Raw genomic sequence first — 280,614 nt, forward strand, 5'->3', positions numbered from 1 at the left:
GCCGGAAGGCATTCCCGGCACATTTAGGGAAATTTGAACTTGGGCTGGGTGCTAAGGGACATTAAAGCACTGACGTTACCGCGTTACTTTGTTAATGACAGTATCGGCCTTGTGATTGTTGTAGAAAACGTGTTTGGTGCAGACGAGCAGATGCGGGCGGAAATATGTAGGGGGAACGCGATGTCTGGGATCCACCTTCAGATACACGAGCCAACATTAACCAATCCGAATAGACTGGGGAACGAGGGTAGAGCCGAACGGGGGCGGCGGTGATTTGCTGTTGGATGCAGGGGCGGGGGGGGGCGGTCATTACAGGAGTCTCTCTGCCGGTATGCGTGTTGGAACTCCTCCCCGTGAATCCTGTTTCAAAAACGCTCAAGCAGGGGCGCCTGGGTGGCTCAGTGGGTTAAGCCACTGCCTTCGGCTCGGGTCATGATCTCAGAGTCCTGGGATCAAGTCCCGCATCGGGCTCTCTGCTCAGCAGGGAGCCTGCTTCCCTCTCTCTCTCTGCCTGCCTCTCTGCCTGCTTGTGATCTCTGTCAAATAAATAAATAAAATCTTTTAAAAAAAACAAAAACGCTCAAGCAGAAGTACAGTGCCGGTTTGAGGAGCTGCCACTGTGCAACCCCAGGTAATGGAGGGAACACTCTGTAAACTTCTAGTTGATTCCGTGGGGCAATGGTGACCTCATTACCACACCACAAAAAGCTGTTGCTAAAAGGGCTAGCTAGCATCAACATTTACATTTGTTTCCCTCCGGGTCTGGGATAACAAATGCCAAAATCCAAAAGGAAAGAAAGAAATGCCATGAGGCGCCTGGGTGGCTCAGTCGGTTAAGAGTCTACCTTCTGCTCGGGTCATGATCCCAGGGTCCTGGGATTGGTCTGCTCTGCGGGGAACCTGCTTGTCCTTCTGCCTCTGCCCCGCCTCCTGCTCGTGCTCTCTCTCTCCCTCCCAAATAAATAAATAATACCTTTTAAAAAAAGAAATGTCAGGGGCACCTGGGTGGCTCAGTGGGTTAAGCCGCTGCCTTCGGCTCCGGTCATGATCTCAGGGTCCAGGGATCGAGTCCCGCATCGGGCTCTCTGCTCAGCAGGGAGCCTGCTTCCCTTCCTCTCTCTCTGCCTGCCTCTCTGCCTACTTGTGATCTCTCTCTGTCAAATAAATAAATAAATAAATCTTTTAAAAATAAAATTAAATTAAAAATAAAAAAAGAAATGTCAGAAAACTCCTGTTTTAATCATGATCAAAAACATTTTCATTTTAAAATTACAACTCGGAACTGAAATGTTCATGATTATAACCGTTCCTACGCTGGTCAGCCTGGTACGCTTTCATCCTTTCAAATAACACATATTTGGCCTTTTCCTACCATCTTTATGTTAAAAAAAAAAAAAAACACATTCTCCATAATGGAAAGGTGGAGCATTGCAATTTGTAAAACTTTTGATGCACAATGTCAGATGAGTGCTATTGGGCTGAAAATATAAATGAATGGACGGGTCATTTTACAAAGAGTTAAACACACTAGGGGCACCTGGGTGGCTCAGTGGGTTAAAGCCTCTGCCTTCGGCTCAGGTCATGATCTCAGGGTCCTGGGATCGAGCCCCACATCGGGCTCTCTGCTCAGCGAGGAGTCTGCTTCCTCCTCTCTCTGCCTGCCTCTCTGCCTGCTTGTGATCTCTCTGTCAAATAAATAAATAAAATCTTTGAAAAAAAAAAGAGTTAAACACACTTGGACAAATGGTAGCCGCAGCAGGTGGAAAACACCACCATGGAATTTTTTTTAAGATTTTATTTATGTATTAGAGAGAGGGAGCAGAAGCAGAGGCGTGGCAGGCGGAGGGAAAAGCAGCCTCCCCCCCGAGCAAGGAACCCGATGCGGGGCTCGATCTCAAGACCCCTGAGATCATGACCTGGGCCAAAGGCAGACGCTTAACTGACAGCCACATGGGCGTCCCAGCGCCCTGGCAGGAGGTCACTCCCCTGGCCGAGACTCACAGCACTGGTAGCTCCAAGGACTCTGGGGACAGATCAGGGAATCTGGGGAGCAGCCCCCACAACCAACAGGGCCGATCTCACTCCGGCCCGCAGAGAAGTGGGTTTTTGCTTGGCAGGAAGAGCCCCCGGAGGAGGGTGCGGGTCTTCAGGGCCTGCTGTTTCCATAAGCAACACCAGGACCCCAAGAAGGCTCTCCCCAGCCCAACCGCACGGCCTGACACAGGCACACGTTCGTGTGGAGAACGCGGAAAAGAGGTGGCACTGCCCCCCCACCACTGGGCACCGAGGGTGAGGGGCACTTGGCCTGCCCGACACCGAGCCGGCTGCAGGCTGCGCCAGGGCGGCGGGCACTGAGAGGGGCTAGAAGACCTCAGAAGTAACTGTAAGTTAGGGCCCCATGTCGGGGTTGGAGTGGAGAACCGGGGGGAAATCAGTAAAGATAAAAGTGGAATGCTGACTTTAAAAAATTCCAGTACGTGCCAAATACGGCATGAAGTATTTTTGGTGGTTTTGTGCCTTGTGAAAAGTTTTTTCTGTTCGTTGCAGTCTTTGGGGAGCGTGTTGCTAAGAGCTGGGTCTTGGGGCAATCTCTCCCAACGGGAGAGCCTGTGACGAGACGCGCTCACGTTACGGCGACAGCTAAGGTAGCAGCCTCAGAAGCTGGCTTCGTGCGCCCAGCTCACGTGTTATGGTCTCTTCCTTCCTGCCGGGCACCGCCACGCTTCCCATCAGGAATCCTGACCCCGCCCACTGAGAGCAAACCTGCGTTTGCAGCTGTTTGTATGAAAAGCAGATTTCCGGAAATGCTAACATCTTTCAGCTCAGGTCATGATTCCAGGGTCCTGAGATGGAGCCCTACGTCTGGCTACCTGCTGGGTGTGGGGTCTGCTTAGGGTTCTCTCTCCCTCTGCCCCTCCCCTCCGAGTGCTCTCCCTCTCTCTCCCTCTCTCTCGAATAAATGACTAAATCTTTTTTAAAAAGAAAAAGTTTCCTAGCTCTTGGTAAAACGGAATCAGGGATCTGTCCGGTGACCGTATGAACAGTTACTCGGGAAGAATGACGAGGCAGTGGGGAGTGGGCCTCTTCATCAGGATCCCCAGGGCGTGCTCTGGGGACTGTATTCCCACGCTTGGGCATGGGCCCTGTGCCCTCTGTGTGACATGGAGCATCCCAAGACCAGAGAAAGGCTCCGAGTCCCGCAAGAGGGAAAAACAAGTTGAACGCAGAATGACCCAAATGCATGTGACCTTGAGGCACGTTGTTCCTGGAACCACACTTTGGGGATGCTGGCTTACATATCACCAGGTGTGGTTTCTAAATTTCCTCTCCCTGTCCCGCTGGTCCCTTGCTGAAGGCCACTCCCCACTGCACCCTCTCTCTGGAGCCCAGAGTCAGCGCAGGAGACCCCCCACCCCACCCCCCGCCAAGGTCCGTGCCAACCCCTCCACCCCGCCCCCTCCACCCAGCACCCTCCACCCGGCACCCTGCCTGAATCGCGAAGCTCCCTCAATCCTCCCTCATCCTCCTCAGTCAGGACACAAGAATTTCAAGGATGGTTTCCCTCCCAGCCTGGAGGGTTTGGGGAGGACCCGGTCGGGGTGTACGCGTCGTAGTCTGAGCCTGCTTCGGAGGACTAGCTGGGGGGAGACAGGACTTCGTGTCCCCAGCATGACGGGGACCCCTGACTGCCCCAGACTTGTGCTCAGCTCAGGCCACCGCCCGCACAACAGACTCCTGGGAAACCCCTCCTTGGAGTGGCTTCTTGTGCCTCCGCGGCCCTGAGGAGCCTGCCCCCACCCCCACCTCCCAGTCTCTCCTGGGGCCCTGGCAGCTCCTATCAGCCCTGCCTGAGACCCCAGACCCCTTTCAAACGATTGAGCTGGGAACATAGGGGCTGCACTGAGGTCCAGCGGGGAAGGCTGGGGAGCAGGGCCGCCACCCCACATGTGCCCTTCCCCTACCCTGGCATCCTCAGCGGACTCGATATCCCAAATCTGAGACCCGGGAGCATCGGGCCGGACCTGCAGCGTCCAAGAGGCTGGCGGGCGGCCCACTGCCTCTCCCGACCCACAAAGAGACCACTGTGGGGACAGCGAGGTGCCCAGAGGCGCTGCCTGTCCCCCAGGCTCAGGTTCTCGCTGCTGGGGACAATGGCAGGACTCAGTGCGGACAGCTCAACTGAAGGGCAGCCTTTCTCTCTTTTGAAAAGGGGTAGAGAGGAGCCTTGTGTCTGCCTCTCCTGTCTGGCCTGGAAATTGAGTGGCTTTTCCAGTGAAACTGCAGCAGCGGCCTTGTGTGCCCCCGCTGAGGGAGGCTGAGGTCTCCAAAGTCCACGCTGTGTGCCGAGCCACCGCCGGTCAGGGAGCCGCTGCCGTGGCCTCGACAGGCAGGAGAGCCCCCTTCCCGGAATCCCCCATTCCTGCCTCGACCCCTTTCCACAGGACGGCCCTCCCTGACCCACGGCCACTGCCCTCACCCCACAGATCCTGTCCCTGGAGCCGGAGCACCGGGAGGCCGGTCTGGCTCACCAGGCCGCATAAGGCCGCAGTTCCCTTCTGCAAGGAGCTGCAGGTGCGTGTGTGTGAATTACGTCCTGGGACCCCTTCAGCCCCAGCAGCGGTTCTCAGCGTGGGGTCCCGGGGCCTCAGCAGCATCTGGGAACTGGTCGGAAATGCAAATTCTCAGGACCATCCCGGGCTTGCTGTCTAAGATACTCTGGGGGGGCCTAGAATCTAGGCTTTAAGGAGCCCTCCAGGAGATCTTTATCTCATTCAAGTTCAAGACCCCCTGACCCGGAAGATCCAGCCTTTGAGGAAGCCTGGCACAGAGCCTTCTGCAAAGTGGTTAGTCACTTGCCCTTCTGCCCAGTGAATCGGACATGGACTAACGTCCCTAATACAGGGCAGAATCCTTCGGAGAGAAGCCCCCTCTGACCCAGTGTCTGGATGTCAGAGGAAGCCGGGCCACAGAGCAGGGCTGGATACCAGAATGCTGGCCCCCTTCCCTTCCCTGCCCACCTGTCCCCCACCCCCTGAACATGGCAGGGAGCATTCAAGGAGCCCCACCGGACCAGTGCCTGGGAGTCTCAGCTGATCTGGCCTAGGGCTCCATTTCTGGTGTGACCGGAGGGAGGAGACCGCGGGCCCAGGGTCGTCTCCCTTTCTGCCCCTTGTGTCCCGCCGGCAGGCGGGGCTTGCCCCCAGACTTCCGGCCCCGAAGCCAACACTGAGATGGGCTTCTGAGGTCCTGCCTTCCTGCCTGGCGCTCTCCCCAGCAGAGGGACTGTCCTCCAATCCCCAGTTCATGGTCAAATACACATGCCACCAGAGGTGGTATTAGTATCACTACCGACCAGAACACCCTCACTGCGCCTCCCTCCTGAGCGGCCCCTGCTCTTACCAGGCCCCTCCCACAGAGGGCCACCTTCTTTTGGAGCCCAGCCTAGCCTGCGAGCCAATGTGTTGACCCATGTTTACTGGAAGATGGACGTTTGACCAATCCTAGACTCATGGCACAGACTGACCCTTGTCTCGTGCAAATGCCCACGGCTGGCCCGCTCTGCCCCTCGCTTCCCCGCTCTGCCTGTAAACTGAGGCAGGCAGAAGGCGGGTCCGGTATCCTCAGACGTCCATCCTGGGATGTTGTCACTCGGTTTGCCCATTCATGTCGGCCCAGGCAGGACAGAGGACCCCCAGGGAGCCCAGAGGAGACAGTGGGAGCCCTGGGCCTCCTGGAACCCAGAGCTGTAGCTCAGAGGTCAAGGCTCTCTGCACCCCTCCAGCCTCAGACCTGTCCCTGCCCCAGGGCTCTCCCTCCTCCTGGTCTCAGCCCTGACGACAATGACGGGATGCTGGGGAGCCCCATGGGCTGCCCCCCTCCTCCCTTTGTGGTCCAAACACCTGACGGGCACAGCTGAGGGGCCCACTCACCCTTTTGCCCCAGACTAGATGTCACAGCCAGCGGGGACCATGGGGCCAGCTTTCCCTCAAGACGGCTCTGACCCTCATCCTTCGCTCCATCACGGAAGCCCTGTGTGCATTTTTAAATTTTAATCTGTAAAGCCCCCAAGCTTGTGAAGTTGTATTCACGCTTTAGAGCTCGGCACCTCCTGGAGCGTCAGCCCGGAGACACGGACCCAGAAGCGCAGATCTGGGGGCAGCCGTGGTGGCTGCGTGCTGGGCCCGGCTGCCAGGGGCCGCCTGGCCGTCTGGGTGCCCCTTTCCTCCCAGGACAGAGCTCTCAAAGTGCAGCTGAAGGGACAGGCCTCTCGGCTCCGGCCCAGACGGTCAAGGACACGCCGCTCAGCCTCTCTGCGGCTTCCTCCCCCAGCGCGCCGCCGCCGGGCTCTCAGGGTGGGCTCCGGGGGCAGAGGCAGCCGCACCCAGCTTCTCCTCGGCCGCGCAGGGGGTGGTTAATAAAACACCGGGACTGGTGGTGGGGACACCTTTCTTCCGGGAAATTAGTTTAGGAGCGCTTGGAGGCCAGGATCAAGTGGCCTGTTAAAGAGTAACTCACACCCCATATTACATCCGAGTCCGGGGAGCCAATATCCAAGGGAAGTGTTTGTTGGAACAGCTGAACAAAGCGTCCTTTGTCGGCCGGCTCGGCCAGCGCCGGGCTCTCCTGTGGTAGGAACTGGCTGGTGCACGTCCCCCGGGAATGTGCGGCCTTGTGGTTGACCAGTTAGCCACTGTGCTGGGTGGGTTTCCAGTACATGGGGCTGGGCTAATCTGCTAGAGCACCTCCTCCAGGCAGCCCTGCGGGAACCACCCCCCAGACCTCCCCAGGTCAGCGTGGGGTGGGATCCATCTCCACACATGGTTTTCCACCCCTGCAGGGGGAGGTGGCTCGGAGCCCGCCAAGGCAGCAGCCTGTCTGTCCCACCATCTGTAGGTGTCACATGTCCTCCCGATCCTCCTGGAGGCGACGGCCCAGGTCTGCTGGCTCTGAGCGCTGCCCCATCACCTCGCCACCACCCCCCGCCAGAACGCTACATCTCAAGGGATCCTTGCTAAAGCACACCTTTCTGGGCCTCAGCCTAGATGACTGTTAAATTCCTGCGGGTGAGTCTGGCTCTTATGCTTCAGGGGAACAAAAAAGAAAAAGGCCCTCCTTGGGTTGATTCCAAACCATATGGGGAGAAGGGTCTGGAGGGAGTATAAACGGAGCAGACTGGGCACAGGCTGGTCACTGGTCCGGGCACGGGAGGCCCCTTAGAAATCCTGTCTACTTCTGTGAAAAGTCTGACACGTAAAATATTCGTGACCTTTGACAAAATGAGAGTTTCTGGGATGTCCCTCGAGGGCTGCTGCAGACGTGAGCCCACGGGGTTCACCGGGGCTGGAGCTGCTGGCTCAGAGTGCGGTGGCCGCTAGTGTGGCTCAGGCAACGGCCCACAGCCTCCAGCACCCCAGCCTTTCCCACCCAGCGTTCGGTCTGATCCTGGGAGCCGCCGCAGGGGCAGGTTAGGACGGACGCCTGGAGGACCAGAGGCAGCTCTCCAGGCCAAACAGCTGGCTGAGCGGGAGGGCCTGGGGGGCCACAGGACCAGCAGCCTGAAGGCTAGGATGCCTCCCCCCATGTCACGGGTGACCCTGCCCGCTGCAGGGCCCCTCAGGGCGTGGTCAGGAGGGCTGCAGCCCTGCAGAACGAGGCCAAGGGCACTGTGCGGGTGCTAGCTCGATGAACACACCCAGCCACACCCTGAGTGTCTCCTGCGCCCACCCCACCCCTCGGGACTGCCCTGTCCTCTTTCTGACAAATGCCTGGGGGGCGGGTCAGCGGAGGCTGGGGACCTGCCCGGGGCCCCTAAGCTCGCGGAGGCTGGGTGACTCCGAGGCAGCCCACGGGCAGGCCAGCAGTGAATCAGGAGGAAAGAGTGCCTGACAGCCTGGAGGCTGCTTCCTCCTGAGTTTCCTCCTCCTCCGGAAGTCTGCCCTAATTAGCACCTCGGCTGGCAGGGCCTGCCTAGGGAATGCTGTGGGTTACACCCTCGGCCCACCCAGGGGGCCTGGCCTTTCCTGGCATGTGCCTCACCCTGACTCAAGTCCTGGGGGAGGGGTGCCCAGTAGAGGCCACCCAGAGCTGGGGTCCAGCTGGGAACAGACGCTCTCCCATGGGGGACGCGGGCAGCGGGACCCTGCTCTGAACTTGGGACCACCAGGCACCGAACAGAGCAGGGCCCTGAGCATGCCAGTCTTGGAGGCTGCGGAGAATCAGGAGGCTGGACAAGGGAGAGCATGCGGTGGGCAGCGCCTGCGTAACCCCCCAGCATCACGCCTCAATGACGGCCAGTGTCGCCGAGCTCTCTGGAGGCCTCGGTTTCCTCCCTCTGGCATCTGGGCTCTGGCGTGCACCCCCCTACCCTGCCACCTGCTACTGCTTTCCTTATGCCTCACTTACTGGTCATGCTGGCCCCTCCCAGCCCCCACCAGCATGATTGCCGTTGGGAGGTAACCCTGGGCAAGTCAGGCAAGCTCTCCGAGCCTTGACTTCCTCATCCATAAAATGGGTGTGAGGATCCCCATTGCGGCCAGCCGCTGCAGCTCTGGGTCCTGGAAGACAGTGGCAGGTGGCAGGGCCGGTCTCCACCCACGGACGGGGCAGATCTCCAAGATGCAGCTTGCCAGAGGGACAAGGCGGTTTACGGGCTGATACTTGCGGAATGACACCATTTGATTTAAACGCGCACCCGGGGGCACGTAACCCAAATGATGTATTTATATAGGCCCACGCTTGTGTGCGAGTAAAACAAGGGAAGTCTGACAAAATGTGCACTAAAACCAAACCATGAGCACACCAGGGACGGGATCAAAGGGAATTCATCAAGATGGACTTGGATTTCCCGGATTTTAATTTTCATGAGACTCAAGAATTACCGTCTGATTTCAAATAAATAAGATGCACTTATACACTGAGCCAAGCACTCAGCTCCGAACTTCCTCAGTACCCCAGCCGGGAGGGGGTGGCCTCTTCCAGCTAAGGTGGGCCCCGCTCTTCGGGAGGGATCTCTTACCCCTGTTCCACCCACCTCCGTGATCACGGCCGGCAGCCACAGACCCAGACAGCAGGTCCCCTCAGTCGGGAGGTAGGGTACACATCATCGTTTCTTCCAGATGAGGAACGGAGGCTCAGAGAGGGTGAGTCACCCGTCCAAGGGCGCACAGCTAGCACTCAGCAGAACCGGGATTCAGACCTGGGCCGTCTGAAGGCAGAATTCCTGCTCCTACCACCAGGCTGTGCCACGTACCCCAAAGCAGTACGGGGATGGTGGATCTCAGCCCTGAGTCTCAGCCCTCGTCTCCTCTGACCTTGAGCCACTGACCCCGGCCTGCCTGACCCGGTTTCCTGTAAGGCAGTATGAGGAGCTGGAGAGAGGAGGGGCTTCTGCTGCCAGACAATACCAGGTTCAAATCAAATCAACTACGGAGTAACGTGTGACTTTCGCTCCCGGGCCTCAGCCCCTCACCTGTAAAATGGGGTTCAATATCTGCAGCAGCGGCCCGCATGGAGACCACATGAAAATGAATGCAGTGACCTGCGGGTTCCAGGGAGGACCTCCGCCCTAAAAGCAGGGCCCCAGAAAAACAGGGTACACCTCCCCTGCGGGACCCCTGGTCTATGCACGCCAGCCCAGAATGCACCCGCCAGCTCCGAGCGGCAGGGGAGCACCAGGCGCCCAGAAGAGCCCAGCCCCTGTCTGTCCCACCCAGAGAAGCAAGGGCTGCACCAGCGCGGGTGCCACACCGCCTGCTGTCCCTGCTCCTGCCCCCGCCCCACCAGGGGTGTGCAGATAACACCAGCATTTGGGGTCAACTCTAGGTTGGGAGGGGCCGGGGTGCAGACCCTGACTGTCTGCCTGCATCCCTGTCCTCCTGTGTCCCAGGGGAAGTTGACTAAATCCTTTTTGTCGTCCTGCTGCTGATACTGATGATTCTGGACGGAGTGCGTCCCCTCCCCATCCCTGAACCCAGCTCATAACCGCCCACACAGTGCTTAAAGGTCTTTATCACCAGCGGGGTATCGCTTTGGTAATCAGAAAATGACAACAGGGCACTTTAAAAACAATAAGTAATAATCCCCCAGGCCAACCGGGGGCGGGCATCCCTGAGAGCCTGTCGGGTGGCTGTCTGGACCTCCAGCCCCGAGGCAGCTGCAGCCGGGCCACCCCATGCGGGGCACTGATGTCACCGCCACAGCAGAGAGGGCCCCTGCCTGCCGGCAGCTCCTGTGGGCCGGGGCGCTCCTCCCCAGGCAGCTGTGCAGAGGCAGGAAGACAGACCTGCTTCCAGCGCTGCCCTGGGGGCGGGGGACGGCCCTCGGAGGCTCTCCCCGTGTGGCATGCGTCCCACTCCTGACCCTGTCCCAGACAGAAGGCCTGTTTCCCTCGTGGGCAGAGAGAAACTTGTGGGCAGGGGCAGAGCGGGAAGGCGGGTGAGGCACCCACAGCACCTTAGAGGAGCATGCACCCTATCCCCGACCCCTCATCCCTTCACTCCTGCAACTGCTGCCCCCAGCCCCTCCTCCAGGGCTGCTCTGCCTGCCCCCTGCCCCCTCGGAGCCTTGCTTTCCGAGGAACTCGGACTTCAAAGCAGCTTTCCCCAAAGGCCCAGAGCCACTTCCATGGTATGAGGTTTTGGGTAGATTTAAAATGCCACCAGAGTGGCAAACACTGTGACACCCCTGCAGGCTTACCCTTCTGTCTCATTGCCCTCAAACTCACATGTCAGTCACCTCTCTGAGCAGATGCTACGGGCTTCCTTCCACTCGAGGCCCATATGCGATGGCTCCAGGGAAGCCCCCACCCCCCTGCCCCGCCAGCCCCCACCCCCTGCCTACTGTCCCCATCTCCTGGCTGTGGCTCTCGGCCCTGGTACCCTGGGCTCAGGGCCCCTGGCAGGCTGTGGGCCCAGAGCTGGGGAGCACAAAGGGCCAGGGGCTGCCGTGATGCCTGCTCTCGCCCTCCCGCTTCCTCCTCCCCCAACCCGTGACTCACCTTCCTGTCAGCTAACGCTGGGGAGGGGAGCTGAGGGCAGGAGGGGGGGCAGCCAGCCGTCACTGCACCGCACAGTTTACACAGCCCCTCTCTTGGCACTCTCCAGGGGGCAGGGCAGGACCTGGGATTCCCACGTGGCTGATGGGGAAACAGAAGCTCCCAGAGACTTCCTTGGCCCAGTGAGGGGATGGGGGGAACGGAAGGCAGGTCTCCAGACGACTTCTGGCCGCTCTGGACAGAACCCTGGGGTCGCCCTGTCCTGTCCCAGCACCCAGCTTCAGTCCCAAGCCCAGGGGTGACGGAGGTCAGGTCCCACCTCCTACGGTAGAAGAGGTGGTGAGGGGGTACTGGGGGCAGGCACAGCAGCTGCCAGTGCCTGGGGGTATTCACGACCCTCCCTCCAGGCCTGTCCGGAAATGGTAGACAGCAGAGGCAGGGGGTCCGGCTGTTGCTGGAGGTGGGGGGGGGGCAGAGGTGAGGAGCAGGTGGGGGCAGGGAGACTCACATGCCCACCATGCCTACCAGGTACCTGCATGTGACTCATCCCAGCCCCTCCGCGGCCACAGGTGGAGACCAGGTACACAGGGGCACGGCCAGGCTCTCCGGCTTGGGACCCGGCTTCCTCTCCGCTCCAACCCCCCAAGGGCTCCAGGGCCAGCCCCCCATGCTCCTGCACGGCCCTGGCCAGCCACCCCCATGAGCCGCATTGCCCCTCAACAAGACTTGGACAGTTCTGTGTCAGTCTGGAGGTACCTGGGACAAGTGAGGGGAGGGAGCCCCGCGGGGGCCCAGCCAGGTGTGGGGCGTCCCCAAGCCCAGCCTTCAGAATGCAGCCTGCTCCAGGCCCACCCGACCAGGCCCTGACCTGGCCAGAGCCTCTGGCTTCTCACCCACACCTCCCGCATCCTTTCCTCTTCCGGGGGGAGGCTGGTGGAGCCCCACGGGGCCTGAGGGCTGGAAGTGGCCAGGCAGCACCTCTGTCCTGGGTGAGCGAGGGCCTGACGGTGCTGTGCAGTTCTTGGCTTCCACACACGCCGCATGGGGGACCGTCCTCTTACAGGGTAGCCTTGGGATGCCTCTGCTGGCCGGGATCCGCAGGGCTCGAGGGATGCAGGGGTGCGGGAGGGGGTGGCACCAAGGCGTCTGCAGCAGCCACTGCCCAACTGGCCTCCCCTCACCCCCAGACTCCTTTTCCCACCCCACTGTGCTGGGACCCGGTCGGAGAGGAAACCTGGGAAGCACAGGGAAGCGGGGGAGCGTAGGCGGAGAGATCTAGCTGAGAGCTTCTTCCCGCTCTTTCGAAAGACAACCCGCACGGGAATTCTCCCAGCCTGGCTCTGGACCCCAGCAGGGCCCAGGCAAGACTGCTCACTCCCTGGGCCTCAGTGTCCTCACCTGTGAAATGGGGGTTTGGGGGCTGCAGCAGCGACGAAGGACAGTGTCCCTCGGGGCCACAGTCATGGTGAGAGGCTCATTCTCAGTTCCTTCTGCCACGAGCACCGAGAAACCAGGTCTGGGCAACCCACGGGAAAGGAGGCGGGTGGGGAGGAGGGCGTGTCCCGGGCCAGCTCGCCGGTGGTGCTGAGGTGGGCACCTGCTATCCCCATGAGACGCAGCAGGCTCAGGCCTCGGCTTGGGGTACCTTCAAGCCTCCGAAACGTTCTCGTTTCTTCCACAGTCAGAAGGAGAGGAACGAACTTTGGGGATGGAAGAACATGTGTCCACGGGCAATATGAACGTGCGCATTCGCCAGTGCGTTCCGAAAATGTAAGTTCTTCTAAAGATTTTATTCATTTATTTGAAAGAGAGAGGGAGAGAGGTCACAGAGGGAGGGGGAGAAGGGGACCCCCCCGCTGAGTAGGGAGCCCAACACGGGGCTCCATCCCAGGGCTGAGATCATGACCTGAGCCGAAGGCCACGCTTCGCCGATGGAGCCCCCGGCACCCCATAAAATGCGGGTTTAATACTCTTGCAGAGAGAAGGAACGCGCTCTGCCTCTGGGTGTGGCCAATTCAGAGTCCGATTTCCAGGAGGGAGATTCCGACCCGCCAGCCCGTGTCGGGCACCACACTGGAGCCCAAACAGGAGACCCGCAGGCAGGGCGACCAGGCCCGGACTTGGCCACAGGACTCCCGTGTAGAGGGAGAATGGGGAGTGGCTGGGGGCCCCAAGGTACGGTCTGTGCTGATGGCCGTGGTCCCCTGCCGGGCTGGGCCCTCCTCAGCATGGGGGCTGGACGCTGGCCGGTGGGGGCTGATGGCGGCCTCCCGGGGCCGAGGGCTGGGCGGAGCCCGCACCCGCCAGCCTCGGATAGGCGGGCCGTGGGCGGTCTTGTCAGGGTCCCTCCAGGTCCTGGCAACAAAAGGGATTCCGGATCTGCCTTGGGTTTAAGGCCAGGAGCCCATCATGGAACTCCAAGTGAGTCCCTTGCGCTCCGAGCCTTGTTTTCTTCTCCTGTAAAGAACCGGAAAGCGACTCAGCCCGGCTGGGGCAGCTGAGGACCAAGCAAGGGTCTGAAGACCCTCAAGAGACGAGGACAGATTCACAGACTGACGTTTTCTGAACTCCACGATCGGAGGTCGGGGGCGGTATTCCGGGCAGCCTTGAATGAAGAGGCGATCTGGGCCCGGCCGCTGGCAGGTCTGTGCTGTCCAGGGGAGGCGGACATCCAGGGGAGGCGGACAGGCTGCTGAGGCCAAGGAGCCACCCTCTTGCCCCAAGGACCGGCTCTCAGGCCCTCCCGCTGGACCCCCCCTCTGCTGCCCTCTGCGTTTGATCTCACACCCCAGCCTGGGAGCACGAGGTTTTTCTTGGGCCTTGAAGTTTCCAGGCATCCTGTCCCCTCCCCCGGGCACACGCCCAGCATCACCCTGAGTTCTGACCACGCCCAGGGCGCCCAGAGTGCATGGCCTCATCCTCATGACTGCCCCGAAGCAGTGCCCAGATTCTCGTCCCCATCTCTCAGATAAGGAGACAGAGGCTCAAGGAGCTGAATGGGGTATCAGCTCGACCAACAGCTCATCCTTATCCCCGCAGCCTGGAAACAGCAGTGTCCGGGTTGCTCTCCGGAGGCCAGAGCTCCAAGCCTCGGGCCGGTCTGGCTCGTCTCGGCCGCGTTCAGATGTCAGGTATGCAGGGAAGGGCTGATCGAGCCCCTGTGCAGGCCTCCCGTTCCCAGGCCGCCTCCTTGCCCAGCCCTTCCCACTTGGCACTGAGCGGGAGCCGGCTGCTGCCAGGGCCATCCCCCAGGCCAGTAGGAAGTTCCCGGGGCCGCCCCCCCACCCCCCAGCACTGGCCCTCTCAGACTTGCCTGTGAGTTCAAGCAGGGCAGCAGGGACCCCACCCAGGCCTGTGGCTCCCTGGCCAGTCCCTCCTGCCCCGGGGCCCAAACGTTGCCGTTTGGAGCCCACACAAAGCATTGAGCCTGAGCTCGGCCTGGGCAGGGCCCAGAAGGGGAAGCAGCTCCAGAACATCTGGAAAATATCTTCTCCCGCTAGGGTGTGACGCTGGAGATAACACGGCCTGTTTGTTTGGGGAGATGCACCTTCGGGGAGGGGGGGGCCTGTGTGGAGCCTGGAGGGAGGGCGTGGGCCCCACTCGCTGTGACAGGTGGCTGTGCTCGCCCAGGGCAAGAGCAAGAAGGCCCCTCCTCGGGGTGGGTGGGGGCGCCCTGCTGTGTTTTCTTTGAAATGTTTCAGAGGTGTTGTTTACGCCTCCTGATCTGGTCTCCCTGGATCGTAACCATGAAATAACCAACCCACTTTCTGCAAACTCTTTTCTTTCTCACCAGTCTGTGCAGCCACCTCTTTGGGGTCAAGTTCTTTAACATCCGATCCCGCGAGCCGTGGAGACTAGTGAACGGCTGGAATCCAGGTCGCCGGACCCAGGAGTGGCTGGGGGCCACGGCCAGCCCAAAGAAGGAGGGCGAGAGGCAGCCGGGGTGTGAAGGGCAGGAAGGTCCCTTCCTCCTGAGCCCCACTGGCCTTGCCCTTGAGCTTCCCTGCCTTTAGGCAGGGCCTGGATCAGGGCGGGGAGTCCCACAGCAAGAGGGAGCAGGGCTATTGGATCCCTGGGGGGCTCCTGCCCAAGTCCTCCTTCATTTCCTGGATTCCAGGAAGGCTCCGGGGTGGGGGGTGGGGGCAGTAGGCAAGCCCCGAACAGGGGTGTGCCCATCCTGCGGCCCGGCCAGCCCTTCCGGTGCCGTGGCCAGCCCTACGCACGGCCAGCCAGAGCCTCTGGGAGCCTCTGGGAGCTGCAGCCCTGGGCCAGAGGCCAGGAAGGCCCGAAGCCTAGAAGAACAGAGAGGAGATAAGGCCCAGGTCTGGCTGGGGAAGAACCTTGACTCTGATGTGGGAAACAAAGGCAGAAAAAAAATCAGGACATTTCCTTACCACCTACAGCTCATTGACAAGTCCTTGAAACAGGCAGAGTGACATTCCTCCAGGAACTCAGCTGCCTCGAAGCAGATACTTTCTAAAGACAAAAGGGAACATTAGCCCAACCCCCAGGACCCTGTTAAGTCTGCTTGAACGTGTAACAATTCCTTTAGAAACTTCCTTTATCTCTACCCACCCCCGGACAAGATACAAGTTGGCCATCACCCCCAAGCATATGACCCACTGATACACATCTGAAGGGCCTCAGGACTGAGTTATTATTAAACAGTAATACATGACCTTTTCTTGGGGCGCCTGGGTGGCTCAGTGGGTTAAGCCGCTGCCTTCGGCTCAGGTCAAGATCTCAGGGTCCTGGGATCGAGTCCCATATCGGGCTCTCTGCTCAGCGGGGAGCCTGCTTCCCTCTCTCTCTCTCTCTCTGCCTGCCTCTCTACTTACTTGTGATCTCTCTCTCTGTGTCAAATAAATAAATAATCTTTAAAAAAAAAAAAATACATGACCTTTTCTGACAACAGTAGCCCCCTCGGGATCCTGGAAAACTGGCTTCCAAAATTGCTGGGAGGCCTGCCCTGTCCCTAACCCCCCTTCCAACTTGCAGCATGTAATGGGTCACTCCTCACGACCCCGTGCAGCTCCTGCCCTGGGGCCCTGTCCCTGTGCTCTCATAAATCCACCTTCTGCACCAAAAACGTCTCAGTAGGGGCACCTGGGTGGCTCAGTGGGTTAAGCCGCTGCCTTCGGCTCAGGTCATGATCTCAGGATCCTGGGATCGAGTCCCACATCGGGCTCTCTGCTCAGTGGGGAGCCTGCTTCCTCCTCTCTCTCTGCCTGCCTCTCTGCCTGCTTGTGATCTCCGTCTGTCAAATAAATAAAAAATCTTAAAAAAAAAAAAAAACAACAACAACAAAAAAACGTCTCAGTAATTCTTTCTTGGCCGTCGGCTTTGAACCCTAACGTTCTATCCTACAGCCACTCTGGCCCTGACCCCGTGCCTACCTTTCAGCCCTTCCTGGTGGGCGAGCTGTCAACTCACCAGACTCCAGAGGTCCCCCCAGCTGACAAGTCTGGGGTGCAGGGGAGCGGTGAGCTAAGAGGGTACAGAGAGGGAGGGGGCCCTGCGAGTAAAGCCCTGGGGAGAGCTGGCACCCTGCCTCCCAAGTGGGCCTCTCTGGGTCCGCCGCCCCTTCCAGCCAGCAGTGCCCGAATGCGGAGCCACTACCAGGGCAGGAGGTCATGCTGCTGCTGGGGCTCCCGGCCTCAGCGAGGGTGAGGCAGAGACGGCCTCTCACGTAGGGCCCCAGCTTCTGGGGCCAGAAGCCGGCACACTTCTGGGCACCTTGCGAACCCCCAACCCCATGCGGGGGCAATGCAGGGAGGGGTGTGAGGACACAGCGCGGACCACCAGGCCACTTCCAAGCAAGTCTTCTACAAGGTACTTCACAGCCCTCAAAAGGCAGGTCCCTCAGTGACCTCCTGGGGAGCCCCACAGGCCAAGAGTCCAGTCCTGGTTCACGGACCCCCCCCCCTTTAGTGCAGCTCTATCAGCTAATGGCAGCTAAAATGATCTGACATAAAATAATGTGTCAGAGATAATTGCTCCTGGGCTCAGTTCCCAAATTCCAACCTGCAACCAAAGGCCAGACGTGCCGTTAATGATTAAACCTCCGGAATCCGTAGGGCTGGGGCAGAGCAGCAGGGAGGCTCCTGGCCAGCAAGATTGGCCCTGCCCAACAGGAACCGGTTCCTGCCCCACAGTGGGAGGGGAAACACTTCCCCACCGATGATAAACACCGTGTGATCCCAGCATCCATGACAGCAGACAGCCATCCTGCTGTCTGTCACAGAGCAGGTCATGGTCAAGGCCCTGCTGGGGCCCACCTGAGGTCAGGATGAAGCCCCAGGAGTACCTGGGTGGCTCAGTGGGTTCAGCCTCCAGCTTTGGCTCAGGTCATAATCCCGGGGTCCTGGGATTGAGATCACATTGGGCTCCCTCCTCAGTGGGGAGCCTGCTTCTCCCTCACTCATTCCCTCTGTTTGTATTCACTCTCTTGCCGTGTCTCTCTCTCTGTCAAATAAATGCATGAAAAATCTTCTAATTTTCCTATGAGTATCTATTATGGGAAAAAAGAAACATTTTATTTTATTTTTTTATTTTTTATTTTTTTAAGATTTTATTTATTTATTTGACAGAGAGAAATCACAAGTAGATGGAGAGGCAGGCAGAGAGAGAGAGAGGGAAGCAGGCTCCCTGCTGAGCAGAGAGCCCGATGTGGGACTCGATCCCAGGACCCTGAGATCATGACCTGAGCCGAAGGCAGCGGCTCAACCCACTGAGCCACCCAGGCGCCCAAAAGAAACATTTTAAAAGTCAGATAAGGTTTGGTTATACAGACATTAAAAACAATTTACATCCATCAGGCCATGTAAGAATGTAGATGTAAGAAACATACAATTTTATCTGATAAACATAATCAATATTCTTTTAAACTTAGAATCAAGAATGGAGAGGTGGCAGGGCACCTGGGTGGCTCAGTGGGTTCAGCCTCCAGCTTTGGCTCAGGTCATGATCTCAGGGTCCTGGGATCGAGCCCCACGTCGGGCTCTCTGCTCAGTAGGGAGCCCACTTCTCTCTCTCTCTCTGCCTCCTTGTGATCTCTGTCTGTCAAATAAATAAAATCTTAAGATAAGATTTTTGTTATGGGTCCATCCCTCAGCTGGTGGACATCTGGGGTTTTGCAGCTGTCGGCTGTCCTGAGCAGCGCCGCCACAAACAATCATGGCAGGTGTCTGAGTGGACATATGGTTTCAGTTCTCTTAGGGGTATACCTAGCAGTGGAATTGCTGGGTTACATGGCAAAGAAGACGTGATTTGAAGTCACCAAAAAAGTGGTAGAACAGGGGCGCCTGGTGGCTCAGTTGGTTGAGCGCCTGACTCCAGGGTTCAGGTCATGATCTCAGGGTGGTGGGATCTAGTCCCGCATAGAGATCTGCACTCAACGGGAATCTCCTTTTTTTTTTTTTTTTAAAGATTATTTATTTATTTATTTGTCAGAGAGAGGGAGAACACAAGCAGGCAGAGCAGCAGCGACAGGCAGAGCGGCGGCAGGCAGAGGGGCAGGCAGAGAGGCAGAGAGAAGCAGGCTCCCCACTGAGCAAGGAGCCCAATGCGGAACTCGATCCTAGGACCCTGGGATCATGACCTGAGCCGAAGGCAGACGCTTAACCAACTGAGCCACCCAGGCGTCCCTCAACGGGAGTCTTTTAAGAGTCTTTCCCTCTGTCCCTCCGCACCCCCCCACCCCCGCCAGGAGTGCTCTCTCTCCCTCTCAAATAAATAAGTCTTTTTTTTTTTTTAAGTGGCAGAAGAATAAAAGTAATATAATAGGAAAAGTAGAAGGCTAATGTAACACGGGTGAAGTCCCATCTCCCGCCGGAGGAGTGCGTGCACGGTGCCTAAAATCGGGCGAGTGGGAGACTAGAGACAGACACTGTGTGTGGAGCCCCGGGTCAGCAGTGAGCAGCGCCAAGTTCAGGGAGCCTGAAGACCAGCCCCAGGAGACCCTGGGGAGGGCACGGATGGGGGAGGGGTGGATGGGCACCGCGGGCTGCAGCATCACAGGCACCTGGGTGTTATTGGATTTCTCGCTGTGAGCCGGCTGCTTGCAACAAAAAGACACTTTGTTTTAAAAAAAAGACACTTTGTTAATTAGAAAATGTTTGGAACTGAAAATGTAAGTGAACAGGAAAATCAGGCTCCCTTTGCCATTTGCCAGGAACACAGGGAGAGAGCGGGCGCGCACCAGCAGTTGGCTTTGCCTGGAGACACCATCTGCCTCCCGCCCACCTCCACCGCCCGCGCCTGGTCTCCTGGAGCCACAGAGTCAGGAGGGGTGTCCTTGCCTTCTCCCAGGGAAGAGCCCTCCAAACCTGGCAAAGGCAGCTCTCTCCTCTCCCAGCCCTGGCTGCTGCAGGCTAAGCCCCGCCCCCACCTCCTCCACCGTTTTAGAGACAGCCTCTGGGATCCCTCCTGGCCAGGAGCCCTGGGGCACTCAGGTGGCCAGAGAGGTGGGGAGGTCAGCTGACGTCTGCTGGGAATTCACCATCCACCCACGCACATGTTGTCCATCCGTCCATCCATCCACGCATCTCTCCACCTCCCCACCGACTCAACCATCCGTTCACCCATTCCCCCATGCACCTCCACACCCGTCCATCCGTCCTTCCATCCACCATTTGCTGATGCTTCCCTGGAGCTGGGCCCTTGAGCTCGGCCCTCGGGGAGTCCCAGTGTGAGAAACAGACCGACCTGCAAGCCGGCAGCGATCACAGCCGTGAGAAGTGTCGGAGCAGAGGTCCACCCCGGGAACATCAAGGAGGACTTTCTTCTTGGGGGGGAGACAACAGGAATACACTTGAATAAATGGCCCAGAAGGCAGGGCAGCGGAGAGCTGGAGACATGGTTTGGTTTGTGGGGTGCCTCTGACCAACTCAGGGGTCAGGTCGGAATGGGTACAATGGTGCCACTCACTGTAATGATTCCACAGCCCTCTGAAACTTCCTTCAGCAGACGCTGTTTTCAGGAATTCTGGAAGGTACTCCCCAGCTCCAACCCAGCACCTGCTGTGACAGGCTGGGGCGTCTCAGCCCCTCTCCCCAGGCCTGCTTCTCCAGGGGAGTGTTCCAGCAGCTGGTATGCATCAGGCACAGTCCTGGGCTCTGGGGATACAGCTGGGCGCCCAAATCCCGCTGGCAGGGCTCTCTGAACTAGAGGGTCCCCAAACAGCTCATAGCTCACAACAGCGGCTCAAACAAACCAAGCACAAGAGGGAACACCACTCGCGGCTTTCCTAAAAGAATACAGATGCAAACGGGACAGACACTATGCCCAGGACCCTTGGCTTGGCTCAGAGGGACATGCTGAGCCCACAGTGGCTCCATTTCTCTACTGTGGACAGACCCCAATCCGCAAGGACCGTGCGCGCACAGAGTCTGCCTGATGAAGACACCCTGCCCACCCGCTGTGGTTCTGGAAACCTCCTTTCCTTGTCAAAACAAATAAAGGACCTCCTAGGTGTTGCTGGGTGTGAGTGAGATGTGGCCCTTCCTCCTACTCTGGGAGAACCCCCTGGTTCTCAGCTTTGCAGCCTCTGGGGACCACAGCTCACTCCACTTTGGGAAGAGTCCATCCTAGGTCTTGTAGGGCAGGATTTTCGGGACCAAGTGGCACCACAATGCTGGTGGCCGTTGTGGAAGTGACCTGCCGATGTCCCTCAGCGGGGGGCACGTTTGCCCGGCTGGGCACTTGCGGGAGGTGTAGGGCTGCCCGCGTCTGGGAGGCAGTGGTGTAGTACGACCTTCTGGAAGGAAGAGGTTACACGGAGTCCCCCTCGGAGACGGCCCGTTTTGAGGACGGATCAGGGGACGCACAGGTGCAGAGGCCTGAGCCAGGGTGGTCCGAAGCCTGGGGTGAGTTTGGACAGAGGCGCAGGCAGGACATCTGCGGAGGACCTGCCCAGCGCAGGGGGAACCCCCAGGAAAGACCAAGGGTGCCCCCAGGCAGAGCCAAAGCACTCCTCATTGTCCAGGTCATCATCATCTCTACATCGAAGACCCTGGATCTGAGGAGGGGGTGGCTGCGGGTGGGGAGAGTCCTGTCCTGGGGGGGGGGGGAAGAGCGGAAGGTCCCTGCCTGGGACCCCGAAGTCCCCCAAGGGAAGGAAGCCTGCGGGCAGGAGGTGGTTCTCAGGCTGGGAAGCAGGCCCCGCCCCTGCCAACTGAGGCCACACCCACACAAGGCCAGGCCCCCAGGCCGTTGCCCAGCTGATCCGTCTGGGTGAACCCAGAGCATCCCCCTGGGGATACCGGGTATTGAGCCTGTGTCCGCACCGACCTCAGCCCACTCAGCCCAGCAGGAGTGCCTGCTTCCCCACTAGGCCGTTCTCCCTGACTAGGGCAGTTGCAGACCCTGGGCGGGGGGGACGGGCCTGCAGGCTGGACCTTGATCCAGCCTGGGACCTGGGTGTGTCCATCAGGACAACAGCAGAGGGTGCAGGAGTCTGCTGGCCCCAGTGAGCCACTTTCTCCCCAGGATATGATGCTCTCCCCGGTCATAGGGCAGCACCTGGGGTAGGGGGCTGCTCAGGGCCCTTCCCCCTGATGCCCTCTGTGGAACAGGAAGCACCAGCCCCAGAGGCCAGATGGGCTGCAGACATAGGACAAGAACACGGCCAGACCTCACAGTGGCTACCGCGGCTGACCAGCACGCGCCAGGGGGTCACTGCTCCAGTGATGGGTGCCTGCGCCTGACCAGCCAGTGTCCAGGGGTCACACCCAGGGAACATGGTGCCAGGGCCCATCTAGCAGGTGTCCGAGCCAGTGACAGGCATGTGATAGTGTGCTTGGTCTAGCTGGGGAGCACCAAGCGACAAGGAAGGCAGAGAAGGGGACCCAGAATGCAGCCTCAGCCCTAAGGGGCCCACATTCTTGTCTGGTGGACAAAGGCCAAAGCGCAAGGACAGTATCAGTGGTGGGGGTCCCTTCTGGGCTGGAGAGGCTAAAAGAGGGTTCTGTCTCTGAGCTACAGAGCATGGCCTGAGCTGGCGAAGCCCCTCTAGCCTCAGATCTGGCCGGGCCCCGGCCGTGGAAGGAGAGCGGCCAGTTGAGCGGCTCCTGTCTTTTCGGAGCCGGGAATTACGCCGGACCCTGAGACTCCATCTGTGGGGGCCAGAGGCCCTGTTCGGTGCCCCACAAGTTGTTCTGACCAAGGCCACATGGATCCTGCCAGTCCTCTGAGGCCTCGGACTGAGGGGAGAGGGAAGGTGAGCCTCAGGAGCCGATCACGATTGCTGAGAGCCGCAGGAACAGCCCGGCTCAGGATGTGGGTCCCCCCACCGCCAGGAAAAGCTCTTAGGAATATCCTGCCCAACGCTCTCCCTGGATACACCCACATGTGCTCGCCCATGACCTCACATACCCAGGCCCAGGACCAGGACTGCTGGGCCCAGCTCAGCAGTTCAGAGCACCGGCTGCCCCCATCTGGTCAAGGCTCAGCACCTCCATGCCCCCCTGGGGAACACCCCCTTTCTGCTCTCTCCAGGCAGCCCAGGCAAGGGCAGAGAGGGAGGGCCTTGAATGCCACGGAAAGGGGGACCTGATCCCCCCAGGCAGCTGGGAAACAGAAGCCTGATCAGATCCGGGTTTCAGCAAGTTGCTGTGTGAGCACATCGAAGAGTGTGGTGGGGACAGGAAGGCCAGTGAGTGGCGCTGCTGTCTGTGAATGGACTGGGGGGCAGTGGGGGTCTGGGCTGGGTAGACTGAGAGTCTACAGCACGGCTGGGTGGGGAAGGGGTGGGCTGGGGACTGGGGGAAGCCAAGCCTCTGGACTCACTCAGGACACCTGGGATGGCTCGTCCTGCCTTGGGTCTTTGGGGCCCGGCGCTTTCCTTGGAGACCCGGCGGAACTGGTGCTGCTCGGCTTCCCAGAAGTCCTTTGTGCACGGTGGCCTCACCCCCCAACTCTGGCCACTCAGGCTGCCAACGGGACACCTGAGCTCGTTGGGGCAGGCACAAGACGGCACGCAGCTGTGTCCCCAGGATGCCCCACTTGCTTGCTGGCCTGAAACTAACCCGTAACTGCAGCTCTTGGAGCCTTCCGGAACCCAGATCCCCACCTGAGATCAAACCAAAGACCTGGTTTAAGGTCCCTCATTTGGCTTGCGGCCTCCCAACGTTGCCCCACTTTCCTGTGTAGCCTTGGAAGACTTCTGGACCCTTCTTCACCTCCCTCCCCACCCCACACACTTCTGGAGGCCCAGTCCTGGTTGACCGATGGGGTCCCAGAGGGATGCAGACACGGGAGAGGGACAGGAGTGTAGATTCAGAAAGTGGCACTCATGACAGTGGGAACAGAGAAGACAGACAGAAGAGGGAGTTTGGTGGGGAGAGTTGCCCTTGAAGGCTGAAATGAGGGAGAGTCGGGGGTTGCTGCACATGTGCGCGGACACACACACACACACAGCCCATCTCCACGCCCTGCCCAGCACCGGCTTTTGCTTACTGGGGAGCTGATGAATGGGTAAGTTGCCACTGGCAGCAGCTACCGTATTCGCCACCAGGTCGGAAGCCCGTGCAGCTACAAAGGCCAGACTCGGGGCAGCTCGGGTTTGCACAAGCACCTTAAGGTCAATCTCATTACCTCCAATTCACAAACGAGACTGGGGAGTCGGAGTGGTGGGGGTCACTCACTGCTGATGAGTAGCTCTGTAGAGTGGCCCTGAGCCAAGGAGGGGTAGGGGTTCAGCCCGGGGGGGCCAGTGAGGGCAGAGGGCTCTGGGCCCCTCCCTGCAGCCCTGGGCAGCCAGCCATGCCCAGCCAGAGCCTCGGGGCAGCTGGTCCAGGACAGCCCTTGCCGTGAAGCCCAAGGGAAGGTCCCGGAATACAGGATCCTACGGCCCTGCCCACACTCTTCCCTCTGCCCTGTCCAGAGCGTTGGAACAGGAAATGGGGGGCAAGGCTGATCCCTGAGGCTGTGCCTGGTTGCTGCAAGGGTTTAGTAAGATAAAGGCCTAGGGTAGAGCAGGTGAGAAGGTGGGTGGGTCAGAGAAGCATCCTGGAGGAGGGAGCATCTGGGCTCCCGGAGACAGAGTTGGACTCTAACTAACCAGAAGAGGAAGCAGGGGCACCTGGGGTCAGGTGCCAACAGGAGCAAAGGAGACACGGAGTGACAAGGGGGCGGGACCAGAGCCTGGAGGCCCTGGAATGGAGGGTCCAGGGGATCGGGAGCCAGAGGCAATAGGGAGCAGGGACAGAGGCCTCATTCAGCACGTCGGACCCCCAGGTCACGGGCAGGTCATTCCCACGTTGGACTCTGAAAGGGGCAGCAGGGAGGCCCAGGAGTGCCATCACCTCCCAGCCCAGACACCGCTTTGGTTTGCCTGCAAAGCCAGACTTCCCAGGCCGCACTGTTGCCCAGTGAGGACTGAGCTGGCCCTGGTCCAGTGGGGCATGGGCAGGCGAGGCAGGGGTTAGGGCCCAGGGGCCCCGCCCTAAGGGGGGCCTCAGAGGAGTTGGCCCACCCCTCTTCCCACAGCTAGGCGTTGGAGGGGATGCACGGCCTTCCGAGATGAGAGATCGGGGGCTGCCGGGTGCCCAGATGGATTGTTTTCAAGGCCAACAGGCCCTGAGCCAGCGCCTGCAGGCCCGGGCGCGACTGCTATCCCCCAGCCCCACCTCCCACCTGGCACCACCTGGCGCTCTGTTCAGCTCAGCCCTGGGCCAGTCACGGCGGCCTGCAGGTGTGGGAGCACCAGGAACGCAGCCTGGGGGAGCAGGGACTCCAGGCCCACTGCTGCCACGGGACCTGGGACGGCAGGTTGCCTAACTTCTCTGGGCCTTGGTTTCCCCATCTGTCAAATGGGGATGATAGCCGTGTTCCCTTCCGAGGGCACTGTGGCGAGGAGAAAGGATAATGTGTGTAAAAGCGCCCTTGGGGGGCTCACGGCCAGGCAGACACAGGAGGAAGAATCACCCAGCACAGCACAGAGCCACGTCAGTCACCTGGCCAGCCCCCTCGGCCTTTGCGGAGGTCAGGGGGTAGCAGGAGGTGCAGGGAAGTCTCCAACAGGCAGGGTTCTGGAATGCAGGCCCGTGCTGGAGCCCCTCTGGGTCAGTGTCCCTCCACCCCTTCAGGGCGTGGTGTGAGTCCGGGCCCCTCTGCCAAGCCCCGCAGCACAAACCGGAGCCTCCGGGATCTGAACAGCCGAGCTCGTCCCTGCTGGGTGCGGCTATGGAGCAGCTGGGCGGCCGCAGGCGGTTTGCTCTGATTCTGGGCATTTACCTAAACAGCAGGCAGAGGACACTTTCCTCTGAGAGGCCCGTTCTGCCTGGCTGGTGCCTGCAAAGTAGCTTGGCCCTTAGGGCTAAAAATCTGAAGTTCAGAGGAGGGCAGGGCTGAGAAAGGGAGAGGTTGGCCCGGTGGGGGGGGGCACGGGTGGCAGCTTTCAGAACTCCCCAGCAGTGAGGGGCTAGAGCGGCAGCGGGCAGGGGCGGCAACAGGGCAGAGGCGCAGAGCCCAGGAGGGTCCAGCGCTGGCCCCGAGGGTGCGCCGGCCGGTCCGAGGAAGCTGCAGGGAGATGTCGACGGGGACAGGGCCCGTGCACGCAGGCCTTCCCTCCAACTCGTGAAACTCTTAATGGTTTTAGTTTGGAATTTGTGTTTTGTAAGTGAGTCCAACAGAATGATGGGTCACGCATCGGGGGGTTGGAACCCGTGTAGGTCATCTCCCTTTGGGCTGTCGCCCTGCCTCCTGGCCACGCACCGCCCATCACCCCCCCAACTGTTGTTCCAGGCCCATCACACCTCGTGCACACACCAACCCGGAAATCCCTGCCGCCCTCTGCCCCCAGTGGGGCCCTGAGCACGAGCACAGGGAGGGTCAGGGGCAGCACGCACACTGCACAGCATCCCAGGGCGGGCCCTGGAGGGGGCTGTCCCCGCACTGGGCTGGCCGCCACAGAGCACTTTCTGTGGATGATTTGGCAGGGGCGAGCCTCTCACCCACTTCCAGTCCAGGTGCTGCGTGCTTCCTGCACGGAGGTTCCGATCTTGGGGTTCCCTTGGGTTTCCTAACACCACACTCAGCCGCCCGTGGTTTGTACACACACCGGGGGTGTGGCCCTGGGCGTCTGTCAGGGTCTCCATTCATGGCAAGCAGCCCTGTGCCCCAGAGAGGACGATATTAAATACCAACAACAACAAACCACCACCACCACAGCATGGCAGGTCAAGAGAGAGACCGTGGAAGGAAAAATATTTTCTATTTTAGTACACTTAGGAACAGGCTTTCTTTAAGCTCTTTGAATGATGAGTCCTATGTTTTCATTCCGCAATGGGCCCCACAATTGTGCAGCTAGCCCTGGTCAGGTGGAATCTGAGAGAAGGACTTCTGTGGAGGCAAAGGGGAGACAAGTGCAAAGGCCCTGAGGTAGGAACATGGCCAGTACAGTTGAACGAGGCAGCCAGTGTGGCTGGAGTAGAGTAAGCAAGGGACAGGGTTGCTGGGGAAGAGGGGAGTAAGGAGGGGAGGTGGCAACCTGTGCCAACCCTGTAGGCTGTGGAGGGACTTTGGCCTTGGCGGAGTGAGACGGAGAGCCCGTGAGAGTTCGGAGAGGAGTGAAACGGTCCCGCTTATTTTAAGATGTTCATGCCGAGTGCCAGACTGAGGATGGGCTGGAGGGCAGGTGGTGGGTGGTCAACGCGCAGCGAAGGCAGAAGCAGGTGGTCGGTGTGGAAGCTCCCGTAGTGGTCCAAGCGGGGCACACAGCCCCCCTGGCCTGCGGTGTCAGCGGGGGGGGGGAGAGCGAAACAGGTAAGACTCTGGAGAGGTGCTGAAGGCAGAGCCGAAAAAATGTCCTAGTGAACCAGACCTGGGACCCGGGACGAGGAGTGATGACTCAAAGGTGACCCTGAGGTTCTGACCTGAGCAGCCAGAAAGACGGGGCTGGGGGGAGGGCACCCTCCCCTGAGTCGAGGAAGGCCACAGCCATGTTGGGGTGCGGGGTGTCCGTTTACAACACTGCTCCGGCAAATTACCACACACTTGCTTGTTTCAAACAACCCACATTTAGGGGCGCCTGGGTGGCTCAGTGGGTTGAACCTCTGCCTTTGGCTCAGGTCATGATCTCAGGGTCCGGGGATCGAGCCCCACATCAGAGAGGATGCTCAGCGGGGAGCCTGCTTTTTCCCCCATCCCTCCGCCTCTCTGGCTACTTGTGATCTCTCTCTCTCCGTCAAATAAATAAAATTAAAAAAAAAAACACCCCACATTTATTCTCTGACCTTTCTGGAGGCCAGAAGTTTGAAATCAGTCTCACTGGCCTCAAGCCAGGGTGTCTGTGGGGCTGGTTCCTTCTGGGAAATCTGTGTCCTCGTCTTTTCTAGCTTCTGGAAGCCACCTGTGTTCTTTGGCTCATGACCCCTCTTTGCATCACTTCCAGTGACATGATTCTGTCACCCCCACGCCTGCCTCTGAACCCAGGCCTCAGTCTTATAAGGACCTTTGTGATGGTCCAGGAAGCACCTGGAGGGTCCAAGACAGCCTCCTCATCTCAAGAGCCTTAAGTCAATCACGCCCGTGAGTCTGTTTTGCCACATAAGGTAACATACGTGGGTAAGGATGTGGTTCTCTTTCGAGAGGCTGCTAGACCTCTCAGAGCAGAGCAACCTACCAGAGGGATTTAAAAAACAGGGATCCCCTTCTGGCCTTAGTAAGCCAAGATGCCCATTAGATACGGAGGCAGAGATTCCAGGAGCGCGTCCAGAGAAAGAAAGGCGGAGTTGAGGGAGGCGGTCCAGGCTGAGGACGGAGTGTGGGAGTCGTGCATCAGCAAACAGCATTTAAAGCTGCGAAACTGGGTGAGATGGTCTGTGATCACCATTTCAGGATGCTGAAGCGTTCTCCCAAGAGACAGAGATAGGAACAAGGAGAGAACAGCAGATAAGGAAAGTAAAAGACTAAACCAGGATATCTGAGATCTGAAATGTCAGGAATTACCCAAAGGGGAGAAAAATGAAAAAACAAAAACCAGAAAACAGAAGAAATGAAATAATTGAAGTTTAAGAGAAACCCCCAGAACCAAAGAATACAGACACACTGATGAAAGACCCCCACCATCACCAGCACAGGTAACAGATAAAATCCCACGTCGGGGCACTTGATCTAGAAATAGGGATAAAGGTAAGAAACCAGAAGCTTCCAAAGAGGAAAAGAAGCAAGTCATCTTAAAGCATGAAATAGGGAAGCAGAATTGCTTCCAAGCAACTACCAGAAACAAGACGACGATGGGGTCAACGCTTTCAAAAATTCTGAGAGTCGATGATTTCCAACCTGGAGTCTGACACCCAGCCAAACTGTCCGTCAGTTGTGAGAGTTGAATTAAGACTCGGGATGCAACATCTCCCAACATTTTTCCCCCATGCACCTTGTCTCAGGAAGCTACTGAAAGGTGTGCTTCCCCGTACGGAAGATGCAAGTTCACGAAAGAGGAAGATAAAGAGTTTAGGAAACAGACACCTGGGCAGGAGAGGGGCGAGAAGTCGTCCCAGGAGAACAGCCATCCAGCGGACTCGAGAGGAACCCAAATACTAGGGCTCACAGAGAAAAGAGGGTTAGGTACAGACGACTCAAAAATCTGTGGAACCGGGACGCCGGGGTGGCTCAGTTGGTTGGGCAGCTGCCTTCGGCTCAGGTCGTGATCCCAGGGTCCTGGGATCAAGTCCCACATCGGGCTCCTTGCTCGGCTTCTCCCTCTGCCTCTGCCTGCCTCTCTGTCTGCCTGTGCTCGCTCGCTTTCTCTCCCTCTGTCTCTGACAAATAAATAAATAAAATCTTTAAAAAAAAAAAATCTGTGGAACCTGGGTGGTTCAGTCAGTTAAGGTCAAGATCAGGTTACGATCCTAGGGTCCTGGGATCGAGTCCCACATCCGTTTTCTTGCTCAGCGAGGGGGTCTGCTTCTCCCTTGCTGCTTCCCCTGCTTTTGCTCTCTTGCTTGGTCTCTCAAATAAATAAACAAAATCTTTTTTAAAAATCTATGGAACATTTTTAAGAAGTTAGGGCATGACTGATATACAGTCAAAATCTTCCTTTTAAGGTGGATAATTTGATGAATTTGGAAAGTGTGACTCGTCATGTAACCAACCACGGTAGGGAACATTTCTGTCACCCTGAGAAGTTCCCTTGTTCCCCACTGCAGTCCGCGCCCCCTCATCTTCCAGCAACTACTGATCTGCTCTCGGTCCCTGCGATATTTCCATCCCTGTAACATTCCAGAACGTCATTTGAGTGGAAGGACCCGGGCACAGTCCTTTGTGTCTGCCGCCTTCACTTAGCGTGATGCTGATTTTAGATGTATCCATTTCGCTCTGTCAATCAGTTCCTTTGCTCCTATGGCTGAAGTCCTACTGCTTCGTAGCAAACTACTGCACTCACCGGGGGAAGGGAGGCTGGGTTATTTCAAGGTCGGGCTTATTATGACTCAAGTTACATGAATATTCACATACCGGTTTTTGGATGCATGCGTCTTTTCATTTCTCAAGGTAAGTCACTGAGACCGCTTCTCATAGTGCGTGAGTGTGTGTGTGCACACCGATACATGAAATTCCGCAAGAAGATACCAAACTGTTTTCCAACGGGGCAAAACCCTTTTGCGTCCCTGCCAGCAGCATATGAGGGTTCCAGATGCTCTGCCTAGGCACCAGCACCTGACATGGTCAGCCTCACCGGGCTTAGCCTTGACAGCAGGGCTGTGATGCTACCTCCTTGGTGCTGACGAAGGACAACCTTCCGTGTGCTTATGCGGCATCTGTTGATACCTGTTGACGTATCTCTTCACATTTCTTACTCATTTTTTATTGGGTTGTTTGTCTTATTACTGAGTTATAAGAGTTACTTATATATTCTGCCTATAAATCCTGTGATGTTCTGCATCTGGGAACTTTGGTTTTTTTTTTTTTTAATTTAAGATTTTATTTATTTATTTGACGGAGAGAGAGAGAGAGAGAGAGATCACAAGGAGGCAGAGAGGCAGGTAGAGAGAGAGGGGAGAAGCAGGCTCCCTGCTGAGTGGAGAGCCCGATGCGGGGCCCGATCCCAGGACCCTGAGATCATGACCTGAGCCGAAGGCAGAGGCTTAACCCACTGAGCCACCCAGGCACCCGGTGCATCTGGGAACTTTGTAGCCAGGTCCCTTACAAAAACAAAAATGAGGGCGCCTGGGTGGCTCAGTGGGTTAAGCCGCTGCCTTCGGCTCAGGTCATGATCTCAGAGTCCTGGGATCGAGTCCCGCATCGGGCTCTCTGCTCAGCGGGGAACCTGCTTCCCCCTCTCTCTCTCTGCCTGCCTCTCTGCCTACTTGTGATCTCTCTCTGTCAAATAAATAAATAAAATCTTAAAAAAAAATGATGCTAATAACAATACTACTGGGGTCATTTCCCCTCTATTAGCAACTAAAATCCCAGCTGGGCCTTCCTTGGCCTTCAGGCTCCTGCTTCCTCCTTGGAGATACTGACCCTTGAAGATGTTCACTTTATTTATTTATTTATTTATTTATTTATTTATTTATGTGTCAGAGAGAGACAGAGAGAACAGAAGCAGGGGGGAAGTGGCAGGCAGAGGAAGAAACAGGCTCCCCGCCAAGTAAGGAGCCTGATGTGGGGCTCGATCCCAGGACCCTGAGATCAAGACCTCAGCTGAAGGCAGACGCTGCGCTGAATGAACCACCCAGGCGTCCCTGGGTGTCAACTTTATATCTGGGAAGGGCCTTTTTCCTGTTCCTTCACTTCTAAAAGAGACCAGTTTGGGGGCGCCTGGCTGGCTCAGTCAGAAGAGTGTGTGACTCTTAATCTCAGGGTTTTGAGTTCAAGCACCACACTGGGTGCAGAGATGACTTAAAAAGTTTAAATAAAACTTAAAAATATATATAAATAAGAGACCAGTTTCATCAACCATAAGAATATAATCTGGAGAAGGGGGGTGAGGTTATGGACATTGGGGAGGGTATGTACTATGGTGACTGCTGTGACGTGTGTCAACCTGGCGATTCACAGACCTGTACCCCTGGGGATAAAAATATATTATATGTTTAGGGACGCCTGGGTGGCTCAGTTGGTTAAGCAGCTGCCTTCGGCTCAGGTCATGATCCCAGGGTCCTGGGATCGAGTCCCACATCGGTCTCCTTGCTCAGCAGGGAGCCTGCTTCTCCCTCTGCCTCTGCCTGCCTGTCTGCCTGTGCTCGCTTGCTCTCTCTCCCTCTGTCTCTGACAAATAAATAAAATCTTAAAAAAAAATATATATATATATAACATGTTTATAAAAATAATTTAAAAATGAAAAAAAATATAATCTGGGGGCAGTTTTCTTTATAGATTGAAAAATATGGTGTTTCTGGGGCGCCTGGGTGGCTCAGTGGGTTAAAGCCTCTGCCTTCAGCTCGGGTCATGATCTCGGGGTCCTGGGATCAAGCCCCGCATCGGGCTCTCTGCTCGGCAGGAGGCCTGCTTCCCCCCCCACCTCTCTCTCTCTGCCTGCCTTTCTGCCTACTTGTGATCTCTGTCTGTCAAATGAATAAAATCTTTAAAAAGAAAAATATGGTGTTTCTTTGGTTGGTTGGCTGGTTGGGGTTTTATCTGGAGAGAGAGAACGCGAGCTCACGAGGTGGGTGAGGCAGGTAGGGGCAGAGGGAGAGGGAGAGAGAGAATCCCAAGCAGGCTCCATGCTCAGCACAGAGCCTGACGCAGGACTTGATCCCACAACCCTGAGATCATGACCTGAGCCCCAATCAAGGGTCAGACGCTCAACCAACTGAGCCTCCCAGGCGCTCCATTATTTCTTTATTTTTTTCCCATTATTTATTTCTTAACAGCAGCTGCAAGTTATTTATTTTTCTAATTTTATTTTTTAGGTTATATATTACTCAGATTTCTTTATTTTGCAGCTGGGTCGGACAATGTGTGGAATGAGCAGCTGTTCAGCAGTTTCTGAATATTATACTGTCGGCTCTAACCACGTTCAAAGCTGAGACTCTTGGCTTCACTATTTTCTCTTCATGAAAGTATTAAAAGGACGGATTATGCATGATCAGAACTGGTGTAGATTCAGCACTTGGGCTTTTAGAAAAAAGTTGTAACATAAAGGAGCATGTTTGCAACTTCCTCTTGCTTGCCCTCGGCTGCCGCAGAAGGTCTGCTCGCGGAGGAGAGCAGTGGCCCCACACCGCGCTGCCCGAGCCCTAAGGGAGGGCTTTACTGCGGCATGTGCCAACTTACCTGTTTCCAAAGACCTTCATATTCCCAAGGCCCTCTTTTGTGTTTTGTCTCTTAGATTCCACATAAGTGACATCATATGGTATTTTTCTTTCTCTGACTGACTTATTCCACTTGGCAAAATCTCCCCAGGTCCATCCATGTTGTCATTAATGGCACGAGTCCATTTTTTTCATGGCTGAGTAATATTCCATTGTATGTAAATATACCACAGCTGCTGCTGCTGCTTCTTTTTTTTAAATATTTTATTTATTTGACAGAGCGAGATCACAAGTAGGCAGAGAGGCAGGCAGAGAGAGAGGGGGAAGCAGGCTCCCTGCCAAGCAGAGAGCCCAATGTGGGGCTCGATCCCAGGATCCTGGGATCATGACCTGGGCTGACGGCAGAGGCTTTAACCTACTGAGCCACCCAGGCGCCCCCATACCACAGCTTCTTTATCTGTTCGTCTACCGATGGACATTTGGGCTGCTTCCGTATCTTGGCTGTTGTAAATAATGCTGCAGTGAACACAGGGGTGCATTTGTCTTTTCAAATGCTGTTTCACTTTCTTTGGGTAAATACCAAATAGGAGAATTACTGGGCCGTATGGTAAGTGTATTTTTATTTTTCTTGAGGAATCTCCATATGTTTTCTACAGTGGCTGCTCCAATTTACATTCCCACCAATAGTTCACAAGGTTCTTCTTCTTCTTCTTTTTTTTTTTAAGATTTTATTTATTTATTTGAGGGAGAGAGAGAGCACGCCAGAGAGAAAAGCACAAGTCGGGGGTGGGGCAGACACAGAAGCAGACTTCCCACTCTTTTAGGGAGCCTGAGGCAGGACTCGATCCCAGGACCCTGAGATCATGACCTGAGCCGAAGGCAGACGCTTAAGCAACTGAGCCACCCAAGCTCCCTGCACAAGGGTTCTTTTTTCTCCACATCCTTGCCAACATTTGTTCTCTCTTGCCTTTTTGATACCAGCCACTCTGACAGGTGTGAGGTGAGATCTCGTTGCGGTTTTGATCTGCCTTCCCTGATGCTGAGTGATGCCAAGCATCTCTCCATGGCTCTGTTGGCCGTCTGTGTGTCTTCGCTGGAAAATGTCTGTTCAGGTCTTCCGCCCTGTTTTAACTGAACTGCTTGTTTGTTTGCTGCTGAGTTGCATAAGTACTTCATGTATTTTGGGTATTAACCCCTTATCAGATATATGATTTGCAAATATCCTCTCCCATTCTGTACGCGGCCTTTTTGTTTTGCAGATGGTTTCTTTTTCTGTGCAAAAGCTTTTTAGTTGGTGTAGTACTAAGTTCCTATTTTTGCTTTTATTTTCCTTGTCTGGGGAGATATACCTGGAAAAAAAAATGTCACTAAGGTTGACGTCGAAGAAATTACTGGGGCGCCTGGATGGCTCAGTTGGTTAAGCGTCTGCCTTCAGCTCAGGTCATGATCCCAGCGTCCTGGGATAGGGAGTGGGGGGGTGTCCCTGCTCAGCGGGGAGCCTGCCTCTCCTTCTCCCTCTGCCCCTCTCCCCCTGCTCATGTTCTCTCTTTCTCTCTCAAATAAATAAATTCTTGAAAAAAATAAAAGAAATTACTACTAAGGCCCTCTTTTCAATTGTCGGCATACTTGCCCCTCCCTGATGACTTCAAAACTTTACCATACTGGGAAAATTTGCCCATGAGTAGGTGAGTAAGATGACTAAATTCTCATCCATCAGAGTAGAGAGCCCACCAAGAGTATCTAGAACTGAAAGTCAAGCAACAACTGTCTGAGCATTATATTTACAAACATGATGGTACCACACATGCACACAGATGGTGGGAGAGTAGAAGGCATTGCCCCCAGGACTCATGACGCAGAGACGGGCCTGGACCTGCTGTTTTAGCTCAGAAGTATTCGCAAACTATTTGTCTGGTTAAGAATCGAGACCATGGAGGGGCATTTGGGTGGCTCAGTAGGTTAAGCATCCAACTCTTTATTTCAGCTCAGGTCAGGTCCTGGTCTCAGGGTCGTGGTCTCAATCTCCTGAGACAGAGTCTCAGATCGGGGTCCAGGGTGGGCATGGAGCCTGCTTGAGATTCTCTCCCTCCCCCTCTGCTCCTCCCCACACCATTCGTCCTCACTCTTTCTCTCTCTGAAATAAATAACCGAACCTTAAAAAAATAATCAAGTCCATGGATTATTTCTATGAGCATACGGACTACAGGGGCGCCTGAGTGGCTCAGTTGGTTAAGCATCTGACTCTTGATTTCAGTTTAGGTCTTGATGTTGGGGTGGTGAGGTCAAGCCCCGAGTTGGCCTCCGGGCTCAGCATGGTGTCTGCTTGAACATTCTCTCTCCTTCTGCCTCTGCTCCTCCCTGCTGCTTGCCCATGCTTCCTCTACCTCAACATAAATAAAATCTTAAAAAAAAAGAGTAAGAATTATAGTTGACCTTTGAACAATACAGTTTTGAAATATGCAGTTTCCTCCATATATGGATTTTTTTGGATAGATACAGAATAGTACCATTAACGTATCCTCTCTTAGGATTTTCTCCAGTTTTCTTAACTGTAAGAATACAGTATATAATACATACAACAGACAAAATATGTGTTAATTGACATTTTATGTTATTGGTAAGGCTTCCGGGCAACAGTAACTGTTAGCTAGTAGTTATGTTTTGGGGGAGTCAAAAGTTACATGCAGATTATCAACCACATGAGGGTGTCAGTGCCCCTTCCCTCTGCGTCCTTCAAGGATCAACTGTCATTTTTTTTTAAGATTTTATTTATTTTATTTATTTATTTGACAGAGAGATCACAAGTAGCAGAGAGGCAGGCAGAGAGAGAGGGAAGCAGGCTCCCCGCTGAGCAGAGAGCCCGATTTGGGGCTTGATCCAGGATCCTGAGATCATGACCTGAGCCGAAGGCAGAGGCTTAACCCACTGAGCCACCCAGGCACCCCCAACTATCATTTTAAACATAAAGAGAGTTGGGTATTTTGTCCCGTTTTGTCCCCACTTTTGCATGTTTGGGTTTTGACTTGGAATTTGAATCAGGCCTTTCTGACTCTGATCACTAAGTTACACGTAAAGAGCATTAGAAGCCCATTTGGGAGGAGCCGGGAAGGGAGTGCGGGGCTGTATCCTGTACGTGCGCCCACGGCCACGTACTGATTTCCCTTGTGGCCCAGACACGCCCATCTTTCAAGAGCATCATTCTCCAGCAAGGCTCCTGCATGACCTCCACATATCAGTCACACTTCAATCGGCTGACCCTCCCTCCTTGCTCAGCCAGGCAGGCTAACAGGTGGGCATTTCCCAGAGGGGGCAGTGGAAGGTCTGTCTGGTGCCGTCCCTGTTCACTTGGAGGGGTTTCCTGAACTTGTCCATAACTGTCTCGGGCACCCCAGTACAAAGCACTGTAACCGGCCACATTGTCTCCACATGCCGGGAGGGCCAGCCCCACTGCCGGCTGGCTTCTCCAGTGCTGGCAAAAAGGACAGACCGCCCTGTTCTAGCTTGTGTTCACGTCTGCGTGGAGGAGGCTGAGGTGGGCGAGTGAGAGAGGGAAGACACTGCCATGCAGCCGGTCTTTCAGCTGTGGGCATTTCAAGGTCATGCTGGCATGCCTGAGCCCCTGAGGCCACACGTCAGTAGATGCTGAGTGTGGCGCCTCATGCAGGGGTCAGGGATCCTCCCAGCCTGACAGCAATGTCTAACCCGGGACAGGGGGACAGTAAATGCCCGCCTGCCCTTCCTGTGTGCCACAGCGATCATTTCCTGTAATCCAGGCAGAAACCCTTGCAGTAAACCCTGTTATCCCCATTTTACAGAGGAGCAAAGTGAGGCACAGAAAGGTTGTGTAACTTGGCCAAAATCACACAGTTGAACTAAGTAGCAGGTGGTCTAGCTTCACAGTCTAAGCTCACAGGTACTCTGTGAAAGTATATTTTGTTAACTTCTAGCTACAAAATATCCAATGAGTTATAGCAAAATGGATTCTAAGTTCATAGAACAGTGGGAAGTGTGACAGAGTGCAAGATTTAAACTGATAACTGGGTTTCAAATTTGGATTCCTGACTGGGGAGCCCATTACCATGAACTGCTTGCATCCACAGACCCACAGACCCTCTAGGTAGGAGGGCAGGGAATAGACCCCAGCTCTTCCCAGTGGGGGGCCTTGGACAGGTCACTTGCTCTCAAGGTCAGGCCTCCTCTTGGGGATTCCTTTGCTGGAGATCTCCCCTTCCACTTCCCTCTAGCCCCGGGGGAGGTAACTGTCCCCCTGTGCTGGCCCTGGAGTCCTGCCCTCTCTCTATGGTTCCGTTACTCCCTCTTCTGTAAGCAGTGCCCCTTTGTAAATAACCCTCCTGGAATTTCCCTAATTTGCGGAAGCCATCTGTTTTCCCACGGGACTCTGACTGATGTGACAGCATCATGAATAATGGTGGAAACTGGAAGCACCTGAAATATAGGAGAGCACAGTGAGGGGGTGGGGGGCGTTTAGGGCACCCTGGAGCGGCTTGCCAGGAGGTGATGCAGCCCGCAGAAAGACGTTCGGAAAAAACCATTATGGCGGAGTGGGGGAAGGGCACGCCTAGGGTGGGATGCTCGGGGAAGAACAAAAGACCCGGGACTAAACTGCTTTTATGGCAAGACCTCTAACAAGCTCGGTGCGGGGAGGGAATGCAACTTGGTAGCCTCAAGATCAGAAATCAATGAATCTACAGCAAAGGCCTCTCCTTCCCATCAGAGCCCCAGGAGGATCCCAGGAGGAGGGGGAGATGTGGTTTAGACCTCAGACCAGGACAAGGATGTATGTGTGTGTGTGTGTGTGTGTGTGTACCTGGCCTCAGACCAGGACCAGGGTGAAAGTGTGTGTGCACACATACATGTGTGTGCGTGTGTACGTACCTGGCCTCAGACCAGGACCAGGGTGTGTTTGTATGTCTGTATCTGCATGTGTGCATGCGTGCGGGCGTGTCTGCATACGTGTGTATGCGTGCGTGTGTAACCGGCCTCAGACCAGGACCAGGGTGTGTGCCCGTAAGCACGCGTGTGTATGCACGCCTGTGCGCGCGCGCGTACACGCACCTGGCTTAGCCACGGGGAAGCCCCGCCCCTCCGAGGACGCCCCGCCCTCCCGGGGCGGAGCCGGCAGCGCCGAGGGGAGGAGCGCGCCCCGCGCTGGGTGCGGCCGCCGGGACTGCGGCCCCCGCGGGGCTCCAGTTCCCGCCCCCGCTACCTTAGGCTCCCCCAGGGTGGCCGCGGACGAGTGGCGATCCCTCCCGGGGCTTCAGGGAGACCTGCCTCGCGCAGTCCCCGCAGGGAGGAGTGGAGGCTCCCGGGTGCCGAGCCATTGCCGTGTCCCCCACAGGCCGCACCCCGCACCCCGAGGCGGTGACCCGGCAGCTCGGCCCCGGAGGCGGCCACTCGCCTGGGGGGGCGCGGGCGCCGCTCCCCAGCTCCCGAGACCCCGCCCGCGGCCCCCACCTCCCGGCGGGGGCGGGGGCGGCGGCCGGGGCGCGGGGCCGGGCGTGCAGGCGCAGTTCCCCGGTGGCGCACCGCGGCCCCCCGCAGGCCAGGCGCCCCCTCTGCCCGCCGCTGGGACCCGGTGGCCGCCACACCCCGCGCGGCCCCGCGAACCCCGAGAAGCACAGACCGCTGGCCGTGCTCTCCTCTTCCAGCCTTGACGACGGAAGTGTCACTTCTTGCGCCGCCAGAGAAACGGAACCGCGGCTGGGTCGCGGCCAACCCTCGTGGAAACAGGTTTCCCCGGGAACGGGGAGGGTGGAGCCCGAGCCTCCCCGCGCGGCCCCCGCCTCCACCCTGGGCGGGAGCCGGACGGGAGCCCTCGGGCTGCCCGCGGGCAGAGCGCGAGCGGGAGGGGTTGGCCCGGGGTGGGGGGAGGTGGGCGAGGGTCTGGCAGGGAAGCGGGACAGGCTGCCGCAGGAGCTCCTGAGCCCCCGGGGCTTTAACGACTCTAGCAGGGTGTGGGGAGCCCTGAGGGTTGCGGGGAGCCACTGGGGAGGCGGCCGCTGTGATTTCCACTTTGGAAACCCCCTTCTGGCCCTAGAGCTGCTAAATCAGCGAGAGCGGCTCAGGTTGGGGTGCAGAGGGAAACGGGGTTGGCTGGCCCAGAGGGAGAGAGGCCTAGGCCGTGCCCAATGTCTGGTTGGAGGAGGGCTGAGTAGATGGCAAGGTGGAGTGGCCCAAGCTGGACAGAGGAAGGGGTCCTGAAGTGTGGCCCTTCCCAGGGCCAGCGTGGCAAAGTAGGACCCCAGCACTGGACTTTCCAGTGCCAGTTCCCTAGGCCTGCATGGAGCTCTGCTCTCCTCATGGAGTCATGGTCCCCACCTCCCCCCCACCAATGGCAATGGGCCGAAGCTTCGGGGGTCATCCCACGTCCTTTCTTTCCTATCTAAGAACCCCCCTTCAAAGCACATCTGAGAGGAGTTCCCTTCCCCAGTCTGCCAACTTCACCTTGGTTCTCCTAAGGGGTCTCCCTCCTCCAATCTTGCCACCCTCCCCATGGTAGCCACCGGGCATTGGAAGGCCTAAATCAGGTCCCTCTACTCCCCTGGAAAACCACTAATATAAAATCCAGACTCTCCTGGCCCACAAACCCCAACTGGACCTCACCTCCCTTCACTCTCCTGGGCTCCACCCTTAAGCCCCCCAGTGCTCGCCCCAAGAGTTGCCCAAGTTCATGCCCTTCTCACCTGCTCTTTTGCTTCCTTGACATGGTCCTCCTGAGGAGCCCTGCAGGGCTACCTCCTGAGTGTTTGGGTCTCAACTCAAATGTCACCTTCTTCTGGAAAAGCCGTCACATTTTCTGACTTTACTGGTTTTGTAATACACTTAACCGGTGTTTGAAGTTATTTTCTTTCTGTTCTTGCTTAGCACCTTCTCCCCTGACAAGAATATAAGCTCCATGGATTTAGGAACCGTGTTTGTCTTGCTCAAGTTTCTGTCCCCACAGCCTGGACCAGGGCTCAGCACCCAGGAGAAAGCCAATCAACCTCTGTTAGCTGAGGGCACTGACCCCTAGGCCAAATAGGTGTGTTGCCAGCTCTAAGGTGGCAGGTTGTGACAGGTGATGTGGGACTGAGCAGTCTGGAAGAAGGTGGTTGAGATGAGCTCTCCTGGAGGGATCTGGGAAAACCTTGAAGAGGAGGATGGATTTGAATTGTGACAAGAACAGGTAGCACTTGGGAGGAAATGGACAGAGAGCTTTTGCAGGCACGGGAAGGCGGATGCACGAGGACTTGGGGGAGGGAGTGGCTAGGGTTTGGGGTGGCAGGGGTATACAGTCCCTGCTGGGAGGTGCTGGGGCATGGGAGGTTAACTTGAAAAAGTGGGTTGTGGCCCTACTGAGGGGTCCTGTTACAGACCGGATTGTGCCCCTACACCCCCCACCCCCAAGATTCATATGTCGAAGTCCTAACCCTTCTATAACCTCCCAATGCGACTATTTGGAGATAGGGCCTTTACAGAGGAACTCAAGTTTAAAGAGAGGATATATGGGTGAACTCTGCTCCGATATGACCGGTGTCCTTATAGGAAGAGGGAAAGACAACAGGGATGTAAGCACAATGAGAAAAGAGCCAGCAAGGGAATGGCCATCTGCAAGGAGAGAGACCTTCGAAGAACCCAACCCTGCCCGCACCTTGATCTGGGACTTCCAGCCCCCAGGATGGTGAGAAAATAAATTTCTGTTGTTTAAGCCCTCCATTCTGTAATCTTTCATTTTGGCTGCCCCTGCAAACTCATGTAGGTCTTAAGATCTTTATATTTTAATTTTAAATCGTGGTATATTCATCCGGTTCCACAATCCAGCATAAAAAGTAATAATGATCAGAAGATCAAGATCGTGAACGGTGATGCATCATGTTGATAGCGTGTGCCCTTGGTAGGATGTGGTGAAAATGGCACTTTACCCATGTGGCCTTCCCCCAAGAATCCCCTAAGCTCAGTCTAATGATAAGAAAAACATTAGGTAGGGCGACCGGGTGGCTCAGTGGGTTAAGCCTCTGCCTTTGACTCAGGTCATGATCTCAGGGTCCTGGAATAAAGTCCCACATCGGGCTCTCTACTTGTCAGGGAGCCTGCTCCCCCCCTCCCCCACACTTGCCTGCCTTTCTGCCTCCTTGTGATCTTTGCATGTCAGATAAATAAATAAAATATTAAAAAAAAAAAGAAAAACATTAGGTAAATCTCAAGTGAGGAATATTCTACAAAACACCCAACTTATACTCCTCAAAACTGTCAAGGTCATTAAAAAAACAAGGAAACTCTGGGAAACTGTCACAGCCCAGAGGAGCCTAGGGATACACGATGACTAAGGGTAATGTGGTATCTTGGATGGGGTCCTGCAACAAAGGACATTGGGTAAGACTAAGGAAATCTGAATGAAGTATGGACTTCCATTATCCTGCTGCATTGACCTAGGTCCGCTGGTTGTAACCAGCGTACCATCCTCATGCAAGATATTGATAAGACAGAAAACAGGGAGGCAAGGGAGACTATGAGAACTGTTTATATTATCTTTGAAATTTTTTTGTAAATTTAAAATGGTTCTAAAAATAAAGTCTTTTTTTTAAAAACAGTGAAAAGTCTCGCTCAGATTTCTGTCCCTTGTTTGTTCAGTGCCTGTTCCTACCCACAGCCTCTACTTCAAGAATCCTTCATGCAGGGGCGCCTGGGTGGCTCAGTTGTTAAGCATCTGACTTCAGCTCAGGTCATGTTCCCAGGGTCCTGGGATTGAGCCCTGCATTGGGCTCCCTGCTGGGCTGGAAGCCTGCTTCTCCCTCTCCCACTCCCCCTGCTTGTGTTCCCTCTCTCACTGTGTCTCTCTCCATCAAATAAATAAATAAATATCTTTAAAAAAAAAAGAATCCTTCATGCAGATACGAATCTATACTGCTTTTCTCCCAGAATGGCCTTTGTGTTTGCTTTAAAGAGCACTGAATCATTTTTACTATGAAGTATTTCAAACATACCAGGTAGAGGGACAAATACACCCCCCCCCATATGCCCACCACCCATATTCAGCACTTACCAGGAATTTGCCTGTATGGTTCAGCCATCCCTTCCTGCCTCGCCCTCCCCTTTTTGCTCAATTGTTGCCAAGCCAATTTCAGCCCTCATACATATGCTATGTGCATCTCTGTAACCTGCCCATCTTCTTACATTACACTAAAGCCTATACCCACCCCTCCCGATCAGGAGTGGTTCCTGAAGGGCCTCTTGTGAACTTGAGTCTGGGTGACAGAAGAGCTTTATAGGGCAGGCGTGTGTACATACGACCTAATTATGTCCGTGTGGGGGGTGATTTGGGCGTGGAGGTCAGAGCAGGGAGGCCTGTCATCGACACGCTTGGTCTGGATGCGTGGCGGGTGCAGCAGGGTGGAGAGAAGGAGAACCAGCCTTCTGGGGGACTGGGAGGGGAGCCTCTGAGGGATGGGGTAACTAAACAGCCTGCCTAGAGGACAGATGGGGCCGTGGCATGGGGGCAGGGCAGGTGCCACTCTCTGTACCTAGGGGTCCTACAGGCAAGAGTGGGACCCCAATGGCTAGGCTTTCCTTCTCAGAAGACTGGGCTCACTTTGACTACCTCCAGGCAGGGGCCACATCTTCGCAGTGCTCTGGCAAAGCCCGTGCCCTTCCCTGGCTTAGTGGGCAAGCACCCACCCCACGATTCATGAACATTAGCATGGCAGAGCTCGAAAGCCATTGGATACCACAGAAGCTAATCCCTCTCTGGTTACACAGAGAGAAACGGAGCCTCAGAGGACAGGGTGCCCGTTGCCCAGGACCACACACAGAGTGAGAAGCAGAGCTGGGGTTAGCATCCAGGTCCTGACTCCCTCCCACTACCCAGAGCTTTCTCTTCTCGCTCCAAACCCTGGTCCCGGAAGAGATGTGTCACTAGCCATTACTGCCCACGTGTGTAAGTTTAAAACTTCCTGGGCGGTCCCTCTCCCGGGGACATAGGTACAATAAGCCGGCTTGCTAATGATAGTGTAACTACAGGAAACTATTTATGGAGCACGTACCACGTACCACAAACTGTGCTACGAGCTTTTCATACCTCATGTCTGACCCTCTCCAAATCCCAGGAGGCAGCCACCATTATCTCTGTAATGGCCCATTATAGGGATGGGTAAACTGAGATTCAGAGAGAAGATGTAGCTTGTCTAGGATCATGCAGTGAGGGCGTGGCAGAGGCTGTTTGTCTAACTGGAAATTCTACACTCTTAAATACCAACGACTGTGGCCGCTGAAGACCAGGGGTGGCTTCCCATGAAGAGGACAGCTCTTACTGCCTGGCCTCCTCCCTCCTTGCCCCCCGCAGCCTCACCCACCGGCCTTGAGGCTCTCAGAGGATGCAGAGGAAGGGACAGGCTACAGATGGATGGCCCCTGGGACCTGCTGCCGTCTCCAAGCAGCCGGGCCCATCGCAGGGTGGCTGATGGCCTTTGGTGTTTGGGCCGTTAGCAGACCTCCGTGTTCAGGGTGCTCGTGGAAGTTTCAGCGCTGGCCGTGGAGTGCATCAGGCACAATCTCGTCTCAGCCAGGGTTCAAATGATTGGCACAGCCTGGAGGGCACAGAAAGGGTGCCTGCCCTTTCTGTGACCTTTGCTACACGGTGCGTGCCATGCCCTGCGCCGGGTTCTGGACACGGGGCCCTGGTCTCCGTCCCTCAGGCGCTCAGGCCAGAAGGAGGTTGTCAGGGGAGACAAGGCTGTAGGAAGAGACCTGGGCCCTACAGATGGGGCCGAGGCTTGAACCCGGGTCGTTCGAGCAGCACCGACGCTGGCACAGGTGGGCACAGGCGTTCGAGCCCGAGGGTATCGCGGGCGTGAAGGCCGCATATGGAGTGCGGGCACGAGCCCCGGAAAGCCGGCGGGAGCGGGGCCCCGGGGACCGGAGCGCAGGGCGGGCTCCCGGGTCCATCCCGAGCGCCGCGGGGCCGGGTCACGTGGATGTCTGGGGGCGCGCCACGCCCCTCCGACCCGGACCCCGGCTACAGCCGCGCCCGGCGCGGGGAGCCCGGGGTCAGGCCGCGGTCAGACGCGGACGCGCGCCGTCGCCGCGGGATGCGCCCCGCCCCCGGCGGCCGTCCGGAGCCCAAGGTTCGAGTCCGGGGCCTGGCGTGGCTCCCTCCGGAGCCGCGCCCGGGCCCTGCCCTCTTCCCGCCTCCGTTTTCCCTTTCCCGAGGTCTCGGAGAACCCGTGCTCTCGGTCGCGCGCGGCCCGGAGCCCGCAGGCCTCCACGCGGGGCGGGGCAGCAGCGAGGCGTCCGCAGCGCGCCCGCCCTCGGGAGCGCGGACGCGCACGGGCGCGCTCTCACCTGGCCGCCGCGAGAGCGGCTTTGGGCAGGCGGGGCTGGAAAGCCCCGCCCCTCGCCCCCGCCCCCTCCCCCGCCCAGCCAATCGGAGGGGGTCGCTGGCCCCGTGTGGGGCGACGCTCTGGGGGCGGGGCCTGCGGGGGCTGAGGAGAGAGCCCGAGGGCCGGCGGCGCGAGGCGGTCGGGCGGAGGCGGCGGCGGCGGCCGCTCCCGGGACAGCGACGCAGCGCGCCGGCGGCCGCGACAGGGCCGGTCAGGCTCCGCAGCCCGCCGCAGCCGCAGCCGCCGCCTCGCCGCTGAGGGCCCGAGAGCGCGGCGGCGGGCGCGCGGCCTGCGAGAACGGCCGGAGCGGCGGGCGCGGCGCGGCGCCGAGCGTCCTGTCAGGCGGCCGGAGGCGCCGCGGACCCGCGCCGAGATGATGCCGGTGGGTGCGGGCGGCGGCGGCTTCCTCCGCGGGCGGCCGGCCAAGCCTCCTTCCTCCCGCGGCTCCCCGCCCCCGGGGCCCGCGCGAGGCCGGGCGGGCGGGCGGGGAAGGAAGTGGCCTGGCGGGCGCGCCCGGCCCCGGCGCCCCCCGGGCGGGCAGGTGGGGGCGGCGCCGGGGCTGTCAGCGCGGGCCGGGCGGGGAACCGGGGCCCAGGGCCGGGGTCGGCGGCCGGGGCCGCGGCGAGGATCGCGACGGGCCCCCCACCCCCGGCGCCCCCTCGGCCGCGGCTCGGCCCTTCCTGCCGACCCTCCGAAGCTGGGGGCTGCCCGGGAGGGGAAGCCCGTCGTGGCGGGTGGCCCGACGGGGGGTGTCGTTTGGCGCCCGCTCGGTTTCGGGGTCTCGCGGCGCCCCCGTGGCCCCCCGCCTGCCGTTCGCTGGGCTCGCGTTCGGAGCGCGCGGCGTGGACTCCCCGTGCGGCGTTCCCACGCCGGGCGCCCCACGGATCTCCGCAGCCCTTCCTTCCCTGGGTGGGAAATTCTGTTGCATTTAGGAATTTACCCAGGGGATGGACGCGGGGGGCCATCTTGGGAACCCCTCGCGCGCGGCTCGGGGGCGGCTGCGGTTCGCGTTCCCCGGCCTGCGGTCGCCGTGCTGCGGAGGTGCAGCGAGGTCGGTCCGCGGCGGTGCCGCCTTTGTCCTGTCCTCCAGGACGCGCTCTGCCGGGGGGTGGGCCCTTCCCTTCACCTGCGGCCCGGGTCGCGGGGCGCGCCGCTGGGGAGGTGGACGGCAGGACTTAGGAAGGGAGGCGGGACTGCCGGCGCCCGGCGCGATGCCCTGCCTTCCTGAGCGCCTTCATTTTACGTGAAATCCTCTATCGCGCTTACAGCAAAGTGACAACAGAATCCCTGCTTGAAGCGACCAATTCTGCGCTGGAAGTCACGTTTCTGACGGAAAGCGCCGTTTCTCCGCATTTTCTGCTTCGGCACTGCTCTCGCGCGGTGCTGCCCTCAAGGACGTTTAGATTAGACGACCCCCCCCCCATCTTTCAAGTCATTTCCTGTCTCTTGATAATCTCTTCTCCCCCTTTTGAACTCGTTCCAGCACATCGTGTTTACAGAGCCTTAAGCTTTGACCTCCTTGATCCTCAGATCCTTCTTTGGCATCGGGGCCTGTTGGGTTTCTGAACACTTGGTTTTAAGTGCGTGGTCGTCTCGTCGCGGAAGGAGGGCAGGAGGGGCCTCCGAAGATGCCGAGCGCTGCTTCTGCTACTTGTTAGCGTGTGACCTTGAGCAAGGCAAGGTCTCAAGCCTGGAGTTCCCTCTGAAGTAGGAATAAAAACGCACCAGCGTCTGAGGGCTGTCCTGAGGACCCACAGGGGTGATGGGTCCCAGAGTGCTGTCAGACCGAATGCCGTGCCGATATTTATTATTGCTAATATGGCTCTGAATTGTCCGTTTCTAATATTAACCTCTGCGAGATAAGGCACTTGAAGCTGTTCCCGCTCGAATTCTCGCCGGCTAGACGTGGAAAACCGAGACTTGGAATTCGGAAAGCAGTGTTAGTTAAATCGCCTAACAGTGGATTGCACTGTGTACTGCAGTAATATTGAAGGGTAGCGACAAAATTTTGATTGGTTTCATCATTTGCAGCGTTTACTTGTGAATACCCTGTTAGGAACTGGCTTACATTTTCCATATGGTACGCTCAGACGTTTTCCCTCTGTTGCGCACGGTTAGAGTTTCTAGTCTGTCTTTATCAGGTTTTTTTTTTAAGACGTTTGCTTACAGTTGGGAAATTTCTTCATGATACTCAAAGTAATCAAATACTACTTTAGAAAAAAGAGATAAGTCTATTACCTATTTAAAACACACTGCTTTTGTTTTAAAATGCCTTCTAGAAACAGATGGTATTTCTCTTGGTCTCTCTTTTGTGGACTTTGGGGCTGTATTTCTTCTAGATCCCTAAAAAATTCTACCTGGAGGATTGAGTCCTTCCTCCATTAACACAGTTGAGGCTAGTGGTTGTAGATTTAATACAGTTCTAAGGACATGCCATTCTTTCTTGGTCCTGCCTTAAACTGTGTATCCAAGATATAAATAAGATTTTTCTTTATTGTATAGTTGGTGTTCATCATCATGATGAATCATCAAAGGAAGATTAGATCATATTTTGCATACTTTGTATAGAGCAGTACTTCCAATACGAATGTAATGGGAGCCACACAAATGTGATTTTTTTTTTTTAAAAAAGATTTTATTTATTTATTTATTTATTTGTGACAGAGATCACAAGCAGGCAGAGAGGCAGGCAGAGACAGAGAGAGGAGGAAGCAGGCTCCCTGATGAGCAGAAAGCCCGATGCGGGGCTCGATCTCAGGACCCTGAGATCATGACCTGAGCCGAAGGCAGTGGCTTAACCCACTGAGCCACTCAGGTGCCCCCACAAATGTGATTTTAAATTTTCTAGGAACTACATAAGAAGATGATATTTTAGTAGTGTCTTTTATTAACTCATTATATCAGAAGTGTTGTTTTAACAAGTAATCAACAGGAAGAAATTTACTAATGTGGTGTTTTACTTTTTTGTTATTTTACACTAAATCATTGAAATCCAGTGTGAAACTGATGAAGTTTTACATTTATAGTACACCTCAGTTTACAGTAGCATGTTTCAAGTACTCAGTAGCCACATGCGGTCAGTGGCTACCATCTTGGGCAACATAGGTTTATAATATTTTTTTTAGTTATTTGCAAATTGGCAGTTAGTGTGTATTGTCTGTGGTAACTTTTAATTGATCAGATGGTTTACTGTAGCAGCCAGTCTCTCAGCTGTTGGGAATAAATGGGAGTATCCTGCCACGTTTTCATCTGACACAATAAAGTCTTTGTAGAGGAGTTCAATTTGCCTGTTATGGGAAGTTCCGTGACTATTTACTTTTTTTTTTTCTTTTAAGTGGGCTCCATGCCCAGCATGGAGCCCAGTGTGGGGCTTGAACTTGTGACCCTGATATCAGGAGTCGGTCACTTAACAGACTGAGCCACCCAGGTGCCCCTGGGACTATCTACTTTTAAACAAAGTTATATTTTGGAATTTTCCCTTATTAAAATAGTTTTGCGTTCTGATGTCCATAGTCATTCACCTTTTAGTCAGTGGATGACATTTTAACAATGTTTTCCCAAGAAGAAAGTGGGCTGTACTTTAAAGGTTACTCGTTGGGTCCTCCCTAAGATCCGGATCTGAAAGCGTTTAGGCCGCACCTTAATAACTTCGATAGAAATAAGAATATTAATAAAAATAGCCTGATTCAGGCCATGAAAGTATGAAAACTGCCTTGCTCATTGGTCAGCAGTTGGTCACGCTCTTTTCAAAAGAGAGAGAGCACTTCGCAGCTGGTAAAACTTCCTGTGCAGAGGCGAAACATGTATCCGGGGAATGGCGCTCAGGGTACTTTATTCTCTTCCAAAGGAATGTTAACGTGAGTAAAGGAAGTTCAGTGGTTCTACAGTGTGTGTTTTTTTTTGTTTGTTTGTTTTTTGTTTTTTAGATTTCATTTATTTATTTGTCAGAGAGAGCGAGCACAGGCAGACAGAGAGGCAGGCAGAGGCAGAGGGAGAAGCAGGCTCCCTGCCGAGCAAGGAGCCCGATGTGGGACTCGATCCCAGGGCGCTGGGATCATGACCTGAGCTGAAGGCAGCCGCTTAACCAACTGAGCCACCCAGGCGCCCTACAGTGTGTTTTGTTCATACGACAGGCACTCTGTTGGTAGTGTTTCTGTCATGTTGGTAGTGACTTCTTAGCTGCAGTGGACGCCACGTAGTGTGACCAGCTGATTCCATTCCTTTCTGTCCTGGGAGCCGTTTCAGCTAGGGGTTAAATGAGTTTGTACTTAACATTTAGTTCTCATTAAACTTATTTTGGGTATTCGCTTTCTTCCCAACTATGAACAGAGATACCTGAGGTACTAGAATAGGTCTTTCTTTTCTTAACCCATCAGCTGTCCTGTAATTGATACAATTAGAAGTAGGGAGATTGAGGTTCTAGTCCCCACTTGTTAGCAACCTTGTGACCTTTGCACTTAATTTGTTTGGGCTTCAGTTTCTCACCTGTGAGTGAGTTGGTCTTGGTGATTTCCAGCTGTTTATGGTTGGCCCGGCGGTTGATACGTAGCAGATACTTTCATGAAGGGCAATAATCAGGCTGCATCAGAGGCTGAGGCAACCGGACACTTGTTTTGACAGCCCTGACAGTAAGCTTGTTCACTGCCCAAGTGTCTTTGTACCATAGAAGAAGATAAGGGCTCCGTAGGTGTTTACTATTATTGTGAATTAATAATTTAGTCACTTGATAGGCTTGAATGTGTAGCCTAATGCAGTAGCCAAAACCCTGAAGACTGGAGAAGATTTTCTTTTTAACTCTAGTTTCTTTCTTTATTTTTTTTAAGTTTTTATTTTGCCAAGGGAGAGAAAACCAGCTGGGGGGAGGGGCAGAGAGAGAAGCCTACTCCTGGCTGAGCAGGGAGCCCCGTGCTGGACTGGATCCCAGCACCCTGGGATCATGACCAGAGCTGAAGGCAGCTTTCAAACCGCTGAGCCACCCAGGTGCCCTTTTTTTTTTTTTAAGATTTTATTTTTGCAAGAGAGAGAAAACTAGTTTCTCTAAAACAAAAATTACAGGCATAATATTGTCATTTAAAATAATTCTAGCCTTTAGATTGCCCAGAAATTCATAAAAGGAAAAGCAAAGCCTTGGTCATACAAAGATGTATATTTAAAAGCTTGTATTATTGGGGTGCCTGCCTGGCTCGGTGGGTTAAGCGGCTGCCTTCGGCTCAGGTCATGATCCCAGCGTCCTGGGATCGAGTCCTGCATCAGGCTCTCTGCTTGGCAGGGAGCCTGCTGCCCTCTCTCTCTCTCTTTCTCTGCCTGCCTCTCTGCCTACTTGTGATCTCTCTCTGTCAAATAAATAAGTGAAACCTAAAAAAAAAAAAATAAAATAAAAGCTTGTATTATTACGGCTTTATTGAACTTAAAAATCGTCTTTGTGGATGACTCTTCTGAAGGCTGCAGCGCGAAGTGGAGCCGTAAAGTGGCAGCTCTGGCTTCTTCCTGCGGCTCAGGCTGGCGATCGTGAGTAGCTGTGGTATTTGTCATTAGGTGCTGAGGCCCTGTGTCACAGGTTTTGTGGCGGTATCACTGTTTTTATGGAGAACTGAGGCTCAAGAGGTAGAGAAACTTGGCTAAGGTCCTCCAGCTGGTAAGCAGTAGAGCAAGGTTTGAAAACAAACAAGCTGACTCGAAGCCTTTGCTCCTAATCTTTGTGCCAGTCACTTAGGGAAGTTTGTTGTAGTCCAAGCACTTTGCGGGGGGTGCTAGTGAATTGAATTTGGCAGAATTTTCCCTGTTATGCTCAGCTCAAACAGAGCTTATTATTTAAAAGAATCCTGAGGTGAATTTTTTAAAAATTCTGGTATAGTTAACATACGGTGTTATATTAGTTTCGGGTGTACAGTGAGTGAGTCAACAATTCTCACATTACTCAGTGTTCGCATAAGTATACTCTTCTTCCCCCGTTTTATTCACCCCTGCCTCTGGTGACCATCCGCGTGTTCTCTCTAGAGTTAAGAGTCTGTTTCTTGATTTGTCTCTTTTTTTCTTTGTTCTTTTGTTTTGTGTCTTAAATTCTACATATGAGTAAAATCATTTAGTATTTGTCTTTCTTTGACTTATTTCACTTAGCATTCTATCCTCTAGCTCCATCCATTTGTTGCAAAGGGCAAGATTCCTTTTTTTTTTTTTTTTTTTTGCTAAGTAATATTCCATTTTGTGTGTGTGTGTATATATATACACACACACAGCATCTTCTTTATTCACTCATCTATTGATGGTCACTTGGGCTGCTTCCATAATTTGGCTATGGGCAGAAAATGCTGCAGTAAACATAAGAGTGCATGCATCTTTTCAAATTTGTGTTTTCGAATTCGTTGGTTAAATACCCAGGAGTAGAATTTTTTTTTTAAGATTTTATTTATTTATTTGACAGACAGAGATCACAAGCAGGCAGAGAGAGAGAGAGAGGAGGAAGCAGGCTCCCTGCTGAGCAGAGAGCCCGATGTGGGACTCGATCCCAGGACCCCGAGATCATGACCTGAGCCGAAGGCAGCGGCTTAACCCACTGAGCCATCCAGGCGTCCCCAGGAGTAGAATTTTTAATTATATGTTCTATTTTTAATTTTTTGAGAAAACTCTGTAGTGTTTTTCAGAGTGGCTGCCCAGTTTACATTCGCACCAACAGTGTTTAAGGTTTCTGTTCTTAACATCCTCACCAAGACTTGTTGTTTCTTGTGTTTTTGATTTTAGCCAACTGACTGGTGTGAGGTGATATCTCATTGTGGTTCGGATTGGCATTTTCCTGATGCCAAGTGATGCTGAGCATCTTTCCTTGTGTCTCTTGGCTGTCTGTGTGTCTTTGGAGAAATGTCTGTTCATGTCTTTTGCCCATTTTAAATTAGATTATTTGGGATTTTTTTTCTTTGGTGTTACCAAGGTAAATCTTATTGATAAAAAGTGATAGTTACCATCATCTTGAGTTTGGGGACAATTCTTATTTGAATGTAAATGTAAATTTTCCGTTCTTAGCATCCACTTGGAATAGTCTGTGCCGATATATATGCTTAAAAGTTACTTTGGATTTTTGGCATGACAGGAACATAAATTGTCATCATGTTATTGTGTTGAAGTTATATAACTGGTTGTGGACATGTATTTTTGCGTGTGTTTGCACAGATGGGCAATGCAGCAAAATTCGGTGGTATTTTGGTGCCCTGAAGTATTGTTGCCATAGTTATTTTACAAACTGTGGTTCTGGAAATGAACTTAGGAATGGTGGTAATCAAATTCTATTGTGACACTTTCTTGGCTTAATTGCTTTGTTTTATTTTGCTGCAAATGTAGCTGTATGATTGTTCATACTAACTGGTAAGCAAAATCTACTGTTACTGGATTTTGTAAAATAAAAATCTTTGCATGGTGACATGTAGAACAATAAAAGACTGGGAAAATGAGGTTGTTTTAAAATTAATGACATTCAAAATCTTAGTGTATAGTTCAGTACAGGATCTTGCTAGTACTGTTTTTAGTATAGCTACAGAAAATGTTAACTGAAGTTTTGGCAGAATCATGATTTTAAATATATGTCATGATTGTAAGCATCCTAGCTCAGGCAGATGTAAAGGCCCTGTGGTAGGACCATACCCAGCATACTGGAGAAAGGAAAGGTGGCTGGAGCAGAGTGTGTGAGGGAGAGAGAGAGAGATAATCAGAAAGGTGATGGTGATGGGGGAGTTGAGGATCTTGTAGGACTTTACAGTTCATTCATTTAGGCTTCTTTTTTAAAAAAAATTCTTGACATTTATTTGAGAGAGAGTGAGTGTGAGCGGGGAAAGGGGGAGAGAATCCCAAGCAGACTCCTTGCTGAGCTAGGGACCTGACACGGGGCTTGATCTCAAGACCCTGAGATCATGACCTGAAATCAAGAGTCAGACACTTGGGTGCCTGGGTGGCTCAGTGGGTTAAGCCGCTGCCTTTGGCTCAGGTCATGATCTCAGGGTCCTGGGATTGAGTCCCGCATCGGGCTCTCTGCTCAGCAGGGAGCCTGCTTCCTCCTCTCTCTCTGCCTGCCTCTCTGCCTACTTGTGATCTCTCTCTGTCAAATAAATAAATAAAATCTTAAAAAAAAAAAAAAAAAAAGAGAGACGCTTAACCGACTGAGCCACCCAGGCAGCCCTCATATAGGCTATTTTAAAGACAGGAGTTATGATAAATTTCTACCGAAGGAAATGAAACAAGTGATTTATTTTTTATATCGTAAATAGTTCTGAGTAGTAGGCATTGCCTAGATGTAGCAGGTAGGAGTGTGGGTCTTGGTGTCAGTTGGCCTAAGTGTGGATTCTGTCATCACCATTCGGCTGGCTCTCTGGCTTGGGTAAAGTTACCTGGACCTTCCGTTCTTAAACCGAGGGTAATAGCAACTTTGTAGGGTCGTCAGGAGGATCAGGTTGATTATTGCAGTGGAAGGGGCCTGTTGTGTAGTAGATGTTCTGTAAATGGTAGTTATTCATGGTAAGTTTTGTTTTTTCTGGGAAGCTTTCACCGTCTCTGCGTTGGCCAGATATACCAATAGAGGTGTGCTACCCAGTGCGTCGTCTTCTTTTAAGCTATGATTTATATGCCATAAGTTCACCTTGTAACCTATACAGTTCCGGGGGTTTGAGCGTCATCATAAGGTTGTCCAACCATCACCACTGCCTCCTTCAGAACACTTTGCCTGATGTGTCTTTGTGGTACTTGCTGTAGTTGCAGTGTTAAACGCTCGTTCGTGTGACCGGTTAAGGTCTCTTCTTGTCTTAGACTGTAAGGTTCATGAGGGCAGAAGCTGTCTTCTATCTGTGCCACTTACCACCAGCTCCTGTGCCAGGGACTGATCACACAGTTGGCGCTCAGTGACAGTTTGTTGCATGAAAGAAGATGTAATGGGGAGAGTAGCATGGGACCCCTTGTGAAGAGGGTTGTGTGTGATGTAGTGGGGTTCACATGGGATCCTGTGGGTCATCAGAAACCATCAAACATTTATAAAAAGTGGAATAGTGTGATCAGATTTGTTTGAAAGAGGGATAATTCTGAAGCCACAGAGAGTGGACTGTGGAGTAAGGGAGATTAAAAAGAAGCAGGAAGAGCGGTTAGGAGACCAGTTGGTGCAAACCAGCTTTGACCTGCAGAAGAGAATGATCCAATCAGTAGGTAAAAGAGATCTGATGGACGGTGTGTGCTTGTGCTTGTGTGCGCGCGTGTGTGTGAGTGTGTGCGGTTGAGAGAGGCAGGAAGGAAGCCCAGCGGCTGGTGTTGAGGATAACCGGTTTATTGCTTCAGCAGCCAGGCTTGTCTTTCCTTTAAGATAAAGGCCACTTGAGAAGGAATAGGTTTTCAGGGCTTAAGGGGACCATTGAGTTTTATTTTGGTTGTATGGAGCTTGAGACGCCTGCTGTACCGAGAAGGAGGTTACTCTTAGATCTTAGGGTAAAATAAACACACCCAGTAAAAAAAAAAAAATCACTTGCCCAATATTAAGTGGTTTTTAATGCTGTGGTTTAGGCATTCTAGGTCGCTGCCTGGCATCTGTGGCAGACCACACATATCGTGCCTTGTACTTGTCAGTCAGCCCCACCCCGAGCCCCCACTGGGCCCGCCGGAGCTTCCCGGGCCGGGGCCGGCCTGACCTCTTCCATCTTGGTGCTCTCAGCACCTGGAAGGCTTCCCATGCGCATGCACACTGTGTGTAGCGGTCCGAGCTGTCTTTGCACTGACGCTTCGGATTCTGCTTTCTACTCTAGGCTACGTTTACATTTCTAATGGCAGTCTTGAAAATAAAATTAGTAAGTAATAATCAACCTCACAAATGGTCAACATATAGACAGAGATTTTTGTGGTGGACCTGGAAATGAGAAATGAGGTTTGGGCAAAATGTGAAGAAAGATGAAGAAAAATTTGACAATTTTAGGATTAACAAGAAAACAAACCGGACAGTAGGAACAAAGAGTGTTTTGTGATAGGAAATACATGTGAAACAGATAGCCTAGTGGTTATCGTCTCAGATTCTCGAGCCCAGGTTTCACATTCTGGCTTTGCCACTTGCTAGTCCATGACTTCCGACAGATTATTTAACCTCTTCATGCTTATTTTCCTCTTTAAAATGAGTGTAATAACAGGATGTTTCAAAAAGCCATTGTGAGGATTGTCGTATGCTTAGAGCATTCTGTTAACAGACAGAATAAGTACTCAATAAATGTTCTCTTAAGTTTTCTCTAGCAACAAGAAAGTTTCATGGTGGGCAGGATTCAGTCAGAAAAGGACCCTAAGTGCATTTTATTCCACTAAGGTGGAATGCTTATGTTCTTCATGCTGAGAGAACATGGTAGTAATGGCAAAGTCTATCAAGTTGCTAGGACAGAGAGAAGGATTGGCTTGCTTTTCTTGGAAATTAAAGTTTACCTTCTCTTTCCAGTACCTTCTGTTTTCTATTTTTTTTTTTTAATTTTTATTTATTTACTTGACAGACAGAAATCACAAGTGGTCAGAGAGAGAGATTAGAAGAAGCAGGCTCCCCGCCGAGAGAGGACGCTGGGATCATGACCTGAGCGGAAGGCAGAGGCTTTAACCCACTGAGCCACCCAGGGGCCCCACCTTCTGTTTTCTAGACCACAGTTTAGAACCAGGATACGATTCAGTTCACTCGTGTTCTACCAGTGAGCTGAAAGTTACCCCCTTCTTTCTGGTCTGTACTTAGAGGGTACCTTCCAGGCCACCCCATATAAAATGCCCCTCCGTTTACTTTATTTCTCTTTATAGTACTTATGTCCCCCTGGCATTTATTTATGGCATTTGTGGGATGTCTTCATGCAGGCAGGGTTTTGTTTTCTTTTGCCACTGCAGTAGCCCCAGTGCTTGGGATGGGGCCTCCCCCAAGCATTCAGTAAGTACTTGTTTACTGAATGGCCTCAACAGGCATTTAGGGCAGTGCTTATATTGCTGGTTCTGTGCCAGGGCCAGGCATGGGCCTGCTCTCCTTGAGCTCCCAGTGGGGAACAGTCATGTAAACAAGTGTCATTCCAACAAGGTAAAAATCGTTACGAGCGGTGGAGCACAGGGTACAGCAGAGCACAGCAGCAAAAGGAGTCCTCCCAACCTTGGGATGTCGGGGGAATTCCCAGAGAGGAGGTGATGTTTGCATGGAATTTCAAGGATGAGGGAGAGGGGTAGAGATGATGGGGAAAGGCTTTAGGTAGAGAGTTGAACACGTGCAAGTCACTGAGATCTGAGTCTGCGTGATGTGTTGGGGGAGATGGCCTGGAGAGTGAGGCCAGTTGAAATGAGGGAGGCTAGGAAGGTGGGTACAGGTCAGATGCAGAGGGCCATGTGTGACCTGCATAAGAGTTTGAACTTGATCCTAAGAAAGATATGAAACTGTTGTGGGTTTTTTTAAATTGTGGTAAAATATAATAACACAAAATTTACCAATTTAGCCGTGTTTAAGCATGCAGCTCTGTGGCATTAAGTGCATTGACAGTGTTGAGCAACCGTCACCACCATCTGTCTCCAGGACGTACTCCTCTTCTCAAGATGAAACTACTGTTGCAGGACTTTGAGCCGAGTTGTGAAGTCCTTCACTCAAGTTCAAGTTGGTACTACGTGTGTAGAGCCTATGGGAGGACTCAGGTAGTTGAGGCAGAAAAGGGCCTCTGCTCAGTCAAAGAGTCATGGAAGAATCTAGCACTGAAGCCAGTGTGTGGGAGACCCTCTTGAGGCCTTTCTGCACACGTGTTGCACAACCCAGACTCACCTGGCTTCTCAGTCTCCAGACGCTGTATCTGAGGTTGCTGGGGGGAGTGCAGCTGCGGGCAGTCTGCTGGGAACCACAGAAAGACACACTTTAAGCACAGCCCACGGTTGTGGTCTGAGGGTGGGCAGCCTGACCTCCGTCAACACCGAAGATAATCACAATTACAGATTGCAGATTACACACACGGTGGTGGTTAACGTCCTCCTGATGACTGAGTCATCAAGAAAAGAGTAAATAATACCAGTGATGTAGGCGGCGGCTGGGTACATTTCACGTGAGCTCTGTCCAGTAGAAACATAATGGGAGCCACAAGGTGTTTTTTAAATTTCTAATAGCGGGTTAAAAAAGTGTAAAGAAACAAATATAACTCGCTATATCCAAAATTATGTAAGCGTGTAGTTAATATTAAAACCTTATTAGTGAGATACTTTACATTCCTTTTTCATACAGAGCCTCTCAAATTCAGAACATATTTTATACAACCAGCACATTTCATCTCAGACTAGTCACCTTTTTTTTTTTTTTTTTAAAGATTCTTTATTTATTCATTTGACAGAGAGAGATCACAAGTAAGCAGAGAGGCAGGCAGAGAGAGAGGAAGGGAAGCAGGCTCCCTGCTGAGCAGTCCCGATGTGGGACTCGATCCCAAGACCCTGAGATCATGACCTGAGCCGAAGGCAGTGGCTTAACCCACTGAGCCACTCAGGCGCCCCCAGACTAGTCACCTTTTAAAGTTCTCAGTAGCTCTGTGTCTGGCTGGCTGGTGTGGCCATTTCATGGACAGGCTTGGTTTCAGATTTGGCCTCAAAGGAACTGAACTCTCAGTTACTCAGAGTGCCATCATTCAAAACATACCTCAAGGATTATAGGTGGCTGGCGTTTCATTGTAATTTTTATTTACTAGTTTTTGGTTTTGTATTTGAAGAACTGTTGAGAGGCAATATAGTGCAGGAGTTAGCATGGATTTGGGGGCAGACCGTCTGGCTCTGCATTTCCTACCTGTGTGATCTTGGATGAGTTCCTTAACGTGTCTGTGTCTCAGTGTCCTCATCTGTAAAGTTGGGGTTGTTGCAGTACCCACCTCATCGGGCTTTGTGAGCACTACGTGAGCTGTTCTGTGAAAGAACGTCCGACAGTGCCTGGCATATGTGAAGGCGTATGGGTATGTGCTGTTATCCCCAAAATGTTCAATGATTTCGATGCAGTACATTTTAAAGACGTTCTTGCTTTGGAGGCAGCTTAACTTCAGATAGGCATTTAACATCTTTCACAGTGAAGAAAAAAATGTGAATTGCAGTTTGGTGGGGATACTTTCTAATTGATTTCTTTGAGTAACTTTCCTGTTTGCTGCAACATCGAGGATGCTTAACAACCACAGAAATGGTGTCATTAATAATTAAAGAATTTTAGGATTGCAATTAAAATTAGGAAAATGTGAAGGGATGAATTTAGTACTGTTATAATTAAATTCTCTTGAAAATACTTCATGAACCGTACTATGGCTGGGGAGACTACCTAGTTCTAATTTTTTTCCCCTTGGTCTTTTGCAACACTGGATTATTTTGAGAGTTTTACCTTATTGCTATTATTTATAAGTAGAGTGGAAGGGTAACAAAAGTAAAATCAAAATATGAGAAGATAGTTATGTAGAAAGTCAAAGGCATTTAAGAGGAGGTCCTTTTTTTTTTTTTTTTTAAAGATTTTATTTATTTATTTGACAGAGAGAGATTACAAGTAGGCAGAGAGGCAGGCAGAGAGAGAGAGGGGGAAGCAGGCTCCCTGCTGAGCAGAGAGCCCGATGTGGGACTCGATCCCAGGACCCTGAGATCATGACCTGAGCCGAAGGCAGTGGCTTAACCCACTGAGCCACCCAGGCGCCCCTAAGAGGAGGTCCTTTATCGCCTTCTAGAGTAAAGCACAACTGGAAACATAACCAAATTATGGTTTGGGTATTTAAATGTCAAGTTCCTGGCATAGAAGAAAACAGTGCCTGATGAGGGGGTTCCTTAATCACCGCTGTTTTCATCTTCCTGCCCAGTTAGTGGGACAGTTAAGCAGATTCTCTCCATTTAGAGCACAGTCAGTCTACGCATATCCTGGCTCCCGTATCCATTCGCCACTCCTCTCCACGGCAGACTCCTTTGTCTCAGCCTACATGTTGCTTCCTTTGGGAAGTATGTCCTGGTGCTGGCATCTGGATCAGGCGGTCCTTCCGTGGGATGTCATGGCGCTCCACAGTTTCCCACTGCAGTTTCCTGCTGTCTGTCTCTGTCAGCTCCAAGTTCAGTGACAGTGGAGACGTTGACTACGTGTGCCCTGAGCTTGGCCCAGGGCCAGATTGGGCTATGTAAAATGCGCTAAATGAATGAGTGATTCTGTAAATGTGTCCAATTTGTGTTCTTTACAAAGTAGCACTTTGCTTCACAAGATGGGATTTGGCTTCTTGTGCCTCTTCTGCTGCAGTGTTTTATGGTAAAACAAGCCAACCTGAGAGCCCAATTCTAATGTCTTTCTGTGGTTGTTGGCCTCACGAATTAAATCCTCAGATATCATTGTTAATAGAAAATACCATATGGTCCAGCCGGTGTCTCATATTCCTTTTGGGGAGTTGCTAGTAATTAGATTCTAAAGCTTATATGGGGTAACTGGGAGGAGAAAATAGGATATTTTAATTTTTTTTAAGATTTTATTTATTTGACAGAGATCACAAGAAGGCAGAGAGGCAGGCAGAGGGGGAGGGAGAAGCAGGCTCCCTGTGGACATGGGGCTCAATCCCAGGACCCTGAGATCATGACCTGAGCCGAAGGCAGAGGCTCAACCCACTGAGCCACCCAGGTGCCCTGAAAATGGAGTATTTTTATAGTAGCAGTAATAGTAGGTGCTCATGCTTTTGGTAGTAAAGTCAAAGTAGCTACGTTCTATGACTAAATTTAATGGAAAAATGAACTTTTGTTTTTACTTTGCCTGCTTTTTTATTATGCAAAAACTGTTATTAAAGTCTTCTAATCTGAAGTTATATGGCTAATGATACATAGAAGAACCTGTTTCTAGCAGTTTATGAGATATTGGCTAATAGAGGAGAAATCTGGTGCTGGAGTATACAAAGATCAAAATTCTGCACTGCTGTGGAGTCAGACAGGACAAGACTATAAACTCAGGATTCTCAGTTTTTCCAGACTCAAACTGACATGTAGATCTTTGCAAAATTTCACTGCTTTCATATCTTTTCCCCCTCCCCCAGTAATACCTAGCATAATCTACACTGAAGTGCTTTAGGCTTCTGTTTCGAGAATTTCAGTTTCTTGTGGGTTGAAGCCTTACTTGTTTATGGTCTCTGTTACTATAAAGTAGGAAGGGGTCAAACAAGTAACTTTCCTAGTGCTGACTCCTCACGATGTGAGCTTAGAGCTGAGTTAGAGGGCGCACGAAAGGGAAGCTCCTAGAGGAGCAGGTGGGCCCCGAGCCTGAGTCGCACATGAGTTCTGAGAATGAGAGAGGCCAAGGGACCACGGCGAGCGTGGGGGGCGGTTCTTTGCTGGTTTGGGGCCTGTACTTTCAACAGGTACGGTTGTGTCCCATTGTAAGCCAGGGCTCTGTGAAGGATCTGAGTGATACAGTAGGGAAGCTAACATTGTACAAAACAAGTGACACTCAGCAGATACTTATACACCAAATATTAACCTTTATTATTTGCTGACACAGTGCTAGGCACTACACACTTAGAAAAATTGATTTGCTGTCTACAGGTTCATAGTCCAGCTAACGGAAACTCGCTGAACAGTTAGGCTGTGGAGCAGGACTGTGACTACGCAGGCTGTGCCATCAGGCCGGGTTTCGACCCTGAGCCTACCACTCACTGGTTGTACGACCTTAGGCAGGTTATATAACCTGTGGGAGCTTATCTACTCATTTGTAAAATGAAAGGAACAATGCCTGTCTCTAAATAAATTATGCTATAGCCACGTAGAGAAAATAATATATAACCTTAAAAAAGAGTGAAGTAGAACTGTGTATATTCTTCTGGGAAAATGCCCAGAATATAGTGCTGGCTGAAAACCCAACGTTCTGCTTACTGTGGTCTTACTGTAAGAACAGAAGAAAAGAGTTTTATGGTGCAGGAAATATCTGAAGGGATAAATACCAGTTGTTTCAAGTGCAGGTGATTAGGACTGTTTTTTATTTCCTCTATTGTTAGACTCAGAAAAAATTATATGTTAATTTGCCACCCCCAAAATAATAAAAATAATTTAAAAAAGAACAAAAACCTCTTGCCAGGATTCTGGCAGGCTTGAATGATATGCATGGAGAACGCATGAGCTCCACCACATACTGTCGGGAAGTAGGTGCCATTACTGTTATTGGTAGACATGGCAGCTAAGGAGGAGGAAGACAGCAGAATCCTTGAAGGTTAAATTTGCGTTCTACAGTTTGAATTGCCAAGGTCAGTTGATTCCTCAGGGTAGGATCTTGGTTATCCTGTGGAGCCCACATCTGGGGACCAGAGTCGTTGTGATCCATAACCTCTTGCTGTCCTTGGGTGAAAGAGCCAAGACCTGCAGCTGGACGAGTGTACTAAGTGCCTGTGAATACCTCTCTGTCCATCCCTTCCCTCCTCCTCCCTTGAGAATAAGACCGTTGTCCTCCATTTCTCGAAGGCAGGGAGAGGTGGCCTGCCAAGTTGTGATGCCTGTTCCAGAAGAAACCTGGGATTTTCATGCATGGGCAGTGTGCTGTGGGAGGCTTTTGGAGTCATCCCTGGGTTTGGAATCAGATGTGGAGCAAGCTATCAAGCCTCTCTTGGACCCTGTTTCATTTGTAAAATGGGGTTAATGCACCCGCCTCTTTGACTTGCATGTCATAAATGGTTCTTTTCCTTGACCCTCTTGGGTGAAGGATAGGACAATCCTTTTTTTTTTTTTTTTTTTTTTTTTTGGGGGGGGGAGGTAGAATTGGTAGGTCATCTTACAAAGTTTACTTTGCATCTTGCCAGTAAAATAGATAGTTGGAATGAATCTTACTGGGAAAAAGAATCTATTCTGTGGGGTTTTATTTTCTCTTTAGATCTGATTTTTTTACAAATTTTTTTTTAAAGATTTTATTTATTTGACAGAGAGAGATACAGAGAGAGAGAACACAGACGGGGGCGGGGAGAGGGAGAAGCAGGCCTCCCGCCGGGCAGGGAGCTCCATGTGGGCCTATATCCCAGGATCCTGGGATCATGACCTGAGCCACCGAGGCGCCCTCTTTAGACCTGATTTTCAAAAGATTTGTTGCTTTGTGGTACTTGTCTCTTGGGATTTTGTTGTGTATTAAACAATGTACTTTTTCTTAGGAATGACTTATGTTGGGCGCCTATACATCCAGATATGCAAGGGAAGGTCTTGGTTTTTGTCTGTTGTCCTTGTCTGTCTTATTAGCTCCTTTTTTCACTCAGAGTGGCCATGTTTGGTTCTTAATTATATGGTTACCTCAGTTACATCCTAGTTGAGTCCTTGGACTTATTTATTTATTTATAAAGTTTGTGGGTTTTTTTTTTTTAAGATTTTATTTATGTGACAGAGAGAGTTCACAAGGAGGCAGAGAGGCAGACAGAGAGAAGGGGAAGCAGGCTCCCTGCTGAGCAGAGAGTCCGATGCGGGGCTCCATCCCAGGACCCTGGGATTATGACCTGAGCTGAAGGCAGAGACTTAACCCACTGAGCCACCCAGGCGCCCCTGTTTATAAAGATTTTTATTTATTTATTTGACAGAGAGATACAGCAAGAGAGGGAACACAAGCAGGGAAAGCGGGAGAGGGGGAGTGCCGAGCAGGGAGCTGATGCCCGATGTGGGGCTTGCATGACCTGAGCCGAAGGCAGATGCTTAACAACTGAGCCACCCAGGTGGCCCAGATTATTTTTAACAAAATCATGTCACTTAGCTTACATTTTCCAGGATCTCATTGATATTTAGGGAGCCCTCTTGTAATATTTTCAAGGTGTATTATAGGTCTGTTTTGTGATCAGCTACCCTTTATAGTTTGCATTTGATTATGTATTCCTATGTGTTGATTTTATTTCATGGTTCTCTTTTGTGACTTAATTTTAGTTGATTTCTATAATTTTAAAAGTTCTGGGCGTTTTCCTAACCTTTTTAGTGCCCAGAATTGGTATCAGGTATTTAAATAAGAGAGGGAGGAAATTAGATTTGAGAGAATGTTGTATGTCAGACTTCTTACTGGACATTTTTCAGACCTTGTCATTTAATATTATGTAAACGGTGTAATGACGACAACAACAAACAGTGGAATGAGTTCAAGCGCCGAGAGGGAGGCAGCCTGCTGAGCTGAGAGTCAGGAGAGCTGATTTCGGTCTTGGTTTTGTTACTTATAAGATTTATTAACCTAACAAATTAGTTCCTTCCCTGGGCTTCTGCTTCCTCATCGGTAAAATGAAAGAGTGGTGCTTAGATGATGTTCCTTCTGGCTCTCAGATTTGATGACTGATCTTTATGATGCCGTAAATGTGAATCTCTCAACGTGCCCCTTTTAGTCGAATGCTTACGAAAGGATTAAGAAACAAGTGGTCACTTAATCTAAAATAACTCAAATTACCACAAAAATTTTCTATCTTTTCTTTTTTCTGCAAACAGCTTTAGTGACTATGGAAGAAGAAAATATGAGGCCCTTATGTACTGTCATCTCAGATTTGCAGCTTAAAATCTCTGCTTTTAGTAGGACTAATATGAATGTTACCTTAGAGAAACACTGTCTTATTTTTGTGTTAAAATATGGATCCTTGTGAGAACATCCCAGTGCTCAGCCAACAGGAATACATGAGCTGTTTTTGAGATCAGAGGGGAAAGAAAACTGTTCTGTGGTGGTGTGGGCAGAGGGTAAGACTACAGGAAAGGTGGTCTGTCAACCCGAACTCCTTTTTCCCTCCTCTTTGATAGAAACAGCCAGAGCTTTCAGCTTGGTCCGGAGCTGAGACTTCCCCATGTTTGCCAAACGGAGCTGTTGTGGTTCTCGACCCTACGGGATGGGGCGAGCGGGGAGGCGTTCTCCTAACCGAAGAGCCCCGCTCCTCCTGCCTGGGGGTGTGTTGGCCCTGAAGTCGCGATCTTGCTGACTTTCCTCCCTCCGCACCTGCCCTGTTGCTTCTGTTCTAGGGTTAAGCCCTCGTGCCTGCTTGCCCCCAGAGGGGACCTGGTGGTGGCCGGGAGCCGCACGGTGTGGCGGAGCGAGCAGGGCTTCGGAGCCCGACAGACCCGCGTTCACAGGCGGCCTCCGCTACCGGCCGCTCGGGTGCCTTGGAGGAGAGCCGAGCGCTTGCTCTTCTCCTCTTTCTGAGTAGTTGATTTTCAGGGTTACCAAATAGCAAACTCACACTTCGACCTTTTTTCTTTTTTTGACGAGTTGATGAGTACGGAACCTTTCTCTACCTCAGGCTTCTCGTTTGTAAAATGATGATCATTTTAGTAATTAAGGTCATTTGGGTTGCAAGTGGCAAAAACTCAACTCTTGCTTTCAGCATCTTAGAAAAGAGGGGCTTTCTCGGACGCACCTGGTGGGAGCGCTGCGCCGCTGACCTGGCACAGGCCTCCCTGCCGTGGCGCAGCCTCTGTCTCCTGCCGGCCACATGCATTCTGTCAGCAGATCTTGTCAGGGCACCTTGCCAGTCCGCCAGCTCCTGTTCTGTGCCGCCTCCACGACGCTCACCGTCTGCTGGATTCTGACGTTTGCCTCCCGAGCGGCCGTCTGGGTTCTGCGCTCTTTCCCCTCCGCGTGTTGTCAGCAGAGCGGCCAGGCTGAGCCTGCCAGTCGTTATGGTAAAACCCGCCCCGTGGTAGCTTCCAGCTCTGAGCTCTTGTGATCTTCCTCTGAGCAAAAGCCTAATTAGTAGTTTACCTGTGCTCCTCCACTCTCCTCCCTTTGATTTCTCTGCTCCAGCCAAGCTGACCCCTCGAGAGCCCGAACCTTACCCAGCGTTCCTTCCGCCCTGGGGCTTGTGCGCTCTTTCCTCTGCCTGATGGCTCTTCCTTCAGCTTTCTGCGGGCTTAGGACTCCCTCACCCTCAGGGAGGCCTTCTCCAACACCTTATTAAAATTGTCCTTTTCCCTGTCTCCTTTGGCTATTTTGTTTTTCTTCATAGGGTATATCACAGCCATACTCTATGTTAGATCTACTCATTTTGTCTCCGTCCCCAGACTATAATCAGATCCTCCCAAGTGCAGGAACCCTGTCTGCTTTGCAGCACTGAATCTCCAGCACGAAGTGGGTGCTCAGTGATACTTGTGGAATAAAAAACATTTTCTGTCGTGTTTTCCTTCATTGAGCCCACAGTGGCAAGAGAGATGGGCATGTAAAATAACTGTGCTCCCTGGAAACTTGCCCAGGTGTGGGCCCCAGAGAGGAGGGGAGGGAATTGCCATCTGAAAACTGTCGCAGTTGTGAGATTGAGTCCCACATCCATGACCAGCATGGAGCCCGCTTAAGACTCTCTCTTCTTCTCCAGTGCCTCACCCCCGCCCCCCATCTAGGGAAAAAAAAAATGGTGTATGATTGTCTAGTAGGTGCTGAGAGAGTGCTCATTCTTTTCCCTTTTTGAAAATGCGTGACTTCCTGACAGTATTAACACACACATTCTCTCTGTGTGTGTGTGTGTGTGTGTGTTTGAAAAAATAAATCTTTTTTTTTTAAGATTTTATTTATTTGACAGACCGAGATCACAAGTAGGCAGAGAGGCAGGCAGAGAGAGAGGTGGAGGTAGGTTCCCTGCTGAGCAGAGAGCCCAATGTGGGGCTCGATCCCAGAACCCTGGGATCATGACCTGAGCTGAAGGCAGAGGCTTAACCCACTGAGCCACCCAGGAGCCCCCAAAAGTAAAGCTTTTAAACAATATTTTAAAATACTAGTAGAATTTGAAAAAAGAAAATGTGTAGCTCTGTGTGTGTACCCTACTTCCAACAAGCAATTTTTCTAAACATAAAATATGAGCAAGGCATTTATTGTGAAAACTTAAAATGTTGAGATTTCACTTTTTTAAAGTTGTTAACAAAGCTTCAGCAGTCTTTTTTATGACAAGCTTTATATGGAGATTAGTAAATTAAGTTTAGTTTTCCTTTTCATAGTGATTTCTAGGTCCTGGTTACAGTTGTTATTGAACAGTGCTAACACTGAACTTTTCTTCCTTGGAACTCACCAAATTAGGTGAAACTTTATCTACCGTCTCACTGTGCTGTGACAACGGTGGTCTGTCTTGTCTCATTAGGACGTCTTATCATGGCTCATGTCATTACTGCCTGGATTTAGATTCCACAGAGCCCAAGGGACATCTATTTAAGTATTTTTCCTTTGTAAATGGCATAATCTCTAGGCAGTGGGACTTTTGTTTTCCACACTTCATTTTTGCTTAGTTTTCTTAAGATGAGAAGAAACATTTCGAGAATGGTAACTCAGAGCATTATAAGCAAATTCAAAGTAGGATCGTGGTATTCAAGAACTGGCTCAAACCTGAGAGAGAAAATGGATAGTCATTTGTAAAAGGATAGGAGTATTCATAGACTTGTGTTTCCTTCGTAATCTGTATTCTGATTTTATATTATGAGATGAATAGAATTGACTGTTACATCTATACACATGATTATATTAAAGTGTTCTTCAGAGACCTTATTTTGCTAAATATCTTTGTTTTAAGCTTTTTTCCCTATTAACAAAAGAATTAGTACTTTGATATTGATTTGAAAAAAATTATACAAATATAAATGTTTATTAGTCAAGAAAAGAAAAATCATACAGGGAGATAATGTGTTTATTTAAAGTTATTTCCGGGGCGCCTGGGTGGCTCAGTGGGTTAAGCCGCTGCCTTCGGCTCAGGTCATGATCTCAGGGTCCTGGGATCGAGTCCCGCATCGGGCTCTCTGCTCAGCAGGGAGCCTGCTTCCCTCTCTCTCTCTCTGCCTGCCTCTCCATCTACTTGTAATTTCTGTCTGTCAAATAAATAAATAAAATCTTTAAAAAAAAAATAAAGTTATTTCCATTGGTAAAAATATTTTACTGATTGTATAGGTTATATAGGTTGGATAAATGGCATAGCTAGATATGTTTTCCCCCCTTAAATAGCAACTAGAGTGATATATAATTCACATACAATAAAATTCACCCTTTTAAAGTATACAATTCATTGGTTTTAATACATTCACAGAATTAGGTAGCCATCATCATGCCTAATTTGAGCACATTTTCATTGCCTCAGAAAGAAGAAAGTCTGTACCCCTTAGCAGTCCCTCCCCATTTCTCACTGCCCCCCCCCAGCCCCAGGCAAGCACACTGTTGTCCTTTATGCCTCTGTAGAGTTGCCTAGTCTGGACACCTCATGTAAATAAAATCATCTGTGTGATTTTTGTATATGGTTGCATCCACTTGGCATTATATTTCTAAAGCTGATGCATGTTGTAGCATTCTTTGCATACCTTTTTATGCCCGAGCAATGTTCCATTCTATAACTACATCACATTGGCTTAATCATTCTTCACTCTGCGCTGTTTACACTGTGTGGCTGTTGTGAATAAAGCTACTGTAAACATTCCTGTTCAAGTTTTTGTGTTAGACATGTTGGATATGTACCTAGGAGTAGATAGATATATCTTAAGAAATACATATAAGAATGTATTTTCGGGGCGCCTGGGTGGCTCAGCGGGTTAAGCTGCTGCCTTCGGCTCAGGTCATGATCTCAGGGTCCTGGGATCGAGTCCCGCATCGGGCTCTCTGCTCAGCAGGGAGCCTGTTTCCTCCTCTGCCTCTCTGCCTACTTGTGATCTCTCTCTGTCAAATAAATAAATAAAATCTTAAAAAAAAAAAAAAAAAGAATGTATTTTCTTGGGGCGCCTGGATGGCTCAGTGGCAACCACTGATCTTTTTACTGTTTCCATAGTTTCTGCTCTTCCAGAACTGTCATATAGTTGGAACCGTACATTGTGTAGCCTTTTCACACTGGTGGTTTTCACTTAGCAGTATGATTTAAGAGTCCTCTGTTTCTTTTTGTGATTTGATACCTCATTTCTTTTTATTGTTCAATGATATTCCATCATCTGGGTGAACCACTGTTCCTTTACCCATTGACCTACTGAAGGACATCCTGGTGGCTTCCAAGTTTGGACTGTTATGAATAAAGCTGCTGTACACATTCCTGTGTAGGTTTTTGTATGTAAGTTTCAAACTCATTTGGGTAAACACCAGGGAGCTAGGGAGCTCCACTGCTGAATCATATGGTAAGAGTATGTTTAGTTCCGTAAGAAACGGCCAGGCCGCCTTCCAGAGTGGCTGCATCATTTCACATTCCCACCAGTGAGCTCTTGTTCTGTCTCCTCACGGCATTTAGTGCTGGCAGCGTGCTGGGGGGTGGCCTTTCTCGTAGGTGCGTGGTGCCATTATTGTTTGAATGTGGAGTTCCCTAGTGATCCATGACGTTGAGCATCTTTTCTGCTTGTTTGCCATCTGTATGTCTTAATTGATCTTTTAGGATCTTTTGTCCATATTTTTTTTAAGACTTTTAAATTTATTTATTTGACAGAGAGATCACAAGTAGACAGAGAGGCAGGCAGAGAGGGGGTGGGGGGGAAGCAGGCTCCCTGCTGAGCAGAAAGCCTGACGTGGGAATCCATCTCAGGACCCTGAGATCATGACCTGAGCCGAAGGCAGTGGCTTAACCCACTGAGCCACCCAGGCGCCCCTCTTTTGTCCATATTTTGATTGATTTGTTTTCTTATTATCAAGTTATAAGGATTCTTTGTATATTTAGGATGTAAGCCCGTTATCAGATATGTATTTTGTACATATTTTCTCCCAGTCCATGACTTGTCATTTTGTTCTCTTAACACTGTTTTGTACTGTTCTGTTCTATTTCATTAAAAACCAAAACTGGCCCTTGAGGCGCTAATTGATTTTATAGCCTACTAGTGGGTCACAGCCTGTGGTTTGAAGATCTGTGTCTTTCTGCTTCCCTAATGTCCACATGGACAGTGTCAGTAAAGCAGCCGCCATTCTGGGCAACGAATCCTACACTGATCAGCAGGAGCTTAGAACTGACACTGTCCTTGCCCTATTGGGCCCTTAACCGCTTAACCAACTGAGCCACCCAGGTGCCCCTGGACATTTAACTTTAAATAGATGCTACTCAGATATTCAAATGTATCTGTCCTCTCAAGAGAGTTAAATATGTATCCTTGCAGTTTTATACTTCTCATTTATTAGGAAAAAAATTTCATTGCTCTCCAAAGGCCAATCCTGGTTTTTTTCCAGACTAATGCAAATCCCAGTTTTGGAAATTGAACTTAACATGATCTTACTGAACTATTCCTCTGTTTTCTTTGGAGGTAATCTTACTCCTCCCAAATCTGAGAGGGGCAGGGGTGTCACTCCCTGATACTCTGCAGTGCCACCTTGTGGTTAAGAGGGAAGCTTGAACGAGGGCCGCGGGTGCATCTCCAGGTTTGAGTGAAATCTGCCAAGGCGGTATCACGTGTGTGTATAGGCTCTTGACTTTCACATTAGCATTTTTCAAAGTTTTTTTCCTTCTCTCTGATGTCGACTAACTCACTGATTAGAGCGGTAAACTGTTGTCAGTCTCTTTCTGTAGAGACCTTGATGAGAAGGCAGGTGCCTACCCTTCATAACTCGACCTATTGAAAAACACTTCATATATAATTGGAGAAGTTTATTGAGTGCCTACTGTGATCTGAGCAGTGCTGCAGGCACTAGTGATACCGCAGTAAACTAAAATTTCTGTTCTCAGGCAGCTTGTGTTCCAGTGGAAAGAGACATAAATATATAACATAGTTTAGGTGGTGGTGAGTGCTAGGAAGGAGAGTAAAAGCAGGATAGGAAAGGGACTGAGTGATAGAATAGTGTTGTGTTAGATTGATTAGGGAAAGCTTCTCTGATAAGGTGCCATTGGAGCCGAGGCCCGAAAGAAGAGCCATGCTAGTAGCTGAGGGGAAGCATGGTCTAAGTAGAGAACAGCTGGTACAAAGGCCCTGAGGCAGGAATTGGCTTCCTCTGTTGAAGAACAGTGAAAATGTGTTCTTCCCCTGTGGCTGGGATAGGGCAGTGAAGGGGGAGGTGTGGTGAGAGGTAAGATCCGAGTGGTGTGTATATGATGCAGATCATGTAGGACCTTGGAGGCAGGATTTAGGACTTTAGATTTTATTCTGAGAAAAGTAGGAAAACACTTGAGGACATTGAAGGAGTTGATATAGCTATCGCAACAAAAAGGAGCAGTCAGAGTCTGGGTATACTTTAAAATTAGGTTCCACAGTGTTACTGATGGGTTGTTTGTGGAGGGTGAGAGAGAAGGGGGTCAAGGGCACCTCCCTGGTCTGTTTCATTTTATGTTCCTTCCTCTTTGTGAGTGGGCAAGGGACCCCTCGCATGTGTTTTTCAGTCTTTGAGAGGCTGATTTAGGGAAGTGGGATGAGACATTCAAGGGGAGGTCTTAGACTTAGTTTTGTCTATAGCCCTAATGTTTCTGAGATTCTTAACAGGTGAATTGGTGAACAGTATTACAATATGTTAGGGTCAGAAGGGAGCAAAGGTTGATTCTCATACTGGGGCACATAGCCCACTGTAAAACTTGAAAGGGTCTTCTGATGTTCCTTTACCCCGACTCCAGCTGGTGCTTGCTGTGACTTTTATGAGCTACTTACTTGTAAGCTCTTGGGTGAGGTATTTATAACCTACAGTAGCCGCAGTGTTGTATAGCTCTTGTCATTTTATTCCTCCTGTTATCTTTGTTGTCTCTGCATTCCTTTTCCACTAGATATGAAAGTAGGTGGGGTTGGTGGGCTAAGGGATCTAAGGTTTTACCTGAGTGGGTGAGGGCCAGCAAATTCGGAGAAATGTCCTAAAGGGTATATTCTATCCGTATTGTCTCCTGAGCTGCTGGTGAGAAGCCATGGCCCAGAGAGGCAGGAGGGGGTGATTCCACAGGCAGTCACAGCAAAAGCAGTGGTAGAACCAGTGACAGAATTTCATTTATTTCAGGCTTCTTTGTATCACATAAGTAGAATTTCCCATTTCCTTTTCTGGATGTTTGTAGTTTTGACATTTTCCTTTATTTGGGGGCATAATTTATATACCATAAAAATGAACAATTCAGTGATCTGTAGTAAATGTACAGAGTTGTGCCACCATTACCACAGTCTAATTTTAGAACATTTCTGTCGCCCTAAAAAGAAATTTTGTGCCTGTTTAAAATCTCTCCTTTTCACCTAGCTTCTAACTCTGTGGGTTTACCTGTTACGGAGATTTCACATAAATGGAATCATATAATATGTGATTTTTTTGTGTAAGCATTGTTTTTTTCATAAGGCATAATGCAATTAAGGTCCCTCCATTTTGCAGCCTGGTTAGGTCAGTACTTAGTTTCTTTTTATGGCTGAATAATATTCCATTGTACGATAATACCACGTTTATTGGCTGATGGACATTTGGATTGTGTACTCTTTTTTTTTTTTAAGATTGTATTTATTTATTTGACAGACAGAGATCACAAGTAGACAGGCAGGCAGAGAGAGAGGGGGAAGCAGGTCCCTGCTGAGCAGAGAGCTTGATGTGGGGCTTGATCCCAGGATCCCGAGATCATGACCTGAGCCGAATGCAGAGGCTTTAACTCACTGAGCCACCCAGGTGCCCCTGGATTGTTTACCTTTTTTTTTTGGTGATTATGAATAATACTGCTTACGAACATTTCCACACAGGCCTTTGTATGGACATATATTTTTATTCACTTAAGACAGGTATCTAGGAGAGGAATTGCTGGGTCATATGATAGATCTGTGTTTAACATTTTAAACTGAACAGACAGTTTCTCAAAATGGCTATACCAGTTTATATTCCCATACTAGTGCATGAGAGTTTCAGTTTCTCCACATCCTCAATACTGGTTATTACCTGACTTTTCCATTATAGGTTAGTTCCTTTTTTGTTGTTAAAGATCATTTCTCCCCCAGCTTTACTGAGATACAATTGACATAGAATATTGCATCATTGTATAATGGACATGTAACGTTGCATAACATTGTATACAGTGTGATAATTTGATACATATGTATATTGCAGATAGTTCCTGTTTTATAATGTCTTATACATCCCTACTTTGTGCTTTGTTCGATTTCCTTAGACCAGGATCATCCTTTAAATACCAAGTTTGTAAACATTTTAAAGGATATATGTAGATGTATGTAGATATGTAAGTTTGTGGATATTAGTGATTAGTTGATTTTCTTTATGTAGCTCCAGTGTTCTTGAAAAGGGTGCAGTGGCCTCAAAGAATACTCACCACGGTTGTACAGTTACCTGCCTGCCAGCCTGGCCTCATTCACTGAGCACGTTCATGAGGCCCCGTTGTATTCGGGCTCTGAGTTCCAGCACACGAGTCCTGCCGTCACTGGTCTTATGCATATTTCTGGGGGTTTTGATTAAAAAGAATAATAAGGGGCACCTGGGTGGCTCAGTGGATTAAGCCTCTGCCTTTGGCTCAGGTCATGATTCCAGGGACCTGGGATCGAGCCCGGCATCGGGCTCTCTGCTCAGCGGGAAGCCTGCTTCCCCTTCTCTCTCTGCCTGCCTCTCTGCCTACTTGTGATCTCTGTCCGTCAAATAAATAAATAAATAAATCTTTAAAAAAAAAGAGAGAGAGAGAAAATAAATATACATGCAGCTTGATTTCAAAACCTGGCAATGGGTTACAAGTCACTCCCATGAGTCCCAGTGTTCCAGTAGAGGATGTAATCAAGAAAACACCCATTACGTAGTGTAAGAATGCAGCACTGGAAATAGCCGCAGTCTGTCATCAGCAGAATGGGAGGCTCTTCCTCAGGTTGGTTCAGGAAGGGCAAACATTGGTGTCGGGAAAACTTCCAAGAGGAGGCGGACGTGTGTGGGTGATTGAGAAGGGGAAGCAGGGCGCGCAGGGTCTGTGGGCCGTGGTCTGGGCTGAAGGGTGGTTGGGGCCAGTAGGTGTCCGGTCCTCACCTGCCGTGTGTGTTACGGCGCACAGTATGAAAACCTTTGCAGGTTTCTCTAAGTGTGGCTAACCAGATCTCTCTTTTTTAACTTAAATATTTTATTTATTTATTTGACAGAGAGAGGGATCACAAGGAGATGGAGCGGCGGGTGGGGTGGGGGGTGGGGTGGGAAGCAGTCTCCCTGCTGAGCAGAGAGCCTGATGCGGGGCTCGATCCCAGAACCCTGAGACCATGACCTGACTCGAACCTAGAGACTTAACCCACTGAGCCACCGAGGCACCCCCAAAATCTCTTCTTTTCAGCATATTCATCTTTCAGGAAGGATAAGCTTTAACTTCTTTTTTTCTGTACTTGTTTTCTTTAGTTTCCCAATCCTATTGCGTTTCTTCTTTCCTATATTTATTATTAAGAGAAAAAAAATAACACTACCTGTCAGATTGTGACGGGTATCAGTTCTAAGATATGTTATGGTTTCCGAGATGTTAAAATGTAAACAAAACAAAATGTGCTTCTAGGATCCATAAAATATACTTTTGTTGGAGATACTTAGTTGTTGTTATTGTTGTTTGAGAGAGAGCGAGAGCAGATGAGGGAGAGATCATGAGCAGGGGGAAGGGCAGAGGGAGAAGCAGACTCCCTGCTGAGCAGGGAGTCTGCTGGGGCTGAATCCCAGGACCCCGGGATCATGACCTGAGCGGAAGGCAGACGCTTAACCAACTGAGCCACCCAGCACCCAAGTGCCTCAAGACGTTTAGTTTCTTTTTTTTTTTAAAGATTTTTATTTATTTATTTGACAGAGAGAAATTACAAGTAGATGGAGAGGCAGGCAGAGAGAGAGAGAGGGAAGCAGGCTCCCTGCTGAGCAGAGAGCCCGATGCGGGACTCGATCCCAGGACCCTGAGATCATGACCTGAGCCGAAGGCAGCGGCTTAACCCACTGAGCCACCCAGGCGCCCCCAAGACGTTTAGTTTCTTAAGTGAAGGAAATCTTGCTAGAATAATGGCAGTCACATGCCTTTTCAGTTTAATTTTAGATGATGGTTTAGGGAAGTCTATACCATCCAGATCAATGCCAGCTTCTTTTATCTGGAAAGCTTCTAAATCTGTCATGATTATAATGAAATGAGCTTTGATTGAATAATTGGAGATTAGAGGAAATGAATTTTGCTAAGATTAGAAAAGATAGGGTTTACTAAAGACTATAACAGAAAGCTTAAAAGCTGAGGTAATGCTTAGTGAATTTTGGATGAATTAGCTTTTACAGTTGAATGTCCAGACTCCTAACTGTGCCATTCTGCCTCTCCTCCCCACCCCACCATGTTGATCTTACTTGTGAGCTGAAAAGTCTGCGTAATTCAAAAGTGTCCCAAAATAGCGTTGTCCGATCCTTCACTCCGACAGCGTGATCGTCGGGGACGGTGCTGCTCAGAGCAAGTGAGCCCGGCCCTGCGCGTGCTGGTGGAACCGCGTGGCGCCCGTGGTCTGTGCCCATCCCAGGTCTTGCTGTCTTCCAGAAGCAAATGATGGTGTCAACATTCCCTGCCTCTCGGTGTTGCGAACACAGCACCGGGCACTGCAGCAGGCACAGGGGTGAGGAATCCGTGCTCTGAGCAGCTGAGGGAAGCAGGGCACGAACTTGGCCGCTTGCTGGTGAGCGGCGGTGTTAGCATTTAAAGAGGAGGTAGTAGAAAAAAGAAAAAAATCGTTTCACTAATTCGAAATTTTTATTTATAAAGCATGATTTAGGAAAATATATTATTAGATCTTGAAAACCATTTTATCTGAAATGACGGAATGTATCATTAGAAGTATAAAATATGTGTAGACAAGAGCAAAAATGCATTCCATTTTTGTTGAAACTGTGAAAGCATTAAGGCCCTTCAGTTCTGGACTTGTTTGTACTGGATCCAGGAATTACTATTTTATTCCAAATTCTATAGATTCCAGTCCGCTTATTTCAGTATTCAGAAGCCCCCAATTCGATCATTTCCTCTTATGGGTTAGTGAGCAGAAGTAACTGTTTAACTGCTTGTAAAATTCACATGTACGTGTAATATGCAAGAGGAGCTGGAGGGGCAGTGCTTGCTTCCTGACAGGCGGCAGGTGGGTTACCTGCCGCGGTGCCCCCATCATCCGGTGCGGCGGGGGCTTTGTATCCCGTGTGGTTTGCGCAGTCAGCTGGATATTCGTGTGCCGACCACCGGGATCGGGTACTGCTTAGGCCCCGAGGAAATGATGGGTCCTGGTGAGCGGGGGGAGACCTGTAATGTGTGATGTGATAAAGATAGGTGTGAGAGTAACTGGGACACAGAGGACGGAGGTCGTCTCCTCGGTGAGAGGAGGTGGTGAAGGGAGGTTTTGCAAAGGCGGTGGCCTGTGAACTGAATTTTGGGGGGTGAATTGGAGTTTGCAGGCGAGCAGGTGAGGCCCTCGGGCAGGGACAGCAGCTGGCGAGAACTTGGACTGGAGTTCAGGGAGCAAGGCTCAGCGTGTGTAGGGGCAGGCCAGGAAGTTTTGTATAACTGGGTCTGCTCTGCTGGGAGCCGGAGCTCAGCCGGTAGTCTGGAGGCCTTCTCAGAGGGCTTTCCAAGGAAATCCAGGCCCCAGAACAGTCTCTGGGGGAAAAAGTCCAGGTTCACATGAACATTCGGCTCCTAAGTGCTCAGTAAAGAAACCTGTTTCCTGTTTATATACTAGAAAAAAAACTTCTCTGGGAAGGGCTGCTGTTCAGCCTTATGGAGCTCCTGAGTATTTTAAGCCAGGGGATGAATTCATTAGAAAGTGAACTGGCAGAGCCAGAGGCTCGGCTGCACTGAGGGGACGTTGGTGGCAAGGAAACCAGTTGAAAGCTGTTACCAGTTTCGGTTACGTACCATCTGACCATCAATCTAAAGACGTTTAATTTCAAGATTTAGGAATTTAGGACATTGCTAAGAAAAAAACTACTTGAACAATGAACTAAAATACTTAACTGACGGCTGAGATTTTAAGTGAGAGGAGATTTTGGGGACAAATGGAGCTTTTGTTTCTGACTTTGAGCAAAGAATAAACATTTCATAATGCTGATTAAAGAAAATCTTTGGTTTAAATTGTATTTTAGGAGTAGTGTTTTAAAGAAATCCCTTCCATTATGATTGCTTTAGATCTTAGGTCAAAATGGTCGGAATTTTTTTTTAAAGATTAAAAATTTTTTTTAAAGATTAAAAAAAAATACTTGGTCGCCTGGGTGGCTCAGTCATTAAGCGTCTGCCTTTGGCTCAGGTGATGCTCCCAGGGTCCTGGGATCAAGCCTTCCATCAGGCTCCCTGCTCAGCGGGGCGTCTGCTTCTCTCTCTCCCCCTGCCCTTCTACCCTGCGTGCTCTCTTGCTCATTCTGTCTCTCAAATAAATAAATGAAATCTTTTTTTAAAATGTTGGACAGTTTCTTTTAATGCATGATACTGTATTTTCATGTTTAAGGACCATTTGCATTCTATTTTGATATATTGTTGTATATCCCCAGACAGTTTTTTAAACTTTTTTTTTTTTTTTAAGTAGACTCTATCCCCAACGTGGGGCTTGAACTCATGACCCCAGGATCCAGAGTTACAGGCTCCAGTGGTGGAATCAGCCAGGCGTCTCTTCCTCAGCCAATTTTTAAAAATAAATGGGATATTTGGTCTTTTTGTTACCAATTTTTCGGAGCCTTTATTTATTTTTAAGATTTTATTTATTTATTTGACAGAGCACAAGTAGGCAGAGACAGAGGGAGAGGGAGAGTCAGGCTTTCCACTGAGCAGGGCTCAGGGCTGTGCTGGATCCCAGGACCCTGAGATCATGACCCAAGCCAAACACAACCAACTGAGCCACCCAGGCCCCCCTTAGGGGCCTTTTGTATGTTGAGGAGGTTAGCCTGTTATTTGTAATATGTGCTGCAGATGTTTTTCCCTCAGTTTGTCTTTTTTGTTTGAATATATCCATCTTTTTTATAGTGCCTGGTTTTTGAGCTATAGCTAGAATGAGCTTCAGTACTCCAAGGTTATAAAAAGGAATTTACTTGATTTTATTCTAGAACTTTTATAAATTTATGATTTATATTTAAATATTTGATCTTGTATGAGTCTTTGCTGGTAAATGATATGCAGTATGAATCCGGTTTCTTCCCCAGATGGGAATATCAGTTTTTCAAACATCACTCACTGCAGTCTTTTCCTTCCTCAGTTCTGAGGAATCTCCTTCATCATTTACCATTTCCTGTTTCTGGACTTCATATTTGTTCCATTGATATATTTATTTACTACTGCAGTACTGTTTTGAGGCTTTATTGTATCTGGTAATGCTAGTTTCCGTCTAATGTTATTTTCTTTTGGAATATTCCTGACTTGTTTTACATTTTAATTTTTCTACATGATTTTTAAAATTTTAACTTTATTTCTTATTTGTGTAGGTAGTCTGTACACCCAGTGTGGGGCTTGAACTCACAACCCCAAGATCAAGAGTCGCTGCTGTTTCAGCTGAACCAGCCATGAATTGTAGATTTAGCCTGTTTCCAAACACTGATCCTGTAGGCATTTTGGTGTACGTGGGAGGAGTGGGAGATAGAGGGGACGGCTTTAAATTTACAGACTGATCCCTTATGATAATGACTCAAAGTTGTAGCTGTTAATCTTTTCTCTTACAGATGATATTAACCGTGTTCTTGAGCAACAACGAACAGATTCTAACAGAAGTTCCTATAACACCAGAAACAACATGTCGAGATGTTGTAGAATTTTGCAAGGAACCTGGAGAAGGCAGTTGCCATTTAGCTGAAGTGTGGAGGGGAAATGGTATGTATTAAGCTCTGTAGGGATGACTACGTACGTAAAATGTAATATTTATCCAATGCAAGATTTTGCTTCTGGTTCTTAGTTATCTGTGGTAATGAGGAACTGACTAATTAAAATCACATTACATGGGGATAAGATTTTAGATGCGTTTTGTGAAAGATTCATAATTGGACCCTTACTAGTGCCGTCTGAGATAAGTAGGGAAAATAGATGGAGTTCTTCTGTGAGATCTTTCTTGACCTCACCACCATCACATGAGTTCTGTGTCCTCTGAGATTGTACAGTCATGTTTGATATGTAGTGAGTTGTTCATCAGCTTTTCCCCTCTGACACTTCAAGGCAGAAACACTATTTTCTTTCTTTCTTTTTTTTAAAGATTTTATTTATTTATTTATTTGTTAGAGAGAGCGAGCACAGGCAGACAGAGTGGCAGGCAGAGGCAGAGGGAGAAGCAGGCTCCCTGCCGAGCTAGGAGCCCCATGCAGGACTCGATCCCAGGATGCCGGGATCATGACCCGAGTCGAAGGCAGCCGCCCAACGACTGAGCCACTCAGGCATCCCGAAACACTATTTTCTTTCCCCTCCGTATAAAACCTGTTAAAACAGTAGGCCCTTGATGAATATTTATTAAATTGTGAAGAGCAAATACAGTTGATCCTTGAATAACACGGATTTGAACTGCTCAGGTCCCCTTATATGTGGATTTTTTTTTTCAGTAAATATATTGGAAAATTTGGGGGCATTTGCAACAATTTGAAAAAACTCGCAGATGAGCCACATAGCAAATACCAAAAAAATGAAGAAGTTAGCTAGCTATTATTATAAGAACACAGTATGTAATACCTGTAACATAAAAAATGCGTGTGAATCATGTAATCACGAATTACTTTATGTTATCAGTAAGACTAACAGTCCAACAGTAGGCTGTTAGCAGTTAAGTTCTCAGGGAGTCAAAAGTTACATGTGAATTTTTTTTTTAAGATTTTTATTTATTTATTTGACAGAGAGAGATCACAAGTAGGCTGAGAGGCAGGCAGAGAGAGAGAGAAGAGGAAGCAGGCTCCCTACCAAGCAGAGAGCCCGATGTGGGGCTTGATCCCAGGACCCTGGGATCATGACCTGAGCTGAAGGCAGAGGCTTTAACCCACTGAGCCATCCAGGTGCCCCTACATGTGAATTTTTGACTGCACACAGGGTCAGCGTTCCTAACCTCTGTGTTGTTCGTTCGAGGGCTGACTCTGCTGGCTCTTATTTGAAAGCTGGGCAGAGAAGATCAGCATAAATAATACGATACTGAATACAAAAATTTCTGCAGAATAACTTGGATTCTAAAGGAGAGGTTGAATGTAGATAGGCCCTACTCAGCAAGGGAGGCGATGAGAAGGAAGGACGAGAAAAGAACACAGGCACGGTGTGCTTCTAAGGCAGTGGAGGGACTGGTAGTGAGAGCAGGAAGGAGGGAGGAAACCAGAGCCGCTTGCACAGAGACCTTCAGTACTGGAGGATTTCTGTGGCAGGAAGACAGAGGTGGTGGGTGTCGACGGGTCTGAGTTGGGGAGGACAAGAATGATCACCTGGAACTCGCTGAGTCTGGGGTGATCCTGAGAGCATCCAAATGTGAGAGTTTAAAGGGGACTTAGGAACAATCACTGAAGGCTTACACTTCTTTTAAGTAGCTTTATTAAGATAAAATTCACATACCGTACTATTCACCCACGGAAAGTGTGCGATTCAGTCATGTCAGTGTGCTCAGAGTTATGCAGTGGGTGTGAGCTGTATCTCATTGTGGTTCTGATTTGCATTTCCCTAGTGCCTAATGATATGTAGTGTCTTTTCACGTGCTTATTGGCCATTTGCATATCTTCTTTAGAGAAGTATTTATTTAGATCCTTTGCCCGTTTTTTAATTGAGTTGTCTTTTTTTTTTTTTAAAGATTTTATTTAGTTACTTGACACGGAGAGGGAGAGGGCAAACACAAGCAGGCAGAGCAGCAGTTAGGGGAGAAGCAGGCTCCCCACTGAGCAAGGAGCCTGATACGGGGCTCGATCCCAGAACCCTGGAATCGTGACCTGAGCTAAAGGCAGACACTTACCTGACTGAGCCACCCAGGTGCCCCAATTGAGTTGTCTTATTATTGAGTTATAAGAGTTTTTGTTTTTAATTGAGGTATAATTAAAATATAACATATTCGTTTTACATACCTAATGATATTTGTATATATTGTGAAATGATCACTTTAGTAAGTCTCATTAACACCTATCACTACACAGTTACAAGAAAATTTTTTCTTGTGATGAGAACTTTCAAGATCTATTCTTTTAGCAACTTTCAAATATGCATCACAGTATTATTAACTAAAGTCACCATGCTGTACAGTACATCCTCAGTAAGAGTTCTTTATATATTCTAGACATAAATCCATTGTTGGGTATATGATTTTTAAATATTTTATTCCAAAGTCTTGTGCTTTTAATGTTATGCTTAGAATTCAGAGCAAAGATTTTTAAAAAAAATTTTTTTTTTTTTTAAAGATTTTATTTATTTGAGAGAGAGACAGTGAGAGAGAGCATGAGCGAGGAGAAGGTCAGAGAGAGAAACAGACTCCCCATGGAGCTGGGAGCCCGATGTGGGACTCGATCCCGGGACTCCAGGATCATGACCTGAGCTGAAGGCAGTCGTCCAACCAACTGAGCCACCCAGGCGCCCTTTTTTAAAAATTTTATTTATTTATTTGTTTATTTGACAGAGAGAGAGAGACAGACAGACAGACACAGTGAGAGAGGGAACAGAAGTAGGGGGAGTGGGAGGGGGAGCAGCAGGCTTCCCACCAACCAGGGAACACGATTCGGGGTTCGATCCCGGAACCCTGGGTTCATGACCCAAGCTGAAGGTAGACGCTTAATGACTGAGTCACCCAGGTACCCCCAGAGCAAAGATTTAAGGGCACAGTGAGAGGAATTTGACTTTGATAAATGTTGGAGTATTACTAAACCAGAGGTAGGAGGGTGGGTCCTCAGTTATCAGTGATAACACTGATAACAGTGATGGGAAGCTGGCCATGGGGAGGGGCCACAGTTAAGTAATGACAGTTTGTTGGGGGATTGCTGTGAGAGCCTGATCATTGTCTCACTGTTGCTTCTTCCCCAGCCTCTTAGCAGTCTTGTTCATTGTGACTTGTTACCACTTCTAAGTCTTCACCTCCCTCTCCCCCTCTTTTGCCTTCTCTGGGAGGGAATAATCTCCTTCAGCAAGTGTCCTTGCCCCAGAAGGTCCCTGGCCATTGAGAATGCTGGTCCCTCTCACAGGAGTCTTTTGGTTGGTGCTGTCCTTGTCTCCAGGCCCACCTGAAATCATACCGTGTTGTTTTACCTCATCAGGAATGAGCTAATGAGGTAATGACCCTCACAGCAGAGGGTCACGGCATGCTGGCTACTGTATTTGCCTTGGCTTTTGTGTAAGCTCTTGTCATTGTCTAGAACAATCCCTAGCACCTGCCTCCCTTTGCTTGCTAACTTCTGTTCATTCTTTGCCTCTCCTCCCTTCCTTGAGTCTCAGCGGGTGTTAAGTGTACCTCCCCTGTGCTGCAGTGCTGTCATAGTATTTAACAGAACAGAACACAGTAGTTTTTGTATCTCTCATTGGACTACAGTTCCTGAAGGCAGGAACTTGTCTGTTGGCTTCGTATTTCCCTCAGTAAATTCTTTAATCACTGAATAAAACAGACGGCAAAGCTGGGTCTCAAAGAGATACTTTCTGGTGGGTAAGATTCAGAGGAAGAGGGAAAGCACTTAGAATAGCCATTCTCTTATCTTTTTACCCTAGAGAAACCCTTACAGAAATTTTCAGGTTTCAGAGAATCCTTGCATGAAAATTCTCACATCTGCAGCCCGTGGTGTGTGAGTATGATCAGTGCGCCAGAAGTGGATGCTCCGCTGGCGTTGTCCGTGCTTTGGAGAAGGGAGTGTCTCTGCAGATCCGTAGAGTTGTTCGCTAGCGCTGCCGTAGCGGTACTACAGCCTCAGGGACTTGAACACCAGGCGTTCATTCTCCGGTCTGAGGTCAGAGTGTTGACAGGCTAACGTTTTTCCTGAGGCCTCTCTCTTTGGCTTACAGATGCTACCTTCCCTCTGTCTTCCCTCTGTGCATGTCTGTGTCTTAATCTCTTCTAGTCTCTTCTTCATATGAGGACACATTGGAATCAAGCCCACCGGGGTGACCTCATTTTTACTTATTACGTCCTTAAAGATCCAGTCTCCAAAGGATTGCAATCTGAAGTTCTGGGGTTAACAGTTCTGCATATGGGGCGCCTGGGTGGCTCAGTGGGTTAAGCCTCTGCCTTTGGCTCAGGTCATGATCGCAGGGTCCTGGTATTAAGCCCCACATGGGACTCTCTGCTCAGCAGGGAGCCTGCTTCCCCCGACCCCCACCTCTGTCTGTCTCTCTGCCTACTTGTGATCTATCTGTCAAATAAATAAACAAAATCTAAAAAATTTTTTAAAAAGGGTTCTGTGTATGAATTAGTGGGGGGACACAGGTCAGCCTATTACAACCCGTCAGGTTGGCTGTGGCTTATCACATTAGCCTGCCGTACTTGTCCTTCTCTCCCCACACAGGGCCGGCTCTAGTGTGAACTAGGTGTGGAGGTGGAAACTTCAGCTTTTCCTTTTGTTAAGTTTCCTACTCATTTTATTTTTGCCTTATCCAAGAATGCCTGAAAGTCTTACCATAGATTCCCATTATGTGAGACACTGTTATGTAATATGCATAGGGCAGTTTGGCTTCCCCTTTCACTCAAGCATGATGTTGTAGGGAGCCTTTATTATTTAAAACAAGGGCAGTGAAGCTTAGCTTACTTTTCTTGAAAATAATCTTTTCTTTGAAATTTTTAATTCATAAATGGAAGCAACAAATTTGTTAAATAACTAACTTAGGACAAAATTGGATTTAATTGTTATAAAGTGATCCTCAGGGGTGTCTGGGTGGCTCAGTCAGCTGAGTGTCAGACTCTTGGTTTTGCTCCGGTCATGATCTCAGGGTCCTGGGATCAAGCCCCATGTCAGGCTCTGTGCTCAGTGAGGAGTCTGCTGGAAATTCTATTTCTCTGCCTCTCCCTCTGCTCCTTCCCCCTTCTCATGAGCTCTCTCTCTAAAAGAAAGAAAGGAAATCTTTAAAAATTTTTATATAGGTCTGTATACATTAAAAGTGTTACTTTTTTTTTAAGATTTTATTTATTTATTTGACAGAGATGACACATAGGCAGAGAGTCAGGAAGAAAGAGAGCGGGGGAAGCAGGCTCCCCCCAACCCCCGAGCAGAGAGCCTGATGGGAGGCTCGATCCCAGGACCCCGATATCATGACCTGAGCCGAAGGCAGAGGCTTAACCCGCTGAGCCACCCAGGTGTCCCTAGAAATGTTACTTTGAAAACTAATTTACTTCTTTAAAGTTTACTTTCTGCTTGGGTTTTTTGTGCAAATAATTGTGTGCAGAGCTTGAGCTAAGCAAACACAGATATCATCTTCAACTGAGATGAGACCATTTCTGTCTTTGCCCTGATGTTTGAGGAACAAGACACGGCTGGCCCGCACGTGCAGGACGGGGGAGTTAGCAGCACAGACGTGTTCCGTTGCCGGGAGTGGCAGGGTCCTTCAGAGAAATGTTGAAGTTGTCTGGGGCAGAGCAGTACATCACACCGTGCATGTTTGATTAGGCTCCGGCCCGTCAAGTTCTCTCTCCGTCTCAAAGTCCACTTCTCGGGTGGATGTAGAGAAAGTCCACTTCTCAGAGCGCATTTAGAGCAAGTTTCTCGTGCAGCCATACGCTCATGTTGACAGTGAGCAGTGCTGTTGTCGCCCCGCCACGCTGCCGGGTCACTGTCGGGGACCCCTGGTCTTTCTGATTTCCTTCCTCCCGTCCAGCACAAGCAGCAGTGGGAATATTTCAGTATTTCCTTTTTCCCCTTCAACTTGAGATAAAATTCGCACATCATAAAAATCACTATTTGAAAGTTGTGTAGCCATCGCCAAACTCTGTTCCTTTCCCTTCCTTCCTCCGCTAGGCACTGGCAACCACTGTATGGCTGTCTGGTCCTCGGTGTTTGACTATTCTTAGTATCTCCTATATGGAATCATGTAATATGTGGCTTTTGGGGCTGGCTTTTCCTTAGCATAATAGTTTCGAGGTTCATCCATGTTGTAGCATGTCTCAGTACTTAATTTCTTTATTTGGTTTGGTAATACCGATTGTATGATAGACCATGTTTCATTTATCCATCAGCAGGTGATGGACGTTGGGGTTGTTTCCACTTTTTGGTTGAGAGAATGCTGCTGTGAACATTCACATGCAAGTGTTTATGTGGGCACATGTTTTCACTTCTCTTCAGTGTAGGCCTACATTTAGAATTTCTCTTGTTTGGGCGCCTGGGTGGCTCAGTGGGTTAAACCTCTGCCTTCAGCTCAGGTCATGATCTCAGGGTCCTTGGCTTCAAAAATTGCCGCTTTGGCCTTCCAGGAATGTTTGTAAAACACAAACTCTAATAAAATATAAAACAGAAAGGTATAATTAATAATTAAGCAAGAAATTACGCCCAAAGGGCACCTGGGTAGCTCAATCCTTGTACGTCTGCCTTTGGCTCAGGTCATGATCCCAGGTCACAATCCCATGATCGACCTGGGATTGAGCCCCACATTGGGCTCCCTGCTCAGCAGGAGGCCTTCTTTTCCCTCTCCCACTCCCCCTGCTTGTGTTCCCTCTCTTGCTGTATCTCTCTGTCAGGTAAATAAAATCTTAAAAAGAAAAAAGAAATTACCCCCAAAATATGGATATTTCACACTACAATTTACTTTTCACCTACCCAAACCACATTTGTTAATGTTGGTAACAGCAAACAGTGGGGGTGGAGATAGCTCCTGAGGTATTAAACTCTTCAGAATGAGAAATTCCCTCCCATTTGCTATTACAGAGCTAGAGGACATAATAGGTCTTACGAATCAGTTGTCGGCATGTAAGGAAGTGTCGGGGGAATGTTTCTGGAGAGAGCGGCTGTTGTCCTCAGCCGCAGCCGTCCCCTCCACACTTCGCAGCACTCAGCATTTGCCAACTGCCTGCTTGAGGACCAGGTAGTCGTTGGGGTGGGGGGTACCTGGCAGGCACCACCTTAGCTCAGTGGGCGAGCCCAGCATCCCAGTCCTCGGTCATGGGGATGGCGCGCACACCCTGGTGTGGTGAAAGGAGAAGGTACCTCAACTCAGTGGGGTTCTCCCCAACCCGTCACCTCCGTCTAACCTCGGGAGGAGAAACATTAGACAAGTCAGCAGGAGGGACATCCTATAAATTACCTGACCACAACTCCTCAGAACTGTCCAGGCCATTAAAAAAAGGGTGGAGGGGGATGAATGAACTGTCATTGACCAGCAGAGACCCAGGGTTTCAGACAAATAAATGCAGTGTCATTTTCTGGTTCTGTTCCTGGAACAGAAAGAGGGCATTAGGGGAGAAACTGCTGGAATACAGATAAAGCCTGGAATTTAACAGTAATGTAACAGCGGCAGTTTCTTAGTTTTGACAAAGATACCGTGTAGTTGAGATATTAGCATTAAAAGGAATGGGTGAGGTGAGCTCTGTACAGTCTTGGCTACTTTTCTAGAGGATGGCAATCATTCTAAAATGAAAGTTATTTTTATATATTATGTAGACAAAAAAAAGTCTGTAAGGTACAAAGGAATAGATTAAGATTTACAGACCTTTAGGGGCACCTGGGTGGCTCAGTGGGTTAAGCCTCTGCCTTCAGTCTCAGGACCCCGAGACCATGACCCGAGCCGAAGGCAGAGGCCCAACCCCCTGAGCCACCCAGGTGCCCCTGTTTTTTGTTTTTTGACAGAGCAGTCATAAGTAGGCAGAGAGGCAGGCAGAGAGAGAGGGAGAAGCAGACTCTCCACTAAGCAGGGAGCACGATATGGGGCTCCATCCCAGGACCCCGGGATCATGACCTGAGTTGAAGGCAGAGGCTTAACCCACTGAGCCACCCAGGCGCCCCTAGAAGACTCAGTTTATAGAGATTTTGGATCTCCCCAAGTTTTATTTATAAATAAATGAATATGATTACAGTCAAAAGCCTACATTTAAAAAAAGAACTTGATATGCAGCTCCTTTAAAAGACAGATGAGGGGGCGCCTGGGTGGCTCAGTGGTTAAGCCTCTGCCTTCGGCTCAGGTCATGATCACAGGATCCTGGGATCGAGCCCCACATCGGGCTCCCTGCTCAGTGGCGAGTCTCTTTCTCCCTCTCTCTCTGTCTGCCTCTCTGCCTACTTGTGATCTCTGTCTCTGTCAAATAAATAAATAAAATCTTTTAAAAAAATAAAAATAGCACCTAGGTGGTTCAGTCTGCCTTCCGATCAGGTCATGATCCCAGGGCCCTGGGACAGAGCCCTGCATCGGACTCCCTCCCAGCTCACAGGGAGCTTCTCCCTCTCCTCCCTACTCATGCTCTCTCTCACTATCTCTCTTTCTCTCCCTCTAATAAATAAAATCTTTTAAAAAAATAAAAAAAATAAAAATAAAAGATATATGAGAGCAAAGGGCCAAGCAGAGCCAAGACAGTTTTATTTTAAAGATAAGCCACGTGAGGGGGCCTCAGCTGGCAGACGCAGTGATAGAGCAGTAGCAGTGAAGACGGGCATTGCGTGGAGGAGGAGTGACAGCCCGCAGAGCAGAGCAGAGCAGAAGAGACCGGGGCCGCGGGTGCCTGAGCCGGCCGGAGGTGGCGATCACCAGTCTCCAGGGGAAGCAGACTCGAGGGAGCGCGTAATTCTGCGACAATTGACGATTCAAGGATGAAACACAAAATCAGATCAGTTCCATAAAGACAATGAAAAGCAATACTTTATAATTTGTAGGAAAAAAATATGGACTATACTTTTGACCTTGGAGTAGAGAGGATTTATTGTACAAAAAAAAATTGAAAATCAGAAGAGATTGATAATTACTTACATTTAAAATTTTTAAACTTCTGGGCGCCTGGGTGGCTCAGTGGGTTAAGCCGCTGCCTTCGGCTCAGGTCATGATCTCAGGGTCCTGGGATCGAGTCCCGCATCGGGCTCTCTGCTCAGCAGGGAGCCTGCTTCCTCCTCTCTCTCTGCCTGCCTCTCTGCTTACTTGTGATCTCTCTCTCTCTCTGTCAAATAAATAAATAAAATCTTTAAAAAAAAAAAAAAATTTTTTTAAACTTCTAATGGAAGACACCAACGAAACTAAAAGACAAGCCTGTTTTCAATATAACTAACCCAGGATTAGTATCCAAAATATAAATAGTTCTTCAAATAACTAAGAAAAAGGTAAACAACCCAGGTTTTTGGCTTCTGTTTGTACACGTGATGCAGTTCTAAGCAGCCTGGCAGGAAACCTATGAAGTGGTGCCTCAGACATTTAACAGCTGTTAGTGCCCTTCTTGAGTGACGGGTGTCGCTGCTCTGTGAGCAAGGGGGGTTTTAGCTTTATTTTACTATTTGAAGTACATTAGTGCATTTGATTCTGTAGAATTTCATTTTTATTATCATCTGGGTAAGTTTTGGTCTCTGCGAGTGCTGGCCACACTCACAGCACTGGTACCTGAGCTGCCAGCTGGTGCCCAGTCCGTCCTGCATGGGTCTGACCGCCGCACACAACCCTTTAATGAATGGTGAGGCTGAACCCCTGTGTTAATGTGTTTCTTTGAAGAGTGGGAGGCACAGTGGCTCCTGATAAATAAATATTATAGAGGCCATTTTTTTGTTAATGTTGAAAAATCGCTTTTATATACACTTCCTGTGCTTACGTGTTACCTAAATTATTTCCCAGGAAGTCATACTCCTGCTTTCACTTCATTAAAGTTAAAATTTAATGCTTACAATATCTTTGAGTTCTAATGTGTGTGTATACACTTATTTAAATCTGTATTTTTTACTTGTGGTTGGAGACATTTTGTTTCTGGAATAAGTAAAACGTGTTTTTTTTTCTAGAGCGTCCCATACCCTTTGATCACATGATGTATGAACATCTTCAGAAGTGGGGGCCGCGCAGGGAAGAAGTGAAGTTTTTCCTTCGACACGAGGATTCCCCCACCGAGAGCATTGAACAAGGTAGAGAAGTGCTTTCCCCATTTGTTAACTCCTGCCGTAGTTTGTTTAAATAAAATAGGAATAAATGTTAAAATAAGTGACATCTTTGTTTTCCCTTCACTCACAAGTGGCGGGAGGGAGAGTTGGCTCCCGCGTCCGCAGCTGCTCCACACTGGCCACCCCGGCCTCGCTTCATTCCCTGGGCTGCAGGCCGGTCAGGCAATAGACTCAGATATGGGAAGAGGCCTCCTGTTTAAAGACATTGTTTTATTGCTTTTAACAAATATTGGATAGATCAAATATCGAGATTTTAAGAATAAATAAAACCATGAAAGGATTAGAAAAATTCCGAGAAATGTTTTTTTAAGAAAATTCTTGGAGTGAACAAGACCTTTCTAAGTATAACACTAAGCTATAGAAGACTAGAAAACCAAATTATTGAGAAAAGAAGAACCCCCCCAAAAGAAAACCTGTGTGGCAATAACTACCCTAAGCAAAGTCAAAAGACAAAGTATAACCTGGGAAACAGCATTTATAGCTCGTAGTGCAAGGGCTAACTACGTTTATATATGAGTTCCTAAAAATGGATAAAGAAATTCAGTTTTTTTTTAAAAAGTTCGCAGAAAAGCAAATACACTCGGCCCTGGGTTATGTGAAAGGATGTTCAGCCTTACTCCTAGTGAAAGAAATGTAGGGGACAGTGACTGTTCTCCGGTTGCGCTGGTCAGCACGAGCGCACTGACTGAGGCGGTGCTGGCGGGGGGGGGGGGGGTGTCCCGTGGCGCCGGGCGGCAGCTGCTGCGGAGAGGCGAGTCCGCAATCTCTGTGAACCTCCCCGGAGAGCCACAGCTCTCGCCTAGCGGTCCCACTTCCGAGAACGTACCCTAAAGCTAGGCCTGCACACGTACAAAACGAGGCCGACGTAAGGTTGCTTGAGGAGCGCGGCCCGATGCCCGCCGTGGGCGTCGTGGGCCGCTCAGCCCGAAGTGAGGACGCGGCTCTGGGCCCGACCCGCGCCGTCCCCTGAGCAGCGGAGTTAGTCAGTCGGCCAGTGCGAAACCTCGTGCCCGCTGTGCCGCCTTCCGTGTGACGGACCCAGAAGCCCGATTCTCTGCACCTGTGTTGGTCGAACGCGGGTCGAACGCCTTGGGAAGCGTTGTCAGAAACCGGTCGCATGGCTAGCTGCAGGGGACGGAGGGCAAATAGTTAATTGTACACTTGTTTGTTCCTTTGGAATTTTAAACCATGGGAATAGGCTACCTATTTTTGAATTAGAATTTAAACAAAATAAGAGAATCTTTTTGTAAAAGCCTATATATACACTGTGCATTAAGAGACCTTTAACTTGTTATTTAACTGTGATTGTAGCTTACTTCTGGTATTTAAAAAAATAAACAGGGACATCCTTTTGTAAAAGGGTTCCTTTATTGCAAATTATCCCCTTTTATTTATATTTTATCATAAAGGACATTTTGCCCCTAGGATGAGCTACTAGCTACTTGAAAACCATTTTTCCAGGGGCGCCTGGGTGAATCAGTGGGTTAGGGCCTCTGCCTTCGGCTCGGGTCCTGATCCCAGGGTCCTGGGATCGAGCCCCGCATCGGGGTCTCTGCTCAGCGGGGAGCCTGCATCCTCCTCTCTCTCTGCCTGCTTGGGATCTCTGTCTGTCAAATAAATAAATAAAATCTTTTAAAAAAAACCAAACCAAAACAACAACCATCTTTCCATAGTGGTAAGTGTTGTTCTGGTGCTGTTTTTGACAGCGTCTCACTACTTCTGGCTCTGCCCCCATCCGTCCACGGTCTTCTGGAGTCAGGAGGCCAGGCTCCAGGTCCAGCTCTTCATCTCCCTGTACCTGAGGCAGGAGCCCAGCTCCTCAGGACAAAAGCCCCCCGGGGAGGAGGGCGAGATGAGCTGACAGCTGCGTGCTATTCTAGCACCAAGAATGTATTTTAGCTCTCTGCCTGAGCTCTCCAAATACTTTACCCCCTGTACCTAGCTGTTTTGTTTTTTTTTAAGATTTATGTATTTATTTGACAGAGAGAGACAGCACAAGCATGGGGAGTGGCAGGCAAAGGGAGAAGCAGGCTTCCCACCGAGCAGGGAGCCCCATGTGGGGCTCGATCCCAGGACCCTGGGATCATGACCAAAGCTGAAGGCGGACGGTTAACCAACTGAGCCAGCCAGGTGCCCCATACTTAGCTATACTTGAATTAAATGTTTTATATTTTACCTTTACTGATATAATATGTGTGCATAACTGTTAATGTCCTGGGTGGTGGGCTGAGAGGAAGGTCTTATTCTCACTTTATAATGTTTGAAAACGTTAGGGATACTTAAAGAGAACTGTTCAGAGCCCTAAGGAAGGTGACAGTGCTGACCTTCCAGTTCGGCCGGGCCTCCCCGCGCAGTGCGGCTCTGCCTTGCGGAGCTGACACAGCAGGCCCGGCAGATCCTGCGAGGAGGGGCTGCTGGGCTGCACGGTGCCGAGGGGACCACTGTCAGCACAGAGCTGCGGGTTTGCAAAAGGCAGACTGGGGACCTTGAGGGGTCGAGCAGGATGTGGAGGGAGCGTGCAGGATACCAGGCTGAAGGAAGCTCCCAGGAAGGAGACTGTTAGGACAGTCCGTGAGGACTAAAGAACCAAATTCATCACAGCTTGCACTGATTTGTAGAACCTTCCAGTAAAGTCCCTGCCTCCCTGCTTGACCCTCCTCAGCCTGGCTTAGATGGCATTTGTAATAGGACCCTACCCTCTCGTCAACCTCCTCGTCCCTTCTTTTCCCTTCAGTCACGTCCCTTCTCGCACCTTCATGTTCTGTGGGCCCCGACTCACAGGAGACCCCACAGTGCTCTCCCCTCTGCCGGGTTTCCTCTGCCTGTGCTTACGCACACTGCGCCTGTCTCTCAGAGCCCACGGAGTAAGATGGTGGGTCCTTCGGGGGGCGCCTGGGTGGCTCAGTCAGTTGGGTGTCTGGCTCTTGTATTCCAGTCAGGTCATGATCCCCTGGGCCATGGGATCGAGCCCCATGTCAGGCTCCACTGTCCGTGGAGAGTCTGCTTTAAAGATTCTCTCCCTCTGCCTCTCCCCATTGCCCCAACCACCCCACCATCTCAAGTAAGTAGATCTTTTTTTTTTTTAAGGGTGCTTTGTTCCCTCTTTTTTTCACTGAGCTTCTCCGGTTTACAGCCAGAGTTGAGGATCCAAGAACATGATTCCTCTGTGCTTCCCACAGAGCCCAGTGGAAGGCAGTTGTCACCGACTGATAGCATTTGAAGGGGATGACATTGGAGGTTTATTGTGTAGAACTGTAGGACCCATCCCGAGAAGGGAAGGAGCCCCTCACCAGAGTGATGAGAACTCTGTATTTGGAAGCTAGAGGAGAGCATAGAGGACGCTCGCTTCAGTCACTTCTACACTTCGGGGAGCAAGCTTGGAGTGTAAAGTGCCTCGGTGAGGGCCACGGCCAGAGCATAAAGCGGGACCCAGGAGCCGGCGTGCTGGAGGCAGGGGCGAGGCTGACTTCTTGGTGTGCGTCACGGGCAAGTGACTTCCTAGTCCTCCGCCCCGTGTCCTCCTCTGCGCGCTGCATGGGGTCGTGACTGCAGCTGGTGAGGTGTTCTTGTGCAGGGTTCGGTGGGGCTGATGCCCCAGAAGCACTCGCCTTACCTGTCACCCCTTACTGTTCGCTGTCTGCTGACTCCAAACCGCAAGGCCATCCTTACTGTGGAGGTGGAGCGGCACTTGGTAAAACTCTGATGTTGGATGTTGCGTAGTACTCTAACTTCTTGGTAGCTTGTTGTTGGGAAGGGGAAGACATTCTAGAATATTAAATTAACCTGAATACCTTATTCCTTAAAAATACCAAGAATAACTAAGAATTTAATTTACCTTGTGAACTGACAGATGCCATACTCCAAGGGAAGCCTGTGGCTGGGTGTGTGTGTGTGTGTGTGTGTGTGTGTGAGAGAGAGAGAGAGAGAGAGAGAGAGAGAGAATATGAATCCTGCTACCAGGAAACTGGACTCTGTGAAGAGGCTGTTGTGGCTGTAGGACTGTGCTCGGCCACATGACATGCCCCTCATGTCTGTTTAACTCCTTTTGAATTTTCTCTCCCTTTTTTCCGATGTACCATGTATTTGTTTATGCACTGCACATCTTTGCTGTGTACATAAAAAGAGTAAGATATTTTCTGTTCCCTAAGGACCAGTCTTTGCCCCTTGGGGACAATATCACTGGCTTTGAGAATGTGTGCTTTAAGGTGAAGCAAGCCATACTTCCATTATAGCATTTTTCTTCAGATGTTTCAGAGTAATAGGAAAGAGGAAAAAAGTGTTTTCCTGTGTTTTATTTTGTCTTTTTAACATGAAATTCATGTGCCTTTGAAGTCAGGGATTTCAGGTAGTAAGGCGGGCTGTGAGGTGCGATAATTCTCAAATGACATTAGGTAATGGCTGTAGAGATGAGTGGGCTGGGGCAGACGCTGCACACATCAGAGGCTTCGGCTGCTGTGACTTCAGAGTCACCAGGTGCACATGAAGTGTGCAGCACACTTCATTTTGTTTAAAAATACGACAGGGCATATAGCTTCTACAGTTTAAGTCTGAAGCCTTTTTGGGCAGTATTTTAATTTTTATGGAGCAGGGGAGAATTCTTAAGACTGCCTGATTTGGGTTGATGCCCCGTGTCAGTTGTGAGCTTGCCAGTGAAGACCAGCTCTGCGCACCATGTTTTTACTGCTGGATTTTAAGTTCTGTTTTAGTCCCTACTATAATAAAGTCTTAAATGTTTAATAAAAATTAGTTGTGGTAAAATACATGTGATATAAAACTTGCCATCTTGACCATTTTTAAGTGTTAGAAATCTTTTGATATAGGTCAATTTCAAGATTCTGAAATAGAAGAAGAAATTTCATTTAAACAACTTTATAAAAATTAAAGCATTTTTTCAACTGTATCAAGGGTTGAGTTGTTAACCTGGTATATTGTACTTGTGTCGCATAAATAATGAAGTAAGTGAAGAGATCGGAGGGTGTCCTCTTTCTGGCCTTTTAGTAAGTCTGGCCCTTTCATTTCTCCAGGCGGCCGTCAGACCCAAGAGCAGAGAACTCAGAGGAATGTAATAAATGTACCTGCAGAGAAACGCACAGAAAATGGCGTAAGTACTAGCGAATCAAGGTGAAATTTTGGAATTGCTTTTTATAGGTACTAATAAGTCTGGGTTATAATTTATTTTTGAAATCTTATTTTGGGGGTAGATTGGCATTTCTGTTGAGTATTTCACAAGTTTCTGTGAAGTTCCGCAGGCCACTGAGTGGTTCTGGTGGTCTGCGGTCTGGCCCACACCCTGGCCGGTCTCTGGTCCCCAGCCTGACCCCGGCCTCGGCACCCTCCGCAGCCTGTGGCCTCAGCCTGTCCCCGCGCAGCAGCTGCTCACCTTGTGCTTGGTGCTCTCGCCCATGGTCTCTAGACTCAGAGGTGAGCAGGCAGGCTCATCCCGTGTCTTGTGTGGATCTCCTCATCCTTCTGTCGGGTCTTGAAAGACAAAATGGCTGGGGGTGGAAGTCTTCATAGTTGCCTCCGGCAGAGAGGACTCGCTCTGTCAGCTGGTGTCGCTCTGGAGAACAGGCCTCATGTGGAGGGGAAGGGAGGAAGTGGGCTCAGCAGAGGAGCTCTTTTTAAGAAGTGGCGTGTGTGTGTGTGTGTGTGTGTGTGTGTCCGAGAAAAGGATGAGCAGGAATGAAGGAATGAACGAGGAGCGAATGAGAGAAATTTTCAACATGGTCTTTTCTGGAAATTTTAGGAATAACTTTTCCAAATAATTTTTAGGCTAGAGAATTAGTTTCTTTTTTTATCTTATTTTTCTTTTAAAGATTTCATTTATTTGAGGGAGAGAGAGTGTGAGAGAGCACGAGAAGGGGAAGGGTCAGAAGGAGAAGCAGGCTCCCGGCCGAGCAGGGAGCCCGATGCAGGATTTGATCCCGTGTCTCCAGGATCATGACCTGGACCAAAGGCGGTCGCTTAACCAACTGAGCCACAGAGGCGCCCCGAGAACTAGTTTCTTTTTCCAGCTCTGCTGCTAAGCAGGTGTGTGACGTTGGGCAGGTTACTTCCTGGCACAGGACTTGGCACAGTCCAAGGCTGGAGCGTGCAGGACCCGTACTCAATCTCCTTGCCAGCTAAACTTGAGCAAGTGACTTTACCTCTCTGCTTCCCAACTTAGTATTATTGAACTGTGAGTTTAGTTCTTTTCTTGGCTACTGTTAAGACTTTAAATGTTAACCTTATATCTCTGTTTCTTTATACTATCAACTTTAAACAGGATCTCCGGGCCTCTCTCCTTGTAAGAGGAGGGTGTTAGCATCCGTCCCCATTTTCCACTTCCTCTTTCCCTCCTACCTTCCAGGTCTTTCAGTTGTACTTTTATGTTGTCAAGTTTAATAATATCTGTACTGTTATCTGACTAATTAAGCCTCCTGAAAACCATTTAGTAGGGTTTATAATTTTAGACTTTGCAGATATTATTCACTGCATAGGCAAGTGACGCACTAAGTTATACTTTCTTCTCTTTGGCTCCAATGTCATAGTCCTTGTGCCACTCAGAACGATTTGTGATGTCCAGACTGTGAATTCTCCTGGGACAGCTTGGTGGCTCAGTCAGTTGAGTGTCTGCCTTCAGGTCAGAGAGCCTCAAATCGGGCTCCCTGCTCAGCGGGGAGTCTGCTGCTCCCGCTGCTTGTGCACTCTCTCTCTTTCTCTCTCTCTAATAAATAAATAAATAAAATGTTAAAAAAAGAAAAAAGATTATGAATTCTCGTTCCTTAGCCTCCAATTTCTAAAGACTGTTCCACAAATCCCGTTCACCTGCCTGCCTTCTGACATGCTTGTTCACACCAAATGTAGAGCCTCTGTGGGGTTCTGCCAGTCATATCTGCTTCAGAAAGTCTTAAGAAAAAAAAAGGCCCACACCCCGCTGGCAGGACTTTTGATTCAGTGAGTCTGGGCAGGCCTGCAGAACTCCCCACATGCCCTTCCGTGTTGCCCTGCCAGGTTTGGGGACCTCCAGGTCACATGCACACACTGTCCTAAGCATTCAGAACTTACTTGTCCAACTGAATTTTGGAGATTCTTTTGAGTTCTAAGATTGCCCATGACCCGAGGGGCTCTCGGGAAGGTGAAACAAGTATATTGTTACAGGACAGCGCCGTGTGCTGGGGGGTACAGGGAAGGGGCTCAGGAGGAAAGGATGCCGGTCATAAAGTGAGTTCTTTTTTTTAAAAAAAGATCTTATTTATTTATTGGATAGAAAGTATGCAAGAGAGAGCATGAACGGGGAGGGGCAGAAAGAGAGGGAGAAGCAGACCAAGGGAGCCCGACGCAGGTCTCAGTCCTGAGATCATGACTGAGCCAAAGGCAGATGCCGCCTCAGCTGAGCCGCCCAGGCGCCCCTGTAAATCGAGTTCTGATGTTTAAATGTGAGGCGTCTGTGATCTTTCCCTGATGAAGTTATTTCTTAACACGGAGATAATGCTTATATCTCAAGATCAACAAAGCTGAAATCTGAAACCAAAGTTAAAGTGTACCTATAGCATTTATGTGAGTTTTTAATTAGAGGAGGGCAGAGAGCTGTCAGGAGGTAGAACTTTGCCCTGGAAGCATCACATCAAAGACGCTGCTATATTTTACGGTGCACACATCTGCCTGTTAAGCCCAGTAATATAGTATGTTTGTAAAGTTCTTAATGTCTACAAGGCACTTTTATGTGCATTTTTAAAGTTCATAAGATACTAAAAACATCTTCCAAGGGGCGCCTCGGTGGCTCAGTGGGTTGGGCCTCTGCCTTCGGCTCAGGTCATGGTCTCAGGGTCCTGGGATCGAGCCCTGCATCGGGCTCTCTGCTCAGCGGGGAGCCTGCTTCCCCCTGTCTCTCTGCCTCCCTCTCTGCCTACTTGTGATCTCTGTCAAATAAATAAATAAAATCTTTAAAAAAAAAAAATCTTTCTCCAACACTGTTTCTTTATATACCCTAGATAAATGGCATCGAACCTGGCTTGTGGGCCCCAGCAGCAAGGACTGGATCAAGCTGCAGCTGAGGGAGGAGGGCGTGTGTGGGCTGGAAGAGGAAAGGAAGCTGAGCTGGTGTGATTCATGCCCATTAGCAGCTGCTGGGCAAGAAGTTCAGGAAGTCCTGCTCTACGAAAGTTGCAGGTCAACAAGTCAGGTTTTCTAAGAAGTAAATGCCCGGCTGCTGGCTGGACTTTTGCTTCAATGAGCCTGGGCAGGCCTGCAGAATTCCCAAATGCCCGTGTTGCCCTGCCAGATTTGGGGGCCTCCGGGTCACATGCACACACTGTCCTAAGCATTCAGAACGTACTTGTCCAGTAGAATTCTGGGAATCTGGCTTGACCGTACGCTACCGAAAAGCAAATGGATTTCTCTTAGAATATAGTTGCGGCACGGGTCCTCAGGAGCACCCCTAGTTTCAGCAGTTTTATTTATTTGTTTGTTTATTTATTTTTAAGATTTTGTGTATTTATTTGACAGAGATCACAAGTAGGCAGACAGGCAGGCAGAGAGAGAGAAGGAAGCAGGCTTTCCGCTGAGCAGAGAGCCCAATGCAGGACTCAATCCCAGGACCCTGGGATCATGACCTGAACTGAAGGCAGACGTTTAACACCTGAGCCCTCCAGGCGCCCCTAGTTTCAGTGATTTGCCAGGAGGACTCACAGGACTCAGGAGCTGGTTGTACTCACAGCTCTGCTGGACTGCAGTGACGTGCTATAGGGTGAGCTCAGTGAAGCACAAAGGCGTGTGGGGTGAAGTCTGAGGACCCCAGGCACCAGCTTCCAAGAGGCCTTCCCCAGCGGAGTCATACAGGGCGTGCTGTCTGCCACAGCCGGCTATGACGACAGGTGTGACATGCATGCCAGTGCAGCTCAGTGGAGCCCCAAGTGTACAAGTTCAGGTTCAGCAAGCTTCTCTCATCACTTCTGGGAATGGAGGGAACCCTCCCCAAATCCGAGTTCCCAGAGGACAGCCCAGGGCTTCCATTCAAACCAGTCTGTAAGGAGAGTGGTGTCAGGTCTGCCGTGTAAACGCTTCTGCAGGGCACCATTTTCCTTAGGTGTCCTGGAAGTGCTCTTCCTGTTTTCTCGGCCAGCCACACTAAACTATGAGTCAGTTCCTGCTTTATTCCTGCCTGCGCAGTGAACTGCCAAGGCCAGTTAATCTGGCCCCTCTGCTTTCTTCTAAGAGCTTTATAGTTGTAGCTCTCAATGTTTGGGGCTGTGATCCATTGTGAGTTGATTTTTGGTTTTCGAATGAAGCAGGGATCCAGATTTATTCTCTTGCCTCTTAATATCTATTTATCCCTGCAGCATTTGGTGAAAAGACTATTCCCTGGGCGCCTGGGTGGCTCAGTGGGTTAAAGCCTCTGCGTTTGGCTCAGGTCATGATTCCAGGGTCCTGGGATCGAGCCCCACATCGGGCTCTCTGCTCAGCGGGGAGCCTGCTTCCTCCTCTCTCTCTCTGCCTGCTTCTCTGCCTACTTGTGATCTCTGTCTGTCAAATAAATACATAAAATCTTCAAAAAAAGATTATTAAAAGAAAAGACTATTCCTTCTCCATTGAATTGTCTTGGTACCTTTGTCAAAGCAATTGGCCATAACTGTGAGAGTTTATTTATTTATTTATTTATTTAAAGATTTTATTTATTTATTTGACAGAGAAAGATGACAAGCAGGCAGAGAGGCAGGCAGAGAGAGAGGAGGAAGCAAGCTTCCTGCTGAGCAGAGAGCCCGATGCGGGGCTCGATCCCAGGACCCTGAGATCACGACCTGAGCCGAAGGCAGCGGCTTAACCCACTGAGCCACTCAGGCGCCCCTGAGAGTTTATTTCTTGAAGCATTTGTTACTAATATGGGGACTTGGTCATGCTGTTTAACATACGGTGCCTGCCCTCAGCTGTGCCTCCTGTCTCCAGATCAGGTCAAGTTTCCAAGTGTCTGGAGAATAAATATGTAGAATTCAGCTGCTTCTAGAATCAGAAGGTGTTGCCAGTTCTCAAGACAAACACTCTGTGATGTGCCGGGGCTCGCCCAGTCGCAGCTCTTCTAGCTCGCGCTGGTCACGGGCCCACTCGAGTGCCTTTCCCGTTCGTTTTCTTTTCAGCTCTCAACATTTTGGTGGTCTCCTCTCCTGCTAGTTCATTTCTGTGATTTCCTATTATTCATTGTCAAAATGCCTTTACTGTAGTTTAGTGGTTTGGGGTTTAATGAAATTAGGATTTTTTAAAAAGATTTTATTTATTTATTTGACAGAGAGAAATCACAAGTAGGCAGAGAGGCAGGCAGAGAGAGAGAGAGGGAGGAGCAGGCTCCCGACTAAGCAGAGAGGATCCCAGGGACTCTGAGATCATGACCTGAGCCTAAGGCAGAGGCTTTAACCAACTGAGCCATCCAGGTGCCCCTGAAATTAGGATTAAATAATCCTCCACTATAAGAAAAAAGGAGATGTGGATTTCTTTAACTTTCCCCTGTGGGATTTGTTGAATTTACCAGTTCTGAGAATCAGCATTTATCAGCACATCTGAAAAAAATCTCTGCAATTATCTGTACAGGTATTTCTTTTTCTACTTTCTTTTTATTTTTGCCTTCTGGAGTGCTTATTAGACATATGCTATATCTTTCATTTTATTCTCCTTGTCTCTTAATTTCTCTTTTATGCTTTTACTTTATCTCTTTGTACTCTGTTTTGCATGGTTTCTTATATATCTTTCAGTTAATAAATTCTGTCATTAGCTCTTTGTTAGTTTATTTGCTATTTAGTAAATATAATGTGCTTTTTAAAAATTATTTGTTATGAAAAGACAAGACACAGTCTGGGAGGAAATACTTGGAAATCCTGTATCTGACAAAGGACTTATACACAGAATATACAAAGAAGTCTTAAAACTCAAGAAAATAAGCAGGCTGATTTTTTAAAGAAACAGGCAAAAGATTTGAATAGATGCTTCATTGGAGAGAAAGTGTGTATGCTAAGTAAGCACGTGGAAAGGTGTTCAGCATCATTAATCTTTAGGGAAATACAAGTTAAAACCACCGTGAGATAACACTGTATACCTATTAGAATGTCTACCTTTTTTTTAAAGATTTTGTTTATTTATTTGACAGAGACACAGCAAGAGAGGGAACACAAGCAGAGGGAGCGGGTGAGGGAGAAGCAGGCTTCCTGCCAAGCAGAGAGCCTGATTAGGGGCTCGATCCCGGAACCCCGGGATCATGACCTGAGCCGAAGGCAGACGCTTAACAACTGAGCCACCCATCCTAACAAGTGTTGGTGAGGATGTGGAGAGCCCAGAATTCTCAAATACTGCTGTTGAGAATATAACATGGTATAATCTAATAAAAAAAAACAACTGGTAAACAGTGTAACAAATTTCTTTAAAACTTGAATATGAATCAGGTCATGATCTGAGGGTCCTGGGATGGAGCCCCGCGTCATTCTCCATGCTAGGCATGGAGCTGCTTAGGATTAGTGCTCTCCTCTCCCTCTGCCCCTCCCCCCGCTCTGCTCACTCTTTGACTAAAATGAATGAGTGAATAAATTTTTTTTTAAACTTGAACATGAATCTATTATGCAATCCAGCAATTCTATTCCAAAGTAATTACACAAGCAAAAAGAAAGCAGACAGCCATACAGACATGTACATGGGTGTTCAGAGCAGTTTGGTTTGTGGTAACCAAAATCTGGAAACAGGGCGCCTGGGTGGCTCAGTGGGTTAAGCCGCTGCCTTCGGCTCAGGTCATGATCTCAGGGTCCTTGGGATCGAGTCCCACATCGGGCTCTCTGCTCAGCAGGGAGCCTGCTTCCCTCTATCTCCCTCTCTGCCTGCCTCTCCGTCTGCTTGTGCTCTCTCTCTGTCAAATAAATAAATAAAATCTTTAAAAAAAAAATCTGGAAACAACCTTAATGTCTAGTAACAGGTAAATGGATGAAAAGCATTATGTATCTGTATAATGAAATATTACCGAGCAGTGACAAGGCGCGGGCCACTGATACACACGGCAACATGGATGGCTTTCAGAATCATTATGCTGGAAGGTAGAAGCCAGACCACGGAGTACATACTGCTTGATTCCCTCTATATAAAACTCTAGGGCACATAGGGTGCCTGGGTGGCTCAGTCGGTTAAGTGTCCGACTTGATTTTGGCTCAGGTCATGATCTCAGGGTCGTGACATCAAGCCCCTTACCAGGCTGGAGCCTGCTTAAGATTGTCTCTCCCTCTCCCTCTGCCCTTATCACCCTCTTCCCTTAAAAAAGAAAAAAAATCCTCTAGGAAATGTAAACTGACTAGTAGTAGCAGAAGGTAGACCGGCAGTTGCCTGTGTACCTGGGAACCAGGCACAAGGAGGTGATAGGGCCGGAGAGGCACAGACCTACAGGACACAAGCCAGCCACAGCATTCCCTTGTGACCCAGAACTTCGGGTACCCTCCCTGGAACTTCTTACCATTGTGGCAGCCCAGTGGCGCTTTCAAAATAGGTGTTTGTGTTTTATCTTGCCTCATAGGTGTTACGATCAGGAGCATAGTTCCGTGTGTCTTGGGGGCTGTACTGTGGGAAACAGCAGTTCCCATGGTGTTTTGCTTTGTAGCTCTTATGGGGAATGTGGTGGTTTTTCCCTTAGTGTTATCTGTGTCATCTGTTTCCTCCTGGTCTTTCCAGCCCTCATCGTTCTTGGCCACTTGCTTTGGGTATAAACATGGGTCAGACCTAACTTTGACTTTATATGGGTGAATTTTATTTATTTATTTATTCAAACAGAAGAGAGGAAGTTCTTTTTTTTTTTAAAGATTTTATTTGTCAGAGAGAGAGAGATCACAAGTAGGCAGAGAGGCAGTCAGAGAGAGTGAGAAGCAGGCTCCTTGCTGAGCAAGGAGCCCAATGTGGGACTCAATCCCAGGACCCTGGGATCATGACCTGAGCTAAAGGCAGCCGTTTAACCCACTGAGCACCCAGGCATCCCTGTGGGTGAAACTTAATCATAAGAGTAATTCACTTTATCAGAGAAAATAGCGTATCATAGTATTATTACAGGGGTTGGGGAGTATTTTGGATACTAATTAACTCCTGTTTGTGAGGCTTAATAATTGTTGGAATATGAAATGTTGCAGCTCCAGAATATAATGGAATGTTAGACTCAATTTTACTAAGTATTTTTTTGTGATACAAATAAGTCTCCATGTTTATAATCTATCTTGATATCATTATCAGGTGTTTTCTTTTGTTTGCTAAGTAAGCAAGTAAAAATGCTCTCCAAACCTGAACATTTCCAACTGTGGTGAGATATGCAAAAAGAGAAATGACTAAAGGATCTAGACTATTATGTGGGGATAAATAGATCTTATCCTAATTATTTTGTCAGAGTTTCACTTTTGACATGTTTGTCATTTTTGGAGTGACGTCATACTGAGAATCCAGTTGTACTTTAAAAAATCGGTTATACCAACAAATAAAAATTAAAAAATAAAACATTAGTTAAAGTTTTAAACAAATATCTAGTTAAATTACCAGAAAGGATCCTGGCTGATTGATGTAATTATTTTTTTACCATTTTAGTGTGAAATATACAGAGAATGTGTGAAATATGCACAGGTTAAAGAATTACTAAAAAAAACCCACTCAGATAACTACTACCGAGGCTTAAAATTTCTTTCTTTATTCTTTTTAAAATAATTCTATCCAATTTATTTTGGTTTTAGACCAAAGACATACAGGCACATTGTTCGGTCGTGGCTACTTGAAGACTGATTCACATTCCACAGTGAATGAAAGGGTGTTTTTAGAGATAGGTGGGTAAACAAATCACAGCACAGCATGAGAAGTGCAGGAAAGGTAGAACAAGTCACTGAAATAATTGGATTTGATCTGATTCACTTCCTGAGGTGGCTCTCAGGAGAGATTTCCGGGAGCTGGAGATCAGAGGCATCTGCTAGGACATGGGGAAGAGCGTGAAGTGCTGTGGGCAGCAGAGAGTGCAAAACACGTTGGTAACAGTGGAGGGCACATGTGGGGACGAGGAGGGCGCCTGGGCAGCTCAGTGGGTTGGGCCTCTGCCTCCCGCTGGGGTCATGATCTCAGGGTCCTGGGATCGAGCCCCGCATCGGGCTCTCTACTCAGCGGGGAGCCTGCTTCCTCCTCTCTCTCTCTGTCTGACTCTCTGCCTGCTTGTGATCTCTCTCTGTCAAATAGATAAATAAAATCTTAAAAAAAAAAAGACGTGGGGATGAGGAAGGTGGGGGTGACACTGAGCAGGGGCTAGAGCTGACCTGTACTGGTCAGGGGAGGGGCCGGATCCTCACTGCGCTGAGCCTGGTCTTACTCTTGCAGGGTCGTAAGCAAGGGAAAGGATGAGCTGCGTTTTAGAGAGAGCCTCTGGTGCTGGTGTGAGAGTTCCGGGTCCGGCCTGGGGCTGGGAGTGAGGCGGGATCGGGAGACCTGTGCGGTCACTGTGGAATGTATACTGGACAGTAGACTCACAACTGGAGTCCCAGAGAGAGACTGACTTCCAAAGGAAATAGCGGAAAAGAAGAATTTCAAGGTCATGGAGACACAAGCTCAAAAGGCTACGTCTGTAATACAATTTAGAAGAAAGGAGGTTTTAACCCACTGAGCCACCCAGGCACCCCACTAGAAGAAAGGAGGTTTTAATTCATTCTTTCTTGAAAAAAACATTATTAATTTGAGACACAGCATGAGCAGGGAGAAGGATCAGAAGGAGAGGGAGAGGGTGCCTGGGTGGCTCAGTGGGTTAAGCCTCTGCCTTTGGCTCAGGTCATGATCTGAGGGTCCTGGGATCGAGCCCCGCATCGGGCTCTCTGCTCAACGGGGAGCTTGCTTCACCCTCTCTCTCTGCCTGCCTCTCTGCCTACTTGTGATCTCGCTCTGTGTGTCAAATAAATAAATAAAATCTTTAAAAAAAAAAAAAAGGGTGAGGGGGAAGCAGACTCCCCACTGAGCAGGGAGCCTGACACAGGGCTCAGTCCCAGGACCCCGGGATCATGACCTGAGCCGAAGGCAGATGCCTAACAACTGAGCCACCCAGGTGCCCCTAAAAACAGCATTTTCATCCGATTCAGACTAATCAGCAGATGGCATCTGGTAGAACATTTGCCCTTTGAAACACTAGACAGCTGGTAGTGGGGGCAGCCCTCCGTGTGTGCTGCGGCTCGTTCTGAGAGCAGTGGGGGCCGGCGCACCTCATGGGAGGGGCCAGCACCTCCCGTGTGAGGGGACAGCGTCCACTACCAGCTGCACACCCGGGCTGAGTGCTGGCGCTGCTGCTCCTGCACCGCTGGGCTCGGGAGAGCCGCTCAACCGGCTGCCGGAGCTCAGCCCTCTCCTCTGGGGGCTGCGGAGCTTCCCCCGGAGGCGCCGTGTAAGCGGTCCGTAAAGTAGCCGCCAGCTCGGGGCAACGGGACGACGTGCGAGTGCGCGTTGCGTGCGGTTGTATCTCTAGAATTCGGAACTCATTAGGAAAGCGTTCTCTCACGTCTCTGGAAGTGATGTCAGAGCCTGAGGGTCAGAACAATTGTAGGGGAGATTATCTGTAGAGGATCAGGAAAAGCTTCGGGAAGCAGATGGCATTGCCACAGAGCCTGGAAGGACGGGTAGAGTTTAGGAAGGGGGGGAAAGGGCTTTGCAGCCAGAAGGAATAACGTGGGCAAAAAGAGGAAGGTGGGGACGCCTGGGTGGCTCAGTTGGTTAAGCAGCTGCCTTCGGCTCAGGTCATGATCCCAGTGTGCTGGGATCGAGTCCCACATCAGGCTCCTTGCTTGGCGGGGAGTCTGCTTCTCCCTCTGCCTGCCGCTCTGTCTGCCTGTGCTCGCTCGCTCTCTCCCTCTCTAACAAATAAATAAATAAAATTAAAAAAAAAATAGGAGGGTGGGAAGTGTCAGCTCTGGAGTGGAGAGGAAAGCTGGCTATGAGAGCTGTCAGGAGCACTGAGCAACGGCTTCTGTTTTCAGCCACGTAGGCTGAAGTCACCGGAGTCACTAGGCTCCTGGGGGAAATGTAGCCATTGATAACAGTAAGACGTTGAGGGAGGAAGCTGGGGTCGAAGGGAAGGGGGAGTTTGGTTTTATTTTATTTTTTATTTTTTTTAAGATTTTATTTATTTATTTGAGAGAGAGACAGTGAGAGAGAGCATGAGCAAGGAGAAGGTCAGAGGGAGAAGCAGACCCCGCATGGAGCTGGGAGCCCGATGTGGGACCCGATCCCAGGACTCCGGGATCATGACCCGAGCCGAAGGCAGTCGTCCAACCAACTGAGCCACCCAGGCGTCCCAAGGGAGTCTGGTTTTAGACATGCTGGGGAGAAGTGCTGGCTTGGCCTACAAATCAAAATGTGAATCTGACCCGGGGAATGGCGGCTCTGGGGCTCCTTTGAGAGAGAGCAGGGCTGGAGGGCTGGAGCCCTCCAAGGGTGCCTCTGTGGTCTCCGCGTCAGCTAGTGCAGAAAGGGGCAAAGAGGACAGACGGTTGAGCGCCAGCACGGCGTCTCATCCCGACTTGAAAGCTTGGGGAATTTTCTTTGCCCAAGTAATAGTACAGTGACATTCTTGTCGTTATAGCCAGGGTGAAGTTACTTAGTTGAGTATTAAAGTCAGCACATCAGGATTAGGGCTGACATCTGAGGTGACCCAGTAGCCGGTCGGTGTTTAATTGCTGACAAAATCCACTAGTCTTTCCTGTTGACTGACTGCCAAGGACTTTAGTTAGTCCTTGAGGATGAAAGCAGCATTTATGGTTAAAACCTCTACTGATTGCATTGTTAGCTTGCTCTCTGAAACAGAGTCCCATAAACGTAAACGTTCCCTGTCTCTGTAGGTGACAGTGCTGTTGGGAATAACAACTGAACTCCTGCAAGTAGCCAGTAACAGAATGAGAGACGGATCGAGTCTTCGTCAGACTTTACAGTAAATGGATGTGGCGGTTTTAAAAACATGTCTGCAGATTCTTTAAAATGCCTCTCTTCGGGGTGCCTGGGTGGCTCAGTCGATAAGTGTCTGTCTTCGGCTCAGGTCTTGATCCCAGGGTCCTGGGATCGAGCCCCACTTTGGGCTCCCTGCTCAAGCCCCAGGAGGCTGCTTCTCCCTCTCCCGTTCCCCCTGCTTGTGTTCACCTCTCTTGCTGTCTCTTTCTCTGTCAAATAAATAAACAAAATCTTTTTAAAAATAAAATAAAATGCCTCTCTTCCAAAGATGGAGTCTGATTCCACTCTTCTCACAGACATAGTGACTTGCTCCTAACAGAATTTGGAGGAAGTGATACTATGTAACTTCGGAGGCTAATTCATTAAAGATAGCTTCCCCCGGCACTCCCTCTTGGACTGTTTGCTTTGGGGGACATCAGCCCCATGTTGTGGGTGCACTCAAGCAAGCAGCTCTGTGAAGAGGTCTGCTTGGTAGCCATGTGAGTGTGCCGTCTTAGAGTCAGATTCTCCAACTCGTCAAGCCTTAAGCCCTAACATTCGGCTCAACCTCATGAGAAATCTTTTTTTTTTCTTTTTTTTTCAAGATTTCATTTATTTATTTGACAGAGAGATACACAGTGAGAGAGGGAGCACAAGCAAGGGGAGAGGGAGAAGGAGAAGCAGGCTTCCTATTGAGCAGGCAGCCTGATGTGGGGCTTGATCCCCAGACCCTGGGATCATGACCCGAGCCAAAGGCAGACGCTTAATGACTGAGCCACCCAGGCGCCCCGAGGGAGAGAATCTTAAGCAGGCTCTATGCCCAGCACAGAGCCTGATGCAGGGCTTGATCTCACAACCCAGAGATCATGACCCGAGCAGACAGCAAGAGTCGGATACTTAACCAAATGAGCCATCCAGGTGCCCCAGGATCATGAGAAATCTTAAGCCAGAACTGCCCAGCCAAGCTGCTCCTTGATCCTTTATCCACAGAAACTGTGAGCCATAATGAATATTTGTTGTGTTTTAAGCCCCTGAATTTAGACGTGATCTATTATCAGCAACAGAGAACTAATACATAGCCTTGGAATGAATAACGTGGGCTCTTGATTCCCAAATCGTTTTCACAGGTGTACAGTGTATGAGTTGAATAATGAAGACTTTCTTACATAAATAGTAAGCAACACATAGATACATTTGAAAACTAAAATGTCATGTAGTGGAGTGTGTTGTACTTGCCAAAGGAGGTGAAGAAGGCTTCAAGGCATGGGTGGCGGCGGTGAGGAATGTGAAGGCGTCCCTCTGTGGAATGGCTTCGAGATGTAAATTCTTCCTTTCACATAATTTTCTTCACCAGTTTTTCAACTTTGGGGGAGATTGCACTCAAACTGAGCTTAAAAATAAAGTTACAGGGGGCGCCTGGGTGGCTCAGTGGGTTAAGCCGCTGCCTTCGGCTCAGGTCATGATCCCAGGGTCCTGGGATAGAGCCCTGCATCCGGCTATCTGCTCAGCAGGGAACCTGCTTCCTCTCTCTCTCTGCCTGCCTCTCTGCCTGCTTGTCATCTCTCTCTGTCAAATAAATAAATAAAATAAAGTTACGGGAAGGAGGGAGGGAGGGAGCCAGGAGTTCCCTGCTACGTGGGAAGACCAAAGACTAGGTTGTAGGAAAAGCAAACAGAAGCCGTGTTTCGAAGACCTGTCTTACAGGCGTTTCGTCAGTGTGTAAGACGTGCGACTGGAATAGCTAGCAGCTTGGTTCTTTTTTTTTTTTTTTTTTTAAAGATTTTATTTATTTATTTGACAGAGATCACAAGTAGGCAGAGACGCAGGCAGAGAGAGAGGAAGGGAAGCAGGCTCCCCGCTGAGCAGAGAGCCCGATGTGGGACTCGATCCCAGGACCCTGAGATCATGACCTGAGCCGAAGGCAGCAGCTTAACCCACTGAGCCACCCAGGCGCCCCTGGCAGCTTGGTTCTTGAAAGATCTCTGAACCGTGTGCAGCTGCTGGGGCGAGTGGGTCAGGACCCCGTCATGAGACAGGTGGAAGGGAAAACCCAGTCACAGTATTTTCTCTAGCGACAAATGAGACGAGGCGGTCCGGGGCGAGTGAAGCACACCAGGCGGGTGATGTCAGTCAGAAGACGGCGCGGCGCACATCAGCCTCCGCCCAGCCTCGGGGATGCGGCGCGCCAGAATGTGAGGAAGGGCTCCCGGGCCTGTGTGCGAGGGAGAGGAGACCACGCTGCACACACAGGTAGAAATGACGTGAGGCGGCAAGCAACAGCATCACAGCTGGTAACGTCGTGTTTCTGAGTGACCAGACCAGAGAAGGCATAGAGTGGACGAGTCTCCTTTGGCCATTGCTTGGTACAGTCTCGTTTCCAAATCCTGTATGGTCTTTCTAGTTCCTAAGGACAAGAATTAAAATATTATTTTATATTAAATTGAGTGTTACAGTACAGGAAAGCATCATTAGGGTAGCACAAGCCAAATGAGAGAGCACTTCAGACCGACAGAGTTAACCCAGGAGCGCAGCGGACCCGAGGGCAGAGGAGACGGCCACCTTTGTCCCCTGGTACGTGCTCACAGCACAGCACTGGGGCTCGTCTGGGCAAGGCACGTCCTCTGCTCTGACGAGCGGCTGGGTTGAGTAAATTGGCTGTTTGCCTGAAACTGTAATGTCAAAATATCTCTTTAGAGGGCATTTAGTGTGGTTTTTTGTTTGCTTTGTTTTTGCGTTTAGTGTGTTTTTGAATGAAAATCATTTATACCAGAAAAATAAAAGTCTGGCAAAAGCATAATTTTTCAGGAACTGCTGTGTGAAGAGTCATTAACAGAAGGGACACTGTGCCAGGTGATTGAGTCCTTTTGTTTCCGTTAATAAAATCGCCGCCTCTGATAAGTTCTTTGCGTGTGTTAGAAAAAGACACCGGGCACCTGTTGGCAGACTGCATTGCTGGTGCGCGGGAAGACACGGCGACGTCTTCACGGTGTGACTGGCGTGGGGCGGGAGATGTGCATGTATCCTGTAATTGTCCGCAGTGGTTTGTTTGTTTTTAATGCCCGAGTTATTGTATCACCAGTTTCAAAATTCTATTTATAACATTACCTGAAGAGACAAAAGAATACCTTTGATTAAAGGCGTGTTACCTGTTGACTTGTGATCCAGAGATTTCAACCGTAATTATCAAGTGAGGCATAGTCTTTCTGAATATCTTAGTTGTGACAGCCTGTTTTTCAGGCATACGGTAGCTTCGGGAGCCATGGCTTAGTACAAATGAGATATTAGCCTGGGAAATAAGCCCCTTTTCCTTATCTACCTTTTTTTTTTTAAGGTTTTGTTTATTCATGAGAGACAGAGAAGGGGACGGCAGAGGGAGAAACTGACGCCCTCCAGAGCAGAGAGCATGACCTGAGCGGAAGGCAGACAGTTAACCGACTGAGCCACCCAGGCGCTTTCCTTATCTAGCTTCTGACTAGTCTTTTTTTTTTAAAAAGATTTTATTTATTTATTTGACAGACAGAGATCACAAGTAGGCAGAGAGGCAGGCAGAGAGAGAGGGGGAAGCAGGCTCCCCGCTGAGCAGAGAGCCCGATGCAGGGCTCGATCCCAGGACCCAGGAATCATGACCTGAGCTGAAGGCAGAGGCTTTAACCCACTGAGCCACCCAGGCGCCCCTAACTTCTGACTGGTCTTATTTATTGTTAGCTTATTTATTGAAAATCTGGTCACAGTATGTTTGGTGTTGATCACTTTTTTGGACATTAAATTATGGACATTTTTATGCTTTTTAAAATCACTTATCTAGGGGCGTCTGGGTGGCTCAGTGGGTTGGGCCTCCGCCTTTGGCTCAGGTCATGGTCTCAGGGTCCTGGGATCGAACCCCGTATCGGGCTCTCTGCTCAGCGGGGAGCCTGTTTCCCCCTCTCTCTCTGCCTGCCTCCCTGCCTACTTGCGATCTCTCTCTGTCAAATAAATGAATAAAATCTTTTAAAAAATAAATAAATAAAATAAAATAAAATCACTTATCTAGGGGTGCATGGGTGGCTCAGTCAGTTAAGCATCAGGCTCCCTGCTCACTGGGGAGTCTGTTTTTTTCTCTGCCTCTCCCCCTGCTTGTGCCCTTTCTCTCTCTCAAATAAATGAGTAAGATCTTTCTAAAAAATTAAAAAATAAAATTACTTATCTAAATGCCATTTATGGAACACTTTCTTTGCCAAGGGGTTTTTTTGTTTAAAAAGAGGATAATTAAAATGTAAACATTGATACCACCAAGTGTTGGGTAAAGATGTAGAGAACCTAGAACTTCCCATATGCCTGTAGGGTTAAAAATGGCAGGCTTCAGTTTGGAAAACAATGTGGCAGTTAATGTAAGTCAAACACAAAAGTACCACGCACCCCACCTGTTCTGCTTTCTTGACGCTGGTTACCCAAGAGAAGCGGGAGCACTTGTCCACATAGATACCGGCACATGAATACTCCAGACAGCTTTCTTCATCCCAGTCCAAAAGCGGAAATAACCCACATGTCCATTAACAGGTGAATGGACTGGCAGAGTGTGGTCTATCCAGACAGCAGGACCCTACCCAGCAGAAAAAGGAGCAAATTACTGATGCGCATAGCAACACGGATGATACCAGAAGCATCGTGGGGGCGAGAGAAGCCGGCCCACAGCAACACACTGCTCGGTCCGTTTGTGCGGAATTCCCCGGCAAACAGACGAGGCTGTCAGGACACAACGACAGGCCCACAGCTGTGCTTGCGGGGGCGCGGGGAGGGGTTGGTGGTGTGAGGCTTGCAGGGGACCAGCTGGTGACAAAACTCATGCAGCGGTGTACCTCACGCGGGTGCGTTTTATTGCCTGTGAGCTGCACCTCAGTAAAGCTGATAAGAAAGTGAACATGGGGGCGCCTGGATGGCTCAGTTAAGCATCCAACTCTTGATTCTGATTCAGGTCGTGATCTCAGGGTCTTGATTTGAGCCCTGTCGGCCTCTGTGCTGGGCATGGAATGTGTTCCAGATTCTCCTCCTCCCTCTCCCCTGCCCCCATAATAATAAGTAAAAGTAAACATTGGTTTCACTGTGTATTTGTTAAACTAGTTATTCGTCATTTCATTTTTTTACCTCTCAGTATGGATATTTTGGTTTTTTTTTTTTTTAAGCCCAATTTTGGGACAGAGAATACAGTATGGATATTTTTGAAGTTTTGTGTATGAAATGGACTAGAGTATGCTTATCAATTTTTTAAAGTTGCTAATATCTTAAATTTAAGACCATAAAAAATGAAACGTTTTTATTTATTTTTGCTTTTTTTTTTTTTTAAAGGTTATTTGAGGGGTGCCTGCCTGGCTCAGGCCTTAAGCATCCGCCTTTGGCTCAGGTCATGATCACAGGGTACTGGGGTCGGCCCTGTCAGGCTTCCTGCTCCGTAGGAGTCAGCTTCTCCCTCTCCCGCTCCCCCTGCTTATGTTCCCTCTCTCGCTGTGTCTCTCTCTGTCAAATAAATAAAATTTTTTAAAAGTCTTTATAAAAAAAAAAGATTATTTATTTGAGACAGGATGAGCAGGAGGAGGGCTGAGGGCCAGGGAGAGGGACTCCCCACTGAGCAGGGACCCGACCAGGGCTCAAGCCCAGGACCCCAAGATCATGACCTGAGCGGAAGGCAGACGCTTGACCGCCCAGGTGCCCCCGTGTTTGGGTACTTGGAGTGTTGTGAAATAACGCCTTTACTTGAAATTTTCGTGAAGTCGGGAATCATGTACAGAGGGCTTAGCTGCTCGCTTGGGTTCGTTGTCTTGGGAAGGGAGGTTTTAAGAGAATCCTTTTATCTGCAGCCCCGCGGTTCCCGCGAGGACTCGGCCAGTCGCCGCGGGGGGAGGCGCGCTGCCTGCGGCTGCTGCGAGCTCCGGCGGCGGCTCCGGCCAGGGCCCTTGCGCGCAGGGACGGGCACGAAGCTGTCGCGGCGCGCGTGTGAGTATAAGGGGGACTGGGCTCCGGTTCTGGCGCTCGAGGTCGATCTGAGGAGCGACCTGATGGCTGCCGTTGCGAGATCGTTTCTCCGTCGGGCAGGCTCCCGCGAGCAGCGAGAAGCCGCTCCACTTGCTTCTGACCTGAGCCCCCGCGGCCGGGACGGCGTCCAGCGTGGCGAGGGCCGCGCCTTGTCCTGGCCTGTGGGGCACGTGTGCCGGGTCCGGACGACGCCAGCTCCCGGGAGCCCGTCGCACGGCCCTGCCGCGGCTCGCGGGAAAGCGGGAAAGGCCGGGCGAGGCGGGGGCGCCGGCCGGCTCAGTGGGCGCGCGGGGCGCCGGCTCTTGGGGCTGGGCTGCGCCGGCTGCACAGCCTCGGAGGGCCGTGAGGGCGGGAGCGGCCGGTTTATGAATCCGGTCAGCAGACCGTGGTCATCGTCGGCGCTGGGGCCCTGGGCCGGGTGACTGGTGCCGGGTGCGCAGGACCCGCAGCGGGCCGGGCCAGGAGGAGCCCTGGGAGAAGCCTTCCGTCAGGTCCATACTGGTGGGGGCCCCGGGGCGGCTCAGCGGGTTGGGCCTCTGCCTTCACGTCCGGTCATGGCCCCGGGGTCCTGGGATCGAGTCCCGCGTGGGGCTCTCAGGGTGCTCGGCAGGGGGCCTGCTTCTCCCCCACCCCCGCCTGCTGCTCCGCTTACTTGTGATCTCTCTCCCAGTTAAATAAACGAATAATCTTTTTATTTTTATTTTTATTTTTTTAAAGATTTTATTTATTTGCCAGGAGAGAGTACACACAAGCAGGCAGAGAGGCAGGCAGAGGCAGTGAGAGAAGCAGGCTCCCTGCCGAGCAAGGAGCCCGTTGCGGAGCAAGGAGCCCGATTTGGGACTCGATCCCAGGACCCCGGGATCATGACCCGAGCAGAAGGCAGCAGCTTAACCAACAGCCACCCAGGCGTCCCCGAATAATCTTTTTTTTTTTAAATTTTTTAAAAGATTTTTATTTATTTATTTGATAGATCACAAGTAGGCAGAGAGGCAGGCAGAGAGAGGAGGAAACAGGCTCCCCGCTAAGCAGAGAGCCCGATGTGGGGCTCGATCCCAGGACCCTGAGATCATGACCTGAGCTGAATGCAGAGGCTTAAACCACTGAGCCACCCAGGCGCCCCCCCAAATAATCTTTTTAAAAAATATTTTGTGTAAAAGCATTGTAAGAGCAGTAAGTCTCTCAATTTATCATTTTGTGAGTAGATTGTGGAAGTTTGGAGACAGAAGCGGACAGGACTGGAGAAGCGATCGTGGGGCCGGGGCAGCAGAGGCCTTGGTGTTTCTCTGCTCTTGTTGGGGCGGGGGGGTGGGGCGGGGGTCGTTAGACCGGGAGGTGGGGGGCCACATGTGTTGGGGGCGATGGGAGTGCGGGGGAACACGGACGCTCTCCCCGGAGTGCGGAGCTGACGTGCAGTGCTGCGGGAGGGCCTGTACCCAGGCCGGGTAGCGACCCTGCGGACGGACGGACGGGCGCCAGCTGCCGCTGCCCGGGGCGTTCTCTGCGCCGCGTTGGTCGCGTTGGTCGGTCGTCCCGCGGGGCTGCCCCCAGGGAGCCCGCGCCACGCTTCTGCAGCTCGCGCAGGCGGCACGTCCTCTCTGGGACCTGGTGCGGGACGGGTCGGACTCCGTGAGCACAGGGAGCGCGGTCTGACTTCGTGCTCCGTGCGGCGAAGAGAAAGCAGCGGGGAATTTGGCCCCAGGTTTGAAGCCCAAGTGCGTCCGCGGCATGGAAACTCGCCAGGAGGCCCGAGTTGGCCGGGAGAGAGTCCACCGTGATCAGCCCCTGATAAAAGGATTGAATTTCCACTGAGGTTTTCGTTTTCTTAAATAACTGAAATGGAGCTTCTTTTTGTTTAATCTTCACATTGGACAGTTAAGGGAATATATGCTAACAGGTTATGTGTTGCATATTTGTTGACTTACAAGTTGACAGTGGCTGGTGGTTTTCTCACCCACTGGAAAGACAGGGAAGTCGCACAGGCCGGTGCTGGCTGGGGTAGCGTGTGTGTGGGAAGAGCGGAGCCGTCCAGAGACCCGCCCCTGGAGGACATGCGGGTTTGTGAAGCAGTCCTTATTTTTTATGTTAATTGTTACTGGAATTAAAATGAAATATAAAAGAAAAAACAAAGTTACACAGGGATGTTCACTTTGAAAGGATTCATTAAGCTGTACGATATGTAGTTTTCTGTATGTAGGATCTATTCAATACAATATTTTTAAATAACAGTGTATAGGGGCACCTGGGTGGCTCAGTGGGTTAAGCCTCTGCCTTCGGCTCAAGTCATGGTCTCAGGGTCTTGGGATCAAGCCCCAGGTCGGGCTCTCTGCTCCGCAGGGAAGCTGCTTCCCCCTCTCTCTCTGCCTGCGTCTCTGCCTACTGGTGATCTCTGTCTGTCAAATAAATAAATAAAATCTCTTCTAAAAAATTACAGTGTATATTAGCATATATGGAAGATATTCCTGAATTATTACAGCCGTTTAGTGTTGCCATAAACAACACAACATGAGCATTTGAATGTCTCTTTGTGATCTTTTCATTGTTACTATAAGCCACTGGCATAGGGAGGAGAGCCCAAAGACTCTTTGTTTAAGTTGTAAAATTATGAAATTAATGTAAATTGAAAGAGTTGGTGAATGGACATAGCTTTTCTTTTGTCAGAAATACTTCTAACAAGTAAAAGTTCTGGAGGTTTCTAAAAATACCTTCTGTTATAGTGATTAGAAAATCTAGTATGTGGAAATTAGCAACCTATTATTAGAGTTAAAACAAAGTTCAGGCATTCTGATGGTTCTGCCAGGCGTTGGTTTTTTTTGTTTTTTTGTTTTGTTTTGTTTTTTTGTAGAATAAACAAATTTCTCGTCAAATGGAACTCTCTGTATTTGGCAGTTTGCAGTGTCTGGTCTTGAAAAGGGGCGGGGGGTTCCAGTGGAGATTGTTGAACAAATGCTGATTCCATTTCTCAAGAACGTGCTTGAACATCTGAAAATACGGGGACGCCTGGAGTCAGCGGAACGGGGGTCACCAAAGACCGGAAGGTGAAAGCGTTCTGAGAGCACAGATGAACCTGGGAGCAGAGAGTGGCGTGGTCTGGGGACAGACTGGCGCCCCCTCGGTTAGCGCGGAATGGGCTGGGACTGCAGCTCTGCCCCCTCGCGCTTCTGTGCCCCATGCGGGTCCCTTCACCTTGCCCCATGATGCCGCACCCAGCGCAGGGCTCCTCCTGTCCCCACACGGACGTGTTTAAAACCGGGCCCTACGCTGTGTGTACCGCGGGGAGTTCCGTGCAGGTCGTGTGTGCGGTCCAGAGGCGCGTGCTGCCCTGTTGGTGGGGAACAAGGGCCCTGCGTCCTGCGCGGCCGCGCGGGGCCAACTTCTCTCTGCTTGTTCTCTCATCCCTGGCGTGGGCCTCCGGCAGTGCTTCCCTGAGTGTCCCTGTGAGGCTCACGACAGGCTCATTAATGGAGGCTACCTAGTCCGGTGTGTGACACAGGATGAGCGTGATAGAAACGCCTGGTGTTATGGCTTGTCATCATGAGCAGAGGACAGGGACATGCCGTCCGGTGCCATCAGTTGCCACTCCTCCAGATCTTACCTTTGTGTATTCATTTCACAGATACAGTTCTGTCAGTAACGGGTCAGTCCTTGGTTTAAGCCGTATATATGGCATTTTTAGTGAGGTATTTGTATTTTTAGAATGTTCCATATATTTCAGCTTCTCAAGACCAGGCTGTGGTGAAGAGGACATTAGTCCTCAGGAGTCACCTGCACTCTTTGTAGGTTGTGTTTCCTCAAAACATTTGACATCCCCATTTATTCAAATATATCCTTAAATAATCAGTCCAAAAAGAGGAAAAGAGGGCGCCTGGGTGGCTCAGTGGGTTAAGCCTCTGCCTTCGGTTCAGGTCATGATCTCGGGGTCCTGGGATCAAGCCCTGCATCGGGCTCTCTGCTCAGCAGGGAGCCTGCTTCCCCCTGTCTCTGTGCCTGCTTCTCTGCCTGTCAAATAAATAAATAAAATCTTTAAAAAAAAAAAAAAAAGTCCAGTGTAATTAACATACAGTGTTATGTTAGCTTCAAGTGTCTGATCTAGGGGTTCAGCAGTCCTGCCCGTGACCAGCGCTCATCAGAGTAACTGCGCTCTTCCTGCATCTCCTGTTTACCCCTCCCCTCTGGTCACCACCAGTTTGTTCTCTAGAGTTAAGAGTCTGTTTTGGGCTTGTCTCTTTTGTTCTTTGTTCTTTTGTTTTTTAAATTCCACATATGAGTGAAATCATATAATATTTGTCTTTCTCTGACTTATTTTACTTAGCATTATACTCTCTAAGTCCATCCGTGTTGTTGCAGATGGCAAAGTTTCATTCTTTTTTTACAGCTGAGTGCTATTCCATTATGTGTATACTACAGCTTTATGCGTTCCTCTATCAGTGGACATTTGGGCTGTTTCTGTATCTTGGCTGTTGTAAATAAAACTGCTTTAAACATAGGGGTCAATATATCTTTTTGAATTAGTGTTTTCACTTTCTCTGGGTGATTACACAGTAGTGAAATAGTATGTACGGACGGACGGATGGACGGACAGATCATATGGTAGTTCTATTTTTATTTTTTATTTATTTTCTTAGAAAGAGAGCATGAGATGGCCAGGGAGAGGCAGTGGCAGAGGGAGAATCTTTTTTGTTTGTTTGTTTGTTTGTTTGTTTGTTTTTGTTTTTGTGGTGGGCAGCAGAGCAAGGTTTATTGAGCGCTAGCAAAGTGACAGTATGAAGCTCCCAAGGAGGGAGAGGCCTAAGAGGGTTGCCCGAGAGGGAGACTCTTAAACAGGCTCCATATTTAGCCCAGAGTCTGATGCAAGGCTCAAGCTCACAATTTTGAGATCATGACCCGAGTGCAAGTCAAGAGTTGGGACACTAAACAGACTGAGCCATCCAGGTGCCCCAGTGGTGATTCTGTTTTTCAGTTTTTGAGGAAACTCCATACTCTTTTCCACAGTGGCTGTACCAGTTTGCGTTCCCACAGTTGGGTCCCTTTTTAATACAGTATCTGGCATATTTTTAAAAAGCTGCTATTTAATAAAAGCTGAACAAGCAAGAAAAGTTTTTCTGTACAATTAATTTGTATTATCCTAACTTCTAGAAGGAAAGCTGTTCTAAGATCCTGATGAGCATGTGTTCTGGCACCAGAGAAGAGCGGTTCTGCAGCTCTGCGGGTAAACCTCCGCTGCAGCCTGAGCGCGTTTTGTTCCCTGTAGGTTGGAAGCGCACGTGTAGAGCTCACCCTCTCCGAGCTCCAGGATATGGCGGCCAGGCAGCAGCAGCAAATTGAAAACCAGCAGCAAATGTTGGTTGCCAAGGTGAGTTATAAAAGCAGAGGTGGGAAATTTTCAGAAAGGGTGTTCTTTAATGGTTGTTTTTGATTGGAGTTCCTGCATTCATGGGTTCCACTTGTAAGTAGGACCATGTCATGGGAAGTACTGAAAATAATGTCTTTCTGTCTTTGTGATCTCTTCTGTAATGAGAACTGAATATTGTAGCTTCTTAAAGTTGGGAGGGCATCAGAGCAAGACCCTTCACACGCTTATTCAGACAACCTGGAATAGGAAACGGTTGACCTTCGTTCTCCAACTGGTGATGGAATTTGGGTGAAGACACGGGTCAGGGGCCCCTGAGAAAATGACAGTTGTTATCCAGGATTCCCCTCATGCACTCTGCATGGACTTTGTTTGGTTTATTATGATACCAAGCAGTTAATGCTTTTTTTATATACTGAGCTCTGCATTTGTCAGTGAAATGCTGTAACCAGATTTGAAATTTTTCTTGTCATGGACTAAAAAAATCAGATCTGTCACTCGTGCGTGCTGGAGAATATTCTTGTTGTAATGATCTCAAATGTTCTGAAACTGCTATGAAAAACTGCGACACCAAGAGGGTATGAAAACATTTCTGCCTGGGTTCATGTTGCTTTCTCAGAGATTGACCTGAAAGCCAAATGTTCTCACTTATCAGGTGGCCATATGTACTTCATTGTACTAGCCACTGTTTTGTGGGTATGTAACAGCATCAGTTGGGCGTGTTTTTAGAAGTTGTCTTACAAGGTTTTTTGGATTTACAAGAATTAAAGACAAGAGTTAAGTAAATTGGGAAGTATCTCATCCCATTAACAAGATTTCTAAGGTGAAATGTACATAGTATTACACAATTACAACATTTTCTAGTTTGCCTTTTTATTTCCTTTTCAAATATTGATCCAAGAGTATTACTAATAAAAAGATTCTTGGGTATTTTCAGCAGTGTGAATTACAAGTTAATGCTAGCACAAGTGTGTGTTTTACATATCAGGTACGTGTTTCCTGACTTAGAATCCTGTCACTCCTGCATCATCACATTTAGTGCCCTCCTTACTTAGGTGTGTTCTATGCATACGTGTAGGACCATGAGTATTTCATGTCGACTCTTACCCTCAAAGTGTGTCTTCACGTGAATCTGGAAAGACTATTGAAGAGTACTACACAACTCTTATTTTAGGACTGTCCTGTCCTTATTTGACTGTAGAGTGCTCCATGAGTTTTGAAGAAACTATCTCTAAAGAAAACAGGCATTTCTTAACTGTCCATTGTTAATTCAGCAAATCAGAGGGTTATTTCCTTACCGATCACCTTGTCTGTTTTCGATACAAGACTCTATGCTGGTCAGTGCCCATTTCCTTTCAGAGGTAACTAAAGGACCTTGGGAAGCTGCTTTCTGGCAGCAGGAAACGTTAACCTGACAGCAGGAATCGAGGGCTGGACAGGGCTTCCCACCCAGGAAGGAGAGGAAGTCGTGTGAGCGCAGGGGACACGCAGGCTTGACGTTCTCCTGCTGGGAGATGTTCTGAGGAGGCGTTGAGTTAGCTGAGCGGTGTAGGTCAGCGTGCATGGTCAACGGCACCTGGAAACATCTTCACACACTCACCACCGCTCACCGATGTGTGCCCAGCAATGTCGGTTCTGTGTGGGCTGGTGTTTGCAAGGTGGCGAAGGCATTTCTCTCATGTTCATTGGGATGGGTCCGGTGGGAGCCGCACACACCTTTCTCCCGTGCGACGGTGATCATGACCAGTTCTCGCAGTTCCCTGTTTCCTCTCTTGCTAGGAGCAGCGTTTACATTTCCTAAAGCAGCAGGAACGCCGCCAGCAGCGGTCTATTTCTGAGAACGAGAAGCTTCAGAAATTGAAAGAACGAGTCGAGGCCCAGGAAAATAAGCTGAAGAAAATTCGTGCCATGAGAGGACAAGTAGACTACAGCAAAATCATGAACGGCAATCTGTGTACGCGCGGCCTTGCTCAGCACCCACACTCGGGCACGGATGAAATGAAAGAGTCCAGCTCCGGACACTTTCACACAGACCTGTGTCCGATCTTGCTATAGGAAGTGCCCCAAAGCTTTGCTCTGTTACCTGCATCTAAAAGGACGGGGTCAGTTAGGTTAAATGATCTGGGAAGGTCCTTGGTAACATTTGTCATTTATTAGCTGCCCTCTGGACTAGGGCTGCAGGGCCACAAGAGTGCGTGCATTATGAAGGTCTGTTGTAATTGAACAGCTTAACCTTCATCTGGGTAGTAAGATAAACCATACAGATGCTCACTTTTTTTCCTGAGCGTATAGATTTTTTGTTGTTTTCTCAATTCAGTTAGTGCCTACTTTGTGTTATGTCGACAGGCAAGACAGACTTGGATTCCTGCCCTTAGGAAGCCTTTTCTTTGCTCTGAGGGTGCCCTGAGATTCCTAAGTGGCCTGGCCAGGCTAGCCCTGGACTGGTCGTCAGTGGACATGGAGTCGGCCAAGTGGGCAGTCACATCGTGCTCCAGAGGCGTGTTGAAAAGTGTGTTGGATTTTGCATATCACAGTTCTCCCCCCAAGGTCTGGCCATAGATGATGGTAGAGCTGAGTCGAATGTATAGAAATGAAGACAAAATCCCAGAGCCAAAATGACAGAATGAAACGAAAACAAAGTGTATCAACTAAATGATGTTTTTTATTCTTTATTGCTGGAAAATTGCAGCTGCTGAGATAGAAAGGTTCAGCGCCATGTTCCAGGAGAAGAAGCAGGAAGTGCAGACTGCGATTTTACGAGTTGATCAGCTCAGTCAGCAGCTGGAAGATTTAAAGAGAGGCAAGCTGAGCGGGCTCCCGGCGTACAGCGGCAAGCTGGCGGGACCGGCGGCGGCGGAGCTGAAGAGACTGTGCCAGGAGCTCCAGGTGGGTCTGGGGAGCGGTGACGCCAAACATCTCTCGGGCTTTCTTCCCAGTGTGGGCGGAAGCCTCAGAAACTGAAAACAAGCGAAGGGATCCTAGGGTTATAGTAGGCACAAACTGTACTCAGTACAAGGAGTTCTTAAAACCGCTTTGAGAACTAATCCACGTGGCATACGGTTCGTCCGTATGCCGGGTGCTCCTGAAGCGGGCTTTAGTGTCTTCACTGGAGCTCTGCATCCACCACCACGATCAGCTTTAGAACATCTTCATCATCCCCAAAAGAAGCCACGTGCCTCTTTGCCGTCACCACACTACCCCTACCCCCTAAGCAACCGTGAATCTTTCTGTCTCTCTGGATTTGCCTGTTCTGGAGATTTCATGTGAGGAGACCATGCAGTATGTCATTTTTTGTGACAGGCATCTTTCACCTAGCCATGTTTTCAGTACAGAGATTCAATACAGAACTTAATTGGCATTGTAATGAACTAGGGGAAAAATGAAGCTTTAGATGATATTCAGGGTTTCCCCGTACTCTGTGTTTTGGTGAGATAGCTGTCTCTGTCCCGCCCAGCTGGCGCTGCTCTGACAGACCTCACAGCCCAGGGGACTGAAGCACAGACGTTGATTTTTCACAGCCGCAGGGGCTGGGAGTCCCAAGGTTGGGTTCCCGGTGAGTCTGCTTCCTGGCTTCTTGCTGTGTGCCCACAGCGTCGTTTCTCTCCTCCTTCTTACAAGGGCGCTAATCCCATCACGGGCCGCCGCCCTCAGGACCTCACCTCGGCCCAACCACCCCCAAAGGCCCCACCTCCCATGCGATCACCTGAAATGTTAGAGCAACGCACGAATTTTAGGGAGGACACAAGCATTCAGAAGCCAGAAACAAGTTTTGCGGTTATATTAGCACTTGCCAGAGAAGTTACTGTATCACTTTATGAAATGAAAATAATATAATTACAGGGCGCCTGGGTGGCTCAGTGGGTTAAAGCCTTTGCCTTTGGCTCGGGTCATGATCCCAGGATGCTGGGATCGAGCCCCGCATCGGGCTCTCTGCTCAGCGGGGAGCCTGCTTCCTCCTCTCTCTGCCTGCCTCTCTGCCTACTTGTCTGTCAAATAAATAAAATCTTAAAATATATATATATGTATATATATATATAACACTACAAAGAGTAAAATTGCTTTTGTTGCTGTTAAGTTCTCTAACATAGATGCAGAGAAATAAAATACAGGAACTTAAGACTTGTTTTATGTTTTAAGCAATTGTTAAAAGTGCAGTTTTTAAGGATATCTTGAGTGATGGGTGTGGTGAATTTACTCATATGTGTCCATTTGCCAGGCTTTCTGACTGTGACTTGGACCTCACGGTGCACTGCCTCCAGTCCGGTGCATACACGCCAATGTGTGTTCTAGCACACATGTGCACCTGGGAGAGCTTCACAAGCCTTAACCTTGTGTGTACAGTGCATGCTGATGCCTTCTGTGGTTCTTCTTTTTTTTAATTTTTATTTATTTATTTTTAAAGATTTTATTTACTTATTTGACAGAGAGATCACAAGTAGGGATAGAGGCAGGCAGAGAGAGAGGGGGAAGCACACTCCCCGCGGAGCAGAGAACCCGATGTGGGACTCGATCCCAAGACCCTGAGATCATGACACGAGCCAAAGGCAGAGGCTTAACCCACTGGGCCCCCCAGGAGCCCCTGTGCTTCATTTTTAAGTGCTGGCTGCGGCCCGCTAGAATGATAGCCATGCATCCCAGTGGACAAGCAAGGTTGTCCTTCCTGAATTTCCTGCTGCCTCCGCCTAAGGCGCTCATTCAGTGGACTGTATGCAATGGGGTGCACACCTGTGCTTGGGTCCCTAGAGAATGTGCCCGGGGCGGGGGTGGGGGGTGTCCGTGACACACCATTCCCAGGGTCTCCTGTTGCTCCAGGGAACGAGTTGCTCCAGGTGCTGCCAAGAACGTGTGTGTTTCCAGAGACAGAAGAGCTCTGTCCCGGCCCCATCTGTGCGGTACCTGTAGGCTGCTCAGCGCGTGGGCGACGGCGTACACACATGCATAAATACACATAAGTGTCTGATGTTGCTGTCTCTTCTTTCCTTTTCTTTTGCTTTCTCTGGGAATAAGCATATGACTGTTTATTTTATTTTATTTATTTATTTTTTTTAAGATTTTATTTTATTTATTTGAGAGAGAGAGACAGTGAGAGAGAGCACGAGCGAGAAGGTCAGAGAGCGAAGCAGACTCCCCATGGAGCTGGGAGCCCGATGTGGGACTCGATCCCGGGACTCCAGGATCACGCCCTGAGCCGGAGGCAGTCGCCCAACCAACTGAGCCACCCAGGCGTCCCGCATATGACTGTTTAATACAAGTCATAAAAGTTGTATTTTGTAATTTGCAGATTCGTAACCAGCTTAACCAGGAACAGACTTCGAAGCTCCAGCAGCAGAAGGAGCTCTTGAACAAACGCAACATGGAGGTGGCCGTGATGGACAAGCGGATCAGTGAGCTGCGTGAGCGTCTGTATGGGAAGAAAATTCAGGCATGTGAGAGAGAAAATACTTGTGTGAGGTGAACTCGGAGTGGTTCGCTGTGCAGGGGCACGTCTTCACTGGGATGGCATTTTGCGGCCCCCGTTTGCCCCAGCTGATGAAACATACATAAGAATGACAGCAGCTAAAGGCTCTCCTTCCAAAGCCGCGTTTGTTTCCTGGTGGGTGGAATCCCAGCTGCCGCTGTCTGCAGCCACAGCTGGTGTTCCCCGGCCCCCCGCCCCTGCCCTGTGCAGTTCTGTCCCCTCCATGGAGGGGTTGTGGCTCTGGCATCGCAGCCCCGGCTTGTCCCACTCTGCCACTGTGTGCTGTGCCATGTGGGCACACCCCCTGACCTGTGCAGACACGTGTCCTTCCTGTAAACTCGTATGTCCTGCCTGCCCCAGCAGTCATCATGTGGGATGTTAGAATAACCCTGTGGGAGGGCTTTGTAAACCTCCAAGCAAAGTGCTGTGTAAAGGATTAGTGCTTGTTTTGTTAAATTGAAATTCAGTTAAATAACATGTATTTGTTTCAGGGGTATAGGTCAGTGATTCATCAGTCTTATGTAACACCCAGTACTCATAATAACACCTGCCCTCCCCAGTGTCCATCACCCAGTTACCTCATCCCTCTGCCCCTCTCCCCTCCAGCAGCCCTCCGTCTGCTAAGCTAAATACATCAATCAGAGAAAGATAGTCATCATAGGATCTCAGTGATATGTGGAATTTAAGAAAAAAGGAGGCAGAGGATCATAGGGGAAGAGAGAAAAAAATGAAAGAAGATGAAACCAGAGAGGGAAACAAACCATAAGACACCCCCCCCTTTTTTTTTTTAAGATTTTGTTGATATGACAGACGGAGACACAGTGAGAGAGGGAGCACAAGCAGGGAGAGTGGGAGAGGGAGAAGCAGGCCTCCCTCGGAGCAGGGAGCCTGATGTGGGGCTCGATCCCAGGAGCCCGGGATCATGACCTGAGCCAAAGCAGCCACTTACACTGAGCCACCCAGGTGCCCCCATAAGACTCTTTTGATCATAGGAAACAAACTGAGGGCTAGTGTTTTTTAAAAACCTTTATGTGGTATTTCAAAGGTAATAAATACTCTGAAAAATTAAGACAGTACAGAAATACTTGAAGGAAAATATGAAAGTCCCTTCTACCCTACTCTCATTCTTCAAGGATGATAGTTTTAAGGATTCTAGTCTTTTGCTCGATACAGACAAGGTAATTTTTCATTGAAAATGGAATTGTAGGAATGATATCATTCACACTGTTCTCCTTCTCTTCTGTTTTAACTGCGACATGGGTATCTTCCCAGCCGTAACCTCGCTGCTTTTGCAGCTTCAGTAGAACACACGTGTCCCAAGGCCTGCGGCCCCTTTCCCCAACCCCCTTACCGGGCCGGGTGCCCCCACGTCCTACCATCACTGTCGGCACTAGAGCGAGCACGAGCACCCCGAGAGCGTGTGGGAGAAGGGACCCCTGTGCGCCAGGTCTGGCCGGACGTAGCACCTGGCCTGCCTTCCACGGGCGGCATCAGGATCGGAAGGGGCGGGCTGTCAGCCGGGGCATTGCTCGCCACCCACGCTGCATAACCGGTGCTTTCGCAGGGCGACAGGTGGCCTCTTGTCAGTCGCTGCGGCACTGAGCAGCTCTCGGGAAGCGAATGTGGGCTCTGGAGCTTAGCCAGGGGCAGGGGCCTGGTGGGGGGCTGGTTAGGAGGTGCCGGAGGAGGGCACTTGCCCCTTGTTCGAGTGTCCTGTTCAGTGGTGACAGGCGAAAGCTCTTCTCTGAAGTCAGTCTGATCGGGTTTTTAACCAGAGGGTCAGCGGGTCACGCGGGTAACTCTGTTCTCCAAATAACGGTTTTCCTTTCTGTCTCGGTGAGCAGAACGAGGCCGTGGGGGGGAAGTGTGTGTGCTGTCCACGCCCGGCACTCTTCGCTGCGCACTCTGGCAGTCGGGGCTCTGGGGAAACGGAACAAGGGGGCAGGGGGAGAGGGCCCGGTGGGTGCGGAGAGGGAGTCGGAGTGATGGGCTCACAGAGGGCGCACCCTTGCTATCCGCAGCCTGGACACGTGGGACCACACGTGCCACTGCTCCCATTGGCGGGCCACCTGCAGGCCCGGTGCCCTCCTTGTCCCAGCACCTCAGTCTTTGTCTCCCAAGGCCCTTCACCGAAGGCCTACGTTATGGAGAGTGATCGCTTCCCTCGGAGTCTGTCGCTGTAAATGTCTCAGCTAAGCATATCCTCACAGCAACCTCCAGACACGTTTGCCCAAACCTCTGGGTATCGTGGCCTCAGCAAGCTGACACATAGTTGAGCGTCACAGACGGCTGGGTACACGTTCCTTCTTGCCTCCCAGGGGACTCTGCGAGTGATCCTCGTGAAGAAGGCGGTGCCGCAGCATACATGCATCTCTACCTGAAGTCCCTAGGCACCTTTGGGCAGTTGGGAAAGTCCTGGACCCTCTCCCCAAAATGACGCATGCTCACATATGCAGAATTTTGCAGTCATAAGAGGTTATGGATCTCTCATCCAAATAGGATCCCCTATTTGGGGGCCCCTGAGGTGTCAGTGACTCTCCGGGTCAGTCCCTGTTACGGACCCTCATGTTGTCAGCATCACGTGATCACTGTTGTTGGCTGTAGCGCCATGTCCTTGCTGAGAATGGCAGAATTGTCTTCGGGGCTGGCCAAAGCCTTGCCTGGTGCCAGGCCCGGTCATTGTGCCCAGCATGGCTTGTTCAGTCCTTACAAGAAGCTGTATCTCGACTTTACAGACAGGGGCACAGAGGGTTAGAGAGGCGAAGTCATTGCGCTGGCCCAGGGCAGCACAGTGAGTGGCAAAGCAGGATTTGAAGGCAGCTCAGAGCCCAGGCTGTGACCGACGCCTCTGCCCACCTAGGGGACAGAGAGTATCTCCCAGTAGAGAGGGCTCCGTGGAGATGTCCTGGGAAGCCGTGCTGTCCTGCCGTCAGCTGCTGTCTGCCCTAGCTCACAGACGGTGGGGGGCTCAGAGAGGTTCACTCATATGGGACTGGGGGGGGGTGGCCTCCTTTCAGCACTTGGCCGTTCTAGATACCGGTGGCTCAGATGACGGGGCTTCCTCAGTTGGGCACATGATTTAGTGAATGGTTCACATGAGAGCAGACTGTCCCACTAGGCTTGTGATTTTCTTTTTATTTAGAACCTTAACTCTTGTTTCTTCCTGTTCTGCAGCTGAGCCGGGTGAATGGCACGTCGTCCCCACAGTCGCCGCTGGGCACGCCTGGCAGGGTGGCTGCGGTGGGGCCTTACATCCAGGTGCCCAGCGCGGGTAGCTACTCTGTCCCGGGGGACCCCATAAAGCCCCAGTCTCTCACCATTGCCTCGAGCGCTGCCCACGGAAGATCCAAATCCGGTGAGTGGCCTGCGTCCTCATCTTGGGGGAGAGCCCTGGAGGTCAACAGCCTCGGAGGAGGTCCCCACAGTGCACCCCGGGCTCCGCCCCCACTCTGTCTCCCCCAGGGCACTTTGTCTTCTGGCCGGTTTGGGAGCTGTGTGCCACCCTAGTAATAATATGACCCTAAACTGAGCCACACGTCTTTACTCCGTGGCTTTTCAAAACACGAATTACTTAAGCCCGCATCCTCTTGCACCACGGGCAGACCTGCTGCTCCCCGGTCGAGGGGCAGCCTGTCCGTAAACAGGGCACAAGCGCTGCCCTTGCTTTCCCCGCTCAGCACCGTCATAAGCGGTGCAGAAGCCGACCGTCGCGTTGGCCGTCCGCGTGACCGGCACCAGCACTGTGCTGGCGCAGCTCTCCTGCTGGGCTGCTTCCTAGCCAAGGGCAGGTCGGGCTCCCGGCGAGACTCTGCTCTCCTTTCTCAGAAGAAGGCAGCACTTGTTTGCAGGGAGACTGGCTTGCCGCTGGGCTGCGGCCTTCCCCAGCAGCGCACGGCATCACGGGGCGCGGTCCCGACAGGACGGCGCTCCTTCCCTCAGGACGCCAGTCCTGGGCTAGGCTGGGGGCTGTCGTCGGTGCATCTGTGCAGTCTTCAGTGTGCCCGTGGCCTCCTGGCCGGCACCCGGTCTCAGCAGCAGCAGCTCTCCCACCCTGGCGGGGGCCACGGGGCTGGTTCTGACCCAGGCAGGAGGGGCCGCGCAGCCCGGCTCAGCTCTGTCCGGGGCCGTGTCTCGGCGGCCACTCAGAGTGCCTGGTCCGTGCGAAGCGCTAATGGCAGCTTTCCTGGGGAAGCCGTGATTTGGAGTTTGGACCCCTCCGTGGTGGGAGTGGAGGGTTGTCTGTTTCCCACGGTGGATAGTGAGCACAGCCGGCTCTTTCGCTGCTGACTCCCCTCTGAACACTTCCCGAGCCGAGGACACCTCCCGATCCCCACTCTTTGGAGGGGGGGTGCCAGGCCACCTCACAGGGGTTGCCTGGAGGAGACACCCTTACGGAACGTGGAGAACGAGTCCCTCAGAAGTTTAGCCGCAGCCTAGGTCTTTCCGCTGCTGTGCAGGGTGACCGGACACGAGCTGTGACCCCCCCACGCCGGGGAAGGTCAGCCCAGGCGCGGAGCTGGGAGGAGCGGTCTCTCCACGGGGACTCGGACTCACACTGTCGACTGTCCTTGTGGTTCCGTGTCACACAGATGGCCACGGGAAGCCCAAAGTGACCAGCTTGTGGACAGTATCAGACCTCGACGTCGGGCCCGACTGCGGCTCCTCAGGGCGCTCTGCAGACCCGTTTGCAAACCGTACGTCGGCTGGCCGGCCCCGTGGGGGCTCCGGCCTCTCTGATGCCGCTAACCCAGCAATCATTTGTTTTCCAAACTGATGAAGGTCTGCTCGTCCCATCTAGATTTGAGGGAAATGCCGCACGTACTTCCTTCCACAGGCAGGTGTGAGGTTTGGGCTGGGCCTCACACACCGGCTCCTCCTCAGGACCGGTTCGCCAGATGCCAGCACAGCAAGCCATTGTCAGTTCGGTTTGGAAGAAATTAAGATGATTTCTGAGTTCGTTAAAGACTTTGGATTTAGCTTCTATACAAGAACCTCCAGTCATGCTTGAAGGGAACTGTCCCTTTATAATCCTTTATAAGCAAAACAAAATTTACAGAAAAACAGGAAGGAAAGAAGGAAAAACAGAGTTTTCCTTTTGCACCCCTGCCTCATTCTGAAGAAGGAAATTCTCAGTTCCATCCACAGTCCCTCTGTGGTTGATTTCCGTAGAACCTCCCATCGCTGTGGATTTCAGAAACAGCTGGCTGGCCACTCTCCTTGAGACCCCGGGGCTGGTCCCCCCTGCTCCTGAGTCTGCTGGGGCGCTGTTGGTTTCCCCATCAGCCCAGTATGGCCACCGCTGAGTGTCCTTGGTGACCCATGTGCTTCTGGCCCACATATCCCCATTTCTTTTCTTTTTTTTTTTTAAAAGATTTTATTTATTTATTTGGCAGACAGAGATCACAAGCAGGCAGAGAGAGGGAAGCAGGCTCCCTGCTGAGCAGAGAGCCCGATGCGGGACTCTATCCCAGGACCCTGAGATCATGACCTGAGCTGAGGCAGAGGCTTAACCTACTGAGCCACCCAGGTGCCCCCATATCCCCCATTTCTAAATTACATGACATGAAGGGGCATGTGCTTCTTTCCTGGAAGAGGCTGACGGGTCATGCAGAGCAAGGGGGTGGTTTGGACCGGGGCCTTGGAATGCCTCACCAGCACCCTTGCAGCCTGGTCAGAACCTTCTGGATCCTGCTGCCTGGAGCCACAGGAGGGCACCCCTGACTGGGTGCCACAGGGAGCCCCGAGGCTCTGCCCCCCTCACTGCACAGGAGCCGCTGTCCGTACCTGCGGTCAGAGTGCACGGGAGCTTCTACTCCTCCTGTCTTGTGAGTCACAGCTTTTCTCGCAGCCCTGTTCTGAGGATCAGTGATCTCCCGCTGCTTCTGCCTTGTCCCCACCTGCTCGTGCTGGCGGTGGGGTGAGGAAAGAGGTCCTGTTCCTGTTAGAAACAGTCCCTTCTGACTTCTCTCTGTTCCATGTGGCTGACAGCTGGGGTTTCCCCCGCTTCAGTCCAGTCCCACACCGGTGCCTGCCCTGGAGACGAACGGGAGCCGGAGTCAGAGGCTAGAACCTGAGCCCTGCAGACGCCGTCACTACTTTATGTCACTGTGACTGCTAGGAGAGATTGCTTCTGCAGCCTTTCTCAGTTTGGAAAATGCTTGTTTAAGGGGGAAAAAAAAAAACTTCAGTGGCTTTCCTAAAACATGGGTTCTGCTAGCTTTCCAATCACTGCAATGGAATGATAGCTCGCTGCTCCAATCAGTGGGAACTTGTACCGGCTTCTTGTGATCTTGAATTATTCTAACAGATTAAAGGCAAATTTTTCTTTTACCATGTATGTGGTACGGGTCAAACCTGTTACAAAGTCAAAAGACAAAGTTTTTCCGTTGCTGTATGTAATTGGTTTTATAAGTCAAGTTGGAAAAGGAAGTGGTGATGCTTACTTTTTGGTGTTGATGCAGCAGATTTGACCTGTATTTAGATAGGGGCCTAGGAAGTTTCCACGGTCCCCCGGCCCCTCGCCAGTGTCGCAGCAGCCCCGTGCACAGCCATCCAGTCTCTGTGCACGTGAAAGCGATGCTGGCCAGCACACGCCACCCTCGGGCTTGCCGTGTGCTCGCCCGTGCTCGGGGAGGGGTGCTCTGCCACTGGCTAGTGAAACTCCCGGCCAGTGTGGTCACCCAGAAGGTGATCTTTGCTTCTGGCACGGGGTTATTCTTAGATTAGTTCAGCTAATCCCAGGAAGGGTTGTACTCAAATGCTGTGTTCTCTTCAAGCCAATGATGGAAACTGGCCAGCACTGAAGCAAAACTCCAGCTCTTCGGCAAAGCCCACGCAGGTTGCCGGTGCGGACTGGAAGGACTCGAGCGTGGAGGGCCCCCTCAAGCAGGGGGCCGTTTCCAGCCAGCCGGCGCCCTTGTCAACTTTAGGAGCCACAGAGAAGCTGGTAGGCTGTTTGTCTTTATCACAAAACACCAGTAAGATCCTCACTGTGTCCCCGTTCGGCCTTCGTCTTCACGTAAGGGGTGAGAGGGCTCATGAGGCAAATTAATCCTTGTCTCAACACGAGCCAGTCTGAGGAGGCTCGGGGAGCCCAAGGCCCTGCACGGCTGCGGAGAGAGTGCTTGGGTCGGCGCGCTTCCGGCCTGCCGCCTCCGAGTCCCGCGGCGGGGCCGTGCCCGGTCACATGCAGATTGCAAGGGTTACAAGTCCTACTTTGTGTCCTCTTGTGACTGTGGATAGAAATATGCTTAGCTTTTCAAAGGGTGACTTTGTTTTTCTTCTTAACATCTAAATTTAGGGCATGGAGATGGGTAAAGTGCCACCCCCTATCCCCGGTGTCGGCAAGCAGCCGCCTCCAAGCTATGGGACGTACCCGAGTCCTGCGCCTGTGGGCCCAGGCTCCACGAACTCGCTGGAGAGGAGGAAGGAAGGCAGCTTGCCCAGGCCTAGCGCCGGCCTGCCCAGTCGGCAGAAACCCGCCCCGCTGCCCCCTGCAGTCAGCGGCCCCCCGCCGGGCTCCTCACAGCAGATCCAGCAGAGGATTTCTGTGCCCCCGAGTCCCACGTACCCGCCGGCGGGGCTGCCTGCCTTTCCAGCTGGAGACAGCAAACCTGACCTCCCACTGACTGTGGCTATTAGGCCCTTTCTGGCTGATAAAGGGTCAAGGCCACAGTCCCCCAGGAAAGGACCCCAGACAGTGAATTCAAGTTCCATATACTCCGTGTACCTCCAGCAAGCTACCCCTCCTAAGAATTACCAGCCAGCAGCGCACAGCACCTTAAATAAGTCTGTGAAAGCAGGTATGGTGGGTTCGCACTCTTCTCTTGGGGCCAACGTATTAGACTTAAAATGCCAACCCATAGCCTTACGTGTGGACCACGCACTATTTAGGATTAAAGCTTGGGTTCTTGTGTACAGGGTGGCCTTAGATGTCCATGTGGGATTGGGGTAGAGGAGGGCATGCGCCGGGCCGCTCTGCAGCGGGCTCACGTGGGAAGCTCTCCCTTCCTTTCGAAGCACCTGCTGTACTCGGGAAGCCCGGCTCCCAGAAATGCTTCGTTTTCTCCTGCTTCGTGGAAATGTGTGCTTTCCGGGGCCTGGTGGGGGCTCTGCCCGGATGTGGTCCTCCTGGCCACCTGGCAGAGACTGAGCCAAGCCCTTGGACACGAGGCAAGGGTGTGTCTGCTGCTGGTGGAGCCCTGCTGTACAGCCCGCGGGGGAGAAGAGCCCGGCAGTGGTGAGGGGCAGAGAACAGTCTAGTCCCTCCATCCTAGCGCAGGTGGGGACTGTGACCTGCACAGCAGGGTCTTACGAGGCGCAGCTGGGCTCGGACCTCGTCACACGTTCTTGGGCGTGGGCCGCAGCTTCCAGACTCCTGGGAGGGCCCGGCTACCTGAGCCCCGGCGGAAGCTCACTGTGCGGAAGCTCTGCTGTGGCGGGGCTCTGGCTCCCTTCTCGACCACTCCTCTGCTGGCAGGCAGAGCCTTCCTGTGTTCCGCGGCACAAGACCACCTGAGAGGCAGATGGTGTCCGGGGATGGCGTCTTCCTCCTTGGCCAGGAAACAAGGAGGGTTGGTTTGGAGTGGGGAGGCCGGGTCTGCAGCCACTTTTTCTTTTCGTTTGAAAAAAACGCAGAGTCTGGAAGCCCAACTGTAGAAACCAGTGAGAGGGACGGTCTGCCTTCCAGAAGGAGTCCGCAGAGGGAGGGGGCTGTGTGATCAGAGGGTTCCTGGGGGCTGACGATGGGCCACAGCCGCGCCACGGCCCTGCAGTCACAGGGGCTTTGCGGCCCCCGCCCTCCGTGTCTCCTCCAGTGTATGGCAAACCTGTGCTGCCCTCCGGCTCGACGTCCCCGTCGCCGTTGCCGTTTCTCCACGGGTCCTTGGCCACAAGCACGTCGCAGTCCCAACCACCTTCAGAAAGCGCTGAGAAAGAGCCAGAGCAGGACAGCCCCGCGCCCCCCGGAGACGGCAGCGCGGGCACAGGCGCCGTGGAGAGCCTGCCGCGGCCTCTCAGCCCCACCAAGCTCACCCCCATTGTGCACTCGCCGCTGCGCTACCAGAGCGACGCCGACCTGGAGGCCCTGCGCCGGAAGCTGGCCAATGCGCCGCGGCCCCTGAAGAAGCGCAGCTCCATCACCGAGCCCGAGGGCCCCGGCGGGCCCAACATCCAGAAGCTGCTGTACCAGCGCTTCAACACCCTGGCGGGGGGCATGGAGGGCACCCCTTTCTACCAGCCTAGCCCCTCGCAGGACTTCATGGGCACGCTGGCCGACGTGGACAACGGAAACGCCACCAATGGGAACCTGGGAGAGGCCAGCCCTGCCCAGCCCACAGCCCCGCCCCTCGCTGAGCCAGCCCCGTCTTCAGACGCCAATGACAACGAGCTCCTTTCCCCCGAACCGGAGGGCCTCATCTGTCCCCAGAGCACCCGCCAAATGACCGAACCTGCCGAAGATGACAACAACAACGTGGCCACGGCCCCCCACACGGAGCAGGTCCCTAGCCCTGGGGCCGAGGCCCCCTCTCCGGGGGAGGACCAAGCCCCCCCAGCACTGCCCCCCGCCATGCCCCCACCAGGAGCCTCTACGGTGGGTGTCATCCTAGACCAGGGCCTCGGCTTCCTAGTCCGCTTGCCTGTGTTTGTAGAACACCTGCCTGTGTTAGCCGTAGTGCTGGGGGTGGTGGGGCTTGCCAGACCCTCATGCCTTCCCTCTCTGCGACCAAGGTGGGGGATAGTACAGCAGTACACAGGGGGGCTCTGAAGAAGCACGCAGAGTGGCGGGGCTCTCCCTAGAGGACCCAGATTTCCCCCAGGACAGGAAGCTGCTGCTGGAATTTGAAGGGCAGGCCAGGAGAAGAACCTTCTAGACAGGCTCCCTGGTGGGAGGTCAGTGTTAGGGCAGAGAGCAGGGAGTGGGAGTCTGCTGTATTGGGAGGAATGGGCTGCTGACCCCCAAGCGTGGCTTTTACCCCCCCCCCGCCCCCACTCGCCGGCACAGCTCCTCCGAGAAACCCGGCCCCGGCCCCGGCCCGGCCCCTGAGCCGTTCTGCCCCGGAGCGCGCCGGCTGGGCCCTGGGAGTGGGCGTTCCTCTCAACACCAGGGGCTGATGGGTGCCACCGGGTACATGCGCTGGCCCTGCCTTCCGTCCCTGTCCCTCCTTCCTACCAGGGCTGGGCACCTTGGTGTGTGACTTTTAAATCAAAAGCGTGCTTCCTTCCCAGCAGAGCAAACGGACCAACCTGAAGAAACCAAACTCGGAGCGGACGGGGCACGGGCTGAGGGTCCGGTTCAATCCTCTGGCGCTGCTCCTTGATGCTTCTCTGGAAGGGGAGTTCGACCTGGTGCAAAGGATCATCTATGAGGTGAGCTGGGCCAAAGCCTTAGGCTGGGCTGTCCCGGGTGCCAGGACGCGGGGCTCACGGCGCCCCGTGTCCGTAGGTGGAAGACCCCAGCAAGCCCAACGACGAAGGGATCACGCCGCTGCACAACGCCGTCTGCGCCGGCCACCACCACATCGTCCGGTTCCTGCTGGACTTCGGGGTCAACGTGAACGCCGCCGACAGCGATGGCTGGTGAGGGTCCCTGGGGCGCTTGGGCTGCATTCGGGCCCCAGGGAGGTGTGGGGGCAGGAAGGGGCCGGCCGCCGCCCACCTGGCTGCCCTCCGGGTCCCCGGGTGAGAGGCTCTGTTCTCGCCGAGCTCTGGGCAGAGCGGATCGTGGACGGCGCGGGCAGCGCGTTGGGCAGGTCGTTACTCTGCGGCCGGTGCCAGGCGGTCGGACGCCCGGGTGGAAAGGAAGCGCCGAGGCCCACTCCAGTTGCACATCGGTGTTGCCGCTCGCAGGGCCCTCGTGCCGCGGGGCAGGCCCCTGGGTCTCCTGTGGGTTTGGCTGTGAACGTCAGGCACCTGTCTGGGGGGTTCGAACACCTGGGTCTTTTACACTGTGGCGAGATACAGCTGACGGCTTTGCGCCGCCGCCCCGCGCCGCACATTCCCGCTGCCCCGGGGCACGTCGTGGGCTGCTCCGCAGGCCGCTCGGCGCCGGGCCTGTTGGGCAGCACACGTGCGGTCTGGGACGTTGGGTGAGGAGACACCAGGCCATGAAAACGGCCAAGGCCACACCTTGGGACCACACACCTGTGGGACTGGGGGCCGCCGGCCGGCTCACGCGCTCTCCGTTTCCAGGACGCCGCTGCACTGCGCCGCCTCCTGCAACAGCGTCCACCTCTGCAAGCAGCTGGTGGAGAGCGGCGCCGCGATCTTCGCCTCCACCATCAGCGACATCGAAACGGCCGCGGACAAGTGTGAGGAGATGGAGGAAGGCTACATCCAGTGCTCCCAGTTCCTGTATGGTACGTAGGGGCGCGGCGGCCTGCGCGTGCTGCTGCTGGCCTGGGAGAAGCTTGTTTCCGCTTGGGGAGCAGTCCGCCCCCCGTCACCAGTCTCGTCAGAGGGGAGGTCACGCTGTCCCTTACGCCCATTCCTGAAAACCTCTTTGAAAATCCACGTTGTCAGAAAGATTCTTGTCAAATTGCTAAGGACAAACAGCGCTTGCCTCTGTGTCGACGGGCCCCTGGGCGGAGCCGCTGGTGGGTGCGGGGGGCTGGGCAGCAGCCATCTGAGTGCTTCTGGGGCGCACCAGGGCACTCCAGGGTGGGAGCCCCTGTCCCCACCCTGTGGTGACGGGCGACAAGTGTGCCGCTTGAGGAGCAAGCCTCGTTCCTGTGTGAGCCACTTGAGCAGGGGTGAGACTTTGGGATCTGGAGCAGCCCTCTGCCCTGGGGTTAAACACCTGTGGGTCGTCTCCTCCACACCTGACTCGAGAACCTTTGGGCCTAGCCCTGCACTTGACCCTCGGGACACCGTGACAAAGGGAAGTGGGCCCCAAGCTCCCAAGGCCCCAGTTGCAGTAATAGCCATGCCAGGAGAAGGACGGCGGCAGGTGGCAGGGCCATCCACCCCCGGCTCTTCTCAGGGATCCTCCAGGCAGGAGCCGGGTTGGTGGCCGTGGTGTGGAGGCGGGGAGCGGCGGCCGCCACTCTGGGGGCTCCCCATACCCGGGGGCAGTCAGGCCACGGCTTAGTTGACTTTTGGAAATTGTCCCCAGTGGGACTTGTAAGGATGACCTTAGGGAGCCCCTCGTCCAGCAACATACCTTTGCCTGGGGCCCCGGCGCTCCAGGAGCCGGATTCCTGCCGCGCGGGGACAGGGTGGGGAGAGCATGGGGGGGGCCCCTGCCGCCCCCTGACCAATTGCTTGCTCTCTCATCCCAGGGGTGCAGGAGAAGCTAGGCGTGATGAACAAAGGAGTGGTGTACGCCCTGTGGGGCTACGAGGCCCAGAACAGCGACGAGCTGTCCTTCCACGAGGGCGACGCCATCACCATCCTACGGCGCAAGGACGAGAGCGAGACGGAGTGGTGGTGGGCTCGCCTCGGGGACCGGGAGGGCTACGTGCCCAAGAACCTGCTGGGGGTGAGCACTGTGCGCTCGCTGCCCTGGGTCGGCCTGGGCAGCCCGGGGGTCCTGTCCCCTTCTGCCCGTCAGGGGTGCCACGTGGGGGCAGATCCTAGGGGAAGAGATGGCCATTCGCCACCCTCAGTGTCATCTGTGTTAGTGGACGAGGCTGCAGCGGCGGCAGGAGGCTCTGGCGGGTGGGGACCCCACACCAGGGGGGCCGCGGGGGTGGGTACTGCGGAGCAGCCCCCCCACCCCGCCACAGCTGTCTGCGGTCCTGACTCGTCTCTGGGTGGGAGCGTCCCTGGGTGGGGAGCGGGCCGGCTGCTCCCTCCGTGGTGCTGGTAACTGTCCTCCAGCCCGCGACAGAGCAGGTGCCCCTGTGCTCAGCCCACATGCCTAGCCGGGCGGGAGGGTGCGCCTTTCCTTGTGCCGAAGAGCACCGGGGAGCCTTCTAGCCCGCGGTGCGGGTTCTCGGTGGTGCCCGGTGCTGGGAGAGGCTGCTCTCAGCGGGGGCACAGCTTATAAAGGGAGTCGGGACCTGGGGTGGCGGGTGGCCTGACAGGGCGGCCGGCCCTCTGGGCACCCCTTCCTGCTCAGTGGGACCATGGCCTTGTCCTGACTGTCCCCATTGATTCCCAGTTGTATCCGCGGATCAAACCCCGACAGCGCACGCTGGCCTGAACTTGCCGTTGGAGCACTGCCCGGGCTCGCCAGGCGATGGGCCGCCAGAAGGGTAGCTCTGCCGTTTCCCCAGGAAAGCTGAAGCCGGACACGGTTGATAATGGTGCTCACTTTAGCAGACGGCGTCCGCGATGTGAAATTCCCGCAGCTTCTGGGTGAGGCCCTGTCTTCAGTTTGCCCGTAACTGGGAGAGGTACTTTTGCCTCCAAGAAGACTGAATTTTGCCAATTACTGTAAATCCAAATAAATATCCAGCTTTCTAAACAACTGTCCCTTTTGCCAATAAGCAGCCCTATAATTTATCCCCGGCTGGTTGCCAGTAAAGACGAACCCTCTTACTGACTTGGCCCCAAGGCTGTCCCTCGTCCCGTGTCACCCCCACCCCAACAGGGAAAACTTGCAGCCACAGTGAGGTGTGCCATCTGCTCGAGCTTGCCCTCCTGTTACCGGAAGTCCTGGCAACCCCACCACCTGCCCACCCTGGCTACGCACATCTCTTCCTTCCCCTACCAAAGGAGCCCCTGTATGGAAACTTCTGTCAGTGGTGGTGCTTGCTGCGTGTGTCCCGGGCATTGCTGTCAGTCACCCTCATGCAGGCCGATGGTGGCGGACCGGCCGCCGCGGCCCAGGCGCCAGAGCCCTTAATACCAAGCGGCAAACAATCAGGAGCCCCCAGATGGCACCGTCCCCTCCTCTGCTCGCAGCACGGCCTTCCCTGCAGCAGCCCACGGGCCGGGTGGCAGACGGAGCAGGGGCTGTGGGCTGGGGGTGGGGGTGGTGCCTGCACAGCAGCGGGGCAGCGTGGGCCTGCCGTGATGTGAGAACCTTGGCCCAGTCCAGACTCCGGGTGGAACTGTACGTACAGACTTTTCTATACCAAAAGTATTTTTGGACTAGACCATTCGAAACTACCAGAATAATATTGAAAATGTTTTTTTCTCATTAAAAGCCAGGCCCTTAGGCTTTATTTTCCACGTATGAGTCCTGTGTATAATTTAACTGTAGAGCCGCTGCTGTGGCCAGGCCCCCTCCAGCACGGACTGTGTGCCGGGCTGCCACCCCCCTACCAGGACCCCCACCTCGCCGCGAGCCGCCCTGTAACGACGCCCAATAAAGCCTGTCTCTCCCCGGCGGCTACGAGTCTTGTGTTCGGGAGCCTGACAGGGCGGCAGCGGGAAAGCGCGGGGGCTTTGGGACGTGGTGAGGCGAGACCCGATCTGTATTTTCAAAATAGGTTTTAATCATAAGCTTTATATACAAATTGTTGTACAATTATTTTAATAAAGTGAAACGGTAAGTGAAAAGTACAAAAAGCAAAGCTGGCTCCTCCCGCTCCGTGAGTATCAAAGGTTTGCTCGTAGCCCCAGGTTAGTGATGCGGGAAGCGAGCGGTCTATGATCGGGCTCGGGCCGCCTCGAAAGCAGCGTGTGTCCTCGTGCTGCCAGGGACCACTGAGGGACCAGAACCTTCTAGTAAACCCGGGCACCCATAAAAACATGGTTTAAGGTATGCTAAAAATAGTTTGGCAGTAGTGTGACTCCACCTCTCCCACCTCCAGTTAAGTATCGACAAGGTGACGAGCCCTAAAGCGTGAGGCCGTTCAGAGCTTCAGCAAACTGTGAACCTGCACTGGCTAAGCAAGCGCTCGCTTCCCCGACACTCGGGCTGCGCTTCCCAGCCCGTGGCGGGTGCGTTGCCTGTGCGTGCGGAGAGCAGGCTCCGCGGTTCCAGGCCGACGGGCCGTCCTGCGCGGTTACTGGTCCCGTGACTCGTAGAGGAGCTTGGTGGCCTAAAACGGGACCAGAGAAGCGTGCTTGGGCCTGCGCCTGGTTGGAGCTGGCGTAGGCACCCCCTCCCCGGCTGGCAGGGCCGCCTCGGGGAAACGGGGGCCCACGCTCAAAGCAGAACAGCCCAGCACACCCCCCCCCCCGCCCCACGCGCCCCTGCCTGCCTCGGCCCAAGTACCTTGTGCATGGCCGCCAGCCACGCTGTCGACTGCCTTCGGCTGGCGCTGGCGTCCTCCCCAGCCGTCAGCTTCAGCTGGGTCGTGCCCTCCGCCCCTGGTGCTGTGTACTGCAGGGACATGCCTGTGGCCCGTGCGTTGCCTCCTGGAAAAGGGAGACAAAGTACGAAGTCCCACGGGGAACCCCGGCCACCCAGGATTCCCCACCCAGGATTCCAGCGGGCCTCGCGTGCCTGCCTCCCACCCCTCACGCTGGCGCCGGCGGCCCCTGGTGGATGACCCTAGACTCACAGGGTGGGGAAGAAATCTCCCGGACTGGCCCTCCAGGGCCCGGGATGCATCATACCACGTCACTGAGCCCAGTGAAACACAACTGCGACAGCCAGTCCCTCGTGGGGACTCCTGCGGGTGGGAAGCCCCCACAACCGGCTGGTCCCGTGCGCGTACGAGTCCTGCGCAGCCGCGGCACACGGGCCACCAGCGAGGCCCAGAGGAGTGCCGACAGCCCCCGCGTGCGTGAGCGCCGGCGAAGATGCCACCGCTGGGAGCGGCCCCCTCCAGGCCAGGCCAGCAGCTCAAGGACCCACCACTCACGAACAGGCCGGCGCGCTCGGTCGCCACCAGAGAAGCCCGCGCACAGCAAGCCTCACGGCGACGTCTATCTACAGCTTTTCTACTTGGCGATGCAGGGTGAGAACTCCGTTCTGAGCAGGAGTCCGGCCCATGGAAGATTCCTTCCGTCGGACACGGATCTCGGGGTCAGACCTGAGCGCCTGCCTCTCCCCCAGGCCTGTGGACTGGGGACGGCACTGGATGGCTGAGGGGGCCTGGCCACCAGACGATGGCAACGGTCAAGCACTGTCCTGGCCACCTCAGCTAACCTCTCACGAGCCCTGTTCCGTCTGTGCGTGTCGCCAGGCTGGTCCCCGACCGGGCCCCTATGGGAGTGCCCACTTCTATGGGGGGGAGGGGGGCACCAACCATGGCTCTGGCTGCCACCTGCTTTTGCAAGTGAGCTTCCCGTGGCGCACAGCCCCAGCTGTTTCCCGTCGCCTCTGGCTGCTCCTGCCCTTTGTGAGAATCCGCGGAGCTGGCAAAGCCGAGAACGGCGACTGCCCGCAGCTCCTCGGACAGCCGTCCCCTGGGAACTGCGCCACCCCCGCCTCCCACCCCCAGGGAAGACCGGGTTCTCGGCTTTGAAAAAACTGCCGGCAGGAAGCCTGCTTTCTCCTCTTTCTGCCTACTTGTGATCTCTCCCTGTCACATAAATAAAGTCTTTAAAAAAAAAAAAACCCAGCCGAGCAGGGCTCACTGCACCCCCCAAACTGCCAGAAGGGGGCACGTGGCCCCAGAAGGCCCAGGGCCCTGGCAAGGAAGACGAGGCTTCAGCAGGCCACTAGGGGGCGGCCTTCTCCCTGGCCTGGGGGGGAGGCTCTGGCCAGGGACGTTCCTGAGCCCGGGCTCTCTAGCAGGAGGCAGGCAGAGGGGCACTTGGACTGCCCCCCCCCAGCTTCTCCAGGCCCCGCCCTTTGTACCTGGGTGTCTGCGACTCCCACCTGCCCCAGGCAGCCGGGGTGGTGCTGGCGTCACACCCTGTGCGCAGGGCAGAGGCAGGGAGCACTGCCCACTCGGGGGCTCGCACAGAGGCGCAGAGCGGGCCGAGAAGGCACAAGAACGTCCAGGAGGGAGGCTGCCCCCAGCGCCCCACTGCCCCGGACTTGGCCAGCTTGGGGACACACGGCTGGGAAATACTGGGGAAAGCTGCGCCCTTGGGATTGTGAAACGGAGCAGACAAACTTCATTCCTGCCACTGGGCCACCTTCGCTCACGCGGCGCACACCCACGTCTTGGGCCCAACCCCTCTCAAGTCAACTGACAGCAGCGGCTGCCTTCGGCTCACGTCGTGATCCCGGGGTCCTGGGATCGAGCCCCACATCGGGCTCCTTGCTGGGCAGGGAGCCTGCTTCCTCCTCTCCCTCTGCCCTTCCCCCCACTCACACGCTCTCGCTCGCTCGCTCTCTCTCCAAGGAGATCTTATTTCGGAAGACGGCGCGTATACGCACACGCATCACCGCGTGCACATATACGAGCCCGGGGCGCGATCTCGGGGCTGCGGGGGGGAGCTGCGCGCAGCGTGAGGCTGACCTTCGGAGACGGGCTGGCTCCCCAGGAGGCTGGTGTAAGCGTGAGAGTCTTTTTCTAGTCAAGAAGGTAGGCAGGCAGGAAGGGGACGCGCGCCCGTCAGACAACAGAGCGAGGGCGTCAGTCGCGTGGGCGCGCCGCACGCTGCCCGGCGGACGCGGACTGCCCCGCGGAAAGCCGCTACCGAAGCGCAGAGCGAGACGGAAAGATCCAGAGGGGCCGAAAGGCTCTGGAAGCTCCCCAAGGAAACGTGAGGGGATCTCACTTCACGACACCGGACAGGAGCAGAAGCCCCGGTTCGCAACGAGCCGCCGCTCAGGCCTTCTGAGCACAAGGGTGACGCCCGCCGCGCCGGGAGCCTCCGCCTCGCTGCGAGGCCAACAACGGGGCGCGTCCGGGCAGACTCTCCTCCGTTCTCGGACACGTGCAGCCCCGTTTCCCCGGCGGGTTCCTGAAGACACTAAACACAAGCCCAGGAGGACACCGGACGGGCCGCCCCGGGATCCGCAGCGCCCTCCCCGCCCGCGCGGCGCTCACCTCCGGCCTGGAAGCCTTCCGTGAGCACCTGCACGGCCGAGATGCGGGCGATCTCAACCTCGTGGCGGCTGGCCCCTTCCAGAAGCAAGTACCTAGGGAGCAGAGCGGCCAAAGCACGTCACCCGGGGTCACAGCGACAGCGCCGTCCCTGCCGGTGGCGCCCTGCCTCTTACCTCTGGTTGCCGGACAGACGGCAAACCATCGTCTCTGGTTTCTCGGCATCTCCCAGGGTCACGAGGAAGGTGGCTCCTGGGGACAGACGGACAAACGTGAGAGCACGGCGGCTCCTCTCACGCCTCGCCCTCCCTGGCCCGGCAAGGCGCGCGCCCCCAGGCAAGACCACAGCTGGGGCTGCGCCCGAGAGGAGCAGGGGCGCTGCTGTCGGATGAGGCTCTGTGCGCCCCGAGAGCTCTGAGGAACTGTCCGTCCTTGCCCAGAAGGCCCCGGGGCTCCGTTCCCCCAGGCCAGGCCCCCGCTCCAGTGGCAGGGGGCAGGGGGCAGGGGCAGGGGGGGGGAGGCGGGAGGAGGCCCGCAGGCCCCGGCTTACCGCTCAGGAGCACCTTGAGCTGCTTGTCGTAGAACTCGGCCTCCTTGTGGGACACGAGGGCGCACTCGGCGCACTGCCGCACGGGGTCCACGAAGCACATGCGTCGCAGCGGCACCTTCTGGCCGCAGCACCTGTCACAGAAGCACTTCCCACAGCGGCGACAGTGGTGCTGCGGACAGGGCGGCGGTGAGGAGGCGGAGGGCCGCCCCCCCACCACGCGATGAGGTCGCCGTGAGGGCCGCTCTGCGTCCCACTGCCCACCCGCCGGGACACCCCACCTCCACGGAGGGGACACCCCTCGGAGGGCGAGACCCGCGTGCGTGGCCACGCCCGGCACGGTCACACGGGTGTGCAAGCTGCGCCCGGGCCCGGCCGAGTCACAGTCCGCCCTCCTCAGGCGGACACGCGGCACCCCCCGCCCCCCGGCAGTGGCGCCATCCGGCCTGGGCCCCCCACCCAGTGGGCTCAGCTCACCTTTCTGGTGAGAAAGTCAAACTTGGCGTCACACTGCATACACCTCGGGCACTGGGAGGGGAGACGACCACGTATCAGGCCGCAGCTCGAGCGGCGCCGCCAGTGCCCCTCCCGCCCCTCCCAGCCCAGCGTGACGGAGACAGGGCCATAGGCTCGGCCACTAGCTCAGGAGCCCCACAGGCCGAGGGCACGAGTGAGGTCCGAGCCCGAGCAGCTCCGGGCAGGGACTGGCTCAGATGGCATCTCGGGGACCCTGGAGCGCGCTGGAGCCGGGGCAGTGGTCAGAACCCAAAGGGCCCCACTGGGGCCGTCCTGGTGCTGGAAGCAAGGATCGTGTACAGGACCACGAGACCACACGGCCGGGAGCAGCCGCTGCGCCCACGTTAGGGGCAGGCCCGGCCAGCAGCGGCCCGCACGCGGCCACACGTGTGTGCGGAAGAGGCCGCACGGGACGGGAGACGGTGCGGGCTGGAGGGGGTTCGCCGCGGCCACTGCCAGGCCTGGAGATGCTCCCGGACGCTCCTCGGAGGCAGGCACCAGAGGGAACGACAGCAGCCAGGCCGGGGCTCAGGGCACCGGGCGCCCCAGAAGGGCAGAGACCAGGGCGCTGGGCACGGAGGGGAGGCCTCCCCCCCACCCTGCACGCCCGGGACAGGAGGCCCTGCAGGGGCACCAAGGACGGGAGGAGCTTAGGCCTCTGCGTTAACACAAGCGAACACAGAGCTGGTTCCGGTTTTGCCAGAGGCACCGAAGGGCAGCCAGGGCGCGGAGGAAGCTCGGCTCCCCACAGTGGGAAAGCCGGTCCCGCGCCCCCGAGGAGCTTCAGCCCCGCAGGGCGGCGACAGGGCAACCGGCCCCACGCCCCACCCCCCAGGCACGGAGGAGGGCTTCCCAGCGGGACCGGCTCGGGGACGGCCAGTGCTGCCCAGCTGGGCCTTCCCTCGTCCCCACCGACCGTCTTCACTCTGGTCAGACGCCCTCAGCCACAGGGGCAGCCGGGCCACTCGCCAGCCCGCACCACCCCCAGGCTCAACACCCCCCACCCCCCGCTCTGCGAGTCCTTCCGGGCCTCCGCCTCCCCCAAGCCGGGCAAACAGTGAGCTCCGGGGAGATTCCAGTCCTGCCAATCTGTGTTGCTCCGGAGTCCGGTGGCGCCGGCCTTGAGCAGCCGCTCCCGGAGGGGCCTGGGCCCTCGTGCTTCCCAGACGCGACCCTGCAGCCACAGCCCCCGCACCAGGAGAGCTGTCTGAGCCTTTTGAGATCCCATGACTCACATTCTCTCGTTTCCTCTTTGCCCTTACACTGCCTTCTGGACTGGGACACAGGTCTTGGTCCACCTTGACCTTCCGGAGTCCCCTGCGGCTGTGAGTGTGAGCTGGCTGCTCACCGCACCGTGGCCGCGTCTGCCCATCCCCGGCACTGCCTCTCCCTTCTGTGAGTTCTGGAAGGCTACCTGCGGCGGGGCGCGGGCTCTACGTGGCCCCCCCAGTGCCAGCCACAGAATCCACGGAACAGAAACAGAGGCCCGAGGCCCGGGTGCACCGGGAAGCCTATGCCGCCCTCCCTCTGCCCCCGCACTGCCTCCGACACACGCTTCGGAGCGTAAGGCTGGGGTGTTCGGCAAGTTGAAGGGCCAACTTTTGAACTAAATCACATCCAGAATTTATTTTTTTTTCAAAGATTTTATGTATTTATTTGACAGAGAGAGATCACAAGTAGGCAGAGAGGCAGGCAGAGAGAGAAAGGGGGAAGCAGGCTCCCTGCTGAGCAGAGAGCCCGATGCGGGACTCGATCCCAGGACCCTGAGATCATGACCTGAGCCGAAGGCAGCGGCTTAACCCACTGAGCCCCCCAGGCGCCCCTCACGTCCAGAATTTAAAACGTGCTCCTTAACAGTGGAAGTGACACAGAAGTTCATCAGACAAGCAACGAGGAGATTGAGAAAACTGGTCCTTAAACAATGTAGTTTGCTGACCACGTAACAGAAAAGTAGAACAATTTAATCTACAGGAAATGAAATCAAGAAAGCAAGAGGCAAAAAGACCAAAGTAAATATATGGCCAAACGCCAGATGCCCCGTCTGAGAAGCTGGCCCCAGAGCAAGCAACAGGACAGGCACCAGCCCAGCCCCGCAGCGGTGACACCAAACTAGACCAGGCGACTCCAAGGCCCGGGGCCCTGGAAACCACGTGCGGCTCACCCCCGCCCCCCACGCCCCGGCCCGCGTGGTCCCCACCAGGGTGGGAGGGGGCTGAGGCTCCGACACGTGGGATCTCCAGGGCAGGCCCCCCATGAGGGACTGAGGGAGGGTCATGCAAGCGGTGCACACGCGCCCACAGCCCCCTGTGCTGCCTGAGCCCTTGCCCGGGCCGCCCACCGTGACCCCCGCTCCCGAGGACACAGCCCGGGGAACCGGAGGCTCCAGCCTGGCCAACTGGGGCCTCACGCTCAGCCCAAGGGTCTCTCACCCAGCGGGCTGGATGGAGAAAGCTGGTGGTGAGGGGTGGCCTCTGGAGGGCGCTGCGCACCGCGGAGGCGGGGGCGGCTGGGGCCGGAGTCCCCAGCCCGGCGCCTGCTCTGGGGCCTCGGACTCCTGGCGGGTTGGGTGGCCCCGTGGCAGACACAGGAGCCAAGAGCAGCCCGGGCCCTGGAACAGGTGCGCCTCGGGAACCCCAGGGTCCCCCTGCCGCGCGGCCGAGAGGTCTGCCCCGCTGCCCGACCCGTGAGGAGCCCGCAGAGGCGCCAGGGGCCATTCCAGAAGCAGTCCCAGCACACAGGTGACAGAGGGCGTCCCCTCCACATCAGAATAGAAAATACGGGGCTAGAGCCTCTGAAGAATGTCAACAAAGGCGACTCCCCAGGGCCCGGGGGGGGGGCGGCCGCGCCACACCCCAGGACCCCCACAACCCACCGCCAGGACCAGACCCTCCGACCCTCACACAGCACCGTGTCTCCGGTTCCTCAGAAGCAAACAGATCCTGAAAATAAAATTTAAAACACTCGAATTGAAAGATAATCCTGTCCAGGGGCGCCTGGCTGGCAGGAAGAGCGGGAGACTCTGATCTTAGAGTCACGAGTTGGGCTCACACTGGGTGTAGACATTGCTTAAAAAGAAAATGGTTAATTTAAAAAAAAATAATAGGGGCGCCTGGGTGGCTCAGGTCATGATCGCAGGGTCCTGGGATCGAGTCCCGCATCGGGCTCTCTGCTCAGCCCGGAGCCTGCTTCCCCCTCTCTCTCTGCCTGCCTCTCTGCCTGCTTGTGATCTCTCTCTGTCAAATAAATAAATAAATAAAATCTTTAAAATAATAACAATAATAATAATAATAATAATCCCTTCTAAAGAGCAAAAGCATAACTCCTAAAATATAAATTGGCCCATTTAAAGACTTAACTGCTTAACTAACAAGGGACCAGCAAACGGTTAAATCCCCGCCCAAAGGGGTGGGGAACACACGAGGTCACGGGAACAAGATGACTGGGCCAAAGAGGCCAAACAGCAGGTGTCACAGGAGAAGAGTGCAGCCCCGCGGGACAGAGCCCATCTGTGTGCCCCACCCGGACCCCCACTGCCATTGGTTCCTGCAAGACCCGCAGAGCTACGGACAGAAGCGCCAGCCGCAGCCCCCGCTCGGGGCCCTGCACTGCGGCATTTCCGTCAGCACCTGCCAATGGCAGAGAGGTCCTGGGGGGGTCCAGGGGCACCCCTGGGTCCCGGAAAGCAAGTGTCAACACCCTCCCCACCTTGACTGCTGGGTAAGTTTCCGCAGAGAAACTCCTGTCATGTAACTTAGATGACCCGGTTGCCCCCGATCACGCGTGACAAGGCCGGACGCGGACCCCAAATTCACCGCATTCTGCACCCTGTTCTTGACCGGCTGACCTGTCGGGGCTCATCGACCAGAGCAGACGCGTTCACCTCACTCGGTCTGTCCTTCGGGCCCGCCGACGACCCGCCCCGAGCTGGAGACGGGCTGACCCGGGGTGACGCTTCCCCTGATGTCGGGTCACACTACCCGCGTCTCCACGTGGGCCTCCGCCCGTCTGGGGTCCCTCCCACCTGGCCTGAGACACTGCTGGACCCCGAGGTCTCCCTGCCGCAGCCGCGGCTCCTTCCCGGGCGGCCCACAGCCCCCTCCAGCACCACCTCTCCTAGCTCGGGGTCGTGTGACCCCCGCGCGCGCCCGTGTCCACAGAGTCCCGGCGCCAGAACGAGAACACGGGCCGCCGTCGTCACTGCTTACTCGGGCCTGAAGACTGGGCGGGGGGACTGGGGGGCCACGAGGCAGGGTTCTTAAGAGTGAAACTCAGCACCTCCGTCTGCTGGTGACACCCCCTCCGCCGCGTGCCCCCGGAGCCCGCCGCAAGCCCATCCCCACCACCGTTCACGGGAGTCCGAGGCCGCGGCCAGGCCCCCCGCGACCCTGCCAGCCCCCGCCAGCGGGGTTCAGCGACGGTTATTTCGCAGGAGCCCCCGGGGGAAGCGGAGGGCTACAGACCATCTCTCTGTGCGCGCTCGGCACACACCCCCCAAATCTTTAGCACTTTTAAAGGATGTCCCCACAGGCCCAAGCTAACCACCTGGCACGGGCTCAGGCAGCTACAAAGTACGAGGGACGTGGACTGGACTGGCCTCAGCGTGACCCAGTGGAACACAGAGCCACGAGGACACCCGGAGGGCCGCCCACTGACACGTCAACGCTGCTGACTGAAGCGGAGGGTCTGCGGGACACCGGGACGCGGTCCAGCCCCGTGCGCCCAACCCTCACTCCCCACCCCCAGCCCCACCCAGCACAGATAAACAAACCGGTTTCTCACTACCAGCACCGCAAGCTGTGCCCCCCCACACACAAAGGGGGTCCAGAAGCGCAGCAGGCAGTGCGCCCCTTCCGCAGTGCCAGGCCCAGGACTGGTGGCCGAGCAGGAGCAGCCGCACCCCTCCCCAAGGCTTCCGGAGGCTCCTGGCCCACACTGCGAGCCCCATGCCAACTTTCTTTTCCTCCAGAACACTCTCTGCTAAAAACTCGGGACTCTTGGACCATGCCCCAGGAGGCTGCAAACTCTACTTCCTGAAACTCAGACAACCCCCACCCCACCCCCACCCCGCACCCACGGGGAAGGCCTCCAGGGCCTGGCCTGACTCTTCCAGGGACAAACGGGAGGCAGGGGGCGCTCTGGAGCGACGCCCGCCACCCTTTCAGCTCCGGAACCAACCTCCTGCTCAAGGAGGGACACCTCCCCGGATTCGAGTGTTCCCACCCGCCAGAAGACCCCCCTGTCACTCTGTGGTCAGCAGTGGCCAAGAGGCAGGAAAACACAGGCGGTGTCTCCGGGAAACGGCACACTGCGGGAGAGAGCCTGGGGGACAGCAGTCACCCCGCCGCTAACCAGTGTGGCCGCCCACAGTGCTTCCGTCCAGATGGCTCTCACTGCCGGCCACCAGGTCCCTGAGCGATGGGGGGGGGGGCTATTGGTGCTGTTGGAATTCATGGGGGGTTGGTCAGGGACAGAATGTCTCCTGGGGCTACAAGGGGGGGGGTCCTTGATGGAAAAATTCTGCCTCACACTCCCTCACCTCCGTGACACATGGGCGACCACCCGGTGATGGGCCACAGGTGATGTGTGCACAGGTGCAGAGTCTGGCCTCCGGCAGGTCACGACCACCCCTCCCCCACTGCAGAAGCGAGCAATTCGCCCGTCCGCAGGTTGGGTCACCTGCCGGTCCCCACCTCCAGCCGTGCTACTTGGACTTCCCGGAGCGCAGTAACTTTCGCAGTCACGTATGAGCGGAGACAGCCCTAACCAGGCAGGCCCTGCGAGCAAAGGGACATGCTGTTCCGAGGAGGAGCACCGAGGGTACAACAGAAAAGAACGCGCTCACACAGGGCAACAAGGGGCGGAGGCCTGGGAGGCCCACGGCAGGGCCACTGACCTCCAGGCTGGCCCTCCTCCCCGGCCCTGCACCGGGGCCTCCCCAGCTTCCGGCGCTTGCCCTCCCACACCAGACACCTGGTTGACTCCTGCGCGGACAGCGACTCTGGGGGCTGGGGGGCTGACCAGACACAGGGGTCACTCAGCGCACTCCCAACAATCAGGGGCTGCCAACTTTCCTCCGGGGCCTGTGATTTACAGGACGCACGGACGGCTGTCCCCCGGCCCCGGGAACCAACAGCTGCCGGCTTGTGGACACCGAAGGGCCTTGCGAAGGTGCCGCACCCACCCGGCCAACCGGGACAGCTCAGGGCCTCCCCCGGCCTCGCCCTCCCGCCACAGCTGCTCCCGCCTCTCCAAGCAGGTGCGGTCCCCTAGCCGGGACGCCCTCCTCCCCGTCCACCCGGAGCCTCCTGCTCAAACCCCGCGCTCCGCTCGCACCGCGCAAAGGCCCCCCCAGGGCACGCAGGGGCCCGGCCGCCGTCCCCGCCCCGGCGGAGCGCGGGCCCCGCTCAGAGGCTCAACCAACAAGCGGAAGCCCCGCAGGACCTCGCGGGTGGGCAGAGCCCGGACGGGGCGGGACGGGCTGCCCGTGCCCGGCGCCCTCCGCGCGGGGGGTTGGGGGCGCGCGAGCCTGGGCGCCCCGAGAGGGAACCAGGCGGAGGGCGCAGTGCCCAAGGCCCCGGCAGGGCTGGAGCGCGGGCGGCGGGAGCGCGGGGGGCCGAGGGCAGCCGTGGGGGGGCCCGGAGGCCAGCAGGAGCCGGAGCTGCGGTGCGGGCTGCAGGGACGCGGACGCGGGTCCCGGGCGCGGAAGAGGGTCCCGGCGCGCAGACGGGGGTTGCGGGGGGTCCAGGGGCGCACATATGGGGCCCTCGGGCTCGGAAGGGGGTCCCGGGGCGCGGGCGAGGGTGCGGGGGTCCCGGGCGAGCGGAGCGCGGACGGGGGGCGGGAAGCCGGCGGACGGCGACCTACCTCCTTGTCCGGGACCCACTGCGGCTCCTCCAGGCCGAAGGGGCTGCCGAAGGCGCGGTGCTCGGGTACCATGCGCAGGCCGCTGGGGGAGCGCACCAGCTTCTTGGCATCGCGGCGCGCGGCCACCTCGGAGGACATGACGCCGCCACAGCTCTCACTAGCCGCCCGGACCCCCGCCCCGCCAGGAGCCCCGCCCTGCCCGCGTGGATGACAAGGGCCGCGTCCAATCGCCACGCCCGGCCCGGAGCGCGGGCCAATCGGAGCCCGGGATCCGCCCCACAGCGCGGTCTTCAGACCTGCGGTCGGCCACCAATCGGCAAGGAGGACGCGCCCAAGCACGCTCCGCCCCCTGAGAGGAGTGAGACTTTGGATTGGTCCGTTAGTCTGTGACGTAGAGCCGCTTCCTCTCTGATTGGCAATTCCGGTGCGGGACGCCCGGCCCCTATTGGAAAGGGAGGTTGCGAGGGGCGGGGCGGCGCGAGGCGGCGAGCGCGGCGCCAGGTGAGCGGGCGGCGGGCCCCGGGGCGCGGTGCGGGGTCGCGGGTCGTCCACGCCGGCGAAGCTCGCGAGCGGGCGGAGGGGGCTGCAGGGCCCGCGGCGGTGGGGGCGGCCGGCGGGGGGTCGCGCGGAGCGGGGGGCGAGGGCCGGCCCTGGAGCAGGTTCGGGTCCCGCGGCCGCGCCTTCCAGCAGGCTCCGGCGGCTGCTGGACACCCGAGTCGCGGCCCGGAGTGCGGCTGGGCGGCTCCGAGCCCCGAGCTTGCCGAGCGGCGCGTGGGACCCGCTGCCCCGTGAGTCCCCTGAAGCGGGAGGGAGGGAGCCCGGGACAGGGGCCTCCCCGCAGGGCTCCCCGCAGCCACACGGACCCTAACGTTCATGCGACCGTGGCTCGCTGGGGCAGCCCTGTCCCCTCGCCGTGGTGGTCCCTGTCCCCCAGAAGCAGTAAGCGCAGTGCTCGCGAAGCCGCCCGTCGGAGGAGCACAGGGCCCGCAGGACTGGCTCGGCCCCTACCCCTCAGGGAGGCGGGGGTCGGGGCACCCACGCGCCCCCCACCCCCCACCCCCGTGGTCATGCTGCTGGCCGCTGCCCCCCATCACGAGGCGGAGGCGCTGTGCTCCCCGGGCAAGTCTCCCTGACCCTCCCAGGCTGGATCCCAGCCTCGTGGCTCTCCAGGCGTGGCCCCGGCGGCCTCAGCTGGAGCCTTCCTCCCCCGCCATCCAAGCTCACCACCGGATCCCGGCCCAGCCTGCCGCTGGGGTCACTCCTGGGCTTTCCCGGGTTTGGGGGAGGACACACACTTTCTCCAGAATTTGGAACAGCAGGCTCAGTGTTTCGTCCGGGTGTTCTGCTGACCTGGAGGTGGTTTTGGGTGGTGCCTCCCTGGGTCTCCCCTTCCGGGTCTGGGCCTCGGGACTCCTGAAGCTCGTGTCCCTGCCCACCAGGAGGGCGCCCGCAGCTCCTCTGACAACGTACGGCTGCTTCTGCAGCCGAGACTCTTGCTTGTTTCTGTCCTTAGAAATCCAACGTCACACCTTCCCCACACTCAGGGCGCCTCTTGGAGCTGGTCGCAGTCCCCATCGCCTCTCCCTGTGGGTAACCGGCCCTGGGGCCCTGGGTTCAGGCACCTCTTTCCGGTGGAGGCTCAACCATCCTTCTCCAGTTTGTGGTCCTGGCGGCCACGGGGGGCCGGGGCCTCTGCGGCGTCCTCCCCAGCGTCCGCCACGTTAATTTCAGCCCTTGCCCGGAGCGCTGCCGCAGGCCGGGGTGGTCCCCAGAGCGGGAGCGCCTTCCTGCGGCCGCGGTCATGATCACAGGGTGAGGTCACACCTGGGCGTCAGGCTCCGTGGCCATCCCTGACCGTTTCATCAGTTCTGGGTGCCAGACCTGTGTCCCTGGGTGGCCTGCACATGGGACGGTGCGAGTGACGTGGTTCTTGGAGCTCTAAAATCAACGTGGTGATGCCTACGTCCGTCACACCCTAAGCACTGCCAGGGCCGGTGACCTTCCCCTCGGCGGAGGCCTTGCTGGTGGACATCAACGCTGGGTTCAGCCTGAGTGGCTGCGGGCCTTGGCCTTCCTGCATGCCCTGCTGCACTCTGAGCCTCGCTGCTCTGGGGTCCCGGGCTGAGTGGGGCCGCCAGCAGGGGAGGGGGCGGGCTTCTGCCCTGCGGCATTTAGGGCTTGGGCCAGGGAAGGGCTGCCGGCCAGGGGACGGGTGGGACAGTCTCCACTGTCCTCTGCCGAAACAGCTTGGTGGTTGTGGAGCTTCCGACTCGCAAGCATCCTTCAAGATTCAACATCCACTTTCTCGGTTCTTTCCGGATCCTCCATGGAGACACCCTTGGGGGAGATGAAACCGGAGAACACAGAAGACACTTCACTCCCGCAAGCGCAGCGCGCGTGATCTCCACCTGCCTGCGTCCTCCTCTGCGAAGAGGTGGGTCCAGGCGGGGTGCTCGCCTGGACACCGGGTCCCCCGGCCGGGCCTCGGGGCGGGAGCACATGCTCATTTCACCCGTCTGCAGGGGCTGGAGCAGGCCTGCCGTGGATGGTGTGGCTCCGGTGACCTGGGGGCACGTCTTCAAACACATCCATCCATCACACAATTCCATCTGTGTGTTGGAATTCACGGTTATTTTATTTTGTTTTATTTACTTATTTGACAGAGAGATCACAAGTAGGCAGAGCAGCAGGTGGAGAGAGAGGAGGAAGCAGGCTCCCCGCTGAGCAGAGAGCCCGACGCGGGACTCGATCCCAGGACCCTGAGATCACAACCCAAGCCGAGGGCAGAGGCTTTAACCCACTGGGCCCCCAGGCGCCCCTGGAATTCCTGGTTTCTAAGTTACCAAGTGGTTGCTCGAACAAACGCTTTGCCTTAGACTTCCCTCGGTGGTTCTGCTGCGACAGTGACGGGGAGCCCGCCTCACGGAGGACCGCGCACCCAGGCCACCCTCACCCCACTGTGCTCGGCTTCTGGGCACTTTGCGGTGACCGCGAGCACGTTGGAATTCGTGTCCCTGGGAAGTTACACACCTTTGTGGTCAAGCTCTTGAGATGGATTTGGATCAACTGGACCTGAACCCCAGAATCATCGCCGCGGTCAAGAAAGGTGCGTCCCTGATGTTTGCGTCGAGCAGCGGAATGAGACGCGTGCAGGGCCGCATGCACAGGGCACACGAAACAAGTCCCCGGGGCGCCTGTCCACGTCCCCTTCCCCGAGACAGCCGGTCCTCATCAGTCACAGATGCTGGCGCGCGCTGCGGGGTGACCTTGTGGCCCTGCTTCCCCTCCTCCCCCTCACAGCTGGAACAGTTTGGGCCATTAGGGTTTTGCCGGGGGACGGAACAGCTGCTACACTGGGAGGCTTGGACGGTTTCCTTTCTTGCACCATCTTTGTTCTTTTCCCCCAAAGTTGTTAGTTGCCTCCTTTTTTCCAGTGCTGTTTTGGTGTATGTCTTACTGACTTTTCCCTCGTTGTCCGGTATGTCGGTCAAGTACCCGGCCCTCGTCCTTGAATGCTCGAAGGGCTGGACAGCTCACCCGTTCTGTTTGTCTCCTGGCGCACCCACCCGGCTACCCTGCACGAGCTGAGGTCCTGGGATCTCTTCCAGCCCTGCCGTGTCCTGGGGCGTTCGCCGGGGAAGCCTCAGCATCGGGATGCTTGTTGGTCATGTGACACAGATGCCGAAGGACACGTGGGGGCTGGCGCAGCGCGTGGCGATGTCCTCCACGGGCGCGGTCTCCCGGTCCTTTTTCTTCATCCTTGGCTCTTGGTTTTTTCAGAGCCCGTGCGTGGTTTGGCTTTATTTTCCGTCCCGCAGTCCGTGTGTCTGTCGGTGTGTGCTTACCTGCGGTACTTCCTGACAGTGCGGGCTTGGGTCTGCCTTATTACGCGGAGCTATCTTTCCTGTTGCTTTTTGTGGTCGTTTCCCATTTTTGGCTTCTTCAGTTGGGTATATTTTCAGCGTATTTTTTTCTACTAGTTTGAAGTATTGTATTTATCCGAGCTCAAAAGTAATTTATCCACTCTCCTGCCCAAATTCAGACCTTTTGGACACATTCCCTCCATAACCCTCTGCACCCAGCTGTCGCCGCTGGCATTGTAACCCTCGCGGCTTCTTTGCTGTTTGTCCCACCGGCCTGTGGTCTGGTACCAGGGATGCGTGTTTGGAACCTGGTGCGGCTCTCCTTCCTGCGCCCCTTCCCTCCGCATGGTCCTCCCCCTGCCCTGGGATCGTCCTCTGGCCTTGCCTCACCTGCGGGCCCGCCTGGCCACAGAAACCCCCTTTCTTGAGAGATGTTTCCGGGACGGGGAACTGGGTGGCAGCCCCTGCTCTGGGCCCTAGGGAGAGGCCCCTCATCTCTGGCACCTGCTGCTCCTGCTGTGCCGTGGGACACCTCCTCCCAGGTCCCCTCCGTCTTCTTTGTTGTCAGCACACTTTACCCAGGGGCTCCCAGAGCCTCGGGGAGTGGATGGACGGGCCTGCCCGTCAGGGGCCTGGATTTGGAGGACCGTGTAGTCCTTGTAGAACTTGCTGTGTTGCCTTGTGTGACTGTAGTCTGAGCCCGTCCTGTAATTTATTTGTATAACTTCAGCCAAACTGAAGTCGGCGAAGGAGGTTTTGCATTATTCCGGACCAGACTTGCAGAGACTGACCAGCCTGTCCAGCCTCGACGTGCAGCAGCTGCTGAGAACGGCCTCCTCACGCCTGCGCGGCCGCGGTGTCACCACAGGTGGGCGCGGAGTGTCTGCTCTGCCCTGGTGCCTTCGGGAGGACTGACTGCCAGGCCGGGTCGCAGCGTCGGGGTGGGGACCTGTCGGGTGGACGGGGGAGCCTTGGGGACCCTCGCCTCGGAGAGTCAGCTCTGGGGCCAGAAGAGATGGGACCCGGCGCAGGGGTGTGAGAAGCAGGGCAGAGTGGGCAGTCAGGGCCCAGAGCCTACCGGTGCCACAGGACACTGCCTCTAGAAGCTTCCTGGCCAGGACCCCCTCCTCCCTGCCCGTGGCACCCTGCCCCCACCCCCGATGTGACCGAGGTCACCTGTCCTTCCACCACGTGGTGCCTGACGCCCCCTGCGGCCCCCCTGCGTTCCCAGCGCGGCATCTGTACCAGCAGACCCAGAGCTGTCCTGCACGGTCCCGGCGCCTGAGCCTGGGCTGCCCCGTGCTCGACGGGCTTCTCCGCGGCGGCCTGCCCTCCGACGGCCTCACCGAGCTGGCCGGCCCCAGCTCCGCCGGGAAGACCCAGCTGGCCCTGCAGCTCTGCCTGACCGTGCAGTTCCCGCGGCGGCACGGGGGCCTGGAGTCCGGTGAGTGGCTGCCCCCCGCCGCCGAGGCGGGGGATGGAATTTGGGGGGGCCTGTCCCGTCGCTCTTGGGGGAGCCACACCGCACTCTGCGGAACCTGTGCCCGACGTGCCTCCGGGGTCTTCCCGATTTCTGCCTTCCTCTTCACGTCTGCCGTCAGTTCTGCCCTCCTCCACCCGCCAGGAGAGTGGGGGCCCAGGGCCACGGGCGCCGCAGCCTGTCCGCTCTGCGAGGGGCCGCTCCCCTGTTCCTGCTCGCTGGTGGCCCGCAGGGCCGGCTCCGGCTGGGCCCCGTCCCCTCGCAGGTGCGGGCCTGGCCCGAGGCTCCCTGGGCCCTCGCTCCCACGCTCGTACACGCGCTCACACGCACGCTCGTACACACACGCACGCCACCAGCCTGCCGGCCAGCTGGGCACAGAGGCGGAGACCCGGCAAGCGGTGTTTCGCTCCGCCACTCCCGGGGCGCGCGTGCGGCTGCAGCCCAGGGGAGCGGGGCCGGACTGGGCCCCTCACGCTGCTTGCGGCTCGGGGACGTGCACAAGCGAAGCAGGAGGGGACGTTTTCAAGCTGCTGCGCGGGTCTCCCAAGCACTCAGATCTACACTGTTTTTACCAAGCGTGAGGTCACCAGGGTGCACGCGACATGGCCACCTCGCTGCCCGACACTCCAGGGGCCCTCCGGCCACACCACCGTGCTCACCCTGCTTCCTGGAGGCTGGGCCACGTGGTGGGCTGGGGACGCGGCCGGGGCCAGACCTCTGGCGCTGGGAACACACGGGGAACACGCGCCGGTCCACGTGGCTGTGGGTGCCCCCGCGGGGCACGGCCGCTCCGTCTGCACACTCTCTCACGGCCCGTTAGCACCGTGAGCTGTGCGGGGCAGGGTCCCCTGGCCACGGGCAGGGCCCTCCCGACCGTGTGCAGCGGCTGCTCCCCCAGAGCCGGGTGTTTGTGTGTCCCTCTTGTCCTTACGTCTCTGGGCGAGGGCGCAGCCCAGGAGGGCCTAAGGGGCAGGCGTCTGGCGCCGGTGCTGGGTAGATGCACTTGGCCTCAGAAGTGGGTTGTCCATTTACCCCACAAAAGCGCTGCGGTGATTCCAGACGTGTGTCTGCTCAGAAACGAGTTGGGGCCCCCCGATCCCTGTGCTCACCAGCGTGTCCGCCGGGCGCAGTGGGGGGCTGCGCCCCAGACAGGCTGAGGGTGGAAGGCAGGGCTGGCCACGCAGTCGGGACCCCGGAGCCCTCCCAGCCCGGTCTCCTTCACTCCGCGACGGTCTGCGCCATTCTGCCCCGGCGGGGTCCCTGCAGACCCATGTTCTCCCAGACGGGCGACGCGAGCAGTCACCGTTGGCGTCTGTGTCCAGGCTGGGTCCGAATCTGGTGCCGGCCGGGTTGGGGGTGTGGCAAGGGCACTGCAAGGGCGGGTCCCCAGAGCTGCACCCGTCCTGGCACCAGAGCCCCGAAGATGTCCCGCAGCGGAGACTGTGCCCCATTCCGAGACACGACAGGCCCCGCGTGGCCCCTCTGTGGCCTGCACGCTGGCTCCAAGCCCGGCCTGAGGCGGCCCTGCCGCTGGAGAAGCCCGCCTCGTCCACTGCTGGTCTGGGGGGGGCGGGGATGTCTCACTCCGCCGCCACCATGCCACCCAGGGACTCTCGGTGACAGCCGTGTCACATCACGTGGGCTGCCCTGGGGTTCAGAGGGCACGGAGCCCCCACGTCTGCCAGACAGAAGCAGGCGCGCCACGAACCGAGAGCTGGCGGACGTGAGGCTGTGGGGAGCCGCGCTGCTGGGTGGCCGAGGCGCTCTAGGGACGTCCGTCAGATGCCAGGCCGTGGGCCGCCCACACGGGTGTCTCAGAGAGGCACGTCCCCCGAGGCAGCCCCGAGGTTACCAACATTAAAGGTTGGGTCCAAGATGCCCATTTTCCTGACAAAATAACTCCTTTAACCCAGTGAGATCTGAAAGCCCTAATCTTGTAAAGGATGGCGAAGGTCCTCCCGACTTGAATCCTGCACTTACGGAGCCGCCCCCCGCCAGCCCGCCACCTTGTGCTGCGGCCACCCCAGAGGAGCCGCCGTGGCCTGTCGCAGGTGAGGGCGGCATGGCGAGGCCCCGTGCCTTTCCCAGCCACACGCCCAGGCGGGTGAAGGGGCTTCGGGGCTGCACTCAGACTCGGTTCTGCTCGGAACCTCCCTCCGGCCCGCTCCCCGCGGACAGGCCAGCGTGCTCGTCCCCAGCTGCTGCGGGACAGGCAGGGTCGGCGCTCGGCAGCGTTTCCGCTGAAGTACAGTCGGGACCGTGCCCGGAGAGGTTAAGGAGAGGCTGACAGTCAGGCATTCGCTCCGGACAGACTGGTCCTCGTCCTGCCGCGCGTCCGTCCGCAGGCCTGAGATTCTCCGAAACACGGTTACGTCAGAGTTAAAAGTCAGGCACACACGGGGCGTGTATGTGCTGTGGGTCCTCCGGCTCGGCGGGTCCCCTGCCCAGGTCTGCAGGGGCCGACGCAGGGGAGGGACACGAAGGTCCGCTGCGGTCCTGGGGGGCGCGGCCGACACTCCACCCACCGGACACAGCCATCTCGTGTTTTAAAAGTAGAGACGAGGTTCCCATACCATAAAATTAAACGTACAATGCAGGGCCATTTAGTGAACGCGCAAAGCTGTGTTTCCGTCACGACTGCCTGATTCTAGACCATTTCACGGGCCTCCCCCTGCCCACGGGCAGCCCCAGCTCAGCTTCCCGCTCCCAGGGACTCGCCGGTTCAGGACGTCTCACAGACATGGACTCCTGTGTTCTGGCCTCCCCAGGCTCCCTTCGCCCGGCGCGACGTGTGTACGGTTCTGTTGGAACGTGTCACTCGCCGCGTCCCGGGCTTCTGTGGCCACCGCTGCTCGGAGCACACGCGTGCTCAGGACCGCGCGGTCCCGTGCGAGTGCCATGTCCGAGCAGGTGAGGGGCTGCCGGACGGCACCAGCCCCCACAAGCGCTGTCCTCGCCGACGCGGGACGTGGGGATTCGAGCCCCTTCAAGCCCCGGTCGTGCACAGGCAGTGGCGTCCCCCGGTGGACCTGGTTGGCATTTCCAGTGACCGGGACATCCGGCCTCTGCCCGTGGGCCTGCCGGCCCTCCGCACGGCTCCGGGGGAGAAAGGTCTGCTCAGGTCCTTGCCCGGTTTCGATTCGGGGCGGGCTTTGTGGGGAGCGTGAGAACTCTGCGCCTTGCAGCTGCCCAGGTCCTCCCGGGCGCGGGATTCACAGCGTCGTCCCTTTGCTTCCTTGACGGTGCCAGGCTGCTCAGGTCCGGTTTCTGCCTTTGCTCCCGGCGCTGTTGTGTCACATCCGAGCAGCCGGGGTTGCAGAGGCTTCCCTGCGTTGTCTTCGGAGACCGGGGCGCATCGGCAGCCCCCACGCAGGCGAGAGGAGGGTCTGATCCCGTCCTCCGATGGCAGTGACCCGGCTGTCCCAGCGCCACTTGTGGGAGAGACTGTTCTTTCTGTCGTTGAACTGCCGGGAACCTTGGTTGAAAATCTGTTCCCACCAACGCTCGGGCTGACTCCGGACGGCCCCTGTTCTTTCTCGTTGTGGTCTCGGGGTCTGCTCCCTGTGCGGGGATCCAGGCCTGGGCCGGGCTGCTGCCTCCGGGTGTCTGGGCTGTTGGGAGCACGGGGCCTGCGGTTTGCCGACCAGATTTTCTGGTCACACACAGGCAGGCTTGTCACCGTATGGCCCAGGATGGCGGGAGAAGCCCTGAGTGGGGCCTCAGAGCGAGCGCCCCCTTGCGTGCAGGGAGGCATTGCCGAAAGGCCCCACTCACTTCCGCTCCAGATGGGCCGGCGGCCCCGGGGGGGGGGGGGGTGCATCCTGTCGGCCGGGGGCAGGTGACCGAGAGGAGGGGCCCTTTGCCTCCCCAGGGGCCGTGTACATCTGCACGGAGGACGTCTTCCCCGACCTGCGTCTGCAGCAGCTCATCGCTCAGCAGCGGCGCCTGCGGACGGACGTCCCGGGAGACGTGGTCGACAGGATGAAATTTGGCGACCAGATCTTCATCGAGCACGTGGCCGACGTGGTGAGTGTCTCTCTGGCCCCACGTTCCGAGGGGCGGTCAGTCCGGTGGGAGAGCCGCACTCGAGAGCCACCCCATGGAGCTGTCAGCAGAGAGGCCCCTGCCACGGGCCACACGTGTAAGTCCACGTGGTCGGGTACCCGAAATTCAGGTCAGACTGGGCTGACCTGAAGGACTCGTCCCCCGCCCACAGGGAGTCGGGGAGGCAGCCCCTGAGCGAGGACACCCAGCACGCCACCTCCAGACCCTGGCCCGCACCCCTGGCCACGGTGCTCCTGCCCCTTGAAAAGGCCGCAGCTGCAGGGGACCCCTCCCACCGCCTCCCGCTCTCCGGCCACCCCGCGACACCCACGACCTGCCGTCCCAGCCAAAGCAGTCTGTGCTGGGTTTAACTTCTGCCTCTGACCGGGCGGACAGCCCCGTCAGGACATGGGAGCCCCCCAGTCTGGCCAGGACCTAGCAGGCCCCCAGCCCCAACAAGCCCCTCGGATGGCTGACTGCCCCCTGGCCACAGCACAGGTGTTGGGGGCAGATCTGGAAGCATCCCCAAGAGACACAGCCCTGCCTGTGGACAGATAAGAGCGCGGGAGCCCTCTGGAGAGGGCCGAGGGCCCGGAGCTCAAGGCAGGTCCAGCAGGCAGGGAGAGCGGCTCCGGGGCCCGGCCAGCTTCCACGTGGCCCACTAGCTGGTGCAGGGCGGGCCAGGAGTGGGAAGGATCGCAAGCAAAGGTGGGAAGACCAAACCCGCACACCAAGAAAGAGTAAGGCAGCCTCTGCACGCGGCCACCCCACACAGCCCGGCTTCCGGAGCGCGCCGCTGCCCCGGACGTCCACACGACTGGAGGGAACCCCAAGATCCCAGTGGGCCTTCCCCCCATTTAAGGATTGTTATAAAAATTTCAAAGAAAGGATAAGGCATATAAACTTTTTAATTTTTAAAAAATTTACAATAAAGGATATCACACATAGCTTGGGGAAGTAACACAGGTCGCTGTGGCCCATGGGGCCCACAGCTGCAGCCTCCTCCACGGGACGTCAGGACACGGCTGGCCTGCGGGTCTCCCCAGAACCACGGCCCAGGAGGGAGGCCGTGCCCACCCGGTGATCCTGTAGGCGCCGAGCGTGGCCATGGCTTTGTAAGCGATGCGCACCCCGCTGAGCAGCGCGGTTATTAGTAGGACCGTGTGCGCCGGGGCACGGGGACCCAGAAGACGAGGTTAGTGCTGCAGGCTCCCAGCTCCAGGGCCCTCCAGCCTCGGTGGCTGTCCTCTGGCCGTCACAGGGCTGGCTCTGGCTGCACACAAGCAGCAGGGTCCGGGGTCTCCCAGGCCAGATGTGGCTTCACTGCGAGGGGAGACTGTAGTCAGGGCCAGGGCCACCAAGACCCATGGTGGCCTGAGTGTGGTTCCGGAAACAGCTCAAGAGCAGAAGGCTCCCACCGTCTTGCCCTGTGTCACCTGGCGGGGGACTGGTGGTGCTGGTAGGCCCTCTGCTGTGCGGGACAGGCTGGGGCACCCGTGGGGACAGGAAGGGGGAACTCACATTACCGCTGGCGTCCTCGAGACCACTGCTGCTGCTGTCATTTTCCACAAAAAGAGGCTCTACTGGGGACGCCCTAGAGACAGAAGCAGAGAACGGGGTTTCACTCGGGGGTGGACTGCCAGTGTGTGGTCACCTGGCACCAGGCCCCGAGTCCAAGCCAGCGGGGCAGGTGGCCCCAAAGGGACAGGCCTGAGGCCCCGGAGGATGGGCAGGGGTGGCTGGGGGTGGGGGGCTCCTGCACCTGCCCCCCTGCTTGGGCACAGCCCAGGGGTCTTCCCAGTAGAGGCAGCCCCACCCCACTGTCTCCCTCCTCCCTCCACTGGGCAGGGGGCAGAGCTGCCCCCACACCTGCCTGACAGCAGTAGGACCCCAGGACCGTGGCGGTCACGAGTCCACCTTCCGCTGAGGCTCCAGCCAGGGTCAGTGCCTGGCATGGGGCCACGGGAGAAGGGCAAGTCACGGTGATGGCCCCGGGAGCTGTCGACCCCATGGGGGCTTGAGAAGTGGAAGGGGACGGACATGAGGGGCCCCTTGGCGCAGGGCAGAAGGGGAGACATGGTGGCAAAGGCGGTGACCCCGTCTACTGTCGGCTTGCAGGACGCCCTGCTGGAGTGTGTGAGGAAGAAGGTGCCTGTGCTGCTGTCTCGGGGGATGGCCCGTTTGGTGGTCATCGACTCCGTGGCAGCCCCGTTCCGCTGTGAGTTTGACAGCGCGGCCTCGGTCCCCAGGGCCAGGCGTCTGCAGGCACTGGGCGGGGCCCTGCGCTGGCTGAGCTGCACCTTCCGGAGCCCGGTGCTCTGCATCAACCAGGTGGGTGCCCTCGCCGCACCCCAGACGGCCTCAGCCCGTCGTTTAGGGGCGATGCGGGGAGGTGGGGGGGGGCAGTGGGGTCTTTGCAGCCATTGACCCCGGTCTGCATGTTCCAGGTGACAGAAGCCACAGAGGAGCAGGGCGCGGCCCCCGGGCCACAGAGGTGAGCAGAGAGGTGCAGGAAGGCAGTGCAGAGGTGCGGGGGAGGACTGGGACCCCCACGGTTCTGTAAGTAACGACTGGGCCTGTCCCATCTCAGCCCCTGGGACGAGCGCGTCTCCCCGGCTCTTGGAATGACCTGGTCCCAACAGCTCCTGATGCGGCTGATGGCAAGCCGACATCGGCCAGAGGAGGGGGGCGGCGCCACGCCTGGCCGCCCGGACCGCACCCTGAGGGTGATCTTCGCCCCCCACCTGCCCCCCTCATCCTGCTCCTACACAGTCAACGCAGAGGGAGTGCGAGGGACTCCGGGGACCGAGTCCTGCTGACACGGCGCCCATGGAGTGCGTGGCCAGATCAGTGGCGGGTGCTGGCCAAGCCCTCCCTGCTCTGCAGGCACAAGGGCCTGACGGGGACTCGGCACGCCCGTTGCTGGGTCACCGGGTCTGGGTGGGCGACCCCCACCACGGCAGGGAGGCAGTGCACACGGAGGAGCCACCGGCGAGGCCTCCCCACGGTGGGCCCTGGACCCCTTCGCCACAGCTCGCTCTGCGCCAGGCTCTGGCCTAGGTAGTAAGTCCTCCCCACCGGCCCTGGGGTGGTCTCAGGGTCACTGAGGCACAGAACACACAAGTGACTTGGCCATCATCCCGCCCGGGCTCGTGCCGGAAGACAGGCGCGCACCTGACCCAGTACTGGAGGTGGAGGCAGAAATCCCTGGAACTGGGCAGACTCTGTTTGGACATTTTCTAGAGCAGAAACACTCATTTGTCATTTCTATCCCATTTTTAAAATAGTCTGTGGCCCTCCAAAGGTCAGGAATGACTGGTGTAAATAGGAGAAAGGCCTTCTGGGTTGCAGTTTTATAAAAGAGCCTTTGTACAAGTGCGGGAACTTCACAGCAGGAAATAAACCATTTTATTTTTGTAATTAAATAGAAACAATCCCAAATTATTTTGTAAGCACATCACACAAACAGAAAACTACGATCGAAGACTGTAGCTACGCGTGCCAGACGGGCCTCCCCCTGGGGGGCGCACACCACACGCGCTCGTCAGCACTGGGGCCCCTGCCCACCCACCCCAGAGGGACGCCCCGGCAGCAGCGCGTCTGTCCGTGACACTGACGGTCCGGGCCGCGCCGTCCCCTCCGTCCCGTCTCCCCTCAAGGCTCATCGCACAGGCCTCGCAGACCTGGGTCCCTCCGGGGGTTCTCCCCCAGGACGATGGGGATAAACGTGAATAGTGCCCGTCTTTCTGCCTGCCCCAGGCACCCGCAGGATGCCGGTACGCACTGACGAGACTCCCTCGGCTGACGGGAAGCTCCCCCTTGGTCGCTGCTTCACCGCACTCGAGTTTTCGGGAGTTTGAGGACTACACGGTGCGGTGGTCAGGAGGAAGGGCAGATAGAAACATCTCAGAAACCAGCCTCCTCTATGCAACATGCCTCCAGAAACATCCTATAAAGTTACAGGGATGGACGTATATTCTGGGAACCGTAAAGGATGTTCTGGAGTACTAGTAGGTCACCATAATCGCTGAATTTCTCTTACATGATATTTCTAGCAGTTTTCTGAACAAATGACAGGAATTTTTTAATAACAGGAAATAACAGACTCCCTTCGATCCTGTAAACACAACACGGGCGCCACAGGCTGCCAGGGCGGCTGCCGGGGCAAGTCGGGAAGGTCAGGAGACCCCGGCCTCCCACCGCCTCCCCCGCTCTGACATGCCGGGGAGGGGCCCTGCAGACGGTGGCGGCTCCGGTCTGTCCTCTGCCCAGGGGCCCGAACTGGACGGGAAGCACGGACAGTGGGTGCTGGCTGGCACTCTAAGGGCCCCCTCGCTGGGAAAGGAGAGCGCTGTGGACGAGGGACAGCCACCCCCACTGCTGGTCTCTTCAAGAATGTGCGAATCCACGAGTAGGGCTGCCCGGGCTCATTCTGTTTTGGTACAAGTTCGGAAATCAGACATCACAGATTCCCCGGCGGCAGCCCCCGAGACATGGAAGTTTTGATGACGTGTGTTTCGGGAGGCCGCTGGCTTCTCTCACCCTGGCTACGTTTCCTCACAGCCCCACAAGGCAATGTCGGCCTCAGAGAACGAAGGACCGAGGGTTCCCAGGCGGGGAGGGTTCGACAAAGGCACCCCTGCCGCGAGCAGGACATTAAATGCTGTTCTCGGCCCCAAGTTCTCCAGACACAAGTGTCGCTAAGGGAAACAGGTTAAGCTTCCAATGCACCAGATCAGTTTCATGGCCTGAGAAGAGCCCCTCGGACAGAGGGGACAGGACAGCTCCCAGGGCCCTCCCCACTGATCACATCATGCCCCGGCAGCCCCTGCGCCTCGAAGGGACACGAGGACACGGCTCTGCTGTTCTCTTGGCTTGAGCATCTCACAACCCATCCCACGTGCAAACCAACCCTGGAGAGCACTCCCGGCCCACCAGAAGCTGCAACACCGGACAGTCGGGCGCTGTGGAAAGGGGGCGGCCGTGGAAGCCCCCCAGCCAGACCCATGGGCACCTGCAGGCAGAACAGAGCACCGATCTCGGCAGGAAGGGGCACACGGCCACACCATCCTGACGAGCCAGGCCACGCGCTTCTGTGGTCTTAAATGATGGGACCCTCCGTAAGTTCCCAGCCCGCAGCCCCCAAGGGACACGTGTAGTACCGGGGGACCCCCAGGAAGACCCCTCACGCGTACCCAGGCAGAGTGCGATTCAGGAGGAAGAGGGGGCTGGAGACAGGCAAAAGCACGTGTCCTGGCGGTGACCCCACATGACGTTAAAGTCACAAGCTGCAGCTTGTCACCGGGAAGCACGTCTCCCAGACCCCCTCCCCTACAGGTTGCATCTCCCCACTCCCGCCCGTCCCCCTTCTCACCGCTGCTGCCATCTGGAGTCACAAACCCTGTCATCTGCTCAGAATGTTCTGAACCTACGAGGCAGCCTCACGCCGCCCTTCCCGGGGAGGGCTGCAGGGTGGACTGGGACACGTTCCCGTCAAAACCTACCCCGTGCTACTTAACACTACAAAGAACACCTTTGGAAAAATAAGCCCACGTCCCTGTGTGCTTGATGCTCCGGGGCCGGCAGGGGGACACGGGCTCCGCAGGGCCGGGCGCGGGAGCCCACGGCGCGTTGGGCAGAGCGCGTGGAGCGGCCGCGCTGCGGGAGCGGGGCTCAGCCGAGACCCAAACCCACCGGCGCGGCCCCCATCTCTCCCGCTCCTGAGTGCCACTCTGAACCCTGGGGGCACTGCCAGAGGCCATCAGATGCACAGTGTGGAAGGATGCAGCGCGAGGTTCCAGAGTCTGAATTCACAGCCTTAACACAGTGTGAACATTTACAACCGATCCTGGTGGAGTGGCAGAGAGTACAAGCGTCCCGGGAGCAGCGGCCGGTTCCCAACGAGCCGCAGCCACCTGCCGGGGCCTCCGCAGGCCTCCGCGCCCGGCCGGTCTCACGCTCCCGCTTCGGCCCCTCTTGGTCGCTAGCAGCGCCGACAGCTTAACAGAATTCGGGGCAAACCTCCAAGAGGCAGCGGACAGCACTAGCTAGAAACGGAAGCAACCCCGGAGCTGGGGGGCCCCTGCTGAGTGGGGAGGGGCGTGGCAAAGCCCGCGGGCCTCAGTGCTTCTTTAGTCCCGGGGGTTCTAGCTAGCTCTGCCTCGGCCCTCAGTGGGCCAGGTCAGTGTGGCTGGCACTCAGAGCTCGCGAGTCTGCCAGACAAGGACTTCGTTCCTGCGTGAGAAAACAAATGAAAAAATTACACTTCACCCGTACTCCAGAGGGCAAGGGTGCTGGCGCAGGGTGTGAGCACCGCGGCAGGACGCTCCTGAGCCCGCGCTCGGCTCCCGGGCACCGGCCAACACGGAGACATGAGCCCAGGACCGCTGGGACAACCGCACCCTCCGCTCTCACGAGCGGGCGCGCTCCGGGCACACGGCCCACGCTACCAGCACCTCACGTCTGCCCGGGGGCCAGGCAGAAAGCACCCTGGGAACAGCCAGCTCCTAAGGTGCGGGGCCTGAGGAGGGAGGCCTGCGACCGCCAGCGAGTGTCCAAGAGGTGAGCAGCCGGACCGGGGCTGCTAAGAGGTGCAACGGGCAGGCATTCTGGTCACTGGTGGACAAGCAGTAACCGCTCCACCACCAGGCTCTCCCTGCCGGAAGTTTGGCTGCCAGTTCGGCTGTCTGGTCCGCTCAGCACCCTTGGCCACAGCCGGACAGTCACACCAGATGTTGAAAGAAATGGAACATCAGAAGAGAAGAAGGGGCCCCAGTTTTAAATGTAAAGGGGACAGCTTCATGCAAGCCTTGGGACACCAAAAGGAGTCCTCAAGACGGGGGTGAAAGTGACAGGACGTCAGTTACATTAGTAAAGACCTAATAGTTTTAGAACACTGAACAACAGCTTAACTGGGCAATGAATTAGTTACAAACTTACCAGAGGCTAAAAATCATACAAATTAATAATACCCACTGAGTGGCCAAGTTTTGATACTACTTTATCAGAATATTTAAATTTTAATTGGCTTAATCCGACCATTTAAATGGGTGAATATGCAGAGAATGTTCATGACTCACACATTCCCACAATCGTGTAATCAAATCAGCGCAGAATCCGGGAATGTCACTGTGCCACATCTCTAAGACCCAGAGACACTGAAGTTTCCCCGAGGCCGTTGGAGGTGGCAGTGGTGCCGGGAAGGGCCTGCGGCTGCCCAGCAAGCCTCGGCCAGGGAGTCAAGGGCACTGAGTGGGGCAGGGCTCCTTACTTGCAAATGGTCTTCAGCGGCCTTGCCACCCACGTTAAGGACATTCAGGGAACTGGCCCGCTTCATGCTGTGAACAGGGCAGTGGACATGCAAAAGGACAAACCAGCGTGTCAGTCAACCGAGAGCAGCAAACACAGCAAAGACACCCCTCCAAGGCCTCTGCACCGTGCGGGAGTCCCTGGAGCCATCCCTCATGGAGCGTGGGCCTTTATCTCACTGGGACTGGGGAGTCTGTCCAGTTCTTAACATGGACACCCCAGGTGTCTCCGTACGTAAACCCCAGTAGAGAAGAAGCAGTTTCCCCATGTCTGTCTCAGCGACGCACTGTCTGAAACACTGTATGTAAACCCCACACGTGGTTACACGTCCCCATGGGACACCTGGCTCGCGGAGGAGCCGAGCAGCTCTGCCTGTCCAGCCCTCTGGCTCAGCCTGAGTCTGCAGGGCACGTCAGGTCAGTTTGAAGCAGGGAGCCCGGCGCTTCCCCCAAACTCACCGCTCACCCTAAGGGACCATGTAAAAGACCTCTTGAAGCTCAGTGTTAAGATCTGATACGTATCTACATGCTTGTGTACTTTGTTTTTATATTAAAAGGAAAATTTTTTTATTAGCCAAATAAACTCAGAAGCTAGGATTCCTCTGCTTTCAAACCAAAATTTGAAACCAATTTCTTGGCTTTACCTTCAAGGAAATCTAGTAATTTAAATGTGTATTAACTTTTTCTCCCACGTGACCCCTCTAGAACAGCTGAGGACTGTCCGGCACACCACCTACCCCGAGCGCGACGGGGGCCGGCCCCGCTACCCTCCCGCCTACCGCCAGCGGCGCGCCCTCCAACAGGAAGCCACCTTAGCTCCAAGAGGTACAACAACGGGTGCGCAGGGTCTCCCCAAACGTCTGCGACCGGAACTGTGGCGCGGAGGCGGCTGCGGCACGAGCAGCGTGTGCTCTGGGGCTGCCGCGCGGCCGTGAGGCTCGAGCGCGCACGAAGGGTCAGCGAGACCGGACGTTGTCAGCGCGCCGGGAATGGGCACGAGGGCCCAGGTCCCCGCCGCGTGGCCGCCAGCGCCACGGGCACCGCGTCCGGAAAACGGCAGGTACTTACCGAGTTCTCACTGAATGAGCTCCACCAAAAGCAAAGACCTTAATTCACTTAACCTCAAGTAAAATTCACTCCCCAAAATCCCCGAGCCAGGACAAACACGAACACGGCAACCCCACGAATTCTGCGTAAGTGCAGCTAGATTCTGCACAAGCTTCCTCTACACAGCACTACACAGAGGAAAACTCAAACCAAATCGCACAGGAGACTTGCACACTTAATTCTTATTGTTTAAGTGGCCAATGGACTTTTTCTAAGAGTCATAGGACCCTCCTCCTCACACTCTTTTCCTTACAAGACCAAGTAAAGACAACCTGCCCTTGCCGCAAGCCTCCCCCGGGCACAGCGAGCTACGTCCACACCCCTCCCTCCCACCACCGTGGACAGAACAGGAAGAACACCAACTCGGGGCTTCTCGAAATGCGGTCTTGGACCAGCAGTGCTCGCACGAGCTGGGAACTTGCTAGAAAGGTCAGCGGTGTGAGGGGTGGGGGGTGCAGGCCCACTGACCAGACCAACGACTGGGGCCCCGGCGGTCTGCTCAGATCCCGCTGGAGACGCGGACGCTCAGGTCTGAGAGCCACTGGTCCGGTGAATACACAGTCACTCTTACCTTGACAGATGACTCAGTTTTATGCATTTTATGGGACAAAATTCCTAGAGCCATTGACGTTTTCATCAAGTTCAGTGAGGGGACCACCTCCAACACTACACGTGACGACGCGCGCACGCGTGTGGCCAGCCCCGTGCCGGGGGCGCTCGCCGGGCTACGCCACAGCCGAGACAGAAGGTGGCACAGGAGGGAGAGACGGAACTGAGCTCTGTCACGTGGGAAGGAAGGGCCATGTCACGGACTTAGTGCCAGAACTGGACTCTGCATTTAAAAAGCTTCAGAACATCCAGATCCACCAAGGGCCACAGCGTGTCTGCCCTGGAGGAGCCAATCGATGGGGCACGGAGAGGACTGCGGGGACAGGACACTTCGGCACATCGGATCCAGTCCAGGGACATACGCTACGCAACTGTTCAATGGTTTGTTCGGATCCTTGTAACGTGGCCAGAAAACAAAAACGGGGCAGAGAGTGACCTATCATTTAGTTCTGTAAATATTTAAAACAAGCACTTCATCCCAAAGGCAATTTCCTTTCCCGGATGCACATTCATCCGTCGGGCGGCCGGCTCTGGTGCCGAGAACAGGACAGGACGGCAGTCTGCTGCTCAGCCCCACGTCCTTCCAGAAGCCCCGGCTGGCTTTCAACACTGTATCTCCCAGGCAGTTTCGCAACAAACATGTGGCGCTCACAGACGCCCTCTTCAGAAACGGGCTTGGAAATGTCCTTGAGAAGCAGGGTGACAGCCACCTACTCAGATCAAATGCCTTGTCCTGCCATACATGCCATCAAAAAAATGTGTGTGTCCCCAGCAGAGACACTTGGGGCACAGGGCGGACAGCAGACCTGGGCCTCTGGTCCCCAGCTCGGGGGCTGAGCCTGCAAGGCCGCAGTGGGGGGCCCAGGGGTGCAGGAGGTAGGCCCTCACTGACAGAGACCAGAACGAGACGGGACGCCCCTCAAAATGCCACAGCAGGCAGCTGGAAGAGCCTGTCACCTCCGGTCTCTGACACGCTGTGCAAAGGGGTCCCGCTTCCCAGTCCGGCAGCGGGAGACTCCTTGCCCATGGACGGGGAGGTGGAGTCACTTGGACAACGGAGTTTTCCTCAGACTCCATCTTTAAGAAGGAGGCACCACTTAGGAATTCAGAGTTTCACAAAACAGCTGACAAAAGAGTGCCTCTGTGAGAAACGCATCCCAAACAAGATGCTGTTCACGCCAGAAATAACCCAGAAACCGGGGCAGACTGTTAACATTCGGCTGCATCTTGCAAAGAACAGAACTCCGAACCAAATTCCGTTGACAACTTCAGTATCATTGTTCCAAAGACTCTAAGACTCATGAGTCCACCTCCTTTACAAACATGGAAAATGTGGGCTGTTGTTCTCCATTCCTAAAGGAACTCCTTCCCCTCCAGTCCTCCAACCGCGATCCTACTTCAAACCATTGCTCTCCCTGCATTAATGCCGGTGAGTCTCATCCAGTCACAGCTACTGGTACGATTTTACAAAGATTTTAAAAGCTAATTTGAAAGGATTTACACGAACACTAATTTAAAAAGAGAAGGAACAGCTATCGAGAGTGAACGAGTGAACGTGCTCCGTGTTTCCATACAAAGCTCCCACTGGCCGATGCTGGGGCTCTTCTGAACGCGCAGCCGCAAGGCCGCAGAACGGCACCGGCCGGGAAGCCCCGCCCTTCCAGCCTCGGCGCGGAAGCCGCGCGCTGCTTCTCTGCCGGCCGCGGAGGACACGGCCCGGGAGCCGCTCCAGCCCCGGGGCGGGCACGCGAGCAGCAGCGGGGAGGCCGCGCGGTGGGGCGGTCAGCAGGGGCCGCAGGAGGATAGTTACCCGGGGTTCTTTGGGTCACTCTCTCGAGAGCTTCCTCCCTTCAGCTTCCTAACCAGCTTCTCACTGCTGCGTCTAATTGAAGCCCGGAGTTTGCTAAAGGAGCCACTGCGCTTTAAAGATCCCGTGCCGTCCTGAAAGAGACGTGAACACATGTGAGACTGCAGACGGCCCGTCCTGGCCTCCTGAGAGGCAACGCTGAATGCAAACAAGAACTCACATCAGTTGGCCTACTTGTCTGTGACCTGCTGGCAATACGGCTGCTACAGAAATTACGTTTGCCAGGTCTTGTAAATACACTTTAAATAGAAATCTACCCACTTTAAATATCAGTCAGGACAATCCAATGATCACGAAAACCTCTGACCATGAAGTTCAAACAAAAAATAATATCCCCAAAAATCCTATCACTGTTTTGAAACAAAAGGTCACACATGGAAAAGGTCTCAAGGAAATTAAGGCTGCTTCTTGGAAGATCACCCAAATCAAATTCCACATTTAATAAAAACAGAAGCATCTGGTCCCCGTTTAACAGAACTGGACCCACACCAGTGAGGGCTGACAGAGACCGCTTTTTTTGACACTTTCGTGCACAGGCAGCACTTGGGTGCACTGTTTCTTCCGTAAATCCCATCACGTTTACTGAGGCCTGGACGCGAGCGTTCTCTGCACCCGACATGGGGCTTGTCCTCACAGCCCCACAGAGCAAAAGCCACACGCTCTTCTGACTGAGCCCGCCAGGCGCCCCTTTGGTACATTTTTAAAAAGTTTTATTAAATGTTGACTGTAAGTGTGGTCGGAAATTCCATACAATAACTGAACCCCCGACACCTTGCAGGTGTCCGGCTCTCATCTAAGTGGCCCCGGTACTCAGTGAAACACCTGGTGGTATCTGGGTATGAAAACCAAGAACCAGAGTTTGAAAAACTGTGTGTATGAGCAACTTTTATTCTCAGAATGAATCACTCAGTGAGATTAAAGCAGCCCCGTTCCTTCAAGAAGCCACGTAGTGCCGCATTCCACGGAGAGAGTGAGACGTTCTACCGGGCAGACAGACACCAAGACACGGGTCAGTTGGAGTGAGTTTATTAGAAGTTAGAAAGACACAAATACACAAATCACTGAACACTTAAAGATTAGTGGAGAAAAGCAAAATTGCCAAAATGTCACAGAGACTACACAGCAAATGCTACTTGAGCGAGATCCTAAGGGGAGAGCCTGGGGCACGGGCAGCCCCGCCGGGTCTCAGAGGGCAACGGGAGCAGCACATGCCCTATTCCTACGGCCTAGCTAGTTCCACGGTCACTGTCATGCCACGGCATTAACACCTGCAGGAGACTTCTAACTACCTTTGATCAAAGTGAACGACTAATCGCTCTAAATTCTTAAACTCATGTATCACACAGTAAATGGTTTTTATTAACACAGTTGATATTACTAAGTACATATCTGGCAAAGCTACATGTATACAGAGATAAGGAACCCCCCAAAAAGGACAGCAGCACCGAAAGGAATGGCCAGTCACAGAGAGGTGGCACTCTGACAAGAATCCTAGGGGATTGCTAAACACAGCAGTCAGCACTGGAGAGAGAAGGCAAGCTGGAGGAGCCGCCCGTCATGCAGGAGACAGTGTGAGCGTCACATGAGGCAGCTAGGCCTGTCGGACAGAAACGGAGAGAGAGAGCCCGGTGAGCCCGCTGTGAGAACAGAGCCAGCCCCCACGGAACGCAGCGCGGCTTACAGTATTTCTAGGTCACAGATCTCGGCAGTGCTTCTCATCCCTTTAGTATCCGGGATCACCTTCCGCCTGCTTCTATCAGCCCAGGACCAAGAGGTACTGGGGCCGTCTGCTGCCTTTTACGACTAGTCACTCTTGTCATCAAAGTAACACTCCGTGCCCAGAGCGTGGATTAGCACTGTGCTAGAAATCTCCAGGATACTTACTATCACGAGGTCCAGGAACTGTACAGAAAGGAGATTCCATATTGAGAAACATCGACAGTGACCAAAAGATAAAGGCTGCACATAAGAAGAGGCCGTTCATCAAACCTTTAACTTCATCAGGAATCCTCTGACAGCCCTGAACTCTCGTGGAGTTCTGACATCAGAGGGGACTTTCTCTTAAGAGCTCTAACCGTTTAGACAGTTCAAAAACTTGAAAAAAACCAATGACTTTAGTCTTTAGCACATTTTAAACATGCAGTTGATCCAAATTACCCAAAATAAGATTAATTCTAGAAAATGGATTTCCACAGGCAGCAGTGCACCCCGGGTCTCAGCAGACCGGAACCCCAGTGGTCCCGTACGGAAGCCCCAGACTGCAGGGACCGAGCCCCCACCCGCTCTGACTCACCATGGGACGCTCAGCAAATCATTTAACCAGCCCGAGCTTCATTTTTCTCATCTTTAAAATGGAAAAATAAGATTTGTTACCAATTTCCCGCAAATGTTGGGAGGACAAGAAAACATAAGTTCTTGTTGCTCTTTCAGAGAAAGGACATTTAACTGTTAATTCCACAAACAGTACAATCCTGTAGTTCGTTTCAGAATTCATCGCTCCACTAGAGCAGAGCTCCTTATCCCTCCCAGGCCGCTCAGCAGACTACAGGGGAGCAACCAGATTCCGGAAACACTTCATGTGGGACACACACAGGCTTCCCCGGCCCCATCCCTCACCCTGCAGCAGGCGCACAGGAGCTGGGCTCCGGAGGCAGCACCTGGCTGGGGAAGGGGGGGTGGGGGAGCAGGCTGCCCACCCCCTCCTTGCACTCACCCTCCAGAACCAGTGGGAGCAACAGCAGAAGCCCACCCCAAACCCCACCCCAACCCCGGGTGGATTTCTGTTCAGTAAAAAAGCTGGACAGTGGGGAGGCCTCCCACATTCTAACTCTTTCAAGAACAGTCTACTTCTCTATACTGCCAGGAAAGAATACTTAGCATCAAAGAAGTGGGTTTCTGAACAGAAATGAACACTGTAGCATATAAGCTAAGAAACGAAAGGCAGTAATTCTTTGTTCTTTTTCTTTGTTACACTCTTGTTGTCTTCCTAATACAATTTTTTTAAAGATTTTATTTAGTAAAAAAAAAAGATTTTATTTATTTATTTGACAGAGATCACAAGCAGAGGCAGAGAGGCCAGCAGAGGGAGAAGCAGGCTCCCCACTGAGCAGGGAGCCCGATGCAGGGCTCGATCCCAGGCCCGAGGATCACGACCCCAGCCAAAGGCAGACGCTCAACCGACTGATGCTTAGGAAGGCATCAGTCTTCCTAATACCATTTTTAAAACTAACTCCATTTCTAATTAACAGTCTGTACTATCCCATTCCTCAGTCATCTTGAGCATGAGGTCAGTATCTTTGGGAAAACAAGTGCTCCCATGCGTGCAGGAGGGGCGGGCTCCTCCGGAAGGGCCCTGCTGAGAACTGGCAAGTCAGAAACAGGACAGAGCGGAGAAGACGGAATGGAGGATGTGATGCTTCCTGGGGCCCTAGTAGGACAGCTGCGTAACGGCGCAGCGCAGGAATCCCACGCATACGAGGGGCCCAGGCTCCAGGCACGTGGCCACAGCCCTCAGAGGGGACGGCAGCCAGGTGCACAGCAGGTAAAGTAAAGGGAATCCAATCTGGCCAAATACGATTCCTATGCACACAGCATTTGCATCTTTAACGGGACCAGAAGAGAGAACTGAGACTTATCTTGACAATGACTTTCAGCTCTTTGTACTTTATACAAAAATAAGCGTGAGGCCGTTACGTTTTCTAGTCCTTTAATCACCATCTTAATGGTATGTACTTAACAGAACTGCACTTCCCTAAAACCTGATCCAGAAATGGCACATGAATGACCACAGTATATTCGGTAACCTTGCTTCTCCGGCATTTCAACAGCACGGGATTCTGTGCGGACCCAGACTCCTGGCAGCTGTAGGGCACAATCAGAACCTAGACTGCCCGACCTCGGCCCACACTGCCCTCTGATTTTCATGTTCTTTCTGAATGCTGGGACCAACCACACTGACTCACATACATGGGCTCCTGCACACGGCTGCGCCAACAGAACGGGACGGCCGTCCCGCCGCTGCAGGAGCGCCTGCCCCACACGGCAACAGAAGGCTTCTCCCTGCGGCAGCAGTTAACTTTTTAAAGGGCACCGAAATCCTTTTTTAAAAACTCACAATCTAATGCAGAACCCCAAGATAAGGTACAATCTAGGTGGCACTTTCTCACTGTAAGTGTGACAAGTTCCTAGAACAACACGCACCAGCGGAACCGTGAGGCCGCCTTTAGAGAACACCAGGTTGAAATACGAAGTTACAGAAGATGGGTCTAGCCTCGGCACCCAAACTCCCGGTTTGTTCCCAGTCGGCCCGGACGGCCTGGCCCCCAAATCGTGCACGGGTGAGCGACTGCGGGTGGCAGCTGCTCTCAACCACAGGGAACGCCGGACTCCCACTCTGACCGCCGGAGTCGCTCGGTCTCACCCCGGGGCAAAGCCTAACATGGGGGCGCAGTGCAGGCGTCCGGACTGAAGGCGGCATCCACACGGGGCTCCTTCAGCAGCGGACACCTGCACCTCCGTCGGGCAGACGTGAGAAAAGTCCTGGCGTGCGTACTGCCTCTATCCCCTCTCCTCAAACCGCCCCAGGACGCTCTGAAATGGAAGTCCGGCCGGCGGTCGGGAGAGCTCAGCACCACCTCCTCAGAACCTGCGAGCCAGGCCTTCCCGCGAAGGCCGACTGAGCCGGGTCTGAGCGGGGGCCGCAGGGCCGGGCGGTGAGCACAGCGGCCCAGGCACTACCCCCAGTCACTTCCGGAGTCACCGGATGCTCGAGCTCAGGCTCTCTGAGAAGAAAGGGCCCCTTCTGCGGCTCAAGGAAAGTCCGGAACGACCTAAGATCTGGGATCTACGTTTTGTCATCCCGTGGACCACCACCACCCACCAATAAGCCCTGCGACGGCCTCTGGAGAAGACACAGAGCCTCTCGTGTCCAAGAGTCAAGTAAAAAGGTGTCCACACCCCTGTGTGAGTGTGCTAAGTGAGCATGTCCAAAGCGAGACAGAAAATGCGAAATGGAAGGAGGGCCAAGAATGCACTCAGAGGAGGGATGGCTTCTGCCCTCTGCATCCGTGATTCCGGCAGCAGGCCCCACGGGAAGCCCACAGGAAGCCGCCTACCAGCCCTGCACACTGGGCGGAAACCAGCTTTCCCTCACCCGAGTCTCAGAACTCTGCACTGTAAATTATTTTATGACGGGACTGCACGACAGGATTGACCTAGAAATACTGTGTCAAGAAAAAGTTCCTCCAGAACTTCATTCAAGAGAACCAAAACCTGCAGCCTGGCGTCTGCAGACCAGGGAAGGGATGTGACCCTCTACGCGAGGCATGCAGGGCGACAGGAATCACAGGGGCAGTACAGTACACAGTGTGGCCGGACGCAGCAGAGAGGAGGCCTGGCCATCGCCGTTGATGTGTTAGACTACTGCCCACTGGGGGAATGGAAAAGCAGATGCTGATTGGTTGTCTTGGCACAGGAAACACCAAAGCAAGGCAGCTGCCAGATAAAGACAGTCAAAAAGACGCTCTCCCTAAAATTTTGGCCTCTAATATTATGTAGAAAATATTGTATCCTTACCAAACCACTCCAGCTACAGAAAATCCCCCAAATAAATACCTTCAAAAAGATAAGAGTATAGGAAAGCCCAAGATTACTATTTGGCAAAACATCTGCAAAATTACCTAATCAAACTGCACCTACTCCAACTTCAAAGAAAAATAATACAACATTTTGATGGGGCACCTAATCCTGCATTCAGCTCTCCCTGGTAAAAGCAAAATTCCAAAGACGCCAGCTCAACATACAAAAGCGTTGCCCCATGTGACCAACATTTGCTAGAAACAATGTCCGGGAGGCCACACACTCTTTGGCGACCACTGGGGAAACAGCAGTGGCGAGAACCTCCACAAGGGCAAACGAGCGAAACCCAGAGGTAGAGCCTGGCTAGGAGCGACATGTTCCAAATCCGGGCACGTGTTCTGGATCCGAAAACCTCTAGCAGAGGACTCTGCAGGCAGATGAGCCACGGGACCCTCAGCGGGAACACGGCGGTCAGCACCGAGGGGGCCGTGAAGAGCGGCCGCCCCAACCGCTCCCATCTGGAGGCCAGCTCTGTCTGAAATAGGCCTTCCCCTTAAGGAATTTAAAGCAATTCTCACACACCTACAGCAGCCTGGTCAGTGACATTAGGAGCACTGGAGTTAGCAACGAAAATGGGTAAGTGAAAAAAGCAAGTTAGTTTTCTGCCACATTAACCCTAATATTAAAATAAAACCAGGTTACGGACTGTGGCTCTAAGTAACCAGGACACTCAATCAGCATTTCAGCGCTCAAAGTGAAGCCAAACAGCTTTCGTGGGTCCCTACAGAGAAGAAAATGACCACTTCAAACAAATAACAGACTTCGTTATTAGCAGAAGATAAGCACTCACAAAAAGCTTAATTCATACTTGATTTGAGGAAAGGACAGTGTCTAGCATGTGAGCCAGAGGAAACTGCAGGACAGCAGTCCTGCTGGGCGCCTGGGCCAGGCGGCCTCCCGGCGACAGGCCGGCGGCTGTGTACTGTACTTACCCCGTTCCACTCTACGCTCATACTCACTTCCTCCCCTCCGTCAGGGCCGCTCTCGTACTTGACCACGTCCACGTTCAGACTCTCCCGGCTTCTCCGCTTCTCCATGTTCTCAGGGTCATTCAGCACTTCGGCTACTCTCTGTTTGTGAACATTGTCAAGACCCTGTGAGCCAGGCAAGGGGGAGGGTTGGAGCCGTTAGAAGGAAGCTTGACGGAGGATTCTAGGACAGCTGAGCTTCTCCCGGGGAAGAAACAACCCAGAAACAGCACTTACACACAGAAGAGTGATTCTCAGGAATATACACTTAAGACATTTCACTCTTCACAAAGCTTACCTCAAATTTTTAAAAAAAGGCAAATACTGGGCCCCCGTGAGTGATCTGCACACTTAAGTATTCACAAGGGAACGCAGTGATGCACACAAATCTGAAATGCTGCGCCCAGGATAGGCCTGGTGGACAGAGCAGTGGGCGTGTGTGCCCGAGAGCAGCGAACATCCACGACGGGCCCGGGAGACAGGCATGCAAGCGCGCAATCCCCTCCACTTCTCTGCTTGCCGGGCCTCACGGTGCGATGCTGGGAAAACACTCCCACCAGGGAGTGAGGAGAGCAGCAAGCCCTCGCCTCATTTCGGCAGGGAGGGCCCGCGCACACTCGGGCTAAAACATTCCCGCACCACGAACATGGCCGAGACTGTTCTCCGCGTGCATTTCAGTTCGAAAGACCCAGACGCAACACGTTCCCTATTCTAAGTGGGATTTTAACCCCAGCAGCTCCGGCAAATGTGACACCTGTACCGACTTTCCCAGTTTCCTCCCCAACAGGCACACACCTCAAGCAGTCGCCGTGCCGCTGTGACTCTGACAGGAAGGCGGGCGGCAGTCCCGGTAAAGCACGGCCAACCCCTTCCTTTAAATTCCTGCAACTCATGAGCCCAGACTTGGCTCATCTGATACACACTATCCCGGCACCGGAGAACGAAGCCCGGATTACTGGCCAGACTCCTGAAGACAGCGGCGGGCAGGCTCCCGGGCCAGGACGAGCGCCAGGACGGCACCCGGCCTCCCCAGCAGGGCCCGCACACAGCCAGGCCCCCAGGAGGCTGCCGACGCCACAGGGCGCTCCCCCCACGCAGCCCCCCAGAGCCGGAGGACCCCTGAAGGGCGCCGGACCTGAGGAAAGGGGCACGGGCGGAGCCAGCGCCGCTACGGCTCTGCTCTCGTCCCTCTGCACGGCCTCTTTGCAGAGGAAAATCTCTCGGCACGTACGGGCTCTTCTCATCTCGGCCAGAACCGGCCGTGAACAGCACACAGCGACCGACACACACACCACCGAGGAAGGGGAAAAACTCACACCTGCCTCTCCGATCCTCCGAACAGAAACCGAAACCAAACCGCCGTTCAGGTAGTCTGGCCGCTGCCGCGCAGAGCAACGCGTTCACTGGCTACCCGGCAGCCTCCCGGCCGCGGCAGCAAGCACGCCGCTCCCGAGCTTCCACAGACGGCCCCTCAGCCCAAGGCCGAGCCCGCAGCGGACCGCCGAGGGCGCAGTGACCGCACCAGCCCACGACACCCCACCGGCGGCGCACGGGGGCTCCCGCCGCTCCGTCCTGCCCTCACACCTGCTACTGCCCGTCTGCTCTGGACTCACGCCGTCCCCGGCGCGGCGGCTGCGAAGCGGTCGGATGTGCACGTCCCTGCTGACGAGGGACGCGGAGCGTCTCTTCACACGCGTGTGGGCATTCGTGTGCCGTCAGCAGAGAAATGACCATCCAGCTCCGTCGCTCACTTCCGAACTAGGAGATCCTTCTGTCTTTACACATTCTGGGTACTGGGTCCTCAGCAGATGTGACCTGCAAATGCTCCCACCCATCTCTGTGGGGGTCTTCACTTTCCTGTGTCCTAAGGGCACCAACATTTCTAATTCACGGTGGTGAATCTAACTGATCGAGTTTTTCTTTTGCGGCTTGTGCTTTTGGTGTCACAGTTAAGCCTTTTAAACAATATAACTTTCCTTGCACAAACTAAAATATTTTCTATTTCTAAATGAAGCCTTTGACAAGTCATATAAAAGAGAGTCATTACACTCAAAGGCCCAACAGGTGAGTTAAGAACAGAAGGCAGGTCACTGACCTGTTTACGGGACCTCATGGCAGCTTCTTCCAATGTCTCTGCAGCTTCAAACTTGCCTTGACGTCTGTAAAGTGCCCCAAGGTTTTTCAAAGTAGTTGTAACAGTTGGACTGTAAGAAAGCATAAGATACACAGACTTATTAAATACAAGTTTTACAACTACTATTAACCACACAAAATCTAAAGCACTAACAAACATGTTTGTGAGAAGTACTTTTTTTTTTTTTAATTTTATTTATTTATTTGACAGAGAGAGATCACAAGTAGGCAGAGAGGCAGAGAGAGAGGAAGGGAAGCAGGCTCTGCGCTGAGCAGAGAGCCCGACGCAGGGCTCGATCCCAGGACCCCGGGATCATGACCTGGGCCGAAGGCAGAGGCTTAACCCACTGAGCCACCCAGGTGCCCCTGTGAGAAGTACTTTTTAAATTTCTACAGTACTGGGACGCCTGGGTGGCGCAGTTGGTTGGACGACTGCCTTCGGCTCGGGGCGTGATCCTGGAGTCCCGGGATCGAGTCCCACATCGGGCTCCCAGCTCCATGGGGAGTCTGCTTCGCTCTCTGACCTTCTCCTCGCTCATGCTCTCTCTCACTGTCTCTCTCTCTCAAATAAATAAATAAAATCTTTAAAAAAAAAATAAATAAATAAAATAAATTTCTACAGTACTTTTTTAAACTATAAATTTCCATAAAAGTTTTGTTTTTTCTTCTTTGAAGCAGGCTCCACGCCCAGCATGGAGCCCAACTCAGGACTTGAACTCAAGACCCTGAGATCAAGAGCTGAGCTGAGCTAAGAAGAGTTGGATACTTGACTGACTGAGCCACCCAGGTGTCCCTCTGAAAAGTTCTTCTCTCCCAAAGGACCACCTGCCTACTTTTCAGCAGTGGGGCTGCCCCCGACACCCCCGTGGAGCCCTCCGCAGGGCCCGGGCCCGCTGTGCCGAGCCCCGCAGCCAGCACGCCACGCTCACGCGCTCTTTGCGGGCCACAGCCGCTCTCCCCATCCGCCAGCCCCGTCAACAGAAGCGTGTGTGCTGGCTCTGAGGACCATCATGCCCGCCCCAGAGCAGAGCTGCTCTGTCGCTGGGCAGTAAAGAGGACACGGTGTTTGATGCTGCTCTACACCTCCCTCCTGTCCACAAGCAGAAGGGAAGCAGCGCAAGCGCAAAGGGTCGGAGGCAGGCGAGTGCCGCACACGTGAAGAGCAAACAGTGTGCACGGGGATGGGGCGCTGCTGCACTCCTCACAGCAGTCTTAGAAAAAGCTAGAAACAAACCTAAAAATACACCTAGGTGTGCTTTTCGCATACATGCGTCCTTCCACAGTTCTCTTTGTTCATAACAAGCGCTTACGGCACAGAAATAAAGAAGCTATACCCCAGGTCTCTGAGACATTTACATAGCAGTGGAAAATACAAAGCCTATAAATTTTGGTTCTTATGGTAAGTGCTATGGGGAACCCAGAAGAGGGTTCAGAGAACTTTCCGAGAACAGATGACCGGCAGACTGGTCTTCTAGGGGAAGTCACAGTTATGAGAGGGAAAAATCTGCCAGGAAGGTGTTCAAGTCGGGAGATGAAACAGAGGTGCGGGCAGCACAGGCTCACAGGGCAGCAGGGGAGGGTCTCACCCTGCCCCTTGCAGCCATACAGTCCCCAGAGGTGCCAAGGGCTGCGAGGACAGGAGTGGGGGGGTCTGCCACGTGCCAGACACGCGACTGCGGAGTCCTGCAAAATCCAGCCATCTCCAGAGTCTGCTCCGAGGCCACCCTGCACACTGGCTTCCTACTTCGTTACCTCCTCCTCCTGCGCTTTGGCAGCTGGCCTCGGGCAGAGCCGTGGTACTGGACAGAAGCCGAATTTCACCAACATTGCAGTGAGTTGTGTGTAGGTACGTGACCTCGTTACGAAGTTACAGGTTTCCTGACTGGAATCTGTGAACAACGTGGGAGACTGTGCACACGTACCACCTGAAGGAACTTTCCGTGTTCAGTCATTTACAAGGTGATCTTAAAGGACAAGCACCTTCCAAAACAGTTTAGTTCAAAGGACCTATCTATTGGGGCGCCTGGGTGGCTCAGTCGGCTGAGTGTCCAACTCCTGATTTCAGCTCAGGTCATGATCTCGGGGTCATGAGATTGAGCACTGTGTCAGGCTCTGCGCTCAGCATGGAGTCTGCTTGTCCTTCCCTCCTTGTCTGCCCCTCCCACTGCTCACTTGCTTGCTCTTGCTCTATCTAATCTAAAATATATAAAATTTTATTTTATTTTTTTCAGATTTACTTCTTTGAGAGAGAAAAAATGAGAGAGTGCCAGCCTGAGAAGGGGGAGGGTCAGAGAGGCCTCCCTGCCAAGCAAGGTCTCTCGGCTCCAGGATCATGACTTGAACTGAAGGTTGTTGCTTTACCAACTGAGCCACCCAGGAACCCCACAAAATAAATACAATTTTTTATAAAGAAAAAAAAGACATACCTATCAACTTTGCAGGCTTTGTACCAGCCGCCATATTCTCCAAAAGATGTCCCGTCCTTTTGCTTTCCCTAAATCATAACAAATGAATATTTACCTTAAAAAACAATATAACCAATTTAGTAAACTTCTCAAAATAGTATATCTTACTTTGCATTCTTCTCTTTCTTCAGCGTGCATCCAAATGGGTTTATTTTCATCTAGGGGAGAAAAAATACCGTACCATGAAAGTGCAACATGACAGGGCCCACGAGCAGAGGCTGTCGAGTTGCAGCGACTGCCAAGTTCTCGTTTCTCAGGTGAGCCTCCTTAGGCGTTACTACTAGGACCTGGACAGAGGAAGTTCACGGTGGAGCTTGAGGGCGGAAGAAACAAGCAGATGGCCGTCCACGTGCAGCGCCGTGAACACACACACATAGACACACAATCCCATGTACCCACACAGGGCAGGCAGCTGTCAAGGAAGTGGACAAATACACCGGGGCCCCTAAAATGCTCACACACCACTGGGGGGCCCTCCGAACTTCCAAACGCCGGCATTAAACAGGGGCTAAGAGAAAGATACTGATCAATATTCTCTTAAAGTCGTCTTAACTTTCGAGAACCTTAACCACGACACTCCGTAAGTCTCTACCGACCAGCGTGCCCACACCATGGAGCACAAGCAAGCTCAAAGCGAAGTTTCTGACAAATTTTCTTTATAAGGAAAATGCCTGAGGTCCAAGGATGAAGGAAGGGAAGTAAACATGACTGTAAGTGAAGTACGGCTTACGCACATAAATCAACCAGCACAGAAAGAAAGACACTACAAATGTCAGAAGCTTATCCGGGTGCTGGAATCATGGGTGACTTTCACGTGCCCTCTCTGTGTGAACTTTCAAGGATTCCCACCACGAGCACCGATCTCAAGCTCCAGAGGAAGAACCCGGAGCTCGCACCGTCCTCACTGACGACCAGACCTCGGACAAGCCACTTCAGCTACCGCGCCGTCACTCCTGAAATTCGCCGGACTGTTGGGAAAATGACACACGCTCCCACACTGAGACTGCCTCTCGGGAGGCCGAGTCCACGGCTCCTCGTGGGATCAGGACGTGCCACGTCACAGGAGAAACCTGAAACCCGATTCCAATACCGGCTTTAGGAGAGCGAACAGTACCTGAGGCCTACGAACAGCACGGAGCGCAGTCGGAGCTATTGAGCGAGGCAAACCGCTACGGCGGCCAGCCCGCAGCAAGCTAAGGGCACACGGGTGGGGACCCCAAGAGTGACACCAGTGCGTGGGCGCGCCACGAGCAGCAGGCCCGGGAGCCTGAAGGGCACCCACAGACGGCAACAGGACACATACGCACCTCGTGTCCTGCATGTGACATCCGTATGGAGGGCAAACACAGGAAAGCTGCTTTCACTAGAACTGGACTCTATGCTTGTTTTTAGAAAAGAAGCCAGCAAATCTTAAGGAAACAAGTACCCCCCAAGAACAGAGCTTTTTTTAAAAAGCATCAAGGAAATGCCCTGGAGTCGCTACACAATGCACCCGCCTCTGCGGCTGGATGCGGTCTGCTGCCCCGGCCCACAGCCCCCGCGCTGAGCCCTCGGCCTCCTGTGCGCGGAGAGTAAAAGGGACCTACTGTTCCACTTAGCGAAGGAGGGGAAAAAACCAATACACTCCGAAGACTTTTCCCAAGTGGTTTCTAGAAATTCTCTACACACGAAAACATTTATTAAGCAAAACCGCTTTCCCTGTGCAGCCTCAGGTTTCCTGCACACCAGTAACAACACTCATTCCCAACACCTTATGGAACACCGGACGCAGGGGGAAATGCCTTACTTAAAAACACACAAATAGGTGCCTGGGTGGCTCAGTGGTTTAAGCCTCTGCCTTCAGCTCAGGTCGTGATCTCAGGGTCCTGGGATCGAGCCCCACATCAGGCTCTCTGCTTAGCAGGGAGCCTGCTTCCCCCTCTCTCTCTGCCTGCCTCTCTGCCTACTTGTGATCTCTCTCTGTCTATCAAATAAATAAATATCTTTAAAAAAAAAAAAACAAAAAAAACACACAAATAAAACTGTTGCATGAAACATTTTAAATCTTTTAAAATATTTATCCCAAAACTGTGTATTAAGTACCCACAGCACTTTAAGGAATACGGAGACAGGCCTTGGCTCTTTTAGACAGTCCAATAACCCAGCAGGCCTGGCATAGGGTCAACCATTTGCATTTCCAACAGGTCCCACACGGTGCTGATGCTACTGTCCCTGCTGGCGCCGGGAGAACCAGAATCACGGTAAATCCAGAGAGCACCGATGCCTCCAGAGAGGTTTTCTGGGGTCAGTGCTCTGAGTTGTGCAAGAGCGAAGCCTGGCCTCCGGAGAGGGCAACGCAGAAAGACGGGCGGTAGCTGGCCCATCACCCCTGACCACAAGGCACACGACCCACTGAGTACCTGGTGACCCCGCCGTGTCCGCTGGATAGCAGATGAACGATCAATGAGCCCACGACACTCCGACTGTGCCACATCCTCTCCTCTAAGTGCTATCGGCAAAATCATTTCTAAAATTCAATTAAATTCTACCTTGAAAATGAGACGATGACTTGAGTATTACCGAGTTCCGGCTGGGAATCACCATTTTTAATGCACGCTAACAACCGTGTCTGCTCAGAAGCGAAAGCAGGGTCCTTACCATCTACAGAGCCAAACTCCCTTTCGTGTGCACGAGTGAGAATCTCTTTGTACAGGGTTTCTGCTTGCTTGAATTTTCCTTGCTTCAGATAGCAGGATGCCTTAAAATAAAATAAAGTACTTAGTAACTTCATTTGGAGAGAAGACACATTCCTGTCTACAGGTTAAACGACACAAAGCTCAGAGATCAAAAAAAACAGCATTTTGGGCTCTACCTACAGAGGGCACCGCTGTCCACATACCAGGTTATTTTTTGTTTTGGCCACATTGGGGTCATCAGGCCCCAGTTTTGTTTGGTAGATCTCGAGGGCTCTTTGATAATAATATTCTACTTCCTCGTACTTGCCCTGATTCTGGCACAGTAAAGCCAAGTTATTTAACTGCTTGGCAACATCGGGGTGATCCTTTCCCAAAACCTGCAAAGAAAAAAGGGTGTGTTAGCAACATCAATTTGTCTTAGTGCCATCCAGTCCGTTCTCCACCCACCAGGAGAAGGACCCTTTCTCAACACAACCGTGGCTGTGCCCACCGTCCAGGCCCACAGTCCCACAGTATACACAAAGAAAAAAAACCAGACGGGCGCCTTGGGTGGCTCAGTCATTAAGCGGCTGCCTTCAGCTCAGGTCATGATCCCAAGGTCTTGGGATGGAGTCCCCTGTTGGGCTCCCTGCTCCATGGGGAGCCTGCTTCTCCCTCTGCCTCTGCCCCTGTCTCCTCTACTTGGGCTCTCTGTCAAATAAATGAATAAAATCTTAAAAAAAAAAAAAAAAGAAAAAGAAAAGGAAGGAAGAAAGAAAGAAACAGCCAGAACTCATACTCTTGTTGGGTAAAAACAGACTGTACTGATTTCCCTACACACTCTCAACCTTTCATCCTCACGGTGACCCCACACGGGAGCTGGCACAGGTGCCATGAGAACTCATGGCCTGAAACTAGGAAATGGCTGTATAAAGATTATACTGGTATGACCCCCAAGTTCTGGAAGAGCCCTTTCTGACCCGAGCTAGCGCACCAGACTCTCTCCTATGCATGCAAACCTTCAAAAGGCATCTCTAGCTCTCGAATTCAGCCCACATATCCCTTCCCACTAGGACCTGAAGGTCCTCTGCACCCACCCCAAACCACAGCCCTCATATTTCAAACCCCACCTTCAGGGCTCCTGGAGCTCCCATCCCACATGCCTCGTGCCCTTCTGCCTGGCCCCCAGCTATACCCCCCACTAACTGCTCAACCTCAGAGGGGACACCTCCTTCCATCCAGCTCACGGGAGCCTCAGCCCGTCTCTACCCAGGTTAACTCACGGGCATCCTGGTTGTTTTCTTGGCAAGTATCACCACCCAAAACTACCTTATTTACCTGTGTAGTCTGGCATTGCCCAGTGTAATGTCACGTAAGCCACAACAGTATAAATTCTATCTCCTACACCATTGTAACCCCAGTACCTAGAAAAGTGTGGACTCACAGATGAATAAATACTAAACCACCTCCCTACTACCTTGAAAAAACCGTTCGTTCTCTCAGCCTCGTGCCCTCACCGATGTCCCCAGCATGGCCTGCTGCCTGCCCATCCCTCTGTGCGCACCCTTCCCCTCCCTGCTTGGGGGACAACACTCAGCACTTGTGGGAAGCCGTCCCCGGTGCACCCGCACACCCTGGGCTTGCAGGAGTCCCTGCTCTGCACACTCCCAGAGCTCTAACCCCGAAGCCCGTGCAGCCGAGCCCCACGGAAGGAGCAGACCCACCGGCTCTTACCAACCAGAACCCTCCGCCCGCATTACTCGATGAGTGAACAAAAGCAACTGCGCATGAGTAAACCCGGCGGATGACTGAACAGAGCTTGTAATCCTTCACTGGATACTTACATGCTCTCTTCGACTTCACCCCAGTCCACTCAAAATCTGACCATTTTAGTTCATAGGTATCATGCAGATGGTGGCATGAGAAAAGTTTTCCTGTATAATTTGATGAGGAGCCCCTTTTATTTCCCCTTTCCCAATTTCACCACATGGCCAAACATTAAATGACCTTGCAGTATCACTGGTAAATAATCACAGAAAATAATTTAAAATACTACCCTTGGTCATTCACGGCCTGGACCTAACCCCAGAGCCCCCGCCTGCTGAGATTGCCAGGCCACGTTTCCCCAACACCTAATTAGCACAGGCTGCAGCCGCTGGACTAATACCCAGGACAGCGATGGAATCTGTATTTCTCAGCCAAACTTCAGTTCTGAAAATCACTTCATTTTTTTTAAGCTTTATAAGTGTATTTGGTGACTTCATTTTTCAATTTCAGTATTTTTCTTATCCACAAGTACATGCCCCGCTGTCACACGGTAAATGCCCTCCACGTCCAGCCTTCAGGGGCTCCTCCTAGGCCACATCAGGCGGGCGGGACACGAAGACCGAACCCACTCCCTCAACCCTTTTATTTATTTATTTATTTTTAAGATTTATTTGTTTTGAGAGCGAGAGAGGAGCACGTGCGCGCACGAGCGGGAAGGGCAGAGAATCGCATGCGGACTGAGCACAGAGCCCGATGCGGGGCTCCATCTCCCAACCCCGGATCACGATCTCAGCCAAAACCAAGAGGCGGACGCTTATGGGACTGCACCCCGCAGTGTCCCTGAACACCCTCTCACTCCTTTTGAACCCCAGTCGGAGTGGGCTCGTCCGGCTGCGTTTTGTGGGCTGTCTGCCCCCGCCTTTACCAGCTGAGTTACTTCCAGGAAATGGTCAGTCACAACGTACCACAGGGGTCATTCCTCAAAACACAAAGCCTGAAATACTTGAGAGCACGTCTTTGCCCGCACCTTCTCTCGGATCTCCAGCGCTCTCTTACACAGCGGTTCGGCCTCTTTGTACTTCCCTCTCTTGCCGTAAAGCACTGCAAGGTTATTCAGAGTCGCTGCCACCTGCCAACGGAGGGAGCAGCAGACACCGGTCAGCAGCGGCAGCGGCGGGACCTCAGTCTCACGCTCTCGGGGACGTGCTCTCCACAGAGCGAGGGGACAGGACTTCAGTGAAAAGCAAAGGGCAAGTCACAACACGCTACAGGTTACACTAAGTGAACCAGAGACACTAAAATTAAACAATCAACACCACCGTGATCTTGATTTTTTTTTTTTTTAAATTTTAATTTCATGGAAGCCACAAAGCCAACCCAAACACAGATCTGCTTGCAAATCTGGCCAGATTTTAAGAAAAATATAAATTCTTTAGAAAAAAATTTATAGAAGTACATGCAATTTGATTTCGGATAAAAAAATAGAGTACGTGATCCATGGGAAGTAGTGGTGATGAACAGATTAACGTGCGCAGGCAAAGGCCGAGCGTCAGAGCCTCCAGGGCCGGAGCTCAGCGCGGGGACTGAGCGAGTGAGGACTCCTACCTGCACCTCTAGTCAAAGGGCAGCTCTTAAACCTTCCCTGTTGAGTTTAATATTAAAATGAGTTGGGTGAAAAAAAATCTATTAGGGAAAATGAAATATAAAAAGGAAAGAACCAGATATACAAACCGCAGGATGATCTTTGCCCAAAGTCTTCTCACGGATGGCCAAGGCGTCGTTCAGTAGATTAGCGGCATCTTTGTATTTATTCTGGTCTCTACATTGAAAAGCACACAGTAAGTGTTTTGGATATAACTTACGTCTTTTTTAAAATGCAATTTTGCAACTACAGAAATAAAAGTTAAACTTGAGCTATTTAAAAAATAAAAGCCCACTATTAAAAGGATCAGAAATACCACCAGTGTAGAAGAAAGCGACTCCACCAATAAATGGGAACTTGGAATCAGACCCAATTAGCTCTGGAACCTGGCCCTCCCGTCCAGGTTTCGGGGACGACACTGCCTCCGCACCACAGCACTGTACTGCAGAGTACAGGAGCCGGTCCAGAAGGCCAGGCAGAGCTCAGCTGCTATCTGACAGAACTGGCCCCAGGGTTCGATCCCAGGCTCTGCCAGCGAAGGCCTGCAAGGCCTTGGGACATTCAGCAGCCTCCCACAGTCCCAGTCAACCCGTCTGCCAAGTGTCTTACCTAACTCACAGAGTTGCTCTAAAAAGCTAATGATATGCTGTGCGCACAATGAAAAACCTTGTTAAAAATAAATCCATCCCGGGGAGATGAACCATGCGAGACTGTGGACTCTGAGAAACAAACTGAGGGTTTTGGAAGGGAAGTGGTGGGGGTTTAGGGGAGCCTGGTGACGGGTACTCAGGAGGGCACGTATTACATGGAACACTGGGTGTGGTGCATAAACAATGAATCTTGGAACACTGAAAAAATAAAATAAAAAATAGTAATAAAGAAATAAAGAAATAAATGCATCCCAGTGTGTTCATCTGGTGCACACCTTCCCACTGTTTGCTTGAGGAAGGAGGAAGGAGGGGGCTCCTCACTGCAGTAAGGCAGAAAGCCCAGCCCCGGCCTCTGCCCTCCAACGTGATCACAGAAGTCATCCGCTCTGCGCGACCAGCACACGTGTGACTGTGTCTAAGGGCTGCCCGGCAAGACTTGCCCTGCAGGAGCCAGACTCCCCTCCGGGACACGCAAAGGCTCAGTGCGCCCCCGCTAACTCTGGCCAAGCATACAGAGGTTGTTTTCTCCCAATACCCTACGACACATGACAAACTGGCTCAAACATTTGGTGAAAACCAGCAGGTATGACGGAAAGTCTCGAGAACTACTAGAGACACTTAAAACCAGTTAACAAGAACTACCTAAAAGCCTGTGTAAGCTGAAAGAGGCAAGGGGTACCGAGCACTTTTCCAAACTGTAGCAGGCCCTAAAATGTCAGCGGCTATTAATTAATTAGCCAAAGCGAGATGACACCAAGAGCAACAGCACTGGTTCTCAGGCGTGGCCCCAAACCAACGACCGTCGCCGACCGTCGCCCTCCGCCGGAACACAAAGAAACCAGCCGTGCCCCGGGAACTCTGGCGCTGGGGCCTGCACTCAACTGACCAGGGAATTCAAACTGAAAATGAAAACAGAAGTACAGCACTGCACGCGGGAAAAGCCTAACAGAAAAATGCACAAGATTATGGAAGAGTCACAGAAGAGCACAAATGACTAAAAATACCCAACCAGGGAAGCACGGAGGCAGCCACAGGCCAGGCTTCCCGTTACTGAAGCGCGCGCACAAGCCTCGCCGCCGGCCGGAAACACGGCTGGACCAAGAGAGGGAAAGGGGACACCCCCAGGACGCCCCCGGCCTGAAGAGTCTGGCCACAGGTACCAGGCGTAGACTGTGTAGATGCTAACCCACTGCAGGAACCGATTCTCAAAAAAGCCAAAATCTCAGCCAACACTTCTAAAGACGTTTATCAGTATGTTATGCTCTTCCCCCAAAGACTTAAAAGCACACGTGCCCGGACACAAGAAAGCGGAGAAGGTTAGAGGCCAGCCCTGGAGTGCAGTCCTGAACGTGAATGTGAACGTGCAGACGGCTTATGCGCTTGTTTCGGACTTCTGACTCACAGAAGCCCTCGGCCAGAGCACTAAGGGAAAAGAACGCCAGACTGCAGCGAGGCCCGGAAATTCCCGCTGCCGGACACTGTAAACGAGGAACCAGCACACCTACAACCAACACAGAAACCCCACGTGCATTTTTTATTTAATTAATTTATAATAGTAATGTCTACTGTTGGCCAAAAGCTTTCATGTTACCACACACAAAACTGCTCTAAGCTTCATTTATTTGAAATGCCCTCTACTCCCAACAGGAGTAGGACTCACGAGTAGCCCAACAAGGCTCGAATTCACGACCCTGAGATCAGGAGTCGGATGCTCTACTGACTGAGCCAGCCAGCGCCCCAGCGCAGACACATTTGAAAAACTTTTGGAATGAAAGTGGCATCATCCGTCAAGATTTTAAATATAAATCCCCGAGTCCCTACGTTATGGTAACAGTGAAGATCCGCAAACCACCTCAACGTCCCCCGGCAGGGCAACTCAGAAAGGTCCGGACTACCCTCCAGAGCGAGCGCGCTACGCTGCCCAGAAGACCTCGGCTGACCACGGCCAGGGCTGCGGACATGCTGTGAAAGGTCGCTTGCTTTCTGGTGTTGTTTTGTTTCATGAAGAAATCACTCACCTCTACGAATGGCTGCAACCATTGCTCTCTCTTCCCTGAGCCCCTCTCTGTCCTCTCCCTCTGCAACGTCCCCGTCCCTGCTCAGACCCCAGCTCCGTACCCCGAGGGTCCTGCCCTGCCTCCAGGCCCCAGTCACCACGCCATCCTACGCACAAGGCCAAAGGGACTCTGGTGACACCCGAGTAGGGGCCCACTGCTCCCCACCAGTACCCCTCAACACTGCCCGCAGGACCTCCACGGTCAGGCCCCGCTTCTCCCTGCCCCATCTCTTACCGCTGTCCTGCAGGTGCCGTCAAGCTTTGCCAGCGAGGTTCAGGAGTAAGCCCCAAACACACTCAACACCGCACACCATCTCCGCGTGCTAAAATGCCACCCGCCCTCCAAGGCCCGGCTGAGTGGGGCTCCCCGCCTTCCGTTAATCCTTCCCTTAGCCCCTCAACTGGAAGGAATCTTTCTGCTCCATGAAAACTTCTGTGTTATTCTATTAGCAGAACCCGGTCTCCTGCTCCTGTACCTGCACACAAATGTAAAGAGCCTCTCTTCAACACGAGGCCATCAGTTCCTTGAGAATGTCCTGTGAGCGATTCACGTCTTCCAGGCAACCCCACGCGTCACATGCCCCCAGTCCTCCCCTGGACCTCTGAGTGGACAGTACAACGGCCTCCATTTCAGATATAAGAAAACTTAGGCTCAGGAAAGCTAAGGGCTCTGGACAACATCCTCTGTCTCGTGGCCATCTAGCAGAGACAGAACCTGAATTCTCCTGACTTGAAATTCAATGTCCTGCTTTCTCCAAGGGCAGGAGCCACACACTCATTCATCTCTAGGGCCTCACGGGAAGCAGCCGAGTCTGACCCATACTTGGGGGACCAAAATGCCGAATGGGGACCATCAAACCAGTGAAGAAACACCAATGTGTTAATCCCAACCCACAAAACTGGAAGGGCTACAGCAAACCGATCCTGCTGTGCGCAGAACCACTCCCTTCTCCGTCCAGACTCACTGCAGCTGAGTTCAGCTGAAAGACACACACAAGACTCTAACACATCACTCCCTGTGCCACAGGGCAAATTCCTTAGTTCCCTTCAAGGTGTTCACCAAGGGCTCCTGAGAGAGGAAGCACGCTGGCGTGAGGTGAGAAGTGCGGACAGGACACAAGCTGGTCCCCAACTTTCAGGGACACTGTTCTGGGAGAAGAGAGAACAAAGTCAAAGAACCCCAACGCCAAGCACAGTGAGAAGTGCCAGAGAAAAGGGAAGGGTTAAGGGCTTTGGGGGCACAACAGGGGCAAAGGGCAAGTGGGACCTGAGACTCAGAACGGGGAAAGAGCTAACAAGGCCCTAGAAGGGTGGGAAGGCTATTTTGGACAAAAGAAACGTGGTACACAGGACCTGGCGGAAAAAGGCAAGTGTGAAGAGACGTGACCAATGAAGCCAGCAAAGCAAGCTTCTACAGGGTTACAGAAACGTATTTCCAACCCTCCACGTTCACTAGAAATACTGTGGGAGGAGAAGGCGAGGGCAGGGAATGAGTACTAGCCTGTACACCAAGGCCAGGATGTTCACTAGAAATACTGTGGGAGGAGAAGGCGAGGGCAGGGAATGAGTACTAGCCTGTACACCAAGGCCAGGATGTTCAGCATGGTGGCCACATCCGGGTGATCGTGGCCGGACGTCTTCTCCAGGTCCTCCAGGGCCTGCTTGCAGAGCGGCACGGCCACCTCGTAGCGCCCCTGCGAGGCGTACTGGATGACCAGGTTGTGGAGCGTGCGCAGCCGTGCCGGGATCTCGTAGCCGCCCTGCTGCGCGGCCGCCGCTGCACTGCTGTGCTGCTGCTGGACTGCACACAAGGGACACGGGCCAGGCGACAGCGTCAATCAGACCCCTCCTCCCTAGCTCTGCTCCCGGGGGGCGCCCGGCCCCCACGCTGCCCAAACCCGTGCAGCGCTGCCCTGGCAGGCGGGGGGCCGCGAGTCACAGGTCAGGGGTGGTGTGATGCCCCAGCAGTGCAGGGAGGCTCCCCTCAGCACCCGACCAACTCTCCCTGTCTCCCTCTGCAAGAATGCGCACACCGCACGCGAACTGCTGGTTCGGGCCCCAGGTTCGTCGTAGGGCCTGGTCCAACATCTACTGCATCCCGGTAAGAACACCTGAAGTTGCCTTGGGAAACGCTGGTGCACGTGCCTCTGGGAAGCAGCCACTGGCACCAGGACGCCCACTAATTACGGCCATCACATCGGGGTAGGACAAGCCACCTTCTGTTTGTACAGGCTGCCATGTAACCACTCCCCCTCGCCAACTTACTTCCTTGACCGGGATCGTCGTCGTCATTTGGGAAAAGGTCATCCAGAGGTTCTTTGGCGGAATCAGTGTCTTTGTCCTCCTGTAAAAGCAAGCCGGGAGAACTTCAGCCTCACCTGTACTACAAATCCTGCACCAGAAATCCTTCATACAAATATCAGTTTAACAAAACAATCTCAGAAAGGATAGCCGGTTTTAAAAATCAAATATAGGGACGTCTGGGTGGCTGTCGGTGGAGACTGCCTTCCGCTTGGGTCATGATTCCAGAGTCCTGGATTGGCAGGGGGTCTGCTTCTCCCTCTGCCCCTCACCCCTGCTCATGCTCTCTCGGTCTCTCCTTCTCTCTCAATAAATAAATAAAATCGTAAAAAATAATGTCAAACAACTATGGGATTACGCACAATTTGGCTTATCTACAGATTTAGAAGAGAGGAATAAAGAGCCTGCCAGACTAGAACTCACACCCGAGATGCAGGCCTCAGGGCAGCCGACGACCATGACGGCATCTCTACCCCTCAGGTTCTTCATGACATTCTGAGAAGTTCAAATACTGCAGGGAAACTCTTCCTTGAAATAAATTTTATTTGGAAACCAAATATGTAAAAACAGACTAAAATGGCCCATCGCTGAACGCCACAGAACTGGAGGGCTCAAGTCCCCCTTCTCTGCACACCACCACCACAGGACTCCTAAGAGCAACCTAAAACCTTCCAGCTTTCTTTTTTTTTAAGATTTTATTTATTTATTTACTGGAAGAGAAAGAGAAAATCCAGCATAGGCTCCATGAGCAGTGCAGAGCCGGATGAAGGGTTGGATCCCTTGCCTAAGATCCCGATCCGTGACCTGACCCAAAAGCAAGAATCAGACACCCAACCAAGCCACCAGGCGCCCCGGAAACCTGCTGGCTTTAAGTCTGTGCCTCGAGTCTCCCCACAGATCCCTGATTAGTGCAGGGATAAAAACCACGACGACACAATGGGAGCGAACAGACAACAGCCTGACCAAGTGCAAAGTCAGCACCATCCTCCCTTGCCTCTGGAAGGGGTCACGTGAGACGTACACAGACTCACCCTGATGCTACTCCTGTCTGGGACGCAGGATCTGAACACAGAGAGAGCCATGAGACAAACCCAGACTGAGGAACAGCCCATGAAGTAACTGATTCGTGTACTCTTCATGAAAACATCTGTGTCGTGAAAGGCAGAGAAAGACTGTTTTCTCTGTCTGAAAAGGACCCATTTCCGATGAAAGCCAGCCGAGGAGACAGGACAGCTGAGTGCCACACAGGGTCACAGACCAGCTCCTGGCATGGTGAATGAAGGCCATGACCGGTTCTGCTGAGAGGAGGAGGTCACAGTGCAGACGAGCGCCGTGCCCGTGTGAAACTTCCAGACCAGAGCCGGCCCCGCCTGCACACGAGCACGTCCCCATGCCACGGAAACGCGCCCAGCAGCAGCCGGGGGGTGTGCCATGACCTGTGCCGCCTACTCCAATGCATTCAGAAGAAACCATCATCCAGGTACACCCCGAAAGGACAGGCAGAATTAGCTCTCTGTTAGCTCTCTTCTCCAAGCTCGGTATTTTCTCAAAATAACAAGTTTTAAAAGTCTCTGATTCAACAAAACCCTGCAACATCACACAGTATTCTAGGCGAATCACGGGCTGCCATCTGTAGCTCATTTATTCTTATTGCCACAGCAATACGTCTTCTAAATCAAAAGCAAGGGAGAAGTAGAGTCGGGCTAATAAAGCAAGGTGCTGTGGGTTAATGTGTCCCCCAAAAACCACATACGGAAGCCCTCGCCCTCCAGGTGACGGCATGTGGAGGCGGGCCTTTAGGAGGTAATGTGGGTCAGGTGGAGTCAAGGAGATGGGGCCACCCCGACAGGACTAATCTCCTTAACGAAAAGGAAAGAAGACACTAGATACCTCCCTCTCTCTGCACGCACCAAGGAAGGCCACATGAGGACACAACCAGGATAAAGGGCCTCATCAAGAACCCAACTGTGCCAACATCCTGACCTTGGAACTGTGGAAATAAGCCATGCAACCGTGGTATTCCGTCGCAATGGCCCGAGCTGATGAAGACCCGCACTCTGGCGATGGGGGATGTAACATGAGGAGAGTCTGGGTGAAGCATGTAAGGAAATTCTCTTTACTATCTTTTCGATTTTTCTGTGAATCTAAAATTACTCCAAAATTTGTCTTTAAAAAATGGTTTTTTAACTGAATCAGATATAAATGGTAGATGAAAAACAAGACCAAGAAGAACAGCCTGAGAGCCAAGAGAAAAAGGAGAAAGCCAAGCTCCTTCGGGAATATTCCAAACACACAGTAAGTCGGCAAGAGAGACCAAGGAGGCGGCATGAGTGAGGTAGCAAGAGAACCAGGTAGAGTCCCAGCAGCAGGAGAAAGAGTTTCAGAGAGAAAGGTGTCCACAGCACCACCGGCTACAGGTGGTGAGTCCCAAATCTGGATTCTAGACAACAGGATGGGATGCACACCGACCTGAGGAAAAGTTCCAGCATCGTGATGAGCTTGGAAGCCAGACTCAATGGGTTCTCAAGCGGGGAAAACTCACGAGGTGCCTCTCTGCATCGTGCCTTACATGTACAAGGTTGTGTGCACATGTCTGACCACTGCACTAAAACACACCTGTGAAAAGCATGTGACCTTCCCGGGGAGTAAGCCCCAAGACCCAAAACCTCCGGTGGCTCAAGGCAATCATCAGAGGAGGGACACACAGCCGGACTAAAGCAGCCGACAACACGGTCAGCCATCAGCGCTGCGCCCCACGGAGCCACTTACGGATGGGGAGATGTCGTCATCGTATTTCTTTAACTGATTCATGAACTCCAGGTGCTTCTTCTCCTCCTCCAGCTGAGCCACGGACTGCTCGCTCTTCTGCAACTTCTGCTGCGTATTGGCCAGCTCGTCCCGCAGCCACTGATTCTCCTGGCACAGCCGACGAACCTGTGCGCGCAGTTTCTGCTTCTCAGACTCCACGGCGTTCAGGTGGTTGGACAAAGCCATCATGACCTGGGGAGACAGAAACGCTGACAGAAGCCCCGCAGCGTGCTCTCTGCTCAGCAGAGATCCTGCTTCCCCTCTCTCTCTCTGCCTGCCTCTCTGCCTACTTGTGACTGCTCTGTCAAAAAACAAAAAACAGGGGCGCCTGGGGGGCTCAGTGGGTTGGGCCTCTGCCTTCGGCTCGGGTCATGGTCTCGGGGTCCTGGGATCGAGCCCCGCATCGGGCTCTCTGCTCAGCAGGGAGCCTGCTTCTCCCTCTCTCCCTGCCTGCCTCTCTGCCTACTTGTGATCTCTCTCTCTCTCTCTCTGTCAAATAAATAAAATATTAAAAAAAAAAAGAAACGCTGACAGCCTCCAGCGTCCCTCCCACGCTTCTCACCCCCCGCCGACGCAGCCATCCTGGGCCGGCAGCTCTCGCTTCTACTGCACACATGTGCTCTGACACAGACAGGCACAAATGCCCATGACTCTCCTTGTCACCCTCAGTCTCAGGCTACAGAGGAGGCCACGGTAAAGACTATCACGTGCTGGGCGCCTGGGCAGCTCAGTGGGTTAAGCCTCTGTCTTCGATTCAGGTCATGGTCCCAGGGTCCTGGGATCGAGCCCCGCATCAGGCTCTCTGCTCAGCAGGGAGCCTGCTTCCCCCTCTCTCTGCCTGCTTGTGATTTCTGTCAAATAAATAAAATCTTTAAAAAAAAAAAAGAGTATCAGAGTATCACATGCTCAGAACATCTACAGAAACTAGATGCTGTTCTTTTGTTTGACAGCATCTCAAATGGACCAGTGATGGACCCACAGTTCCTCTTCTGACAAGACTGTATGTTCTTTCCTTCTCCCTAGGTGGCTCCGGCATCATTTCTCAGAGGCGCTTCTCCGTGTAAGAGTGTGCACAAGCGCGCACTGTTCAGAGCGCCGGTCCCTCCAGGAGGGGCAGGTGGCAGAGCGAAGGAAGGGCATGCAGACAAATCTTTGATGTTCCAAGGTAAGGGAAGAAATCTTTAGCTAGCCGCCTAATCAGGTGTTCACACTGGTGCATCCCTAAGCTTAGGGCCACGTCACAAAATCCGGTGATCCCAGGGGTCTGCCTGCGGTGCACCAGACCTGCCAAGGCATCAGCACGCCCCCTGGGAAGTGCACAAGCAGAAACACCTGGCAAAGTTGGCTCCAGTCTGTTCTCTCTTTAGACAACGCAATTGCCCTGCCCTCTACTATCCTCCTACCTTTGAGACCTAAACTCCAGAAGGTGAGGCTCTTTCCTCCTCCTTTTCTTAACTCTAGTATCTGCCCAACTGAAAAGGAAGTCCGTATTCACATCACTTTTCAGGAACAGAAAATGCCATATAATACACTCACAATAACCAAGCCAAGTTAAATTCTACAGTGCGGTCTTTCACACAGTCGGGATGAAGAACTCTAAAATCAGGGTCTGGACGGTTACTGTGACAAACGGTGTTCTCTACATGAAAGTGGAAACTAGTGACCCAGCAGCCCTATTCAGCTTTCATCGCTTACAAGCGGAAAGCTAAGGGGCACCTGGGGGAAGCAACAGGTTACATGTCTGACTCTTGGTGGCAGCTCAGATCACAATCTCAGGGTCCTGGGATCTAGGCCTCCGCACCCCCAATGGAATCTGCTCAAGATTCTCTTCCTCTCCCTCTGCCCCACCCAATGATGCGCGCACTCTCTCAAATAAATCAATCTTTTTAAAAAAAAAAAAGAGGAAAGCTAAGAAGAAAGAAGCCAAATTTCACTGTATGTGATTTTGCCTAAAATATGCTGGCAGAACCACACATTATCAAGGGGCAGGGCTACCACAAGAGGCTTCTTTTCTTTTCGGACTGACTGATCTTAGGGGCAAGGGTGAGGGAAAGGGAGACTCTCAAGCAGACTCCCCGCAACGAAGCAGGGCTCGATCTCACTATGAGATCACAACCGGAGCTGAAACCAAGAGCTGGATGGTCAACCGACTGTGCCCCGCCCCCCAGATGTTCTAATTTTTCCCCTCTACGTCCCGCATGATAAAAACAAAGGTTTAGTCAAATATATATAGCAATCTCGTCTTGGAGAACTGCAGAACTATTAGCTGTTGGCCAATAACCATTCTCCCTCAGGCCTAAGAACCGGTACCTTGAAGTAGGCAGAGCACATTCCCCAGGCTCCTCACAACGGGGTGTGGCCAGGGAAACGTAAGTGGTGTCGGTGTCGTGCACCAGCGGGAGGAAGGAAAGGGAGGAGGTACACCCTTCCTGTCCTAGAATGGGCTCGGGTGGCTGTGGCTAGAGCTCCAGCTTAGTCCACAAAAAAGACTGTGTGCACCGCAACGCAGAGGCCCGCGTGTCCCTGACGACCATGCGGCTACACAAGCCTTCCGGGCGTGGCCCACCTCGGTATTTCTTTATGTATGTCTACGACGTTTAAGCCACTGACTTCGTTTTCGGATACATGCAGCCAAATCAAATCCAAAATGGCAAGGTTACCTCTATTTTGGCTCTGCTCTTTAAAATTCAGACATGCCCGAATCAATCATCATTTATATACTGTACAAGCTGATCTCTGTTATCCTAGAAGTCTATTTCAAAACAAAATCTCCGTTCTCCACACTGTCAAGTTCCTACTCCTGTCGGAGGCGAACTTCATTCATACCTGTGCCTCACTCAGGCCAAGCTCCAACATCTCCAGAGACTTTCGGATCATGTTTGATTTCTCTTCCACCAGATTACTTTCGTCATCTTTCTTCAAACACTTCAGGGTCTCGAGCAAACTCTGCAGGATGGAATTGTGCTCGTTCTTCAGAGCCTCCAGCCCCTGGATCACTTGCTTTGTCTTAGAAATAATCTCATCCTGGGTCAGCTTCTCCAACTTGTCTTCCTTTATATACACCATCGTGGACATGTTGTCGTACATTCTAGAATGGAGGAAGGAAAACAGATGAGGCATCTCATCACAGGTGTCATTTATGTCACACCTCCTATAAAATACGCTGTGTGAAAACTTTGAGATTAACATTTTTATAGCTGAACAATAAATGTGTGTATCTGTGACTTGCTGAAATACTGTACTGTTCCTCTTTTCCCTCTGCAGACCAATTTAATTACTTTTCTGGCTTATGCCTGAATTCTTTTTTTTAAAGATTTTATTTATTTATTTATTTGCCAGAGAGAGATCACAAGTAGGCAGAGAGGCAGGCAGAGAGAGAGGAGGAAGCAGGCTCCCCGCTGAGCAGAGAGCCCAATGTGGGGCTCGATCCCAGGAGCCTGGGATCATGACCTGAGCCGAAGGCAGCGGCTTAACCCACTGAGCCACCCAGGCGCCCCGCCTGAATTCTTTTTAATGGGAGAAATGACAACACTTGAAATTAATGCCGAAGAGTAAAAGCACCAAAACCCCCAAATGGCATTTCTACAGCACAAAGCCTCAGCGAACAGGAGGTCTCTGAATGTCTGCAAGCGTTTTCCCCCTTAAAAAAAAGTAGAAGGGACAGTAAATTCTTGGTAACATATTTACCAGACAAAGCCTTGAGAAGTGATCACAGTTGGAAGAAGGAAGAAAACCAGCAAAGGAACACGGGAACAACCAGAGTAGCAGGAGAAGGACTAGGTCCGTCTGCAACACGGCAAGAGAGCGGCGTGAGCAGAGCCGTCGGCATGAAAAGACGCAAGGAGGGCGAGGGCTAGGCGAGCCTGCGGGATCCCACTAGCCGAGAGGCCACCAAATTCCAGTGTCTGGAACTGGCTTTAAGATAATAAAATGAGGAAGAAAAAGGAAAGGGGCATATAAAACAGCGTCAGCACACCCGTGACTGCTGAAACTAATAGGTCTTAAACCCCCTAATTCAGTTAAACAGAAGAAAAGGTCACGGTGAGCATGAAAGCGGCTTGGGAGACCGACGGCGCTGAAGTCAGACTCGGACGGCGCGTCACCGTGACTCCCTTCAGAGCACTGAGCACTCCCCGCGGTCCCGCGTGCTGTCGCGTTCCTAGCCCTGAATGCAAGCCCTGTCGGAAAGGCAAGGCCTCGATCTCGTACCCGTCCCACTACGTCACATCCCCAGGACGGCGCCGAGCCCTGGCCGACCGCGTGGTGCAGGCCTGGACAGACAGACAGACGCCCATGCAGGAAAGGAGCCGCAAAGCACCAAACCCGTGCTTCAGGAGCGCACCGCGCGGAGCCCCTGCGGTGTTCAATGAGCACGTCGGATGCCTGAAGCTGAACACTGGCTAACTATACTGGAATTAAAATTCAAAACTTTACTAAAAAACATTAAATCCTATCAACTATAAAAACAGTGTCCTCTCTCTGTAAAGAAGGGAAGAGAGGGAGTTGTTTATAAAAAAGAGAAAAGAATGGGAAGGGGCAGAGGGTTTTATGCCGACCCCCTGCACAGGAAAGATTTTATATACTTTCTGCCCCACTCCACTCCCCTCCAGCAACTCTCATTTGCTTCCGGTGATGAAGTGCCTCTTCAAGTTTGTCTCCCATTCCAATTTCACCTTGTTTTTTTTCTTCCTTCCCCTACGATCCTGTTTTGTTTCTTATATTCCACACGAATGAGATCACATGACAACTGTCTTTCTCTGGTTGACTTATTTCGCTCAGCATAATACCCTCTAGTTCCACCCACATCGTTGCAAACGGCAAGATTTCAATTACTGATGGCTGAGTAATATTCCACACCCCACATCTTCTTTATCCATTCATTCATGCACATCTGGGCTCTCTCCAGTTTGGCTACTGTGGACGCTGCTGCTATCAATACTGGGGTGCACATGCCCCTTCGGATCACTATATCTGTATCTTTTAGCTAAATACCCAGTAGTACAATTGCTGGGTGGTAGGGCAGCTCTATTTTCAACTTTTGAGGAAACTCCAAAGTATTTTCCAGAGTGGCTGTACCAGCTGGGGCAGGTTTAAAGAGAAGTAGCAAGGGATGCCAGGGAGGCACAGTCAGTTAAACATTAACTCCTGGGACGCCTGGGTGGCTCAGTTGGTTGAGCAGGGGCCTTCGGCTCAGGTCGTGATCCCAGCGTCCTGGGATCGGCCCACATCGGGCTCCTTGCTCAGCAGGGAGCCTGCCTCTCCCTCTGCCTCTGCCTGCCTGTGCTTGCTTTCTCGCTCCCCCTGACAAATAAATAAATAAAATCTTTAAAAAAAAAAAATCATTAAACATTAACTCCTGGTTTTGGCTTAGGTTGTGACAATAGGGTCCTTAGATCAACAGCCCCCTCCAGTCAGGTTTACCTGAGCCTGCTTGGGACTTTCTCCCTCTCCCTCCCCTTGCCCTGCTCATGTACACACACACCCTCTCCCAAAATAAATAAGCAAAATTTTAAAACAAGGGCGGCCTGAGTGGCTCAGTGGGTTAACCCTCTGCCTTCGGTTCCAGCCATGATCTTGGGGTCCTGGGATCGAACCCCACATTGGGCTCTCTGCTCAGCAGGGAGCCTGCTTCCCTCTCTCTCTCTGCCTACTTGTGATCTCTGTCAAATAAATAAATAAAATCTTTTTTTTTTTTGAAGATTTTATTTGCCCTTAAATAAAATCTTTTTTAAAAAAGTCTTAAAAACAGGGACACCTGGGTGGCTCAGTTGGTTAAGCAGCTGCCTTCGGCTCAGGTCATGATCCCAGGGTCCTGGGATCGAGTCCCACAACAGGCTCCTTGCTCGGCAGGGAGCCTGCTTCTCCCTCTGCCTGCCTCTCTGTCTGCCTGTGCTCACTCACTCTCTCTCCCTCTGTCTCTGACAAATAAATAAGTAAAATCTTTAAAAAAAAAAATCTTAAAAACAGGAGTCGCAAAATCATAACAGGTAGGATTTACATATAGGAAAAAAATCAAAACACAATGGAAATGACTTAATCACTTGAATGAGGGGATGCCGCAGTTAAGTAAACACATTTAAAGAAATTCCGGGGGCCCCGGGTGGCTCAGTGGGTTCAGCATCTGCCTTCAGCTCGGGTCATGATTCCAGGGTCCTGGCACTGACCCCCGTGTTGGGCTCCTTGGTCAGTGAAGAGATCTGCTTCTCTCTGGCCCTGCCCCCCACCCTGCCATGCTTATGCACACATGCTATCTCACTCCCTCTCAAAAATAAAATACTTTAAAAAAATTTTTTTAATTTAAATAAAACAAAATGGCAAAAAAATAAAAGAAAACATGGATAAGATTCACCAAGTAAGAAACTTCTCAAGCTTGCTTATTTAAACTCCCAGCTGAAAGGGTCATGGTAGTGTTTACACTGATTTCTAAGTGGCAAAAATACTGGGAATGTAGGTCCGCGCAAGCATCACACTTCGTCAGCCTAGCAACCACATCGTCCCTAAGACTTTCTCCTAACTCTAGGGCTGTGTGTGCCTCCCAACAGCCTGGAACAATGAATGGGCCAGAACAATGCCCGACACTGCACAGGCATGCCTGCGGCAAGTATGTGCTCAATAAACAAACGAGCCAGCGACGGAGCCGGCGCTTTTGAACCCAGTTATCTTTTTATTCCCTCGCCTACTACGGGACCTCGCAAATCCATGGTTCAACAGGCAAAGCCACTGTGGCCTAATTATTACACTGTATGTCTCAGATTCAAATCCCCTTTAACATAACCTGTCCTTTATGTCAAGAGTAAGTTGTTTTGTTTTTGTTTTAATTTTAGTTACTTAAGCAATCTCTACACCCAACATGGTGCCCCAAAGATTTCTCTTAATCACTGGTGTGTTGAAGCAAGTAAAACACTCAAGTCTTGGGGCTCCTGGCTGGCTCAGTTAGAAGAGCAGGTAACTCTATCTTGGAGTCCTTTTGAGTTCGAGCCCCAGGCTGGGTGTAGAGACTGATTATATACAGAACCGAGGAACCTTCAGCATTACAAGGAACCCCCGCTGGGAATGACAGACTCTGACAGATGTAAAGTGGACCATTCAGCCATTCTGCGCAGTGCGAGGTTGATGTTTTAAACTGAGAAGCAGGAACGCAGTGTCCCCTGAGGCCGGGAACTACAAGAATTCTCCTGCACAACACAAAAGAGAAGCGGGAGGACCCAACCCTCAACCACAACCACAACCTGGCCTGTAGGACACCAACAGCCAGGCCTCACCCTCTCTCTTAAATAACTAAAATCTTTAAAAATATATATATAAGTATACATACATACATATATACGTATTTTTTTTAAGATTTTATTTATTTACTTGACAGACAGAGATCACAAGTAGGCAAGAGGCAGGCAGAGAGAGAGGAGGAAGCAGGCTCCCCACTGAGCAGAGCCCGATGTGGGGCTCGATCCCAGGACCCTGAGACCATGACCTGAGCTGAAGGCAGAGGCTTTAACCCACTGAGCCACCCGGGCGCCCCCATATATATATTTTTTAAAGATTTTATTTATTTGACAGAGATCACAAGTAGGCAGAGAGAGAGAGGGAAGCAGGCTCCCTGCTGAGCCGAAGGCAGCGGCTTAACCCACCGAGCCACCCAGGCGCCCCCCTTTTTTTTTTTTTTTTTTTTAGGCGGGAGGGCTGGGGGGCGGGGGGCAGGCGGAGGCTCCCACTGAGCAGAGAGCCCGATTCGGGGTTCAATCCCAGGACCCTGAGACCATGACCTGAGCCGAAGGCAGAGGCTTAACCCACTGAGCCACCCAGGCGCCCCACAGAACTTTTACACCCATACTTTGGCATTATTCAATGTGGAAATAACCCAAATTCTATCAACTAATGAATGGATACACAAAATGTGGTCTATCCATACAGTGGAATAGTATTTGCCTTTAAAAAAAAAAAAAAAAAAAAAGGGAAGAAAATACTGATAGAAACTTCAACACGGCTGGACCTCACAAACATTTACTTAAGTGAACCAAGCCAGACACAGAAGGCCACATACTGGGGCTCCAGGGTGGCTCAGTCCGTCAAGCATCTGCCTTTGGCTTGGATCATGATCCCAGAGTCCTGGGATTAAGCCCCGAGTCTCCCTGCTCAGCTGAGAGAGCCTGCTTCTCCCTCTCCCTCTCTCCCCTGCTCATTCTCCCTCAAAAGAAGTAAATAAATAAAATCTTTTAAGGAAAAAAAGGTCTGAGGGTTGCTGGGGGGAGGGGGGTCAAGAGGGGGGTGGGGTTATGGACATTGGGGAGGGTATGTGCTATGGTCAGTGCTGTGAAGTGTGGAAACCTGGCGATTCACAGACCTGTACCCCTGCGGCTAATAATACATTATAGGTTTATTCAAAAAAAATTAAAAATTATTAAAAAAAAAAAAAGGCCACAAATTACATTATTCCATTGATATGAAATGTCCAGAGACAGGAAGCAGATCAGAGGCGCCAAGGGTTGGAGGGAGAGAAGGGTAGTGAGTGACTGCTAACTGGTTCAGGGTTTCTTTTGGGGGTTTGAGGAACCTGGGGAATTCTTTCATATATAAATATTTCAGTAACAGATGCAAAAGATTTTTTTGTTTTGTTTTTTTTAAAATTAATGATGCACACCAAAGAAAACAAAACCTAAAACCCAACTTTGGGACGTAATCTATTTTACCTCTGTCATGAAATCACAGATAACTTCATTTCTCAATCTTTTTAAACCTATGCTCCCATTCTGATAAATGAAAGTCTCAAGCCTCTTCAATTTATTTAGAAATTTCCAAATACATAATACCTTACCTATTGTGACTAAAAAGCAAAGTGACCAATGGTAATATTACAAATAAAAATGTACATATGTTTTTGATTCTGAAGTTTCAGAACAAAAATTATGTATACATATTTTATTGGGGGGGAGGGGCATGGAGCCTGATGCAGGGCTCAACCTCGCAACCCTGAGATCACAACCTGAGCCGAAATCAAGAGTCAGACACTGAACCTACTGAGCCACCCAGGTGTCCCAGAACAAAAATTACATAATGCAAAGTCAAAAGAAGAATATTACTTGCTTAAGAAGAGGTTAAACTGGGGCACCTGGCTGGTTGGAAAATCACGTGACTCTTGATCTTGTGAGTTCAAGCCCCACGTTGAGTGTAGGGATTACTTTTTAAAAAAAAAAAGGGGGGGGGACGCCTGGGTGGCTCAGTAGGTTAAGCCGCTGCCTTCGGCTCAGGTCATGGTCTCAGGGTCCTGGGATCGAGTCCCACATCGGGCTCTCTGCTCAGCAGGGAGCCTGCTTCCCTCTCTCTCTCTCTCTCTGCCTGCCTCTCTGTCTACTTGTGATCTCTCTCTGTCAAATAAATAAATAAATAAATAAATAAAAAAGGGGGAAAGGCAGCCCCTGGGTGGCTCAGGGGGTTGGGCCTCTGCCTTCAGCTCAAGTCATGATCTCAGGGTCCTGGGATTAAGCCCCACATCCGGCTCTTTGCTCAGCAGGGAGCCTCTCTCTCTCTCTCTGCCTGCCTCTCTGCCTGCTTGTGATCTTTCCTTGTCAAAAGAATAAACAAAATCTTAAAAAAAAAATGAAAAAAAAATTATTGAATTTTTTTTTTTAAGATTTTATTTATTTATTTGACAGACAGAGATCACAAGTAGGCAGAGAAGCAGGCAGAGAGAGAGGAGGAAGCAGGCTCCCTTGCCTAGCAGAGAGCCCGATACGGGGCTCGATCCCAGAACACTGGGATCATGACCCGAGCCGAAGGCAGAGGCTTTAACCCACTGAGCCACCCAGGTGCCCCCAATTCTTGAATTTTCTGATGTTTAGTTTTTGTTTTGGTGAAAGCAGGTAAGGCTACAGAGTATGGAGGAGGAGTGTCACTTCCCCAGTTTACATAACAAAGTTAAGGTTCATATTTTAAGCCAAATCCAAAAAGGGTGGGGGTCTCAATCATTTTCAAATCATGACATTTTTGGGTAGAAATGTTATACCCCTTGGTAGGCTTACAATAGTGAGTCACTTTATTTTCTAAATGTAACACTGTACTATAATAACAAACATACTTATCCAACTATACACTGTCTACTCTTTCCCAAATAAGAATCACGAAATTCTACTCAAGGGAGGATGTGCTCCATCAGGGCAGTCCTGATCAGAAGCTTCATCTATGGACCACGAACTGCCAGAGGCAGCAGAGAGCCAGAGCTGGCCACAAAAGCAGCTCCGGAATGCAAATACTACGACTCATCATCTTCTCCCTGTACCACTGTATCTCCTCCAATCTCATCTTCCTCAAACCTAACCTCACCTAATCTCACCTTTTTCTCTCCTCTTCTAAACTTAAATCACAAGAATAAAATGAATGAATGAATCATTCTGGTCTAAAAATCACAAAAACCTATAAGGTGTATTCAACTGATGAATCACTAAATTCTATCCCTGAAACTAGTAACACAGTATATGTTAACTAAATTGAATTTAAATAAAATTTTTTTTAAAAAAAGGTGTAACTCTCGGCAGATGCCAGCAGAGAATGCCAAACACCTTCCTTCTGTGTGTTCCCGGAACTTAAATCATGCCCAAAGAACATGAAAAGATTAGAAAATCCTGAGTTGTTTATGACTGAGAGAAACACTGATGTGACTTAATACAAGTTCACTTGTGGAGCAATACATTTATACTTTTTGCACACACACGAAAAAAAGGCAAAATGTTTTAATACTAAAGACTCCTAAGTACAGCAGCCATTCTGAACCCGTTTCCATCCTAAAACTATAACCCACGGGATAAAAGAAAAGCTTGCCTTTGCCTCTTGGAGGAGTCTGTCACCAACGCCTTTGCAGAACCCAAGGAATAAAGGCAGTCAGGACTCCTGGGTCCCCTTCCCAGTCAGGCTCAGGAGGTGGCTGCGTGCGGCTGGTCTGAATCTGCCACCTCTACGTACTCCACAGTAACCTAACCACACTACTGTGTGACGTGTGCAAGTAGCCCAGGGAGAGTTCACTTGGCTTGTCAATGACCATGCTGCACCTAAGGAAAGAGTTTTCAAGGCAGCCATGTCCCCCACAGTTGGATCAGGTGCCTAACACCCCCCCCCACTGCACCGCTGAGCCACGGCTCCTGGCCATAGCCAGACAGTGGACTAAGTAATTCAATCTGCCCCACAGACCCATCTCTTCAGATGCAAATTTTAAGCATGACAAACTACAGGGAACTACATGAAAACAGAGAACATGCTTCTTCCTAAGTCCTGAATGAGTAAGCCCAAACGCTGCAGATGTCTCTATCACAAGTCACTGGTTGAGCCAACAAAAAGGAAAAACACCTTCATCGGGCAGTGTGACTAACAGATTACAAAACAGGGTGTTATGGGAGTCTGGGGCAAAAAAATATAAAGACAGAGAGTAAGGGGAGGGATAGGGTGGCGGGGTGACGGACACTGGGGAGGGCATGTGCTATGGAGAGTGCCTGAATGGTGTAAGACTAACGATTCAGACTGGGACCCCTGAAGCAAATAATACATTATATGTTATTAAGATAAAATAAAAAATAAATATAGAGAGTATTGATTATGCAGTTAAAAAGCACCATTTTTATATCAAAATGAGAAATAAATTAACATAATATCATAACAGGGGCACCTGGTGGCTCAGTCATTAGGCCTCTGCCTTCGACTCAGGTCATGGTCCTAGAGTCCTGGGATCGAGCCCCCCATCGGGCTCCCTGCTCTGTGGGGAACCTGCTTCTCCCTCTCCCACTCCACCTGCTTGTGTTCCCTCTGTCGCTGTGTCTCTCCCTGTCAAATAAATAAAATCTTAAAAAAAAAAACAAAAAAAGACTTCAAGGGTCTCTTACTGAACAGTGAATAAAAATAAAACATAATATCATAACACGAAATTTACATATTTAAAGTGCTAATCAAAGATACATGTATGGAATAGTTTTCTTTCTTAACTAAAGAAAGGCAACTAACATTTTTTTAAGGGGTGGCTGGCTGGCTCAGTCAGGAGCATGAGACTTTTTTTTTTTTTAATTTTGAAAGAGAAACACATGCACACACACGTGGTGTGAGGTGCAGAATGTCCAGCGGACTCCCCACTGAGCACACAGCCTAACACAGGGCTCGATCTCACCACCCTGAGATCATGACCTAGCAGACACTTAACAGAATGAGTCACCCAAGTGCCCCATGCATGAGACTCTTGATGCTGGGGTTGTGAGTTCAAGCCCCACACTGAGTGTAGAAATTACTTAAAAATAAAAGCTTAAAGGGTGCCTGGGTGGCTCAGTTGGTTAGGCGTCTGCCTTCGGCTCGGTCATGATCCTGGAGCCCTGGGATGCAGTCCCAGGTCAGGCTCCCTGCTCAGCAGGGAGTCTGCTTCTCCCTCTAACCCTCTCCCCTCTCGTGATCTCCATCTCTCATTCTCTCTCTCAAATAAATAAAATCTTTAAAATAAAATAAAATAAAATCTTAAATACACACACACACATATGGATATATAAATACATATATGGGGAGGGGTGCCTGCACCGTTCAGTCGGTGAAGCACGTGCCTTCAGCTGAGGTCATGATCGCAGGGTCCAGAGATCTTCAAGGGCTCCCCTGAGGAATCTCTTGCTCCTCAAGGCTCCCTGCTCTGCAGGAAATCTGTTTCTCCCTCTCTCTCTGCCTGCCTCTCTGCCTACTGTGATCTCTGCCTGTCAAATAAATGAATTAAATCTTAAAGAGAAAAAAAAAAAAAACTTGAAAGAAAACGAGAAAACAGACAACTCACACCTTTATATCTTTTTGAACCATGAGTTTTTCCAAAGAGCATTCATCTTTTAATGATTTCAAAACAGACAAAATAGAAAGCAGAAACCATATAAAAAATCAAAAAATAGGAGCGCCTGGGTGGTTCAATGGGTTAAAGCCTCTGCCCTTGGCTCAGGTCATGATCCCAGGGTGCTGGGATCAAGCCCCACATCGGGCTCGCAGAGCGCCTGCTTCCTCCTCTCTCTGCCTGTCTCCCTGCCTACTTGTGATCTCTCTCTCTCTCTGTCAAATAAATAAATAAAATCTTTTTTAAAAAATTTAAAAATAGATAAAGTGGAATTCATCAAAATTTAAAATTATTAAAAGGCACAGCCAAAGAGCATATATTGGGAAAAAATATTTGCAACATATGTACCTGGCAAAAAGATTCATGCTCAAATACATAAGGAATTCCTATACTCAATAATAAAATGACAACCTGACTTTGTAAAAACGTAGAAGACGCCATCGGGCTCTCTGCTCGGCAGGGAGCCTGCTTCCCTCTCTCTCTCTCTCTGCCTGCCTCTCCATCTACTTGTGATTTCTCTCTGTCAAATAAATACATAAATAAATATCTTTTAAAAAAAAAAAACGTAAAAGACGCAACAGACACTTCAAAAGAGCAGGTATATTTAAAAAAGCCAATAAAGGGGGCGCCTGGGTGGCTCAGGGTTAAGCCTCTGTCTTCGGCTCAGCTCATGATCTCAGGGTCCTGGGTTTGAGCGCTGCATTGGCCTTTCTGCTTGGCAGGGAGCCCGCTTCTTCCTCTCTCTCTCTGCGCCTACTTGTGATATCTCTCTGTCAAATAAATAAATAAAATCTTAAAAAAAAAAAAAGGCCAGGAAGCATGTGCATAAGGGCTTGTCACCAGTCACCAGGGCACTGCTCATGCAGCCCCCCGACAAGATGCCACTGCGCATCCACTAGAATGGGAAGACGACACAAACGATACCGAGTGCTAGGGGGACCTGGAGCCGCCGCAAGACATGCACACACTGCCGCTCTGAGCAGGAAATGCACACGCTACTCTGAGTTTCTTTCTTTAAAAGTTAATGATACGGGGCGCCTGGGTGGCTCAGTGGGTTCAAGCCTCTGCCTTTGGCTCAGGTCATGATCCCAGGGTCAGGGGATGGAGCCCCGCATCAGGCTCTCTGCTCAGCGGGGAGCCTGCTTCCTCCTCTCTCTCTGCCTGTCTCTCTGCCTACTTGTGATCTCTGTCTGTCAAATAAATAAATAAAATCTTTAAAAAAAGAAAAAAAGTTAATGATACAGCCAGGCTCTGCTCACCAGCACGCGGAGCCTACCCGAGCGTCTCTCCCCCTCTGCTCCCGCGCCAGCTCTCTACATAAATAAAGGGAGTTAACGCTGCATCTATCCTGCGAGCAATCTCACACGTAGGCATTTATGCAGAAGAAACTAAAATGTTTGTCCATGTGGTCTCCCTCAAGAACAAGGGCCCCCCCCAAGACGTGCTTCAGGCTTAACTGTATAGGTCCACACAGCACAACACTACTCAGGACTAGAAAGGGACCAACCACTGGCACAGGCTACAACATGTATGAATTTCAAAAATGTTATGCTGTATGAAAAAAGCAGGATGAATATATATTGTATAATCTCATTTACATGAAATTCTAGAATAGGCAGAACTAACCTGCGGTTATAAAAACCAGATCACTATTGCCAAGGAGTGGTGGGGGGTGACAGATGTTGGCAAGGGGCATGAGGGAATTTTCTGGGCCGTATCTTGATACACATTTATCGAAACAATATATTTAAGATCTTGGCACTTCACCATATGTAAATTATACCTCAATTTTTTTTAAAAAGCAGAACTTGCTAACATTAGTGTTGAACATATTCAGAGATCACGTTAAGGGTGGTATGGCTGGAGACTGTTGTACATATCGAGCAATCATAACTCCCAACAGTAACTGAAAGATGGTTAAGAATGGTTTTGTTTGGGCCCCTGGGTGGCTCAGTGGGTTAAGCCTCTGCCTTCAGCTCAGGTCATGATCCCAGGGTCCTGGGTTCGAGCCCCGAATTACGCTCTCTGCTCAGCAGGGAACCTACTTCCTCCTCTCTCTGCCTGACTCTCAGCCTTCTTGTGATCTCTGTCTGTCAAATAAATAAATATCTTTTTAAAAAAATTTTTAAAAATTTTTTAGGGCGCCTGGGTGGCTCAGTGGGTTAAGCCGCTGCCTTCGGCTCAGGTCATGATCTCAGGGTCCTGGGTTCGAGCCCCGAATTATGCTCTCTGCTCAGCAGGGAGCCTGCTTCCTCCTCTCTCTGCCTGCCTCTATGCCTACTTGTGATCTCCGTCTGTCAAATAAATAAATAAAATCTTAAAAAAAAATTTTTTTTTTTTAAATTTTTTAAAAAAGAATGGCTTTGTTCACAGACACCTGGGTGGCTCAGTCAGTTGGTTAAGCATCTGCCTTCGGCTCAGGTTATGAGCCTAAAGGTCCTGGGATGGAGCCCCGCATCGGGATCCTTGCTCAGCAGGAAGCCTGCTTCTCCCTCTGCCTGCCGCTAACCCTGCTTGTGTTCTTCCTCTCTGTCTGACAAATAAAGTAAAAATTTTTTTTAAAAATGGTTTTGTTCAGGGGCACCTGGGTGGCTCAGTGGGTTAAGCCGCTGCCTTTGGCTCAGGTCATGATCTCAGGGTCCTGGGACTGAGTCCCACATCGGGCTCTCTGCTCAGCGGGGAGCCTGCTTCCCTCTCTCTCTCTGCCTGCCTCTCTGCCTGCTTGTGGTCTCTGTCTGTCAAATAAATAAATAAAATCTTTAAAAAAAAAAATGGTTCTGTTCCAAGAACAGAATAAAATGAGATGTGGTACGCAGATGCCTCGTCTCCCTCAAGATTCCTAGGCCCTTATGTACACACGTCTCCCAGTTCATCAGGTCCCTCTGGGTACTGCTGTAAAGGGATTTTGTAGCAGATGTAATTAAGGCCCCAAATCACTTGACCTTAAGAAGGGAGATTAGGGGTGCCTGAGTAAAGCCTCTGCCTCCGGCTCGGGTTATGATCCCCGCGCTGGACTCTCTCACCTTCGGGGAGCCCGCTTCCTCCTCTCTCTCTGCCTGACTCTCAGCCTACTTGTGATCTCTGTCAAATAAATAAATAAAATCTTTTAAAAAAAAAAAATTAAAACCAGACAGGAAGATTATCCTGGTAGACCTGACCTAACCACATGCCCCTTTATGTATTTTTTAAGCTTTTTTTTTTTAATAATTTTATTTTTAAGTAATCTCTATACCCAGCATGGGGCTCAAACTCATGACCCTGAGAACAAAAGTCTCATGCTCTTCTGACTGAGTCACCCAGGCATCCCTCATATAAGCCCTTTATTTTTTTTTTCATATAAGCCTTTTAAATCTGGGTCTAGAAGCCACAAAAGAAAAGAAGTCAGAGATTCAAAGTGTGAGAGGAATTCAGGGTGTGGGAGCTTTTCCACTCTGGCTTCGAAGATGGAGGCGGCCACCTCAAGGAGCTGAGAGAGCCCCCAGCTGACAGCCAGGAAACAAGGAAAGTAGGACATCAATCCTACAACCAGAAGAACTGAATTCTGCCACAACCCCAACAGGCTGCGGAGCCCCGTGAGCTTTGGGAGACAAAGGCAGCCCAACACACAACTGTAGACACGTGAGCCGCTCACCCGCAGTTAACTGGAATAAACGTGACTGTTTTAAGCCACTAAATTTATAATAATCTGTTCCATAATAAGGAGAAATCTAATACAAATTTCATACTACAAAAGCTTTAGAACTTAATATTTTAGTTAAAAAGAACAGAAATTATGGATGAACCTTGAGGACATATGCTAAATCAAAATAGTCACAAAAGATCAAATGCTCTACTCTTCGTTCTGGGACTGTGAGTTCGAGCCCCACGCTGGGTGCAGAGATTACTTTAAAAAAAAAAAAAAAAAAAAAAAAAAGCTTGGGCGCCTGGGTGGCTCAGTGGGTTAAGCCGCTGCCTTCGGCTCAGGTCATGATCTCAGGGTCCTGGGATCGAGACCCGCATCGGGCTCTCTGCTCAGTAGGGAGCCTGCTTCCTCCTCTGCCTGCCTCTCTGTCTACTTGTGATCTCTGTCTGTCAAATAAATAAATAAAATCTTTAAAAAAAAAAAAAAAGCTTAAAAAAAGACAAATACTGTATGATTCTAATTATATGAGGTATCTAAAGGAGACAAATTCATTGAATCAGAAAGTAGAACTGTGTTTGGGGGTAGGGGTAGAGGATGGGAAGTTGTTATTTAATGGACACAGAGTTTCAGTTTTGCAAGACGAAAAGGTTCTAGAGATCTGCTGCACAACCCTGTAAATATACTTAATTTTTTACCACAGTTGTAAAAGAAGAGAAATTAACATTTCCTCCCCTGTTTAATACGAATCCTTTTTAAAGAGGTGGAGTAAGTAAATTTAAGAAAACACCCCATTGTGGATTCACCACAGAAATGAAGGCTCAATCAGCTTTTACCGATCACCTCCTCTAAGCCAGCCTCAGTGAGGAACACAAGTGCAGTGACAAGGCGGTGCCTGGAACAGTCCACGTGAGACCGCAAGCCCACGGAGTCACCGCAGCCACGCGGCATCACCCGGGCTTCTGAAACGGAAGAGCTGGCCAAGGACTTCCCGGATGAAGGCAACTGGAGCTTGGCGTTACTGCGACTCCTGACAGCAAGGTGGCTCAGCTTGAAACGTGCGAGCAGAAATACCTGGATTAGAAGCCTGACGTCACAGCTGTTTGACTCGGGTTAAGTAACTTGCCCTCTCTGACCTCAGTTTCACCCACAGTAGAATGGGGGGATTACAGCACCGATTTTACCTGGTTCAGTCTTAACTTCACCATTACCGGTTTTATTAGTTGTGGTATAGTGAGCTTCAGAGAAGCTAGGACAAAAATTTCCATGTTATGCAATCAGTCAGGGAACAATCCATGTTTAAAACTGAGGTAACTGGAATATTTTAGAACAAGGAAATAATGTCTGCTTTACTAAATACGCACTTAACTCAGCTTAAAATGCTTGTTCTATTGATATTCATCTACTCACTTTATGAAGTATGGGCAACATACTAAATGTATTTAAAAGCACAGACCTGGGCGCCTGGATGGCTCAATGGGTTGATCCTCTGCCTTCGGTTCAGGTCATGGTCTCAAGGGTTCTGGGATCGAGTCCCGCATTGGGCTCTCTGCCCAGCTGGGAGCCTGCTTCCCCTTCTCTCTGCCTGCCTCTCTGCCTACTTGTGATCTCTGTCTGTCAAATAAATAAATAAAATCTTTTTTAAAATAAATAAAAGCAGGGACCCAAATTGCCTTCATCTGCCTTCAAAAATTAATTAAAACATAATATTGTAATAACGCTATATGTTGACAAATAGTAACTATGCTTCTCATGGTGAACATGTTGTTAACGTCCGTAACTGTTGAATAAGCACTGCTCTTGAAACTAATACAATACTGTATGTCAACTAAACTTCAATTAAGGTAAGTACTTTATTTTTATTTCCTTTTTAATTTCATTTATTTATTTGACAGAGAGACACAGCAAGAGAGGGAGCACAAGCAGGGGGAGTGGGAGAAGGAGAAGCAGGCTTCCCGCTGAGCAGGGAGCCTGATGAGGGACTCGATCCCAGGACCCCGGGATCATGACCTGAGACAAAGGTAGATGCCTAACGACTGAGCCAACCAGGTGGCCCAAAATAAGTACATTTTTTTTTTTAAAGATTTTATGTATTTATTATTTGACAGAGAGAGATCACAAGTAGGCAGAGAGTCAGGCAGAGAGAGAGGAGGAAGCAGGCTCCCTGCTGAGCAGAGAGCCCGATGTGGGACTCGATCCCAGGACCCTGAGATCATGACCTGAGCTGAAGGCAGCGGCTTAACCCACTGAGCCACCCAGGCGCCCATAAGTACATTTTTTAAAAATAGTTAAGACAAAAGTAAATTCTGAATTAATTTTGAGGGAAGAACATATTAACTGTGAGGCTACAGGGCCGAAAGACAGAAGGATGCCTTAGCACACCTGCCTTAGGAGGTAATATTCTGAGGAAAAATTTAAAAGGTCACTAATAACCTCCTAGAAGCCAAATCCAAGAGCTCTGTCCATCCAAATTTTCCTTGACCTCTTAGCCAATTTGACACCGACCTCCTTCTCCACCTGCACACAGGGCAACTCGACCGTCTTTACGTGTCAGAAGCTCTCGGAAGAGCCCCTGGCTTTCAACAAGGTGATGAGGTCTCCCCATTCTTGATCTCCAGCCTAAACATTTGTCTTGAGCTCCAGACCTCCATCTCCAACTGCCTACTGGTCCACCTGGGCACCCCAAAAGTACTTCCGATTTAATCTATCCAAAACCAAGCTCACCATCTCCCCCTCCTCCTGTTTTCCCCATCTTGATGGGTGTCACCAGCCAGTGAGCGGCCCAAGTTAGAGAAAGGAAAGTAATTCCAGATGCATTCGTTCAATAAACGTGATTAAGCATTTACAAAACCCCTGCCCCGGGGGAGATCATGGGTGTTAAGTGAAAGAGACCAACAGTAAAACGGTAAAGAATATTGTAGTGAGGGGCGCCTGGGTGGCTCAGTGGGTTAAAGCCTCTGCTTTCGGCTCAGGTCATGATCCCAGGGTCCTGGGATCGAGCCCCACATCGGGCTCTCTGCTCAGCGGGGAGCCTGCTTCCTCCTCTCTCTCTCTGCCTGCCTCTCTGCCTCCTTGTGATCTCTGTCAAATAAATAAATAAAATCTTTAAAAAAAAAGAATACTGTAGTGAGAAGAGCTACGGTGCAGGGGGAGGCGGGGACCCAGTGACCCGCAGAAGAGCAGGCTCAGGATGAGCCATGCGTGCGCACCTGAGGGAACACATGGGAGCAGAGTGCTTTTAGGACACCAGCCAAAACTTAGCAGAGGAGTGACACATCACTCCAACTTAGATCTAGCATCTCGCTCTGGCTGTGAACATGGCCTCTCCATCTCTTCTGGACTGCAGCCCTGCCCTTACTCTAGACTGGTCACTCCCAAGTCAGACGGCCGTAACTCGTGAAGCCCTCTCTAGTCCATCTGTACCACTGTTCCTATCGTCCCTCCCTTAAGGCAGGAGCTCTCTCAGTCCTCACTTGGGCTAATGGCTTCTCATCAAGTCTCACTTGGTTCAAACCACCTGCCATACTAGCTCCGTTCCCGCACTGAAGAATCCGCCAATCCTTTACAAAAAAAAAAAAAAAAGAATCCCGCGATCCTCCTTGCCTTCCTTCCCTGTTTTTCCTTTCCACTCTCATCCTTCCTAAATTCAGTCCCCTATACACCAGCACCACTTCAAGGCCTATGTCCTCCAGTATGGCCACCACCAAATCCCACACCTCACATCTGGCCAACTGTTCTTTTCTTCGTGTCTCATACCCAAAACCACCTTCTCAGGGCACTCAGCACAGTATCTAACCTCACCTGCGGTCCCCAACCACGTCCTTTCTCCCACCAGACTATGAGCTCCTAGCTCCGGCGCTCCGCCAGCCACTGAAGACCATGCTTTCACCATTAAACATGTTAATCATTTTTATTCTACGTCCTGAAATTTGACACTTAAAACCTGCCTGTACTTCTGTTTGGGTTATTACTGATCACTTCTTTGTCATATAAAGTTCTGGTTTCTTATCATATTTCACTTATGTCTCCATGTTACATAAATCCTTCAAATTAATCAATTGTTGACTTTTATAGTCCCATATGGAAACCTACACACTGGCTTATCTATTATCAACATTATGAAACATGCTTAAAAATATATACTTTTTTAAAACGTATAATTTTAAGGGCGCCTGGGGGTCTCAGTGGGTTAAGCCTCTGCCTTCGGCTCGGGTCATGGTCTCAGGGTCCTGGGATCGAGCCCCGCATTGGGCTCTCTGCTCAAGCAGGGAGCCTGCTTCCTCCTCTCTCTCTGCCTGACTCTCTGCCTACCTGTGATCTCTCTCTGTCAAATAAATAAATAAAATCTTTAAAAAAAATTAAAAAACAAAACGTATAATCTTAAATAACTACAGCTAAGCTTTCATTTATTTTAAAATACTTAAGATCCTGTCTGCCCCTCCACAGTGGCATCGTCCCCCTCATCCTTCCTGGACGTACTGTCCTGACTCCCATGCAGGTCCTTCCACCTTCTCTTGCGTTGTCTAGTGTTTCCAGAAGGCTGGACCTCCAGGCAGGTGAATGTGCCAGGTCACGGTGAAGTTACCACCCCGGGCCCGCCAGGCTCCACTGCACCATGATGTTGCATTCTCTGACGAGGGAGAAACCGGCTCTTAGGAGGGCCTGGCCTCCCACATGCCACTCCCCACAACCTGAACTGTTTAATCTTTAGTGTCACTGTGTGCTTACACATAGGTAGGAAACAGAACAATGAGACCGCATTTCCCACCCTAATGGAAGCTTGCTGCCAATCCCTGGAAGAGGTAAATCCAGAACTGTAACAAGATCAGGAGACTTCAGAACCTCGCCCCAGTCTCCCACCGGGTCTTCACCCAACTAGAGCCATGTATGCTGAGCTAAGGACTCTGATCAATAGCTTAGTCACGCTATACCCAGAAACCCTCAGAATTTAACCAGAGCAGGGAATCAAAGAGCTGCCCTTCTACATGCCAGTGTCAACAGAGCACCCCAATTTCCCGTGTTCTCACACTTCTTACAGACATTTCTGCAAGTACTCCTTATCAAACGCTTAACACGAATTCCCGATGCGCTGTTCAGCAGCTCCAGCACGGACCTGCCGGACTACAAACCTTACGCTCTTCGGGAAACCACCCCGACCCCCAGGCACTGAGGCTACTTTTCCGATGCTGTCGGGTTTCACGCGCAGAGGCGCACCGAGTCGGCCACCGCGTCGGGGCTGCCGCAAGCGCAGCGGCGCGCGCGACGCCAGCCCAGGTGGACACCGGGCGAAGCGTTTCGCGTCTGGCAATTGGAAGACGGGGATCGCCGAGGAGGCTCGCGAAGCCGGCCCCGCGCCAGGGACCCCGCGCGCTCCCCGCCCGCCCGGCAGCCCGTCCCCGCGAGCTGACAGGCGCGCCCGCCCAGGGCGGTGCCGCGGGAGAGGGCGGGGGCCGGAAGGAAGAGGGAGGACTCGGACAAAGCCACCCGGCCGGCCGCCCCTCCCCGTGCGCCGCGCTCCCGGGGGCGGCCGTACCCACCCCCCCAGTCGCGCGGCCCGGGGGTCCGCAGCTGTTCCCGCGAGCCGCCGCCCCGCGCGCAGCGCGGCCGAGCCGGGGTGCGGGGCCGGGGACGCGCCGAAGGGACCGTCCACGCGCAGGGGCCGGGGCCGGAGACCGGGTTGGGGAAGGGGCTGTGTCCGCGGGTGAAGTCTCGGAGGGGCCGCGCCGCGGGGGACGACTGCGGAGGAGGACCCGCCGCGGACCGGGTCAGGGCGGGGGCCGGACGACTGCAGTCGGGAGCGGCCGTGCGGGAGGACGGGGGACCGGGGCGCGGCCGGGAAGGGGGCCGAGGACTCACCGTGCTGCTCCCGCGGGGCCGCGCGCTCGCGCTGTCAGCTCCGGGAGGTCGCGGGGCGCGTGCGCGGAGCAGGACCGCAAGGGGCCCGCGCCTCGGCTGCCTCAGACGCGACGCCGCGGTCACGAACGAGGGGCCCCGGCGCGGCCGCCCCGCAGCATCCTCGGCCGCCCACGAGCGCTGTCCCCTGCGGCTCCTCCCCGCAGCCGCCGCCTCGCGCCCGCCGGCTCCGCTCCGCTCCTGCTCCGCCGCTCCCGCCGCCGAAAATGGCGTCTCGGCGTCCCTCCCCCGGCTCGGCGCTCCCGGCCCACAATGCCGCGCGCCGCCGTGACGTCACCGGCCCGCGGCCGGGGGGCGGGGCGCGGCGCGGAGCGCTGCGGACGCGCAGGAAGGGGGCGCTGGGGCGGGGCGGCGCCGTCCTGGACAGCGGCGCCCGCGCCCCTCGCTCCTGCTCGCTCGTCTCGCGAGGGCTGGTCGCTGTGTGCCAAGCCCCGTCTTCACGCGTGCGACTCCCGGGAGCCCGCAGGAGGGGCCCTGAGGGACCCTCCCCCGCAGGCCTCTCCGAGAAAGCGAGTCTGGGTCGAGACCCGGGCCGCGCGCATCTCGTTGGTCCCTCGCTGCCCCGGGATCCTCGAGAATCGGAGCTCCAGAGGAGCCTCCAGGCGCTCCCCTCGGCCACTCAGGCCTCGCACGAGCCGCCCCGCCAGGGCCTGGCCAGGGCAGAGCTGCCGGCCCCGCAGCCGCCCCCCGCGCGTGGCGGCCGCACCCCGGCCTGCAGCCCCCGCCTGAAGGGCAGTCCTTGCAGGCCGGAGAGCGCGCCCGGCCTCCGGCCGCTGCATCGCCGCGCGGCAGGCCTGACTCAGCAGCCAGCCCGGAGCACGCAGGCCGGCTCCGGGGAAGGCGCGGCGGAGCCCGGACCACCCCCGGGGCGCTGCGGCTGTGCCAGGTGCGGGGCCCTGCGACATTGTTCGCCCGGAGGCCTCGGCCGCGCACTTGCTGTCCAACCGATGCGCTCTTCAAACGGGCCAGCCCGACCCCCGCGGCCTTTCTGACCCTGGAGTGACACAGTCTCCGCGCGAGTCAGGGGGTGCGACCACGGTGCTGTCGGTGCTATGGTGTCAGCGCGGAAAGGCCAGCCCGGAGCGGCGAGGGGGAAGCAGTCAGACCACCTTCCCACGCTCCCTTGGTGATCTGGCCCCACGGCAGCAAGGCTGCCACCTGCTCTTCCACAGGCCCCCGAGGGGCTGGGCACTGGCCGCCAACAGGTGCCCTAGAGAAGAGAGGAGTAGGGAGGCGCCTTTCTCTAGGACTTTGGACTCAGCGACTGTCCCCTCCACTCACGCAGAAACCTGAGATGCTTGACGTCCTCTTGTAATGAGTCGCCTCCTGCATAGTGCTGTGGTTCATCCCTCTCCGTCCCCACTGCTGTCACTCTGTTTAGGCTTTATTATTATCTCGTTCGTTTATTGTCTCAACAAATACTTGTTGAGCAGCCGTGATCCCCACCATAAGAGCCAAGGTGTGCTGGTAAAGAGGATAGTTAAGACCCCGCGCCAGCTCGCACAGTGCCTGCTGCGCGGAGAAAAGTAAGGTACGGGTCGGGCAGAGTGAACTCCTAAGTGACCGGAAGGGGCCTAAACTGAGCTAAACGGGGAGTGAGAGCACTCCAGGCAAAGGTCCTTAGGCAGGGATGAGTCTGGAGTGATGGGGAGAGGGAAAAAAGGCCAATTCATCCACCCCCTCTGCAGGTCCCCTGAATGGGATCCTGCTACTTCTCTCGTGGAAATACTGTCATGTACCCATCCTCCAGGGCACGGGGCACAGGCATTTCGGGCCGCCCTCACCCAGAGTCTCACACTGACACTAACAATCACCCGCCATCACTGGGAAGCCCTGGGCATTCTCAGCGGCTTTCAATCCTCTGATCCTCAGGAACTCCGAGAGAGGCTCTGCTACCCCCATTTACAGAGGTTCCCTGGTTTGCTTGCTGCTTCCAAGGATTAACTCAGCTCTGGGAATCAGAAGGGAGCCACTCCACTTCCTATGTGGGCACTAGCAGAGCTGAGGAGAGCCTTTGTGCTGGAAAGCCTCAGCAAGGCTACTCGGGGGTGGCAAATCCATTCTCTGTCCTCCCCACAAACCTAGAGGACCGGGGCCCTGGGAAGCACACACCGGTTGGCACGAGTCCTGGTGGCCTTGAGCATCCTTGTTACCAAGAGCCTGCTGGGCTTGCCAGGGTCCCAGAGGGTCAGCCAGGGTCCTGGAGGGTGGGGCTCTGGTCCACAAGGCAGCACTGGACCTTTGGAGCAGGCTCCCTCCTTGCTCCCTTAAGTGCTCTCCCCTTTTGAAAAAGGCAGCCTGCATGGGTGGGCCACCTCCTCCTCCTCTCTATCTCTGTCCTTCCTCCTGCTTTCCCCAAATGTAGATGCCTTGTCCTCTGCCCTCCTTCCCCTCCTTCTCTGACCCTTTCATTTCCCAGTTGTAAAAGCATAGAGATCAGCAGACAGCCTGGAGACTGAAACTGGGGTTGGGGTTGTACAGAGTACAGATTTGGAGGCGCCTACAGGACCCAGATGAAGCCAAGGCTGAAGTCCCCTGGTCAAGGAAGAGTGAAAACAGCCACACGCCAGACTCCTGCTGCTGACCAGACACCTGGGAGTCAGAGATGACTCAGGAGTATACAGTCTCCATTCTCGAGATCTACTGAGTCCCACTGGTGTCAGGTGTGAAGCTGGGCAGGGGGAGAACAGACACCCCCTACACGGCCAGCCGCTGTGGAGCTGAGACGGAAAGCTCAGCACTGGCTCAGATGCTGCGGGGGTGGCTCTGTGACCCTCAAGCATCAGGGGATTCCTTGGAAGAAGGACATTGACATGGCAACTGGGAAGGACCCGGCTGCTGAAGCCCAGTGATAGAAGTGTAGGGAGGAAACCGGTCTGACACAGATCGAAGGGCACAGTCATCCGTCTCAGCTGAAGCATGGAGAGGGGTCCTGCTTCTCGCTGTAACTGTCTGTGGATGTCTCTAACCAGGAGCAGCCCTTTGGAGGAGAATGGGGTGCTGGGATTTCCCTTCGATCCCCAGGGGTCTGTTGCCCAGTGGATACCCCAGTCCATTAGGGTCTAAGGAGGAGAGGGTGGGGGGGAAGGAGTCCCCGAACCCTGCAGCGTGGGGCGGTGGGAAGTCATTCTTGGGTGAGTGTCCTCAATCCGGAGGGGGCGACCTGTCCGGCGGTCTCGGCCAGAGATGGGGGGGCCCGCGCACCCCTGGCGAGACAGGCAAGGAAGAGGGTAAGCGCAGGTTGTGGGGCCCGTACCCCCCAGCTTCCCGCGGTCGGCTGTGCTTCCTCCCCGACGCTCCCACCCGGTTCCGCCCCATTTCAGCTTGGGCACCGCCCCCCAACCCCTGACCTGGGAGCCTCCCCCACGGACCCCTTCAGCCAGGGCACCGCCCCACCATGCCCCTCCAGCACTGAGCCACCTCCCGCCCCTCCAGCATGGAAACCGCCCCCCCCCGCCCTCTCCAGCCCGGGGACCGCCCCACACACACCCCTGATCTGGGGGCCTCCCCCCACCAGCCTCATCCAGCCTGAGTACCGCCCCCCCACGCCCCCCTCCAACATGGGCGGCCCTACCCTCGCTCCGCTGACTTGGGAGCCTCCCCACCCTCTCCAGCCCGGGGACCGCCCCCACACTCACCCCTGATCTGGGGGCCTCCCCCGCCCCCTCCAGCCTGAGTACCGCCCCCCACGCCCCCTCCAGCACGGGAGCCGCCACCACCACGCCCCCACCCCACCCCGTTCCAAGCTGAGTCTGACCACCCTCAGGTCTCGGCGAGGCTCGGACACGGTGGCCGGCACGCCCGGCGCGGGAGGGGCGGCCTGGCCCGGCATCGGGACTAGAAACCGGGCCGGGGCTACTCTGGGCTGGGCAGCCTCGCTCTCCGCCCAGGTCACACCCTCTCTGGTCCTGAGGCTCAGCTTCAGAAAACAACCTTTACCGGATTTGCGGGATGTTTTTCCTTTAAGGAGCTGGAGCCCCAGTGGGGACATTAAGCTGCGGGGACCGTGTGGCCAGGCCAGCGAGAACAGCAGCACTTTGGGTGGAAGGAGGAGGGCCCCGAGCCTCTCTTGCTCCCATTTCTCTCGGAATGTAGGGCAAGTTAGGCCTGGGTTCTGCTTGGGGAAGCCTGCCTGCCCAGGGGTGCCCAGGGTCCCCAGAGAGAATGACCCAGGCCCAAGGCACTGCTGACTCGCCCCTGCCCTCCTGCAGTACCAGCCAGCCTGTTTCCCCAGGAGGGAGGCTGCCCATTCCTGACCCCAGCCAGGAGCTCTTTACTGCTGTGAAACCCTGCCCTGCCCTGCGGAGAGGCCCAGCCGTCCTGGCGCCCGGAGCCCATTTCCGGCAGGCCCTGGGGACACCAGGCGGTAAGGGAAGCTATCCTGGATGGTCCAGTCCCTCACACAGCCCTGTGTGTAGGGCCCAGGATGTCTCCAGATGGGGACTGACGCTCGGACGCAGGCAAGAAGGGCAGCGGTCCTGCTCGAGAAGCAGCGCCACGGCCGAGCGTGTGTTTGCACACTCAGTGCCCACTGGGGAGCCCAAATGTGTCTCTGCACCAGAGCCGTGACACTCCCAGCGCCCAGGAGACTAGCCTATGACATGCCCTCTCACAGAACCACGAGGCAAATGAGAAGACGTGCTGGATTTCCACAGTACGTGGCCTGCAGACCTGAGCCGCTTTATGCAGCCGTCTAAAAGGGTAACGGCCGCACCTGGGAGAGAAACAACAGGGTCTAGTGTGGTGGACATGATGAGAAACCAGCACTGGGGGCTCGGCACCTGGGATTAGGCACAGGTCGTGGAAAACGGACATTCTCCTTGGGGATCCCCCTCATTTTATTATGAAAATATTCAAATGTGTAGAAAAATACGGGAAGTGCACACTGTGCACGGGACGCCTGGGTGGCTCAGTTGGTTAAGCAGCTGCCTTCGGCTCAGGTCATGATCCCAGTGTCCTGGGATCGAGTCCCACATCAGGCTCCTTGCTCAGCGAGGAGCCTGCTTCTCCCTCTGCCTCTGCTGCCACTCGGCCTGCCTGTGCTCTCTCTCTGGCAAATAAATAAATAAAATCTTTTAAAAAAAAAAAGTGCACACTGTGCACTACAGTCAACATCTCGCCCCATTTATCCCGTCCCTGATTTCTCCAGCCCTCCCGCTCCACCCCTACACCCGGCGTGTGCGTCTCATGAATGGAGCCCAGCGTTTGTTTCTCGGGGAGCATTTCCACGATGAGCGCGTGTGAAACACACACGTCCAAAGTTACCATCCAGCTGACCTGTGTCCCTGAAGCCTATCGGGAGGTGGACTGCTGACCCCTCCCTCACGCCCCTTCGCAGTCACTGTTCTGTTCTCTGTTTTGTACTGTAGTTTAGTTTTGCCTGCTCTGGTGTTTTACAGAAAGAGAATCCCACGGTGTGTGCCTTTTGGGCCCAGCCCCCGTCACTCAGCCTGCAGCATTTGTGCCCACCCGTTCTGCCCCGCCCTGTATATGGTCCAGCTCTGGTTAACAAGAATAGAGCTGACCGGGGCGCCTGGGTGGCTCAGTGGGTTCAAGCCTCTGCCTTCAGCTCAGGTCATGATCTCAGAGTCCTGGGATTGAGCCCCGAGTCCGACTCTCTGCTCAGCAGGGAGCCTGCTTCCCCTTCTCTCTCTGCCTGCCTCTCTGTCTACTTGTGATCTCTCTCTCTCTTTAAAATAAAGAAAATATTTTTTTAAATTTATTTGATAGACAGAGATCACAAGTAGGCAGAGAGGCAGGCAGAGAGAGAGAGGAAGGGACGCAGGCTCCCCACCAAGCAGAGAGCCGGATGCAGGGCTCGACCCCAGGACCCTGAAATCATGACCCGAGCTGAAGGCAGAGGCTTTAACCCACTGAGCCACCCAGGGGCCCCAATAAATAAAATCTTAAAAAAGAATAGAGCTGGGACGCCTGGGTGGCGCAGTTGGTTGGACGACTGCCTCCGGCTCAGGGCGTGATCCTGGAGTCCCGGGATCGAGTCCCACATCAGGCTCCCAGCTCCATGGGGAGTCTGCTTCGCTCTCTGACCTTCTCCTCGCTCGTGCTCTCTCTCACTGTCTCTCTCTCTCAAATAAATAAATAAAAATCTTTAAATTAAAAAAAAAAAAGAATAGAGCTGATCTGAGCTCCCTTGTCTGAGTCTCTGGGAAACACGCGTTTTCATTTCTCTGGAGTGAATTACTAAGAATGGAGCTACTAGCCACCAGGAGGTCTATGTTTCATTTTCTCAGAGACTTCCAGACCTTTTCCCTAAGCACCTGGCAGTTTTCCGCCCCGGCAGTGATGCAGAAGCAGTCCGCGCGTGGCCGCTTGCTGTACGGGACATCCCAGAAGAGATGTCCTGCCACAGGGGATAGTCAGCACCTCCTCTCCCAAGGCTCCCAAGCGGGTAGGAATGGGAGAGGCTCGGAGGGCTGCCTCTCAGCGGCCGGGGCAGGGTTCCCACCCCCGGACGACACACATGGTGGCTGGGAGCCTGGAAGCTTCCTATTAGGAAGGGACAGATTTCCTCAGGGACAGCCCAGCCCCTGAGGTACAAAAGCCCTTGCTAAGACATCCTGCAAAGCCGTGATTTAAAATGTTGGACTAGGGGCGCCTGGGTGGCTCAGTGGGTTAAAGCCTCTGCCTTCGGCTCAGGTCATGATCCCAGGGTTCTGGGATCAAGCCCTGCATCGGGCTCTCTGCTCAGCGGGGAGCCTGCTTCCTCCTCTCTCTCTGCCTGCCTCTCTGCCTACTTGTGATCTGTCTGTTAAATAAATAAATAAAAATCTTTAAAAAAATAAAAAAAAAATAAAATAAAATGTTGGACTACATGCTCCACCAGCCACCGTCTTGGGAGAGAAGACAGAGAACGAGTGGGCGGACTTAGGACGGGCCCTCCGGCGGGGACAGCTCAAAGGCTCCGACACTCCCATGCCTGACGACATCTTCCACACATGGCCAAGTCCATCAACATCTTCCATCCCACACATTCTTCTTACAGCGTGACTTGGAAACGCCTCCCATGAGAGGTGGAGTCTCTGTCCCCTTCCTTGACTCTGGGTAAGCTGGCGTACAGTGGACGTGACACAGTTAAAGGTGACACAGTGTCTCCAGCTGGCTCTCTGGGGAAGCTCGCTCTTGGGAGTCAGTCCCCGCACTGCTGGGAAGAAGCCCATGCAGGCACCGGGGAGAACACGTGGAGATCACTTGTGCGGGTGCTCCACTGACAGCCAGTGTCACCGTCGGAGATGCGAGTGAACATGCCCCCGAAGGCAGACACTTCAAGACTGAGCCACCCAGATGCCCCAACCCCAGCAACTTCCTCCCCGCCACAGCGGAGGGGAGGCTGATCTCTGTGGTTCATCTTGATGAGAGGCGTGGTACGGTGATGGGCACAGAAAGTGTTAAAGGAGGCAGCAGAGGAAAGAGAATGGAACCGAATTCCGTCCTGAATTAGGACCCGCGAGGACCCACACTTGGCTGGAATCAGGAGATCGGGCCACAGCCCTAGTTGTCCCTGGTGTGATCTCATCTGTTCCCCTGTAAAGTGGGGGTATCACCCTGTCCACCTGCCTCCTAGGAACATCATGAGGGTCTGTGGGCAGGAACTGGCCCTGGGTTCCACCCCAAATCCTTGGGGGGGGGCCCTGTGCCAATGGCTGAGGCTTGGGGGTGCCTTCTGGGGAAAGGGGCTCAGCCAGAAGTTGGAGTCTCCTATGGCCACTGCATCACTGGGGCAGGTTGGGGCTGCTCTTCATCTGGGGCCCAGAGCCCAAGGACAGCAGGAGGTTCCAAAGCCTGGGTTATTGCCCCAGCTGCCCTATACCCTTCGCCTCCAAGGTCACAGATGGGCTCATGGGCCTCACTGTGTTGGGTCCTCCCCTGGCTCTGCTCCTATCTACCTCCTCCAGGCAGCCTCCCAGTCCCTCTCCCAGGGACCCTGCTGGCCTCAGCTCTGTACTCCCTACAGAAGGCCACCCCAGAGGGTGGTCACCAGGCCTTTCCAGTGAGGAGTCTCTTGCTTATCAGGCACCCCACAGGCCCTGCTTCTGCAGAACTCTGGAGCCCAAGCCCCCACAATATGTTAGCCACCCCGTCTCCACCTTCGATGGCTGTGATTCCAGAAGGGGCAGTATCTGCTCAGGGACAGAACGGGGCTCTTCAGACACGCAGATGGAAAGCGCCTTCCAGTTTTCAGACAAAAATAGCCACGCAGGTGCCAAGTCTGTCCCCGAATCAGCACAGGCTGCTCCGGGCCCGGCTGCAATCCCCCTCTACGAGTAAGAGACTTGGGGGGTGGGGCTTTCATCGCTGGGGGCCTGACAGCTGCGGACCACATGGCTCCAGGTGCGCCCTCCGCAGGACACAGCCTCCTCCCTGCTCCTCCCTGCTCTTCCTCAGACCAGGTCCCTCCCAGCTGTTCAGCGTTCTGGGGCACACGTAATCCCTTTGCTATCTCCTGCCTCTCCCCAGGGCCCAGGCAGCTTCTCAGTAAGTGGAGCTCAGCTGAATGAAAAGGGGAACAAGGACACCCCAGGAGGTGGATTTCACACCTCCGGATGGAAATCCTGGTCTTCATCTGCCTCACCCCTCCCCAGTTCCACCTGCAGGGGGCCTTGAAATTCTGGATCCTGCCAAGGGGGTGGGGGGCTCTGTGTCCTGTGGCTTTCTAGCCTCTGCCTCTGGCTGGTATGTTATCCAGTCTCAGCCTGGCCCCCTCCGTGGGAGCAGAAATTGCTACCGCCCGTGCCAGCATCACACCTTTGCACCTCAAACCAGAAGGATGGAGCCTCCCATCCCCACCCATCAATCAGTGTCCCAGGTCAGAAGCCCACTGGGACCCCCACCTGGCCAGGAGCACAGCCTGCACTGCTTGACTTAGCTGATGGGGCCCACCCTGGGAAGGGGCTGCTGCAGGGTGGGGAACGGGGGGGCGGAGGCTGGGGGCAGCCACAGCCCTCCCTGCAGGCGGCTCTCTGAGCTCACTCAGCCCTGTTCCCCGGGGAAGCATCCCAGGGGCGGGGGTGCAGCAGGGCACCTCCAAGACCAGACTGTCCACGCCAACACTGGTCTGGCTCACCCAGCCGGCTTGTTAAAGCTCCCGGGGGCCCGTGTCCCACCCTGAGCTGGCTTCCTCGCTCCCTCCCGCAGCTCCCGGCTGCCCGTCACGCCTGTCTACGTAGGAAGTGCAATCATGAACACTGGTTTGTTTTTCTTTTTAAAGATTTTATTTATTTATTTGACAGAGAGAGAGATCACAAATAAGCAGAGAGCCTGGCAGAGAGAGAGGGGGAAGCAGGCTCCCTGCTGAGCAGAGAGCTCATGCGGGACTCGATCCCAGGACCCCGAGATCATGACCTGAGCCGAAGGCAGAGGCTTGACCCACTGAGCCACCCAGGCGCCCATGAACACCGTACACACAAGTTTCTTCTCTTAGTAGGTGTCGTGGTCCCCGTATGCTCTGGTGGATTCACAGTCATGTTTGGAAGAAGATGGTCACTGACCTCCTCCCACCAGAATCGTCTCTGTGTTGGCCGAGCCCAGGACACATGACTCCAGAAATGCTGGGGGCAGGCGGCCAGCCAAAGATGGGCTTCGAGGGTCAGCCTGGGAGCAGGGGACTCCCAGCCCACCCAGGCAGTCACTGTGCCCGTCCCCTGCGCAGAGGTACAGGCCAGGCCTAGGGAGGCCAAGCCAGGCAGACCCAGGCCCAGCTGCCCGCAGAGAAGGCCGGCTGTCAGCCCAGCTGCATTTGGTATCCCGGGACGAATTCTGCCAGGCTCTGCTCAGTTCTGCGGGGTAGAAGGGGGAACGAGGTCGACACCAAGGAAGGAAATGCACAAATGCATATATCCTCACAACGGGCTAAAAAGGAAAAACCCCAGCCTTCAGAGAGTCTGGGGGCAAGCATCCCTTGGCTGGGCTGCGCCTGGGCCCCTGTCCACTTCCAGAACACAGAAGCTCTGCACAGACAACCCTTGTCCTGTGTGCTCACACCCTTTCTCCATGAGCACCATCCCACTTTACAGATGGAGAAGCTGAGGGTAGGAGAGGGGAGACCGGTGGCTGGACCAAAGTCGAGGGCCCACGTCAGTGGTTCGGGAAGATTAAAGCATTTCCCCACGTCCTCAGCTCTGGAGGCGAGATTCAGAAAGAGATCTGGCAGGGCTCGTGGAAATTTTCATCTATTGATTCCTTCTAGAAGCTGCTGACCCATCAGACATAAATCTCGTTCCCCTTTTCCAGGACTACACATCAACTCCACCTTGTTCCAAAACACCGTGAGCTCCTTCCGCCATGCTCATTAGCTCTGAGTCGGGAACCCGTCAGAGCAGGCCTGCAGGAGCTGCTGTGACAAATGGCCAGACAGGGGGACCCAAACAAGAGGCTCCAAGTGAGGAGCGTTCCAGGCCCGTCTACCTCCTGGTGGTGCCATGAGCCCCTCGGCTCGAAGACACATCAGCGCAGCCTCTCTCCTTGTCACGCGCGCGGCCTTCCGTGGTCCTGTGCCACAGACCTCCCTCTCCTTTCCAAGGACACTTGTCGTTGGATGTTGGGCCCCTCCTAAATCCAGAATGATCGCATCCCAACATACTTTTTTTTTTTTTAAAGATTTTATTTTTATTTATTTGACAGAGATCAGAAGCAGGCAGACAGGCAGGCAGAGAGAGGAGGGAGCAGGCTCCCCACTGAGCAGAGAGCCCGATGAGGGACTCGATCCCAGGACCCTGAGATCATGACCTGAGCCGAAGGCAGCGGCCTAACCCACTGAGCCACCCAGGCGCCCTCCCAACATCCTTAATTATATCTGCAGAGTCCCTGTTGCCTGGTGGGGGCATGCTCCTGGGTACGAGGACTCAGGACAGGGACACTTCTGGGAGTGCCACTACGGTCAGCCTGTGTCCGGGAAGCAGACTGCTGACGCTTCATTCCACAGATGAGGCAAGTGAGAGGTGGAAGGTTCTCAGTGTGGATCCGTCCTAGAGCCTGGGACGTGCCCTGTCGCCGCCTTGTCCTGGCAGATGTTGCTTTGGAGACAGTCAAGACGGGTCAGATGCTGCCTGGCCTGCTCCGGGAAGGTGAGCCGAGGGCTGCTTTTCCTGTGTTGGCCACGCCCGTGGAGGAAACTCCTAGGAGAAAGAGAGGAGACTGGCAGGTGCCAGGGGCTGGGGTGGGGGACTCATTCCAGAAATGTTCACTGACAGGCAAAAGGAGCTCCCCTGCTAGGCCATGCCCTCCCGCAGCTCAGTCCTGGTGTCGGGTGAGGGCTCTCTGGGGTGAGGGCTCTCCGTGCGGGTCACACTGGCCCAGCCCCTCTCCAGCAGCACGGCCCAGTGGGAAACTCCTGTGAGCCACAGTGTCATTTAAAGTGGCCTTATAGGGGCACCTGGGTGGCTCAGTGGGTTAAGCCGCTGCCTTCAGCTCAGGTCGTGATCTCAGGGCCCTGGGATGGAGCCCCGCATCGGGCTCTCTGCTCAGCAGGGAGACTGCTTCCCACTCTCTCTCTCTCTGCCTGCCTCTCTGCCTACTTGTGATCTCTCTCTGTCAAATAAATAAATAAAATCTTAAAAAAAAAATAAAGTGCCCTTATAGGGGCACTTGGGTGGCTCAGTGGGTTAAAGCCTCTGCCTTCGGCTCAGGTTATGATCTCAGGATCGAGCTCCACATCGGCTCTCTGCTCAGCGGGGAGCCTGCTTCCTCCTCTCTCTGCCTGCCTCTCTGCCTACTTGTGATCTCTGTCAGATAAATAAATAAATAAATAAATAAATAAAAAGTGGCGTTGTAGCCACAGTAAAAAAAGGTATAGCAAGTGAAATTAACTTTAATAATATATATACACGTTGTTGTTTCTTCAGCAAATTTTTAAAAAGATTTTACTTATTTATTTGACAGAGATCACAAGCAGGCAGAGAGGCAGGCAGAGAGAGAGGCGCCCCCAGAATTTTTTCTAAAGTAGGTTCCACTCCCAGCATGGAGCCCAACGTGGGGTCAAACTCAAAACGCTGAGATCAAGCCCGGAGCTGAGGTCGGGTCGTCCGCCTCACCCACCGAGCCGCCTCGGCGCCCACCCTTATTAGAGGCAGCTCCACGCCCAGTGTGGGCCTCGAACTCACAGCCCTGAGCCCGAGTCGCATGCTCTGCTGCCTGGGCCCGCCCGCGCCCACAGCCTTGACTCCATGCTGCAGCTGGATGGAAGGGTCTGGCCAGGGGCCCTGGGCTCGGTGGAGAGGCCCCCAGGAGGCCTCCGGAGATTCTGGGGGTGCCCGACTCCACGGAAATAAAGCTCTGAGAATGGGGCCTGGCAGAGAGCAGAGCTGCTTCCTGTTCCCGTAACTGGTGACGGGGCCGGGGCCACGGCTGCGGCCCTAGAGCACGTCTAATGGCCAAGGTCCACCGTGCCAGGCAGCCCGGGCAGCTCGTGGAGGCTGGGGTGGGGGCAGGGAAGACAGAGGCGAGGCGGCCACAACTGTGCCCCCACAGGGACCGTGTCCTCCGGGCTGGACGCCTCCATGACCAGGTGGTCAGATTCTGGAGGTCGCCAGATGCAGCGGGACCCTGTGCCGGCACGAGGTCCCACCTTCTGTCCACGGTGCCGGAGCTGGGTCCGGGCAGGTGGCTCTGAGGTGTCCTGCCATGTTCCCGTCAGAGTGGACATCCCGAGCACCGCAGCCAGGCTCGGGAAGGCATCGAGGACAGACTGGGGTGGAGCTTTCTTTCTAAAATAAAAATCTTGGGGCACCTGGGTGGCTCAGCCAGTTGAGCATCTGACTCTTGGTTTCAGCTCGGGTCATGATCTCAAGGGGCCAGAGGTGGAGCCCCGTGCTGGGCTTAGCAAAGTCGGGCGGAGATTCTCCGGCTCCCTCCGCCCCTCCCCTGCACGCACTGTCGTGCATTTTCTGACTGTGGGAGACAGAGAGAGCTCCGAGAGAGCGCGTGAGCGGGCGAGAAGCAGAGGGAGAGGGAGAGGGAGAGGGTCTCCAGCCGACTCCCTGCTGAGCTGGAGCCCAAAGGGGGCTTGATGCCCGGGACTCTGTGATCATGACCTGAATCAAAACGAAGAGTCAGACGCTTAATCAAGTGAGCCACCCAGGCGTCCTAAATAAATCCACAATACACATGCATGTACATAAAATAAATAAAAGTCTCGTTTGCCCCTGGTTTTCCTGGCACATGGACTAACCTTCACAAGCCTGTGCCCACGGTCTGCAGCTCTGGCCCCGTGTTCATCTTCCCACTCTGCACCGAACCGTGCACCTGTCCTGACGGCAAACTCGTCTTCGGGGGTGCGCTGCGGTGGGGGCAGGGCTCCCGGCCCCCAGACACCTGCGCAGAAATCCCGTCCGGAAATCTACCGAGCTCATCCGCCTCTCTCATCCCCTCCTCCGGGGGCTCTTCCTGTACTTTTCCACAGGGCGGACTGGGGACAAAGTGGGCGCTCATCACTGCAGATCAATAGCCGAGCAGCTACAAATGCGGCTTCCGACAGCCCGAACGTTCCTGCAAGACCGATCAATTCCTTCCCAGCGGTGAAAGGACAGAAACGCGTTTCCTGGAAGACCGTCTGAGAAGGGGCATTGCCCTGCAGGGAGCGTGGCTGTCCCCAGCACGTGGGCACAGGACACTGGGGGCCCAAGATGGGCGGGGAGGCCCAGGATGGCGCCTGGCACCCAGGAGGTGCTCATGAGCAATTGTGGAGGAAATGCGGGCGCGAAGACCGTGCGGTCCTCACAGAGCTCCGGGCCGAAGGTCTGAGGCTGGGGGTTAGAGGCCAGAGCGGAGACGGGGCCCAGTCGGCGGATCTGTAGACAAACCTGTCTCCACGCTACAGCATGGGGGACTCTGAGGACGTCATGCTGAGGGCAATGAGCCAGTCCTGGAAGAGCAAGTACTGGGGGCGCCTGGCTGGCTCAGTCAGTAGAGCATGCAACTCTTGATCTCAGGGTCACGAGTTCGAGTCCCGGGTTGGGTGTAGAGCTTACTTAAAAAGAAATAAACATAAAAGAACAAATACTGTGACTGCACTCACATGAGGTCCTTAGCATGTTCAAACTCACAGACAAAGTGGGAGTGTGGGTGGCCAGGGGCTGGGGAGGGGGACAGGGGTTAATGTTTAATGGGGACAGAGTTTCAGTTTGGGGAAAAGGAGACGGTTCAGGGAAGGGACAGCGGTGGCGGCTGCCTGACAGCATGAATGTGCCTCGCCCCACCGACTGCGCGGAGAGGGGATCTCACGGGACTTCCCGACAGCGGGGGGAATGTGGCCATGACACGAACCCGCAGTTCCCAGCGGGTCCCCCGTCATGTGGGCTCTGTGAGCAAGAACCCCCAGCCTCCCCTCCGGGGAAACTGGCTCCGTAAAGGAAGCTCCCCCTTGCGGTCTACACCTTCCTGCACATCTCCTCACCAGAGACCTTGTTAAAGGGTCAGCAGAACATGACTAATCGTGTTTTACTTTGTTTATAAAAAAAGAAAAAAGCAGCGATGCCCGTCTGGCTCAGTTGGCAGAGCACGTGACTCTGGATCTCGGGATTGCTAATTTGGGCCCCGCGCCGGGTGCAGAGATTACTTAAAAATAAAACCGTAGCAGTCCCTGGGTGGTTCAGTTAGTTGGGCATCTGTCTGCCTTTGGCTCAGGTCATGACCCCAGGGTCCTGGGACTGAGTCACATTTTTGGCTCCCCAATCAGTGGGGAGTCTGGGTCCCTCTCTACCTCTGCTCCTCCCCCACTTGTGCTCTCTGTCTCAAATAAATAGAAAAAAATCTTTAAACACACACACACACACAGAAAAAAGCAAAGTGTCCTGCCATGGAGGGAAGAAAATCATAGAATACGAAACATTACCATACAATTGCCAGCAAGTTTTGCTATTTCCCCATTAATCAGAAGTCTGAAATAGTCTTTGGAAACAGAGAGAACAGAGGGCTGCTGTGCAGGACCCAGGATGGTTCTCTGCTCTCCGCCTCCTCTGGCGGAAGCCCCTCCCACAAAGACAGCCGCTGCCTCTCCAAGGACCAGCCAGGAGGGCTGGCTCGTCCAAGCTGCGCCCCGGGAGGGACAGAGACTTGGATCACGCAAAGCCAAAGCCAGTTAAGCCCGATGCCTGAGCACAAGGCTTCTCTGCAACCAGGACGAGGTTTTCTAGAAGGAGCTGGTGTGACGTCGCCAGCACAGAGTGAGTGCAAGCGTCATGTGAGGTCTGTGAGCAAGAACCCCCAGCCTCACCTCCGGGGAAACTGGCTCCGTAAAGGAAGCTCCCCCTTGCGGGATGGGCTAAGAGGAGCGTCTCCCACGCTCTGCTACTTGGTGGATGATTCCTGAAGATCCACTGTGTGCTGACAGCTCTGGGACACACAGGGGACCAACAGTGTGTCCTGCTTGAACTCTGGACTGGCGCCAGGCCTCCTGACTCTTGACAAGAGCTGGCTTTCCACCCTCCCCTGCTCAGAAACCAGCCCCCTGGCACAGCTCTGTCAGTCACTCTACAGTGAGTGTTTGTGGGCCAGCCAGCCGTGTACCCCCACAACCCAGGGAGCCGAGGCCTGCTGATGGGCCCTGAGGCAAATGAGTCTGCTCTGGAAGGCCAGTCCGGTGGCACTGTGTTACAAGGACACGTCACTGTACCTCTCAGAGGCAGACTTGTCCAAGATACAGGACTACCAACAAGAAACAACAGTGCAATCAGACTTCCTGTTGTCAGTGACCCCCAAGTCCTCGTACTTCTGATGGCTACACCTGGATTTTCTTTTCTTGGGGAAACAGAAGCAAGAAAGAAACCAATGCGGGGCACCAGGCCGGCTCAGTCGGTAGAACACGTGACTCTTGATCTTTGGGTTTTGAGTTTGAGCCCCATGTTGGGTGTAGAGGGTACTCAAAAATAAAATCTTGGGGCACCTGGGTGGCTCAGTTGGTTAAGTGTCTGACTCTTGATTTCCACTCAGGTCATGATCTCAGGGCGTGAGATCAAGCCCCACATCGGGCTCTGTGCAGGGCATGGAGCCTGCTTGGGATTCTCTCTCCCTCTGCCCACCCCCCCCCCCGCCAACCCATGCTCTCTGCAGCTCTCTCTCTAAAAAAATCAATCAAATAAAATCTAATCTAATCTAAAAACAAAACAAATGTCTACAAATAGCACCTAACACATAGAAGGGGAGAAACTCAATTTTATTTTACTTTTTATCTCAGAAAACAGAAACATTAATTTTTTTAAAAGATTTTATTTATTTGATAGAGAGAGGTCACAAGGAGGCAGAGAGAGGCAGACAGAGAGAGAGGAGGAAGCGGGCTCCATGCCCTGCAGAGCCCGATGTGGGGCTTGATCCCAGAACCCTAGGATCATGACCTGAGCTGAAGGCAGAGGCTTAACCCTCTGAGCCCCCCAGGCGCTCCCAGAATTATTAATTTTTAAAATTATTTATTTATTTATCTGTCAGAGAGAGAAAGAGAGAGAGAGCACGAGCAGGGGAAGTGTCAGGCGGAGGGAGAAGCAGACCCCACTGAGCAGGGAGCCTGATATGGTACTCAATCCCAGGACCCCAGAATCATGACCTGAGCCGAAGGCAGAGGTATAACCGACTAGGCCACCCAGGTGCCCCAGAAACATTAATTTATCAGAGACACATTCAGGGAAAAGCAGTATAAAATACATCACAGAGATAATCTTCATTCTGTAATTATTTAAAGCCTACAAAAATACTTCACATGAATATGGCTAGGGTAGAAAATTATTTTAAGAGGCACCTGAGTGGCTCAGTCAGTTAAGTGTCTGCCTTCATCTCGGGTCATGATCCCAGTGTCCTGGGATCAAGTCCGGTATCAGGCTCCCTGCTCAGCGAAGAGCCGAAGAGCCTGCTTCTCCCTCTATGGGCTGTCCCCCTTGCTTGGGCTCTGTCTCCGTCTTCTCTGTGTGAAATAAATAAAATCTAAAAAAAAAAAAATCACCTTAAAACAACCTAATTTTTTTTTTAACTGAGTATACATATTTTAGGGTCAAAATCACCTTAATAATGAAACATTTGCATTTATTTGTGACCTAAAGTAACGTTTACCACAATCATTTAAACTTCCATGTCTAAGATCCAAGGAAGAAGAAATGAGCACCGCTGTTTCCCGTCGGTTCACTCAGAGCACTGAAGAACCTCGCAGCAGTAAACTGTGTGAGTCGGGTTACGCGTGACTGTAGCCGCAGGACAGCGCCCAGATTTCCAGGAGTGCGGCTGCCGTAGGTCCTGAGCCGCTTGGACTCCGCCGCCAGTGCTCACTGCCTAACTACCGTGTAATTTATGTCAAGTGGAAACAATTTAAGAGAACCCCTTGGGTAGGTGGAAACGGACCTGTGGGCGCTCCGTGGCTCAGTTTTTAACCTGCAGCCGACCTGCACCCCAGCGCCCCCCCATCATCCCATCCCAGAGGTGTGGAGACGCGGCGAGCCTCCCCCTCCCAGCCCAGGCGCTGCTCCCACCAGCAACTGTCAAAGGAAGCTTCACTTTTATAATTTTCACTTTACGGGCGCCTGGGTGGCTCAGAGGGTTGGGCCTCTGCCTTCGGCTCAGGTCATGATCTCAGGGTCCTGGGATCGAGTCCTGCATCAGGCTCTCTGCTCAGCAGGGAGCCTGCTTCCCCTTCTCTCTCTGCCTGCCTCTCTGCCTGCTTGTGATCTCTGTCTAATAAATAAATAAAATTTAAAAAAAAATAATTTTCACTTTAAGATTTTATTTTATTTTTTAAAGATTTTATTTATTTGACAGGGAGAGACACAGCAAGAGAGGAAACACAGCAGAGAAAGTGGGAGAGGGAGAAGCAGGCTTCCCGCTGAGCAGGGAGCCCGAAGTCGGGCTCGATCCCAGGACTCTGGGACCACCACCTGAGCCGAAGGCAGAGGCTTTAACCCACTGAGCCACCCAGGCGCCCCGCCCCTCAAGTCACTCTTAAAAGCAAGCATCCTTGGAACTACGATAGGGTCCTGTGGCCTCAGAGCTGAGGGGTCCTGATGGGGACAGGACCTGGAGTCTATGCACGGCACTGTCACCTCGGTCGCTCTGCCTGCCCTGTGCCCGCCCACGGCCTGCCCACTCTTAGAAGGCAGCAGCTGGCCCAAGAGATCCATGCCCCTGACAGACATCGGGGCATCGCGCGTTCCCACTACAGAGGTCTGGGTGGTCTGTTTCTGGAGATCTCTGGCTGTTGCTTCTTCTTTTAAGTTTGTTTTGTTGTTGTTGTTTGTTTGTTTGTTTGTTTGAAGTAATCTCTATGAGCCCAAAGTGGGGCTCAAACTCACAACCCTGAGATTGAAAGTCCCACGCTCTTCCCACTAAGTCAGCCAGGCGCCCCTGGAGGTCTCTGGCTTCTAATGGTCACCCACCCCCTGCCTGTGACCGGAGCTCATTTGAGTAAGTCTCTGTTCCTTGAAATCCCGAGACACTTGCGTCACGAGGATGTCAGCGAGTCTGCGGGGAAGACTGCCGAGCAGAGCGACAGCCGGGGACAGCGTTCACACAAGGGAGACGGACACGGGAGCTCTACACCACCCGCGAAAGGCCGCGGCCGCGGGCTCAAGGTCCAGGAAACAAGCTTTCTGGAACACCGCGCTAACTGAGAACCCGGAGACAACGTGACCTCAACAGCTCCGAGTGGGATCCAGGACACACGTGTGTCCGAAAGGCCGTTCAGCAGCAGGACACACGTATGGCTGTTCAACAGTCCCACAGGCTACAAGATACATGAGCTTTTCAAACCGTCCCCTGCCTTCGCCCAGTCACACAGATCGCGGCGTGCCTTGCGCCGTCCGCGACGCTGCGCTCACACGCACACCCCGACCGCCGGCTGAACTCAACTTCCTGCAAGACCGATTTTCTTTCAGATGGTCCGCTTGTCCTTTTTTTTTTTTTAAAGATTTTTTTTTTTAGGGGCGCCTGGGTGGCTCAGTGGGTTAAGCCGCTGCCTTCGGCTCAGGTCATGATCTCAGGGTCCTGGGATCGAGTCCCGCATCGGGCTCTCTGCTCAGCAGGGAGCCTGCTTCCCTCTCTCTCTCTCTCTCTGCCTCTCTTCCTACTTGTGATCTCTCTGTCCAATAAATAAATAAAATCTTTAAAAAAAAAAAAAGATTTTTTTTTTTAAAGATTTATTTGAGAGCGAGCGAGCAGCAGACTCCCCACTGAGCTTGGAGCCTTGATCCTGAGCTAAACCAAGAGCTGGATGCCCGACTGACTGAGCCCCCCAAGGGCCCGGATGGTCCACTTGGCTTCGCTGACCCTACAGAAAGTCACCCTCAGAGTCCCGAGGAACTGACAAGCGCGGAGGAGGAGGAGGAGGAGCAGCGACACACCGCAGGCTGCCACGCACGCCACTGTGACGCCGTCCCCGACAGAGACAATGTTCTATGACCTTCAGGCCAGCCAGTGGCGCTGTCGGGCTGCAGGAGGAGGCGAAGCTCGCGCCCTGCCAGGTCTCACTCTCCGCTGTCTCTGAGGACGCACCCAGCACCACATGCTCTGGTGACGGGCGGAGAATCTGAGCTCCGCAGTGCGGTGTGAAGGAAGGACCCGGGCGTTTCCACGGAACCCCAAGTTCCACGCAGTCTGGTGCACACATGCCACCCTCTGGGCACCCGGGTTAGAGCTTGGGGCATGGCTATGCCCTCGCAGCTTCCCGGGGAGATGCTGCTGCACCGGCGATGTGCAGCACCGCGGCCCTCCTGGGCAGACGTGCACCCCATTCAGCCACGGGCCCTTGAGTGTCCCTGGAAGGAGGGGGTGACATGCTTCCTTTGGGTTCTGAATTTTCTCCGTGGCAATAATCTTTGCTCCCAGCACCTTAGAAGCCACAGAAGAAATCGGGGCTTAAGACTGTATTATCAGGGCGCCTGAGTGGCTCAGTGGTTTAAAGCCTCTGCTTTCGGCTCAGGTCATGATCCCAGGGTTCTGGGATCGAGCCCTGCAACAGGCTCTCTGCTTGGCGGGGAGCCTGCTTCCCTTCCTCTCTCTCTGCCTGCCTCTGCCTACTTGTGATCTCTGTCAAATAAATAAAATCTTTTAAAAAGACTGTATTATCATGCTTTGCTCTGCAACAGAAACTACTCACCAAGTAGCTTCTGGTTAATTCCACTTAACTCATCAGGCCTCAGAGGGCAGGCTTGCTAACAAGGCCTGGCTCCGAAGGCCCACTCCCTGCTGTCAAGGCAGGTGTCGTCCTCTCCTGCAGGCCATGATGCCCCCATGTCACAGGGCTCCAGGATCTAATACTAGATTGCATTTTATAATATGCAATCTTATTTTTAAAGTAAACTCTACCCCCAACGTGGGGCTTGAATTCACAACCCCAAGATCAAGAACCACACACTCTACCAATGATGCCAGACAGATACCCCCATACACTCCTATTTTAAATAATACTGATTTCAAAAGAATTTAAGGGCCACTGGCTGGCTCAGTCAATAAGCATATGACTTATCTCGAGATCCTGAATTCAAGCCCTATGTTGAGTGTATAACATACTTTAAAAAAACAGATAAATGAAATAAAAATACAAAGATTTTGAGGGGTGCCTCAGTGGCTCAGTCAGTCCGACTCCTGGTTTTGGCTCAGTTCATGACCTCAGGGTTGTGATATCGAGCCCTGTCTCAGGCTCTGCGTTCAGCGGGGAGTCTGCTTGACATTCTCTCTCTCCTTCACCCTCTGCCTAAACCCCTACTTGCTCTCTCACGCAAATAAATTAATCTTTTTTTTTTAAGATTTTATTTATTTATTTGAGAGATCCCAAGTAGGCAGAGAGGCAGGCAGAGGGAGAGAGAGGGGGAAGGAGGCTCCCAGCTGAGCAGAGAGCCCCATGTGGGCCTCGATCCCAGGACCCTGAGATCATGACCTGAGCCGAAGGCAGAAGCTTAACCCACTGAGCCACCCAGGTGCCCCAATAAATAAATCTTTAAAAAAAATTTTTTTAGGGACACTTGGGTGGCTCAGTGGATTAAGCCTCTGCCTTTGGCTCAGGTCATGATCTCGGTCCTGGGATTGAGCCTCGAGTTGGGCTCTCTGCTCAGCGGTGAGCCTGCTTCCTCCTCTCTGCCTGCCTCTCTGCCTACTTGTGATCTCTCTGTGTCTAATAAATAAATAAAATTAAAAAAAATTTTTTTTTAAGATTTTATTTATTTATTTGTCATAGAGAGAGAAGCGAGAGTAAGCACAGGCAGACAGAGTGGCAGGCAGAGGCAGAGGGAGAAGCAGGCTCCCTGCCAAGCAAGGAGCCCGATGTGGGACTCGATCCCAGGACGCCGGGATCATGACCTGAGCCGAAGGCAGCCGCTTAACCAACTGAGCCACCCAGGAGTCCCAAAAAAATTTTTTTAAAGATTTTTAAAATCATGTATTTAAGAGGAACAGAATGAGAGAGGGGAGAGAGCATGCGCACCTGAGATGGGGGAGGGGCAGAGGGGGAAACAGACTCCCCACCAAGCAGGGAGCCCGATGCGGGACTCGATCCTGGCACTCCAGGATCAAAACTTGAGCTGAAAGCAGTTGCTTACCCGACTTAGCCACCCAGGCAACACCCCGCAATGTTTTTTTTTTTTTGTAATTTGAAAACCAGAGGGCTCTGATTCAGTAGCCAGCTGTTCAGTAAAGCTTTGGAAACTGAGGCTCTACCTCACTGGAGTAAATGGACGAAAGTGCTCCAAGGGGCCTCTACCATCACCCGAGGTCTCTCTGACAGAGGAGCCGCCCTTGCTTCCACGTCCACAGGTGCAAGCGTCCCCGGACAGCTATGGCTCATTAGGGCATGGCCCGGGGTGTCCAGGACTCACAGCCCGCTGGGCCCAGGACAGCGCAGCGCGTATGACTGCAGCCAGCTCCCGGGGCACTCAGCGGCCAGCTGCCAAGTCATTCCCATCAGTGGAGGCGAACATGCAGGTCAGCGTGCACTAGTATTTTTTTACTGTTCTACTTCAAACTGGTAAATTAAAAAAAACACAGAACACGGGTACACGGTGCTTGGGTTTTATTTAACATCATGTCCATGACCCAGGGCCAGCTTGGAATCCAGAGTCAGGGCAGTCACACAGCCCGTGGCTCACCAGGTCCCCTGTTCTGCCAGTCCACCCTGTGCTGACAGAAGCCAAGGGGCCCCCATAAAGCAGGTGTGGGACTCAGCTCACTTATAGGTGTCGAGAGCCCTTGTGGAACGGATTCCCAAAGCAGCCGCTTCTCCAGGCAACTCAGACCCCGGTGGTGGGTGGGTCAGAGCAGGCAGGTCAGGGTGGGCTCCTCCGTGCCATCTCCTTTGGTTTTGGCCTGAGCTTGTTCCAAACCCTCTCCAGGGCCACTTTTCCCATGCAGAAGGTGATGGCAAAATTACGCTTGTACCAGTCTCTACAGAGAAACAGGAGAGACACATGTGACATCCCCCCAGTAACTGCGGACTAGTGCCCAGGCCTCTGAGGGCAGTTCCCAGCCAACAGGGAAGTCCTTCTGACCCTCCACCACCCCCCACTGTCTCTTCCCTTTTCCGCCCTGGTTAACACTAAATGGGCCATAAGAGCCTTCCTTCCCCCACTGGTTTGAATAAGACCAAGAATAAGGCTCAACAAAGTGAGTGCCCCGTGCTACCCAACCCCCACCTTTTCCCATTCTGCTGCGGTCCTCTAGCTTTTGCTAAAGGACTCCGAGAGAGAAGCCTGGGGTGCCCAGAGTGCCGTGGCATTCCTGAGAGAGACGACCGCCGCGTGATGGGAGCGTAACCCCTGGGCCAATGGCCGGCAGGACTGAGCAGGGACCATCCTGGTCCTTCACGTGCACAGGCAGCGCGAGGCAGAGCACTCTGCGGACGTCAGTGAACTCAGCATGCGTGCCGGCATCATCAACTCCACCTTTTCTAAATAATCTGAGTTTGGGCCACTTGTGTCTCCACGCAGAGGCCCGGGGCTGCTCGTGCAAATGCTGGGACAGAGTTCACAGTCTCGAGCTCCCCTGTGCATGAGCTACTAAACATGCTGGAAGCTGCTGAATGGGCCAAGCTCGGGAGGCTTCCAAACAGAATGCACACATTCCAGACTCTTCTGTTAAGACTTTTAAAAATTTATTTATTTGAGAGAGAGATCACAAGTAGGCAGAGAGGCAGGCAGAGAGAGAGGGGGAAGCAGGCTCCCCGCTGAGTAGAGAGCCCGATGCGGGGCAAGATCCCAGGACCCCGAGATCATGACCTGAGCTGAAGGCAGAGGCTTAACCCACTGAGCCACCCAGGCGCCCCTCCAGACTCTTCTGATGCTAAGCCCCGGGAAGCTGAAATGCCAGTAAGTACCAGTGCTTTTCAGTTGAATGAACTAGCGAGGGCACGTGGGACTTTTATTTCAGACCAGACTCTGAGGGTTTACTGGGTCTCAGCACAGAAGGAGACGGACCAAGGGCTCCAAAGAAGCAACGGCAAGAGGTAAAAGCACTTGTTTTCTGGACCCTTTGCACTGGCTGGATAGAAAGCCCCTCCCCTCAGGAGAACGACCGTCTGTATCTGTCCCCTTCAGTGATGCTGTGAATGGGAAGCAGTGACCTAAATGAACAAGAAAGGCTTCCACCCCATCGAGATGACAGTTCTTACGTCACTAAGGAAGAGCCGGGGCCACTCCACCAACAGTCTGACAAGTGTAGGGAAACTCAACTCTTCCCGTTTCCATAGAAGGCAGGGGCAGGAGGTGGCGAGAGCACAGGAGGGGACGCTGAGGCTCCTCGGCTACCCGCCCTTGGGTAAGGCTGGTCCTCTCTGCTCTGAACCCCACACGGCGTGTACCCAGCTCACCGGAGACGAGGCGGGCTTCAAACATGCTACAGGGTCACATCAGAAATCGAAGGTCCAGAGAAACAGAACCAGTACTGGCTCGACTGAGTAACTTTGTGGGCTCAGGGTAACATGATTGCACTAGCCCCTCTACGCACACGCTGTGACACTGACCTCCGCTGCGCGTTGGTCCCGTGGGCTCGCCCGGCCTCAGCCACTCCCCCCTTCTCTAGATTTTACCTCCCCTGGCCACCCTGACACAGCCGCTATTACCTTTCAGACATCACAGCCTATCATTTCATCTGAAAATATATATTATGTATCATTAAAACACTTTGTAGGGGCGCCTGGGTGGCTCAGTGGGTTAAAGCCTCTGCCTTCGGCTCAGGTTATGATCTCAGGGTCCTGGGATCGAGCCCCGCATCGGACTCTCTGCTCAGCGGGGAGCCTGCTTCCTCCTCTCCCTCTGCCTGCCTCTCTGCCTGCTTCTGATCTCTGTCTGTCAAATAAATAAAAAATTTTTTTTTTTTTTTTTAAGATTTTATTTATTTATTCATCAGAGAGAGAGGGCGAGAGAGCAAGCACAGGCAGACAGAGAGGCAGGCAGAGGCAGAGGGAGAAGCAGGCTCCCCGCAGAGCAAGGAGCCCGATGCGGGACTCGATCCCAGGACGCTGGGATCATGACCTGAGCCGAAGGCAGCCGCTTAACCAACTGAGCCACCCAGGCGTCCCAATAAAAAATTTTTTAAAAGATTCTCTTTAAAAAAAAAATACACACACTTTTTAAAAACATGTAACCACAATACTACCACTGCATCTGATCAAATGAACAATAACGTATCAGTACAGACTAATATACAGCCACTGTTTAATTTCTTCTAACGGAGTATCTTTTACAGTGGTTTGTTTGCATCAGGACCCAAAGAAAGACTGTACACTGCACGAAGCCTCTTTTAACCTGAAGTGGATGCCCCTCCTGTTTAAAATTCTAATTATGTGGGGCGCCTGGGTGGCTCGGTGGGTTGAGCCACTGCCTTCGGCTCGGGTCGTGATCTCGGGGTCCTGGAATCGAGTCCCGCATCGGGCTCTCTCCTCGGCAGGGAGCCTGCTTCCTCCTCTCTCTCTCTCTGCCTACTTGTGATCTTCCTCTGTCAAATAAATAAATTCTTAAAAAAAAAAATTATAGTTATGTGTCTGCCTTCGGCTCAGGTCATGATCCTAGTGTCCTGGGATTGTCCTGGCATCGGGCTCCTTGCTCAGCAGGGAGTCTGCTTCTCCCTCTCCCTCCACCTGCTTGTGCTCTCTCTCTCAAATAAATAAAATCTTCATAAAAAAATAAATAAAATACACTACAGTTACCTGTTGAAACTAGATCATTTGTTCTTTCAGAATTTCCAACATTTTGTGACTGTATATTCAGGCTATCTTTTTTTTTTTTTAAGATTCTATTTATTTATTTGACAGACAGAGATCACAAGTAGAGAGAGAGAGAGGAGGAAGCAAGGTCCCTGCTGAGCAGAGAGCCCGATGCGGGGCTCGATCCCAGGACCCTGGGATCATGACCTGAACTGAAGGCAGAGGCTTAACCCACTGAGCCCCCCAGGTGCCCCTTCAGGCTATCATGTTAGACATGATCTTCTATGAACCCCTCACCCCCACCCCATACACCCTTCACCTTTTTCCTGTGAACTGGTATTAAGCCTGGAGGTCTGCCTAGAGTCCTCTCCATTTTTTTTCGTAAGGACATGTCACAGGTGGTACCCCGACTTCCTCCTGCATCTCACAGAGGCACAGTGGCAGATGCCTCACTGTGTACGATGAGAAGATGCGCCAGGGTTCAGGAGCTGTCACCCTGAGCCCCATGTTATAAAGCCCCACCAGCTTTCCTACCCCATGGTTATAGCGGCTGTGAGTGACTGTGACCCAGATCCATTATTTCACTGGGAAAATGTTAATTTGCTTTAAAAGATTTTAAAATTAAAAAAATTTTAATTTTAAATTTTAAAAAATTCAAAAAATTTTTAAAATTTTTAAAAAATGGGGGTGCCTGGGTGGCTCAGTGGGTTAAGCCTCTGCCTTCGGCTCAGGTCATGATCCTAGAGTCCTGGGATCAAGCCCTGCATCGGGCTCTCTGCTCAGCCGGAGCCTGCTTCCCCCTCTCTCTCTGCCTGCCTCTCTGCCTACTTGTGATCTCTGTCAAATAAATGAATAAAATCTTTTTTAAAAATTTAAAAAATGATTTTAAAGATTTTATTTACTTTACAGAGAGAGACAGTGAGGGAGGGAACACAAGCAGTGGGGGAGAAAGAGGGAGAAGCAGACTTTGTGCTCAACAGGGAGCCTGATTTGGGGCTCAATTCCAGGACCCTGGGATCACGACCTGAGCCAACGGCAGATCTTAACGACTGAGACACCCAGACGCCCTGGGAAAATGTTAACTTTCTAATTCCACCACTCCTTCTGCATTAGCTGTCATCCTTCTACCAAAAAAAATGCTCCTTCATGTGGTTACCCAGAAATACAATCAATCTAAGAAAGGTGTGTTTTCTTTGGATTCTTTTATTTACGATTTTTTTAAAAAGATTTTATTTATTTATTTGACACAGAGAGAGAGAGAGATCACAAGTATGGCAGAGAGGCAGGGTGGGGGCAGAAGCAGGCTCCCCCCTGAGCAGCGAGCCTGATGCGGGGCTTGATCCCAGGACCCCAGGATCATGACCTGAGCCGAAGGCAGAAGCTTAACCCACTGAGCCATCCAGGCGCCCCTATTTTAAAATCCAAAGAATACAGCTGGCTGCCTAGCTATACCCAGAGGTGACTGAGCTTTTCAATATTGTTATGACTGCAAAGACGTTTGCATATTTGATCATTTCCTTTATGCAGCTGAAGTGGCTTCAACCCTGGCCTACGGGAGCCCCTCCAGTTGGCTCCAGTACTGTTCTCCTGTGACCCTGCTGGTCTCTAAGCCTCCGCACCTGGACATACAAGGTGTCTCAATTCATCTGGCGCTGTTCCCACCTCAGACCAGCATCTCCAAAGAGTCCAGGTTCCCTTTAGTGGAAAGCACTGTCCAAGCACGAGGGGTACAAACTGCCATAGGGTTGCCACCTGAGTATCTTTAAGCTATCAATTTTATTTAAAAGTGTAAAAACTAGGTTTATGGCAACATCTACCTTTAATATAAACATAAATGTCACTAAATACAAATAAGAAAATAATCCTACCTTATACAGATATAATATTCAGATTTTGAGAAAAAAAATACTTACCTGTTATAATACATGTGCTTCAGAAAATTTTTACTTAAAAATTCCTTGTAGAAGTCAGCCATTTCTTCTGCATCTAATGTTGCTTTTTGGCCTGAAAATTAATTTCAATTTAAACATTAAGATTTACTGGGGAGGACCCACAAACTACTACTGATCTAACAGAGGTCAGCAAGGCTGCAGGATATAAGATTAAAATACATACACCAACTGTATTTTTCTACACACCAGCCAAGAAACAAGCCAAAAATGAAATTAAGAATGCAATTCCAGGGGCGCCTGGCTGACTCAGTGAAGCAACCAACTCTTGATCTGGGGTCATAAGTTTGAACCCCATGTTGGGCACAGTTCACTTAACTGAAACATATATACATATTGAAGAAAACTATTCCATTTATAATAGCATCAAAAATAATAAAGGACCCAGGAATGAATTTGAGAGGAAGTATTAAGACTTACACACTGAAAACTACAAAACACAGCTAAAAGAAATGAAAGAAGACACGAATAAATGTAACGATATTCCAATGTTCATGGTTTAAAGACTTCACACTGCTGAGATGAACTTGACACACAGGTTCAATACAATCCCTCTCGAATCCCAGCTGGCTTTTGGCAGAAACTGACAACCAGATCCTAAAATTCATGTAAAAACGCAAGGAAGTGGGGCGCCTGGGGGGCTCAGTGCGTTAAGCCTCTGCCTTTGGCTTAGGTCATGATCCCAGGGTCCTGGGATCGAGCCCCGCATCGGGCTCTGTGCTTAGCAGGGAGTCTGCTTCCTCCTCTCTCTCTGCCTCTCTGCCTGCTTGTGATCTCTCTCTCTCTCTCTCTCTCAAACAAATAAATAAATAAAATCTTTAAAAATATATAAATAAAATGTACTGACTAAATCAAGGAGATGAAAATTTGTCCCTGTTTCCTTCTAAGAGATTTTTAGTTTTATCTTTCACATTTAGGTCTTTGACCCATTTTGAGGTTGTGCTTGTATATGGTGTGAGGTAGGGAACCAACTTTATATTTTTGTATGTGGCCTTCAAGTATTCCAGAACCATCTGTTGAAGAGGCTGCTCCACACACAACCACCCGCCACACTGAACTGCTTTGTTACCTTCACTGAAAATCAGCTGCTCGTGAGCGGCTGTGGTTATTTTTGGACTCTGAGGCCTGTCCTTGTGTCAGCACCACACCGTCGTTTTTTTATTAAGATTTTATTTATTTATTTGACAGACAGAGATCACAGAGACTGGCTCAGTCAGTTAAGTGTCTGCCTTCAGCTCAGGTCATGATCCCAGGGTCCTGGGATTGAGCCCTACATTGGGCTCCTTGCTCAGCGGGGAGCCTGCTTCTCCCTTTCCCTCTACCTGCTACTCCACCTGCTTGTGCTCTCTCTCTCTCTCTCTCATTCTCTATCAAATAAATACATAAAAATTCTTGGGGCGCCTGGGTGGCTTACTGGGTTAAACCTCTACCTTCAGCTCCAGTCATGATCTCAAAGTCCTGGGATTGAGCCCCGTATTGGGCTCCAAGACTGCTTCTCCCTCTCTCTCTGCCTGTCTCTCTGCCTATTTGTGATCTCTCTGTCAGATAAATAAGTAAGATCTTTTTTAAAAAATTCTTTAAAAAAAAAAAACCATCACAACAACAAAAAAGAATAACCCACTTTAAAAATGGGCAAATTAACTGAATAGATATTTCTCCAAAAATCACAAAAGAGACTTGGTATCACTAGTCATAAGGGAAATTCAAATAATAAAGTCAGTAAGATACCCCTGACACCCACCAGGACAGCTAAAATCGTAGGCTGTAATTTAGGATGGTTAGACAGACAGCAGTAGGACACGTTGGGGAGGACACGGGAAAGCCGGAACCCTCACGTACTGCCGGGGGGAGCGGGGGGACGTCATACAGGGCAGCACTATGGCAAGGAACCTGGCAGTTCCTCAAAAAGTTCAACACAGGGTCACCACATAACCCAGCAGTTCTACTTGTAGGTATGATACACAATCGCTCACAGCAGCAGTCTTCATAACAGTCAGAAAAGCAGAAACAACCCAATGCCCGTCAACTGATGGACAAACAAAATGTGGTCTATCCACACCAGAGATTATTATTCAGCCAAAAAAAATCTTTGAAATCCCGGTCCATGCTACAACATGGACGAAACCTGAAAACATGCACTTAAGGGAAAGCAGGCAGACACACGGGCACCTGGGTGGCTAAGCTGGTTAAATGTCCGACTCTTGATTTTGGTTCATTGGTTAAATGTCCGACTCTTGATTTTGGTTCAAGTCATGATCTTTTTTTTTTTTTAATATTATTTATTTATTTATTTGACAGAGAGAGAGATCACAAATAGGCAGAGAGGCAGGCAGAGAGAGAGAGAGGAGGAAGCAGGCTCCTGCTTAGCAGGGAGCCCGATGCGGGACTCGATCCCAGGACCCTGAGATCATGACCTGAGCCGAAGGCAGCGGCTTAACCCACTGAGCCACCCAGGTGCCCCTCAAGTCATGATCTTAAGATCACGGGATCGAGCCCCACAGCAGGCCCTGCGCTCAGCACGCGGAGTCTGCATGTCCCCCTCCCTCTGCTCCCCCCACTGCCCTGCCGTTCACACGCATTCTCCTTCTTTCAATAAATAAACATAATCTTAAAAAGAGCAAAAGCAGACACCAAGGTCACATATTATATGTTTCCATTTATCTGGAAAGGTCCAGAACAGGCAAGTCCATAAGGACAGAAAGTAGTAAGTGGCCATCAGGACCCGGTGGGAGGAAGAAAACGGAAGTGACTAACAGTGGGAATGGGGTTTCTTGTGGGTGACGAAAATGTTCTGGAATGAAATATGGTGATGATCGCACATATCTTGTGAATGCCAACTATTACTAATTGTAAATAAAATGTGAATTTTAGGCGGACCTGGGTGGCTTAGCTGTTAAGCGTCTGTCTTTGGCTCAGGTCAAGATCCCAGGGTCCTGGGATCGAGCCCCGCGTTGGGCTCTCTGCTCAGCAGGGAACCTGCTCCCCTCCCCTGGCCTACCTCTCTGCCTATTTGTGATCTCTGTCAGATAAATAAATAAAATCTTAAAAAAAAAAAAAAAACTTTCTACGATCGAGAATACCGTATTTAACTTTTAATCCATAAATAACTGATTTTTAATAATTAACTTCTTGAAATACTTGGAATCTATTAATATTATAGGGGCCATGAATCCAAATTTACTCTTTTGGGCCAGAAGTAGATTCTCCATCACCGTTAATTAGAACAGACCTCTTCCTCCCTCAGTCTGCAGGACCCTATACTCGTGTCCTCTGGTCCCATGGAGGCGACACGCCTGTGTTATCCCCCACACTACCATCACCGCAGCCTGGAAACTGTTGCAATGCTAACAGAGTGGGCGCCTCCCCTTTCCTTGATACAGTCTTTCCTGTTTCATCACCAGGTTAATGAAAAGATCTGATGTAAGCCCAACCTTCCAGCACATGGTAACGCCTGGTAACGCCCTCTACAGGAACTCTGTGATATTAACGACAAGACTCAAAACCACCTCTCCCACCTGTTAAGAGAGTGGTTACGTCACAGCCTCCCTGACCCTGACGACCCTGACGACCCTGAGGCTGGCATGCCCCTCCCTTAGGGCTGCGGCAACTGTGACCACGGTCCGGGGCCAGGACAGCACAGGGCAAGCTGAGAGCCACTGGGGCAAGGTGACGTCAGACAGGCGCCGGGAACCGAGTCACTAGGCCAGAATCTAGGCCCCTCCACTTACTGTGTCATTTTGGTTACATACTTTGCCCTCAGGTTCCTCATCTCTAAAATGGCAAAAGTCGCAGGACCTACTTCGTTGGGCCACGGTGGGAACTAAAACACATGACGCAGCAGAGGACTTAGCGTGGCAGCCAGCACGGCCGGGGGCTGAAACTGTGAGCCGGTACTCTCCACTTGCTGTCAGGACCCGGCATCCTTCCCGCCGCTCCAGCCCGCCAAGCCAGCACCCTGATGGCACCAACGGCAGAGCCCGCCACCGTGCGGTCCGGCTTCCGCAGCTCTCCACCCTGAACTGATCCTGGCCGGGCTAAGGATTAGCAGAGAGAGGGGGAACCGCGCTTTAGCCCAACGAGAGACACGGCTTTTAGGGCCAATAGTTTTCTGATTTTTCATGAGAATCACGTTTTGACAGCAGAAATCTGTTTCACAAACATTATGAAATGTTCTTCAGGCCTAACACCGACGGCAGGAGAAAATGATCAAAGTTACTCTGGATCTTCTATCCAGAAAAGAGCAGGCGGCTCAGGGGGGTAGAGACCAAAGGAGCACAGCGTTCTCGCCACATCGAGCACAGGGCACGGGGGACGAGGTGCGGAGAGTAGCCAGGCAGGGCCGTGGCGGCCTTCAATCCGGACCCAGAGCACAGCCGCCATTCTGTCGTCACGTGGAGTCTGAAAACCTAAGCTAAGCAACACATGTCAAATTTGCCCTTGGGGAAGGATGGTCCGGCTACACTGCAGGGTGAATCTGAGGCCGGAGTTGATAAACTACGCCCGCAGGCCAAATGCTGCCCGTCCTCTTGGAAATCAAGTTTTACACATTCATGCCCATGAGTCTACGTATTTTCCATGGCCGCTTTCACACAGCGGCAGAGCTGAACAGCCGAGACGGAGACCCCACACGGCCCAGAAAATGAGACTCTTTACTATCTCGCCTGCTACGGGAAGTTTGCCGACCCCTGATTTAAAGACTGGAGGTCACAGAACCAATCAGAAAGCTACCACCGCGGTCACAGAATTAGCAAGCAAGCGCCAGAACGAAAGCGATATATCCAAGTCAGGGAGCGGTGTGGGTGCTGGGAAATGTGCAAGAGGAAATCCTCAGAGAAATGGGGGGGGGGCTCTGAGGAGGGCTTCGTGACGTTTGCGACTCCCGGGGGGCTGGTGGGCGCCAGCCTGAGCTGAGGTCAGAGCGCACGGAGTGGAGCTGGTCTAGGAGAGAAACGTGCTCTTCCGCAGACAAGGCTGCAGAACCAGGGGACCTTGCGACAGAAGTTCAAAGGTCAGAGGGAAGGCATCGATCAGCAAGACCTACAATCAGGAGAAGGTCGATCTCCCCCAAGGGGAAAAGAGGGAGCAGGAGGAGGGCAGACCCACCATTACACGCTCAGAGCACCTGTCCCAAAGGAGACCACAACTCGCCCCCGGGTTTTCTCTCCTTCCTTGGACATCCTTTCTTTGGGGGGAGGGGCACAGAGGAGGGGCAGGAGGAGGAAGAGGATCTCTAGCAGACTACCCACCAAGCGTGGGGCCCGAGGGTAAGGGGCTGGGTCTCACCACGCGGAGATCATGACCAAGAGCCGGACAGTCGACCAGCTGCGCCACACAGGCGCCCCTCACATCCTTCCTTTTCACCTCCCGCAGCTCCTCACACACACACCACGTTAGCAGATAAAGGACAAAGAACAAACCTGATCCAGCTCTGGGTTCCAGGCCTCTAGCTTTTAGTCTTGAGCGAATAAATTCTTCTTTTTCCTAAAAGAAGACAACCATCAGAATGCCCTTTCTTCGTCTTGCCATCTTTCCTGGGCCAGGACGCAGCTTCAAGTGTTCTGGAGATTTCTGAGAAAGGACCCAACTCCAAACCGGTTTAAGCCATCTGAATTTGGTTCAAAGTCCCATGCTTGAAGCACGATTTGAAAACAAGATGTTTAATAAACTTTGGGAGGTTCTGTCTGTTTATAAATCCACAGAGTAAGATGAATATAGTCCATCTGAGATAGCCTGCCCCAACAGCAGGACAAATAAAGCTTAAATACGTTCCTTCTGGATTCGAGCATTTCTACTTCTTTCTCATATAGTTCATTAGCAATATGCTGTTAAGAGTTCTGAATTCTCAGAATGAAATCGCATCACAAAAACCCGTATTTTCATAAACACACACACATATTCTAGTGCTGGCTCTGCTACTTCTTTTAATACTTAAAAGTCTCAAAATCTGTGATTTTACAATGATCACTATTTCTTACGGACAGTCACAATACTGACTTAAAAATCCTATGCATACATCCCTTCACAGACGTTTGCTGTAGGAGGGAGGGCGGGGAGAGAAAGGAGAGGGAGGGAGGAGGCAGGACCAAGTGACAGAAAAGCAAAGGATTTAGTGCCCCCACGTGGCCACCCTTGTTCTTTCTTCCTCCCGCAACCTCTGATCTAAGCTTACCTTGCGAAATGTCAAATTCTGGTTTGCCCAGAACTGTTGGTTCCATTCTTGTGTTTCTTGTCTTAATTGTCTTAGCTTTTGTTCCAACGGTGATTCGTTTTTGGGGACGTAAAAGTGAACGGGTCGAAGGTTTGAATGTTTATCTGGGGGTCCTATCCAATCATGGCAAGATTTTCTTGGAGGGCAGAATCCTGAGACCTTTAACAAAATGCACAGGGTTTTAACATAAACTAAATGAATCCCTATATATATAACGAATCCCTATATAAATAACGAACAGTCTAGACTTAGAAAGTCCCGCATTGGCTTCCTCTGTTTAAGACCATGTGTCAGAGGACACCAAGTTGAGGGAGCCGCAACACTGCTAACATGAGCAGCTACAGCCCGCTCTGCCGCGGCGCCGGGCCAGCTCAGCCTGAATGCAGAAAAACCACCTCGGGCTTACTTCGCATCGTATACAAAACTAACTCAAAATGGGTCACTCTAAAACTGTAACAACCTCTAACTTCTAAAACGGTAGACAGTGTCTACAACCTTACCCTAGGCAATGACTATTTAGCTACGACACCAAAAGCACGAGCCCCAGACTGGGAGAAAACACACGCAAATCTGAAAGAGGATTTGTTCCCAGAATATATAAAATTTCTCAAAAATCAGTAACAAGAAAACAGATGATCCAATTTTTTTTTAAAAAAGATTTTATTTATTTATTTGACAGACAGAGATCACAAGTAGGCAGAGAGGCAGGCAGGGAGAAGAGGAAGCAGGCTCCCCGCTGAGCAGAGAGCCCAATGTGGGGCTCGATCCCAGGACCCTGGGATCACGACCTGAGCCGAAGGCAGCGGCTTACCCCACGGAGCCCCCCAGGTGCCCCCCCCCCACCTTTCAATACGGCCAAGACGGCCCTGGAAGTGCCCAGCAACGCTGCAGGCTGCTGAAGACGCAGGCCACATGAGCTCTTCCACGTCTCGGGTGGGAATGCAAACCACGCTTCACACACAAGCCAGCGACCCACTCCTGCCTACTCATCCCAGACGAACAAATACGCATGTTCACAGAAACGGCCGTCCCGTCTACGACTGCTAGAACTGGCTTTATTTATCCCTGCCCAAGCTGGAAACAGCCTGGTGAGTGGAAAACCAAGCACGGCGTGTCCGCACATCGGGTGCTCTTCAACAGCAGAGAACTACGTGCAACACACGCGAATCTCAGATGCTTCGTGTTCCCTGAAAAAGCCACATCAAGACCATCAAGACTCACAGGAGTGATTCTACTCACAGGACACTGTGGGGAGACAGGAGCTGGGGTGGGGGGAGGGGCTGACTGCAAAGGAATTTCCTGGGCTGGTGGGATCGTTCTCTACCTTGAACTGCAGTGTGGCGCACACCTCTGTCAGCAGTGAGTACTGCTGCATATAAACTGGGCTGCAGTAAACTCGGTATTAAAATAAAAAGATCACTTGGGCTGCCTGGGTGGCTCAGTGGGTTAAGCCTCTGCCTTCAGCTCAGGTCATGATCTCAGAGTCCTGGGATCGAGTCCCACATCCGGCTTTCTGCTAGGCAGGGAGCCTGCTCCTTCCTCTCTCTTTCTACTTGTGATCTCTCTCTGTCAAATAAATAAAATCTTTAAAAAAAAATAAAATAAAAAAATAAAAATAAAAAGATCACTTGAATAATCAAAAGACTAGCTTTCCGTTTGTCCATTAAAAGAGTAACCAAAACTCATGGGGAAAATACCACTCAATTTAGAAATCTGTTCTAAACCTTCCTTTAAAAAAAAAAAAAAATTATTTATTTATTTGACAGAGATCACAAGTAGGCAGAGAGGCAGGCAGAGAGGGAGAAGCAGAGGCTTAAGCCACTGAGCCACCCAGGTGCCCCTAGAAATCTCTTCTAAGTTATTTAAAACAACTACTGACCCTGCCTTCTGCCTCCAATAACAGTGTCTCCCATGCACCGTCCCCACAGCAACAGAATGGAGCATGGAGGATTCAGCAAACAATACACAGACTGGAAGAGCCAGGCAGGACCTGACCATGTGCTCTGGGACTGCACTGTGCGGCATTCCAGAAAAAATCAGATCAGTGGCTGCTAGAGATGGGGGGGGGGGCTCACTCTTTTACTGGGGCAAAAACTGCAAAGATTCGTGTTTGTCAAAACTCATCACGGTGGTGCCTGGCTCAGTGGGTTAAGCCTCCTTCACCTTCGGCTCAGGTCATGATCTCAGGGTCCTGGGATCAGCCTCTGCTCAGCAGGGAGCCTGCTCCCCCCCCCCACCGCCCGCCCCCACCTGCCTCTCTGCCTGCTTGTGATCTCTGTCAAATAAATACACAAATCTTAAAAAAAAAAACCCACACCTCACCAAATGGACATTTTAAATGGGTGTATTCATTTCACTGTATGCAAATGACACCTCAAAGTCAATTAAAAGAATGGTTAAAACTTACAAACCCCGAAAAAATATCACAACGAACACGATGAACATTCCTCTTCCCTCGGGAGGGCGCTGCCTTCAGGGCATCTCAATACATCAGGCTCGCCATTTCGAGGTGCAAGGAACTAAGAAGAGACGCAGGGCTCGCAAATGTTAACCTACAGCAGGTTTTTTGTCTACGTGGCTACTCACGGACAATTTAATTGGGAAAAGCAGAAAGAGAAGCTAATCATTTTGCCCACAGAACGTGGCTGAGGGTTGATGACTGCCCAGCTGGCACCAGCAGCACGGAAGGAAGGAGAGGCCCCAGCAAAAGCGCTCCCAGCCGCTCGGCTCCACGGCTGGTCCGTACCCTCCTGTCCCAGTGTGGGCGCACATTCACTCAGGCCCCTGGACTCAGCGCTTGAGAAGTGAGCTGAAGAACCACGAGGGCGGGGGGCCGGGACAGGGTAACGGGGTGACAGCATTAGGGAGGGCACATCGATGTGACGCGCACTGGGTGTTCCGTGAGACTGATGAATCGCCGCCCTCCACCTCGGAAACCAGTAGCACATTACACTGATGAATTGAATTTAAATTTTAAAAATGGTCACTCAAAGTCTGTTATACAAATGTTTAACTTAAATGCATGTCAGTTATCCCAGATCAAAGTACTGTTATTTCACAGAAAAAATATGCTTGGAAAAGTGCCAAGACAGATGTGCAGATGTTCCTGCAATTCAACATTTCCAGAGCAACCACACAGGAGGCCCCCAGAGGGGTGCGAGGAGGGACCTCACCCCCAGGCCTGCTCCAGGGGGATGCGAGGACTCTGTGGGGGCAGAGGGGCCAGAAGCCTTTCCCTGCGGTGGCTGGAGGTGCATCTGGGGTCTGCAAGCCCGCGGAGTAGAGAGCAGCTCAGGGCCACGGCGAGGACTCGGTGGGGCCGCCCCTCACCAGTGTGCTGGTCCGTGTTTAAGGGACGTGGAAGGCCGTAACTTGGCTGGGACAGGGATGTGCAGCACACACTTCACAAATAATAATGAACTATGATACTCTTCCTCATAAATTCCACAGCCAACTGGTTCTTACAAACTGTTCTCATCAATTGTGTGAGAAATGATTCACATACTATACAATGAGCCCCATTAAAGAATGCAGTTCAGTGTTTCTAGCATGTTCCCAGAGGGGTGCAACCACTGCCAGTCGGGAACATGTCCCCGCCCCAAGAAGGCGGCCGCCTCTCTCAGCACGGACCCCCCATTCTCCTTCCCCAGCTCTTGGCAACCAAAGCCCCACGTTGCCCCTGCATGGATCCGCCCATCGCGGACAGTTCGCGTCCCCGGACGAGTGCCGTCCGTGCTCTTGCCCGGCGTCCTTCACACCACGCGTTCTCACGGCTCACCCCTGGAGCCCGCGTCAGTACCTCCCGCCCTCTTATGCTGAGGGATACTTCATAGCACGGATGGACACATCTGTTTTATCCATTCATCAGCTGAGGCCATCTGGACTGTTTCCATCTGGGGGCTCTTTTTTTTTAAGATTTTTGTTTACTTTTGAGAGAGCGCGCGAGCGAGCGTGCACGCACCCACACACCGGCAGGAGGCGCGGAGGGAACGAGAATCCCAAGCAGGGGCCAAGCTGAGCACGGAGTCGGACAGGGGGCTCGATCCCACGACCCCGAGACCACCACCTGCACAGAAACCGAGAGTCAGACGCCCGGCGGCCTGCACCAGCCAGGCGCCCCTCGGGCCATCAGGGCCAGCGCTGCTGCGGCCGCTCAGGTGGCGCCGCACACACGGGAGCGGGCCTGCTGGGCCACACGGCGGCTGTGCTGTGCCTCGGAAGCCGCCAAACTCTCCCGGAGCGGCTGCGCCATTTTACGGTCCCTCTAGCTGTGCACAGGGTTCCCACCCCTCCGTGTCCTCTGCGTCCTTGTCAGCACTCCGCCGTACGCGCTACTGTACCTCTGTTCCCACCGTAGCTGTCCTCGGAGGTGGGAAGCGCGCTCACTGCGTTCTTTCGCTGATTTCTGCCAAAATCCAGTACTAGCCAACCCAGGCCCGCGAGTTAGTGTCAGTCAGTGTTCTGGAGACTCAGGTTACTCGGTATTAAGGACAAGAAAAGGGGCGCCTGGCTGGCTCAGTGCGTTAAGACTGCCTTCATCTCGGGTCATGATCTCAGGGTCCTGGGATCGAGCCCTGCATGGGGCTCTCTGCTAGGCCGGGAGCCTGCTTCCTCCTCTCTCTGCCTGTTGCTCTGCCTACTTGTGATCTGTCAAATAAATAAATAAAATCTTAAAAAAAAAAAAGTGAAACAAGCCCTTTTTGCCAATGACATGAGAAACCTCTTGGTTTCTGAAGGCAAGAAGACTACTTCCTCAGCTGGGGCTTGTCACAGTGTGATGCTAACAGGCAAGACACACCCGTTAACTCAAGCTCTCTTCCTAGCTTTTCCCCCTCACTTCCCTAGGTCAAGTCAATCAACCAAGTAATAAACTGAGCCCTGATTTAGCACATTTGGGGATTTCCATGGTGTAAATACCTCCACGGTGGACAGTTTCGAGCAGCCTATTATTATATGGTGTTTCTACCATGTAGATACAACAATCATAAACAACCTCACAAGCAGAGAACATTGTAAAATGTAGTAAAATAAACAAGTGATAGAGTTTAAGTACGTATTATCTTTGCTTTTAATTGAATTTATTTCAGTATATAATTATCAGTAACGGCCATTTATTAGCAAAATTCCTGAAAACGCAGCGAGTGGCTCTCTTCACAGTGGGGTGTGTCCTTGAACACGTGCCTGCACACACTCCCCATTCTGGATCCCACCACACACACACTCGCCTGGTCACCCCAGTTCCCCACTGCCTTTCTTCAGAAGGGCACATAACACACCCTGCACACCTCCTTCACCAGGTTACTCAAGGTTTATGGAAATATAGTAAAAAAGCAGTTTAAATATTTATAGTTTTGTACCGTGCAAAAGGCAGAGCCTTCCCTCCCGGACCCCCCTTGCGGTCTGCAGCTGGACCTGAGAGTTAAATTGATTCAAGACAAATCCACACAAGACACCCAAGTCTCTCGGGGGGGCTCAGCGGGTTAAAGCCTCTGCCTTCGGCTCAGGTCGTGTTCCCAAGGTCCTGGGATGGAGCCCCGCATCGGGCTCTCTGCTCAGCGGGGAGCCTGCTTCCTCCTCTCTCCCTGCCTGCCTCTCTGCCTACCTGTGATCTCTGTCTGTCACATAAATAAATAAAATCTTAAAACAAAACAAAACAAAAGACACCCAAGTCTCACATGTGCCCAGGCCCCCGGGGGAAATGAAGACCCAGACAGTGGCCTGGGCTGATACGCCAGGTTGAACAAAAAGCACCAACTGTGGAAAAGGAACTGAAATACATGGGAGTCTAGAGAACACGAGAACTGTTTTAATCAAGAAGGTTCTCTCCCTTCTGGGAGAGGGAGGGCATCTTTCACCAGGAGCTTGAGCTTGGGCCTTTTGGAAGAACAGAAGGGGTCAGACCACCCTTTCCAGCACCTACTGCTTCTCCGATACCAGACGCCAGGCGGTCTGGAGAGCGGCACGTCTCCCCACCCCCAGCCCAGCCCCGTGGAGAGCCACAGCTCAACACCGTTGCTCACATACCTAGAAAGGTTTCATCTTCCTAAATACAACTGATGAGAAAACAGAAGAAACCTAACAGAACTTCCAAAATTACCAACATAATGGCAAAGTTTGTTTTCTGTATGTCTTCTAGAAGCAAGCCAACATTAAGTGTATGTGTATTAGAAAAACAGGGGCACCTGGGGGGCTTAGTGGGTTAAGCCTCTGCCTTTGGCTCAGGTCATGGTCTCAAGGTCCTGGGATCGAGCCCCACATCGGGCTCTCTGCTCAGTGGGGAGCCTGCTTCCCCTTCTCTCTCTCTCTCTGCCTGCCTCCCTACTTGTGATGTCTGTCAAATAAATAGATAAAATCTTGAAGAAAAAAAAAAAAGAAAAAGAATAAGGAAAAACATTTTTTAAAGACACAGTTCTAAAACTCATTGTGCGGTTTCTGCCTTAAAAGATCTGCCCAGGGGCGCCTGGGTGGCTCAGTGGGTTAAAGCCTCTGCCTTCCACTCGGGTCATGATCCCAGGGCCCTGGGATCGAGCCCCACACATCAGGCTCTCTGCTCAGCAGGGAGCCTGCTTCCTCCTATCTCTGCCTGCCTCTCTGCCTACTTATAATCTGTCAAATAAATAAATAATCTTTTAAAAATTCAAAAAATTAAAAAAAAAAAAAAAAAAGATCTGCCCAACTAACCTCACTTTTTGAGCAATGCCTCTCAGCTCACTGCGTGCTCTGCGGCTTCCCCCAACACTTCTCCTGCTCTGCGGCTTCCCCCAACACTTCTCCTGTTAGCACCTCTGGGGCTCTGCAGCAGGACGCTAGGAGAGGGACAACTTTGTTTCAAGTTAGCTTACTGCAGGAGGGCGGCCAATATTTTCACTTACGTAACTGTAACTTTCTTGCAGCCACAGAGGCAAGGCCTCTGATCAAAGTTAGAAAGAGTCATGAGCTATCCTTTGAGAAGCCTTAGTGTCTAGGGCTGGAACAATAAGCTTTGCACAGTTCTGGCCTGGGTTCCGCCCCAGCCCCAGGCGATGCTGAACGGTGGCATTTCCCTCACACACACCAGGACTCAAGTATTCAAACAGCCGCACCCAGCTTCTCCTGCGAGGAGGTTTACAGGGTGTGAGCCAGCGATCACGAGCACGGAGCACGGGGTTTCTGTCCCCTAGACAGTTCTGGGATGGGCTGGTCTGAGCCGCTCCAGCTGCCTGGGGACCACACCCTCCCGTCTACGCGGGCTCCACACCCACTGAGACAGCGAAGCAATCTCTCCAAACCCCCATTAAACCATGCTCCCCCTTCCCTTAAAACCTCAGTGGTTACTCATTACCCTCGGGACAGAGTCTAACCCCTCCTGTGGCCTGGCAGTCTGGGTTTTTGCCCCCACCCATAGGACCCTCCTTCAGTGACACCCCAGCCTGCTTCAGTCCTTCCCGACCCTGTGCACATTCTCCCTGCACCCTTCCCTCCTGCTCCTGGTCACAGACCTCAGGTTCAAGGACAGGTCTCCAGGCGCTCCCGAGGCTCCCCACAGCTCTTGTTCGTTCCTGCTTCTCCCACCAGACGTGAGCCCGTGGCAGCCCAGACTGCATCTGTCTATTCTCCAGTCGGGACACACACTTGTCAGAACAATGTTCTTCCCAGTCTTAATCATTCCTGTTGACTCTCTGTTTATGCAAGAAATCCACTCCATCTTCAAAAAGCTCAGTTCAGGGGCGCCTGGGTGGCTCAGTCATTGGCATCTGCCTTCAGCTCAGGTCATGATCCCAGCATCCTGGGATCATGGCCCGCATTGGGCTCCCTGCCTGGCGGGAAGCCTGTTTCTCCCACTCCCGCTCCTCCTGCTTGTGTTCCCTCTCTCGCTGCGTCTCTCTCTGTCAAATAAACAAATAAAATCTTAAAAAAAAAAAAAAACTCAATTTATATGAACTGTTTGGTGGAAGGACAGCCAGCAAGTTAGAGATCGCAATTACTGAACCAGCAGCAATGTCCAGAAATTCTGAGGCACCAAATACCATCGCTGTCCAGTGTTCCTTACATCTTGCATTCTTTTTTTTTTTAGATTTTATTTATTTGACAGAGAGAGACAGCGAGAGAGGGAACACAAGCAGGGGGAGTGGGAGAGGGAGAAGCAGGCTTCCAGCGAGCAGAGAACCCGATGCAGGGCTTGATCCCAGGACCCCAGGATCATAACCTGAGCCAAAGGCAGACACTTAACAACTGAGCCCCCCAGGCGCCCTTATATTTGGGGTTCCTAAGGATGGTTAACTGTTAGTTCCTGGCAAGTTTCCAGACTTTCCGAACTCTGGATAGTAGAGAAGTGGAACCTTGGTGAGCATTCTGCAGTAAGATTCACACGCGCGGGCAGGGCTGGTGTAGGCAGACCGGTCAGAGCTGCAGGGAATGTGGGAGCCAGACTGACCGGCGGACTGGGGGGAGGGGGCATGATGGGAGAAGCCCAGCCACTGCCGTCACCCCTGCGTGGCCACGACTGCTGCAGGTCCCCACCGCACTGTGGACTGCTGCTCCCTAGCCGTGCCCGGTCAGACTTCATGCTGCATTCATTTCTTCCTGCGGGTTTAGACATCTCACATGCGATCATGTTTACTTCGGCCTCGTACTTCTGAAGTGCTTCCCTCATGCAGTTGGACGCCTCACAAGAGACAGAGCCAAGGTGGAAAGTTCCAGACGAAGGGCTGGCGACTCCACAGAGGTGACTGAATTCCTGCTTGCTGGGAGAGAGCAGCAGGGCCCTGCTGGCAGAAAGACACCCTGATCTGCTTCCCTAAGCCCTGAAACTTCTGCTTGTCATCGGACACGGTTCTGATACTAACCTGGCCTGACAGTCCTTCTCAGCTACAGCGAGACGGCACGCCGCCGATCTTTAACATTTCATCCACGTTCTAAGAACAATACGTGACCTCTGTGGTTTCCACGGTTTCAGAAAAAGCCTTTAAAAGAAAAACCCTCCACGACTACTTCTGGGCTTCTGCCCCAAAATCTTTAGTCTTAGAAACTAAAGGTGATTCACACAAAGGGACCGAGTGGGTGGAAACAGAGATGGCCGCCCCAGGCTCACCCCGCGGACTTCCATCCCAAGCCGGGGGTTCCTCCTCTCCCCCAAGCTGACCGAGGATACTGACGGACAGCAGCATGGGGACAGATGGACAGGCGTCACCCCAACCGTGCTTCACCCGTTCTACCACCTTCCAGACCCATACCCCAGCCTCTCCTTCTTGCAGGCTGCCTATCAGAAAGCGTCAAGGAGTCACCCCAACAATTCACGGCTTTTCCGAGCGACCCATATGGGATGAAGGCAGCTCAAAGAGGCCCCAGGAGAGCTCAGGTCCTCCTGTCTGTAGCTTCGCGGTGGCGCACGTGCTGCAGGCGAGGGGCGGGCTGTGTCTGCCGCGACGACTCCGCAATCACCCCAGCGATTCCATGTCAGCGGTGGCAGAGGCAGCTCTTCCACTCTCCCCTATAAATACATGCTCGGTCTCTGCATATCCAAGAGCTGCTATTTAAAAGGGAGGAGAAGGGGCTTGGGGGAGGAAAAAGTCCTTCTGTAAAAGGAAGAATGTCTCTGAGGTCAGAGTAATCACTGTAATTTATGGTTCTCACAGCATCGGCCTGTAAAGCTCAGTCAGCTCAAAGCGCCCGGGCCGTCTCAGCGCGGGACGGGAGGCGGCCGTGCAAGCTGGAACCGAGCAGCACAGCTGGCAAGCAGCCAGACGTCGTTCCCTCTTCACAGGGGAAGAAGCGTGCATGCACCTGCTTGTCAGACTCTCCGTCACCGTGTCTGGCGGGACACTCATCTTCGGCATTTTCGCGAGTGCAAACTGCCAGCCAGGCAGCCCTGTGCTGGGCTCTGTCCTGCTGAGTAGGCCCAGCCTCAGTCTCCATCCCTCCGGCTTACCAGCAGGCCCCCGAGCTCTCCCCACACACTCCTGCTTTGCCTGCGCACCACCCCCAAGCCCTGATGTGGGATGGAAGACTTTCCCCCACGCCCTCCTTCCCGGACGGGCCACACAGACCACAAAGCTCCTGAGTTAAAGTGTCGCACTATTGGCCACTGGGGCAACCAGCAGGCAAAGATGAAAGGAGCAAATGTTGGCGAATTTCAGTGTTCCTGCAGGTGTTTCCTGGTCTGTCATCCGGACACGTCAGAGATGGGAACTGAAAGTCTGACCTTCTGGAGGGCTGGAGCCCCCCATCTCCCATCCAGACAGAGGCCAGACAGAGGCTAGACAGATCGGCACACCACAGTCAGCAGCACATAAAAAGACCAGCACATCAGGACCAAACGCATTTATACTGGGCATGGAAACTTAACATCAGAAAATCAGTCAATCCTAAGGGAAGACGACGAACCCCAACTGAGAAGAAGTTGTCTCCAAAAAAAAAAAAGTCAAATGTGAACGTGGTCAAGGCTCTCGATGACAGCTTTCCATTTACAGAACACACACAGATGGAAGGACATAAATCAGACCAGGGGGACGCCAAGAGCAAGGTGCGGACTGAGGGGATTCCACAGGACACATCCTGCCCCTGCTCCCAAATAAACTGCTTTGAAAAACGGAAGCGGATGATTAAAACCTACAGAGTAAAAGAGAACTAAAAGAATATCAATCAACTGCAATGTGCTGACCTTGTCTGCATCCTTTGTTTTCTTTGCATCCTTAACACAATTGGAAAACCCTGAACAGTGAATATTTGCTGCAATTAAGGAATTTTAATATTTTAGTTATTACATACAGAAACAGTAACAAATGAAACATGCATTCCGGTATTTGCCACAAAATGATCTGAGAGGGGGATGGGAGGGGTAAAGATGAGATAAACGCCCTGCACCCCCCCATAGCTAACTGTACAGGGAGCAATTCTTTATATTCTTCCATTTATGCAGGGTTGTGGGGTTTTTTTTTTTAATTGTACTTATTTATTTACTTGACAGAGAGACACAGCAAGAGAGGGAACACAAGCAGGGGGAGTGGGAGAGGGAGAAGCAGGCTTCCTGCTGAGCAGGGAGCCCAACGTGGGTCTTGATCCCAGGATCCCGGGATCATGACCTGAGCCCAAGGCAGACGCTTAACGACTGAGCCACCCAAGAGGCCCATTCTGCATGTTTTAAATTTTCTATAAGTAACAAGAAAAGAAATGAGTGCAACTGTGCACATTCACAGAGTAAGGGGAAACCCTGTAATTGCTTCACTTGCTGAAAAAGCACATGGGGGACATGAAAACACCAGACCGGGAGCGAGAACGGCTCCCTTTAGCCCTGCTGGGTAACGGCGGCCAGTCACTCCACCTCTCTGAGCCCTGGGCCCTTGTCTTGAGAATAATGGAGTTTAATCACATCATTTTTTTAAAAGATTTATTTATGTATTTGAGAGAGGGGAGGGGCAAAGGGAGAGGAAGAGAGAGAATTCACGGGCAGACTACCCACTGAGCCTAGAGCCTGACAGGATGTGGGGTTCAATCCCAGGACTCTGACATCATGACCTGAACCGAAATCAAGAGTCAGAAGCTCACCTGACTGAGCCAGCCAGGGGCCCCTGACCACACGATTTTAAAGTCCTCTGCCCCAGTTTTCATTTTTTTCCCAACAAACATACTGAAAGCTTTTTAAATACTAGAAATATCCATGTTAATTTTAAAATCCTCTCACCAGTTTCTCATTTATCTGGCATTTAACTTCCTCCTTATATTCACTGGGATCTACACTTGTGTGTTGGGGGTGTGGGCTGAAGATCATTCTCTTTAATGAAAATGTAAGCAAAACGGGGGATCAGTACATCTACTGTTCATTTGTAAATATTGCCTCTCCATGCTGAGGGCGTGTTTGTTATTTTTTTTTATCCCCAATTACTAGAAGAAAAATTTTACTTCATTATCTTCCAGATACAGGAAGTATAACACAGATACTCCCTATGCGCAAGCACCTGATCCTGAGGGTATTTTTCAACGTATCCATGCTTTAAATCCTCTCGTGTAAAATGGGGATGATAAAAGCATTTCCTTCATTGACATGTGAAAATAAATCAACTAAAATATGCAAAGCTCAGGGGGCCTGAGTGGCTCAGTTGGTTAAGCCTCTGCCTTCAGCTCAGGTAAGGATCCGGGGTCCTGGGATGGAGCCCCGCATCGGGCCCACGGCTCAGCGGAGAGCCCGCTTCCCCCTCTGCCTGCTGCTCCCCCTGCTTGTGGGCATGCACGCACCCTCTCGCTCTCTCTCTAATAAATAATTAAATAAAATCTTTAAAATAAAATAAAATTTGGGACTCCTGGGTGGCGCAGGTGGTTAAGCAGCTGCCTTCGGCTCAGGTCATGATCCCAGCGTCCTGGGATCGAGTCCCACATCGGGCTCCTTGCTCGGCAGGGAGCCTGCTTCTCCCTCTGCCTCTGCCTGCCACTCTGTCTGCCTGTGCTCGCTCGCTCTCCCACTCTCTCTCACAAATAAATAAAATCTTTTTAAAAAATAAATAAATAAATAGATAGATAAATAAAATTTAAAAACTACGCAAAGCTTTCAGAGCAGGGCGTGCAAACGCTCAATAAACGTTGATTCCTACTATGTGAATGAGATTCAGGACCGCGCGCGAATATGAATGCGTATCACGTAACCAGCGGTTCTCTACCTTGTGACCCGTATTAGACGCCCCCATCAAATCCCGATATTATACTTCAGTGAACCTGGGTGGGAGAGGGGCGGGGAAACTAGCCAAACCAAGAAAATAAATAAATATCTTGAGGCCAGGGCCACATCCCAGACCAATCACATCTTTTTTAGTCTTCCAAATGTGCAAACAAGTTTAGGAGCCAAAGATGTAACCTCCATAGATAAGGAATAAAGGGGTGTGAAGTGACTAATGAACACTTATTAATTTAAGAGCTGACTTGTTTTGTAATTTATTTATTTATTCTAAAACTAGATGGGACGCCTTGGTGGCTCAGTTGGTTAAGCCACTGCCTTACGCTCAGGTCACGGTCCTGGAGTCCTGGGACGGAGTCCCACATGAGGCTTCCCCTGCTCTGCAGGGAGCCTGCCATCTCCCTCTCCCTCGGCCTCTCCCCCTGCTTGTGCTCTGTCAAATAAACACATAAAATCTTTTTTTTATTTTTTTGACAGACAGAGATCACAAGTAGGCAGAGAGGCAGGCAGAGAGAGAGGAAGGGAAGCAGGCTCCCCGCTGAGCAGAGAGCCCGGTGCGGGACTCGATCCCAGGACCCTGAGATCATGACCTGAGCAGAAGACAGAGGCCTTAACCCACTGAGCCACCCAGGCGCCCCAAATACATAAAATCTTAAAAATAAGTAAATAAATAGGGGCGCCTGGGTGGCTCAGTGGGTTAAGCTACTGCCTTCGGCTCAGGTCATGATCCCAGAGTCCTGGGATCGAGTCCCATGTCAGGCTCCCTGCTCGCCAAGGAGTCTGTTTCTCCCACTGACCTCTCTCCTCTCATACTCTCTCTCTCTCAAATAAATAAAATATTTAAAAAAAAGAAAAGAAAACAAAGTAGTGCGCAAAGGAAAGAAAAAAGAGGCAGACAAACCAAGAAACAGACTCTTAATTACAGAGAACAAATCGAAGGTTACCAGGGGAGAGGTGGGTGGAGAACGGGGCTTGAGGAGCACACCTGTGATGACTCCAGGTCACGTGTGGACGTGCTGAATCACTGGATTACGTCGTGAAGCTAATAACACGTATGGTAACTGTACTGGAATTAAATTTAAAAACTTAATTAAAAATATGCTGTGTGAACGAAATGTGCAGGATTAAAATATATCTACTTAAATAAAGAAAACAGAAGGTTTACAACATGTTACTTTTGAGAAGACCTGACATTTAAAATCAAAGTCTGAAAGACAACAATCTCTCCGCGCTGCAGGAATTTAATGATCTGGAGAACCAGCCGTGTACTCAGCAAACTCTCAAAGATAAGACGGAACACAAAGGAACACACAATGCCCTAAAGAAAGAACTGTTCCTTTAGGTTCCATACATTCATAGCATAACAGGGCACACATCCTAAAAAACAAAAAACAAAAAACACACACCACCATAGGTCACAACGCTAGAACAGGAGGAGGTCTGAGTCCTGGGCCAGCTGGTCGCCATCATCACAACCAACACCGTCACAGGGTTAGACACCAGCTCCCTAGTCACTTGGGGCTACAATGAGAAGGTCTCACCCTGAGGGTAGGACCCACGGTAAAACTTGCTTTATTTAACCAAAGGCTACCGAACAATAAAGAAAACTGTGTGTGGGTTCTACCTTCTTTTTTTTTTTTTTTTTACTTTTATTTATTTATTTGACAGACAGAGATCACAAGCAGGCAGAGACACAGGCAGAGAGGAGGATGTGGGGCTCGATCCCAGGACCCTGAGATCATGACCTGAGCCGAAGGCAGAGGATTAACCCACTGAGCCACCCAGGCGCCCCTACCTTCTTCTTTTTTTTGTTTCCTCCAAGATTTTATTTCTAAGTAATGTCTACACTCAATGTGGGGGCTCGAACTCCCAGTCCCGAGATCCAGAGTCGCATGCTCCACCGGGAGCCAGCCAGGAGCCCCTTGTGTGTTCTTTTTTCCAGCACCAGTTCACGGAGTAAGCTAAAGGAAGTCCTCACCCTCGGGACAGCTGTAGATGCGGTTTCGAACACACGTAGAATATGCTCCTGCCCAAAGACGAGGCGCTGCCGGCTTCTATGCTGCGGGAATGAAGTCACAGCTGTGGCCACTGTAACAGGACCTGAGCCGGTGACCAGTCCTCCCGCTAACTTCTTGCCGAAACTGGAAACTAGACGGAACTTCGAAGCTGGGTCTACAGAAGCGTGCTAAGAGCAACCAACTCGCGGAAATGAAAACGCACAGGCGGACGGGCTCTCTTTACCCCAGGTTCTCCCGCCTCCATCCTCAGGCTGCTGGCATACGGGGGCTTTGTCTGAACAGCTTATCTGCGGCCCATCCCGCACCTCGGGGAGCACTGTCACGGGTGGCTGGACTCAAAGCCCAGAACCCCGCAGACACAGCATCCCGCCCCAAAGACGTGCGGCTCTAAGAACTGTCCTCCTTTGTCGCTGCAGGCATGGACACGAACCTGCCATGCGCGACACGCACGTCTGCAGCTTCCGCGCAACGACAGCTATCCGCGCGGCTTCCCCACAAGCCGGGGCGAGGTGTGCCACCGCTTGCAGGGAGCCACCAGCGATCTGGAGACGTCAAAACGCAGACCAAGACGACAGAACACGCTGCGCCCATGAGGCGCTCTCCCACTCTAACAACCATCTTCGAGAAGAGAGACGGTGCGCACACACTCGCCCCCGGACTCCGCCGCAACAGCGGAAGTTCTGTCAACAGTCCCCGGGCTGGCGGCGACACCCTCGGCTCCAGACGCTCCAGACCTGGGGGCTCCGAGGCCGGGAGGTCGGGCGCCCCTCACGCGGCCGACTGCTGCCTCTCCGCGCTCCCGTCCCCCGCCCCCCGCGGGCCCTGCTCCCTGAGAGTTCGGCTGACGCCGCCGCCGGGCACAAAGGGGTGTGGGGCCCCCAGGTGTCCCTGGGTCCGTCGCCACTGGCGGTCCGCCCTCCCGGCCCGCCCTCTGCAGGACCCCAGCTTACCCGGCCGGACGCAGTATCCCTGCGCTCCGCGCCGCGCTCTGGGGCGAGCTGACAGCCGGGCCCAGCGAAGGCGCGGCAGAGCGGAGGGACAAGCACCCTTCTTGAGGGCCGCAGGGCCGCCATGGCCAGCGTCCCCCGACGGCCGCAGAGCACGGCAGAGCCGCGACGGCGCGAGGGGCTGCCTTACGGCACGGTCGCAAAGCCGGCGGGAGAAAGCGGCGCGGCCGACCGTGAGCTTTCCCCGCGTGAAACCGGCCTTGCGGGCGACGCGGCGCGGGGGCGGAAGGCCGGCGGCTGCTCTTGCCCTGCGGACCTTTCCGGGCGGCGGGGCCAAGCGGTGGTGGCGGGCTCGGCGCGGGTGCGGCGCGGCGCAGGAGGACGTTTTCCCAGGGCGAGCGCTGTTCGGCCCGGGGCGGGGCCGCGGGGCGGGCGACGGCGGGAGCCGCGGAGTCGCTGGGCGTCGGCGGCGCAGCGCGCGATGGCGCGGGCGGCACAGGTGAGTGCGGCGCGGCGGCGGGAGGGCCCGCGAGCCACCCCCGCGCCGGCGCGGCTCGCGCGCGGGCCCGACGGGGCCTCGGCCAGGCGCCGCGTCCTGCCTGCGTCCGACGCGGGCCGGCCCGCTCGCCCCCCTCTCGGGGCTTCCGCCCGCCCGGGGGGCTCGGCGCCCCGGCCGAGCGCGGCCGTCCCCTCCCCGCGCGGGCCATTGTGAGGTCAGGGCCGGCGGGCGCATCGGGGGTCCGGGCGAGACCCCCGGAGCGGCCGCTCTGGCCAGTAGCTGCCGCGCCACCGCCGGCCCCTTCACCGGCCGCCCGGTTCAGACCTAGCCGGCAGGGGTGAGAGGGATGCAGCTAGGGGCCCAGCTCCGGTGCCGCACCCCGTAAAGGGCTGACTTTCCACCTCGCCACCTCACCCACGGGAAACCAAGACCAAACCAGCTTAGACCTCTTCTGGGTAAAGTGCTGGCAGGGGAGGGCGAGAAGGGGGCAAGGAAGCCGGGCAGCCCGCCCTTTGGGAGCCTCCGGAGGCCTGTTCCTGGCCGGGACACCCACAAGGGATGGGTGTCAGCTGGTCGTCCGTCCTCCTCCGTGAGCCGGCCGGTAGAAACTCAGAGCTTGGGGGGATGCGTTGAGCCACTCCGGCCTCTCAGTGGGAGGCTAATGAACGGATTGTCGCATCTGACGGGTGGGGTGGGGGTGGGGAAGGGAGCATGGTGGGGCCTGGGGAGGTCCTAGCCCTCCAGAGGCCAAGGTGGTACTTTGAACACGGTGCCAGTCACCTTTCCTTTCCAGCGGAGGAACGATCTGTGAGCGACTCAGCGGGCGGGGAGAAACAGGGTCGCTTTGCAGAAGCATGTGAAGGGTGGGGAGGAACGTAGAAGCGGGACTTCTTGGGGGGTGACTGCTGCTAATTGTTTGACCTAGAGTTCCTTTTTCTGGAAACTAGGAATAGCTCCTGGGCCAGGGAGGTGCTGGGATGGCACGGTTAGCTTTGAAGGTGAAATGAGCTGCTGTTGTACATCGACTAAGGCGCCCAGCTCCTGCCAACAGCCAGGGCCGAGGTTAATGTTACCTGAGATTCCTGTACTGTTTCCAAGCTGGGGGTTGACCTCCTGCGCACAGACGCTCCTCTGCTCCGGCTGAGGACACAGAACATTCACAGGCTCAGAGCTCCCCCTCATTCCCCACTGCGGTATCCTATCCGCTTTTTTATTTTTTTAAGATTTTATTTATTTATTTGATAGGGACACAGCGAGAGAGGGAACACAAGCAGGGGGATGGGGGGAGGGAGAAGCAGGCTCCCACGGAGCAGGGAGCCAGATGTGGAGCTCGATGGCGGGACCCTGGGACCATGACCCGAGCCGAAGGCAAAGGCTTAATGACTGAGCCACCCAGATGCCCCTTCTGTCTGCTCTTAATCACGGCTGTGTGAAGGTGCTTTTCAGCCAAGTGGATTGGTCACTGTCTCTACTTGAATATGGCCGCTTAGATCACAGTAATGATGGGCCCTTTTTCTTGAATACATCTTTTTAAAGAGAATTTCAGAATAAATGAGTATACGGTTACCTTTCTGTAGCAATGTTGTGTAATTTGGCATTCTTGTCAATTTTTTTTTTATAGTGCTTGTAAAACCGAACACAACAAAAGTATGGATATGGGAAACCAACATCCTGCTATCAGTAGGCTTCAGGAAATCCAAAAGGAAGTAAAAAGCATAGAACAGCAAGTAATTGGCTTCAGTGGTCTATCAGATGACAAGAATTACAAGAAACTGGAGAGGTTTCTAACGAAACAACTTTTCGAAATAGATTCTGTAGATACTGAAGGAAAAGGAGATATTCAACAAGCGAGGAAGAGGGCAGCCCAAGAGACAGAGCGTCTTCTCAAGGAGCTGGAGCAGAACGCAAACCACCCCCACCGGATCGAAATAGAGAACATCTTTAAAGAAGCCCAGTCCCTGGTGAAGGAGAAGATTGTGCCCTTTTACAGTGGGGGCAACCGTGTGGCTGACGAATTTGAAGAAGGCATCCAGGATATCATCCTGAGGCTGACACACGTCAAAACCGGAGGGAAGATCTCCTTGCGGAAAGCGAGGTATCACACCTTAACCAAAATCTGCGCGGTGCAGGAGATCATCGAAGACTGCGTAAAGAAGCAGCCTTCTCTGCCGCTCTCCGAGGATGCCCATCCTTCCGTCGCCAAAATCAACTCGGTGATGTGTGAGGTGAACAAGGCCAGGGGCACCCTGATCGCGCTGCTCATGGGCGTGAACAGTAACGAGACCTGCAGGCACCTCTCCTGTGTGCTCTCGGGCCTGATCGCCGACCTGGACGCGCTGGACGTGTGCGGGCGGACGGAAATCAGGAACTACCGGCGCGAGGTGGTGGAAGATATCAACAAATTACTGAAATATTTGGATTTGGAAGAGGAAGCAGATACTACTTACGCGTTCGACCTGGGACAGAATCATTCCATTTTAAAAATAGAAAAGGTCCTCAAGAGAATGAGAGAAATAAAAAATGAACTTCTTCAAGCACAGAATCCTCCTGAGTTGTACCTGAGCTCCAAGATGGAATTGCAGGGTCTGATCGGGCAGTTGGATGAGGTCAGTCTCGAGAAAAACCCTTGCATCCGGGAGGCTCGGAGGAGGGCGGTCATTGAGGTGCAAACCCTGATAACCTACATTGACCTGAAGGAGGCCCTGGAGAAGAGGAAGACGCTGGCTTGCGAGGAGCACCCGTCCCATAAAGCGGTCTGGGACATCCTGGGCAACTTGTCCGAGATCCAGGGTGAAGTTCTCTCATTTGATGGGAACCGAACCGATAAGAACTACATCCGGCTGGAAGAGCTGCTCACGAAGCAGCTGCTGGCCCTGGACGCCGTGGACCCGCAAGGAGAAGAGAAGTGTAAGGCCGCCAGGAAGCAGGCGGTGAAGCTCGCCCAGAACATCCTCAGCTATCTGGACCTGAAGTCGGACGAGTGGGAGTACTAGACGCTGCCCGCCTCGCGGGTGGTACGTCCTGTTTGCACTTTATGTACACTTCTGCGTGTTTATGGAGAGCTGTCAGTTCGTGGAGCCTAGATTTGATTTATACATGCAGATTTCAGTCTCCGTTTTTATGATTTAAGCAAATTATATTCAGTATCTGCTGCTTTTGATGTTGCGAAACAAATGTCATTACAGCACATTAACTTTTCCATTTGGATCGTTATCCGTATGTTGTGGTGTGGTTTTTGGGGGGTTTTTAAAATCAAAGTGGAACGGGCAGCTTTTGTCATTTTTAAGGGGGCTGTGCAAGCACTGGGCTGCAGATCTTTCAGGATCTAGATACAGACATAGGCTGACAGGACACTGGAACGATTATGAGACGGGGAGGTTTTTGGTTAGAAGTAAGGTCCAAACACAAAGCAGACCATGCTATATGTCCTGTTGTGCTACCTACAGCAGAGGGCTTGGGGGCTTTTTCCTGTTTCTGAGGCCTGATTGGTTCAACCCAAGTTAATAGGGTGAGGGGTTTTTTGTTTGTTTTTGGATTTTCTGGGTTTTTTTTTTTTTTCATAAGCATTTTTTGTTTGGAAAATGGTGTCTGTATTTTCCCCCATACTCTGCGTTTAGAGGGGAGACTCTTTTATTTCCTGTGCAACATAAGAAAATTATGAAAATTAGTAGCAAAAAAAAAAACCTTTGAGACTGCCCTGAAGAAGGGATAAAACACCAAGTTATTACCTTCAAGTTTTTGTTGTAAACTCTGAATTCACAGTTTTCAATGGTCATCAGTAAGGCTGGGAACATTTAAGTGACATTAGGAGATCTTAAAAAAAGGAAACACCCATCCCTGTGGCAAGATCAGGAAAGCTGGAGATCAGCTGCCGCTGTCGGGTCGCGCTGAGCCTCCCGAAGTGCCTGAGTGTGGCGCGTCCCAGGCTGCGCGTCCCAGGCTGCTGCTGTCGGAGGCCGCGTGCGGACAGACTCCTGCGCACACCCCGTGCTGTTCCATGGCCACGGGGAGTAGCTCTGCGGGACCAGGCCTCGCCCGCTCGCCCGAGGAGGGGCGCGGCCCCGGCCTCAGCACTTCTCCCGCCCGGGCCGAGCAGCGACGGCAGCTCTGCGCACCCGCTGGGCCTCGGAGCTCCCGTCAGTGGCACGTGGCCGTGTCTCAAGGGCCAGAAAGAGCCCGTAAGGTCTGTCCGCGCGTGGTGGGTTCCCTTTCGCTAAAGGGCGTGCGGGTGTCTATACTTGCTTTCTGGGGACCCGGTTCTGTGACTGCCAGCTGATGGGAACGAGAATTTCCCAGTGTTCTCAGGCCTTGGTAACGTGTCGGTGCCCGCGTGGCGGCGAACAGACTTGCTGTTGGCGCGTCTCCCCCAGTAGCCCTACCGGAGGACGGACGGCTCTGGGCCTCGGGCAGCCTGCCATTCTCTCTCAGAGCTTCTGCTCTGGTGACTGCAGGCAGCTAAAAATAAGAGATAAGAGATAAGGCAATGGCCTGACGACCGAAAGGAGGATAAAAATGGGGCCCTCGAGATCCCGTTTTGTCCCCGCGTTGCCCGATAACTAGGAGCCCTCGACGTGGGTCTCCTGCTAGATCTGTTGCGGTGGGACTCCGCGGATCGTGGGGTCCAAGGGCACTTTTGTGTCTTTGGGCTTGGAGCCCTTCCCATGTGCCCAGACCACCCTGGTGCCGGCAGGTGCCGATGCAGACCGCTGGGAGCTCACTTTGGCCAAAGTCCTTTTCAGGGCTGCCCTTCTGTAGCCTGGCTCTCGGGAGCTCTTAGAATCTCGGAGTTTCCAAACTCAAGTGCGTGAGGCCTGTACTGCCCCAGGCTTGACTTCATGTTCAAAGTCAGATTTGAAAGTTAAGCGTTTCCTTTTCAAGTATCCATTGTTTCGTTTCAAACAAGGCGATCTCTAGCTTTTCCAGAGCCGGAGCTCTGAGCGCGCCCGTGACGGAGGGAGGTCTGGGAGCCGGTTCGCGTTCGCGCGCGTGGGTCGCGGAGATGATCGCGTGATCCCCGCGTGACTTAAGGCATGACGTCCCCTGTCCGACCTGTTCTAGTTCCTTGCACCTGATGACGCTCCCGTCCGGACGCTGGCGACACGGGACTGAGCTTTCCTTGTCCCCGGCTGGGAGCCGGCCGCGTCCTAGGGGCTGCCGCGGTAACTGGAATCGGGCCCGTAACACTGTATTGTATTCTTACGGTCGTACACGAGGAGAACCTGCAATGTTAGTAAAACCTACCCCCAAAACTGTTCGGCCTTGGGTCTGCATTAAACAGTACAATCCATGTTCACGCAAAAACTGGCTGGGAATGTTTGCTTTCTTTACCTCACGTGAGACAGCTTTGTCTCGGGTCAGTCCTGACCCCAAGTAGACTACAGTCGGTCCACCTGTAACGAAGTCGTCATGAAGACAGACGGAACGAACCCGTCTCCTGCGGGCGGTGGGTGCTTTATTTTGCTACAAGGCCTGGGTACGGTGTCTGCTGCCGGTTAGTACGTGTGTTAACCCGTGTCCTCATGTGTTTTACTTTGCCAATTTTTACCTGGTTTTTGAAGGTCTAAGCTTATCCTGTATATACAGGTTGTTTTTAAGCAAAGCTTTTCAGCTTCTAATCTGTCTAGTATTTTTCTAAGAATAATTGGAGAAATATTTGCCATTGATTTTGATGTACAATACGGATGTGCCCCCCAGCGCGCTGGTTCCTGTCCCCACTCCGTTTGTTGTATGACTATTGTAATCGTATGTCTGAAATAATTCAGTATTTTGAGATATTAGTATACCCGTAATTATTAATGCAATAAAAATCTCTTAGCTTATATTTGCAGTGGAGAAAGGATGTGAGTCTGAGGTGTGAGTTCTGTTCTGATTCACCTTCATTTGCTGTCCGGCCTGGGTGAGGAACGATGTCTTGGCAGAACGGGCCAAGCATGGGGAAGGGGCTCGCAGGTCCCGTCGGTGGCAGTGGCCTAAGGAGGTGACGGCACGGAGCACGGATCAGAGTCCTGTGGCAGAGGAAGGGGTGGCCGTTGACGTAAGCAGTCCCAGAGTGTGGGGACCAGAGAACAGCCCAGGGGAGATGTGGTCTCCCGTTCTGCCCCCGAGCCTGTGCAGGCAGGAGGTGACCTTACCTGTAGCAAAGCAGGGAAATGGGGAAGCTCCTCTCCCCGGAGAAAAGGCATGAGTTAAGGTGTGCTCTTGAAGCTCATCTTCTCGTTAGAGAGTTGGTATTCCTGACCTGGTAGTTCTAGAGCTCCTGAGCCCTCGGCACCTCCCTGCTCCGCCTCCAGCAAGGACGAGTCCCACTCACTTGGGACCGTTTCCCTGCCCGTTATCCGCCTGTTACATGAAAGTAGGACCTTGTTCTGCTTCTAGCCTCCTGCCAGCACGTTTCTGCTGCCTCCTCTCCTGCGAAGGTCTTCCAGGTGACCCACATAGAGACGGGGCAGCCTACTCAGCCATGCAAATGCGCCCGAGGCTCAGAAGTGACAAGAAACAAACTGTACAGGTTAAAAAAGGATACTTTGGGGGAAACTGGAAATTTTTTTTTTTTTAAAGATTTTATTTATTTGTTTGACAGAGAGAAATCACAAGTAGATGGAGAGGCAGGCAGAGAGAGAGCGAGGGAAGCAGGTTCCCCGCTGAGCAGAGAGCCAGACGCGGGACTCGATCCCAGGACCCTGAGATCATGACCTGAGCCGAAGGCAGCGGCCTAACCCACCGAGCCACCCAGGCGCCCCTGGGGGAAACTGGAAATTTTTAAACGCTCTGCCCCACAGAGGCACCATAGCACACTAGGCTTCCTCTGCTTGTGGACACTGGAGCCCGTGCGTCCGGTGCCTGCTGCGTGCCTCGTGCTGCGCTGCCGGCCGGAGCGGGGCCGTCACCGTGTGGCCCCGAAGAAACCGCAGTCCGGCCAGGGTGGCCGAGGGCGTGCCGTGCTGGGCACTCCGATCTGACTGGGGCGCAAGCTGGGAGGGAGCGGAGTGTGCTCTGGTGAGGCCGGGGGCGGGGGTGGGGGGCGCGTCCTGGGCCAGGGAGGCTGAGGGGGAGGGGGCTGCGGCAGGGCCCAGATTGGGCCCCTGGGCGCGAGTTTTGTACCCAGGTAGTCAGGACGGGTGTGATAGTGGCTTTTACTGGGACTGATCTGAGAGCGAGTGAGGAGGGGCGGGGGCAGAGGGCGAATGCCCTGGCGTACTGTCTGCCGAGCTCAGTCGAGACCCGAGCTGAGACCAGTCAGACGCTTCACGGATCGAGCCAGCCAGGCGCCCCCGCTTCTGCTGTAAATGTTTCATTCTCCAAACGTCCTGGACCGAACCCCCGCGCCAGGCCCTGTGTGAGGCGCGTTGCTTCATTCTCAGGAGCGCCCCAAGGCAGCTTCAGCGTTGTCTCCCGGATGAATCAGACCCTCCGGAGATGACCTGTCCGGGGAACTGCCTGGCTCCAGGGCGCCTAGGAAAGGCACACACGTCTGGGACAGCTCCCGCTCAGCAGATCTCCTGCTCCAGTTCACCTGGAGGGCAGGTCCTACCCGCAGGTGCTCCCGGGCTGTGCAACTCGGCGGCGCGCCTGGGGGATCGGCGGAGAGCTCAGACTGGGGCCGGGATCTCAGCTCTCCGGCCTTAAGTGAGCCCTTAGCGCTGAAGGCTGAGGAGGCCTCTGGCTCAGGAGCACCACATTAGGCTCCAAACATCAATAAACCCTGTGGCCTTTTTTTTTTAAGGGGCGCCTGGGTGGCTCAGTCATTAAGCCTCTGCCTTCAATGCTGCCAGGGTCTTGGGATCAAGCCCCGCATCGGGCTCCCTGCTCAGCGGGAAGTCTGCTTCTCCTGCTCCCGCTCTCTCTGCTTGTGTTCCCTCCCTCTCTCAAAAAAATAAAATCTTTAAATATATATATAAATATATATATATATATATATATATATATATATATATATATATATATATATATTTTTTTTTTTTCCCAAGTAACCTCTATACCCAGCATGGAGCTCAAATAGCAGCTTGGAGATCAAGAGTGGCGTGCTCGACCAACCGCCAGCCGGGCTCCCTGCCCCTGCCCTGCATCCCTTTTAATGGGAAAACTTCAAAAGAAATACTGTCTCAAACCAGTGTCTTATTCTGTCCTCATGGCTCTTCATTGTGAATTATAAGCGGAAAAATACCTCCTTCCTACTCCTCTTCGGATCCGAGCACGTTCCTGAGCTTCCAGGAGGCCGTGGCGCCCGTTGGAGCAGCACCGCCTGGCCCCACGTGTCGCCTTCACTGCACGGTCACAACACAGGCCATTTGATTTACACAATAATCCTTTAAACTTGAGATATTGCGGGGCGCCTGGGTGGCCCCGTCAGTTGAGCGTCTCACTCTTGGTTTCGGCTCAGGTCACGATCTCAGAGTCGTGGGATCGAGCCCCGCATCGGGTTCCGTGCTCCGCCCCGGAGTCTGCTTGAGACTCTGTCTCTCTCCGCTGCCCCTCCCCGGGAGAAATTTATTCTGCTCTCTCAGAATAAAATCTAACCTCTTGAGCCTTTCTCCTGCAGCCTGTTTCCCAAGCGACCATGGCCAGTCCTCACGCTGACATGAGTGTCCCGGTCCCCGTCCTCCAGGGGCCTGGGACGCAGAGCTGGATGGTCCCGTCGCCTTCCTACCTGGCCAGGCTGCGGGCGTGACTTCCGCACCGGCCCTCCCTCCCACAGCTCCCCGGCCTCTGGCTCCCATGTCACCCTCGCCAGGCCACCCCACACTGCGTCCCAGACTCCCCATGTCCTTTCAGGGAACTCTTCTTGGGAAGTAATGTTCTCTGCACAATACCTGTTCAAGAACTTGCTGAATACGAGGGGAAAGTCCCAGATTTCAGTAGCTCCACGGGCAGTTCACCATCCGCTGCCTCGGGGCCCAGCCAGGAATGAGCACCACTTGCCAAAAGAAAAAAAAATTTTTTAAGGATTTTTATTTATTTGACAGAGATCACAAGTAGGCAGGGAGACAGGCAGAGGAGGAAGCAGGCTCTCTGCTCAGCAGGGAGCCTAACTCGGGGCTCGATCCAGGGACCCTGGGATCATGACCTGAGCCGAAGGCAGAGGCTTTAACCCACTGAGCCACCCGGGTGCCCCTTAGAAAATGAAATCTCAAAATCACCTGCTTTTCTGCTCGTCAGGATTCAAAGAACCTTGGTCTACTGCACCCGCACCTGGAGTCCTGGTGTCGCGGTCAGGAACTGGCCCTATAGCCACCACCTCATTCCCCCTGCCCAGGGCCCCCAGACCGGGGCCTGCTGTGTTGCCGCCCTCGCCGCTGACCGACCGCCCTCGGCTGAGCACCTAGCCGGGCGAGGAGCTGAAGGGACACAGGCAGCCCTCACGGAAGCGAGCCCCTTCCCCAGGAGAGCACGCTGTGGCCTCCTTGGTCTTGTCATCTTCCTGGCCAGTCCGGGGCCGGACAGCAAGGTGCCCAAGGTCCAGGGTGTCAGGCAGAGGCAGGAACCCTCTGCCAAGAGGGACACTGCACCAGAGCTCACATGGTGGGAATGGGCTTGGAGGGTCCCCCCAGGACCCCCGAGGTCTGGGTCCGGGCCACCCTTCTCTCTCACTGTCTGGGTTGCTCTGTTTCCCTAGGGAGGGCAGAGAATGGAACTGCTCCCATCTTGTGCCTGGTTACAGGCAGCCCTGTGACCTCCCGGTGGCCGGCCCTGCAGAAAGGATCGGCTCCTTGGCTCCAGTCCCTGGTCCTCGGCACGTCCGGTGACCGCTGAGCGGCCAGTAGTGAACCCCCAGGGCAGCGGGACCGACAGCGCACACCACCTGCTGAGACCAGTGGCGATCCGGCCCACTGGGCTCGGCGGGGAGTCCCGCGGCCAGAAGCCACAGCGCATGTCCAGTCACTCTGGTCTCCAGATGGACTCTAAGGTCACAAAACTGGTTTCTTCCTGGCAGGATTGTCAGTCTCTAGAACAGCACCTGACCAACCCATAACTAGTTCTCGGAGTGAATGACGGCAAACGGCCCCCACCGGAGCTGGCAAGAGGACAGCAGAGAGGGATGGGGTGACCTCCTGAGTCCGGGAGGGCCTCCTGTGTTCCTGCAGCACACTTCCATGGGGCCCTGTCCGGGGTACCTGGGAGGTCGGCAGCACCAGCCCCAGGAGTGTCCCCGTGTCCAGGGGAAAGGCAGACGAGGGTCATGGGGCACACAGCTCAGGGTGGGTGCATACACCGCACGTGTGCCCCGGTGGGGGCGTCGGAGGACGGTCCTTGAGGGCACACCTTTTACACCGAGCCCCCAGGGGTGAGGGAGTAGCAGGGGTGGAGTGCAGAGCCCGGTGCCAGGCATACCCGAGGGCCCGGCAGAGCTCAGCAGGGAGCAGGGGCAGAGCGGGCACGGAGCAGCTGGATGGCAGCCCCCCGGGAGCCGCGGGAGCCTCCCAGGCTTTCAGGACTGGCTGCCCGGTTCGGTACTCACCCTGGTGGCAGGGGCGGGCGCTGAACTGGGAGCCGTGGGGCGAGGGCGGGGGCCTGCGGGGGTGCGGAGCAGCAGGCAGAGGGAGGGACCCAGGGCGAGGATCTGGGGTGGCACAGTGAGGGCGGCCCCAGAGGTGGGGACTCCCAGGGGTCTGGCCTGCCTGACCAGAGAGAATACGTGTGGGAACAGTCACAGAAGCAGGTGAGTGGGAGAACTCCCCAGGTCTGGCTCACTAACGACAGGAGCTGGTTATTAAAAGCACAAAGATGCAGGACGCCTGGGTGGCTCAGTGGGTTAAGCAACTGCCTTCGGCTCAGGTCTTGATGCTGGAGTCCCAAGATGGAGTCCCACATCCAGCTCCCGGCTGAGCAGGGAGTCTGCTTCTCCCTCTGACCTGTTGCATATCATGCTCTCTCTCTTTCTCTCTCTCAAATAAATAAATAAAATCTTAAAAGAAAAGAAGGGGCGCCTGGGTGGCTCAGTGGGTTAAGCCTCTGCCTTCGGCTCAGGTCATGATCCCAGGGTCCTGGGATCAAGCCCCACATCGGGCTCTCTGCTCCGCAGGGAGCCTGCTTCCCCCTCTCTCTCCGCCTGCCTCACTGCCTACTTGTGATCTCTGTCTGTCAAACAAATAAATAAAATCTTTAAAAAATAAAAATAACAATAAAGGCACAAAGATGCAATGGGCACAGGGCACTTGTCCCTTGCCTATTGCCACCCTGGGGCCTGCGGCAGTGAGTCACCCGCCGCGGCCCTCACCCTGAGGTCTCGCGTGGGCACCCCCCTACAGCCTCCTCATGCTTCCCTCCAGGTAGGCCAGCTTAGGCAGGCCCAGGGCACTCCCGAGGGCCCTCGCCTCCCAGCTCCAGATGCCTCACTTGCCCTGGGACACCCAGCTTTCCGCTCTCCCTGCCCACCCGGGCACTCAGAAGAAAGGAAGTTCTCCCTGAACCAACATGGCTAGTGGGGCGGGCCTGTGAGCCGGGCTGTACAGGATCCGGGAGCGCCTGCAGGCAGACCACAGCCCAGGCAAAGGCCTTGAGGTGCGTGACCGGAGGTCAGGTGAGAGTCCGCGTTGCTGGCTGTTGGGCGAGCTGGGGGCGCCTTGAGGGACAGGACTGCATCCCGAATCAGAAAGTCCCCAAGAACAGAGAGCCAGGTGTGATACAGCAATTCAGGTGGCCCTCTGGGACCCGGCGCTTTCCCCGAGGCCCGACCGCCACAGCTCCACCAAGCCTAGCAGAGACTTGTCCCGTGGGTGTCCCTCCCTATGCTAAGCCTGGGCAACGGCAGGCTTGGGAGGGCGCCTCAGGGGACCCCTCCCGGTGAGAGCGCCAGGGGACAAGGAGGACCCGACCAAACCCTCCGCCACCCCCAGCCCCTCCACGCCCCTGGCCCTCCCCACAGCCAGCCCGCGCTGTCCCCGCACCTGCTTGGCACGCGGCCCCCTTGACCTTGGCGGGCCGGCGCTGGTCGTGCGCTGTGGGGAAGAGCGGCCGCCAGGCGGCGCCCGCGACCCGGCGTCCGGGACCGGGGTCCTCGCCGGGTGGAGGGAACCGCGGAGAGCGAGCCGCGGGCCGGCCGCGCAGCTGTCGCTCCTGGGTCCCCGCTGAGCGCACCTGCCCTCGCGCTGGCGGACAGGTGGCCGCGGCTCCGGGCCCGAGCTGGTTGCCCGTGGGGGCTCCGCGACCCGTCAACGCCACAACCACGCGCCACGGCGGAAGGTCGGCGCGGAGCCCCGTGGTTCTCGCAGCTTCCGCCGCCCCTCGGAGCTGGGTCTGGCGGACCCGCCTCAGGCCCCACGGGCTGCCGCGCCGTCAGGGTGGGCCCCCGCCTGGCAGACAAGGAGCCCACGCTGCCTGCGCCCTTCTCCCCGCAGGCGGGTCCCCCCTCCTGGGTAACCCCAGCTCCCCCTTCCTGCCCGCAACCCCCTGCGCTGGCCCCTTGGGGCTCTGTGGTGCTCTGGCCTTGGAGAGACACCCCCTCCTCTGGGTAATCTCCACCCCTTCCTCTGTCCTCAGGCCCCACTACAGCTCCTGTGTTTTGGGCTCTAGGGGAACAGGGTGGAGAAAGTCAAGAAAGAAGTTGAAAAGAGGGAAGGAGCCCATAGGTGTACCTGGGCTGGGGTCTGGACCCTCAGGGTCAGGAAGGGCTGCCCTGCAATCCTGCTCTTCTCCAGCCTCAGTTTCCCCCCAGCAGGCCTCCCAGGGCTGTCCCCAGGCTGACAGGGGCCCCACATGGCACTGTGGGGTCAGCAGCAAGCAAGACAGCACAGGTGATGGTGAACCAGGCAAAGAGCACCTGTCACCAAGCACGGCAGGCCGGGGCCAGGGAGGAGCAGGGCACAGGTGCTGATGGCACCAGTCCTAGCATGACCTCCTGGCGACCCAGGGTACAGCTGGCAGGTGGAGGACCTTAACTTCTGGCCTCCGGTGTGGCCTCACCATGGCCGTGAGCTCCACACAAGGGAAGCCTCCCCTCCTTGCCATCAGTTCTGCCCCAGGAGAAAGGAAGGCTCTCTTCCGGTCTCCTGCTCTAATGTCGGCTGACTCTTGCCCTGCCCCAGCACCCTGGTTCCAGCCCCTGCCTCTGCCCAAGGAAGCCTTCTGGAGCCTCCCAGCAGCCACTGCCTCTGTCCCTGTCCACCCTCAGTGGGGTCCTGCAGAAGCTCACAGAACCTGGGTCCCCTCCCTGATGTCCAGACCCCACCCTTTGACATCAGATGACAAAGGGAGTCAGGGCCAGCTGCCCAGGGCCCCAGGGCCTCTCTGTGCTCCACTGGCCCCGGTGACAGCCCGAGGCCTTGGCCAAGGCAGCTACCCACCCGTGTGTTTCTGGGCCACTGTCTGTGAAGGGGGCCCACGTGGAGCCCTGGGGGTGGCCGCAGCCATCACGTGGCAAGGAGCCCAGTAGGTCCCAAAGCCTCCTGGAGGCAGACCTCATCTGAACTCAGAGCCATTCATGTCCTCCATTTAGACCAGGGTGTCCCCTAAGTCCTCGTCCAGCAGAGCTGCCTCTCCTCCGCAGCACTTGGCAAGCAGAGGCGGCCAAGACCCCCGAAGCCGCGCTCCAGGAGCCCGGGCAGGTCTGGGAACTGAAGCTCTGCGCGGACATCTTGCCTCCCGCTTCGCCTGGGGGTGGACGTGAAGTTCCTGGGGACTCCAGGGCAGTGGCTCCACGCGCTCCGCGGTGCGCCTCGTGCGGTTGCGCACGTGTGCGCACGTGTGTGCTCTGCGCGCGCGCGCACGTATGCGCGGCGCGGTGTGTGCGTGCGCGCGCGCTGTGCTCTGGACGCGCTTGCGTGTGCGCGCGCTTGCGTGACGAGGTGGGACAGACGCGGTCCGCCCTGGGACACCCCTGCCCCCCGCCCCGGCAGAGGCAGGTGGGCCGGGGCCTGGGGCTGGAGCGGGGCTGGGCGACTGGGAGCAGCCCCTGACCCGGCCGAGCCCGAGCCCCGGCAGCGGCGGGAGGTGCGCTGGGAACGTGCACGGGGCGGCCCGCGGCGGCGCCATGGCAACGCGGCCCCAAGCGCTCCCCGTCCCCGCTCCCGTCCCGAGTGCTCGGGCTCCCGGCTCCCTGCTTCCGCTCCCAGCTTCCCGGCCTGGGGCGGGGCAGCGGGGCTGCGCGCCCGGCGTCTGCGGGCCCCCTCCCGGCCGGCCGGCCGCCCCTGGATGCTGGGCGCAGCCCGAGGGTGTTCAGTCTCCTGTTCCATAGAAGGGAGGGGGGTGCAGAAATGCCCAGCACCCAGTAGGTGCCCAGCCACCCCAGTGTCCTTCCCGCTTCCGGGTGGGCTGTGGTCTCAGGGGTTGCAAAAGAGCTTTGGAGCCGCCCAGAAATCTCAGGGCTCTCTGTGCTGCTGCGGTGACAGCAGGCTTCAAAGTTCCCTGGACCCCGACCCTAGGCCTCAGGTCAAGGCTTCCCAGCGTGGGAGGGGCAGCCGGGAGCACTGTGAAGAGAGCCCTGAGCTGCACATACGTCCCCTCAAGGGATGCGACCCATGGGAGGGCCAGTGCCCTTCACCGGCTCAGATGCCTTCTCAGCGTCGGTCATCAGCAGGGCCAGGACACCAGGGCCAGACTGCACTCACGCCAGGCAGGGCCGCCATGCTTTGAGGGAGAGCCCCTGGGCCTGAGAGCAGCCGTGCCTGCCTCTGGGACCCAGCTGACCGGCCAGGGCCAGCTCCAAGCCCACTGCCTCCGCCGGCAGGAAGCTTGCCTGGCCTGAAGCTGTGGGGATGGGGACAAGTGTTTCCAGTGCGCAGGGAGGCTAAGCAAGTTGCCAGAGGGGACCTGGTGCATTCGTGAGGCGGCCTGAGGGACAGTGTCGTGACCCATGCTGGCTGAGCCTCCTGACGTCCACATGGGCCTGCTGCCGTTGGCCACCCTGGACCCCTTCCCCCCTCATCCCAAGGGTCTCACACAGGAGTCATCCCTGGGGCAGGGGCAGTGCCCTGGACAGGGAGGGCTGAGGGTCAATACGGCTGTGAGGATACTTTGTGGAGCAGGAGGGACCCTGGAGACAGGAAGCCCTTGGCCCCTCAGGGGGTAGGTGTCACAAGACACCACTCATCGGAAACCCGTTGTTTTCCTGACCTCACCTGGTGAGCTGGAAGGCCGAGACACCTGCCATGGGATCTCAGGCCGGGGCACCCGCTGGACCTCAGACACCTGCAGACAGGGAGCTCTGGGGGTCCACCTGCAGACTCAGTCCCAGCTCCCGCTGGGGACCAGAGTCCCTGCGCCCAGGGACGCCCAGTGCCCAGCGCCCAGCGCCCAGCAGACGTCCTCACTGCTTCACCAGCAGATGCTGTGTCCCCAGGCCAGCGCGCCCCACGCGGGAGGAATGAATGAATGAGGCTTGCACAGGGGACAGCCCCATGCACCCGTTTGTGAGTGGGGGGGTGGGGCTGTCCGTCTATATGTTTGCACACGCGCATGGGTGTGCTCTGCCTCAGGCGCCAGCTGCAACTGCCCTCCCCTCCTCCACCTCAGGCCCCCTAATTTATGCCATGAGGGGGGCCGTCCACTCACTTGTTCCCCGCCTGGCAGCGGCTTTGTCCCCAGGCGGATTCCCAACGGCCGCCTTTGGGAAGAAAGGGCCCTTCACTGGCCGGCAGTGAGGTCACCAAGAGGGGCCGGACGCGCACAAAGGCCGCCGTGCCCACCCCCCCGCTGGCAGCTGCCTCTTTGTCCCCAGCTCTCAGCCTAAAAGAGACCCCAAGGGGCCCCAACTCAGCCTAGGCCAGGCCCAGCCTTCCTCCTGGGAAAATGAATGGCATGGGGGAGGGGCGGAAGCCACCGATCCCTGGGCTTAGCTCCCGAGGAGTGACAGCACCGGCTGGGGTGCAGACCCCACCCCAAACGCTATGCTGGGCCTGGGGCAGCTGTGGGGGCCTCAGCTCTGTTGGATCGTGTCTGTATCTGGGTGTTCCCCGGATAGGCAGGCCACCAGGCTTCAGGGGTGGGGGCCGCAGGAAGGGGAGAGAGCCGGGGTGTTAGGAGGCTGTCCTGGGGCAGGCGCAGCCGCTATGCCACTAGACTGGGGCGGGGCTTGCTCGTGGGGGGAGGCTCAAGGCAGAGCGCCTCGCCCTCTGCCACCCAAACTGGCTCCTCCCGGGATCCCGTGATGCCTGGCCTGTGCGTGTGTTTGCTGTGTGTGTGTGTGTGTGTGTGTGTGTGTGTGTGTGCGCGCGCGCGCACGCGCTCGCGTGTGCACATGCTTGCACGTGCGCGGAAGCGTAGTGGGGTGAGAGGGGCTGGCGGCCTCGATTGGTCTCTCCAGCGGGGGGAGCCCTGGTGCAGGGGACCCAGGGGAGAGAAGGCGCTGGATGGGGGAGATGCGTGGGCGAAGGTCTGGTGGCCTGACCTAGGAGTTCAGTAAGGGCTGTGGGGTGGGAAGCCGGCTGCGTGGACACGTGGACCTCCCTCCCTAGCCTGCTGAGCCGCCCCCCTCCCCCGCCAGCTGGTGGCACTTGGGCCCAGAGCTCCTTAGCAGTCTCCCCGCGGAGGGAGGAAGTGGAGCCTGAAGGGAGCAAAACAAAAGGCCTTGGCTGGTCCCAGACAAACAGAGGCCAGGCTGGACACCGGGGACAGCCGCTGGGGGCCCTGCCAGACGTGGTTGCGAGCAGAGCCTGCCCTGGCCAGACTCGAGGTGGGGGTGCCAAGCGCAAGAGCCAGGGACAAACAGCAGATGGCAGAGGACTGGGGTCCCACCAAAACCTCTAAGATCTGCCCGGGGCCCCCTGAAGTCCCTGCATCTGGACTCCGGGCTGGGGGCACTAGCCAGGAAGCATGAGCAGAGGAGGCAGAGGCTGGGGGCAGGCAGGGAGGGCTGGGTCACCCCATGTTGCAGGAGCCCAGCTCCTGGGCCTGGGTCACGGAGGTGACCGCAGGGGATCAGGCACTGGGAAGAGGTTGCACTCTCCCCCGAGGGGCCAGGCACCCTGTGCACCTTCAGGTTGGGGGGCAGCAGAGCTGGAGGATAGGGGAGGCCGGGCCTCTGGTTCCTACCCCTCCCCGGGAAAGAGCTCCTGCCCGGTTGCCTAGTGCCTGGAATGTCCATTGTGCAGGTAGCTTAGCAACACGCCTCAGTCACCCCTGTCGTCCCCGCCCCACAGCCCGCGGCCCGCATTCCTGGGCCCGGAGTCTCCATAGGCCTCCCGCGTATCCAGCAGCCCGGAGCCCTCCCCGCCTCTGCGCCCAGCACCTGGGAGCCCGCGGCCACTGGCACAGGCGGGTGGGGGGGAGGGGCGCGCTGCTCCCTGCCACGTGCTTCCTCCCGGCTCCGCCTGCGCCTCCGAGGCCACAGCCCCAGGTTCCCAGCGCGCTTCCTTCCCGCTTCAGCCCCACTTAGGTCCACCGTCTCGCAAATGTGGTGACTGTAGGGAGAGCCACAAGCGGCTGTGGGGATGGCAGGGGTGGGGGGGCAGGGACGGGAAAGGGGCATGGGTTCCAGGGGACGCCTGAGTCAGGAGAATGGCCTGGGTGCCCCCCACTGCATGCACATTACACTGCGATGAAAGGGATTTCTGAGCCATTTTCTGGGGGACAGTTCAGACCTGTTGGCAGCAGTGGAGCAGGGGTCCAGGGCTGAGGGGAGGGTCTAAAAGGAGGAGACAGGGTCGTCACCCGGAGCTGAGAAGCCAGGGCAGGCGCTACCTCCGGGGTGTGGGACGGAGCCTTCTCTGGGGCGGGAAGCAAGGGACCCTGCTGCCCCCATCTTCCCTTCTCCCACGCTCCGCACTGGGGCCCCTCCGCCAGCCCCAAACCCACGTCTGGGTCTGCGGCCGCTGGATCCGTGCCGCAGCGGGGAGCAGAGAA

The 280,614-nt window shown here is 53.4% G+C and overlaps 6 protein-coding genes across 31 annotated transcripts; 3 read left to right on the forward strand and 3 right to left on the reverse strand.

Moving 5' to 3' along the window:
* The first annotated feature begins 43,878 nt into the window (after positions 1-43,878).
* Positions 43,879-134,304, forward strand: PPP1R13B (protein phosphatase 1 regulatory subunit 13B). 7 transcript variants are annotated; one of them, XM_044229888.1, is made up of 18 exons: positions 43,879-43,947; positions 76,003-76,150; positions 86,146-86,265; positions 91,326-91,402; positions 114,473-114,574; positions 116,351-116,525; positions 117,261-117,457; positions 119,853-119,993; positions 123,204-123,384; positions 124,619-124,723; positions 126,806-126,975; positions 127,330-127,831; positions 128,846-129,621; positions 130,257-130,397; positions 130,474-130,607; positions 131,220-131,386; positions 132,308-132,507; positions 133,132-134,304. In XM_044229888.1, exons 1-18 carry the CDS (start codon positions 43,939-43,941, stop codon positions 133,171-133,173), a joined length of 3,387 nt encoding a protein of 1,128 aa, XP_044085823.1. In that variant the 5' UTR covers positions 43,879-43,938; the 3' UTR covers positions 133,174-134,304. The 7 variants fall into 7 exon arrangements, with proteins under 7 accessions (XP_044085823.1, XP_044085824.1, XP_044085821.1 ...); XM_044229889.1 differs by lacking the exon at positions 43,879-43,947 and adding an exon at positions 45,626-45,645; XM_044229886.1 differs by lacking the exon at positions 43,879-43,947 and adding an exon at positions 75,814-75,885.
* Positions 134,305-134,391: 87 nt separating this feature from the next.
* On the reverse strand, positions 134,392-145,902 carry ZFYVE21 (zinc finger FYVE-type containing 21). Its single transcript, XM_044229894.1, has 7 exons — positions 145,740-145,902; positions 138,837-138,887; positions 138,363-138,531; positions 137,989-138,064; positions 137,816-137,907; positions 135,139-135,281; positions 134,392-134,962 (listed from the first exon to the last, which is right to left on the reverse strand). The coding sequence occupies exons 1-7, from the start codon at positions 145,875-145,877 to the stop codon at positions 134,927-134,929; spliced, it is 705 nt and encodes a 234-aa protein (XP_044085829.1). The 5' UTR covers positions 145,878-145,902; the 3' UTR covers positions 134,392-134,926.
* Positions 145,903-148,529: 2,627 nt separating this feature from the next.
* On the forward strand, positions 148,530-158,551 carry XRCC3 (X-ray repair cross complementing 3). The gene is made up of 7 exons (XM_044230653.1): positions 148,530-148,845; positions 150,333-150,470; positions 150,834-151,046; positions 154,954-155,108; positions 157,245-157,457; positions 157,574-157,620; positions 157,717-158,551. Exons 1-7 carry the CDS (start codon positions 148,791-148,793, stop codon positions 157,943-157,945), a joined length of 1,050 nt encoding a protein of 349 aa, XP_044086588.1. The 5' UTR covers positions 148,530-148,790; the 3' UTR covers positions 157,946-158,551.
* KLC1 (kinesin light chain 1) lies at positions 156,017-213,611 on the reverse strand. Of its 14 annotated transcripts, none has more exons than XM_044230636.1 (17): positions 213,405-213,607; positions 193,924-194,185; positions 191,059-191,289; positions 188,254-188,332; positions 187,564-187,789; positions 183,372-183,459; positions 182,668-182,769; positions 180,098-180,271; positions 179,857-179,956; positions 177,328-177,377; positions 177,181-177,248; positions 174,717-174,825; positions 172,613-172,747; positions 165,960-166,090; positions 162,397-162,463; positions 156,648-156,720; positions 156,017-156,449 (listed from the first exon to the last, which is right to left on the reverse strand). In XM_044230636.1, the coding sequence occupies exons 2-16, from the start codon at positions 194,182-194,184 to the stop codon at positions 156,685-156,687; spliced, it is 1,857 nt and encodes a 618-aa protein (XP_044086571.1). In that variant the 5' UTR covers position 194,185; positions 213,405-213,607; the 3' UTR covers positions 156,017-156,449; positions 156,648-156,684. The 14 variants fall into 14 exon arrangements, with proteins under 14 accessions (XP_044086571.1, XP_044086569.1, XP_044086572.1 ...); XM_044230634.1 differs by having other exon boundaries at positions 172,586-172,747; XM_044230637.1 differs by lacking the exon at positions 162,397-162,463 and having other exon boundaries at positions 172,586-172,723; positions 213,405-213,610.
* Positions 213,612-235,434: 21,823 nt separating this feature from the next.
* Positions 235,435-262,509, reverse strand: LOC122893565 (cytochrome c oxidase assembly factor 8). Of its 2 annotated transcripts, XM_044230655.1 has the most exons (5): positions 262,344-262,503; positions 246,694-246,891; positions 245,942-246,005; positions 240,489-240,579; positions 235,608-235,820 (listed from the first exon to the last, which is right to left on the reverse strand). In XM_044230655.1, exons 1-5 carry the CDS (start codon positions 262,464-262,466, stop codon positions 235,703-235,705), a joined length of 594 nt encoding a protein of 197 aa, XP_044086590.1. In that variant the 5' UTR covers positions 262,467-262,503; the 3' UTR covers positions 235,608-235,702. The 2 variants fall into 2 exon arrangements, with proteins under 2 accessions (XP_044086589.1, XP_044086590.1); XM_044230654.1 differs by lacking the exon at positions 240,489-240,579 and having other exon boundaries at positions 235,435-235,820; positions 262,344-262,509.
* BAG5 (BAG cochaperone 5) lies at positions 261,957-268,678 on the forward strand. 6 transcript variants are annotated; one of them, XM_044230647.1, is made up of 3 exons: positions 263,066-263,294; positions 263,787-263,901; positions 264,461-268,678. In XM_044230647.1, the coding sequence occupies exons 2-3, from the start codon at positions 263,843-263,845 to the stop codon at positions 265,830-265,832; spliced, it is 1,431 nt and encodes a 476-aa protein (XP_044086582.1). In that variant the 5' UTR covers positions 263,066-263,294; positions 263,787-263,842; the 3' UTR covers positions 265,833-268,678. The 6 variants fall into 6 exon arrangements, with proteins under 6 accessions (XP_044086586.1, XP_044086583.1, XP_044086582.1 ...); XM_044230651.1 differs by lacking the exons at positions 263,066-263,294; positions 263,787-263,901 and adding an exon at positions 261,957-262,028; XM_044230648.1 differs by lacking the exons at positions 263,066-263,294; positions 263,787-263,901 and adding an exon at positions 262,792-262,839.
* Positions 268,679-280,614: the final 11,936 nt, after the last annotated feature.

The sequence above is a fragment of the Neovison vison genome, chromosome 13, assembly GCF_020171115.1.
Source record: "Neovison vison isolate M4711 chromosome 13, ASM_NN_V1, whole genome shotgun sequence".
Lineage (NCBI taxonomy): Eukaryota > Metazoa > Chordata > Mammalia > Carnivora > Mustelidae > Neogale > Neogale vison.

Coding starts and splice junctions, on each gene's coding strand:
- PPP1R13B (XM_044229886.1), top strand. CDS start 75,847: ATGAATTGTAGATTTAGCCTGTTTCCAAACACTGATCCT. Junction 129,622..130,256: donor CCCCACCAGGAGCCTCTACG/GTGGGTGTCATC, acceptor CTTCCTTCCCAG/CAGAGCAAACGGACCAACCT. Junction 132,508..133,131: donor TGCCCAAGAACCTGCTGGGG/GTGAGCACTGTG, acceptor ATTGATTCCCAG/TTGTATCCGCGGATCAAACC.
- ZFYVE21 (XM_044229894.1), bottom strand. CDS start 145,877: ATGTCCTCCGAGGTGGCCGCGCGCCGCGATGCCAAGAAGCTGGTGCGC. Junction 138,888..145,739: donor AGTGGGTCCCGGACAAGGAG/GTAGGTCGCCGT, acceptor CTCCCCTCCCAG/TGCCCGAGGTGTATGCAGTG. Junction 135,282..137,815: donor GGAAGGCTTCCAGGCCGGAG/GTGAGCGCCGCG, acceptor TCCCTTTTCCAG/GAGGCAACGCACGGGCCACA.
- XRCC3 (XM_044230653.1), top strand. CDS start 148,791: ATGGATTTGGATCAACTGGACCTGAACCCCAGAATCATCGCCGCGGTC. Junction 151,047..154,953: donor GCACGGGGGCCTGGAGTCCG/GTGAGTGGCTGC, acceptor TTGCCTCCCCAG/GGGCCGTGTACATCTGCACG. Junction 155,109..157,244: donor TCGAGCACGTGGCCGACGTG/GTGAGTGTCTCT, acceptor GTCGGCTTGCAG/GACGCCCTGCTGGAGTGTGT.
- KLC1 (XM_044230630.1), bottom strand. CDS start 194,184: ATGTACGACAACATGTCCACGATGGTGTATATAAAGGAAGACAAGTTG. Junction 188,333..191,058: donor ATGACGACATCTCCCCATCC/GTAAGTGGCTCC, acceptor TTGCTTTTACAG/GAGGACAAAGACACTGATTC. Junction 177,249..177,327: donor AAGAAAGAGAAGAATGCAAA/GTAAGATATACT, acceptor GTTATGATTTAG/GGAAAGCAAAAGGACGGGAC.
- LOC122893565 (XM_044230654.1), bottom strand. CDS start 262,466: ATGGCGGCCCTGCGGCCCTCAAGAAGGGTGCTTGTCCCTCCGCTCTGC. Junction 246,006..246,693: donor AGAATTTGACATTTCGCAAG/GTAAGCTTAGAT, acceptor GTCTTCTTTTAG/GAAAAAGAAGAATTTATTCG. Junction 235,821..245,941: donor GGAACCCAGAGCTGGATCAG/GTTTGTTCTTTG, acceptor GTTTCTCTGTAG/AGACTGGTACAAGCGTAATT.
- BAG5 (XM_044230647.1), top strand. CDS start 263,843: ATGAGCTGCTGTTGTACATCGACTAAGGCGCCCAGCTCCTGCCAACAG. Junction 263,902..264,460: donor TGCCAACAGCCAGGGCCGAG/GTTAATGTTACC, acceptor TTTTTTTTATAG/TGCTTGTAAAACCGAACACA.